Genomic DNA, 288,358 nt, shown 5'->3' on the forward strand with positions numbered 1-288,358 from the left:
CTCTTCTTTATGGAGATTGTATTGGTGGTTATAGTGTTATAATCAATAGCTCCCTTTCCCTTTACTTTGTTATATATTGTACTTGAAAGTGCTGAGAAAAGCCAGGGATGAAGAAACAGTTTCAGAGAACACTCCATAAAGATGCTCATCTAATCAAATAATATAGACTGAACAGAAGAAGAAAAATGGAAAAGTGATATTCAAATATCAAACAATGCCAAAGAAAGCATCCTGCAAAAGTGTTTTATAAGGATAATTAGGAAAGAAAACCACTTGTAATTGTACATAATCAAATGCAAAAGGGAGCATTTATATCAGCAGAGAAGGTGAAAATATTAACTTTTCTTTCAGGTTTACTCCTAATGAAGTTGTGGATTCCTGCCTGACACCTGAGCCCAAAAGTCCTACTGCCAATATCTTTCTCATTTTAACAGCAAGTACTTAGTGTTTAACTGCTTCAGTTCTCCCTCCATAAGTTTTGAAATCCCTTCTTAGTGATTTATGCACTGTGGCATACCCAAGCATCCTCACTTTCTCTTGGTGCCACTTGCAGGGAGGATCTACTGGCAAGGCACAGGTCTCTAGGTACATAAAAAATTATTTTTCTCCATAGAAACATCTTAAAGATGTTTCTCATTCCTTTTGAAAGTCAAAATTATGCTGTTTGACTTCCTCAGCTGAATGTCCTATTAAAATCACTAAGTATTGGGTATTTGGTAACTGTTACTAGGTCAGAAAGAAAAGTTGAAACATTTGAGGCTCTAGGCTTATCAGTAGGACTTTGACAGGGGACACAAGAGGCTACACTACTTGGAATGTGGTGTTTTTATAGAATTTAATTCTTCTTGGGATTAAAGTGGAGTTAATTTCATTGTGTGTGGGTCAGTGAGAAGATGCTTCTTGCAGCTCTCTGAGTGATGGTTTTGTCTGAATAGTTCAAAATTTGGAGTTTTGTTGGCTCACTTTATGGGTGAAGCAAGTTATGTGTTTTTCACTGTAAAAACAGTGGGCAGCAAGCCAGTCTTCCTAAACTGTTGCTTAAGCATGCCTGCTTTATATTACTGCACTGTATAGTAGCTTTATAGTCATTCTGTATTTATTCCTACTAATTTTAGATATTCTGAGTGGAGTGTTTCTGAAGTACCCAAACCTGAGTAGTAGGTGTTTGTGACAAGGCTTGAATTCTGAGTGCAACCCCTTCAATATTGGATGGAAATCTTAAAGCTCATGCAATTACTTCCTCTTTCCTTGAAACCAGGTTTTCCAGCCCTTCTGCTGTGTCCAGAGTGTCAGCATATGCCTCTCTGTACAGTAGTTACTGATCTACTGTTAAGAATTATCTCCCTTAAAACAGCCAAAGGAGGGACTAAAATCAGGCTTTGATTCTGCTGTCACATTCAAATTTCTGGGAGAATTGACTTGATCCAGAAAAATTTCTGATTAGGGTTTGAGGAGGATATTTTTGTGTCTCAGTTCCATCTGTTTTGCCTTGTGTATAAGGCCTGCATCTTTGGCATGGCCAGCTGCCTGTGCCCATGGTAAAATCAACCTGACAAGTTTGGAGTCCTTGATGCCCCTTCTTTGTAATTACATGTTGCTCTCTGAAACACAGCACGGCTGATCTTGGTCAAATGTGGTGATTTGTCCCATGGCATATTTTACAAGCAAGTGATTACAATGTAAGTACTGTGCTGCAACTTGAAATGGGCAATAATACTAAAAACCATTAACGCATAGTAAAAACTCAGATATATGGAAACCTGCCTGAATAGCTTCTATAACTTTGTTCATATATGTGTTTGCCCTTTATACATTTTTTTCCATATAAGCTACAGAAGTTTAATAGGATGTGGGAATCCCCCAAGGCCTCATTCATCACAGGCATACTTATTGAAGTGTGTCTTTATTTTCCAGGAGATGGTCTGCAAAGGTTCTCTTCTGTTAGTTTGATTAGTGGATGGGAGGAGAAGGGTGCATGTACTGGTTAGAAGCATGCACCTTTACTGCCTTGCTGAGATACACCCCGGGCTTGTGGCACAGGGTAAAACTACTGTGGAAGAGCTGAGTCTTCTGAAATATGGCATGGTTTAGTGTTAGATTGCAAGTTAGATTAAGTCATTAGGTTTGGTGATGATATTCTAATGCATTGGAAAATTGGACTATAACAAGACTGACTGAACTAAAGTGTTGTTCTTGATGTGAGCTGATACTTCTACGTGAAAGCACACAAAAAAAACATTATCAATGCAAGTGGTACACTGATTTTAGATGCAGTCAAAGTAGTAGGGAGTTTTAACAACTTTCAGGATAAGTGAAGCACTACAGAGGTAATTTTCTCCCTGTGTACACTCCAGACTCATATTGAGGCATGTTGAAGATCAGCTGGAGAAGAGCTGTAATACAGGAAAAGACATGCTCCTTTCTTCCTTGCCCAAGGAATTGACCCATCAGTTTTCTGCTATGGTGGCAGCAGATGGTCCCATCTGATACTGCAGGAACCAGGGAGCACATTCAGCCACCAAGAGTCAAACTGATCTCTCCCAGTATTGGTCACATCATCTAAGCCAACAGGGCTCTTTCTGTGGCTGACGGAGTTCTCTCTTAGTGCAAAACACATCCAAAGTGGATGAACTTAGCTGGCTTTTGGTGACATCTCCTTGGCTCCTAATGGGAAGTTTCTAAATGTCTCGGACAGGATAGTTCTATCTGACAGCAGTCAGGTGGTCCTCTGTGTGGAGGGAATGTGTATCAAAATTAACTGTTGGCTCCAGCAGTTGCTGGGAAGAGGTAAGGAAAAATAGAGGGTGAATTAAATAACAGATAACTGAATAATGCATTTGCGCAGCTTCATAAGAACTTGATCACTCTCTCCTTTTGCATTTACATGTTATCTGAGAATTGAGCACTGTTTACAGCTTTATTCCATGCTGACTTATTTCATCTGCTCATTATTCCAAATAAGAACTTTCTGTAAGTTTCTATCACAGGTGAAGAAAGTTAAATAAATTAAGCACATCTGCAAACAGAGCTGCTGCTGTATTTCTTATGAACAAATAGACAAATGTTAGGGAAAATATTCTCAGCTCTCTGCTGCGTCAGTGTGTCAAATCTCATCAGGATTAACTTCAACCCCTGGGTATCTGCGTATCTTTCTTCACAAACATTTATGATTTCCTGGCACTGGTTACCCTGTCCTTACAAACAGAGAAACATTTATGCTGATATCAGTTACACAGATTGAGCAGAAACATTAGCACAGCAATTTGAAATGATTGATATGTGCAGTGCCTTGTCTGCAAAGCTAGTTACTTTGTTACTTTTGACAAGGCAATTTAACAATAGAAAATTGTTGATAGTGATCAAAACAGATTGCTGTGTGGAGATGGTGGGTTTTTCAAACGGAATCTAAGCTTTGTAACCCTCCTAGTTCTGCCAAAAGCTATTTACCTTAAGTTATCCAAATTCTTAAATTACTTAAATGCTTTGGAAATAATGCCTCTAAAAAGGGGCTCCAGAGAATCACAAAACCTAGATTTCATTTAATTGTCACAAGGTAAAATTCTAAAAATCACCCAAGTAGGAATAGAATTTTTGCATTCGTATATCTTTGAAGTCTGGCTCTAGAACTTCAAAGGCAGACTGTGTAAATGAACTCCAAAGATACAGAGGTGTGCTTTGGTATTTCATCTCCAGATTTACTGTTTAAATTCATGGATTTGCTATACAACTAGAACGTTGTGGTGTCTTCTAGACTGACAATTTCCTTCTGAAGATCACTGTGCATTCCCTGTGTTAGTCCTGAGCTGCATGCAACCTCTGTTTGGCTTGTGCCATTCTAATGAGTAACAGTAGAGCTCTTTTCCTGAGGTGCATTTCCTTCTGCCAGCCCTCAGTTGCTCCTTGTAGCTTTCTGTGCTCGTGTTATTCCTTGTACCTCAGTGGTGCTCGCGCACTCCAGCTGTGCTTAGGCTGCTTGTTGAGCTTGATGCTGGATGAGAGGTGGAAAGGGATAAAAGGTAGGGACAGAGGGGCAGGAGCACTTGGAAGGACCTGTCCAGGAATGTGGTTTCATTGCCTTTGTTCACCCTTATTTTAGTTCAACCAGGAATGTGAAGGTCATGTCCACTGGCCTGGGTGGTGCTTCTTTGGATTAGCTCCAGCTTCTGTCATCTGCTGTAGGAAATGTGTAATGGCACTAAAACAGCATAAAAAGGGGATAGCAGCACTGGTACTTGGCACTTCTACATTTTTCTCAGCCATGGTCAGCTTCTGTCAACAGATGACTGCACTTTTATCATTGTTGTTCAGCTTCAGGTCACTTCCATGATCTCATCTATTATGAAAAAGAAAAATCAAATTAATTTATCAAAAAAAGTGAATTGATAAAATCCAGTTTATGAGAGTAGTCTGGCTTCCTTAGAGCAGCAGCTCTCTTATCAGGATCACAGCCTGAGGAGCTCCAGAGCCCATTTGTTTTTATGGTAATCAGATACTTTCATCCCAGAATTCAAAATGCTGTTGGAGCATATTTAATATTCTAGCCATTCCATGTGTCAAACAAACATTCGGGCTGTATCGAAGGTGGAAAACAAAATCACATGGTTTGCCTCTTCTTCTGTATGGCCACCTGTCTTTACACATATTGCTGAAAGGATTTCCCTGAGCCCAACTACTGTGGGGAAAGGTGAAGTTGTATCTTGGCAGCCACAGGAAAACCTAAATTTGTTAGCCATGGCAGAGACACTGCAGAACAAGTAGGGAGAGCAGCAGATTCTGAAAGTCTCTTTATGATTGATGAAGATATGGGTGGTGCTGGAGGAATCTTCCAAAACATCCAGAACAGACTGTGAGCCGCTTGCCATAAATTACTCTGGAAAACCCCATTTGCAAAGTGATTTTAAGGAACAGGCTGGATATAGAAGAAGAGCTGTGAATGTCAAGCATGATTGCTTGCCCAAAGCAAGATTGTCTCATGCAATACAGTGCAATCTATGTACCTGTCTTTTACAGACCTGATTATGAGGGTAACTGATATATTCTTTTCTCCCTTCTTTTTTTTTGTTTTTGGAAATTCACCTAGAAACTGTCTTTAAAATCATAACTCTCCTTACCCACATAGCAAGATAAGAGACAATGTGCAGACAATATGCCATAGATTATTTTGCTAGGTGAGAAGGAAAAGCAAGATGTTCAGAAGACATATTATTTAATTTTTAAAAAAGGTAGTTAAATATATAAATATTTCCTCATAAATTCTCCCTGAATGGTCCTATTTGGAAATTTATCATGTCAAAGTACTTTAGTTTCACAATTCTTTTTTTTTTACTTTATATCTTTAAGTTAAAGATTGATGCCTGATTAAAACATTTTTCCCGCACCAGAGAAATTTCCAATTAAAAAAAAATCCTCAGCAAAAAGGAGCATGTCAAAAGAGAAAAATCACAGCTACCTGCTCTGTGGGTTTTCTACCAGATACTGACACCTGAGCTCTTTGTAGACTAGAAGAATAATTACAGTGCATTTGCATAGGCTGGTGCTGAGTTCCTGCAAAAGAAATCCAGGAAAGGATTAGCATGCTTATTCACATACCTTGCTTATTATACAGTGGATTCATGAACTAATTGTCTCCTCTCCACCCCCACTACATCCCTCACTGCCCAATTTTATTATTGTGTAATTTTCTAGCTTGAAAATTTTAGATAGAAACTGACTATATTGGAATTTGTGGAGGGGAACCAAGCAAGAAAAACCCCAGTTTCCTAAGTAAATATTGGCTCTGCCTCTTTGTAAGCACTGTGTGAGAGTGGGACCTGCGTATATCACAAGCTAAACAGCATTTTCAGCCGGTTGAGGCCGGTCACAATTCTCCAGCTAGGATGAAACACCAACCTATAGTTTGGGGCTTTTTTGCTAAAATGATGTCTAGAAATACTAGATGAGTACTAGTACCTGAGTACTCAGTTCTGTACACAAAGAAAGCACATTCATCACAGGACCTAGAGGAGCAAAACCCTTGTCCTACCTACTGCATCTTCTGCTGTTTCATTACATAGTTGTTCTGTTTCACTGTGAAGAAGGAATATTCTGCCACTGGTGAAGGGAAAGGGCTTCCCTGTGAAGGGAAAATCAAGGAGAGCTGTAACTGTTTGCAGGTTTATGAAAGGCTGCTGCACTGATTGGACAAGCAGTGATAAGGCTGAACTTCAAAAAGGATGATTTAGATAAGATGTGTTAGGTGAAACACCATTACAATAAGACTGGTAAGAGTTTGTACTGCCTGGGTATGATGGAGAGTCTCAGGTAGCAGAGATACTGTAGGAAAAGCCTGGACGTGCTTTTGCAGAGGATAAAGATAACTCTAGACGTTCTTCTAAGGTGCTTTGCTGTCTTGTCTCTCTGCCTTTCTGAACCTTCAAGGAGATGATGCCCTCTCAGAATTATTGATTTATTAGTGGACAGAGCACTAATGGGTGCATACAAGGGCCTGTGTTTTCTTTCCAATTATATTGCTATCATGATGTGTGATTTCTTGATGCTGCTGATGAGGGAGACTGCAAGAATTTTCTTATGTGTCTTTGTTACAGGGACAGGACACTGCACAATCCCTCAGATGTCAGAAATGCCCCTGCCTTTTTATGGTAATCACTTCTTTGAGTAAACAACTGCTATGCTTGAAACAATTCTGCAAGCTTATGCACTGTATTTCAGAAAAAAAAAAAAGGCTTTAATTTTTTTTTTTAGTTATTTCTACTATTGTAGTCTCAGGTACTACTTTTGTTTATTGCAATTTATTTCTGGGTACTAAAACTGCCTTGTTATTTTGCTTAAGAGGCAACACAAAAATAAATAAATGAATAAATTATTTACCCAGCTTTGGTGTGAATTGCACTCCTTTCACTGTAATTCACATGTATTGCAGAAGTTATTTTTGATCCTGCAGACTGAAGGGGTTTTGAGATTGTGGGCTTGTCTTTTGGAAGTGCTCATAGCTGCTCTCGCTCAGAACAAGGGAGAAGAGCTCCCCCATGGAGAACAAAGGGAGCTGTGAGGTGCTGAGCAGTTTTGAAACTTCATCCATACAGCTTTAGACTGTGCATTTTGTTAAGGATTCTTTCTGCAGGTTACAGTAGAAAGACTTGGTTTCAGCAGGCAGTAACACCAAGGGATTTGAATTGATGCTTATTTTTCCTCAGTTGGACAAACTAGGGCATACTGGAAAGCATGCCTTCAAGAATCCAGGACCTGAAGAACAATTTTGTTTCCAGTCTGAAAAATTATCACTGCTGCTTAGTATAGGCCTGCTGCATTCACACCTATTTTTAAGCCCCAGCCTTCCAGATATTTATATTTCTCCCCCAGTATTTGCACTTTGACATGACAAGGTCTTTGCCTGCTTTTCCACCAGTGAACCCTACCTTCAGTTCTTGGTCTCTCCCATTTCAGGACTCTGTCTTTACAGAAACTCTTGGGGCTGACTTTTCAGAAATAGTGATCTCTTCTGCTTTCCCACCAATAAAGTCTTGTGCTAAGGCAGTAAATGCTTTTCAACACTTACTTTCCTGTGAGAAACTTGAATGGTCATGGTTTTAAAGCAGATATCTGCATTTCTTTGTTGCCTGTTAATGTCACAGTATCAAAGTGCTTCAGTAGAGACTTTCATATCTCTGAAAAGCAGAAAAGTGTTTCTATATCTACTTTGCAGAAAAGATGTAGTAGAGACATGGTATTGCATGACATTTAACTTAAGAAGCAGAAATAAGTAATATCAATATGGTCGATATTAAACAACTTATAATGAAAGTGTAAATCTAAGATTGTTGGGTAGGGGCTTGGATGAGTTAGTCCTTGGCTCTGCCTGTATGACATTTTCATCAAACAAAGCTAAAATCCTTACTGATAAAATCTAGAGATGACATTAAGGCTAAAGGAATAGCAAATAAAAAAGACGTGGAAATCATAGCAGTCTGCGTGCAGCTTATTCCAGATCTGCAAACATTGTACATTCAAGCACAATTTTGTGAAAAGGCACAGAATGTTCCCTGTACATGCATGAGTGGGGGCTCTGTTCTAGGACATCAGATCTCCAGAAAGTAGCTAGGCACTCTGATGGTTTATGAATGGGATACTGAATGATGGATGCCCTACAGTACTTATGAGTCAAGATACTTATATGAATTCCAAGTGTATAAAGATCAATTTTACCACAGGGGTGCAAGGTTTATAGTGTGCTTTGTTGCTGTTAAGGACTACTGGTGGAATGCATCTTTGATTTTCATGTTGATATCTAAAGAATCAGTGAGAAAATTGAGGAGAACTGTGAGGAAAATAACTGAAGACCTGAAAATCAAGCTATTATTTAAAAATATGCTTGGTTATGAATTATATTTCCTCAAAGAAAACCTGGATTAGTCTGATCACAGTCTAGTAATGTGTTTTTTAATGTTTGAGAAATACAGTAACAGGTGTCCAGCCTTCAAGCAAAGGAACAACAACATGCAGTAATGAAAAGTTGAAAGCAATGTTTCATTTTGAATGATCAAGATAATTAATGACTGAAATATTCAAGAGTAATTACAGATTCACTCCACACTGAAGATTAAATAAGGAGGCTTTGGTGGTGTGTGTGTCGTACCAGAGTTGAAATTAGAAGGTAGAATTGGTTCTAGACAGCTGTAACACCTGAGTCTTGGGGGCAGTACTTAACAGGTAGCTGCTGGGGCTGCTCAATTTTATTAACCTTCTTTTTTTTTTTTTTTTTTTTTTTTTTTTAAGCCTCCTGGATGTAAAATGCATCATGCTGTTTCCAGCCCTACAAAACTGGACCTATCTCAGTGCCCTCAAGACTAGCAGCTGCGGTGGTCTGCCATATCTGCTTCTTAAGAAACCAGGACAACAGCTGGAAATAGGAGGAACTCCAGTAGGAAACTAGGAGGCATCCCCTTTCTGCAGTGAAACCAAATTTACCTGTATGCTAGTTTTAGGTGATCGCTGTGTGAGTAGTTCTATACCATCCTCTTCCCTATTCATTCACACCTGCTTTTCTAAAAATTAATTCAAACCTGAAGAGTGAAATATCATTTCTAATGCCTATTTCATTACATCTAGGACTGAACCCACCAATTTCAATAAAATATATCCAGAAGGGCACTGTGTAATTTTCCTGAGCATTGCATGAGACATATTAAAATGTGTATGCTAATTGAAAATAGGGAAGCAGGATTTGAAGGTTATGAGCTCTCTCTTGCTTTTCCTATATATTCAGTATTTCCCTTATTTTTATGTCGGTTCCCTGCCAACTTCTTTTCTGTATGAAGTAATCATATTCAGCATTAGATTGTAGGATAGCAATAATAATAATAAAAGACTTTCTGAATATTTTAAACAGCATGGCATATATCCATGCTCAAAAAATTCTTTGAATATGACCATGATCTCATTTCCTTCCTGTTCTTTCACCATCACACATGGAGTGAAGTGAGGGGCAGTCATTGCCAAGTTCTGAATCACATGAGATCCAAGGGGTATTTTCACTTCTTTCATCAGCTAGACTGAAGTATTCATTGCAACCACAGTAAGGTCCAATAATGTGCACATTGATGAGAAAACTGCAGAGCAAACAGAAGTACGGCAACCCTTTGTGTTTGAGATTCAGCAGGCACATAAAGCTGAAAGCATCTCTTCTGCTTTGACATTATCTACAGGTTCAATCTACAATATGCTGATTCCATCATAATACAGAAAATTGGTTAATTCCCTCTGGAAATTTACAATAAAAATAATTCTCCCCTTGAACTGCTCTTGCTTCTTCCTTTGATTGGATGATGCTATCGCCTTCATTCTTAAGTGGGGGACAAAGACGGCATTTATATAGCCAAGTATGTGCATTTATATAAAATATGTACACTTTATGCACATGCTTTACACTTTCTGCAAAAATATTGGCAAGTGAAGATAATTAATCAAACTTATTTCCAAGTCACTAGGACCTGTGCAAAAATTATTTCACTTGCAGTTTTTATCAAATCACTTTGTTAAATTATTTTCCCTCCCCACAACTTGGCTGCTTCTTTTCTTTTGAATGTTTTCCTCATCCAGGGTGTCCAATTCAGCACTGGAATTACAGGTCACCATGTCAGCTGATATAGAGATTTTATTATCCCAATAGGAACCATTTTGCAAGTTAAATGAATGCATTTTATTCATTCACGTATGGAAGACAAAAAAACTTGACAACAACAACAAAAAAAACTAATTTGAAGTTTACATGTTTCTGCAGAACACAAACTAGCCAGAAGCTAGGAATAAGGCAGACATTGTTTTGGCAGGGAATGTAATTAAGCACCAGCTCAACTTAACTGTGGATGTTAATGTGGATGAAGTCTCTAAACTTTATAAAGTAGCTGCTAAGGATCTGACAAATGTCATGAGCTTGTCTGGCACTTAGGAGGTGGGGCCCATGATTGGTGGAATGAAAAAAGATCAGATGAAGGAGATGTGGTGATCACCTTCTTTTGGCTTCCTAATCTTAGACACTGTGCATTTCCTGAATTTTTATGTGTTTATAGGTAACGTGCACTTGAAGGTCATGTGGCTCTCATGTCAATGCATAGTGACACAAGCCATACTTAATGGGATGCAACTTCTCTTTTCCAAGTGTGCTATTGTGAAGCTTTAGGGCATCTTTGTGTTCTCCTGAATTTTATTACAGGTGAAATTCAGATCTGATGAAAGGAATTCTCAAAGCAATGTCAACTGTTTGCATCTGGACACAAGTTAGCACACACAGAGTCTGACTAGGAGTGAGCATAGATAGGTAGAAAAAGATCACCTCTGTGAGGTGATCCATTAGGACTGCCTTGCCAGTGTGTGTTTTCCCAAAAAGCATTCTGAGAAATGACAGACTGGCTGTGTAGTGTGTAGGAAATACACACCTTGATAACAACCAGTTATAAGAATTGTAGAATAATAGTAGACTGGTGGTGATCTCATATTTTTTGTCTACTAATAGTTCTCTTCTATTAGTACTGCTGCAGTAGAAAACACAGGTATAGAGAAGCACAATTTTATAATATACCTCTACAGACTTTGAGGCATGTTAGCAAATACTGGAATACCATAAACATGCTGGTTCCTAAGCTTGGAAGGCTTTGTGACAAACTCCCTGCAGCAGAGAGTTTCTTACTCTCTGTGATTTCTAATGGAGATTTCTGCTTCCTACTGAGATTTACTGACTTGCTTAGTTTCCCATAAAACATAGAAAGAAGGAATCCACTAGATTATTTTTTTTTCTTTTTTTCTCTCTTTAAAATTTATTTATTTATTTGCAAGAAGCCATTTTATGAGCAATTAGGGTTTTTTATTTGCCCCAGAGTAATATTTTTGTTTTGGATTTGGCATATCTTCATTAGGTTAAATAAAAAAGCTCTGCTAAATTTCCAGAAGACTGAAGAAAAATAACTTGTCTGCCAAAGACATATCACGTTCATAGCCAGGCACTTAAGCTTGATATTTGTTCAAGTTCAGCAAAAGTGCAGGGAGGAAGGACTGGCTCTGGCCAGAGAATTGCCACAACCTTTGCACTGCCTTCCTTGCTTATTCTAAATTTTGGGAAAATCATGCTACTGGCCCATGACAAAGCCAGGATGGAGTAGGAGCAAACTGGATCCGATTTTGAGTGGGAGAAGAGATCAGTTATAGCCTCTACAAACAATGTTTCTGATACCAGAAGCAGGAATAGTTGGCTTGGGCTTCCATTTTGTCTTACTCCCGTAAGAGCTGACCAGTCTCCTCCTGTGGCTGGCACAGGCATGGCTTTAGCCATTTCATGGTCTCCTGAGAAACTGTGCCATGCATCTGCAGGAAAACCAGAAAAAATACACAAGAGCTCAGTCTGCAGGGAAAGGGAAATGAGACTGAGAATCTGGCTTTTAGGGTTTTTCTCCTAGATCTCCTGCTTCTGATTGCAATAATCTAGTATTTCTACTTCCCCAAAAGGGAAGGGATATGTTCTGAGCTGGCTAGAGAGCTAAGCTGATAGAAATAAAATGAAGGAAAGAGTTTAGAAATATCTTAGTTGCTTGCATTAATCAGGATTTTTTTTTTTCATTTTAAAATGATCTTAATAGAACAGAGCTTTTAGAAGCATTTAAAGAATAATAATAAAAACAAGATTTAATTTAGCATTGAACTCCTTATATATGTAAATGAAAAAATACTATTTTTTTGATTTTTCATAAATGTTAAAAACTAATTTTTTGAGAATTACTTTCCCTTTATATTTTTTGGATTTTTTTTTTTAATAAAGCAACTAAGCAACATCTTATTCATAGGGAAAACAATCTGCAAATGCTGTATAATACTTATGCCTGTAAAGTGGCTTACCATTATTTGTTATAACATATTTTAGACAGCTTGCTACCAGTCCAATGAGTTTATGATGAACAGGTGAGTAAAAGAATCATTCTTGTTTTTTAACTGTTTCTATAACTTAATAGAGGAATAGTGACCTGGAGCATTTCCTGCTGTAAGAACATGCTCCCTAAATACCCTCACCCTTAATTCTACATTACATAAGAATGATGCACATTTCTAGCTTTGCATTAGAATATTGCTACACATTCTGATTTCAGGATTGATTGGGTTTTCTTTTTAGAGCAAGACCTTACAAAAACAAGACTGCTTTATTGGACTTAACAACTTTGTGTATCTATTAGGTAGAAAGCTCCACCAACTTAAAATTAGACAAGATAGAATAGGATATGTGAAGTTCTGTTCATGTATGCCTTTTGAAATGGATATATATTACATCACTCTCATAAGACAAAAAAAGGCAATATCATAATGGTCTTGTTATAAACACTTAAGAAGTTCCAAGGCGTGGAAGAAATTATTATCTTATTTCTAATTGCTGCTTGCTAATTGCTTAGAAATTTTTATCTAATTTCTAAGATGCTACTTCCTGTTATGACAGAGGAAAGGTAATAAAAGGGTGAAATGTGGATTCCTGACAGATGATCCTCACTGCAAAGTGTCAGAGTAACCTCTTACTTGCTCAACAATCCAAAATTTTGATCTTGCTGAGACATTGCACATGTTGCTTTCAGCAGCTGTAATAACTTTCTGTTGTGCTTCCTGATACAAAGAGTCTCTTGATCCTTTAATTAACCCAGATATGTCTAATAAGCAAGAAATCACAACTTTTACCAGTCAGTCCAAAATAACATATACTGGAGAGAAGATTGTATTGCTTTGACTATTTCATGTGTTGAGTTTTTTAGAGGAGAAAGCATTGAACAGAAAAATAGGAATAATAAAGAATTTTTTTAATGATAGGGAATGAATTGGGAAACCAGTTCAGATACAATTTAAACAGTTAAGGGAGAGAGGGATGGTTTTGCTGATGGCTGGCAGTGGCATCTCGGCAGCAAGGAGCCAAAATTTCTGTTGGCTCACAAAACAAGGGAAAGTGAAAAATGTAAAAATAAAGAGATGAAAAAATCCCATATGTCTGCGTGATCCTGATGAACCTTGAAGACACAGTTTTGGTAATCTGGTGCCAATGCTGCCAGCAATAATTCAATAGGAGCCTCTTAGTGATTAAATATCCCTTTTAACATCAGTAATAATTACTGTGTACACTTAAGCAATAAATTAATTCTTGATTCCAATCCCTTATAATTAAGGTAAATGAATTGAGTTGTCTTTATATCAGATAGCCCTAAACATTTATAAAACTACAAGGAGAAGAGATAAAACAAGAAGCTTTTGCAGGGATAGTGTAAAAGATAACATGACATGCTCATTCTTTAAAACAGAAATATCTGAAATTGAACAAAATGTGTATTTATAAAATAAAAAATGTCAAGAGAATGGTCTAGATGCATTTTTAGCCTGTTATCTCCCTCCATCCCCTGGTTACAGAGGCTTGTTGAAAATTTTCAGAATTCTAACAAATATTTTGATTATTCATTCCTACTCTCTTTTTATCTTACTTTCCCATGTTATTTCTGAAACTATTGTAATGGGAAAGTATTTGGATTCAAGTAGTAACTAGTGAGCTGGATTTTCAAAGCTCTCAGTAATGGCTAAATTCAGTTTACCATTCAGCATGAGAAGAAGGAGTCTTAGGGCCAGCTGAAAACTCCAAGGTAAGGACTAGAAGACTATTCCTTCTCATTCAGTTTTGTGGACTTGTTAAAAATGGTAGTAATTAACAAATTTTTAAAAATATTCTAGACAGAATCTCATAGTAAAAAATAGTTAAATTACTTCTCTTAACATTCCAAGAACTCAGCAGTATAAAGAGGTATTTAATTTCATCCTGACAGGTTCCTACATGTGTGTAGTACAAGCAGTAGCTGAAAGTGGTTGAGGGATAAAGAAGGATGCTTGATCCAGTCGATCATCTTGTGTTATTAGTACCTGCCGTAAGGGGGAAGAAATAGAGTGAGGCTGTGGTTCTGCCTCGATGCCTTTGCTAGCTGATCTCAGTGCTGATTTGGAATCTCATCTTTGTCTGGAATACATGGTCTTTGGTTCTGTTGCTCATGCAAATGTGAAAATGCACTGGGGCCTGTATCAAAATCTCAGCTGGGATAAACTGATGCCAGTGGACTTTGGAACAAATTGGTGTAACCCCAGAAGACTGACAAGTCTGAAAATATCTGGATCCTCTGTAGGTTTCATGTGTCTGCATGCACAGTTTAATGTCTATTTAGTGTCTTTAAAATGTCTGATATTTGTTAGTATTGCCTTTTCTGAAAATTCCTTTAGATGGCAATTGGGCTGCCTTTAAAAAATATCTGACTCAAGTCCCTTAAGCAATCCCCATTAAATGAAAATGTTCAGCCATTTCAATCTCAATGGGAGATTTTTGTCTGATACAGAATTTAATGTGGTGCTCATTCACATCTGTAGGAATATGTTTAAAAAATCAGATCGACCCAATGTACTAAAATGAAGCCCATAAATCATATTATGGCATTAATCAGATTGCCATATGCAGTTGCCAGACTCTGCTTAATTTGACTGGGATATATAAAAACATAATGCATCAAGTAAAAGGTATTTTTAAATGGGCTGAAAGTAGCATATACTCCATTACCATTTCTATTTTTTATTACCGTTTCTATTTTTTTATTAATGATCAAATGGAAAAAGCTCATTTGTAGTTTTGATAACTTGAAAACTTGGCAGTCATGTTTTTGTGTTCTTCATGAAATAAAAAATGTGGCAGAGTATGTGTGCCTCAGAAATGGCACAGGTTTGTGTCCATACATAAGAGTGTGTTCATATTAACATAATTTACATAATCCCATATAAGGGCTTTTTTACAAATGGGGCACTGGAAAATATCTTGAGTGACATTTCTCTGGATATCCTCTGTACTTTCAGTGAATTATGTAAAGGTTCAGTGAATCAAGTGCTTTATATGGAAAAGTGCCTCTGATTTTTCCACTCTCGATGCATATGGGATTGAGCGTTTACTTTTCATGACTTAGACAGAAAGCAACTGAATTGCAACCAACTGTATGATTTTAAAGGTTTTTAATAAGGCTTTCCCTTTTTCCATTCTGCATAGCACTTTCTCCCATCAAGATTTGGCTGGTTTTTTCACCATTCTCATGAGAATTTCTCTGTCTTTTATTTTTAAAGAGTGTTTTCAAATTGAGTCAATTCATTGTGGTTTTTAGTTCTTTCTGAGTCTGACATTCATAATGAAAATCTAAAAGTGTCAGTGTCACTGCTAGGCTGGAAATTGATATAATGCATGCTAATGAAGACTTCAAAGGAAGAACTGTTTTTATTATTTTAATTTAAAAGTGATGGAAATGTTTTCTTGAGTCAAGCCTAAAAAGCACATTTGAGGTAGATCAGTTCTGGGAAGAAGCAGAAAGAGAGAATAATTTGTGAAGTGAGCAAAGCTGTTTCTTGCCATCTTTCTTCCCTAACTCTGGCAAATTTAGGTACCTTTCTGATGAAAGTTTCTGTATTGGTTGTACACTATCTCTTTCTGTGGATTTGAAAGTTCCAGCATTGTAAAAAAATCACAAGCATTGAGTAAAATGCAAAAATTAACTACTAAGTTTAGGTGACAATTGTAGTAAAATCTGTAACTGTGGGAAGAAAGATAAAGTTAGTTACACATACACTTTGGTCTCTGCCTCAGAATTGGTGATGTGATTTTTGAAGGGATGAAGTAAAACTGAGGATTTTTTCTTTTCCTGAAATCCATGTTGTCATTGCCCTTGTTTAAGGTAACATTTTCTTTTACTGCAGCTCATTGCTGCCAATGCTTTTGATTGAACTACTTCAGAGGCCCATATTCCTGATCCTTCTGCATCCCTACTTCAAGCCTTTTGCTTGTGTGATTTGCAAATTTTTAGTGGCCTGATAATTGGGTGTTAGTATGGAATGGGAAAGAAAAGCCACATAGAGGCTGCTTTTGAACTTTTCACTTCACCTCAGGCTTCAGCACCATCTCTTCAAATGGCTGTTTCTGAAACAAGATGGGTGACTCTGTGCAAGCCAGTACATAGTTTTCCTGTTTTGTAGGGAAGTCACCTCTCATCCTGGTTCAGCTGAAGCTGTACTTGAAGAGCAGTAGGGCCAGATTTGGCTGATTTTTCTGACCCTGATGTCCTTGCCCATCTGACTTTTGCTGCTTTCTTCCTGTGCTGCATCTGCTAAGCACTATCTTGCTCTATCTTGTCTCTGATATATTTCTCAGCTGTGTCAGAGGGCTCATGACTAAAACCTGAGTCTTTTTTATCTTTGAATTACAAGTTTTTCAGCAGAGTTAATTGCTGCATGCATTTTTCAGTGACAAAAGGAGTTTATATTCTGTGTATGTTTTTCCCTCTTGTGTTCTGTAGCTTGCTCCATATGGCATTTGCCAGGCTGTTGGGTTTCCACCGTTTTGCTGTAATTTTCTCGTCCAAGGTGCTCCTTTAGGATGAGTTTTCTTCTCAATATTCTTGCATGCCTTTTGCAAGATCTGTGCAGGGGAGGTGATAGACTCCAGTTGCAGCCACAGCCCGAGCTTCTCCAACTTGAATTTCAGAACTGAAAACCAGCCTTGCATTGCTGATAACTTTATAGTTCTATTTCAGCAGCTGCAACTTAAAAAAGTACTTTGTTTCAGATTTTTGGTGTCACGTATTTAAGAACCCTGTCATCCAGCCTCTAGAAACTAGAGGGGAAAATGTAGGAAACAAAAGTATAGACCTTTGTGGTGATTTTCAGGGCTAAACAGCAGTTTAGTCTTGGAAATTGCTTTTCTTTTCCTCTGTGGAGCTGTGTAGAGAGCAGGCTACATTTCCCTCCTGCACTGTACAGCATTCTCTGCATGTCGAGGGTACAGGTAACTTTCAGCTTGTCATTTGCTTGATGTTTCTAGTGCTGCAATAAGCTTTCATATGCGTGCATTCTTGCCAAGTATATGTCCCCTTGTCTGGCTCTATTCCGTCTAGTTTTTAAGAGTATGTGCCGCATTAAAAACATTGGTGGAATTATCTGCTGGGAGATGACACTCCAAGCTGGAAAAATGAATGATAAGTAATGAGGGAAGTGGGAAGTAATGTATAAATGCAGAAGTTTTATGTTCTAAAAATTACTGTAGCATCGAAGTCCCTAGATGAGTAAAACAATGCGCCAACATTTCATCACAGACTCTCATCAAAACTTCAAATAGAATTTTTACATCCATACACTATCATGAAGTATTTATAATTATTGTGCCAGGAAATCTAGCTGGTTATTCTCAGAAATCAAAGGATGAAAAATAAAAGATGCATAAATGAATAAATAATTACTGACTCTCTCTGTGCATTCTCTAAACCTAGAGTGTTAAAGTTTTTCTGTAGCAGGGGATGATTGACACTTTCAATTCAGCTCCCTAGGATAGAAATACAAAGTGTGCCAATGGAGGAGGGAAGGTTTCACTATACAGAGCTCCTAGTGAAATCAGTAGGAATGCTAGCTGTACAGCTTAGTATCTATGCCCTGGCAGTTAGGGGTAGGTATATTTTTCCAGATATTTAGTCACTTGATAAATAGACAACAATTTGGTATCTAAATATCTCTCAGGATGTGGCCCTTGTACAAGTGAATTGTGATGTTTTTCTACAGCACATAAACATTGTGATATGCACAGAACACTGCTGCATCAGGATTTCCTTAATTCTGATTAAGGGCTTGCACTTTCTTCATTAGGATCATAGAATGTTGGAAAGGTTTGGGTTGGAAGGGACCTTAAAAATCATCTAGGTCATGGGCAGAGACAACTCTCACTAGACCAGGTTGTTTAGAGTTCTATCCAGCCTTGAAGACTTTCAGTGATGGGGCAAACACAACTTCCTGGGAAACCTGTTCCAGTGCCTCACTACCCTCACAGTAAAGAACTTCCTCCTAATAACTAATCTAAACCTACTCACTTTCAGTTTGAAGCCATTACGCCTCTTCCTGTCACTATGTGCTTTTGTGAAGTAGGGGAAAACAAAACTTTTTTTTTGGAAATTATTGAGGCATTGAGATCCTAATACAATCAGGATGGAAAGATGGAAGAAGTTGAAGGCTTCTAGGTGAGTGTCTGGGTTGATGCTCCTGTCATATCAAGCCAAGGTGTAGAGAGACACAGGTGGTGGAAGGCAGCAAAATCATCTTGACCAGCAAGGCAGTGAGGGAGATTGAAACCACCCATTTTGCCTGCTGATGTGGCATGACAAAGGCATAATTGATTTCTGCTCAAGTTTTACCTGGAGCTGAGTAGAACCTGTGTGATGGCAATTACAGTGTGCTGAGCCCAAGGCAAAGCATCATGCTGGGATACATGTGTCCCTACTTGGATGCCAGGCTGGGGCAGGGTGCAGTGTGGGACTGTATCCAAGTGATGCCCTTTCTGCACAGAGAGGGTTTCCTTTTTGTGAAGTGCCACGTAGGCATTGTCCTTGTGGAGGAGTATAGACCTGGTGCCATCTTTGTTGCCTCCAACTACACACCTGAGATAGAGGTAGCTGAAGGCACTGGCATGATTTATAGGAAGTGTCAAATAACACAGAAATTACTTTTTTTAAAAAATAATATTTTAATAGTTACCTGTGCCTTACTTGGCATGTTTTCAAAAGCTTCGTTTGTGGAAAATAAAAGGTATCCCAAAATGGACAGACTGGGATGGGAGAGAAAGAAAGAAAGAAAATAGAAGCACATCAAAATCCTGTCCATGACTCATTACCTAGATCCAGCAAGTGGCTTTACCCTGTTAGATCTCAGTTTTATAGGAAAAGATTCCATATTCCTTTAAGGTCTAGCATGGCAGCCTTATATCTTAACTTACACATTTTTCAGCTATTGGTTGGATTCAGTTGTTCTACTCCCACTGCATAGCTGAATCAATCTTTGTGCCACAGTTAAATACTGGATGATTTAGTGTGCCATCAAAAACTGCATAAACAGCCTATTAGAAATGTATTAAGCATTCAGTAGGAAATTGACTGTTCACATATCTCCTTGCAGCAACAATACCCAAATAATACAGCAGTCATTACCCTAATTATCTAAACTTGGTTAATTGTACAATAATGTGATTGTGGTTTTGTGACTGATGATTTTGATTAATAGACTGCAAGAATAAAGTATGACAGCTACATTTGAAAAGATGAGGCTGTGTTTCAATGAGTAAATGACAGGGAAATACTTGCAGTGGTGTTCCTTAATCCCCACCAGGATCTAGACTTCAGACCTGTGACCTTTTCTACAGGAGGTAGATCTCTGTTCTAGTAATCACAATTCCAGCAGTAACAGTAATAAAACAAATTCAGTGCACTTCATGTTAATATTATGAATTTACTTTGCCAGATTTATGCCAAGGAGAGAAACAATTTTTCAGATATGTTAAATATTTTAATGGACCTGAAAGATCTTTTGAATCCCAAGATGATAATACGTCCTGACAGTGGTATAACTTTACTGATAGAGTAAATTCATTGGTTTATTATTATTCGCCCACAGTAGCAGAAAAATTCCACAGATTAATCTGTATGTTACTCTCATTTTATTATGAAATTCTGGAAAGGAAGTCAAGTGTAATGGTTTCAGAATGTGATACAGTTTATCAGGGTGCTTAAAAATGTCTGACACCATTTTGAAATAGATACTGCCTTTCATATGGTTAAAATACTGAGAGAATATGTACTTATCATCTAGAATGAGGGGATCAGTCCAAAGAGATGATGGGGCAAAAAAAAACCTGTTGATTGAAAGATACCATGAGGATACTCTTCACCATCACTCACACATTGGATGAGGCTGCGGATATGACAGCCAGAATTAACTGTTCTCATCATATCTGGCATTTGTAGGAAATTATGTGGAGCACTGCCATGACTCATAGCTTCCATCTAAGCCTCATTACTTCCATCATTACTCCTCTAAAAGTCTGTCTGTGTTTTCAGAGTATTTTTGTGCTTTCATTTTGAAAGCACAGAACAGCTGGTAAAGAAAAGGAGTTGTTTGGAACAGGAAGCATGCCTTGAGTTAAAAGAAATGCAGAGGATATTTGGAAGAATTTCTAGCATCATAAGGGAATTAAATATTTGCCCTGAATTGCCAGTGTGCCTGTGGAGAAAGGGAATCATTAAAAGGAATGATGGTACTCTCACTTTCACCCAGACTGATTTATGGTTTCACAGTCTCCAAGCAAGGAGCTGACTGATTTGCCTCCAATATGTTTCAATTCCCATCTTCCCCAGGGCTTAATATGATGCCTTACCCTCTTACTGTCTTGCAGATTTTCCTGAGGTGGGAGAGTAAGTCCTTCTCATATGAGAGCTGCAGGTTCTCAAGGAAATAAATTTTGTCCATGGTTGGGCCCCAGACTCAGAAGATATCAGAGCCTAGAGACAGGTTCTCTGTCTCTATTTGGGGTTTATAAAATTTCTTCTCTTTGCCTAGACCCAAACTTTTATTTTCAAGTTATGAGAATGAAAGGGAAAACAGTGTGGGCCCATAAGGAAATGCATTGGAAATGGGTGCAAATCAGGTCTCCTGCTGATGCTAGCCATCTTGTTGGGATGCAAGGATGTTTTTTTACAAGATTTCTGTCATAGTCCTACACTGTAGGCAAAAGACTTGAAATGTCTCCTTCTTTTCCTGTGTCTGTACTACTCAGGCTTTTGCACCATCAGAGGAATGAAAGTGTTTAACTTTTAAACATGTTGTTGAAATATTAAACGAAGTTTTTCCTGCTGATTGTTAATGCTGTATCAAAGCAGGTTTGAAACAGCTTCATAATCTCTTATATAATGCTGTCATGCTGTTCGTGTCACTGATGCTATTTCATCCTGATAGCTGCCACTGGTAGGAAGCTCAGAAATATGATTGTAACCATTCTCAAATGCATCTTAAATAAATTTCACGGATTGCTCTTGGGGAGAGGTGCTTTCTTATGCTACAGTTTTTTTGGTGGAAACCAAATAGAATGTTCCATTACCTCAGTCTCCTTGTCTGTGCATTGCAACATGGATAATCCTCCTCTTCCTCCCAAAGGTGGATTACACTTGAAATAATTGCCTTTTGCTGGAGTAGGGTTAAGGAACTAGAACAGAAACTCTTCCCATGCATTGTTTTAGTTCATACAGATGGTTTGAGAGTTGAATCCCATGTGATGTCTTCCATTGCACCTAAGTCTGGTGCAAGATCTCCTCCCTTGTACCCAGAGAGGAGTCTGTGAATGAAATCAAGGAGTGTCTCCCATCCTCCTCCTGCAATTGCTGGTAACTGATGAAGGGATTGATTCATGTGGGGTGAGGAGATCCTGCTTCATCTGAGTTAGATCAATAACTCGAGTATCAGTATGCCGGGATGAAGGAAATCTATGCTTTTTTGGGGAAAAGAAAGAATTCTTCAGAAAGAATCCAGCTTAACCTGGTATGGAATACAATACATACTGAAATAGCAAATATCTTTTGCCAGTTAGGAAAATGACTTAGATGTGGGCATGAGAATTTTTTAAAGATTATATCCTTCAAACCTCAGTGTAAGAAAGTTACTGAAGCATGTAATGATGCCTTTTGGGACAGTCACATTCTTGACTGCTTCCCTGGGAGAGAATGCTTCCTTGGACTTAGCCTTCAGGTAAATATATCTTTTGGCATGTTAATTTCTACCTGGAGCCTTCAGGGGAAAACAGGTATTCATGGTCCTTACTTGAAGAATGGTACAGAATAGTGTATCGTAGGTATTTGTCTTGGTTTAGGGTAAATTGTCCTCACCCCAGGATAGTGAGGGAAGGAAAAGAAAGAGGGAAGAGCAACAGAATAGGGACTTCCTCCTCCCGCCCCAGCCCCATCTTCCTATTTCCAATTTGGTAGAGTATTTTAAATCCAAAAGAGAATATAAACCTTGAGATATTTGTGCTGTGGTTTAATAAAAAGATTACAATCGATGTGCTCCAAAACAGGGTCAACCTCTTTGAGAAAACACTGTCATGTTTTTTGAAAAGCAGACATGTTGTTTCCATAATCAAAATTTGTAGTCTGTTTTGAAGCAGCAGTGGTCATCTGGGAAGAGAAAAGTTCCACACTGGGATGTCATAGGAAATTTTGATCTAAGAAAAAAAATCAAAATTTCTGTGTTCTTAAGTAGAACTGCCAGAAGGGAAATTCAGAGGAAGTCTGTGAATGCAGTAACAGCCAGGGGAAAGGAGGACTGAGAGTCTCAGAACATATGTGTACACTGGGACTAATCAGGAAAGTCTTCCTGGAATCACAATAAAGATATTTCTATCAGAGTCCCAAAGTTTTGGCAATTGGTCTACTTTTTTGCATCTCTATTGACACTTACTAGATTTGGCAAATTGTGGTTCAATGTAGCAGGTGTCTCATGGAGTATGGAATAAGTAGTCTACTAAGTGCTAAATCTAATCTGCTGTCCACTTAATTCAATAGGAGAACTTCCTTCTGGATTTGCAAGATGATGGAACAAGTTCCAAGCAGTCCAGCCTTTTGAGGGCTGTAGGTGTGCACACAGCTTGCTGAGCAAAGATAGGAGCTGGTGTCAGACTCTTGTTGCTTGGCTGTTTATCCTTTCTAGAAAGCATTTTTTCTCTTTTCCTCTTTGATACAGTGTTTTCCCTGCTTTGTTGTTACTGCATTGATGAAAACACACTCAGTTTTTGCACTTCAAAACCCCTACAGAGCAGAATTTCAGTCATCTGAGAAGAAGAGTATTTTGGCCCTATAGAAATGTATTGAAAACTGGATTACTGAGGTTTCTGCTGCACAGAGAAGCACTGTTTGTAAGCTTACCATCATTCATGTGAATACAGCTTCATAGGATCAGGGCCTTAAGAACTGAAAAGTGTTTTGGAAGATTTTTTTAATGTACTCATCACACCTAATTGTTAATGATAGCAAAACAAAACCTTATCTAAACTAATGACAGGAAGCTGTCAATCCATGTATTTCTTAAGGAGAACAAAAAAACACAGGGTCTTTAAAAAGAGCAGTGAATTTTAAAATATTTTAAATACTGCACATATTACCTGTCACTGTACTTCAGAGTGTGATATTTACTATGATTTTTCCATCTTGATTTTTCTTTTTGCAGAGGAAATTCACAGCAGAATATTGTTTATTCAGTGTTGGGGTGGGGTTTTCAGCTCCAGCAGAATAATGCCTCACTGTTAGCCCACTGCTGATCACCAAGGATCAATGCCAGCCTCACAATTTGCTGCTTTCTGCACACATACTGGGAAAGCACAAGAAGTTCTCAGGCTTATTCCAGCTATGCTTTGAAATCTGTCTGGAAATGATTCTTCCCCTTCAGCAGTCCTGGTGATTAATTAGCTAGCACGAACCTCTGCAACAGCTCAATCACACTGAACAAGTGGTGTCACATTCCCTTCCTAAATGTGATTATTGCAAATGTCCATGACATAGCAGCAGGTTCCTTCAGTGAGATCTTTCACTGCTGCAGAGATTACAGAACATTTGCTGCTTTCATTTACTACCAGGCACCAGAACACCTCAAACAATTTCAGCTGTAAAGTCAGGGAATACATATATAGTTTTTGGATGTATAGGAAACTTAGCTGCACTATTAAAAATTGAACGCATACAGGATCAAACTGGACTTACAAGATAGCTTATTTGGAGATTATGTTTTGTGATTGATACTTCATTTTGAAAATGTGATTCTATTGCTTGTTCTTGTCTGCTACTGCTTGCTTGCAGACACCAACCTCTTCTCATACTAGTAAATTGTTTGTTGGCAATTGCACATCCCTGAAGATATTCCCTGTGGCTCCCCCACTTTTTGGCACAGCTGACCCCTGCCTCCCTTCTAATTCTCCAGATGCTCATATCTAGGGAAGACAGTCACCCTGTCCAAGAATATCTGAAACCTGAAAGCTGGGGTTAACTACTGAACAATACAATTATATGATTAGCTCATAGTACTGTCATTGCTATTTGTGCCTGAATTCTGAACTGGCTGCCATGTCCTCCTCATTGTAATTTCAGCATGTCTCAGCAGGATCATCCTAACATTGGCATTTTCAAAATAACCTGTCTTAAACCCTTAAAGCTTTTATCGTGGTATTTGTTAAAAGATAAAGAGGAAGGCCTTACTAGAGAAACAAGAGACCAAGGAAGTGTTTAACATCGAGGCAAGCATTACACTGGGCCCCAAGCAGGGAGAGAACTGGGGTCCTGTGCATCCTAACCCAAAATTCTCCCAAGTAAACTGCATTGCAAAAAAATGCAGTTCTGAGCTCAGGATTAAAGGACAAAGCAAAAAAGTGTTTGCTTTCCTGTGTTATAGTTAAACTAGATGTAACTGTTTCTTACTAATACATTTCCCCATGGAAGATAATGAAGGTTTTTTACAGTGTGGTGTGTAGTAAAGATGCCCAGTTTTAGAATATTTTCAGGCTTTTCTGACTTTTGTTGTTCATTTTGTTGGCTTTATAGAAAGTTTCAGATAGATTTTCTGGTAATGCTATTTCTGTTCTGGAATCTACCTGCTCTGGTGCTACTGTCATTAAATCTATTTACATCCTGATCCGCAAATGTCAAATGCTGATAGTTATTAAAACTGGAGATAGGGTCTGAGCTGCCTAGCAAAGGAACCAGTAGGAGATTAGCCTCTGTGGGTGCACCTCCAGACTGGAATGCATAATTTAAGTGGAGATAAGGGACAAAAAATGAAAGGCAGATAAATCCAGTTTCAGTTCACAGACAGTGCTCCTACTTCAGATGCCTCTAGGAGGGAGTTTGTTGGTTAATCAAGAAAAGTGCCTAGCAAGACCTCTCTCAGCAGCTGCTGTGAGTTAACTAATATGACATCTTGGCTAGACACAGGGAGGACAGGAATCTCTGGCATGTTCCTCTGGCAACCACAGACCTCCAGGATTTGGTTGCTGCTCAGAGAGTGTTGTGCTCACAAGGTATTTAGGGAAAAAGAAGTGCTTGTATGTCATGTAGATATTACCATTAGAATAGCAAGGTCCCTGAGCACTACAGGGCAAGACACTGCCAGAGGAGGGGAATATGCAGTCATTCCTGCTCTGCAGGTGTTTGGGAAGTGTGGTGTGCTGGTGTAGAGATCATCACCTGAGAGTTACAGTCCCTGTTATATTGTGTTGTTCTTTAACCTCCAGGATCATATCTTCCTTGCCGCCTTCTCTCTCAAGCCTTGCATATGACACAGCTGGTGTCTACTCCAGGTGTGGAGTAGATGTTTTTCTTTTAGCTGTTTGGTTTGCATACCTAAGATGTGTTCAGAGTCAAGACTGAGGGACAAAAACTTGTGTGGAAGAAAGGAACTGAGCTTTCAGGCTGTACATATCTCTTTGTGTTGACACTAGAGAGCCTCACCAACAGGAACCTCCAGATATCTAAATGTTGTGTGTGCAGGGCTGCCTGGCAAGGTGTCTTGCAAATGAGACAGAGAAAGAGTAATGTTTTTAAAAGCATGGGCAAACCTGGTCGTAAGGGTCAGGTGTGTTGTTAAAGGTAACAGATGTGTTACCTTTACTACCACTGTACCTGTCTAGTACTACCAGCGTACCTGGTAGTACTAGACAGCTAAAGAAGTTGCTACCTTTCAGGTGACTCCCTGAATCTTGAGTGATTTCAATCATCCTTACAGAAATTTGGTTATTAGGCTTGGTTTTCTAAAATCCTTTGTTTCAGAAGACATTTAATCTTGTAAGAGTAAACTGAAAGTGAGGGGCATCGTGGTGTTTAAGTGCCTCTTTCTTTTGTAAATGCTGCCAGTAAACCCTTGGCCTCAGTTTCCACAGCTGAAAAAAGACTGTGATATACTAATGCCTACCTTCTTCCTGTGAGTAATTGTCTCTGACGTGGCTAAATCATTCCTATGTTCAAAGCACAGTGGGTTGCAAAATTATGATTATTAAAGCCAGCTATTAGAGAGTGTTGTCTCCTTTCAGAATATTGATTTAATCACATATCTCTCTGTATTTTAAGTCTGAAGTGATATGATGTGGAAAGATCAATTTATTCCACGTCTGTATCTAGTGAATAATTGTGAAGTCCTCTCTGTTCTTTCTGTAATGAATAAAAATAAATTGGCTTAGTCAGAAAACACAAGTGAGTATGCTTGACAAAGAAAGTCCACCAGGCCATGCTGCATCTGTTTCTAACTTCATTTACTTTTTCTAGATGTACTTTTTCCTTCTTTCCTTCCCCTCCCCCCATCTCTGTTCTAATCAGAGATGCAAGGAGAGTAGATGTATTTCACTCTGTTGTGTTGGCCTTGTACCATGTCTCCAGAGGAGCAGGGCAACTGGGGGACCAAATCCTGCCTTCTTTCTAAATGCAGGTTTGCTCATGACCATGTTATTGTCTTCTTCTCTGCCCTTGTGCTGTTTCTTGCTATGGAAAGAAACAATATACCACTGTTTCCATAGCTACATATGGATTAAATTTTTCATATCACTGTTTTTGAGACTGTGTCCAAAAAGGAAAGAGATTTGTAATAGAAGGGCATTTATCAATTTGAGTACTCCCTTGTCTCTGGTAGTAAAAGCTCCAGCTGCAGTGAAACCTGGTCCCCATGAGTCTGGCTTGTCCTTCTGGGACAAACAGTACCAAATTGATATGTATGGCTTCGTTAGTAGGGATGTAAGAGCAGTATCACTAGGGGCTGACCTTTTTCTACAAAGCCACTTCAAAACTCTCTGAGATTGCAGACAAATGTTCTTGTTTGTTGTTACTGGCCATGCTGCCTTCTCTGTATTTTATGGTTTAGGAAGAAAGCAGATGTAGAAGAGAAATTACCCAGCTTCTCTGGAGCTGTTTAGTTGTTGTTGTTTTTTTTTTTTTTTTTTTTTTTTTTTCCAGGACTTTTGGGGTCCCTGGGTGAAGGGCAAGCAGCTTTGAGAGATGGCAGCAGACCTTTTTAGAATTGATACAGAGGGAGCACAAATCCTCAGCCCTGTCTGTGTGTGCATGAAACTGGAGCTCATGTGGACATCTTATTTTTCTGTAAGGGAGAAGGTTGTTTTCAACTCAGGCTTAAACCCAGCTTAAAAAGAAATAGAAAGCCAACAAGTATCTCTACTTTCCAACTCCAGCCCCTAACGTTTCCTCAGCTGTCAACACTGTTTTGGCCAACTTTCCTAACAGCAATTTTGATCTAGCCTTAAAGAGAAGATTTGAAGGATTAAAGATCTCCTTTGGAGAATGAAAAATATTTTCAGGTCCAGTGAGAGCTGATTTGCTTTTATTAGATTCACTTCTCTATTGCAATAAACTAGGGCATGATGTTGTGAAATGCATGTTAAGGTATTATCACAAATAATGTCAACACTATTAATGTAATGTCTGTAATTCACTGCATCGTGCCTCATTATTTCATCTCCATAGGTTCTTATTGTTGTGAGTATAATAATTTTTATGTTGTATTAAATTAACTCTCTAAGAGGTCCAGCACTCTGTTAATATTCCCCCAAAATAGAAAGTACTAAGATATGCATTGCCTCAAAGGTGTTGCATTTTTATTGCAAAGTGATAGACTTATATGAGAAAAATCTCCCCTTCAAAGTATTTCCTTGGGATCACAATGACTCCTGCATCTGCTGCTTTGTGCAGACCCTTTTAGGCAGGATATTGTAATTATGTTATTGTCAAAGTAGAAGTTTCTTTGTATCTTACTGATTATCTGAAATAGTTTTCATTTCTGCAGTCTGCTTGGTTTGTGTTAGCAAACTTGCTTGCTTTATGTACATGCAAGGATATGACATGAAAGATAATTTTGTCTCCATTTTTTGACGCTTTCACCCACTTTATATGGTATGAGTATGTCCAACACTTATTTAATATTAATTTCTGACATTAAGCAGCTGAGGTGCATAGAGTATTGTGGCAATATGTTAAAGTTGCTGTAGGGATGTTGTACTTTAGCCAAGGACACTGGAGACTGCATTAGGGATATAAAGCAGGTACTTGGGAAGGTTTGGAACTTGCTGGTCTGGATATAGCTAATGCTAATACTGTGGCACCTTTCTGAAAAAAATTAATGTAGTCCATGTCTCACAGTTTCTGGCCTATAGAATTCTTTAATTTGAAGGTGGAGTTAAGGATGAATTCAGAACAAAATGTACTATTTTTTGCCATTTATTTTATTTGAACGATATTTGTATATGTGTGGTGGTGTTTGTCATTACCACTACCAAGGTGATGCAACTAGTGAGATGTTTTGGTTTTATTACAGGTCAAGCCTATGGTTTTGAAAGTCCTCCTGCATTCTGGTTAAAATTCTTCAAAGGAACATGCATTTTCAACCTTTCTCCCACACTCATTTGGACTACTCCCAGCAGTTTTTCAGGAAATTTTCATGGACAAAATTATACAGAGTGATATGTACTGGAAGTAACAATATTGTGGAAATAGAAACATATTGTATGCCCAATTGAAAAATGGGCATCTTGTAATATTGCATCTCAAACTGAACATGGAGTTTCAACAAGGCATGGTTTCCTAAGAGCTAGAGATTCATTTGGTCCTTGCCTTGTTTCTAGACTTGAAAGGAAGACTTAAAAGGAAGACTTCCTTAAAAGGAAGTCTATTCCCTTTAATACATCTGAGTGCAAAACCCATGAGCTTGTAAGATTTGAAGATTATTATGAAGTGAAATGAAAAATGCACAATCCCTTAAAATATGTGGAAGATTACGCAAAAACCTATGCTTAATAGTAGGTTTTTGTGCATTATATGTACTCCTCCTCAAGTGCACTTTTTCTTTTAAAGACATAAAAGTCACTGTGGAAACCTACTGCAGCAGTTTTTGAACCATCAGCAATGTATAAAAGTCTGTTCTGAGAAGGGCTAGTGACAAATGAGGCGAATTAATTTCTGATAATGGCACAGCAGAGCTGGAAAGTAGGAAAGAGCAACAATTAGTGTCTGTAATAAGAGCCTTTGGGTTTGAAGGGGTCAGTGGCTCTCTTCTACAGAAACTAGTAGCTGAAGTTTCATTTACCAACTTCATTTCATAATGAAATTTCCTGCAGTGTCCTTAACAAAAGCAAAACTTGTGAGGTGGAGGAAAGAGATTTAGTATTCAACTGGCTAAAATTACTTTTGCTATGTAGCCAGGAAGATATTTTTATTTACTGCTAATTATTGTTTATGCATGCTATACCTCTATATGTAAAACAAGCAATCAATGTTTTTTGGCCTTTTCATCACCTTTTGAATGTTTGCAGGAGAAAGAGAGTTTCATTTAATTCACTTAAACAAATAGAGTTACTGGGGAATCCATCCTGAATACCTGAAATTTATTTTTAATGGCACCTGGCAAGCAGGACCAATCTTAAAAAGTAAATAGCCAGGTAACGAAAACAGTTGTCAGTTAACTTCATCACTGCTTCCCATGGCTGAGTTTTTTCCTGCTTCAGTTTGACTGCAACAGAGGCAAGAACCAGAAATGCTAATGACTGCCTGTGTATTGGGAATACGGCAAGTAGTCCTCATTTGCAAGCACCAATTACTCATAAAGGAAATGCCATAACACAAGGGATTTTTTCGTTCTTTAATTTGTAATTTGATTCTGTCATCATTATTTGATAGTCATGGGCATAGCAGGATGCTGCTCAGGCTTTAAAAACAAAGGGAAGTCAGCCTGAAGCAGATTGCCTTGCACACTGAGGAAGTTCAGAACTGACTCCTCACCAGGCTTGCTTTCCCTTTTGGATGTGATAGGAGAACAAAGTTTCCCTCTCAGGAAAAACTAAATGTTTTGAGACTTTCTTTCAGCATATGTGGAGATGAAAGCAAATCCCTCAACTCTCCTTGTTCCCTCTCCTCACCAGCCATGCTGTTTCCTACATCCCTTCAGTGCTTCTCTGCATCAGACATTGTCTTTTCCCTTTGCTTTCAAACATGTTAATGTCTCTCATGCTATCCTATGAAACATCCCCTATATCCCATCTGCTTCCATCACTGTTGCTTCTTCCCTTGTTCCTGCCTCCCTCTGTGTTTCAATTCCTTTGGCAAACTGTACCATGGCATACTTTCCTAGCTGTTCACTTCCATGACTGGATTGCCTCTGTCCTCTACTTGCCATGTGGACTCCCTGCTTGACACTAAGCAACTCCATCCTGGCTGTTCTTTGCATCCTGATCCTAAAACTGCCTGAAGCTCTAGGATAAAAGGCTGTGTTTCACAGCTTCCTTCCTCAGGAACTTCTTCCTCAAAGGATGGAGTCTCTGTTCATCAGAGATGAAGTTTACATGCTGGAGTGCAGATTCCATACCTCCACCTTTCTCCCTGCTACACAGATCCAGGGACAATGAAGTGTGTCTAAAAGTCTTCACTTTTTTCCCCCACTGTAAGTCTTGTCTGTCTTCTGAGATTGTCTCAGAAACAAACAAAGAATCTTAAATACATCTAATAAGACTTTTATGGATTAATTTTCCTGTTGCAAAGGAAAAGTGACACAGGCTATAGATGCCACGCTGCACCTCTCCTGTTCTGTTGTCAATGGTGTGGCTTTTGGTGTTTTGGACTAAAGGTCTGTAAAAAGACTGCTGGGAAAGCTTTGGTTTGCTTTGGTGCTGTCAAGTGTTCTGGGATGTGTTTGGTGGGGTTCTCAAGCACTTGCTGGATATGTGTTCTGTGGTGAACAGTGTTTGCAGCAGAATGACATGGATGAGTCAATTAAATTGTTCACTCCTCAGTCCCCACACTGGCAAATAATGGTTTCTACTTGTACTGCTGGTGCTGTTTGGACATGAGTCTTCAATATTCTGTGGGAAAATAATGCCATTAGGAAGAGCCAGTTGAGGAGCTGTGTTGAGTCTTTTCTCCTGTGTGCTGTAGATGCTCCTTCAAAATTTTGATTCACTCCACTTCCAGGTTCAGGTCAGCATCCAAAATGTGCTGGTCTTTTTCTGTTCTCATTTTCCCCAGTGTCTGTCTTGCCTTCATCAGGAGGGACTTCAGTTTTCTCTTTGAGTTGTCTGTGAAGATTCTGCTATCTCGTGGTGGTCTTCTCTGGTGACTCTTCCTTTACTGGGAGTTGCCCTTTGGGTGGGATAGATCCAAACTATGTTGTATGTGAATTCCCCATGCAGATGGTAAGACCTAACAAGCTGGAATTCAGAGAAATTTTGTGTTCTCTCCACATTTTAGTTCAGAAACTGAACTGTGGAAAGTGAAATAATGTCCCTGTTTCTGCATGGTGAGAGGTGATTAGGAAAGTGGCCACAACTGCCTCCTTTCAGCTCTAAGCTTTAGCTTCTAATGCTGTTTTCTCTCCCTCTCCCTCCTTTTAACAGCTCTACTTCTTTTTTTTTTTTTTTTTCCCATAAAGAAGGAAGTACTTTCTGCAGTGTTGCAATAATATATATCTGAAATTTAAAGAAAACCCAAACCCAGCTTTTCTTGCCCAATATTCTTGGCACTATGACATCATAACCCCTGTGTGTCCTGTCACTAAAACAAATGTATGAAACAGTTCCACTTCTCCTCTTTAATTGGAACTAGCTTGTTTCAAGGAGCTGAAGAGGCAGACTACTAACAAAGGTTAGTGTGGAGAAATATATCATTGTCTTGCAGGATGTTCTAAGTGGGTCTCTTGAGTATCAAGGTCAGAGTTTATTTAGCAGCAAGTTCTACTGGTATGAATCATCAATAGTGTTTCTTACACAATTTATCAATGCCTAGCAATTATACTTTATTCTCTACTGAAATTCTACACTTTTTCTCAGTAAATGGTGCATATTTTTAACTCTTCATTGTCTTTATTGTCCTTTTCAAGTACAACTTTCAGTTTCTTTGACACAGAAGAATGGAGATGATATAGCACTATGTTCTTTTGAGCAGGTTTTAGCTCAAAAGTCAGTTCTGCATCAAAACCAGAACTTCTTAAAAAGGAAAATTGAGTCACAATTAATTTGCAGTAAAATTCTGGTTTTCCTGATTTTCTGTGCTTTATAAAACATCACCCTAGGGCAGTAAAATAATTTATATATATATATATATATATATATACACTTAATTTCTATTTATATATATATATTTAGTTTATTTTAATTTTAAAGGTGGGGGAAACCACCTTTTTCAGACTGGGAAATGAATTTTTTTGGCAGCTTAATCCATACTTCAGTGAAATTCATAATCTAGGTATTTCTGAAAATTCAGGATGGCTTTTATCAGTTTGTTGAATGAACTCAGAAGAATGAAGTTCTTTTAACTGCTAGACTAAATATGGCTCAAATGGCTCTGAAATTCCAGCTGCCGGCACCTGTTGGCTCTAGAAATGAGCTGAAACACTTGAACTGGGGATGGATCCCATAATTGCCAAACATGGGTTATAAATCATGAACTCCAGCTCACTGAGTTGCCAAGATATTTTTCCATAGTTAAAGGAATACTGAAGCAGAGAAGGTAGCAATAATGTAGGCAGAATTTTGCAAAAGTGTAATTGGATCTTAAAATGCAGTTCACCATCTTTCTAAAAAAAACCCAAAAAACCCCCGAAAAACAAACCCAAACAAAAAACCCCAAAACTCCAAATCCAAGCAAATACCTAAGCACCCCCTGCCAAAAAATCCCCAAACAAAATGAAAAAAACAAACCAAATAACTCAGATAAACACACTCTACACTCATGCCTTGATTGCTGAGTAGGGGAGAGGCACATTTTTCAAAGAAGGCCGTTTCTTTTTTTTTTTGTACTAATAATACCCAGTCTTACTCTCTTTGCCTTCTGGGAGCCCTGGTACATAGCACTCATCTGTTACACGGTGCCTAAGTGACAATGCTCCCAGACCAGCTCCTGAGCTTTGCTGGAGTGTACAGGATGTGGCAGGGCTGCACGTGGCATTATGTTGCATTTCTGGAGGCACTCCTTGTTTCTAATATACCTGTTTAGTTAGAGTTTCCCAATATTTGATCAAACACATTATTTCTTTATTCTCTGCTCTTACAGAATCCAAAGTAGATGACTGATACAACATACTAACCTGCTAAAAAATTATCCTCCTCCAAACCATTTATTTATTTATCATTTCTCTGACATTTCAAGCTTCAGAATATGTCTTCAAGAATTCCCTGCAAAAAGGGAGACTAGCAGTTTCCTTTTTGGGAAAAGCTCAGATTCCCATGGAACTGAATTCCAGGAGCTTGGTCTTCGGTGCAAATATTAAAGATCACAAGACTACCCATGTTTCTGTGGAGTGCCTTTCCCAAGCTGTTCCTGGAACTGCAGTTTCCCCAAGTTATTTGTGGAGATGAGGACTGCTGCAGGTTAGATTGTGTCTGTGTATGGCAGAGAGGCTCTCAGCCCCAGGGAGCAGGTGTAGTTGAGATTACCAGCAAGGCAAATGCAGGTATGAACTGTCAGGTAAGTGGCAGCTACAGATCACCATTCCTTTCTATCCTTTGTGTGAGACTCAAAAGCAGTGCTGGCTGAAGAAGCTGTTGTGATGTGGGTACACAGTCAGGGCAGAGTTAGCATTCAGCCCTTTCTTTCATCATGTAACTGAATGTAGAATTGAAATTAGAGCAACATATTCTGCCCTGCAATCAAGGAGATTCTTTGTGTTCAGTAGTACGAGGGCAACCTTCTGATTTTTGTTCTATTATTTAGGATTCAGAGACGTGTTGATAAACTTTGGTGTTAAGTGCATCAGGTCAGCCAGAGCTGCACTGTGAATTGGGTTACAGGGTGAGAAACTCACTTCCATATTTGTATTCTGCCAGAAGAAGTTTGGATTAGATTTTATGGGGAAAAAAAAACACTGGAAGAGTGTTTAGGCACTAGAATAAATTACTCAGGGAACTGGTGGAGTCACTGTCTCTGGAAGTGTTCAGGAGGGGCCTGGATGTGGCACTCAGGGATATGTTTCAGGGGTGATTATGATAGCTTTAGGTTGATGGCTTGACTGGATGATCTTGAGAGTGTCTTCCAACCTTGTTGATTCTGTGATTCTGCATGAGCTGTACAGATTACGAAGGGCTCTGCTGAAAAGTGCATAGGGTGGGAAAAGAAGATTAATGGAGTCTGTGACTGTACTTTTCTAGTTACCCAGTGGGGAGATTTATTTCTGCTATAAGCCATCAGGAAATAATAACCTCACTGGAGCAAAAAGAAAGGGGAAGAAAGCTGAGATGCAGGAGTCCTGGGATCTACATATCTCTTTAATATAGTCATGTCTCAGAGGAGAGTGTCTGCCCCTGAATTTTGGTCAAAATTGGCTCATTCCAGCTTGGAAGACATGTACTTGAGCTGATTTGTGAACTGCACTTAGACACACACTTTCTTTTTTGCACCCACTTGATTGAACAATGAAATATTTCACCAGAAGTAAAATCAAACTGGTGTGACTGTGTGTTGGCAGATGCTGGACATACCTTCTCTGTGCACAAGTTGTGAAGCAGAAATAAGGAGTTAGATTTGACAGACCTATCGCCAAGTCTGGAGGCAGTACAACCATGTCAGCATAGCACTAAACCTGGAGACAGAATTTATGTTCTTTGGCTCCATGCCATGCTTTTAAGGCAGTATCGAGCCAGCTATTGAATTAGCATCTCCTCAGGGACTGTGTTGTGCAACTGAATGTGTGCAAGACAAGAGTTCAGTGGTGTGGGGGGTGGTTTTGTGGCTTTTTGGGTGGTTTTGCTGCTGCTGTTGGTTTGTGTTTGTTTGTTTTTCAAATGTATTATAGTATGCAAAGCAAGAGGAAGAGGCTTTTTGGTGCTCTTGGCTTCAGAGCTTGCTACGGACCTTGTTCTCTTCATCAGTACAGGCCATTTTGTCTAGGCTATGAGATGACTCAGCTGCACTGAATTTTGTGGGAATGTTTTAGGAGAAACTTGAAGTAATGCTTTAAACTTTCATACAGGTCATACTCATAAGAAAAAGCTTTTAAGAGGAAGAGGGAAGAGCTGCAGTCTGTGAGGTGGTCACAGGGAGTATAATGTAGAATAATAAACTTGATTCTTCTAGAATGCTGCAGATACCTATGTAACACCCCAATCTCCAAGGCAGAGATGTTGATATTTCATATAGTGAATGTTCCATCCCAGATTATCCTGCAAATCTTGGGTACACAAAGCACAGCAGGGTTTACTAGGATAGCACACAGTTTGACAAGCATTCATGAATTAAAAGAAGACACATTGTTCTCAGGCTCCCTGTCCATGCCCTTTTTCTTTTCAAAGGAAAAAATATTATTAGAAGGGAAAAAATGTGAAAACTTGGTGGAAAGTGTCCTTTTAATATACTTATGAGTTATTGAGCCTGCTGGTTGCCTTTCACGGAGTTTATTAAAGCTGATTCTGATTTCATCAGAACCCATGATAGCAAAAGATTGTAGTTTTGCTTTTGGTTTACTTTTACCAAAAGTAAAAGTAGGCAAACCCTAGAAAAAGCATGAAATGGTCAGATGTGTTGAAGTACTGCATGTTGCTTAAATACTGTATTGAACAAACAGCAATAGCACTGCTAGTATCAACGTAAGTAGCAAGTAGCAACGTAAAATGGTGGTGGATCAAGTGAACAAGGAGCAGTGGAACAGAACAGAGGGAATCCTCTTAATATCTTATCTTCTTATTGATCAAGTTTTCTCCCAGACAGCTAATAACTGCTTGAATGTGTTCCCACTACTTGTAAGTCTTCCTCTCATGACTCAGCTGTGGCATCATAAAAATTCAGTGAACTCTGAGTTATCATAGTTCCTACAGTGCAAAGAAATTACCGGGGAATTGCAGTGAAAGGTAACCTTAAATGCAATTCATGGGCATTTGGAACACCTGGTCTACTTCTTTTGCACAAAATGTTACTTCTCCAAGATTCTCTGAGGATAAGCTGTTTCTGGTACAGTTTTGATAGAGATGATGGCTCTGGTACATAGTTATGATATGCACCATGCTCTTCATGGTAAATCTCTGAGGCAGAAGTTCTGCCCTCTTCCACTGCTAAATCTCTGAGCTTGCTCACTTATCTTGTTCTTTTTTACTCTCATTTCTCTCTTTAACCAGGAAATTTATAGACCTAGACATTACTTGTCTCCTTCAGTACTGTTTTGTGAAGTGCTGATAGCACAGAATCCTTAATCTGTCTGGGGACACTGTGGGACAGAATTTTATGTTCATAGTGCCCTTGGTTTGGGGTAGAACTCAGCTTTAAAGGATGTCATCTGTCTTCTAGGTATCTTAAGTGGAAGCTGGAGATTGAATATTTGAGATGTTTATGCAGATTGCTCAAATAATTCAAGCCCACAAAACCCAATAATCATAGAACCATACTACTGATTAGGTTGAAAATTACCTCTAAGATCATCAAGTCCAATCATTAACCTAGCACAATCAGTCCACCGCTAAGTGGTGTCCCTAGGTCTACACAGCTTTTTAAATACCTCAAGGGATGGTGAATCAACTACTTCCCTGGGCAGCCTGTTCCAGTGCTTGATGACCCTTTCAGTGAAGAAATTTTTCCCAATATCCAATTTAAACCTTCCCATGAGCAACTTGAGGCCCTTTCCTCTTGTCCTGTCACTTGTTACTTGGGAGAAGTGACCCACTCCGCTTCCCTACACTCCCCTCTCAGGCAGTTGTAGAGAGCGATAAGGTCACCCCTGAGCCTCCTTTTCTCCAGGCTAACCCCAGCTCCCTCAGCCACTTCTCTTAAGCCTTGTGCTCCAGATATTTCCCCAGCTCTTTTGCCCTTCTCTGGACTCTCTCCAGCACCTTAATGTCCTACTTGTAGTGAGAAGCCCAGAGCTGAACACAGGATTTTAGGTGTGGCCTCACCAGTGCTGAGTACAGGGACACAATCACTGGTCCTGCTGGACACGCTATTGCTGATACAGTCCAGGATTATGTTTGCCTTCTTGGCCACCTGAGCACACACTGGCCCATGTTCAGTGACTGTCAAAAAGCACCTCCAGGTCCTTTATTTCTTGGCAGCTTTCCAGCCACACGTCCCAGCCTTTAGCATTGAATGAAACCCAAGTGGAGGATCCAGCACCTGACCTTGTTGAACCTTGTACAGTTGGCCTTGTCCCGTTGATCCAGTCTATGCAGATCCCTCTTCAGGGCCTTCCTACCCTCCGGCAGATCTTTGTCTCTCTGAAACCTCCCTCAGGTGTTGTTTAATATGGACTGAGAACTTATTTAGTGTAGTAGGGACAGTGTGATTGTATACTTTTCTATTCCTTAGGGCATGGAGCAAGAAAATAACACATTATAATGAGAGCATCAACTTCTTTGGCTCACTGTGTATAAACAGAAGGCAGTGTCTTTGTACTGGTACCTTTACAAAAAAGTATGCATTTTCGAAGTATTTGTTTTATAAAACTGGAGAGGCAAAAAAGGCGAATTTTGTGATTTCCCTGCTTCTTTTATGTGACATGCTGGTATTAGTGACTTTAATTTCCAAGATGCAGACATTTTACAACTTTTTTTGATTATGCTGAAGCTCCAGGGGACATATGTGGGAGACTGTGATTCTAGCATTAAAGAAACAAGAATTAGATTGAGTCAGAACATCTTGCCCAGATGAAGCCTACGTGACTTCTCAAATAGATGGTCTAAAGATCATCTGACTTTGCCATGAGTTTTCCTGATGAATTCAGACATCTTACTGTTTTCAGGTACTGAATTCCACACTATAACTCTACAATCTCTGTTTGAACAGATCAGTAATTTCATCTTTGCCATCTTTTGCAGAATACAATGTGTTGGTTTAGTGGTGAAATACCCTATTTGAAAAATCATTTTTCTGGGAAATTAAATTTGTGAGGTATTGGAATTTTTTGTTAGATTTTGGGAACAAAATAGTTTGACAAAAAGGTAAATGTTGTCAGATTAATGATGTGGATTCAGTCATCTGTTGTCTTTGCTCTCACTTTTCTTGCTGTTGTTATTTTATTTTCTTATTGCAAATCATCAGAAAAGTCTGGAAGAAATAGTCTTGCTTGTATTATACTCCTGCACCAGAAACTTCCCTCTCTATCTCTCTATCTTATTTATGACAAATTTTCAAAGAAGTACTTTAGACATTTTTAAGTGATTAGTTATGAAATCCTCCCTATCCCCTGTGTTTTTGTTATCTGAAAAGCAGGGCACAGCAGGCTGTGTCTGTGCTGTACACCTGTCCTCTGAGTGCAGGCATACAGGAGAGAAGCCCATTACCATGCACTTGCCAGGAAATATTTCATCTGCAGCTGTTGTATTTCCTTCTTGGCTGGTTTCTAGCAGGCCTAGGATGACTCTGTGAATCCAAAGAATTAACCCTGTGTCATTACATTACAAACATTTCAAGTGACTTCCTCCCACAGAGCATATGGACTGGTCCCACATCTTTAGTTCTGTGTGCTGTTCTAGAACAGCAATTCCACATAATTATAAATAATTAAAGGACCTGACTACTGTTGAGAAGGGACCCTATCTTAGCAGCAAGCACAATTTAAATCAGTCCCTCCTCCCCAGTTCCTCTTATTACCTCATCTGTTCAGTACCTGGAGTAAATATGGGGATTTTGAAGGGGATGCAGAGTTTCACTCTTCTGTGGGATACCAGAAATGTCTGAACTTTAAATAGATGCTTTTCTGGTCAGTTAGTGAAGAGTGCTTTTCTTCTATGCAGTTTGCCTTGTCTGAAGTGAAAGGTCCTCTGGAAAACCATTTTTTCTGTTGTCTTTTAAGACCCTGGAAAGCCTTGGCTTTCTGTAATGATGCTTGGGAGAAGATTTCTTCTCCGCTAGTGCTTTTCATGTCCTTGGTGCCTGTATGCTGCAACCATGGCAAATCCTACTTCTCATGGAATTATTCTATGAATAGCTACTGTAACTTGGATATTTTCAGTCTCAATTCCAGACAGCTGGCAATCATGAAACATTAAACATCATGGTTTCTGTAAAGATACAGCTTAAGTACTTACACTGTGCAAGTAAATTGCTCTGAAGGTACCAAAGATGTAAGTTAAGGCAGAGAATGCTATTGTCATGTGACAAGCTAGTGATATTTTGCAATTTGCCCTGTTGATACCTCCAAGATTCTGCAGTAGTTTTGCTCATCTGTATCAATGGTTGGTATCAGAGTATCCTGTTATGCAAAATAAATCACTAATATCTCTCCCTTCCAGGGAAAATGTGCAACAGTTTATTGCCTTGTAGAAGGAAAAATAAATTAACAATGCTGACTGTAACTGGAGTGAAACACGAGGGAAATCAGTTTGCCATGAAAACATCTGTAAAAGAATTATCTTGCTGAGAATCGGGTATCAGAGCTGCTGCTTTAGTGCAGCCAGTTTAGATGAAAAGCTGAAGTGCTGCGCAGCATTTCTCATACTGTGAAGTAATAGAACATATTTCTAATTCAAACACATGAGCTCATGGCCTACTTTATGATACCTAGAGTCCAGATTCTTGGATGCTTGCCTAAGCAGAGCTGAGCTAACCACCTTCAGCAAAACTCCAGGCCCTGTGGTTATTAGAAAGAAGACTTACACTCTTTATAACATGACTAGAGTTAGAGGGAGGAGGGTTGTGCTTGAGGATTGGAGGAATTGCCTGCCTTTTAGGAGAAACACAAAAGAGAATAGGTTACCAGCAACATGCAAAAAGTGCATATGTTGGGCCTGAGGAACAAGTTCACCTTCTTTTAGGCTGATGGAAATAAATTTGGAGCCACCAGGTAGGACTTGCATTCTCAGCAGCTCTGGTGGAGCAGTGGCCCATGCTGAAAATCTCGGGTGAGTGACCTCTGCTCCTGCTGAAAACCAGCTGCAGCTCATCTGGCTGTGAATGAGAAGCAAGGCATTGGGGATAGGACACCAAGGGTGAGCTGTAGTGCTGGTCAGATTTCTCCATTGCTATGGAAACAGGTATTGCACTTACTAATCCACTGCACCAAGTAGGTATGGGTATACCTCTGACCTCTCATCATTTCACTTTTTTAAGCTACTGGAGGAACAGGAGAGACGAAAATGTGTACAGGAGGAGGTAGTCAATATTTTGCTCAGGGCTCAGACCTGAATGAAAGGGTCTGAGTTTACTTGCAGAAATTGACTGATTATTTTGAGTATGCTGCAGCCAAATATATGAAGTACTGTTAAAGTGCAGGGGTTCCCTCACCCCACCTCATTCCTGGAAAGATTTGCATATTGGCATTACCTGGAAAAGAGGTCGGAGTAGACACCTTATTTGTCTTATGCATGCTCAAAAAGCCCCAGGGTGCTATAAGTTCAAATTGAAATTGTTTGCAAGATTTCTCTGTAATGTGAATCCTGGTTCATTTCTAGAATTATTTTAGTGTTACCATCTGACAAAGTCTGTGCTATTACAAGGATTTTAGTGATTCTTGTTCCTTTTTAATTCTATGTCACATTCTACTTAAAATTTTTATGTACTTAAAAGTTTTATATACCATGTTGGGAAAAATTTTCTGGCTTTTGAGATCTGGATAGGAAGGAGGGGCAGTCTGGATTAATTTCTATGCTGGGCCCATGCTTAACCTGGTAAGTCTCGTGGTGATGCTTGAGAAGAACTGGGCTTAATATCTGGTCTGATAATTTTATGCCTCTATGAAAGCAATTCTGTTTGTATATCGTGTGTGCATAAACATATAAAATGCAGAATGCTATCTTTCTCTAGACTGCTTGCTCTTCTTTTTTCTGTGATGTGGCTTTGCAGAGTAACTCAACCCAAACTCTTGGATTTAATAGGTAGAGGTGGGACTTTACATATGGCTTTTGATGGGAAATTATCTTTTGAATTCTCTCTGAACTCATCAATTGTTAAAATAATTTTAACTAGTCATTAAGTGCTTCATTAGAGTGCTTTCTTCTTAAGCTGCGTTAGTTAGATTAAAACTGAATTGTGCCTATTTCTTATTACTCATTTTTGCCTTCTTTTTTCCTAAATGGACTTTGGCTCATGTATTTTTGAGGTTTAATATCAGTTCAGCTGAATGCTCTTGAGTTTCTGAATTAATTCAGTCATTTTGTCTTAATGACCACAAAGAGTTTTGTAAGCTGGAGTGCCATTAAACTCAAGTGCTGTAGTGTTTAGAGCTAGTGAACACTTGGGGAAAGCTTGCAGGTAGAAAGTAAGATTGGAAGTTGGACAGAACGCATGAGGGGTTCATTTGCTGTGAATTCAGCAATAAACACTTGGAGAATACGCGCTCCAAAGGGATGGGAAATCAAAAGTTTGCTGAAGGAGAGTGTGCTAATTCTTTCAGGATAGATTTTGATCTGGAGCTCAGCTCTGCATTTCTTCCTGAAGTCTGATTAATACTTTATCATCTGTTGCAAATAAAAATATTATATGTTGGAAATATGTTTTACATAGCTACACTTTAACTAAAGAAAGCTCAGATGGCCTTGGCATACTTGACATATTCTCTTCCTATTGATGCTGGGGGAAGAAAACCAGACAGTTTCTTTTGTTGTCATATCTGCACCCATTTAAAAAGAAACTGAATTGAATAGAAGGGGCTATTGTTTTCAGGAGAAACTGCATTTTGTCTTAGGACAACCTAAAATTAAATTACTTTTTTATCTTTAAAAATGAAATGAAAGGAGGTTTGAAACAAAATGTTTTTGAGAATGTAAGTTATTTCTCTCAAATTCTTCTGATTTTTTTTCATCTTCTGCTCAAACACATTTCTAAACATTTTGACATGACCCAATTGATGTTTTCACTTTCAATTGATTTTTTTCATTGCAAAACCCCACCAGATTAAACATGTTAACTTAATTCTGGTTTGATTATTTGAGCTCAAATTGTGCCCTGTGGATTATATGAACTGATGAGAAAAAGTTCCCAGGTTGTGCTACATTTGTGACTGGTAGGGGCCACTCCTAGGAGATATGGGAAATGTGAAAGTTGCTGGTTTATCCTAATTACAATGAGCAGTTTTGCATGTACTTGGACGAGGCAAGGTTTTCACAAGCAGTGGGCTTTGTGCTCACTTTGTGCTCGCTGAAGTTGTTGGGATTAGCAGTCCTGGCAGGCTGCTGATGAGCACTGTGAGAAGCCCATTTACACCAGCTCTCAAAGTAGAATGGCTTCTTCCCGTTGCTGACACGTGTGTGGGGGTAGGTGGATGTTGCTGTGGAGAAGACAGGATGTTCTTAATTTAAGCTAGTGAATGCCACTAAAAATCTCAGCAATGCCAGAGTGGTTTTTAATCTTCTCAGGAATTAGCAGGGTGAGTTTAAATGAAGCGTTTACCTTTGTTGAAATGTGAAAATTGTGGCTTGCTTTACTGTCCTTCTAAAAATAAGCTGGTGTAGTAGAAAATTAACTGTCCCAGTCTGAGAACGTTTAGAGGACCTGTTGGTTTGTTGTATTATTGGTTTTGTTTGCTTTTATAGTGGAAGTATGGCTTTTGCCCTCTATGTTAAAAACACATCAGTGATTTTAAGGTGCTGTGTACTCTCCTAGGAGTCTCAGTTTTTAGGTTTTCTGTCTGATACCCCACTCCCTGTCATAGAGCTTTCATGGCTAATGCATCTCAGCATAAGTTGTTTCTCCTTTGAATATCTGCTGTGAATGGTCACCAAACACTGATGAATGTGTTTGCCTTCATAGAACTTTTAGATCAGGCCAAGTTAAAATCTAAAGGAAATGTGTCTATATTAATGAAATGCAAAGGGGACAAAGTCAATGCAGATGGTGTTCGTACTGACAAAAGTGAAGAAAAAGAACAGAAATAATATGACCACTTACTTCAAGTAAACCTCTGGCCCTCCCTCTGTCCACTTGACAAACTTGGAGCTCACGCCAGGCTATGCAGGGCAAGAAGCTTGCTCCTACTGCATGCTCTGTCTTCTCTCTTCAGTAAAGATGCTTGGCTAGGGCAGGAAAAATATGCTCAGAGAGGTTTGTTCAATTTCTCATCCTTTGCTCCAGATTATTGATTCTTTCTCAGCATATACTTTTGACTTCTCCCTCCCTTCTTTTTTACTACACTTTCCTCTTCCTGGAAGGGTGACCTGGTTGCCCTGATGCACATGCATCCAGGACATGACTGAACTGTTGAAAGGTGTTTGCTTGCTCTCTTCCTCCTGTAAATCCATGTGTATGAAGTGTTTCCCTACCCTAAGCTTAGAGATTCTCATCAAAGTAATTAAATTACTTCATTTGGTATAATGTTTATGGTAGGTGAGGATCATTCATGGCTTCTGTTTCTGACCAGACCCTTTGACAGCTCTTAGGCTGGAATGGGGAGGGTTTGAGGGAAGAAGGAAAAATTTGAGGCTACTGCTGTAGTCCACTAATCAATCTGCATGAGGGGCCTGTTCATACCACCACTGTCAAAGTTTTTCACTAAAAAATTAGTGAAATAGGCTAGGCTGGTAGAGAGGTGGAACTTTCTGAGCTGCTGTTTTTTAGCACCTTTTCCTTGTGAGCCTTAAAAATAGGTGTAGCGTCCCCCTTCTTCCTTCTTGACTGACATGGATATCTTCATAAAATGCAAGCAGAGAGCTACTTCAGCAAAGATTGCCCATGCTTAACAAGCTACTGTGCACTTAACAGGTATACTTCAGCTTTCTCTGAGAGCTTTGAAGTAGAACAAAGGTTGATTTCAGTTGGACAGCTCTACATCACTGCAGCATGTTAATACAGTGTGAACACTCTATATCTTGCATTAGAATAGATTCTAAACTTATCACATAAAACTGACAGTAACTAGGTATCTTCATGAACTCTGAAAGTAAAACTAGGGCTCTGGAAAATGTTCCACTACCTGTAAAAGGTACCCAGCCCTATGTTTTTGGGCTGTCAAGTGACAGTGCCATCCACTGGACAGCACAATATAGAAGAAGCTCCTCCTTGCTATAAAGGCCCCAGAAGCTGTGCACTTTATATTCTGCCTAAAACCATGTGGGAATGGGGGAATATCTAGCAAGAAACAATATGTAAAAGCTGGAGTGTCTTGAACTAGCAGTAGTGTTTTTCAATTTCAGCAGATTCTGTGACATAACTGACTGGAAATGCTGGCAGAAAACTGGTTGGTTTTGGTCTCACCTAGGTGGAATTGAGTTCAGCTTTTTCCAAACACTAAGATTTCCTGACAGGCTCTTCAGGTTACCAACACTTGTTGACAGGTCTTTTCCTTACACTCCACGCAAGTCTCCTCTTCCCTTGTTTTCTGTCAATATCCATGGGCACAGCAATGCCAGAAAAGTTTGACATTTACCACAGACTGATTAAGAGTGTTTGGAATGCTTTGTCCCTTTCCTGTCACTGTCTCTCTGAAGTGTTTTAAGTGGATCTGAAGATATCTGTGTTCTCTTGGCTCTCAAACCACAGGCCAGAGGGATTATTTCCCCTGGATTGTATATGAAAATATGCCAAGCTGGGGAGAGATGCTATTAGATGTAGGTAAGGATGTTTTATAGTGAGTTTTGGGGGCAGGTGCTTTTTTCTGTTCTTTTTCAATGCCTGTTAAAAATAGTTGCTACCTCTAGTTTATAAGTGCAATAGGAAAAGCCAAAAAAAGATCATTGCAGTGCTTGAAATGTAAAGGGTCAAATAAGGCATAATCAGTCAGTATTGCTTTTTTGCTTTATTTTTTCCTAGGGGTGTTTGAGAAGAAGAATACTTTTGAAGCCTTTGTTCAAATTAAAAATTGAAAAAGAACACAAAATGGGTGGAATGGGCTAACACTGCAGGGATTCTTGTTCTTGAAGTATGATCATGTTTCTTGAAAGGAATTAGAAATAAATGCCTCTTAAGGGGCTAAGATAACAGCAGCAAAAAATCCAAATTTGGTTTCTGCTCCTGGTGTTGGCAGTAACTGATAACTTCAGCACCAGAGAAAAGGGCAGAAGTTGTTGTCCATCATGCAAGCAAAGATCAGACTAGCTTCTGCTGGGATGTTTAAAGTTTCACTCTTCACTCTACTTTTAGCTATTGGTTTATAGAAGTGTTGCAAAAGATTCCGCCTGGTTTGGGGAGATGCCCTTACTGTGGAACAGTAGGTGAGCAGAAAGAAACTTCTTCCCCTTTGTTTCTTCTCTTTCTTTGTCTTGTAATGGGATCAGACTCTTGGTGAGACATCTGTAACAGAAAGAGAGGAAAAACATGAGAGTTAATGTCTAAGCGAATGAATGGTGGTGCTTTTTCTCCTTTCCTCAACTTTATTTCCTCTTGCCATCCTGCTTGATTTTTCCTTCTGACCTTCACTGAATGAAGAACGCTGGAAAGAGGTGGTGGTAGCAGGACCTGTTTTTATGGTTGTAGGCATGCCAGCTAAGTGTAAGTCTGGCAATGCTTCTGTAACCTTTGACTCAAGAGATCATGTTGTTCTCATTCAGAGGCTGTGCTCTGACATCATCTGAAAGTGGATGTAGACAGCATTTTGTTTCAGCTAATTGAGCATTTTTATTTTTGGGTATTATTTTATGAAAATGGGGCGTCTCATGAAATGGAGTCTTACCCCTTGGATACTTTAGAATATAGGCATTTCCTTGATAACATCTGTGCATTTCCTCTGCATGCTCTTATTACATAAATAGCAAATACTGCTATTTAATAATGAGCAACATATTCAGCTGTTGGCACAATGAGCATGCAAGCTAGTGAGTGTTTCAAAAATAAATAAAATCCTGCAGTCAGTTTTGGATAACGATTTTGCCATGGGGGAAGCTAGTAAGAGAGACAAAATTCCACAAGATGTTGCAGCAGCTGGCAAGGTCTCCATGGTTACATTGGCAAGAGATCTGGGAAACCACCAAGAGTAGATCATTGCTTGACAATAAAATACCAGAGAGGAGTACTCCTTGGTGCATCTGAAGATTATATTAAAGAGAAGTTTTAATTAAAGAAGAGGAGAGAGAAGAAGAGACAAGGTTTGTTTAGGGGAAAAATGTTTAAAATTGAATGCAACCAGTGACAAATATGTGTCTGGGACACCTTTAATCAGGTTGTGGCTGCAATATTTATGTGAGCTGTTGTCTGTTTCTGCTTATTTAATGTATTCATGTGTCCTGACACAGATCAGGGAAATAATGTTGTCTGAATGCAAGCAAATTGTCACAGAAAGAGTAGCAATTCAGATTAGACTGTTCTTCCATGCATCATGGGACATGAAATGTCCCCTGTTTCATGCTTACAAATGGGAAGGTTCTGTGAGATTTCAAGACGTTGCACTTCTCAAAAAAATTATATTCTGTCTTAAGAATGCCGAGTTTCACTACAGTATTTTCTTAATAAGAAGGAACAGCAAGCTACGGCTGATTTTAGGTGATATATAGATCAAAACCTGCATATAATATTTTCTTTGTAAGAATGCTGAGAACAGAAGGAAAATGACCCCTTTTAAATGGCATTGTGATTTTTATCAGCATTGTGGCCAATATATAGTATAGTGCAGTGAATTACCTCTTTTATTCTCTAATACTTAAACTTATAAAAAGTAATTTTGAGCATCACCTGGTTGAGTCTGAATTTCAGGTAGAGCTTTAAGCATATGCGTATACATTCATATTAAATACCTGTGTTTTTCAGCCCTGCTGCAGGGTTTCAAGGTCCAAGTCACAATCTGGTGCTTTATGAGAAGAATATTAAAAGATATTTCTCCCAAGGAGATATAAGCAGCATTTGAAGACAGTCTCACAGTTTGAGCAGTCTGGGATATATTTAGTGAAATAGAAAATGTTGATTTGCTGAAAATATTACTTTGTTTCATTAGTTTATCTACTTTATCTAAGTTTTTGAGGGACAAATGTTTCTGAAATTTAGGGCTGTCAAAATTTAGCCAGATGTTGAATGTCACACACTAGGATGGACTGGCTTGGGGTTAGAGAGACCCAAATTCTGAACCAGCCCTAACAAGAGACTGAGTGTGGGATGTACCCATCCTGCAAGTGTTCCTGCAGATTTGGGCAGCTGGTTATTTTAAATATGCATCTTTTGGCATCTCTTGTCAGAATTGATTAATCTTAGACAAATGCAAATTGCTGGCTTATGGGTCCTGCTGAAGCGATACGTGGAATAAATAAATAGACTCCACAACCTGGGGTAGTTATGAAGTGGGTATGTATGTCAGCGCCTGGCACAAGTGAGATAGTTCTCCAAAACTTGTGCCCCGAGCCTCAGTCTGACCGGCACCTTTATTCTCAAAGATGTTCCATATGCAATACATTGCACAACTTTGCCATGCATATTCAACCGCTGGCCCCGCCTGTCCTTGCCTCTCATGCTAAATAAGTCCACGCCCTTCTGGGCACACGTGGTTTGCTGTGGTGGTCGTATGGGGGGTCTCTCGGTGGTCCTGAGGCTGAAGATTGTGGTCTTCCTCATGGCTGAACTTTTGAACTTTTCCTCCCTGTGCGTGCGCTTTTGGTCCTTTGGTGCTTATCTGAGTACGTCTGTCAGTCTTGATAGGCTTGGAGAGAGAGGAGCTTCTTTATCTGGGTTCTTTGCTTCTTTTGGTATTGTTCTTTATGCAAGAAGCTTCAGAAATTTGCATTTTCCTATGCCCTTTGTACCAGGCAGAGGTTTCTTAAGTAAAAGGTTAAAATTCAATACATAAATTGTATTGAATGAACAAGCTAAATTATAAATGCTTAATTCATTTTGTTAACTTAATGTAGGAGGAGGGGTTGGGGAAGGCAGTCTAGGGTTGCCATGGGAAACAGCAGTTATATGAGTTCTCCACCCCCTTTTGTAAGAGAATTGTACCCTCCCCCTGTCCTGTCAGTTATTGTTCAAGTCTGCCCCTTAGCCTAGAATCTTCTCTGGTCCACGTTTTCCCTTTGGTTCTTCCACTAAGAACACTCCTTTCCCTTTTCCCCACTGGTTAATGTTATATTTCCCCTCCCTTTAGCCTTTTCCCGATTGTACCCTCGTATGCTAAACCCTCCTACCCTTACGCAGTTAAAAGAATCCTCACCCCGCCCCTCTAGGCTCTTGGAATCTGCCTCCCTTCTGCTCATTGTCTCCCTGTCTGCCCCTTCTGCGACCCTTCAATAAACGAGCAGGATTTCAGCAGCCCGAGTGTCCCTCCTGTTCTTCTGGTGGACCCTCAGATGTACCAGCTATCCGAGCTTCGTGCCGAGTGGCTACAAGCCCCCACGGCTCGGCAATTGGCGCCCGAACAGGGACCACACCAGCGAGTCCAGTCCTTGACCGTCTCCTGGAGATTTCCTGCTCTGTGACCAGCCTTCTCCAGGATTGCAAGCGGCGTTCGGGACCAGTTCCAGAGGCGGTCGCCCTTTCGGTCCGAAAGGCTTCTGTCTCCTGGGTTCTGCTGATAACCGACAGACCTTCGAGCTGCACGGCAGCGGCAACGCCCTTGGACCAGCAGAAGTTCCACCAGACCCCTCTTCGATGTCCCCGTTTTATGCCTGAGTCCTTCAGAGGTATGCTTATCTTGCTTTTTCTTATGCCTGACCAGGCTTCACCTCCCTTTTTTGTTTTTTTGGTTTTTTTTCCTTTTCGAAGAGGGTGATTTAGCTGTGAGACCTGATATAATGGGCAACCGCCTGTCTCCAGCTCAATGGGAGTTTTATATCCAAGTTAAGTCCCACCTTGTTTTAGGGAACATTTCTTTTAATAAGAGAGATTTAAAGCCTTTTGTTAAATTTATTTTCGAACATTTTCCTGCTACTACAGGGGAAGATGTTTTGGTGCCTGATTTCTGGGGAAGAGTTGGGAGAAAGATTTACAATTTACAAGTTCAGGGGAGGATTTCAGTCGGTCGTTTTTTTCCGCTTTTTCATTCCATTCTTAATTTGTTAAAAAAGAAGGGGGAGAGTTGGGTCCCCAGTTCACTTACCTCGTGTTCCTCCCCCACCAATCCTATTCCCTCTTCCCCTAAGGGCGGATCAGGAGACAGATCCTGCCATACATCGGCACAGGGCTGCTGCCGTCTCTCTGCTGCTTCCCGATTCTCCCTGTCCCATTTGTGTGTTGGGACTGGCCACCCCAACACACATCATTCCTGTTCCCTCCATACCAGAGACCCTAATCCTAGTTTGAAACCCTGTTGCTCTTTAGCGGACTTAACTGAACAAATGGGACAAAATGGCGCCTGCCTCATGGCGAAAAAAGACCAGCCCCAAGGTGGTGCCCCTCCTTCTCCTTCACCCCAGAAAATTCCCGCCGTCTCGCCCCTGCCTCCTCCCCCGCATCCGTCGAGTGCCGCCCCTGCGTCGGGACCCATCCCCTCCTTCCCTCTGACCACACCCCTGGGTGGGCCCCCTGTGGCTGGGACCAGCCCCCAGGTGGGCCCAGCCCCCGTGGGTGGGAACCCCCCACCAGAAAGTCACGCCCCGGTGGGTGGGTCGGGACACGCCTCCTCCTCTCCTGCCACTGCCGGTTCCCACGCTGCCGGAACCGGGAGGACGCCTGGCCAGAAGCAGGCCATCCTGGCCTGCCGAACCCACTGTCTCCGGGACCCACCGGCCAGGGAGAGGCACCGTGCCCTAACCCGGCCTGCTTCATCCTCGGAAGAGGATGAGGAGAGTGGCAGCCCCCGGCCTACCAACAAGTCGGGGGGGGGGGGGTTGGGCAAAGATCAGAGAGGAGGCAGTTAAGGATGGGGATTTGGAATTGGCGTGGGACTTGGGCAGCTTTGCGGCACCGGTCATCCTCCGGCGGGGGAGGGAGCCAAAGTGGGAGCAAATTCCATATGCTGAGGTGAAGGAGTTAAGGAAGGCCGCCAAAGATTACGGCAGAAACTCACCTTTCTTTAAAAATGTGCTGGACTTAACATTTGCTGGACGTTTGCTAGTCCCCCATGATTTAAGGTATATTGCTAAGGCACTGTTTTCTCCCACCGAATGCGACCTCTGGGAGATTCATTGGAAAAAACTGTTGAAACCACTCCTGCGCAAGTATGATCTCGCAGAGGTGGTGGGAGAGGGGGACGAGGCAATGGAGGCCCTTGCTGGAGAAGGGGAGTTCAGCAGTCCGGAGGACCAAATTCTACTAGCACAGGAGCTGCTTCAGGACATAGCAACAGCGGGAAAGGAGGCACTCCTGAAGATACCGGACGGTAAGACCCCCCTCCAAAACTTTTCTTCCATCATGTAAGGGCCTGAGGAGACTTTTATTACTTTTGTTGATAGACTGAAAGAGGCCATTGAGAGACAAATAGACAACGTAGAAGCTCATGCAGAGTTTCTACGAAAGATGGCCATTTCTAATTCTAATTCGGAAACTAAAAAGATTCTCCGTGCACTACCTCAGGACCCTGAGCCCACCATCTCTCAGATGGTGGAGGCTTGCACAAAGGCAATGTCAATGGAGCACACAGTGGCCCTGGCTGTCAGCAAAGGGGTGGGAGAGGCCATGATAAACGTACAAAATACGCGCTGTTTTAACTGTGGTCAGCTGGGTCACATCCAGGTGAACTGTCCCCACTGGCCACAGATTCAACAACCTATCTTGCCCCCCCCCCAAGACCATATCCTAGGAACCCATTTTATCAAGATCACCAGTTTCATCTATAGCGACAAGGGTACCAGCCAGCGGGAAACTGGAGGCGAAGCGCGAGGAGGGGCTGCGCGACGACACCAAGTGGCCCTTCTCAGCATCCCAGCCTCCCGACCATCAGGGAGGACGAGTGGCCGCGCGGCCAAGTCCAGCAGTTCAGCGCAGCCACGAGGACGGACTCCGCCTCTTCCGCCAGACAGGTACCCTAAATCAGGGCAATCGTCGGGTCCTCCGCAGCAGCGTCACCATCTCTCTCCAGGATGAGGACTTGACGAGTGTTCCTGCTGGGCTCCTGGGCCCCCTCCACGACTGCCGGGACACCACCGTGCTCATCTTAGAAGATTCCTTCAACACGCCGAATGAAATCACCATCTTACCTGAGGTAGTGTGTTTTCCACCAGGAGAGGAGATCACCGTCTCCGTCATTTGTAACCACCCGCCATTTACTTTAAGGAAAGGAGATCCTTTTGCTTTGCTTTACGTACTGGACACCCACGATGACCCAGGCACAGAGAGACATGTTTTCTTCACCCAAAATGTATGTAAAGAAAGACCATTAATTGATGCCAAACTTTCTTTCCAGGGAAAGTCGGTGCAGATGCGGCTCATGGCAGACACAGGAGCTGACGTGACCGTCATCCCCCAGGCGAGGTGGCCCAGCGACTGGGAGTTTGTGCCCCCTTGCGGCAGGATCTCCGGTGTGGGCAGAGTGGTCCACTCTCTGAGGAGTAGGCATCTTGTGTGCGTGGAAGGTCTGGAAGGACAATTGGCAACGGTGAGACCTTTTGTTGTCTCTTCAAACATACTATTATTAGGAAAGGATGTTTTATCCCAATGGGGAGCCCACCTCGACATCCCTAGCCCTTCGTGGGATTTTTAGTGTGGGCCACTGCAGAGCACACTTCCCCAACCCCTGACCTGGAAAACCAACGCACCAGTCTGGGTGGATCAGTGGCCCCTTCCATCAGAAAAATTGAGTGCGCTTCATAAATTAGTAGAGGAGCAGGTGAAACTTGGGCATTTAACACCTTCTACCAGCCCTTGGAATACCCCTGTCTTTGTAATTAGAAAACCTGGCACTGACAGGTGGCGCCTGCTCCAAGACCTGCAAAGGGTTAATGATGTGATAGAAGATATGGGCCCCATTCAACCAGGCCTTCCATCACCTTCTATGCTCCCCAGAGACTGGCAGCTAGCAGTGATAGACATCAAAGAGTGCTTTTTTAACATTCCGCTCTACCCCGGGGATGCTCCCAGGTTCGCCTTTTCTGTACCATCATTGAATAGGGCTGAACCTTTTAAAAGATATCATTGGACATCCCTGCCTCAGGGGATGAAAAATTCCTCTGTGCTCTGTCAGACTTTTGTAGCGCAGATTTTATCACCTGTGCGCCGGCTTTTCCCTGAGGCCATCATCCTGCATGACATGGATGATGTGCTAGTTTGTGCTTCCGACTCGACATACCTAAAGGCAACACTGGACAAGACTATTAAGGCTATCAAAGCTGCAGGACTCCAGATAGCGGAAGAGAAGATCCAACTCTCAGCACCATGGAGGTACCTCGGATTCCTCATCACGGGAAGGACAGTGACACCACAGACATTGACCATCAACGAGGATCCGAGGACTCTGCGAGACCTTCAGCAGCTGTGCGGAACGATCACCTGGATCCACCCTCTCCTGGGACTGACGACGGAGGAGCTGTCACCCCTCTTCTGTCTGCTTTGAGGCGACGGAGACCGTGCCTCACTGTGCGAGCTGACACCTGCTGCGCGGGAAGTCCTGGGACGGGTTGCTGCTGCTCTGAAGTCTCGCCAGGCACACCGCGTGGTCCGGACCCTTCCCATGAACTTCGCGGTGTTGGGTAAGTGCCCCCACCTCCATGGACTTCTCTTCCAGTGGGATAACAGAGCATTTGATCCCCTGGTCATCTTAGAGTGGCTCTTCCTACCACACCAGCCCTCTAGGACGATCACAACCCCTGCAGAATTGCTAGCCACTTTAATAATGAAGGCACGCCACTGCCTCCGAACCCTCGCGGGGTGTGACTCTGCGTGCATTTACTTACCTGTTACATTAGATCAATTGGACTTGTTGTTGCAAACTAATGAAAATTTGCTCATTGCTTTGGACAGCTTCCCCAGACAAATTTCGGTTCACTATCCTAAGCATAAATTGTTTAAGGATACCTTGCATTTGGCCCCAAGAATGTTTAAAAGTAAAACACCAATTACAGGTGCTCTCACGGTGTTCACTGATGGGTCGGGCAGATCCCACAAATCGGTGATCACTTGGAAGAACCCGGACAGTCAGAAGTGGGAGTCTGACGTCCAACTGGTTAAGGGTTCCCCCCAGATCGCGGAACTTGCCACAGTCGTGAGAGCATTCAAAAAATTTCAACAGCCTCTGAATGTGGCCACTGATTCGGCCTATGTCGCTGGGGTAGCAGAAAGGGCTGAAGGTGCCCTCCTCAAAGAAGTTTCAAACAAAAATTTATACAGTTTACTCTCTGATCTCATTTAGCTACTTTCCCATAGAGAGCAACCTTATCATATCATGCACGTAAGGGCACACACCGATTTACCGGGAGAGATCGCTGCGGGTAATCGGAGAACGGACCTCCTAGCCATGTCAACACAAATATCTGCAACCACTTCAATCACATTACCAGACATACTCTGGCAAGCGCAGCTCAGCCATGCATTTTACCATCAGAATGCCCCGGCTCTTGTGCAACAATTTAAGATCTCGATAGCACAGGCAAGAGCCATTGTTTCTACCTGCCCGAGCTGCCAATCTTTCGCTCTCCCTTCCCTCATTACGGGGACAAATCCCCGAGGATTGGGAGCGCTAGAGATATGGCAGACAGATGTAAAACACTTTGAGCCGTTTGGCCGGATGAAATACATACATGCCTCGATTGACACGTTTTCCGGCGCAGTGTTTGCCTCCGTCCATGCAGGCGAAAAAACCAGGGATGCCATTAAACATCTTTTCATGGCATTCTCTATGTTGGGAGTCCCATCTCACATAAAAACTGATAATGGCCCATGCTATGTGTCAAAGCGCTTCGGTGAGTTTGCGCAACAGTGGGGAATTTCCCATACCACCGGAATTCCCCACAATCCTACAGGACAGGCGATAATAGAGAGGGCCGATAGAAATCTAAAAAGGCTCCTTGAACAACAACATAACCCGGACAATACAGTGATCCCAGCCGAAAGGTTATGTAAGGCCCTGCATGTCCTGAATTTTTTAAACTGCTCAGAAAGGGAGCCTGACCCTCCTATTATCCGCCATTTTCACAATAACACCAGAGCGCAACTCGCCAAGAGGCCACCAGTCTTGATAAAGGACCTGGAATGCAAAGCTATCCAGGGCCCTTTCCCTCTAATAACCTGGGGGAGAGGGTATGCCTGTGTTTCTACAGATAAAGGACCAATATGGATTCCGGGGAAATATGTCAAGCCCTTCGTAGAGGTGCCAGCTCAGCAAGACAACATGTCCTTGGTGCAAACCACCGAGAACACCTCATCGCTGGACGGAGTTTCCACTGCCTGGAAGAGGAGGAGAAGAAAGACCGTTCCTCCCAATATCGTCACACGTGTCATGATTACCCGAAGATACTTTCCCCCGCTGAACTCTACGTACCCAATTACCCCATCGCCCCCTGTGCCCTTTCCTTTCCCCTAAACTCCCCTTTCCCTCAATCCTTATCCCTTTTCTCTAATTTTATTTAGTGCTTATTTAATAAATAAAAACGGGGGAGGTTGGGGAGGGACCACTGAGGAAAATTTATCATTCCAGTTATGCTTTCTTTCACAAGACGCTGAGGATGACTGCCGCCTTGAGGACACCTCTGAAACATCTGATGCTCCTGATCACCATCATCTGGCTGTCACCGGTCAGGAGCTGGATAGTCCCACAGACGAGAGAAAACATATGGGTCACGCTGGCGAAGTCCTTGCAGCAGGACAACTTCTGCATGGCCATGGGAAGTGTGGACAATCCGTTATCCACGTGCCTGGTAGGAGTCCCCCTGTCGCCAAATGACTATCCATATGCAGGAAAAAAACCTAATCCTGTGGACACCTGGGATGAGTGGACGAGGATTCTGCCACATGCACCACAGGAGCCCCAAGAATTGGACCTAATGGGCTCCTCTCAGGCAACATATTGTGTCAGGTTTAGGTACCAGCCCTCCCAGAAAGACTGGGATCAAATGGCTAAACTCCACCCTGCTGGTACCCAAGAAGTAAAAAGACATGATGTATCTCCCCATGATCCGAGATACCATGCAGCAAATTGGTACAATTACACCTCGACCATCGTATCTAGGTCCTCCTCAGTTCCCAGGGTGCTCCCCAGGGGGGTTTTTCTCATCTGCGGCGACAGGGTGTGGGCAGGGATTCCCTCCCAAATCCAGGGAGGCCCCTGCAGCCTTGGCCAGCTTACCACACTGAGACTGAACAAAACCCAAATTTTAAACCGGAAAAACAAAAATAAATTGGCTCGCAAAAAGAGATCCTATAACCAATTCGACGAAAATTGTGATTCAAAAATTTACAATTGGGGAAAGACGAAGAGAGTCGCGGTATCCATATTTTTACCGTGGTATGTTGCAGCAAAGGCCCTCAGTGAGCTTTCTCACCTCGAGTGTTGGCTCAGTAAGCAGGCCAACGCCACGTCCACTGCCCTTTCTGACTTGCTAGCAGACGAAGAAGACACCAGGCACGCCACACTGCAAAATAGGGCTGCTATTGACTTCTTACTGCTCGCCCATGGCCACAGCTCTGAGGACTTCGAAGGAATGTGCTGCTTCAATCTGGCATCAAAGAGCACATCCATCCAAGCTAATATCCAGCGGATCTGAGAGCAAGTTGATGACATCAAGACTGAGACCTCGACTGTAGACCCTGTGAATAAACTGCTATCTCAGTGGGGTGTCCCAGGGTGGGTTGCTATCATCCTCAGGGGACTCTTTTGGATCTTTCTGATAATGTTCATTATCTCGCTTGCTTTATTTTTGTTTAGACATATGTTGCTTAAAACGTTGGGAAGTGCTTATTTAATAAATAAAAACGGGGGAGATGTAGGAGGAGGGGTTGGGGAAGGCAGTCTAGGGTTGCCATGGGAAACAGCAGTTGTATGAGTTCTCCACCCCCTTTTGTAAGAGAATTGTACCCTCCCCCTGTCCTGTCAGTTATTGTTCAAGTCTGCCCCTTAGCCTAGAATCTTCTCTGTTCCACGTTTTCCCTTTGGTTCTTCCACTAAGAACACTCCTTTCCCTTTTCCCCACTGGTTAATGTTATATTTCCCCTCCCTTTAGCCTTTTCCCGATTGTACCCTCGTATGCTAAACCCTCCTACCCTTACGCAGTTAAAAGAATCCTCACCCCGCCCCTCGAGGCTCTTGGAATCTGCCTCCCTTCTGCTCATTGTCTCCCTGTCTGCCCCTTCTGCGACCCTTCAATAAACGAGCAGGATTTCAGCAGCCTGAGTGTCCCTCCTGTTCTTCTTGTGGACCCTCAGATGTACCAGCTATCCGAGCTTCGTGCCGAGTGGCTACAAGCCCCCACGGCTTGGCAACTTAACTCTAAAAATCTCTGTTTCACTGCTTCTGTGTTTAGTGCTAGAGCATCTACACAGCTGGGATGTGAGAGCCTGGCAGCCCTCTCCCCAGTATGGGATGCGGCTTCTTAGCCGCTTGGCCCCATCTCTCATACAGCTGCCACAGAGATGGCCTTGGAGCAAAGCTGGAAAAGCTCTTAGTTAAGCACATGGAAGGATTTTGTTGCCACTCTTGTGCCTAGCTCACCCTGGGGAATTGAGATGGTTGGGAAGGTGACAATGGGCTCCTCCATCAGCCGTGACTCTGCAGTGTTGCTCAGCCTGTTGCCTGCAGAACACTTTCCAGATCACTAGATTTCTACTTGAAGGCAGTGATACCTTTTTGCTAGAGACAAGCAGGTACAGGAATAGTACTGTGCTTGTGCTGTGCTTAGAGAAGAATCAAATACCATTCTGGTATTAATTAAAAATAAATGATGTTTTGCTTTTGTCAGTGTTTCACCTTTAGAAAAACACTTAGCCTTTAACCAGGTCACTGTTTTGGACTTTTATAGCAAATGAGGCATTCCTATGTTGTCTGAGAGATTGAATACATGACCTGCTCATTTGTTTCTCTCAACTCAGTCAAAAAAAGCCCCCAAACCCTCCATTGATGTGTTGCATCCTTCAGATCAAATTCTATGTTGCTGGCTTGTGGAAAAGGCAGCCATTAGTGCAATGAGCTTTCCTTGAGTGCTACTAGTGCCACACTCATTGTTTTCATGCCCCTGCCAGAGGGAACGGCAGGGGAGGGGAAAGTACTGAAATGGGAAGAGAGGGGTGCTCTTGTTTTCACCTTCTTCTGAGTCTGTCATATCCTCCAATCTCTGTGATCTTTCAGAGCCTGAAAATTGTCCCAGAGATTCCTGGACTATGGGGAATGACTCAGACTTTGGACTCGGTGGCATTAGAGGAAAAGTAATCTGAGTATTTCTGTGTGAAATGAATTAATTTTTAAAATCTACTTGTTCATCTTCAAAGGCCCTGGGTTTAAGCTGGCCTAAATGTAAAAGACATTGAGTGGTGCTCTCTGTCACCAGCTGAGGTTTTCTCACAGCTGTTAAGGGACTTCACTTTGTTTCTATGAAGTCTTCACTCATCACTGGTACACATTCAACGGGGAGGACTGAAGCTAATTATTTGCCTGATTGTGTACTGTCTAGGGATGCACTGATAAGCATTCATCCATCACAAAGCATTTTCTGATCTCATCAATAGTCACGATAGGCGTATTTAAAGCCATGAACTTAATGTTATCTTTGCAGTCTTGACTTAAGCTGGTCTTAGTAGTTTTGCAGTACCTGGGCAGTGTAAAGAAAAATCTGGTTTAACTATATCCTGATTTTATTGCTCTGAAGGCACCTAAATACTATTGTCTTTCCCATTCTACTTATCCAGGGCTCTTAATGAAACTTGTCTTTGGTGTTTTGTTGTACATCAGGTATGGGAGTTCTGTCAGGAGAAGCAGCAGCCTAAGGTGATGTAAGTATCCCGCATGGTGTGCTCAATCCACCAAAAGTTGCTGACAAGTTTGTTCCCTTGGGTTTTGTTGCCTGTCCATTGCCTACCTAACAGATTACACATGGGGCAGGCCCTTTCCATCTCCAGGCTGATGACACAGCTCAGAGAACTCCTCACCCAGGACTGGTGATTAGAAGTGAAACAGAGATTTTTAGAGTTAAGTTAACAAAATGAATTAAGCATTTATAATTTAGCTTGTAGAGTTATGTATTGAATTTTAACCTTTTACTTAAGAAACCTCTGCCTGGTACAAAGGGCATAGGAAAATGCAAATTTCTGAAGCTTCTTGCATAAAGAACAATACCAGAAGAAGCAAAGAACCCAGATAAAGAAGCTCCTCTGTCTCCAAGCCTATCAAGACTGACAGACGTACTCAGATAAGCACCAAAGGACCAAAAGCGCACGCACAGGGAGGAAAAGTTCAAAAGTTCAGCCATGAGGAAGACCACAATCTTCAGCCTCAGGACCACCGAGAGACCCCCCATACGACCACCACAGCAAACCACGTGTGCCCAGAAGGGCGTGGACTTATTTAGCATGAGAGGCAAGGACAGGCGGGGCCAGCGGTTGAATATGCATGGCAAAGTTGTGCAATGTATTGCATATGGAACATCTTTGAGAATAAAGGTGCCGGTCAGACTGAGGCTCGGGGCACAAGTTTTGGGTGCCAGGCGCTGACATACATACCCACTTCATAACTACCCCAGGTTGTGGAGTCTATTTATTCTGCGTATCGCTTCAGAAGCAGTATCACAGAGCAGACTACAAGAGATAACTAAACACTAATTTTTGCTTTCTGACTTTCTCTTCAGAGCCTCGTTCTGGAAATCATTAAAGTGAAATGAAACCTCATATTTATTCTTTCCATGACTCTGAGGGAATAATAAAAATTCATACAGAAAATTATTAGTCCCATGCAATATTGGGAATGTCTCAGCTGAATGCCAGTCCAAACTTGCTTTCTTTCCTCTGTATAGTGGTATCTGTGTCTGCTTGCCAAGATTGCCCAAGCATTTTCATTTAACAACTCCCCTGCTACTTCAGAGTTCTTAACATTGGTAGGTAGTTTTGACCTCTTTTGCTCTCTTTCTGCTGTGTGCTGTAGTTTTTGCGGCCTAACTTGTATGTGTGGAAAGGTCAATTTAGTTGTATGATGCTGGGGAGGATGGCCCTTACTGCTGGTGTGGGCCTCCTGGTCTCAGTAATGCATCTCATATTGATGACAGGTTTATTAACACTCCTTTTTCCATTTCTGCTGTCCTGGGTTAATTCCAGATCCAGAAACAGAAGTTCTGGAACCCTCTGAGTGATGTAGTTGTGACTGTTACCAGTTCTCATAACAGCTCTTCCCTCAGGAGACCTTCAGGGCAGAACCATTAGCTCTTTGCAGGAGAAGTGGAACTTTCCATACTGCCTGCATGTGTCTGACCATGCTGATAATGAGATTTTATCTGGAGCTGAAACAGACCTTGGATTTGTTTTGGAGAGGGCTGATTCTCTTTTTCATTTGGCACCAGTGCCAAGGGCAATGGCCAATCTGAAGAGGACTGTTCTGAAAGGACTGGCCACTTATTGATCTTGCTCCTCTTTCAGCCAAAGACCACCTTGGAGCTGTGTTCTGGCATGGATTCAGTGACACTTAAAATACTTGCATCTTGTGGAAGCCAAAGACTTCTTTTTCTTTCTCACTCTACAAGTTTGCAGACAAGTGAGAACTGCAGTTGTTCTCTTAGCAGAATTTCTGTTGAGAAAAAGACAGTCCATTTCTGAAATAAAATGGGCAAGGTTGTCCCATCCCTAGAGGGTCTTTTTCTGGACTGGTGGAAGTTATTGTAAGTGTTCTTTATGGGGTGGGAGCAGATACATTCTACCATCAGTATTGAGTATATATGTGCTGGGTAAAGGAAACATTAAACACACCGAGCTCAGTCTCACTGTCCTTATGGACAAGAGCCTGAAAGGTTTACAAAAGGGAGAAAGGGGATAAGCCTCTTTATGTGGAATCTGGAAATGTGACAGACTACACTATAGATTGTCCTTCAGTCATATCTTCTGGGCTTTAATAATTAAAGTGGCTTACCTATGTTTTGAATAAACCACTAAATTCTCCGTTTGGGTTTTTTTGTAAGTCTAAAGTTATCAATTACCATCTGTCTCCTTTTGTTTTCTGCTGAAAGTCACTAATGTGACAATTTCACTTAAGCAGGACAAATGAAACTAAGTTGGAATGGCTTAACTGTCTAGATCCTAACTTGCAGTAGGGGCTTATGGAACACTGGCTCATTGAATGACATTTTGCAAATGTTTGTTTTGATATTTCCAATTAGAATTAGCACATTATTGGCACTCAACCCCATGTAACATTTGGAGCATGGCTGCATAACTTGTCTTTGGTGTTTTGTTGTGCATCAGGTATGGGAGTTCTGTCAGGAGAAGCAGCAGCCTAAATTAGGAGCCAGCATCTAATGTCTGCTTTTTCTTAGCTCAACTTGTTAACTTCTCTGGGTGATATTTCTTTTTCTGATGTCATGTAGACAAGTCCATCTGCCACAGGTCTAAAGCCGACCTGTAGTACTACTAGTAGTAGTACTGAGTTGCTGAGTTGATGGGCAAGGAGTTTGTTTCAGCAAGTAATACAGTTCAGTGCTGTCGTAATGGTTCTCATGGCTCTGATTTCAAAATGCTGTCCTGCTTTATCAGAGCAGATCTGAGATAAGATTTGAGGAACTGACATATATCATATATGCCATTGAACATGTAATGTTATCTCAATTCTCTTTTCATATCAGTCTTCAGCCAGGCATTACATATCATGGACAATACAGCCAAGTTACCCTTGCCATAGCACTCCAAGCTAATATTTACTTTCTGTTTCATTTCTCAGTAAAAACACAGGTTGGGCAAGTCTTTTGCTATGTGTCTACTTGTTGACTGATATAATTTCTTTTAACAGCAAATTAATTTCATAATCTGATATTCAGGAAGTGAGTATTTTTGGAAATATTCAAATCTTGGTTTTTGATGTTTGAAAAATAGACTAATGGGGAGGAAGAGTAGCAGGGACAAAATATTCTGAGAGACATGAAGGAGCTCTAAGCAGAGTAATATTAGTGTGTCCACTGAAGGGTCTATAAACATGTGTAGCTGGAACATGGAACTTCTCCCAAAAGACTTCTCCACAGCCAGTCTTATCCTACAGAACAGGAGCACTGTTGTGCTGGAAGAAGCCGAAGAGACAGAGTAGATGAGGTGCCTAGCTTCCAGTTTTAGAGCGGGTCCTCCAAATCCTCTTTTCATCAACAGTCCAGTCTTTTTAGCAATGGATTTTCTGGTCTCTTTGCATGAACTGTGAAAAGAAATTATGTTACAAGAAATGTAGCTGAAGAACATTTGTCATTAATATCTCAGTCATGTGGATGGCTGCACAGTGAACCTCATTGCTGACTCTTGAGTGCTCCAAGGTGGTGTACAAGGCTGTCCTATTAGCCTTTGCTGCTGATTTATATATTTTATTGACACTGGTATTAAAATATGTTTATGTAGAACAAGAGAACCGTGCAGTGTACCATCCAGAATAGACTTTGTTGTCTTGCCTGGTTGTTGAATTAATTATTTGGAGTGTCAGTGCAATAAGCCACAGTGGAAATAGGCAGAGCAAGAAGAGTTAAGAAAAGCAATGCTGTCCGGACCTGGCCTAAGTGAACTGCTCCAATTATAGCTTGGTAATGAGTTTATTAAAAAAGACAGATGAAAGTAGTAAGTGGTGAGATGGCAATTGTTTTTCATAACTGACCTTAGCTAAGTGTAATTTGAATAGACATACATAATGTTAACTTGGAGGTTTTAATTTTGGTTAGGATAATCACCGTTTGAGCACTCTGCGCTCCTAATTCAAGATACTAATATATTCCATATTTTTTTAAAGGCCTTGGACATAAAGTTTAGCTAACAGATGTGCAACAGATTGACTTGGGAACAATCTAAGGGTAGTCAAAAGAGCTGCTTTGATTGTAATTTATAATAGGCATATAGTTTCAAATTTAAAAAATGTATAAGTCTGTGTGACTTCTAATGCTTGTGATTCACAGGCAGTTACCACCAGTTCCCATTAATGGAAAATGATGATGATTTACATAATGCTAATATCTATTCATTCTTTAAATCCTTAATTATGTGTGCAGCCATGTCGTCCAGTAAAATAATAAAGGGATAAAAAATGCAGGAAGTAATGGTTCTTTCAAGCAACTGGGAAGTCAGGTGGCCATTACATTAAAAAGGAAGAAGATAAAAATCATATTTATACCACCTTTTGATGTTTTTTTGAAAAACAAAGGCTTCTTTTAATACTGTCTTAATATTTGGGTCCTAGGTCTACCTTTGACTTGTGCAATATAGCTTCAGAACTCAATTTTGTTTCTCTTATTTGAAATAAAAACTTTTTCAATATGAAAATTGGTTGTTTCCCAGAAAATCAAATCCTAACTTGTTCTTCCCCTGATAACACTGCCTACTTGGAGACTTCAAAAGTTCACTTGTAGATTTTCCTTGCCTATGGTTCTTCTTTGCTGCTTTGGATTTCTGAATGAACATCACAAGCTACAGGGTATTCATTGCTGGTCTGTTGTGACCTTTTCCACAAGATTTATATAAGGCTGATCCCATAAAGACACACTAACAATTGATTGCTTTGATATTTTCCTGTTAACTGATTCTTCATTAATACAAATCAACGTAGCACTGAATTTTAATCTCATTTCATATCAGTACTGAATTTTCATACCTGCTGGAGCTTGAAAATGGAATTGTGTTTATCCTAGCAGATAGTGTTGATAGCAGAGTTCAACTGGCCATTGCTGGTTTGTTGTGGGTGATTTGGGCTTTTCTTTTTTGGGTCAGTTTGTTTGGGGTTTTTCTGGGGTGTAGTGTCAGGTGATAAGCAAGAACATTTCTGAGAATGAATGCTGGAATATTGATCTTGCACTAGATTAACACAGGGGTGCTGTTCCAGGATAAGAGCTGGAGATAGGACATTAAGATTGGAGGGTAAAAAACAACTCCCTTAGGCCATGCTAGAGATTGCTTAAGAGCTGCCCATCCATTTTCAACACTTCAATTTGACTCCAAAACATAATAATGAACAAGTCTGTGCTTGTCAAATATTAATGATCAAATCCTGTCCTCAGATACCAAGCTACACTTGCATTTAAGTAGATGAATAATTTCCAGGTTGTTAATGATACACTGAAGGGGTCTGCAATTGGTGCTGCCTTTTAAATTCAAGGGTCTGATATGTCACTGATGTCAAGTGCATAACTGCTGTTGTATTCCTGAAATGGGATCATTACCTTCTTACCCTGCTGCACAGCTGGAAAAGATTGGTTGGTGCCATTTTGTATGTTGTTCAGGCAGCTACTTCTGCTGGGCTTGTCCAGACCAGTAGATACTGCTGGGTCTGTTTCCTTTCAGTTTTGGGGGAAGGAGAGGGAGGCCTATGGCATCCTTTTTGTAGCAGAGCCTTTTGTGCAGGCACTGCTCTCTCCAGGACTCTGTTGGGCCCTGAAATAGCACATGAGAATGATGTAGCAAAGAGTTTCTCTGACAGTTCTCCCTGAGGATGTGCCTGGACATGGTTTAGCTGGCACTGTTAAGCACATCAGATGTACTCATGCTTTCCAGTAACCTGTGTGTCTGGAGTAGGTTTCAGGAGAGAGGGATGGGTCACTTGAGTTTGATTTATATGCACCATTACAGGAGACTACAACGAGCATCCTGAGGATAGTCATTCTTTGGCTCAGGGTGAGAAAGCAAGATGCAATATTTGGGCCTATCTTTTGACTGCTCCTGGCCTCCTCCATTGCAAACAGACCCCTGCTCACAAGTGCTAATTCCTAGCAGCTACTGAGTCACAGCAGTTGGAGCAGGATTTTCCACAGACCCTGGAGAGACATCTTTAGAAATCTGTCCCACTCTGAAAGCTTGATAGGTCTGTGCTTTTGGTGGAGTTGCATGAATAACCCATGAACAGACCCTAAAGCTGGATAAAGTAGAGTATAAAGGACATATGCAGTGGGTGTGCAATGTTTCTGCATGACAGATAATGCGGCTGCACTGTAGTTGAGAGGTTGTTGAATACTGCAAGTTGTTGAGAGCTGCAAATATTTCAGTCACTGATTTTTTTGTGCCATGATTGCTATGTATTACATATTTTTTGCAGCCCTCTCAGAGCCAATTGGAGAAAAAGATGCTATAGGCAACCTCTGTTGATTTGATCATATCTCCATAGGAAATTGAAAATGCCAGACAACTCTCAGTAGAAAATGGTCTCAGAGACTCTAAGCTTGCTTGTTACAAATGGAGCTTTCTAGTGACAAAGGGAACAAAGTCTATGCCACTGCAATAATGCTCTGGAACCGTCCTCTGTAAGGGGAAAAAGAAACCTGAGGCATTATGAGAGAACACTGCTTACAAATGGCTTGGCTGCAGCAAATTTCCAGTGTGCTTTGACTTAACCCTCAGCTTTATTGTGGTTGCACTGGCTGCAAGAAACCTTGACAACAGATTTGATGACTGATATTTCTGTTTTATTCAGACATTTTATTTTATGCTTGCTCCAATCATCCGTTGAGGAATGGATTAAAATTCAAGCACCGTAAGATTGCTTGGACAGAAATAGGAGTTCAATAAATGTCATCTTTCATGGCACAAAATTGACTGGTTATAGGGCTAGGCCTTTGATTCAACCCTTTATTCAATCTTGGTTTATGCTGATTGAAGCCTTTGCTGAGGACTTAGTATAGAGAACATATGTAATGGCCAAAGCTTTCTGATTGCCCAGGGCTATTTATAGAAGCCTCTGTCCTATTTTAAAAAGAGATCTCTGCACCAAGCACTCTGAAGTCCTGATGTCCTTCATGGAGCCTTGAGCTGCCTTGTGTCACAGAAACAGCCTCTTAATATGTTTAGGTGCTGAAGGCAAAACTTCACAGTAATTCAGGGATAAGAGCCCAAAAACATCATTACAAAAGGCTGCCGGCTGAATGCAAGCACCAAAGATGCTGCCTCTTTAAGTATTGGCTTTTTTTCCCCCTAAGGACTTCAGGGAAGTATAGCTGTGAATCTCACATCCAGGACTGACCCACTTCAAAAAACTGTCCTTGTTTCACACCTAGTCCTCTTAGATCCTTCCTAGCTTCCCTCAGGGTTTCATGTGCACAGTACTTGCTAGGCTGCTGGGAGATATAGTCAGTCCTTTTCCAATTTCAGGGGGATTTAAATTCCTGGATTTGGCTGCCTGAAAAATGCTTTGGTGAACAAACAGTTCTGTCTGAAGTTTCTTCACCTTCTGTGAAAAAAGTTATATTCTCAACCCAAGCACACTCAAAACATCCCCCATTGTATTTTATATTGTAGTGGGGAGCCCATCTCAAACATCCTGACAGATCAGTAGATTTTTCCCAGCTTGCCTGCAAATTTCTGCACTCCTTCTTGCCCTCTATTCCCTCTGCCACAGTGAACTTTTAGAGGTTGAGCCAGAGTATTCTCAGCTTTGCTTAGGGGCATCTTGCCTCTTTCCACTGCAGCATAAGATGATTTTAAAGGTCATTTCACCAAGATGCTGTGGCCTGCATTCTCCTCCAGCCATAAAGATAAAGCATAAACAGTGAAGTCCATTTGCAATGCATTTAGAGGTTGTAGGGCTCTTTATCTTATGAATGAGGGAAGAAAGATGCTAACACTTCTGGCTGTGGATGTCAGAGAGGCTTCCTTTTCCTAAGAAGATATGGCCTTCCACAGAGTTAAGCCCGGAAGAGGAACTTATCATTTGAGTTTAATTTTCTCACAGCCATTTACTGCAGCACTGGAGAAAATGAGAAGGCATTGTCTAATGGAATCCTTCCCAGAGTCTCAGTTCCTGAGCTGTGAAAACGAAAAATACATTGAACCTCTATCATATACTGAGGTTATTCTAAGAATAGAAATCTTTCCATGAATATCTTGATCCTTTATTTTTCCCCTGAGCTCTGAGGCTGATGCTTTTGAGCTATATAGACCCTGCTGCTTAAGTCCTCTGTGCCCATGTGGTAAATATGATGTCGATGCTTTTAGGTAGCCAGGCTGCAGCAGGGCATTGTCTCTCACCAAGTTGTCCCTGGAAGATAGGGCAGTGAGCTGAGGCTTATCCGTTGCTGCATTCTTAACCGGGAGTGCTTTAGCTAGCAGTGGGAGCACTTCTACATTGCTCTGCTCATCCTTCCATTAACAGAGAGAAAGCTGAACTGCTTTTGGTGTCCTGTTTCTTTTTGGCCATTTCAGAGGGTCATTTAGCACACCATTTTTGCTCTTTATCTGCACTGATTCTCATTTAAGTGGTTTTAACTAAGCACCTGATATTCTATAGAAAGAGTCCAGGTCCCAGTGTCCTTAAATTTCAAGTGACATCTACACAGGTTTCTGGCACGGTGATGGCCCTCTGCACACCATCCTGCAGAGGCTCGTCCCCCTCCCAAGTCCTAGACATTCTATTGTTACTCAGGCTTATATTCCTAGCTGAATACATGTTCTACTGAGCAGTGCTCCTTTTACATGTTGGCACAGGGAGCATCCAAAATTGCCTAAAAAACATTTGGCATCCTAATGATCAAAATTTTTAATATCATTGCTGTTTCCAAAGACAAACTGCTGTTAGATCAGTTCTGGAGATCTCACACAGTATTCACAGAATAGCGTAGACAGGGCAGCCAACAAGAATAACAAAACTGCATGTGTGAATATTCTATTCCATTGGCAAATTTGAAACTCCCACCAGGATTAGAGCCTTTTATCAAATCATCAAGAAGGGAAACATATTGCTTGTAGTAGAGAAGCAGAAATAGGAACCTGAAGCTCTGAAAAATTTCAATCAGTATTTTTGCAAATATTTTTAGCAAGTGAAATGAGGTTACCTCTACAAGCTCATCTTACTGTTCTGCCTGAAATCTGGGGAGCAGAGGCAGTGGGATTCACTGGTGGGTACTTTCAGATGCTGCTAACTCCATTTCCTGCAGAATTTCATCATCAAACTCATCTTCCACTCATTCCTGCTTGTTCATTGTTTACTACTTTCTCAAACAAAAAAGAGCTCAGTTCTTGAGACCAGGCTACAGAATTGCACAGGTGACACATCCTATGTAATACAGCTCATTATTCAATTATGTCTTGCCCCTTGATATCAGAAAATGTTTTATGAAGGAGACAGTAACATCACTTCTTGTTAAATTGCTCGCTTCTAAGAGAGGCTGAGATATTGTAAAGCAATGTTGGATTTTTATGCTATTACTTGTAACAACTAGAGAATCCAGGGAGCTTTCCTGTTATGCTAAGTGTAGAAAAAGCATCCTTGTTCCTTCTCCTGATCTGCTGCCACCCCCAGACAGCAGGGGAACGTGTGCATGAAAAACTGTGTTTGCCTGTAGTAGTTCAGTGGGGGAAATGGCACTATTCATCAGCACTTTTATGGTTCCTTAAATATTTCATTATAATCCTGTTCATCCAGCTACTTGCAAACAGAATCCTATGATTAGGAAAAGTGTGTGTTCTGGAAAGTCTGGTCCTGATGTGAAAACTAGGGCTATGGAATAGGCAAACACTGGTTTAAGAAACAGAGCATAGTTTTTTTCTATGTCACAGTTTCTGATAAATACTTGAAACGGGATTCCCAGCACTTAGTCTGAACACAAATATGAAGATATGCTACATTTGAAAAAAATAGAACAGGAATTAAAACCCAAACACATTAAAATCTGGAGGAAGTAGATCCTCGAATGTAAACTATTCACATTATTCAAAGCTGTGTCTAAAAAGGTGTCAAGAGCTTCTGTGCTAGCTAATAAAACACAGTGAGTAAACATTGGAAAACATGGAGGGATGTACTTGTATGATGAGAAATGCACTGCAGTGCAGAACATTGGAAGGCTTAAGTCAAGCTACACATAATGCAAGGTTCTTCACTAATTACAATTACCTAAACATAAACCTTGTTCAATTTCCCTAATAACAGATTCTTTTAAAGTTCTCATTTAAATATGAATATGTACAAAATATATATAAATACGTACCATGAAAATCGGCAAAAAAAATTGGAGAAGATGCAGGAAAGAACCACAAAAAAAATGGGCCAAATGCTAGACAAAAGTTCTGGTAGTGAGAATTTTAAAGAACTCCATCTCTCCAGCTTACAAAAGTGAGTTGGAAGTAACCTGATTTCCGACAAAGGACCTTTATGGGAAGGAGAAACTAGGCAATAAGTGGACTCTTTAATCTTGCATAATTGATTTCAGTAATGTCTACATCATGTCTTCCCGGCACTATAAGGTAGCAGAATTAAATCTGACTGGAATATTTCTGATGAGATGGTTTTGAATTGACACCTGGAAGGTACTGTCTTTGAAAATTCTTTTGATGAGAAGTTTCTCAAGCTCCAAAGAATGTTTCAAGCCCAAACTAATGAGTCTTCTGGAGTGCTAAAAGAAGTAAAGTAATTGTATGGCGTATGGAAAGGAAAGTTACATGCTGTCATAGCACATAATTCGTAGGAGTTTTCCTACTGCCTTATGAAAGGGAATGTGTCATCAGCTAAGCTACCTGCTGGTCTAGGAAATAGCTCTTGACCCTTTTCTTTTACTCTTTTACTTTTTCCTCCTTCTTTTCTATATTGATCTTCCCCCTACCCCAACTCCCCATCATGAACACCTTGTCACAAAAACAACTTTTATTGGAACAAAAATGACCCTTTCAAAACCATCCATGCTGTTCGTATACAGGACAGATACCTAAATTCAAGAGGGTCTAAGGGCAGGTAGACTATTTCCTTCAGAGCTGTAGGGAAAATGCCAAGGTAGCTCTTCATGCTGGTTGCTGCATGCTTTTAGTTGGAGCAGATGGATTTTCACTGCTTATGATACAGGCTTGGAGGTCCCTAAGGCAGATGCAGTTATGTGAAGTCATGCTCATCCAGTGAATTTGGTTACAACACCAGTTGCACTCCTCATGGAACAGCATTCCATAGTGAAAAATTTCCTATTCAGGTGGCTTCTTCAGCAGTTTATTTATGCACCAATGTTTCAGCAAACATATTGCTTCTCCCACACTCTAAATAAGGCATTTTTCTTGTAAATAAAATATTGATTGATCCAACAAGAAAGGCTGAGTATATAATGCATAGCAGCTGTAATAGAGAAAAGAATGTCTGTGAAAACAAACATAAATAAAAATTACATGGTATTTATATGAAAAAAAGGTGTGACATTCTGTGAACAGCAAAGACCATCCTTGGGAGAAGACTGGCAGCCAAACTAGTTATTTAATGTATAAAACAGTGCATGCAAAACAGGACAGATTTGGATCTAAATATCAACTTAATGTCTTATTTCAGGAGGGTTTTGAGCAATAAGGCTTATCATCTGTAAGCTAACAGCTATCATGGGATGATAATTTTTATAAGAATTTATGAATTATGAATTTTCCCTTTTGACATCATGAGTTAGAACACATTAATCCTGTTTCTTCCTACAGTAAACAAGGAATGTTTCTTTCTCAGTTTAACTGATGTATTGTAACTTTCTTCTTCCACTGCAAAGGCTTTATAAAAGGAAATTGTGTTTGCTTGTTAGTGCACCCCAAAATAAAGAAGCTCTGTGCTGTGTTTTATTCTCAAAACCTTATGCATTAAAATATAGTGACTATCTAGGTTTTATTCACTCTACCCTGGTGAAGCTAAAGTAGCTGTGAAGGGACTAGATGTGTTTAATCAGCCAAGTAGGGATGAGAGCTCAGGATCAGTCTGGGCTAAGCACACACAAACTCACCCTTAGTTCCCAACAGGTTTTGCAGTTTGTTGAAGAACTTTCAGTTCACACAGTTTTGCTGCTAGCAGGGAGGAGCTGTCACTTCCTGCAGGTCTGTGTTTTGCCCAGCTGCAATCAGTCATGGAACTTATCACATTTTGAGGGAATAAAAGAATAGGATTTTTTGGCTTTTGTAATCTTTCAAGGAACCTGAGAGAATTAAATGCTTGAGGGCTATTGGAGAGTAGTTATAATAGGGTACCTGTGATCAAGAATTTTCCAAAATTTGTTGTTTGCGATTTGCCTTTTCATTAAACATGGCACACCTGTCTGACTTTCTCCTTGTTGATCATCCTGAGACTTTATTGTCCAGAGTGCTAAGTTTGGACTGCTCAGTCCAAGACAGATGTGTTGACACTGCAGATAAAAATAAACACTGGTTTCATCTCCAAAACGGACTCTGTCATTTCTGAGAGGAGCATCACAGGAGGCTTTGTTTGACAGCTGAGTGACCAGAGCTGCTTACAGTCAGTTTGCTTACCAAAATATTCTGGGAAAAAAAATTGCCTATTGGCTCAACAACAAAAAGTCAGGCTCCTCATTGGACTATGACACGTGCTTAGACCACAGCAAAGTGAAGCCTTTACCATCAAGGAGAATGAAGCTGTATTTTATCTTGCACTTCCCACAGCCTATTGTCCTGGTACAGTTTCCCAAGTTCAGCTTGTACATGGAAATTTAGTGGATCAAAATGCTCAGTTTTCTGTGTTTGCAAAAGGAATTATATGGGAAAAAATGTTTCTGTTTGATAGCATCTGTAAACTTTGGTGCTTCAAAACACTCCTTCAAAATTCTGTGAGTTCCTTGATGTCCTGAAATGTTTATGTTTCAGGAAAAGAGTTGGCCTAATTAGTGAATGCTACCTTCTATCCTGGATATGGTCTGGGAATCCTCAACACCTCTTTCAAAGGAGTGTTAATCAGGAATTCTATTGCCTTGTTCAGAAATGTGCTTCCTTTTTAATGCCACTTTGAAATGCTCACTTGCAATTGCACTGGCTAAGATGTGTATGAGGAGCTGAGGTTAAGACAGTTTAAATGGGTTCAGCTCCACTGCGTTGCTAAGTTTGTGCCTGCTTAAGAACTTGGATTGTAGCAAAACCATAGAATATTTTTTTTCTTGTTTCTTATTTGTTTTCACTGCTAAGCAGTATTGGGAAATAGTCTGAAATTAATACTTTTGCATCATCACAAGTTCTGCATTTTGAACGTACATTAATATAAACCTACTGTGAGATCACAGGCCAGTTTAAAGAGAGCTTTGCAAATTAACAAAACCTCTGGAGAGCTTTTTTTCCCCCCCTTTCAATTGAACTCCATTTTTACTTAACCATCACAACAAAAAAGGGATATACTGCAAAGAGGAGGAGTACCTGGGATTTAGTCATGGTGGAATCCTCTCTGGCATTTTTCCTTCCTTGATTAAGATTTTTTTGGGTTTTTTTGGGTTTTTTTTTTTTTTTTTTTGTATACATGTCAAAAGAATTTAAAGCAGATTTCTCTTGGGATTGTTTCATTGCCTTTTTTTTTACTAAGGTGCATATCTTAAAAGCATGGCAATAAATTTTCTTTACATCTTAGTGATGCCCAGTTGCCTGCAGCCCTTTCTTTTATTTATGTTTTTCTTTTATTCCTGCTGTGGAAAGTGGCTGCTTTGGTTTTGGTTGCTTGCAAGTATCCTTACTTCTGAATGTCCAAACAAATCTCTTATCAAAGCTGACATCTTGTCTTTAAACAAGTAGTCTTTGGAATTTCAGTGTTATTATGGGAGTAAAAAAACAAGAAAAAATCTTCTAATGAAACTATTTTAAAGAATTTTGAAAAACAGTGCAGTGGGAATCTTTGTGCTTCTCTAGCAGTTTTCTTTCATCTTCTGTATCAGCCTCATTTCCAGAGCTGACAATAATTGATTACAGACTCCATTTCTTAAATAGCCTTAAGAAAACATACTGCCATCCCTATGCCTCATTACAGGATTCACATCAAGGCCTGGGTGACCTTGTCACTTTTATCTGTGTTACAGAGACACTCTCAACTGTCAGGGAGATGAAAGCTGCACATTAGAGAAGGATGATACCTGGAGGGAATGCTTCCATGAGATGCTTTAGCATCTCTGAATAGGAGTGGCATCTTGGAAGGTCTGGAGATATGCTTGTGGCTAGCGCATCTGTCTATGTGATTTTGGACACGAGACTTAGAGCAATGTGTTCCACTGACTGCCTTGGTGTAGATTCAGTGACTGTCTGGGTTTATTTCTTTCTGTGGGAGGTCAGGATGTCTCTTAAGTGTGTATTCTGTGCTGCATGGCCTCATAAAACAGGAGATATTAAACCATTTCATCAGCCCTTTGCACTAAATAGATTTAAAAGTGATTCTGAAGTGCTGCTGCAGTGGCCAAGGTGTAGGACAGAGTGTTGCATGCCATTTGCATTTTCATTTTCCACCCTTATTGGAAATGAAGGTGGAAGGAGCTAGTACAGACCTAGAGCCATCAGGCCCTGATATGTGAGGTAAAATCTGCATCTCTGGAAACAAGACCTAGAGATTTACACAGGCCTAGGAATAGCAGCACTGAGGTATTTTGCAAAGCATAGGTACTATTCATACTCTGAAGGTAATCTTGAGGGGGGTGGTGCCACAATGAAATGCACAATGTGGCAGTTACTCTAGAAGGATATTTAGAGGTCTCTGCTTCAAAATAATATTGGGACTATATTTGCTTTAGTGTTGTAGAGTGCTTGGATTCTCTGCTGATGAGGAGCATGTGGCGAGAAAAGCTAAATAGTGAAAATAGCTAGAAAAGCTAAGAGCTTAAAGCTCAGATCACAAAGGTCTTGCAGCATTAGAAATTGCTATGCATCCTGAGTGATAATATCTTAAAGGAAGACCAGATGTTTAACTTCCTTCTCAGTTATCTATATTTATATTCCTGATTGGAACAGGATAAATGTTAAGAACAAAGACAGTGACAAGGCCCATACTGCAGTGAGGAATTACTGAAATATTTAATATAGTCTATGTGGACTTTACAAGAGAGGATTTTTGTTTTGTTCTTAAATGTCATGTTTTCCTGCTTTCTCTTGTAGGGCATTGACGCTGTTGAGTGCGGCGTGGGTTTTCGCTCTCCCCGGCTGCACGCGGCTCTTGGGAGCCCGGCTGTGGCGTAGCTTCCACGTGCTGCTGGGGTTTGCTGCTGCGGGTTCCCGGACACGGCTCCATGTCTCGGGCGTGTGGGCTGGCCAGCCTCTGTTACCGTGCGCTAGGGACCCGGCAAAGAGGTAAGGAATTTGTCCATTTACTCCGTGCTTGGCAGGAACGGTTTATTGGTCACACATGGCGCGGTTCGATGGAAAGACGCGACCGCTCCCGGCACTCGCATGGGAGAAAATGGCGCCTGACTGCCGGCGGGATAGGGTTTTATGGAGGGGCGGGGCGAGAGGATCCACGGCCTGCCAGCCAATAGGGGCGGCTGCCGTGGCGGTGACGCCAGCAACCGCGACCAACCAGAGAACCCCACAGGGGCGGGCACCGAGCCTTGGGCTGAGCGGGATCGTGTGGCTCGGGGTGGCCAGCACGGGGTTTCCCAGGGCCGGACGGCAGGGTGGTTACAGGAGCGGCACAGGGGTAAGAGCCAGCAGCAGGGGGCCAGAAACCGCGGGGGGGGGAACAACGTGGGGGAAACGCGGGATTACAGAACTTGACTTATTTTAAAATAAATTAAAAACCCTAATCTAAACCCAAACTCCGGGATGCAACATCTCCCCACTTAATAAAATATAAAAAGAAAGCAGTGGTGTTGATTCAGTCTCTCAAGCGGTGGCCTCTTCTCCCAGCTTCTTCTGCTGCTGCAACTGTGGTGACTGCTACGCAGGTGGAGAGGGCCTGGAGATGGTGCTGGGGCTGGTTCTTCTCAGGGTGTTTAGGGATAGGGAAACTGGGACAACTTTATTACAAACACAGGAACTGTGGGTATAACTGGGCTGAGGTAGCTGTAAGGGAAGCATTGGTTAGAGAGAGGTAGAATCTTTTCCTTCCTTGCGGCGTCTGCGATTGGATGCAACTCCTAGGTTGGTGGGATCACAGGTTGCATCCACTGGCACCGTATCACTCTGACTCACTGACTGCTCTGCTGTGTAGGGTTTAACATGCCTCCTGGGGATCCACCTGACTCCTGAAGGCGTAGACACGCAGGCGTATCCCCGTCCCCAAGTCAAAAGTGGAAATGGACCCTGGATTTCTTTAGAGTCCGGATCCCTCACTAACACTGGAGGCTGCTCCTCTGGCTGGAGCTCCTGATGTTGTTTGAAATGTCTCAGGGCTGGCGGTTCTGGTCTGTCAAAGGAACAGTTTAGGAAATTGATGGTAAACAATGCTTTACAGAGCCTCTCGTGCGGTGACAGCACTCGTACATCTTTTCGCTGCTTTTTGAGGACTTGCTTTAGAGTCTGGTGGGTTCTCTCTATTATGGCCTGGCCGGTGGGGGAGTGGGGAATCCCGGTCTTATGCTGAACCCCCCAATCTTGCAGGAAGCTGCAGAACACCTTGGAAGTATAGGCTGGACCATTGTCTGTTTTAATCGTGGTTGGGACCCCTAAGGTGGCAAAGGCCTGGACAAGATGTTTCCTGATGTCTGTGGCCCTTTCCCCTATGTGTACTGAAGCAAAAACTGCCCCTGAGAAGGTGTCTACAGTTACATGGACATTCTTGAGCTTACCGAACTCAGGGACCTTGGTGACATCCATTTGCCACACCTCACAACTGCGGAGACCTCTGGGATTCACACCTGCTCCCAGTGTTGGTAAAGCTGCCTCCTGACAGTTGGGGCATGAGGCCACAATTTCCCTGGCTTGGTCACGCCGCAGATTAAACTGGCGTACCAGCCCCGGGGCATTCTGATGGAACTGCTGGTGGCTCAGCTTGGCCTGCTTGACTATGCTCGGCTGGCCTCCTAGGTGTACAGGGGCTGCCAAGGCGTCTGCTCTGCGGTTTCCCTCGGCAATAAAGCCTGGGAGATCCATGTGTGATCTCACATGTACCACATAAAAGGGATGCTCACGGTTAGAAACCAGGTGTACTAATTTTGAGAGCAACCCAAAGATGACCTGATTTGGCACCTCTTTTATAACTGCATGTTCAGCTCTAGACACTGCTCCAGCTACGTATGCCGAATCTGTTACCAAATTAAACGGTTGTTCAAACCTCTCAAAAGCTCTCACCACAGCATCCAACTCAGCCACCTGTGGGGAGCCTTCTACTACCTTAATATCTGATTCCCACACCTGAGTCTCTGGGTCCCTCCAAGTCACCACTGACTTGTGGGACTTCCCTGACCCGTCCATGAATACTGTTAGTGCTCGGAGGGGTTTTTTGCTCTGTAATTCTTTGGGTAACAATTTGAATTCAGTATTGAACAAATAATGGCCAGGATGTCCGATCTTAATTTGGCCTGAGAAGCTGTCTAGAGCGAACTGTAAGTTCTCATCCTGCCTTAGCAGGTGTTCAAAAGCCTCTTTGGTCATCTTCCCCATGGATGTTTTGATGGGGAGATGGATACATGTAAAGTCACAGCCAGCTAGTACTTACAGACGAGCCCTGGCCCGTATTATGAGCTGCACCATCAGCTCCTGTGGCCTGGTGATACTCTTGGACTGCCTATGGCCAAGGAACACCCACTCTATTATTAAGAGGGGGTCCCGTTGACCCTTGTCCCACTGAAATATCACACCATACAAATGGGGCAACTCACCCAAGACGATGAATCGGAAAGGCAGCCCAGGTTGGCAACGGTGGGCCTGCCTGCTCGTGATGGCTTTCTGGACCTTCTCGAGCGCTGCTCTGGCCTCTCGGGTCTGGACTCTCGGGGAACCTAAACCCTCATCCCCCTCCCTTTCTGCTAACAAATCAAAGAGGGGGGATAATTCCCCCGTAGTGAGTCCTAGCCATGGCCTGATCCAATTTAATGACCCGCACAGGCGCTGGAGATCATTCAGCGTCTTGGGGTTATCATTTATCTGTATCTGTTGGGGTCTGATCGTCCGGTTGTTAATTTCCAAGCCCAGATACTTCCAGGGTGGCAGCAACTGTACCTTTTCTTTCTGTAACTCAAATCCGGCCATCGACAAGGCCCTAACAGTGTCCTCCAGTGCTACTTGCAAGATCTCGCTGTTAGGGGCACAAATCAGCACATCATCCATGTAATGATAGAAAATACAGGATGTCCACTTGGCACGCATTGGGGATAGAACCCTAGCGACATACCACTGGCATATAGTAGGGGAACATTTAAAACCCTGTGGTAGTACCGTCCAGTGGTAGCGCTTCACTGGGGCTTCTCTGTTGATGGAAGGCACAGAGAATGCGAAATGGGGAGCATCATCCGGATTGTTTGGAAGAAACAATCTTTAATGTCAATTACAGCCAAATTGTAATTCTGGGGTACATAGATGGAGATGGCATACCCGGTTGGAGGGAACCCATATCTTGCACTGCCTCATTAATTTTCCTCAAATCGTGGAGGAGTCGCCACTTGTCTCTCCCCGTTTTTTTTATTACAAACACAGGAGAGTTCCAGGGGCTGTTTGTTTCTACAAGGTGTCCTTTTTCTAACTCTTCGTTAACTAATTTGGTGAGCGCCTGCAGCTTTTGCTTACTCAGCGGCCACTGCTCCACCCAGATAGGCTTATCTGTGAGCCATGTTACTTTCTGTGTGGGGCGCTCTTCAGTGGCCGCACCAAAAAATGCTGGGGGACCAGAAATTCCAATTTGGCTCCCCACTGCGACATGGCATCCCTCCCCCATAATGTAAATTTGCAGTCGATCACGAACAGACGCACTGAGGCCAGTAGCCCATTCGGACCCTGAATTTGGACAATGTTTTTGGATTGTCTTGCCGGCTGTGGCCCGCCTAGTCCTAAGACTGGTGTGGCCACGCTTTGCAGCTCCCAGTGTGACGGCCACTTGTGTGGTGGGATGACTGTCACGTCTGCCCCTGTGTCCAACATCCCCTGTAGCTGTACAGATCGCCCCTCGCATTTGAGTTTGCACCATATGAGGGGTTTTTCCTCTCCCAACTTCCCAGCATAAAACACAGAGAGTTCCAGGTCATTGCACAGAGCACGAGGAATGGGAATTGCTTGTGCAATTACCTGGCCCTTAGGCAGGAAGGGGGGGGGGTGGACACAGCGTGCTGCGAGATAGAAGAGCCTCGGATTGAGGGTGGAGATTACTGGAGGGACTTCTATCTCCAGTGGAGTACTCTTTGTGTCCCCAACAACGAGGTGCCTGCAATTTAAGAGATCTTCCTTTTTCCTGGTCTCACAGCGGCAGATGTGCAATAGAAGCTCTGCATCTGCTATGAAAAACTGCCAGTCCTGGGAACGGAAATGAACAGAGTTAGTGAGTCGGAGTCGATAAGGCTCCTGGTTGTCACTAGTTGAGAGGCAGCCGCTTACTGATGGTACTAGATGGTGCATTGCGGCTCCTCTTGCAGCACCGCGACTTGCCTCATTTTTGTCTGAATGCGCGGCAAGTGCGCGTTCATGGGTCAGTTTTTTTGGACCGCGGGGTTCCCATTCCCCCTCCCCCCTCCCGCAACTCTGGGTAGTGCAGTCCCTAAAAGTGGGCATTGAGCCTGGAAGTGTCCCTCCTGATGGCAATGGTAACACCGGCATGTGGATGGAAGTCGCTTCAGTGCTGGGTTCCTCGAAGGAGCAGCAGCCGAGGCAACTTGCTTGTCCTTTTTCTTTGGGGCCTCCTCTTCTTCCATCAGGTGCGCCTTCAGCGTGCATTCCTCGATGATCTGGCTGAGGGTTGGCGGTGGTGAGGCCGGCATTGACATGATGACTCTTTTGCACATGGCGTTGGCATTCATGTGCACCACTTCTAGGATCATCCTTCCCAGCGTTCAGGTACTTCTATGCGTCTCTCCACGGCTGCCCGGACCAGATCTACAAAATCTAACATAGGCTCCCCCACGGCTTGCTTGACTGCCGTGTAGGGTATCCCCGGATCCCTGGCGGGCATGCCCAGGAACGCACGCTCTGCTGCATTCCTGGACATGTCCAACACTGCTGTGGGAATTCCCCGAGCTTGCAGTTGCCCCTCACTTCATTCTCCCTCGCCCACAAGATGGTCTAGGGTGATTTGCTCTTCTGCGAAATCCAGGCCATAAGGCCCCTCGTGGATTTTGGGAAGCAGGTCTGCCGCTAGCCTTTTCCACCTCCTCTCCCACAGGTCGTATTCAGAAGGGAGAAGCAGGCAGTTGAATAGACGTTTAAGGTCAGCCAGCACTACAGTTTTAGATGTTAAAGTGGCTTTTAGAATCCCTTTAAAAAAAGGACTCTTTCTGCCAAATTTTTGCAATGTCTTGCAGACCTCTTTGACTGAATCGTAGGAGAGGGGTGTCCACGCAGGGTTTTCCCCTCCCCTTGTGTAGGGGATTGGAGTGTGGATCGACTGCTCGACGTCATGGACCGGGCTCCGTTGCACCCCCCCTCCTCCCCCCACCCCAGGTCTCCGAGGAGCGGGAGGACGTGGGGGCGGAGCGCGAGGGAGAGGACGGACAGAGCGGGGAGAATCCACCTCCTCGGAAGGTGGGAAGGAGGCTACTGAGCCCTCCCGGGTGGGAGAGGGTGGGGCTGCTGACGGGGCAGGTAGAACATGCAAGGAGGGAATGCCTACGCCTACCCGAGGAGGGACAGGGGGAGGGGTGGTAACCCGATGCCTTGAGTGGGCAGTTCCCGCGCCCACCGGGAAGCAGGAGGGGGTGGGGTCATAGGGAACAAAGGGAAGAAAGGGATTGTGGGAAGGGGAAGCCTTGCCATGTGGCCGCCCTCCATCTTGGGAAGACAAAGAGATCGACCACGTGGCCTCGGCCTCCTCAGGGGGACAAAGAAAGGGGTTTAAAGAAACAGAACTGCGCGGGGTAGTGCCGAAACTGGGATTTTCATCTGGGAAAAAGGGATTGGAAGGAGGGTTTACGGTCGTGACCTCAGCGAATCGACTGATCTCGCTAAGGCGGGGACGCCGGGGTGGCTTGGGGGAGCCAGGAGCACAGTCCACGTTTGTGGAGCTGCCCTGCGTCTCAGATCGACGGGGTGCCCCCCCTCGCCCACCCAGGTTAGGGGAAGAAGGGGTAGGAGAAGGGGATGGGGAAACAGATTCAGAGGGAGTAACAGATTTTCTGGACGGTTCTTTCCTTTCCCCAACCGAGTTTCACGCGGGGTCTGATTTTACCACATCTGTGATCAACAAATGGAATTTAGGGAAGCAGTCATCTATGGAGGGATCCCTACAGATCCCCTCTGCTAGCCTTTTTCCCACTTGCTCCCAAAATTCTGTTTTGTGCGCGTCCTCGGTAGACAAACGGGGGAAAGCAAAGAACAACCACCGGACAAATTTCTTAACTAAATTTTTTGGGTATCGGCCCTTCACCAAAAGGATTTCCTTAACTTGGGAATAAAATTCCTTTTGTTGAGCAGATAGTCCCCATGCTTCTTCCACCCAAACCACCTCACCCCTGGGGCAGTAAAAAAGAAAAAAAAAGTAAAAAAACGCAGGCGACTCCAGCGGCTGCCGTTCGTGCTGCGCGCCGCACGTCCCAACCTCGGGAGCACAGCCAGCCCTCCCCGTATTAGCTGGACACGTTTCCACGACTAATACTTACCAGACTGAAGTCTCTGCAAAGAAAAGCTGCCACCAGGGTCCAGGAGTCCCGGGAAGTGTCCTTTCTTCAGCCCTCCTGGCTGCGAAAGTTTGCACTTCCTGGGCAGGGACACACTGTCTGGTCCCTCATGGGTGACGGAGACTTCACTGACGTACTTTGGAGAGCCCCTGCTCTCGGTTTCCGTCCGGCACGGAGCTGTGGTCCGTCGCGGACCGCTGCCCGCTCTGGCTTGGCGGCGGCGTCCCCCCCTTGGCGGCGGCGTGGCCCCTGGCTGGCGGCGGCGGCTCCCGGCGCTGTTCCTGGAGCTCCGCGGTGAACCTCCGTCCACACAATCAGCTCAGCGCTGGCCTCGGCCCCGCGTTCGGGCGCCAATTGCGGCGTGGGTTTTCGCTCTCCCTGGCTGCACGTGGCTCTTGGGAGCCCGGCTGTGGCGTAGCTTCCACATGCTGCTGGGGTTTGCTGCCGCGGGTTCCCGGACACGGCTCCGTGTCTCGGGTGCGTGGGCTGGCCAGCCTCTGTTACCGTGCGCTAGGGACCCGGCAAAGAGGTAAGGAATTTGTCCATTTACTCCGTGCTTGGCAGGAACGGTTTATTGGTCACACATGGCGCGGTTCGATGGAAAGACGCGACCGCTCCCGGCACTCACATGGGAGAAAATGGCGCCTGACTGCCGGCGGGATAGGGTTTTATGGAGGGGCAGGGCGAGAGGATCCACGGCCTGCCGCCCAATAGGGGCGGCTGCCGTGGCGGTGATGCCAGCAACAGCAACCAACCAGAGAACCCCACAGGGGCGGGCACCGAGCCTTGGGCTGAGCGGGATCGTGTGGCTTGGGGTGGCCAGCACGGGGTTTCCCGGGGCCGGACGGCAGGGTGGTTACAGGAGCGGCACAGGGGTAAGAGCCAGCAGCAGGGGGCCAGAAACCGCGGGGGGGGGGGGGGGGGAACAACGCGGGGGAAATGCGGGATTACAGAACTTGACTTATTTTAACATAAATTAAAAACCCTAATCTAAACCCAGACTCCGGGATGCAACAGTTGAGCAGGACAGGAACAGAGAACTCCAGATCAGAAGGCTAAGAAAATGAGCTCTCTCCTTTATTTCAAATGTACCACTCTATATATAGAGAACATCAAGAAGACTAATTTCATTGGTCTTAGAGTAAAAACATGTCACACCATTGGTGGGCAGTGAATGACGCACAGTAGCAGAATATATCTATAAACAATGTGAATGACAAGATAGATTAGAGAATTATTTACATTCTTTCCCAACTGTTTCCCAGGCTGTCGCCTGGTTAGAAAACCTTTCTCTTTCTCTCTGACTGAGCTGAGAATACCCACAGGGCATCTTTTCTTGGACTCACCTTTTGTAACCTCTAATAGCATCACAGCCCTAAGATACACAGAGTCTTCTGTCCCCACTGTCCCCAGCTGACCTACATATGTCCAGGGCTCTACATTCCTGAGTGGCATAGTTCCTTAGGCTGGGGCCTTGTTGTGGAATACACATCGTGCAGGTAGCTCAGTGTGCAGCTGGAGTGCAAGCTGCAAGTTGTCCTGAGGATATCAGGAAGTGACTGGAGCCTGTGGCAAGGGGCCATGACCTGTCACTGACCCATTAACAAAGAGTAAGTAAACCTGTCTGACTGTGCGTGTGTGTGAGGAGTGCAGGGAGTCAAGCAGGGCACCTATCACTGGAGCCTCTCATGGTGAAGGGGCCTCGGTCCCAGTAGTGACAGTCTCTGGTGATGGGAAGGTGACTGACAGAGTGGATCCTGAATGCTCAGACAGGAAAGTTCTCTTAACAGGCAGGTTGTAGTTTAACAGCTGTGGAAACAGAATGTTTGCTTCAGGTTGTGAGAAAATGGCTCTGAAATGACCACAGCGTAGATATGCCTTCTTGAGCTGGCACTGCTTTACTTCCAGTAATTTGTGTTCAGAATTCACAGCTTTTTAAAAACAAAAATACCTCGAGTTTTCAAAGGTTAATACCCACTTAATATGTACATGACTTTCCATACAGTCCCACTTTCTCTTCTTCTCTGTCACCATTTTCGAACACAAAAGTGAATTGATGAATTACATTCTGATTTTGCACGGTGAGAGAAAGGGAAATCAACAGTTAGATATTTAGGGCTAGTGGATGCTGCCTGTATGTATCTTATTTCTTTGCTGGTAGACAATTATCTTTATTCCACAAGACTGCTCTCCAGCTGTGAGGCACAATCCAAGCAGGGACAATGGAGTATGAGTCTTTATGGTGTGTTAGCTATTTGTTTCCTTTCCAGTAACATGCTGTTTTCTATGAAGAAATCTGTATTCATACAGGCCTGGTTTTAACACTAAAGCAAAGCTGCATGGTCTCAAGGCTCCTTTCTTCATAAACCAATTTAATAACTATTTTGATGGTTGACAATTACACATTGTATATTTGAAACACCTCTAACCCTTCAGAGTGGCAGCATGGCTGAAGGACAGCTTGAAGAACTCTGAACAGTCTTTTTGTGTGATCTGAAGGTTTTGGAATGTACTATAAAGCTTTATGAATAAGACATTTGAATATAATAAGAGTTTTAGTGTAGATTTACTTATGTTACAGCTTTCCTGATTTCCAGGTGCTGGTGATAGTTCAAGGAATAAAGCCAGGTTAATAAAAGTACTTACTTGGCATTTCAGAGATTCAGCAAGACCTGGATGGAAGGGTCTAAGGATCAGTCAGCTTAGTGACAGTAGGAGGGCTTGGACATGGATAACATCCATGACTGTGATCCACAAGAAATGGTGAATATTTTGAATGTGGTCTTTAATGTATCTATCAAAGTTTCCATAACAGTGTTCTGTTACAAACTTTGAATGTCTGAATGTTTGATCCACCCTGTGACTGTGCCATATCAGTAGCTGAATATCAGCATTTCTGTGTTTTTAATGAACATCCTGTCATACCTCACATAGGTAAGAGAGAGTAAAAAAGAAAAAAAAAATGGCCAGTTGAGGTGGACAGATTTAGCTTGGTTAACATTCAAAGTGGCCAGCCTCTTGTTATTTGTATGGGACATTGGGTTGCTACAGATGTTATTTTGGTTTCTTCATTCATGGAAGTACTTTTTCTATCTCTCTGTAAAGTGTTATTTTGTGTCATTATCTTATAAAACATGAAGGTAGCAGATACCTAATGAAACAGGATGAATGTGTCAAGGGAAGAAGGTGAGGTGAATTGGATAAAAACTTGTTAATGAGGAGAAAATGGTATTCTGGGAAAGGCTGGGAAAAATATGGGAAGTCAAAGCTTCTTTCCCATTATGTAGTAACTTGCATGTATTATGGAAGTTCTTTTTCAAAGGGTTATTATAGACTTTCCAACCCAAGGCTTATAAATATGGCACAGTGATTAACTTAGAGCAGTTTAGACTTATCACAACATGAACAGACAAGGAATGGGATTACTCTGAGCAAGGAAAATATGCCTTCAATACTGGCATTCTAAAAAGCTTTGTTTATGTACTTAAAACATTACTGAATATTTGAAGCATGGGAAGTACAGCACATTTTTTCTCTCTTAGAAATGTATGTTCTTTAGGAAGTGGGATGATTTATTTTCCAAAGCAAGTTAATTTTTTTAGCTGAAACATTGGATTTAAGCATCACTGTGCAGAATCAGTTTGGATGCAGCAGAGCCTTTGCACTTCCACATGCCTCCCTCATCAGGAGCTGTCCATGACAGAACATTTTTACATAGGTTTTACCAAAAATGAAATGTGACCAAGGCTCTACCTTCCCAGATTGTGAGTTAAAGCTTGTTTGAAGCACCAGTGATTTCCAAAGGATTTATTTTTAAACTTATGCTTTTTGTTGGTGTTTTTTTCTAAACTTCAGGCATTTGAGGCAATGCAATAACTCTTTAACTTTCAAAAATGGTTCCAACAAAGAAAAATTTCTGATTTTAGCTGCTAGGGAAAAAAAAAAGTAGAAGCAGAAAATTAAAAACCACTAGGCTGGGATCATTTTAATACCAAAATTGATCAGTTTTTTCCTTGCTGTACTTTCATTAAATACATAGGGCCCCTTTTCTAACTTAATAATTGTCTAGTGAAGCAGGGACTGTTCTGCAAAGTATGCAAAATCTTTACTGTATAACATGCCTATCATGTAGCTATTGTTAGGTAAACAGTAGATAATTGTTAGGTTTATTTAAGATCTGCATTCAAAGTGTCACTGTAATAACTAGGGAAGACGAGACTAGGCTGAGTTAGCATAACTTTGTGGCAGAGGTGCTCTACTATTGCAGAAAAATTAAGTAATATTAGTCCCACTCATGTATTGCTAGTAGATGAAGAATGTTATTAGGTCCTGTCATTCATTCAGAAGTGTTTCTGTAATGAGTTCTTTAACAAAGGTTGCAGAAGTGGTTAAAGGAAAATAAAAGATTCTTTGTTCCACTTAGGAAATTACAGACAAGTTATTTTTGGGATGCTTGTGAAACAACAATACTGTATTAGGAAAAAAAAATGGATTTCAGTCCAAAGGTTTAATTAAAAAAACAAACAAGCAAACCCAAATAAAAAGGAGATGAACTGCAAGGGTAGTAATTTTCTAAGTCTTCAGCTTGTAAAGGGAATCTCCTTGATGCAAGCTAAAGGTTGTGTGGATACCACTACCTTGTAGTGGTAGTCAGTATGCTCTCTGCCCATTCTGTTTTGGATTTTTTTCCCTCCCACAACAAGCTTGAAGCCACTGCAGCAGCAAGTTAACTATGAAAAGATTATGGGGTGGGTTAATCTCTCACTGAGCAGCATGACATTCTCTGACAGGTTATCAGCACCTCTCCTAAACACCCTTTGCTGGCAAGGGCAAACAATGACAAGGGAGATGGCAGTAACTGAAAACATGTCTTGGAAGCATCTGTTTCAGCTGCAAGACCCTCTGTATGCAGAATGACAGTGACACTTCAATGTCTTCAGCACATTTATTGTAACTGAGCAGGCATTGAACATTGGTGATTTGGACTGTTTTGGGAACTACTCAGCTGTCAGGTTGCTTGACTGAAAGTTGTTATGCAGAGTGACAGAGCACATCTGCACTTGTAATGTACAGGTATTACACTTGTCTTGCTGTCCCTGGCTATTATTCCTCCCACCCTGAGGCTGCTGTGCCACTGCAGAGAAGCTGCAGCTCTTGTGAAATTACCTGAAAACTTAAGATTTTACCATTTAGTGCATGAAGGCAGAATGGCACTGATTTGTTTTACTATAACTGTTGACACAACAGAGGGAAGGGATGCTGTTCAGAGGGACCTGACCTCAAGAAGTGGTCCCACAAGAACCTCAAGAAGTTCCATAGTGCTTCATCTGGGTTGGAGCAATCCCAGGTGTAAGTACAGACTGGGAGAAGGAGTAATTTATACAGATGTGTGATCATACTGCCTCTGGATTAATTTCAGTGGAAACAAAGTTATTTCATTACTGCATGTTTTGAAAGTGCTGTCTAAATATGACGGTTCAGTGGCTGGACACCAAAGCTAAATACATTTAGAAATTTTACATGCAAAGATTCCTAACTATTGGAAAAACTTACCTTAGGAACATGGTTAGTTTGTTATCACACATATAATTTGATGTAAGGATAATGGGTGTTCTGAAAAGCATGTTTTTGTCTAGCAACAAAAATGAAGGATAATTGAGTTAGCCCCAGTGTTTAAGAGGCAAAATGAAGTGACCATAAACGTATTTTCTGTGCTTGCCTTGCTTAGCACACTTAAAAATGTGATTCTTTGACAGGAGATTGAAACAGAGGACATTAAGGGAAGCCTTTCCAAAGGACAAAAAACAGGAGGTTTACTTTACTCATAAGGTCTGTGTACTCCCAAATGTGTGACATACCCAGCAGATGTGACACCCTTCCAGAAGCTGGCAGGCAAAATGGGCTGGGCAATCCTGCCACGACTAGGCTGTTCTGGTCATGCTTGAACAGGCTTCCCTTCATCCAAGTGCTCTTCTCCTGCAGGCTTTGTGATGTGCTGCTGCTCTCCCTGCAGGGAAGAGCTTCCAGTGACAGTGCTGTCACCTCTCCCAGCCCAAGGCTTTCGCTCAGGTTGGTCACGGCAAATAGAGCCAGGGAAGGCCTTCAGAAAGGAATCACTTGACAGAGTACTGGAGAGAGGCTCCCAGTTGCGTCTGTGCTGAGTGGGGAGCTGCAGGACAAATGCACATCTGTAACCCCTCCTGTTGGCTGGCTCAGAGACTGCTGACAGCCTGCTGTTCTCTTCCAGAGGGAGCTTTCCTGCACGCTGCCCTGTTGTGACCCTCCCTGAGCTCAGTTGTCAGGTGCTGAGAACTGGTTGCTGATGCAGTGGGTTGAGGAACCTTGCTGTCAGTAGCTCAAAATGCAGCAGACAACCTCAGGTATGTCTTCTTACCTCAGCTATGGTTTTCCAAGGTTTTATGCTTTGAAGGAAACATTGAAAAAAATGACCAGCACTCAGTAAAATTACTGCTCTCCTTTTTTGATAAGCCAAATGGGCATAAATTAGAGACAATGTCTGCCCCATGTTTCAGAGAGCTTCCTGAGCCTTTGTGAGAGAGGACCGTGCTTTTCATCTGGCATTTGGGAGGGCAGGAGGAGTGTAACGCAGGCTTTTCTAATATAGTGATTTGGCCCTATCAAGTAGACCTGTATTTAGCAATTTGTTCTATGAAGTACAACAGCACTGTCTGTAGCACTTCAGTGTTTCTAGATGATGTTTGGACTATGCAATCAGAATGTGATTAGGTGGTTTAAGCTCAGAAGCGCTCTGATAGCTGCAATTTTGTGGCTGTAGTGGCATCAGCAGAGGTAGTTCTCAGCAACACCTTTTCTGATGGTGTCACCTTGCAGTTAGTACTTGAACTTTGGCTAAAGGAGTCACCCTCACAAGAAGAATGTGTGTGGCTGTGTGCCTCGGTAGCCTGTCAATGACTGCAGATGTTTGTCAGACCTGCATCTCTAGAGTGGCTCCTTACCTGTTGTATCACTGGGCACCTGAGCCCCCTTTCCTTGCATACCCTCTTTATGAACCAAAATATGGTTTCCTTGGCCTGAGAGGAGGATAACTAAAGCCCCTGTCACACCCCTCATGCTGAAAACACCAGCAGATTCCTATTAAAACCTACAGTAATTTTTGCTTGGAAGAGTACAACTTGGTAATGTAGTTCACTTTTGTTCTGCAATTGGCAGTATCAAGGGCAATGTAATACCAGCCGGTCTGCTTTCTTCATCTTATGCTGTAAAAGAATATCCTCAAAATTTTAACCTTGTAACATTAAAAAGCAAGTATGTGATTTCCATTCAGGGACTCAGGAGACATCTGATTAACTGCTATTATTATCATTTTCTCTTGATAATCGTTTTTACTGTAGCTGGACAGTGGTGCTGACTCTCAAGGCTTCAAAAATGATTTTGTTTTTTATTGGAATTTAAGTAGAGCTTTTGAAAAGGCTTTTTGGGAGACAGACTTCTGGTCAAAGTTTCCTTTTTGGAATGAAGGTCCAGATTTACCCTGTGTATTTTGTATTCTTGCTTTGGGATTTTTTTTTGTCAGGTGCTGGTCAGATAGGCTGAGGGAAGCACCCTGGACCCCCTAAGGTTTTTCAGGGTGCTATTTGCCAAACACTTGGCTTTTCTGGAAACTGGATTTAGCTTCATTTAATTAAAGATGCTCTTTTTGTTCTGATGATTGCCCCAAAATTAAATAAAAATGCATGGTTTAAGGCCAGTTCTTACCGTAACATGACAAAAAAGAGTTCATAGAAGATCATTCGACAATTTTGTGCAATGTACGCAGTCACAGTTGTCTTCATGGAAGAAACCTCTTAAACCAGTTAGACTCTTTATACATGATGGCTCTAATTCACATCAATAAATGAGTTGTTTTACTGCACAGACTGTGGAAAAATGGAATCAGTGTTCAGTTGTATTATTCCACTAATGCAGAACTACTGAAGATGCAAAGCAAGCAAAGCATGATTTAAAGCAATGCTATTTATTAACACTCCACAAGTTTCTGTTAAGAAAAAGATAAGAACATTCCCTTACATTTGCCACAGTTTAAAAGTATCACAGTTGCATTTGATAATAAGAACCCATTTATAAATATTTTATTATGGTTCAATAATTGATAAAGTGATTTACAGCCACCTTGGTATTACATTAATGCTTGAAAAGTACATTATACTAACCATATTAACTGAAAATATGTTTTGTAATTGTAGTGGTTTGTCAGTGCATCATCTGTTAAGCTTTTATTGCCAAAGCCTTTTAATTGTTTCTTTGGTTTGTTATTTGAAATTACTAGCTATTTATCTGAAGAGTGCCTGGCCTTTCTGCCTTTTTTCATTAGTGTGTGTGTGATAAAAGTGCTCTTAATAAATGCAAAGTAGCAGGTTGTTACAACCTTCCTGTGGTCCAGCATCACAGGGTTGGTTCTCCATGAACATACCTTACTTTCCCATCTTTGGAAATATCTACCTCAAAAAAGCCCAGGAAATTCAGAAACTGCTCACTCTAAGCCTTTTGCTTTCAAATATTAAAAAGCCCCCAAAATGAGTATCACAGACTGATTTCTTCTTGTCATAGGCTTGTCATTGTGCCAGGAAGATGATATGTGGCAGCCTAAGAGCTGATTGCTGAAAAGCCTCCAGCATCGGGAGATTTATCCAGAGGGTAAATCCAGAGAGGATTTACCTACTCCAGGAAAGACTTGTCTTTCTCTGTTATAAAGTTGTAGATAGGCCAGCAGAATTTTTGACACAGGAAGCCATCGTAACAAACATGGCAGAGCCCTGTATAAAGACAGTAATTTCTTTTTATTTCACTTATGAAACTAATTTTGTCAAAAAGCTGATAGGTGAAATTTTTAACAGAATTAAAGACAAACTCGGATTTTACAGGGATACTATGTTGTGTGCTGGTAAAAGATAATAGTAAACAAGGCTTTTGGAAGAGGGAAAGAACTTCTACAACAGGTATCATTCAAAGCTGGGAAGATGCCATCATATGTCCATCCAAAAAATTTCCTTGAATTTTGTTCTGAGAAGCCTGGCATTAGCTGCTGCTAGAGGCTAGGCATAGGACTCAGTGCCCATGGTTTAACCCTTTCCTGATATTTTTATCAAACCTTTGAGACAGTTTGCTACAATAATATTCTATCTCATGTTCCTTTGCCTCTGTGTGCAGACCCACAAAGGCAATGACTGATGCATCTGAACAACTCATTGAGAAGGTGCATCTTTGTGTTCACCACTGGTTTAAACCTTAAAATAACAGGTATACATACTGACAGGACTGGCTGCTCTAGAGAAGATATTTTCAGTAATAATAATGCTTTCAGTGTAATGTAATTATCTAATTCATCATTATCATCTTCAAACTGAACAGGTTATTGCAAAGTCAATCTAAAACTATACCAGGTTTTTTTTTTTTCCATCATACACAATTTGATTCTTCTTAATCAAGCTTAGTCAACATCTTGATGGGAAAAAGAAACAGCGCCTTCACAAAATTCACTGAGGGTTTTGTTTTTCATTTTAGGGGTAAAACACTGGCAGGAGAAGTGAATTTTGTGTGGGCTGGATAGTTATCTTTGGGGTCAGCCTGCACAATGCAGTCCCTGCTGAGAGTAATTAAACAGTGCCAACATTTTCACACTTGGCTTTTGTGGCTTTCCAGAATATCAGCTGGGAGCTCTTGGGTGCTGAGCTTGTTTGAGGAGACAATCCCTTTGTAAAGTTTAATGTGGTCTAATTTTAGGTGTGCCAGTCAGGAAACTTGTTTCTTGTTTCCTTTATGAAATTATTTCATAGCATTAGTTTTCAACTGACATTTTCACTACTGTAGCATGACCCATTATTCTTAGTGAAAGCCTCTACATTACTCTTTAGCTATGTGGTTTCATACCTTTGAAAGAGAGCTGTGTATCATCATCCCTCTTCTCCTTTTGTATGTTTTGTGTATCCTTTCTCAAGTAGAAGTGCCCAGTTCTGCAAATATCTAATTTGGTGACTGACTTTCCAGGTAGGTAATTCTTGGGGCTCTTTAGAGAGCTCCTTCAGCTTGCTTATTTTTTTGAGAATGCCTTGTTTGCTATCCATGTCTGAGTGAACTCACTTTTGATTCCTTCAGAGGTAGTTTGAATCAAATCAAGGGAGGTGAACATTCTGTGTAGTGAGATGTTCTCAGGCTCATCTTAATGTCCATCCCAGTCACACCTCTCAATACAAAGCATGAGGGAGTCTTGTAATGACTGTGTGCAAACTGTTTTAAAAACTCCTCTTCTGTATATGAGGTGCTTGGAATATGATGCGAAGCTTGAAGTTGCTGGTTTTGTGAGATCAGTAAGGTTGCTTTTTATGTCCTAAAGCTTTCATCAAATGCCTGTAATTTCATATGCTGATTTGAGAAATACATGTTGTGAACTGTTCCTCATGGCCCCCACTAAGGGACCTTGGGTTTTGTCAATAATTTTAGACTTGACAGGGACCAAAAAGGGTCCGTGTCTACTCTGTACTGCCCAGCATTAACCTCTGTAGAGTTAACCCATGAGACAGCTCTGAGTTACTTTCTGTGTCACAGGATGTCTGAAGAGGTAGGGGAAATGAGCTTTTGGAAGAGACTTTTAAAAAATTAAGGGTAAAAACTAAACTTAAAAATCCCCAACAAAGCAACTGAGAAGTGTCTTAATTGATTCCTTAAATTATATGAAAACACCTTCTGAGGCAGTGTGAGACAACATCCTCAGTTTCCACTAAAAGGTGTCTGAAACACTCAGCCTAGAAACCTACAGAAAGAAATAGTTTATCCTAAAACGCTCAGAAGTGCTGGAGCACACCAGGACTCAGCCTGTAGGAAATCTGGAAATTGTAACACTCGTGTCTTCTGCCAAAAAAATATCTGCCCCTGGCATTGTACTGAGGTTTCAGCTTCTTGTAACTTGAAAAATTAATATGATTCAGCCTTATGATTATGCAAGATTGCAGAGAAGTGTTTGACATATGTAACAGACAGAGTTTATATTATCTGAATAGGTTTTCCTACCCAGAAAGAGGCAGGTCTCCCAGATCTGTCTTATATTTTTCAGCTGTGAGTAGATGTTTTTGGTACCTAGGATGTGTTGTGATGATGATCACCTGCCTTAAGGAACCTGGGTCACACCAACAATTAACATTGAAGATTGAAGTTAATTCTAGAGCTTTGAGTTTAATATTTTTGGATTACAATTATCAGCAGATTTTAAAATAGGGAGGTGAAGAAAACCAGAAGCTTGCTAAGGGTGTTAAAATGACATTATCATAGCACAGAAGTATTCAGTTTACAAACCTGGATCTCTGAAGGTGTAAATGAACATCTGGTGCTAATTGCACTGATCTAAAGTAGGTGATTGTGATTTTGGAAAGGAGCCTGAAAGGGGTAATTGTAGAAGTGTTCCTCCTTGCATACAAAGACTTTTGGTGTATACTAACTTTTAAATATACCAGCTTACTTGCACACTATGCCTGCGGTCCTACTATTGACATGGCTTTGGTGTTTAAGGTCAGTGTTGATAGAAGGACTACTGATTTTTGAGTCCCTTTTTTTTTTTTTTTTTCTTTGTTTTGTTCTCTTGTTTTTTTGTTTGGTTGTGGGGTTTTTTTGTTTGTTTTGTTTTTGGTTTTTTTTTTTTTTTCATTGGCCAACCTGAGAAACCAAAATGGCGAGAATTCCAAATTTCTGAAAGCTGATTTTCCCTTTCAGGTAAATTATATAAATTGCATCTATCCATCCAAAATACGCTCAAATATGACAAAAAATAGTTCCTTTTTAAGACCCCTATGTTTTGATTCCATCTCTCACTTTAGCTAACATCTCAGGTATAATAATCATGTATAGTTTTTTATGCTCAGTCTTCTGCAGAACAGTTAATTTTATGTTTTTAGCAGATAAGGTAAAAAATTCATCAAACACCTGTCTGGTGAAAACTGATATTTGTCTGTCATAAGAATGCCAGCCCACATTTCCCTTAAAAGTTTCTCTTTTAATTTAACCTTACTCATTCTGTGATTTCTGATATAATTTCAAATGCTACTGTTTTTGTGTGTTCGAAAATATTAGCAGAAATGAGCCAGACCTCAAAACTCTCTCTTCTTTGGAGAATTCTGACTGATTTACAAGGGGCTTGTATCACTTGTGCATGTTATGATTTATAGAAGAACTCCATTCATACCTGAGAGTCTGAATAGAGCAGTTAACCCAAACAGGCAAAGGAGGAAGGTTGAGTTTTTGGTATTATTGGTAAGACTAATTATCTTGAAGAAAGGAGGCCAAGGGAGCATTGATTTCAAACCAAACAAACTTGTGATGGGTGCTTCTACAGACTCATATTATTCAAGCAATATTTGTGTCCTTTTGAAATAACATAGGGGGCACTGATTTCATTACTCTGTTGCTGTGGAGACCACAAATGTATCTCAGAAATTTTCAATTCATTCCTGTTTTTAAGGCCATGTGACATCCCCTCAGAGTGACTGTCTCAGAAAGGGCAGCTACACCCTTAAAAGAATAATATCCTGTGAGCAGGGAACAGGACTGATGGCATATGGAGGAGCAACATCATCTTCATTAGGAGCTTAGAAGTAACACCTGACAAGTGATGTCCTGAGAAAGCCAACCTAAAACAGAGGCTAGACAGAGTTAAAGAATAAAGTAGATATTTATTAAAAAGCCTCAATGGATACACCTTGGGCAGCAAAAGAGCCCAGCCAGGGCTACACCCAAAATGGTCACAAAATGGATGACCTGTCACAAGGTCTCTCACTTTTATAGGTTCTGGTCCATTTGCATATTGGAGTTAATTGTCCAATTACAGCTTTAGCCCATGAAGTCCCATCCTTCTTGTTTTTCTCTCTTCATTCTACTGTTGTTTATGCTCTTGGGCTTGAAATTTGGATTGGTTGTCCTTGGTCCCAAGCTAGAAAAGGAATTGTTTTTTCTACCTACTCTGTGAAGAGAGCTTACAATCCCTTAATATGAAGCTCAGAACTTCACTCTAAAGCAGCACAGAATCTGAAAAATATAAAAGCTAAAACCTAAGGCATCACAAGGATATCTAATGAAAGATGAAGTGGATGAATTGAGCTTTTCCATGTCTAGTTGCAGTAAAGCTACTTTATGAAGAAATACTGATGAGTTTGGTTCATTCAGGGCATTGGGTGACTGCTACAATCCTGAATGGAACCTGCCTTGTTGGTAGATGGGATTAACATTAAGTAGTGCTCAGCAGCTCATGGCCTTCAGAGTATTTCTGATTTAGCTGAGATGAACAAAAGAAATTCAGAGAATCTGAGAAACATGTGAAGGAGACCTGAAGGCATCATGGAGCATTTCTGTGCTGGTGGCAATGAATAAATTCAGAAAAGAAGGGAGCCAGGTGAGCAGGAAGAAAGATTGCCCGAGTAGCCACAGCTCAGGATGATGGTCTGACATTACCATGGGCTATGGACACACACCCAGGGACATATCTCAGCTGTTGGAAGGAGATAAGTCATTGAACTGGGAATCTATGAGGGATGCATGCAGCAGGGTGTTTAATGCCACTGTGAGCTGTGTAAGGACTCACTGGATATGTGTGAGAACATGGCAGGTACAGATTTTAGGTCAGATTGTAGTGGAGCCAGAGTTGAGCTTCCTGTGTGTCCCCATTGTATGGAAGGAAATGATGAATTATTGCATGTCATAGTATGATTTTAGGTAGTAGATTTGAAACAGGAGTCTATGAGACAGCATTCCCTCACATGCTGCCTGTGTCATGTGCAGAGACAGATGGAGCTGGGGAATATCAGGTCATGGCTCAAAGGAAAATAGTATAGGGATAGGATATCATATCCATTAGAAAACTAGGAAAAATTGGAATGGATAGAGGCCATATGGAGGGAGAGAGCCAATGCAGAGCCAGCCAGGCAGTGCTTGAAATGGAAATTAAAAAAAAAAAAAAAATCTAAGACAATTTTAAAACCAAAGGCAAGGAAAAGCTAAGTGTAGACTTGTTGAGGGGAGAAGCGTCTTTCAAGGAGAAGTTCAAGTTTCTGGACAAAACTAGGACACAAGTTGGTAAGAATAAGAGAAAGAATAACAAAAAGTTTAAAAAGGTGAAGTCTCAATTTATCAGGACACGGAGACATAACCAACAGGACCTCAAATATATGTGGCCTACCTGAGAAGACTAGGAAGTATCTGTTATAATTAAAGGAACTGATATAACAGTTCTTTTGGAAAGTTGGTGGAATATTTTAAAAAATGGGACACTGCTATCTTTAGGTATAAGGTCTATAGAAATTATAGAGCAGGTAATTCTTTGGAACTGAAGTTGCATGTTAAGGAAAGCGAACTATCAAGAAGTATCCTTATGGATTAAATTTCTCCTGAGAATGGAAAGAAACTCCTGCAAAACCATTGTACCAGCTAGTCAAAGTATCTGTGAGATACATAGATTGAAGAGCCTGTAGGGGAAGAAATGCCACGGTAATGGAAACCTTCATGGAATACACAGGGAATGATAGCAAGACAGCATTTTTTGTCTTGGTTAATAAGTATGGGGAGCAACTACTCTGCTGAGTGTTAAGGGAGGAAAAAAATTATATAGCCCCAAGTAAAGCATGAATTCAACTTCAAATTATAAACTTTCAGTATTTGGAGGCAGAATTATTCAGTGGCCATTTTTCCACATAAACTCCCCCACCACACACACACATGCAAACTAACACAGGGAAAAATAAATCACCAAGCTAGTATTTAGCTTTTAAATAGAAATGAGAAAGCTCATTAAAAAAAGAGTTTTCAGATAATGCCTCAAAACAGGTGCTTTATCTAGGTAGAGGACTGAAGAATAGCACCAAATATAAAGCTATGAGGCTTTTCACTGCTTGTTTTTTTGTACTGTAAAGGAGATGTGTGACAAGGATGCCTTTTTGCAAGCACTATATCTAAATATACAACAAAAATACAGTCTTCATCCTGAAATATTGATGGTTTGAGGGGAGAGTACTAGGGAAAGAAGAATATTTTAAAATAAAAATGTTTAATGAAAGGAACGCATGGACTTGGTATAACTGGAGCTTGCACAGGGTTTAGTTAAGGTAGAATAGATCTATCACAGAAAATATATTCTTTAAAAGTAGCCGAGTTGCTATCCATGGTGATGCTTTTCACCTTTGCTTTCTGAAGTATGAGTTCCAGAAAACTTTCTTAAATTGTATATACATTATAAATTGTACCTATATGAGAAAGGTCATGCTCAGAAGTGGTTGTTATGCTGCACTTGCTGTCTCATGGTATAGCTCATAATGCTCTATTTGGCATGAAATAAACCTAATAGATTGTCCCTTGCAAGGAAAGGACAAAAGACTCAAGGAAAAGGAACCCATAAAAAGTAAGGGACCAATTCTCATTTTGCAGATGTTAATTCTTTCTGTGCTGGTTGGGATGACACAGCTATTCTGATCAGGTCTGTCCATTTGTGACTCCACACAGCTGCCTTTTAGCTAAATAATCCAGATGCATAGTTCTGAGCTATAAGCTATGATGCTCATTTTAGCAGTTTGGAGTTATTCCATCTGACTGCTTTCTCAAACAAAATGTATTTGGTATGGTTAAGTATCTTGTTTTTCAAAGGATTTGTGTGTGCATCCTTATTGCAGTCCTGAACAAGTCATTCATACATCCATTAAATGGATGTTGCTGTGCAGGTCACTCACCCTTCTGTTTTCTTCTGCAAATCCACCCTCCATATACCACCCCCCCCACACCCCTCCAGGATGCTGCCAGGTGAGAAAGGGTCATGGTTCCTCAAAGAACCTGTGCTGTTGGTGAGGATAGAGGCTTGATGGTCTGAACCTACAGTCAGGCACAGATTCTGCTTTCAACTGAAATGATTTGTGTTTGGCTTTTAGGTTTGATTCTGTGTGTGCATATGTTTGCCAGAGGTCAATTTGCCTCTGAAAAAGTGTTTCTGAAATGAAATTAAAGAGTTTAATGTGGAGGAAAGGTCAAGAATTGCTTTTTGGGCTGTGCTGAGGCAAAGTAACTCATACAAATAGGCTGAAAGAGAATTAAAGAAAATGTCAAGTAAGATTTCCTAACAATGAGGTTCATTAGTCTCTCCAGAGAATGATAGGAACCTGTGTTAAATCCTTTCAGCGAAAAATGAGGAAGATATTCAGTCAGTCCTGATTTTATATAATTTGGCCCCTTTTGTTGAAGTTAATTCAGTGTATGAAAAAAAGTCTCCTGCCTACTCATCATACCAAGGACTTTTTGGGGGTTGAAATTGCACAGCTGCAGATAACAGGAAATAATGCTACCCTATCTGCATGGGGTGGCATCTATATTCTGTCCCTGGTCATCATTTGAAAGTGGAATTTACCTTCCCCATGTGGAGGAACAGAACCCCTTGGAGGCAGTAAAACAGCTAATAAGAGTAAGATTACATGTGGGCAACTTATCATAGATTGCAAAAATGTTTACAGATGGTGCAAACACAGTTAACAGGTGTAAAAAGTAATACTACGTATTTTTGGCATTTCTAGGCTATGTGGATGTGACACTGTACCTTTCACAGGTCTCTGAAGCAGCAGTGTTGCCAAACCTTAGGTCACCCTGTTGGCCAAATCTTAAGCCTTGTGGTCAATTGGGAAACAGATTGTTGAGGGTGTGCAGCAAAAAAAAAACAAAGCAAAAATGCAAACAGTAGGGCCAGTAGTCTTTTTTATTATTATTATTGTTCAGTAATGTATGACTTGCATGTAAATTCTTCACTTGAAATCCAAACAGCAACATTATGCACTGTGTTCATTTTTAAGATTTTTTCCCCTCCTTATATTTCTAATGTCCGTATGTTGAAAGGTCAGTTTTATATTAAACACATGAAGAAGACAGCATACTATAATACTATAAGGATTATAGTAAATCCAGTAAGAAAGCAGCCATGGCTTCATCCAGAGTTCATTTGTCAGGATTTATATATGGAATGATCACACAGAACACCACTCCCTTGAGACCCTCCAGTGAATAATGGGTAAACTCTGCTTGATCACTAATGGATCTGCCAAGAGAAGTGAAAAAGAAGTAAAGGAGTGGCTTCTTGGGAATAAGGTAGTTTGCTATTGTGTTTGCATAGAGGATGCTTAAATAGGTGAAGGGAGAACACTGTAGAATGGATAAATACAGGTAGCATTCAATACTCTTATTTGGCTCAGACATGGAGTGGATATAAATTCCCACTACTCTCTTAAGTCAGTAAAAACAAGCTACTTATGTTTATGGAGAGTGTAATCCAAAATGTGCATCCACATTCCGTATGGGTTTTGTGAGAGGCAGGAAAGGAGTACTGGAGACCACTCTGTTTCTGTATGATTTTTCTACTTCTACATGCCTTCCAAAAGGATTCTGCCTTTGTTTTATGCTACTCCCTAGTGTATGGCATAGCCTGACTCCCTGATGATTGAAAGAAATACTACAAATTCTATTCTAAATTGCCAAATGGGGGGTTACAAATCCATAATAATTAAGCTTTCACCCCTCAACACAATAAAGTAATTAACATCTTGTTATAAAAGAGCTCTAGCAGCTGAGGATTTTACCCAGCTGTGATTTTCTGGAACATGATGAAGTTGGAGTAGGCGATTAATGCACTTTGCATGTAAAGGAATGACCCTTAAACAATAAATGTTACCAGACTTCTGAGAAATCTTTTAATAAAAGTAACACCCCTATACAATGATGCAGTGATTGAATTGTTTCTCCAGGCATGATTTTGTGTAAGGAAAAAATAACAACTGAAAGTAAAGTCCTGTGTTTTTTCTATCAATGGAAAAAAAATATGTTAATGAAGAAAATACATCTGGCTTGTAGCTGTAGTTCTTAATTCAGTGAAAGGCTTCTTTTAAGAGCAAGAAAGGAAAATAAATATTACCTTTAAATATCATACTCAATGTTACATGAAGTTCCTGAGTTTTCACTATGTCACTTTTTCTTATCACTAAGGCTTCAAATCTGGGCACTGTACTTGGTTGATGTGACCACTTTGACATTGCAAGTGAATCACAAAATCATAGAATGGTTTGGGTTGGAAGGGTCCTTAAAGATTATCTAGTTCCAACTCCTCTGCTGTGGACAGGGACACCTTACACTAAACCAGGTTGCTCATAGCCCCATCCAACCTAGCTTTGAATGCATCCAGGGATGGGGAATCCATAACTTTCCCAGGCAACCTGTTCATTTACCTCATCATCCTTGTAGTAAAGAATTTAATATCTGATCTAAACCCTCACTTTCAGTTTGAAGCCATTCCCCCTTGTCCTGTCACTGTATGCCCTTTTAAGTGTTCACTCTCCATCTTTCTTGTAGGTTCCCTTCAGGTACTGGAAGACTGCAAATAGGTCAGTCTGAAGCCTTCTCTTTTCTAAGTTGAACAATCCAAATTGTCTCAGCCTTTCCTTCTTGGAGTGGTGCTCCATCCATCTAATAATTTTAGTGGCCTCACCTGGACTCTCTTCAACAGGTCCATGTCCTTCCTATGCTGAGGAGCCCAAAGCTTGGATGCACTTTTTTGTGTCTCTCAATAGGCTAAGTTTGGGAACTTTTAATTTTTTTTTTTCTTAATTTTTTGAGTTTTTTTACGGAGGAGGTTATATGCAATGAAAGTGATCTGTGTGTCTGTCCTGAGCATGATTCAGAGCATTGCTTTAATTAATCATTATTCTTTCTGGATGTCTCAGTTTATGGGGAATATTGCATCCATTATATCAATGTGAATAGCACTACCATTGCTGAAAACTAGATTCTGAAATGCCCATGTGTCATCTAACTAAATTACAGCATGTGTTTATTAGTGTACGAGTATTTATGCCCTATGATCTTCAAAATGTTTTCTGTATGCCTGTACTACTCATTTGTATATCAATGTATTAAAATTCTGCACTCCTTCAAAAGGTCTGGGTGATTATTACATCATCTGATGATTCTTCCTTAACTTTATGATACCAAATGGTTTGAGAGGACATGCCTAAGCATTTCAGCCACTGGGACATGCAAGATTTATGTTTGTTACCATGGTGGGAAAGCTGCCCCCAGTGGGAATAAAGGAATGAAAAAGGAAGAGAACTATGGTCACTGAGCATGAGCTGCTGTTTTTTAACTCAGGTTTTATGTACTTAGTGGCTTGACTATCTCAGGGCTTTGGCTGGCAGAACTAACATCTAGATGTTTGAACTATATTCTCCAAAATAAATTCTGGTTTCTCTATGTGCATATTTCAGATGCACTATTTCCATTCAAGGCTGTATCTTGATAAAGTGTCTGTAACTACAAGGTAGTTTTTCACCTGGAGAAGTCCAAATATCTGCTCCTGCATCCATGGAGTGTTTTGTCCCCATTGCACTGGTTTCATATATGTTTGACAGTGGATTGCTTTCACCATCTCTTACAGGCAGGTCCTTTGGTTTGAATTTATCAAGTCACAGTTAAGAGCTGACTGTCACAAATCAGCCTTCCTCAACTGAAGGACTACAGATTGAAACACATACCTTCATTTTCTAACTAGCCTGATGGTGTTAGCAAAAAGTGGGAAAATTGCCAAATAAAAGACGGGAAACAGCAATATCATATTTAATGGACAGTTTGCTACTTTATTTACGGTACAGAAATTGTGGAAAATAACTGGTTAATAGCAAGATTTTTCTAGGAAGACCTTAACATAATGGATTTAAAAACTAGCAGCACTGTTGAACAGTAGAACTGCAATAAAGTAGGCAAGCAGGAAGGTTACAGGGCCGTGCCCAATGACGGAGTGACCAGTACTGAAATGTTGCATATGACTGTATGCACAGTACTTATAACTAGGAAATGCCAAATCTGATGTTATTAAATGAGGTGGCTATTCAAAGAAGGGATGGTAAATAGGACTGTGCATTCTCTGTGACACCTTTTCCTGAGCTGATTATTTGTGTTCCACCAGAACAATTCAGTTTCACTCTGAACTTGAAAAATTCAAAAAGCTCCTGCAGTTTAAATGCTGTCAAAGGTTAAATATTTAACAGAACAAACAAGCTGTGGTCACAACTAGAAAACCCTTTTTAATAATGAGGGATGCTCAGTAGGACTGTAAATCTCAATTGTATTAGTGTGGGGACGGTGCTATATAAAAAAGGGGGTTTCATTGGTTTTTATAGTTTGATTTTTTGAGTGGATTTGCTTACACAATCCAGTTTATTGTCTAAGCTGTGCTTTTTGCATGCAGAAAATGTTATAGAACAGGAGTCTGGCCCTGATTTGCTGGATCCTTGCAATGCTGGCTCTTTGGGTCTCTCTTCTCACATGCATGCTCTCTCTCCTGTTCCTAGTCTCCTCAACACTCCTTCTGCCATTGTACACATATATGAATGTCTGAACCAGCCTTCTAAACTCCCCCAGCTCAAAGTCTGGCTATTGAAGAGTTTTAATTTACTTATTGATGCTGTATTTTCCCTAGGGCTTGATGCATCTCTGCAGTGGCTTCTTGACCTTTCTCTCATGGTTGTGGTGAATAGGTAATTTCCTTTGCAGCAACCTTTTGTGTATTTAGCAACATCTCAGCAGTGGCCTAGACATGTATATCCTTGCAGACTTTCCTCATCTGTTTCATACCTAATTTTTATTGTCCTCCTCAGGCCTTCTCCTGCTGCATTCATATCCTTTCTAAACTGTGCTGAGTGTTTTTGCTGTGGCCTTGCTGCTGCTGAGGTCAGGAGCTTTCCACCTATTTGGGTACTCTCTTTTTTCACCCCCTGGAGTAGCATTTGCCTTATCTGTTCCTGTATTTTGACTTCTTTAGAGCCAGTTAGGTGTCACCTTAGAATACTTTGTATTCTGTTGCCTCGGTTGTCAGTCATAGCACAGGATAATGCAGGGATAGGAAAGACCTTCCTGGGAGTCTTCTTGATAATCTGACAGTTTGGGTGGAAAATGAAACTGAAAGACTTAGAGCAGTTTTCTCTAGAGAAATCTGGATTCTGAACAGTTGATTTTTAGCATTTCAGAGGTGTCTAAACATTCATCTGAGGCTTGAAAATTTTCCTATATTTTAACTCCTTGCATCCTTGGAAAAAAACCCATTCTTATTAGATGTTTACTCACATTGTGCTTAAATTTACCTTGAAAGGTAATTTAAGTCATACCTGAAAATGGAATCCACTTTCCTGAATAATTTGTGTGTCTTGTCAGGTTTTATAAAGGTAGCTTTGCTATTAGTGCCAGGGCTGATCCAATATGCAATACTTCAAAACAAAAAAGGAGATGAATATTGGATGCAAACTTATTTACTGAATTTTGTTGAAATTCCTGTAATACACCTTATTGCAACCAATAGAGTCAACCATCAATCTGCTTAAATCTTCAGTGGAAAATGTGATTGTAAATAACCAAGTGTAAGAATTAGTCATTATGTGTCAGCAAGTGTTCTTTCTTGTGCCTGGTTTGGTCAGTTTATAAGGCAGTACACAGAAAACTAGCAGTTTTTGGTGATATTAGATGCCAAAGAGTTAAAGTCCCTCCAGGGACAGCAGACCTCACAGAGAGCAGGGTTCAGAATACAGCCTTTATAGCCTCTCTCAATATGCTTATATGAGTTTAAAGAATGTTTATATTCTCTAAACCTAAAACTTACTTAAAGAAAATGAGTAACTGAAGGTCAAATGCTTTACTTGAAGCATTTTTTTCCCAGTGTGCTAAGATACTGCTCACAGCTTCATCTATAAAGCAGAAAAATGGAAATCATTATGCAAAGACTTATCCTGGCTGGGAAAAAGCTGAAATTTGAAATACCCTGTCTCTCTGTACAAGAGTGTTCTGCTTCAGAAACACTATGGAGTGTTTCTGAATACCTGGTGCTTTAAGCCCATGAAGCTCTTGCAGAAAATTGCAGCTCTGTCCTAATTTGGAGAATTCAGTATCCCTACCTGAGGCACATGGAACCTGTATCTGCTGGGGATTGGACTATTGATTTGTTTCTCTGGAGCTCTGCAGTATCCTCCTTGTCACTCAGACAATCCACAACGATGAAACCTGCAGTAACAAAAGGAATGTTTTATGGAAAATACTTATTTTTTACTGTGGTGGGAAACCCCTGATTTTTTTTTTGTTTAATTGTCTTTGTTCAAGTAACATTTAAGTGATCCTCTGTTGTGTGCTTTGCTGAGGCTTTTTTTCCAATGTCTTTATTTCTGTAAGTTTGTTTGGGGGAACTGAATATTTAGAGAAAAAAGTAGCATCGAACTGAACCATTACTACATAGTTCTTCCAGAATAATCTGTGAGGGTCAATAGAGTCTTTTATCAAAGTACAAAGGAAAGAACATTTGACTGTGAATTTAGTATTGATATCCTGGGAGAGATAAGAAAAACCAGTGCTTTTAATGGAGTGCCTAATTTCACAAATTACCTTTCATGTTAGTAACTGACTTGAAATGAAGAAACATTAATTATATGAAACTTAAAATCATGGATAGTTTAAAAGTAGAGGAGTCTCTGTGGAATGTTAAGTCTTGAAACTATTTCTTACATGAAGCCCTAAAAATGTTGAATATTGTTCATAAAATGATTTAACAATGAATTCTCCATATAAGTTCTCCAGACATCAGCGAGAATGGTAATTTGTTTCCATAACAGAAAATAAGGGCATTTATATCGTTTAAATAGGTCAGGAAAGTTCTGATTTTTGGTTCTATTTTCACATGCACCAGTGTTAAGGAGGGAAGCCTTAACACTGTTTCCATGCTCTGGCAGAAATAGTCTTTTTCAGCTTTCCCCCCTTAATGTGAAGTTTTCTGGATATGACAAGCTTAGAGATTTTTTTTTTTAATGCACATTTTTATTAAAAATTACCTTTCTTCAACCATAGTAGAAAAATGGAGTAATGTTTTAGAGTATGATTTTGTGATAATATCTGCTTTGGAAAAAAAAAAGGAAAAGGTTTTAAAAGGTTTTGAAATGTTGAACTAATAGTGTAAAATTCTCTACTATTGTCATCACAGATGAGAAGGAAGTAAGTTTCATCCATTTAATAAGGTTTCTGAAAGAGGGCAAGGGTCTGAATGTAGTTTCTGTCTCCATAATCTCCTTAAAGGGTTTAATTTAGGAGCCTGGCACATTTGAGACAGGATAATTTGGAAGTGAAGGAATAAGGAATAGTACAGGAAAGCCCCTCAAATATCATCATGGGCGATCATAGTGTTTCTCTGTGTAAAACAAGGCAGACCCAGCTGATTCTTCCCTTGCCATTGTCAGCCAATAATAAACAAAGTACAGTCAAAAAAAACATCACCTTGGAAGGGACTTGAGAAGCACCACAAGTCCCTGCCAGAGCTCCTGGCCTTTCCAGGATATGTAGACATGAATGTTCTTCCAGTTCCCAATAAACTTCTGGGATTTGAGATCTAACTTTGTCACCTACTACGAAATGGAAAGTGCTTGTTTTACGCCTTTGTAAGGGTGCAGCAGTAGCTGTTGAGTACCTGTAACTCAGGCTTCACTTCTTCCACCAAATATGTGCATTTCTTTTTACCTGGAATGGTGCTATTTAGCTATTCACATCTGTATTGTCTAATTGTGGTTATTTTATGGACCTAACACAGTGGTAGAAAGCATAGGGCTTCGAAGACTGATGTTTAACCAGTCAGGGAAGAGCTGCAGATTTTCTTTTCATTAATCATGCTGGGCTTGACCTGTGCCTGGCTTATCATGTGGGAACTTGAGGCTTTTCAGGTACACTGAACATACTTTAGGCTGACTGTACAAGAGGCAGGTATCTGCCTTTGTAGCTAAGGAGTCACAACACTCTGACTACTGACAGATGTGTATTAACCTCTTCCAGCACCCTCATTTCCCTAAAGTATAGCATGTGTTTAATTTCAATAAGGACATGTGCAGTTTCATTGCTGTATTTATTTGAAGGGCCAGACTTTTAAGCATTCTGAGATGTTAAGGATGCATCAGTTCATCCTATTATAAGACCCTTTGTGAGAGGTTCTGGTCTCTGTTGCTTGGCTCCCAAATCTACCTTGGCTTATGGTACCTAGGTCAGGAAGGAAAGTTCTGAATTTGAGTGTCATTACTTTTTGATTTTCTTCCTCTTTCTGTAGCAGATTTCTTCCAAAACTAAACAGTCAACATGTGCATTGATGTGTATGGGAATTCACTGTCAAACAGGACACAGCTCTCACTGAATTCCTTCCATCCATGTTTACTCATGCTGCTTTGGTTGAGCTGTTTTGGCTCTTATTTAAACATGGTATACTTGTGACCATGATTGTGCCCAGGCTTTGCCCCTTGTTAGTTTCTCTGTCACTTGGACAGGGAATTTATCTTCAATGCATCCAGGAACATCATGGATTGCTTATGCCCTGCTGCATTGTCCTTCCAGCAGATATCCAGGTGGCTGAAGTACCCCAGGAGGACCTGGGCTGGTGAACATGAGGCTGCTCTTCTCTGTCTGTAAAGGATTCATCTGCTAAGTCTTCCTGAGTGGGTGGCCTGAAGCAGCTCCTCACCACAATGTCACCTGTCCCTGCCCTCCCTTTAGTCCTGACCCACAAGATCTTGGTCAGCCCATATTCCATCCCCAGGTAGAATTCCATGCACTTCAGTTGGTCATTGACACAGAGGACAACACTCCCTCCTTGTCTCCTCTGCCTGTCCTTCCTAAAGAGCCCATAATCTTTTATTCCAACAATCCAGTCATAGGAGGCTCCCACCATGTCTCCATGATGCCACAGTCCTGCAAGTGTGCACACATCTCTAACCCTTTATGTTTATTCCCTATGCTAAATGCATCTGCATAGAGACATGTAAGTTGGGACTTGGATGAGGCCAACTCACTGGCTGGAGCTGCTGAAATCCCAAAGTGCTTTGCCTCAGGTGCTCTCCTGCTGACCTGTGATCCATCTCCATGCTCTGGGCATCTTTCACTGTCACAGGAGTGGGATGGGATGAAGTTCAGTTTCCTCATCAACTGCAGTTTAAAAGCCTCCTCACCATCTGGGCAGTCCTATGAAAAAAGATGCTCTTTCCCTTCTCTGACACATGGGGACCTCATCAGCCCCTAACAGGCCAGGTTTCTCCAAGCAAGTCCCATGGCTGAGCCCCCAGCTGTGGCATCTGTCCTATATCCATTTATTACTTGCTAGATTTGACTGGCCCTTTCAAGCCCCTTCCCTCTGATTGGGAGGATTGATAAAAAAGCCCCCACTGTGATGCAGAGTCCCTCAACCATCACTCTGTAATCCTCCAGTTTCTTGGAGATATCCCTGATATGAGCCCCAGTAAGCACCACAACTCCCAGGAGTGCATTGGCTGTGCAAATGGGTGCTGATGGACCTCTCAGACAGTACTTGTTGTATATGGATACATTTCAATCATACATAATATACAAGACCTTTTCTAGTAGATTATACAAGCAGGCAGTGTACAAACTATTGCTCTAGTCCTCTTCTCTGGATATGATTTGATAGAAGCATCACTGATTTGGGAGCTAAAAGCCCCAGGGTCACTCTTCTGCCACTGGCTGGAGCACTTACCTTGAGCAAAGCACTTCTTCCCTCTATCACCAGGTTTGTTTGGCTGGTCAGCTTTCTGGAATAGGGCTGTTCTCTCACATAAATAAGTAACTTCTGTAAGGCTTGTCTCTCTTTTTTTCTACACCTGTGTTTTTTTTTCTAGTATTGACTTAACAACCCTCTCAATTTGCAGATTGTTGGAATTTTTCCGGTGCAGGTGTGGACTCCAGTTGAGTAAATTTCAGCCTTCTGACAATGGGCTTTCTTTTCTTCATTACCTCTGCTGCCATAATTAAGTGGTTTTGCTTGGTAGAAATGAAAATCCCCAAAATGTTTGCTTAGTTCACAGCACCAGCAATGCTGGATTCAGCCTGCTTCTTTATGTGCAGTGCTGAGAGCTGTCTTAGGAGTGCCTGAAAACAGAAAATGTGTTCCAGTGACAAAATGCTTTTCCCCTTTCAGACTGGAAAAATGCTTTCTCAGAGAGACTGATGAAGAAGATTTTGGTTGTATGTTTATTTCTTCCTGTAAAGACAGCTGCAGGAGATGCATGCCATTTTGCAAACACTTCTAATCATTTCCAAAAAATTTTGCTAGTGGTGTTAACAGAGCAGAACACAGGAAGGGAACTCATTTGTGGCTGTGTCTGATTGCTGCTACTTATTTTCACATCCAGGTGTGCTCAGTCTTGGGAAAGTACCTCTTGCTGCTGTGGCTCTCCCAGCTGGATGGGAGCTGGAGAAAACATGGCAGTGCTTTGAACTTCTCCACATGTTGGAGCTGATTCAGCCCTTTAAGTGTTCCTTGAAGCTTCTGTCAGCCTGAGCTGAATAGAGGATCAACTGGGCATTTCCATGTCAGAAGTCTAATGATGTTGCCTAGGCCTAGGAAATGGTTGTCATGCTCAATTTCACCAGCTTTGCATAAAAAATAATTTATCAGTTTTGTGCATTGTGATCTGTTTTTCTGGGCATCTGAAATTAATCTAGGGTGGTGGGTGGGTGATATAATTTAGATTTAGATTAAAAAAATGTTTTGAGGAGTCTTCTGAGTGAAGTGGCAGCACCAATGTTTGCAGTAACTGAGACACTCCTTTTTGTCCTCTGCCTGCTTTGACACAGCCAAATTACCTGAGCATTCCATCTGTGGTCACCAGCCAGATCCAAGCTACACAGTGCAGGAACATTTCTCTGCTCCTGGGTGGGTATGCTTTGACTTGTACACTCAGCTCTTCAGTGTCTGGACAATCATAATTCTGTGTTTATTTGTGCCAAGAATCAAAGTCTTTTCTTGACTTTTAGGTTAATATTTTATTAAGGGAAAAATCAAAAGGAAAGAATTTTTTTTGGGGTGGTTTGAAAAGACTCTATTTCTGGGCCTGAGCTATTGTGTTGGCATTGAGCTGTAGTCCTTAAAGCTCCTGCTGTTTCCTAAAGCCTGACGTATGAGTTAACTGCAGTCCTCAGTGTTTGCCACAGTAGCAAACATTGCCCGTGGTGCTCTCAGAAGTCCTAGAGAACAGAAATTAGCTGTATTATTACCTTGTACAGCAAAGGTGGTGTCACAAAAGGGCCTTAACAAGGTTGCATTAAGAAGCTTAAAGTTGCACTGTTTAGATTTTGAGTGCTTAACTCAAAAGTGTGTTCATGTGTAATTTCCTTAGCTTTGTTTATTATGATTATTTATAGCACTATAAAATACAAAAATTCCATAGGGCAATGATGAATGCTGGGTGAAAAGTAAAAGATGTTGCTGAATTTCTGTAAGACTCAACCAAGTATGCTACTTCATAGGATCTTTTTTTCCTGTGACATCAATTAAAACTTCTTATCTTCAGAACTACGACCACAAAATTGTGATGTCCAGTTCTACAGCCTTGCTGCTCAGTCAGAAAGTTGTTCAAATCTGATTTGCTTATTTATTTTCAAAAGAAACAAATGTGGAGTTTGTAATAAAATGTTTCCAACTTTTAGAAACAGTGGAATAGGTTTTCTTTTCTCTGAAGCCTCATTCCCAAGAAAAACAAAACAAAAAATTCCCAGTCTGGGGTAGACACCTAGTAAAGGAAATTGCTGGCCAACCAGTTAATTTGGCAATGCTGTAAGTAACTGAAAACAAAGTCTTACCATGAGATATGTCAGACCACTGCAAACATTGGTGTAACTGCCAGTTCCTTCTATATTATCCAGGATTCTGTTCATGCTGCTCTGACCTTTTTTTAATTAATGGATCCAGATTTTTCCCTTTCCTACTGGCAATGGCTTTGATTTTGGTGTTAGAGAGTGGAAGGTACTTTGAAAAGCATTCACTTGCCCCTGACAAACATCCTCACCAAAAAACCCAAATGTAAGGCTAAATCATGATGTAAATGGAGGCAGTTGGTACCGTGATGTTTTGCTCTTGTTCAGATGTGATAAGCATATGGAAATGATTATATAACCAGAGACCATTGCCAAAATGTGTGGATAAAAGCCTCACCCTGCTTTCACAAACAGAACAAATGCTTTCCTCTGTCTTTGCAGGCAGAGACTTAGGGCTAGTTTTGGAGCAAATATTTTCAAAACCAGTTGTTCAGCTGTGTTTCCAGTTCCTTTCAGAATGAGCAATAAGAAGAAACACTTTTTTTCCCATGAATGCTGTTTTCTCCTAATGAAACTGTTTTCCAGATTAGTGCCCCATTAATATTTTAGTAGTGTTGTATCATTTCATGCTCTTTCAAAGGAAATTGCATTTTTATGAGTAATACGAATATTTTAACTTATGTTCTGAAGATTTTTTTTCATATTCTTAAGGAGAGTTTGGGGATTTTTCCTCTCCCTGCCTGCATTGGAAGAAGATGTGGCATTTAGAGACTTGATCTTCCTAGGTGGAGAAAACAACTGATTTGGGGTGGTTCAGGTGATCTAATTCCTTTTCCTGCTCACAAACCTTTTCCCTTTTCTTATAATTGTTTTCCCTCATTCGTAACATGGACTGGACTGAGTTTTGTTACCGGCTTTGAGTACTGCTAAGAAGAGACAATATGCAAGAGAGTTTGCTGCATCTTCCTTTCAAGTATTTTTCCTTTTTTATATTATCAGATGTAACTAGATTTGATTTAGTACAGAGCTTCATTTATGCCTTGAATAATGCTCTTCATTGTTGAAATTCATATTTGGAGATTACTTCAACACTTCCAGATCAAGATAAATAGTTTTCCTGAGCCTATATTGGCAGCTTGGGTTATTTAACAGTCACTTAATCAGATAATACAGATATAAGCCCAGAGACTGAGATAGGAAGCACATGAAGTAAAAGCACTCTTTTCAATTTATCTAATCTCTTGCACAAAGTACTGGTGGTGTTGTTCTGAGAGTGGGTGTACTTGGCAGACTGTTCTGCTGAGTCTTTGTTGAATGACATATTTGTTGGCACAGTAAGCAGTAGTACCATCCCTCTGATAATACCACACAGGCACCGCCTCAGTGGTCACATACTGTTACTTGCATCCAACATTTTTGGTGCATCCAATATTCTCATGGGAAGCTAATATGGCAGAGATCCAGTGAGATGTTTGCTGTCAGAAGCCCAGGCAGCGGTTTAGAGAAGCTGATTCCTTAGTCAGAGCAGAAAGATAGGTGGCACACAGGTACAGACTTCAGCAAACTGCATTGTTGTGCTGTTAGGAGTAGAGAGGGCTAGTCCTGATAAGCTGCTATGGCCCAGGGCAGAGAGGTTAGGAACTTGTAGGTCACCCAGCAGAGAAGCAGAGAGGAGAAAATGAAGATAGAAAGTGGCTGTGGGATGTTTGTGGTGGGCTCAGAGATCGTTTAAGGGTAGCAGATTCCTAATACAAAATTAGGGAAGGAAGGCTGTCATTTTGCTACAGAGAAGACTGAGGTAAAAGAATTAAGCTCTGATAGCTGATTGAAGGTACAGAGAAGATAAATGTTGCTATCATGTTTTAGCTAATATTTTGCATTTAAAAGAGTCCTGCACACAGACTGAGGTTTTTATAGTGCTGGTAGGAAAGCCTGGCCTTTGTGTCTGCTCTAGCTTCTGACTGGGTTCAAACAGATTGTCTTTGTATTCCCAAGATATTCTGTACTCTGAGCTACAGCTTCATGCAGAACCTATATACAGCCTATGCTCTTCTTCCAGGAATAATGTTTTGAGGTGCTGCTATTCCTCTGCTTCTCATGCTTAACCTTCTTTTGTGAGACATGTTTCTTAACATGAATATTCCCATGAGTAGAGAGAACCTACTTGCTTGTAAAGGCTTCAATATATCTGTAGGAATGGGGAGGAATAAGCAGAAACAGTTACACTTGTGGTTGCCTACTGAGATCAGTATTAAGGGGATGAACATATTTTTCCCCAAGGGATTTGAAATAATACCCCTTTTCAAAGGCAGCTGGTTTACTTGGCTCCACCAGTTGCTTTGGATCAGATCCCTGAGATATGGAAAGAAATAAGCTTGATAGCTGTTTTGGGCCAGGGGCTTTTTGTTTTTTTCAAAGGATCATTCTCACAGGGTCTCCCATCCACCAAGGGGATCACTCAGCATGACTGTGTTTCTGCCACTGCCCTTGATTTCTGGTCTCCTGTGTGTTGTCTGCATGAGTAAACCCTGTGGACAGGTGTGCTCTGAGGAGCCTGGACATAGCATTTAGCTGGGCTGAGGTTTCTGTGCCATGCAGGACTCTCTTGCATGAGCCTGTCACCAGCTTTTCTCTGTCAAGCCAGACTTCCTTCACTGGCATAGGTAGAGATTTTTAAACTCAAGACATGTTACAAGGAAACAACAGTGCTGGGTAAGAACAGTGTTAGGCCACAGCATATTAGGGAGCATGGATTTGACAAACAAATCTAACTCTATTCCAGACAGGGAATCCTTTTGAGCAACTATCAAGCCTTTTCACCTTTGGTATACATTTTGAATTCCAACACCGAAAACTCTTTTGCTAAAGTGTAGAGAAAATTTTGTTCTGTTTGCATTGTGTTGGCTGCAGATTCTTTCATGCTACCAAAGTAGAAACTATATGGATGAACAGGGTTTAGGAAGCTATTTATTGCCTTCAGCAAGCTTATAAGCTCCTCTGAGCAATGTGGTGACAAGCAGTGGCAGCTAGAAATCCCCAGCCATGAATCATCTGAAGATTTGCTCTCCACTGCAGGCAGCATCTGCTCCAAAGTTGATGAAATTTGAGGTGGAATACCTGGAAGAAGGGTGTCTTGGGGTTCTTCAGCAATCTTCTTAATTTTTTCCTTGCCTGTCACTCTGTGGGATATGCATGCCTTTGCCAGTAACCAGATTAATTAAAAAAAAAAAAAAAAAAAAAAAAAAAAAGGGAAGAGAAGGAAGTGGATCTCATCCCTAGGCTGCAGGCACTGTTTGGCAGGAAGAGTGTAACATTAAATGCCTGAAGTGAAAACAGATTTTGGTGATGACAGCAGCATGTCCTCAGGTGTGAGGGTGATTGAGAATGGCTGCGTGTGACGTGCACAGTGGTCTCACACAGTTCTTCCCTTTGCAAGCTCTGTGTCACAGGAGCAGTCTGAGCTCATGTGAATAATCTCTTTTCTGCAGCAGAACTTGTCCTGCCAGCAAGAGTGGCTGCCTGCCTGGCTCAGGCCCTTCACTTGGTGTGTGTGCCCTTAGCTCTGTTCAGGAGTGCAAGTAGGGAGTGCTCAGCAGGGTGGTGGGTTAGGGAACTCCACACTCACCCCTGTTGCCCCAGACTGCTGCGGCCCGGACTTTGCAGGATAGCAGGGCTCTGCTGCCCATGCTGGGTTGGAGAAATACACATAAAAGACTTCTTTCCCTTCCTGGAGAGCAAACCAGCAGAAATAGAGAAAAACAGGAGATAATGTCCTCTTCCTGCTGCCCTAAAAAACAAGAGGGGGCCACCAAGGAAAAGCACCTGCAGGAACATAGTGAGTGAGTAGGCTGTTACTCACCATGTGGCTTTCTAAACTGCAATGGTCACTTCCTTCACCCATTAAGAAATACAGATTAGAGAAAAGGGGCTAAGGAAGGGAAAGCTGTTGCACAAAGACTAGTGTCAATCCTTCATGCTACTTATAAGAGGGGCTCAAAAATATTTATATGTAGTGATGCTAGAGTACACTGATATTTAATTGAGAAGAGGGGACGGACTTTTTTTTTTTCAGTTTCATGAGCTTTGAGCTATTCTTTCCTTGTCTGTTGAAGAGAGAAATTGTCTTTGTGTTGGACAAAGGACAGAACTGTAAGTAAACTTGCAGAAGAGATCCTTTGTCAATGCATTTTGTTTTTTTTTGTGCAAAGATATTTCAAGTGTTTTGCCTGAAAGACTGAAATCAGTTCTGCAGCTAACAGTTATTTTTGCAGAGCCCCTTGTTTAGCATTCACAGAATTGAGCTTTTTGTATGCTAGACATCTCTAATAGTGTTTTAGCCTCCAGTGGCATTTTTCTTGGAAATTCTTTCTTTGAATAATAAAACAAAACAGAATTGTCATTGTTGCCTTCACACTGTGTGCAGCAATGCCTTAATTTCAGGCTTTTGATGTCATTTCAAACAGAATTGTTATGCATAAGACTGATTTCTAAGTCATAAATCGACATAACTAATTGGAAATACAAATGACCACCTCATTAGCTGGCACGGGATAATGAAGACTTGCCTTATTAGTACATTTTATTTCAGCTGACGTATTTATCGAACTATATACAAATTCACATAAGTCTGTAAAATCAGCTCATATTTCTCCAAAAACCTACTATAAGCACCTGCTAATATGTTTAAAATTAAGAGCCATGAAGTACATACTGCATCATACAGTGCTTGAAAAATTAAATCATGCTTTCATGAAAAGGTCCCATACCTAAGAAGAAGAAAACATCAGTTATGGGGGTAGAAATGAGTGGTTAAATGAGACCTAACGCTGAAAGCCACTTAAGAAGGGCCTCATTTTGAGTTGTCCTCACAGGGCTATCATGCATTCCTTGTTGTGAGGGGGAAGGTAAAGGAATAATACATTCTCTCTGTCTGAACAGGACTTGTTGGACTGTGAACAGTTTTTCACTAAGACCCTGCTGGTAAGAGTGCTCCAGAGTAAGGCTGGCAGTAGGAAGGTTTCCTTTTAAGTTTTTATACCCTTCATCTTTGCTCGGTGGCAGTGAGTAGTTTGAATTCTGATGGTTGACATAGGTTTGTGGCATCTCCCTGACACACAAACACAGCTGACCTAGGTTTATGAAGCAAGAACATGGCATTCCACACATCCTGGCCTACGTGTGCATGTGTAGATAAGTTTTTCATAGCACATTGGATTAGTGTTCTTTAGGCAGCATGTGTGGATTTCTGCAAAATGAGGCAGTGAGCCCACCTGTGTAATGCGTGCATTGAGTCATGTGGTATTAATAGGTTTATTTTACAATGTGGTCTTTTTCTGATGCCATTGTCTTGAAAGATTGTTTCAGTCTCTATCTCATCTTAAAGAACAAAGGTGATAGACCAAAATCTGCATGAGTTAAGCTGAAACCTAATACGATGTGCTTTTCAAAAAAAAAAAAAAAAAAAGTTTTTTTTTGTGAGTTATGGTGGTGAGAATTAAAGAAATAGCTGCAGGTTAGGCTTCAGGAGCCCTAGGAGGTAAGGGTCTCCACTCCTACATAAAAAGAATGTAAATGATCCAGATTCTCTATTACTTATGTCTGCAAACCAGCCACTGAAACCAGGAGAGTTGTAGATGCTGTCTCCAAAATTAAGATTGCTCACTGGGACCATTAAGTCTAAGCAGCCAAATTTGAAGCACTCTATAGCTGTGCTCAAAAATATGACAGTAACTCTGAGCTGTAGGCTTTATTAATTGTATGACAGCTTTAGGATTATTGTAGCACAAGTAGAAGAAAACTAGGCCCAAGAGACCTAATTAATGAAGTGCTTTGTTGCTTGGCAAAAAAAAAAAAAAAATTACACCTATGTAAAGATAGATGTAACAGTTTGTCATGTGATGATCCAGAAAAGTAGCCCTGTTGTTAATTAAGAAATATAAAATTTAAATACTTGTTAGGCTAAAATCCACGCAGTCTAAGTTTAAGGATTGTTGTAGTACTAAATGCTTTTATTAGAAATTTGCAAAGTTAGGTTATTGCAGTGTGACTGTATGACAGTACAGCACTTCCACAGAAGTAACCATGGTGTGGTTAGCTCCTAGGAGGGATGACGTGGTTCCAAAACATGTGCAGTATGTGAGTTAGACTAGGTCATAAAAATGGCAAAGTGATAGGAAAACCTGCTGGCACTTGTCTCCCAAGTACAGGCATTGACTTGGGGCACAGAAGAGAAGTTGAAACCCGTGGTTGTGATGAGTAGGATGTCAATGGGGTGAAGGCAGGAGCAGAGCCCTTCAGGGGCTCATCTCATTTCTATAGAGTCCTGCAGCACTTTAAAGCACCTCTGTGCTTTGGGGGCTCTTTCTCTGGGCACATTTTGCCCAGCTTTCTCGCATTTTCTTTTTTCCCTTTCAGATTATTTGCTTGTCTCTTGTTCCTTCTCCAGTTTCTCACAAGTGCTCTTGGCCAATGTAGTGTGTTTTCATATCTTGTTTTGAATCACAGCGGGGCAAGAGGTGTTTGACATTTTGTTTATACCGGTGCTATTTTGTTACCCCTTTTCTTGCTTAAACCTCTTTTACAACCAACCAAATTTACTACCTCCTCCTTGTTGCTATTTTCCTCTTTATTGAATTCCCTTCTCCACCCCATTTCTTCCCCTGTGGCTCTCCATTTTCCATTGTCTTAGTTCTTTATTTCCCCCCTAAGATCCCGAAAAAGCTCTTGGAAGATAAAGCATTCAATCTTATTTTCCATCTCCAGCTAGCACTTTATTAATAATCCATATTTATTTAGCATCCAGAGTCTGCCAAACACACACATACAGGCACACAAAGCCAGTCACCAGTGTTTGCTGTCAGGATAATGTCTTCCCAGAGGCTTACCTCCCTCTGCCAAGCCTAGCTAAATGCCTCTTTATGGAAAGGAAAAAAAAGTCTGCTCATGTTGAATGATGTTTATGCTCCAGCATCTTTCTGAAGAAAAATGAACATTGGTCAGGAATGCTCATGGGCCCTGCTATTGCTGTGGCAGAGTGTGCTGGCTGGGACGATCTGTAAGATGAAGAGATGAGCTAGAGCTGACTGCAGAGCTGTGGTCTCAGCATTCAGAGCTCTGGGCAGAGGCAGCAAAATGTCTCAGCGTGTTTCATAGACCTCCCACTTGCCTTAGGAAATGCCTGAGACCTTGACTTCACCAGGATTGGGAGGCTTCTGGGTTGCAGCTGGCTGTTCCCTACCATATGACAGTGAGGGCAGAACACAGTTTCTCCCCAGGCTGCTGTCCAGATCTGTGCAAAGATCCAGTGCATGAGAAAGCTGGGTGACTGCAGTCAGCTCAGACTGCAGCAGACCATGGAGAAATGCCATGGAGAAACCCCACTTATATGGCAACATTTGTGGAAGACTAGGTCCATCCCAGCAAGGGATTCTGCACTCTATTGGTGCAGAATTATGAACAGCAGCTGTAGCAGTGATGACTTCAGACCCCTTTATTGGGCTTCTGCTCACACCTAGGGTATTGGGTGAAAATTTTCAACAGCCAACTGTGCCAATTTTCTGTCTCTGTTATCAAGTAAACTGGGCTGGTGTGTACTCCCCAGGCATAAAAGTAAAGCTGAGGGGCATGGCTCAGTTCATGGTTTGCTAAATCTTCCTCTTTCACTGTATTGGACAGCCTCATCAAACCCACCAACAGGTGCTGATAATGCCTTACTTGCATTCTGACACTATCTGGCACAATTCCAACTGGCCTGGCCAAATCCATGCCCAAACCATTCCAATAGCTGCACTCTTTAGATGGTTCTGTGTCTGTGCTAGGGCTCGCTGTTTCCTTTGGTGGCATAGATACTGCTGCAAGTCCTGGCTTCCAGAGCTGTGACAGTGCCAAATCCTGAAGAGAAGCACTCCCCAGTAGGTCTTAGGAGGCTGGAGTTGAGCTTCACAGAGCAAAATCAACCTGACGTGGCATGCTGGCCATGCCTGTGAGTAGCATGATGAGCCGTGTCGTTCTCAGGGTGCTCCCCATCAGTGAAAAGAGCCCCTTCAGAAAGGAAGGGCAAGCTCTGAAAGAGCTCTTTGAAAAATAGTGTAAAAGGGGTGTCAGGCAGTTGGCTCAGTCTGTTACCATGGAATCATTCAGGTTGGAAAAGATCCTTTAGGTCCCTGAGTCCAACTATAAACCTAACAGTGCCAAGTCCATCACTAAACCATGCCTCCAAGTGTCACATCTACATGTCTTAAATCCCTCCAGGGATGGTGACTGAAGATATTTTTCCCAATAGCTAAACTAAACTTTCCCTGGTGCAGCTTGAGGCCATTTCCTCTCATCCTGCTACTTATTAATTGGGAAAAGAGACCAACACCCCTTTATAAGGCATGTCTGTTGCATGGATCAGAGAAGTTGCTTCCTGAGTGTTTATGGAACTGCAAAATAAAGAAAAACGAATCTCGTGTGAGACTTCAATGTCTTCCACTAATCCAACTAGATCCCACTGGCTTCAACAGGCTTTAAATGGTAGGCTGTAAAACTGGTTGGTTTGTGAAGTTGAATCAGGTTATTTTCCAAATGTCACTGAATGCTTGTTCTTAGCTGTCAGTTACTGTTGAGAAATTGGGAAATTGTTGAGAAATTTCAGTCTCACCAAAGACTTGGGTTTCTCATTGCCTTTCTTCCCTCTGATTTTTTTGAGTGAGACCAGAGTAATGGAGTTTTACTTGTTTATTGTTTTGATTGTAAGTAACTTTCAGAGGGAGACAAAAAAATTAAAGAAGGGCAAGGGAGGCTTCCTCTAAACAACCCTGATGATCCAAAGATCAGGCTGGTCCTATTTTTAAATTAGACCTGTATTTCAGCAGGAAGGAATGAACATGAACAGTTTCATTCCATTTGTTATAAAATTCACTAGACATCTGATTCAGGTGCGTTTAAATTCTCTGTCAGGGACCTAGAAACCCAGAGCTGCTGCTGCCTTTCTTGTGGAAACTTATTTTCTCTTGCAAGTACATTTGGTGCTCCCAGAGAGCAATAAGGGTCAAAACAGGAGAGAGTAACAAATGAATAAATAAGATACATGAACTGAATATATGTGTTGTAAGAAAGGCACACTTGTGCTGGAGCAGTAGGACTTCCAGACAGAGCAGTCTTTGCTCTGAATTCAAAGATAAGTATGGCTCTTTTTGAATTGTGCTCAAGTCAGTGATGAAACTGAATGGAAAAACAAGAAGTTAGGTTGGATGAAACTAGCTCTTTTTTAAACCACGGCACACAACAAAGTCTTCTTCACAGCAATGATACATGTATTTTTCATATGTTCCTGTCTGATATATAGTATGTGAATTTGAAGAAATGATTCACCTTTTTCCTGGTTCTTTTGGCAGTGGAAGGTTCATAATAACAGCCTGTTAGGACACATTCTGTTTCAGAGAATTTATTTTCCTAATAATAATCATCATATAACCCCAGTGGAAGGAGAGACACAGTATAGAACTATGGGGTAGCATTTGTATTATCAAATGCCTAATGTGCTTTTATCAATCTACAATGGGCTTTCAAGTTCTGTTCTTATTACCAGAGTCCTAGAGCTGTTTACAAAGAGTTGAGCCCCACAGCCTTAGCCACTGTGTCACTGAGTTAAGAGCAAAGACTTGCACTTACTTTAGGGGGTGCTTAAGGGGAGAGCAATATGCATCTAGCGTGTGTAGAACAACCCTATTGTGAGATTCAGGATTATCCAGAGCCCAAACTGTGGGTCTCTTCACTGAAACAAAAATGCTGGCTTACTGTATGCATGTTTGGCAGCTCCACACCTGCCACTCAATAGCTGTGCTTAGGGCATGTAACATTTGCACTCAGTGTCCTTCAAGCCTTCAGCTTTTAAGGAATTGCTTTTTAATGAACAGTACTGTTTTGTATTTGTTTCATGAGAAAAAGTAAGTTATCTTTCAGTGTGGGTATAAATGTTCATTTTCTCTAGTACATTTAAATCCCTTTTTGCACTGGGAAGCATTGTATTGCCACTACTACAAGGAAATGCAGTTACAGTGAAGTAAAAAAAGTTCACTTAAATTCTGCATTAGATTTTTTTTTCTGCCTTTGTCTCTTCATGGCATGCTCTTACAGAAGGAAATCATTAGAAAGTCAATGTAGAGCTTTGAAATGAGTCAAACTGCAAAATTTCCAGGTTAGAAAGTTCTGTACAAACCTTACTGGAGTTACTGACTGAGGTTTTGGAGGATAGTTTCATTACTATGACACTTGAATCCAAATTAGCTGTTTCCCTAATGAAGCTGGTATCACCTGCCAATTTCTATTGTGTTGAGTTTCTCCCCTCAGACCGTGTTGTTTTTCTGTCTTCTGAGTTCCTCAAGTCTGTTGCTATGTTAAGTACCTCCAGTAGATTGAGACACTTAATTGAGATTACTCAGGGTGAGTTGTTTTTTTTTTTTTTTCTTAAGTTATTGTAGTTAGCTCTCTCTGTTTTTCTTGTCAGTCACTTGTATAATTTTACTGAGGTGACCTTGGTAAGATTTCCAGCTGTGCAACAGCAATTAAAAAAAAGTAACAATCATTCCAGGGCTATTTAAATTCACAGTGTTGCTTTTTGACTTGCAGAGTCTGCATAAGATTGGTGTTAGGAATGTAAAATGTTTTGTGAAACACAAAAAAATCGTGGGTTTTAGCCAGTGGGACATTTCTGATTTTCTGGGGATGAACCTAGAACTCATCAAAGATTTGTAAGTGTTTCATTTTTTGACATATCCTCACAAATTAAGCACAAATCCTCACAAATTAAGCACTGAAAAATGGCAAAAACTCTTAGGAAATGTATTTGTGACATCAATAATTTATCACCTATAGAAAGATGATATCACCATTTGTTTTTGTTTGGGAAGGAAGTTCTTTTTATCTCTTCTGCACAAAAACATCTAAAGATAGAAAGAAGTGATCCTAGATTTTACTGCAAACAATTACACAAGTGGATCCCTTTAAGGAATGACAATGGAGATCTTACAACCCCTTCAACTTTTCAGTAACTGGGGTAGCTGCATGATCTTCATGATTCTTATATCCTGTTGTGTAAGTGATCTGATGGGGACCTAGGTCCCAGAACATGTGTCTTATAATTCTTTAACTTCAGATCCTATTATGGGATTCATGCAGCTATGATTCTCAGGCTGTTTTAACCTGAAACTCTTCGGGTTGTTTGTTTTATTTTTCTGGTAGTATTTGTGTTTGGATGGCTTTAGACATTTTATTAGATGCGTTTCATTTTGAAGACAATTCAAATAGTGTAACAGACAACAATGAAGTGAAATATAAGATAATAACAATTGACCATCCAAGGTTGATTGAACACATAGCAATTGAACTTTTCCTCAACAAACTGTAATAAATCAATTTATGCACAAATTTACAGTCTGGTAAAAAGAACATTTAAGCTGTTCTGATCTAATTAATGTTTGCTATTTCTTTATGCTGGGATTTGGTCTATTTTGCACCAATCCTTTTTCTGGTCCATTACCAGCTTTTCCAGACAGAGAGGAAAACAGTGTCATGCTCAGCTGGCAGAGCTGTGATTATGGCTAGTTGAAAGCTTTGCCAGCTGGAATTGTACTGTGGAGATGAAATAGAAAAATTCTATCAAGGCACAAGTCTGCCACTATCCAAGGAGAGACTAGAAGTTGATGTTGTAGAAATCCCTGTTGGTAAAAGGAGCAAGCTTGAGGCGTGAGGATTTTCAGCAATAGGATTTATGGAAGGATAAGAAAAGATTCTTCAAGGGAAAAACCTCTCAGATCAACGTGTAGGGTTTTTTTTTTTTTGTTTTCTTCTTTTGCAATAGCATTTCTTGGTTCAGTGAGTGAAATTCTTTTACTCAGGGTGGCAGATCTTATGAGTTCCTGATTTCTATAGACTTAAAACACAAAGATATGCTTGGTCTCTCAGCTTTCTAAGCAGACTGCTGCTACATTAATTTCCATAGAAGAGGTGTTAGCATTGCCTAATGCCTTTAGGGTGAGGGATGCCCAATCACTCTTTTAACATCGGCTCCCTTGCCCAAAGAATGGAAAGTAGAGCTGTAGCTCCAGTGCTTTACTCATTGTGGGAATTGGTAATAGAGACCATTCAATGCTTTTAAATTGCTTTAAAAAGCAATCAAGAAGTACTAGAACAACTTTCTTCTTTGTCTTCCCACATTTAAAACCTCTTAGAAGGAGACTTGGAGCTACAGCTTGATGATTTATCTCAGAGCTTTCCCTAAATTAAGAGAAATTAGAATTAGAGAGAAGGTTGGTATGACCTGGTAGAGACTGGTCATTTTGAAAATGAGAGTGATTGAGGTAATGTACCCTTTGTGTATTATAAATTCAGCAAGAACAGCATTTTGCCCCTTTAATAGCATTTTTGCTGCTTTGTTTCTCATCTCTGGCCAGAACTCAAAACAGAAAAATGACTGTTAAGGTGAATAAAGCTGATTGAAACCAATTTTTCCTGGTTTTGTGAAAATCATAATAAGCTCAGGTTGCACTTAGTTGGCAGTTTGGACCAAGTTTCTTTAGAACATATTTAATTCTTCCTAATTAGTGTATAGTCTTTGGTTGAGTAGATTATCATTGAGGAAGAGCGGTGCTTGATGATTTCCTTTGTAGTGGTGTGATACTGATACTGTGTCCCTTCACCAAATACCTTTTTGGAAGGAAGAGGGCAAGTTTGATCTTCTAGCAAAGGTGGTGTGCTTGTTTCCTGTGTGTTTAGATAAATAAAACATAGTATATCACTTAGGCAGGGAAAGGAAAGACTCTTCTTCCATGAAACAATTTAGGAAGCAAGAGTAAAAAGTAGGAAAAGTCTTACAAAACAGCTGCACTAAGATTAGATCTGCAAATATAAATACCTCTCCCAATTGCAGAATTTATCCTTCCAAATATTTTGTGATGAATGCCTCTATGTGGAGTAGGACTGTTCACACTTAGGACTCTAGAAGGTGTGATTTACAAAACAGGCTACTTTAATTTTGGCAAGACTTTGTCAAGACTTTTGGCAAGATCCTTTTATGTATCACGAAACGAAAAAAAAAAAACAAACAAACCAGCAACTACCTGTTTATAGAAACCTTTCTGTTTGTCAGACTGTCCTGGGCATCTCTGCATCCCCATTCTGTTTGCCTACCTGCACAAGAAGTAGATTGCTAGAATATGATTATTAGCCAGAAATTGTAAAAGCAGGTTTTTGTGTTTGATTAGTGGTGTGCACCTGAGCATGAGGCAGCAGAAAATGATAAATTTTAAAGGGTGTGCTTGGAATTTGTTATAGTTCTACCTGGAAACTCCCTGTTAATACATTCTGTAAGTAAATTTTTGTTTGGGGGGCTCTTGCTCACTGATGAAAATGTAGAACCTCTTCAAAAGAAAATCTAACCTTTCTTTCAAGTTGAGAAAAGGTGCCTTTCGACAACTTAGCTTTTAAACACTGAGCACTGGATTAAATTATCATGGTTTTCATTGTAGGGAGAAATATTTGAGACACATGGAGATTGAAATCTATTGCAGAGATGGAATTTTGCATCTTCTGCTGCAGTGACAGTTTTTGCTTCCAGAGACTTAAGTCTGTTGATTATAAATACCTGGGTGTAGTTCTGCTAAAACCTCCTTAACAGTATAGTGTCTTTACTTCTGCTCCATGAACTAAGTATACAAATTGCCAAGATTTGGGATTCTCCTGAAATGATGATTAAAATATGGTATCTACTGAAAAAAGGAAATCATAGACCTTTCCTTCATAGTCACAGATGATTGGGGGTTTTGGGATTGGTTTTTTTTTTTTTTTTTGGGGGGGGTTGTTTGTTTGGGTTTGGGTTTTTTTTTGGGTTTTTTTTTTGTTTTTTTTTTTTTTTTTTTTAATATTTGAGGTTTTTGACAGTTTGCTTTGCCTTTGACTAGTAATTCTTACTACTTTCTTTCAGCTGTATGGCCAGCAAATAGAAAAGCTTTCCTGAGTAGCTTTTCTTTTCTGGTATGCTAATATTAGTTGATGAAAACTCAACTGTGTTTTGTTTTATTATACTTTTAGACCACTGTAGCTCTGTACAGTGAGAATTTTGTTTTTCTGATCTAGGAACTGTGCTTTCTTTCCTCTTGCTCATGCCTGAACTCTGATGACACTGTCTTAAAACATTTTCTGCCTATTTACTTACATCCTCTGTTTTCTCAACATAAGCAAAGAGAATTGTTTGCTTCCATATTATGAATCTGGCAGATATTCAGAGGTAGTTTTTTGGTTTTGTTTTGTTGCTTTTTTAGTTTATGCAGTGTCTAGTTTATAAACACCTGAAAAACCCAAGCCCAGGAGAGCATGGCATACCTGACTTTTTAATGCTTCCTTGTTTCCTTGTTAGTTTACTGTTGTTTTGCTTCTGTTGACAGAAGTCAAGATGTTTTCATCCTCATGGTCCCTTTCATGACAGTGTGATCACATTCCACTGTTCTTGTTTATGGTTCTGTACCTCACTTTGCCATTATGACTGAAAAGGAAACATGATTTGTCAGTCAATGCAGCATAATAGTACCTAAGAAAAAATGTTTAATTCCTTAATCTATCCTGTATCTCTAGCATGACCCTTGGCAAACCAATTATGCCTTTTCTACTTTTAGGAAGCATCTTGCGTAGAGATTTTTTGTAAATTTGTGATTTCCATCTCAGCATATTTATTCGGACTCAGTGATCTTACAGGTCTTTTCAAACCTAAATGATTCTATGACTTAAAAATGTACCCTTGGCAGCATGCAATGGTTGCATAAGTGTTAGAGAACCACAGAAGCAGAAGCAATTCAAATGTAGATAAGGCCTTTACTACTTACATTTCAGTTTCTTTGGAGTAAATGAAAACATTTTAAATTATTAACAAATTCATGCATTTTCCCTTTTATATATCTTCTTCTCACCACTTCTGGATACAGAAAATTGGGGTAGCTAAACTTTTGGTGTGTTTCTACAAATGTTGCTTCTGCTTACAATGACAGATTTTGAGGGCGAAATTTTTTGGTAGTTGTTTTTATCATCATTGGCATTTCTTTCTTTCAGTCTTCTGTGTAGCCTCTGGTGTTACTGCATTAGTACTGCTTAGAGTGTGCTGAAACAGGAATTCCCACTGCATGGAAAATCTGTTAGTTTGATTTCAAGGACAAAGTTTCTTAGCAGGAGAAAAAATCTCCTTTGAGAACAGAAGACCTGAAATGGTACCTAGAGAAAATTAAAGATGTTAGTTTCCTTTTTTTCCCAAGGATTTGTAGAGCTGTTCAGAGCAGCCTGCCAGGGAGCAGAGCAGCCTCAAGAGACTGATCCTTGCAGTTTCCCAAGAGCACACTGAGATGCACTGAGCATCCTCCTATTAAATCTTCTTCCAACAACAGGGGAAACCTGATTTAGTTCTTTAAATGTGGAAGATCTTGCAATATCTGGCTCAGTCTTTTTGGAGGAGTCTCTCAAGCTGCAGTGCTAGCAGACTGTCAGTTTTGGAGAAATTGCCATACTGAATATTTTCTGTAGTTCAGGACCATATGAAAGCATGCACTATAAGTTGTGAAGGTTCTTAGATTTGGAACCATAATGTGCAGTCAGAGAAAAGGAGGGATGGTTCTTTCTTAACCACAGAGAGTACCATTGCCTTTACATTTTACTCACCAGTCCCTTGCAACTTCTGGTGCCAACCTGGCAACCTGGGGGATTTCAGAGGGTGGTTTTTGGACTCTAACACTATTTTCATCCAAACTGTAATTGCAAAAATACTGTAGGAGTATGAGGAATGTCTTCTGTTCATCAAGTGCACTGTTTACAGTGTCATAGAAGAGTGTTAGTGAGAAAGAGTCATAGAAGAGTGTAAGTGAGACAGAGTCTTTTCAGGCATTTTTGTCCATCTCCCCATTTTTTTAAAGGGTTGAGCCTCTGGTTAAATAAATTTGATTCCTTCTGTAGAAAGAAAGATTGAAGATATGAGAAGCCCCAACCAAAATGGGTAGTGTGTGACAGTTTCATCCTTCTAGCCTATTGCTTTATGATGTGACTATCTTTAATAACAGTCCTTCAGAGACTCATAACCCTTTGTGTGATTTACTGTGATTATCCTGCAAGGCACCTGTGCACAGTATTAATTAAGACCTGAAAAGACAGTGCCCTAAAGCTGAGAAATTCCCTTTGACAAAAGGTAGTACAATGAAAACCAGCAAACCCCCACATGCAGTGATTAGAAAGTTCTTCCAGAGTTGGTTTATGACACTTTCTCCCAAGAGCTGGAAGGAATATGGCATCTTAAAGATAAACTTACAGGTTCAATTGCCTGCTTAGATGTAAAATCATGCATTTTTGCCCACTTGAATTAAATGTGCTTAAGGGACTGGGTTTATTTTCTTCATTCGTTCAAGCATATGATAGAAATAAACAGCATGGTCCCAAACATAGCTTGCTAGCTATTAATCTATTAAGTACCCTATTAGTACCTGTCACTTTGGATTAGCAGAGAATTTTTTATGTTCATCATGTGCTTAAGTATACTGACTTTTGGATGGATTAAATCTCTCTTATTCAACTAATTCCCCAAAAGCATCCATCTGGAGAACTTTATGCCTTAGTAGTCTATTTCTCAGCTCTAAGTCCAATAAGATGGCTTTATCATCCCAGAGAGTCACTCAGGATGAGGTAATGGGAATAATAATTAGTTTATTCAGTTTTAAGTTTTTCCTGCTAGAGATCGGCTCATACTAAATCAAAGGCAGATATTTAGTTTCTGTCAAACTTTTAAATTGTTCTATGATTGATTAAATGTCAGGCAACCTAATAATTAGTGTATCTGAGAATAATTTAGAATGTAAACTCCCTGGGCGGGGATTTTTCTTCTTCCTTCTTTCTGTATAATCACCATTTCAAGCCTCACAGTGCATTATTTGAACTCCTTAACTGCTGTCATAAAAGAAATAATAATGTCTGCACAACTCCCCAAACTAATACCATATTCTCTAGTGATAATCTAATCACTACATCTCTGAGGCACATCAATGTGCTATTTTGGAATGGAGCTTAAAAGGAACAACTTTGAAGTTTATGCCATTATTTTTTCTACCCCTTTAGTCTGTTATACATATGAATTACCTCTTGCCAGGGCTCTGTTTGAGGTCATTGATTGAGACATGTTACTTTCACCAACATATTTTAGTTATCAAGGTCAGTCATTGTTTTAACTGACAGGAGTGGAGCCTAGATAGCAGACATAAAATTAACACTGCAGACTCTATGGCACTGTCAAAAAATTTCCTCCTCACAGAGAAAACTGGAACAACAGACCTGCAGGTTCACTCCCTGCTTTCACACAAACAACAGAGGCAAACTGGACTGTGCAAGCGAGGACAAGAGAACTGCTGTGCCATGCAGCAATCTGCAAAAGGAAAATGGGGAATCTCGTGGTCTATTTATTTAGCTCTTGGTCTCTCTGCTGTGTCTGAAGCTGTTGGAATGGATTTTGATAGTGTTTCTGTTAGTGGTCTCAGTAAGAAATATCCACCAATCAATTTTCTTTGATCAGCATCAAAGAGCCATTTCATAACGTTTTCTCACAAAAACATCTGTAATTCTGGGGAATCAGAATCTCCACAGAAAAATGAAATTTTACTGGAAAGTGTTGATTTCTTAAGTTTGAAGTATCTGGCAGACACTGAAACGTTGGTGAATCAAAAACAATTCATTGAGGATTTGGGGCCTTTGACAAAGAATACTTTTCTGAACAATAATCAATACCAGGAAGAATTTGTGGACACCTTCCTCCCTGTCCAATATTATTTTAATTGCTCAATAGAAATCCTCATGTTTGTTTTGTGATTGGAATTAGAGGGAACTGGAAAATCCATTTTGCTAATCAATTTCAAGTTCCTAGGGAGCTTCTACTTCACTCAAATTTCCTTGAGTTTTAGGCTTTGAGTCAACAAAATAGAAACAGTATTTTGTGGAAAATAGTTTCCAGAGAATCAGCAGCCATGATTTTTGAGCACTTGAAGATATACTACAAGATCCTGTGGTGGGATGAGAACTTGCCCTGGACAGGGTGCTGGGTCTGTGTTCTACTCTGATGTGTTGAAGTCTGAAATACAGTCTGTGTTGGCACTTTGCAGACCCTGTGTAATTCCGGCAAAGCAAGGTTCCTTCACTGTGAGTCCTCTGGCCAACAATAAACCCCATGCTTCTGACAGACTAATATGATTGTATTTTCCAAATTAGTTGTAACACCTAATCTAATTTAATTAAGGGATTAAATTTTGTCAGTCACTTGAAGGCTTAGGAGACTGAATAGTAACAATAATAAAAAAAAACTTGGCATTTTCAGATTTCCTTCACAATATCCCCATGGATTTTTTTTTGTTGCTACTTACATGCTTGCTATGTCTGCATCAATGGCATGCTTTGGGTTGCAATCTTGAGGGTGTTCCGAATTTCTGTATATCAAACAGGCTTTTTCTCTCCTACCTGATGTATACAAATTTCTATCATTTACCCATTCTAGCCAAGATACTGTATAAACATGTAAATGCTGCATTTTGAGGATCACTTGATACATGATTTTCCTCAACCTCCAACAAAATATGTTTTCAGCCAATCTGAAAGCTAATTGCATGCTCTAAAATATGACAAGTACAAAGTATTCCTCCCTAGGCAGCCTAAATTACTGCCATGTTGATGGCCTTTTTGTTAGGGTAGTGCATGGTTTCTTAGTTGTTTAGCACAAATGCTCAATTTACTATATAGTTTTTACAAGGTAGAATAATGTATTAGAACATTAGACCATTCTTTCTCAGACGTGTGCCCCACATGCTTTTCATGTCCTGTCACTGCTTATATCCCATTGTTCTTTCTGTATGCTGTTTTTACAGGTTACTTGGAATTTGTGAGCTTGTGGTAGAGACCAAGGCTGGGGTTTTCAAAGTTACTTAAGGACAAAAACAGCTCTGTGAATGGTGGACTGGATCAGAGATACAGGATGTGTCTTTCTCTAATACTTTCTTTCCTCTATAGTTTACAAGGTGCGTGCATATGACTCTATTCTCTATTTATGGAATGTCTAGTATCAAAGATAGAATATGTAGAAGACAAGACTTTTAAATGGGACCGTTTGTTCAGCTCATATTGTGGTTTCAGAACTTCCAGTCTGAATGTGCAAATATCTAGGCTCACATCTGGTATAAGCTTTAGCTTGTTTTTCAAGATCAGTTCTGAATATGCATCAGGAGTGATGTCCAATGAGGGGTATAAGTGCCTTAAAAGTCTGCCTGGCATTTGGAATGGATTTCAGAACCATGAGCAAAGCTCCTGAGTTGCTTGAAGAGAAGTAACTTGGTGGCATGTTTTTTTTTTGTTATTTACATCATATTCTGGTGCATGAGCAATTATCTTGGGCACAATAACCTAATCCTGTGCCTCTCTGTGCTGTCTGGGACCACTCTGAAAGTCTGCAACAGCACAAGTTCACCTGCCAGGGAAAGGGTTTGGGCAGAAGGGGTAGGCAGCAACCAACCTGAGGCATCTCCTGGACTAGGCCCCAGTCAAATAGTTGATTTTATTTTAAACTAAATTACAGAATAGGGTAATTGTGCTGAGTCCTTTTTCATGGTCACAGAGTTCTTTCTTTGATGTAGTTCCAGGTGAGGTTTCAAATCTTCTGCTCCTCAAATGTTGTGATCAGCTCTAATCTATCAAGGACTGCACCTCACTGTTTCTGCTTTTATGGTTTGCTCCAGAACAGAGTTTCATGAAGTTGGATTATTAAATTTTTTTTACAGCGCCCTCCTCGTACTCAGACCTGCAGATCCAACTCTGTAGAAACCTCTGCAGAAATATTTTTAAGAGTTGTCTGTGTTGTTGCTCAAGGAAGGGCAGGAGGAATGTTCCTAGCACACGTGTCAGCACAATTCATTTCTCCCTAGCATCAGCTGTATAATCTGGATATAACCCAATTAATCTTCCCTGATCAGGTGCTTCCTAGTCTGTTTTTTGATTAACTCTCTAAAAGGTTATTATCTATCTGATCCTTTGTTCAGTCCCAAAACAGCTTGAAAAAGACATTTCATGTGTGTCTTGTCTGAGTTGCCATGGCTTTTGGTTGTTTCAGAGCTTACAGAAATTTCCACAGAGGAGAAATGGACTTAACTGGACTACTGGCATCAGTGAGATATTTGTTTGTTTGAAGGATTCATTTACAAATGCTTCGGGGACTGCCCTGGAAGCTGTTCTAATCAAAACAAGATTGACAGGCATGAGCAAATTGTGGCAAATTTGAACATGAGAACATGAGATAGTCTCTTTGCACATCAGTTGTGGTTATGATTCTTTCTGTCACACAGCTTGAGGTATTTTTTGTCTCAATTCTGCAAGCATTGTGTGTTTAAATTTCAGCAGGGCAAATGGATTATGATTTCTGCAAGAATATAGAGAGGAATATCTGGAGTTGAGAGTAAAGTGATTTGATTGTTGAGAGACGTCTCTACTCAAATAAAGGTGCAAACAAGAACATATGCCAAAGTCAGTAGTACAGAGATTTTATTTAACAATAAAATGTGAGAGAGAAAAATAGAAAGAAATAGAAAACAGGCAGGGGAGAGAGAAGCAGAGACACAGAGAGACAGAGATAAAGCAGAAGGTATTCACCACCCACAGATCCAGTGACATCCTGTTGGTCCTTCTTCACCCTGGGCTTCTCAGTGGTGAGAGTCCTGAGGTCGCCAAGAACATTTCACTATTTATACCTCTTAGCAAACAAGGGAGTTAGCAATGTACGGTTCTCTTATTTTATTGGTAAAATTATTCTCTTGTTTCTAATGCTAAATAGTCCCATGCTTAGTCTTCCAGTTCTTTTGGGTCACTGGATTTCTTTGAGTTGGTGAGTTGTGAGCAATCTTCCGCTGCTGGAATTGCCTTCCACCCTGTTGGAGCTGACTTCAGCATGGTAACTGAGGTGTCTTTCCTTGTGGGTTCTTTGCAGTGATTCATTCCTCTTCCCCTAGGCCCAGGATGGCACTCTTATTCAGAGGAGGTAGGTGGGGGGTTTTGGTGGCAGACAATGCCATCTGTCTCATAACTTGGGGTGCCTTGTTTGACTGCTGATATGTCCATGGGCAGTGGCCCCTGCACGCAGTTTGCCACAAGGAGAACCCTTGTCGGATGCATTGCCCGGGATGTGCCAGCCAGCCCAAGCTAGGCCTAAAGCCAGGCCAACCTGCCCTCCATTCTGTGCTTATTTCACAGCAAAACCCTTCCATAGTCCTAAAAGGATTTGAGACAGGCAATTGTGAAGTCCTTATAGATGGCAGGGAGCTAGGGAAGGTGTGCATCCTGTTGGATATGGTCAGAGATCTCTGCAATTGCTAGAGGAAGGCAGAGAGTGCGGCAAGAGTCGACAGAGAACACAGAGGCCCTTAGATTTTGTTTTGTAGATGTGTTGGTTATTCATGTGGGGTTTATTTGGTTCTTTTTTTCCTCGGTTGCAAAGTGGTTATCCTAGGTTAAAACTGCAGTGGAAAGTATGAAAAGTTTAACAGGAAGGAGGGATGTTTGTGCTTCCATTTCAAGTTCACCTGCTGCATGCATATTAACACAATGTAGGTAAGCAACACTGAGTCAGGCCAATTCTATTACAATAAAATATATTTCAGCTTGTGTTCCTTTCAGTCTGGTCATTGGAATGCTCCAAGCCCATTTTTCTTCCTTGTTAATAAAAATCACACTGTACCAATATGTAGCAGCAGGAACAACAACAATCTCACTCCAGCAAGGCCTGATCTTTCCTTGCAGCAAAAACAGTGAATTTGCTATCAGAACTGCAAATATTTGATGGCTGTAATAGCTACACTGAGGGAATTGACTACAGTAATAATGTTTTGTTCTTTGTGCTCAGTTTTTCTAAAGCAAAAGAAAATGAGAATACCAGGCACTACAGACACACACCTCACTCTCCCCTCACTCCAAAATTTAAAAGAAAAATAAAAGAAAAGAAAGAAAAAAAAGTCTAGGGCAAACAGAGACAGAATATATTATTTATTAGGAAACTCTGACAAACACCAAAGGAGAATGGTGAAAGCCAATTGAAAGTTTCCCTGTATAATATGCTAAAAAATATAGCATAGAAAAGCAGGAAGGCAGCAAAACCTTTCATCTCTTGAGACTAACTTTTCTTAGGTCAGCCAGAGAGAGATTACACCAGGCACTTTGTACCAGAGTGATGGAGCTTACTCTTGTACCACAGCCTGCCCAGGCAGCAATGCCCTCTGTCTGGAGTAGCTGGAGGAGTTTTGTACAAGGCACCTCTCAATCTTGCTGTAGATACATATCTGTGAAAATCCAGCCCAAATTAAATCAATGCCTTTGTTATAAGGTAAAAAAATCTTTCAAAATCTGGAACATACAGGTGCTTGTTGGCTGCATCCAGCAGACATGGAAGGGAAAGTGCTTTTCCTTTCATTCAAGCACATTCACTAATTAATTGTAAAACCAGACCATAAAACAGAGTCAGACCATGATAAGGAAAAACTAAATCATTAGCTGTTTTCTCTGGTGCTCCAGATCCTGGAGTGTCATTTTAATAACAACTGAAGTGTTCCTTATTTGTGAGATTTCATATGATTTTAAAGACTTTTTGTTGTGGTTTAACCCTAGCTGGCAACCAAACTCCACACATCTGCTTGCACACTGCCTCCTACTCCAGTGGGATGAGGGAGAGAATCAGAAGAGTAAAAGTGAGAAAATCTGTGGGTTGAGATAAAGGCAATTTAGTAGGTAAAGCAAAAGCTGCACACATAAAGCATGGAATTCATTCACCTCGTCTCATGTGCAGGGAGGTGTTCAGCCGTCTCCAGGAGAGTATGGTTCCATCACGTGTAATAGCTGTGGGAAGGAAAACGCCATCAGTCCAAATGTCCTTTCCTCCTTCTACCAATTTATGTGTTGAGCAAGATGCCATATGAGATGAAATATCCCTTGGGTCAGCTGGGATCAGCTGTCCTGGCTGTGTTCCGCTCCCAGCCCCTTATGCACCCTCAGCCTCCTCCCTGGTGGAGTGGGGTGAGAGGCAGAAGAGGCCTTGATTCTGTGCAAGAGTTGCTCAGCAGTGACCAAAATACCCCTGAATTATTGACATTGTTTCCAGCACAAATCCCAAACACAGGCCCACAACAAGTACTGTGAAGAAATTAACTCTAGCCCAGCCAAAACTAGAACCCATTTCCATTAGATTATTTAGAAAAAACTAGCAAGTCCCTTTTAATGTTGTTTTAAGAAAAAAAAAAAAATACAGTACAATATAGTAGCTCAGGTACACAGGGAACAACTGCTGAGTCGAGAGATTTTTACTCCAGTTAGGTATTTACTTAATTTAGATTTTCCCTTGGTCACACAAACCTAACAAACATAAGAAACCTGTGGACATTGTAGCACAGGAAAAAAAATAGCAGTAAATCACCATAAAATTTGTACTTGAATTATGTACAGTTTTGTGTTTTAACACAATTGTCTACAGTATGGTCTGGTCCTGACTGGGAGTTTTGGGATACTAACTCAGTCATAATGTGTGATAATAGCAATACATGCCTTCCTGAGGCAGCAGTGACATTTTAATTTTCCAAGTGGAGATCAAATAACAGTCTAAATGAACAGGTGCATTTAATTTCTTAAATATATTTTCCAGCAGAAGATGGAGTTTTACTGTCATTGAATGTACTTAAAAACCCTAATGTTTGTTTTAAAGATTTTTTTTTGAGATTTTTAAGGAAGGCAGCAAATTATTGTTCTAAATGTTAATAAGTTATTCCTATGAACTACAAGACATTTCAATGTCAGTAAACAAAATCATAACAATGAATTTAAGCATTTGTTTACTCTAAAACAATCTTTGCAGTTTAGACTGTTTTGAGTGAACAGGAGTACCACTAAATGTTTTACAGAAAACATTATTTTTCAAAAACTTCTTTTTCTCCTATCCTTGTTTAAATATATTAAAAATAAATGTTTTCAATACTTTATTTTAACTGGAAGTCGTTTGATAACAATTTCCGTTGCAACAAACAGGAAAGTTCCCTGGCAGAATGCACCTCTCAATCAATGTTGGACAGAAGCATGCCCACCTTCAAAGCTGTAAACATCCAGGAAGTCCATCCCAGAAGAACACATTTTTTCAGGTAGGCACATAGCAAGATCTTCATTGTTATTGTAAAACCAAATGCCCATAATATTTGTTTCTGAATTTAGCTCATTTGTGTTTTGAATGGTAGCAAGTATCATCTCAGTCTGCAGAGAATTAAAACCATACTGTCATTAATGATGTTTTAAGCTCCCAAATAAAAAAGTTTAGTTCTAGGAAGAGCAAGTACTGACTGAAATAGTAAAACACACACATTTAGCACAAAAGACCATGTAGGAAATGAGCCTTTCCATTTAGACTTGTCACCATCAATGCTCCTATGAGCAACAGAGATACTCCTATCTAATCTCCCAAGATCTATATTTGTCACATGCATATTTGTGGTAGTACTTTGATAATTTTGTGCTCTGTACGCTTATTCACATTACTAATCTCTCTAGTGCTCACGTGCTTCCCATTTTAATATAGATTTCTGGGAATCTAAGTCATGGTTCAATTACCAAGACTGCATCTGGTAGCCTCAAAATGCCAGGAATGAAGACTTCACAAAACTCATTAAATGTTTGCATGGCTGAAAGAGTATGAAGCAAACATGTTTTGCAAAGAGTATTGTTTGGGTTTTTCCCATTAAGGTCTTAGGAACAATTTATTCTCTCCCAAGAATCCTCCCTGATGAGGACAGGAGGAAAAATGTAATAGCTCAGAAGTGACTGTATTCTACTTCTTTGCAGTCTGACAGTCCTGTGTCTGAAATTTCTTCTCAGAGTACCATTTCCCATTTTGAATTCACTCATCTCCCTTCAAAGCTGATTCTGAAATTCAGAGTGACTTCAAGAGGACTCAGTGCACCAATCCTGGCCATTTTTAAAACTTCCCCCTCACACCATTTATCTACATGACATTTATCTACCTCAATGTGCCTCCCATTGCTGTGAGTCAAGAATGTACATGCAGAGGGTGACCTGGCTCAAAAAGGGCCATGGAAAAGACTAACAGCATCACAGACAGTAAGAAATCACCATAGAGCTTCAAAACCAAGTACTCCAGTGTGATTCTTTTGTAGCCAAATTGGGCTACTTGGCTCTCATGACCAAACATGCTCTCATTTCTTGTGGCATCCTTCTTTCATTCTGTGGTGTGAGCAACAAGGGAATTCTTCACTGTCTTACCACTCAGGAACTCTTGCCACTGGGACTGTCCTTTTCTTCGCTTCTCTGGACCAGAGTAAAAAAGGACAGGATCTGAAAATGCTACTGTGTCCAGCAAATCTTTGGTACATAGATAGGTGGGAGAAAAAAATAATGAGGGGTTGGTGTGTGTTTGTTTATTTGGCCTTTTTGTGTGTTTGCATACCTGATTTTTTTCTGAGGTACCATTCTCAAAGGCTTAAAGTGACATTTGGGCTTATATTCACATTGAAAGCCACTGGGAGCTGACTGAGCATATATTTTCTGCATCTGTCTAAGAAAAAGGCAGCTTTTATTATTTTGTCTTAATTAAATGTGCTAAGTGTGATGCACTAGGTATAGCCTGTACCTCATTCACATTTCCCATCAGTGCTCTGAAGCAGTGCCAGTTTTCTCCATGCATAGGGATGGGCAAGTTGAGGAAGCGTAGTGCAGGGGCTTCCTATCTCCTGAAGCCCGGGGCAAGAGGTGTGGCAGCCCAGGCTGCACATCTGCATGGCACCAACTCAGGGCCCAGCTTGCCGAGGTGTGTGTGCAGCACAACTTGGACAAGAAATTGGAGCAGATGTCCTGGGATGCAGATGAGTGAGATACGAGATTCTGGGTGAGTCAAGGCACAATATTTCATCCCAGTGACTCTGAGGACTTGAATGCAGCCTTCAGGCACCTGACACTGGTATCCTCTACATCCTCAGGTTATACAGGGGGCAAAGAAGTTCCCATATGTTTAAAATTACAGAGAACTTATACAGGCCGCAAAGTCTTCTGCTCTGAATGGTACCTGAGGCTCAATACTCAGGGCTTTTGGCCTCCTCTGACTTTGGTTCATGCTTGTTTGTCTTAAGATTTTTAGGCCATTGACGTGACCAGAATTAGCTGCAGGGTAGAAAAACCCTAACAATTCATATTTTATAAATTGCAGTTTTCTTATGATGTGGAGTATCTTACAGTGCAATGAAATACCTCCCTTATTGGTCTACTAGTCATTAAATAATTCCTCCAACGCAGTTTATGCCTTTCTGTTGCCAACTTTGAGACTTACACTGCTTTCTCGGTTAAATCATCGGCTCCTAATGATCCAACTGAATTTTTATGTCCAACCTATCCCCCAGGAGACTTTTGTAATGATACTGGAGACACTGTAATGATACTGGTTTGCCTGGGCCCTGGCAGTTAAATGTTCTAGCACCTTCTTTTACAGCCTTTGATACATTTCTGAGAAAGCGAGCGCTTAGACTATTTATGAGAAATCAGAATGGCAGTTGTACTAAGACTGCAAACACAAAGCACATGCTGAGCTCTATTTAGATGCTCCAGGCTTTGCCTGAAATGAAAATTCTCCCCTGTACTGATCATTTGTTTTGCCACTGCTATTGCTGCCCTAGTGCTGCCTTAGTTACTGCAATCAGCATGAGTGAAGGCACAGGGAGTTTTGCACTGGAGAGGTGTCTCAGCATGAGGGAGCCTGGAGGGTTTCTGACCATGTACCTTCATCACTCAGGCTCTTTGGGGTGTCTCACACCATCTACCTGTTATACTTGATGCTGCATTAAGTAAACTAAAGCTACAAAACAAGTGTTTTAAGCAGTTTAATTTTTGAAAATCCCGGCATTTCTGGACTATCAGAAACAGAAATGCAAACATAAATAGAAAAAAAAATCCCCACATGATTTGAATATTTTCAAAACAAAAGATTATGCTGTTGTGTTTCACAATATTTTCATTTCAGCTTAAGGTTTCATTTGTTTAGTTTTTAATTTAAAAAGTAAACAAGGCAAGTTTGGGATGAAGCACAATAGTTTCTTGCTTTTTACATTAACTCTTGAGGAGAAATATTTTTAGTGCAAAACAATTTTTTTTTTTTTTTTTAGGATCAGCTTCTTTCTGCACATGCTTTCACGTACCAACATTTTCAGAGGTTTCCAGTCCAGTTATTCAGCCAAAAAAAAAAATCAATTACTAGCTAAGCCCTTGCTAGGAGGCAAACTATTTGAGATTAGAGCAGCTTTCACAGCTTTGCTTGTTTCTTTCTCTTGCTCAGATTCTGGCTTCCACCTCAGGGCCAGGTACCTGTTGTGGGAGGCATTGCTGGGTATCTCCTCTTTCTGGCAGGGAGACCATCCTTCTGCATCTGCTGAATTGCTTATCAGGGTTTTTTTTGCTTCTCCCTATTGTTCCTCTGACATAAAACTCAGGTTGTGCGTTCATCTCCCCTGCCACAAAGCATCCAAGGATAAGACACCTACATGCCCTACTTGCAAGGTGCCATTGCAACTGTTTTGGGGCAGGTGACCCAAGTAGATCTTGCCTCTGGAGGGCTGGGTAGCAAGTAGCTGAGAACAGAGGTCCAGTCAGGCAGCTGAGCTCTGGTGGGTTGGATGCCCCTATGCTGCTTAGAATGGAGCTGGGACAATGACATTTCTCCCTGCTGTGACAGTCCCTGCCAGCCTGGCACATAGACTGGCTTTTTTTTTCTTTTTGTTTTTCAGTTTTACACCAAGACTCCAACTCCTGAATTCAGCTGGAAATATTTTTCCTGCAATACAGGTTTATAAACTTGTACACTGTAGTCCAAAACAGGAAGCTAATGTTGTGCCTCTTTTTGATTTCAGATTTCTCTGTTTCATTGGGCGGGGGATGCATTATGCTAAAAGAAGTTTGTGGGTTTTTAAATTTTTTTCTTAAAATCATTGACACTGCTTGCTTCTTCTGAATGTTTCTTCCTTCAGAGCATTGAGATCACTGTATGAGGCAAATCTCTCTTTTGGAGCCTGAATTCCTGTGCAGTAATGCAAGTCAGTGTGCCCATAATTTTGAACGTTCTGGGGTGTTACAGAATAAGGCATTAGCTGAGGAAGATGGCAGAGGGAGGCATGTTTTGTTTTAGGACAAGAATGTGTGTGCTGTGTGCATGCAAACCAGTAGTAATTGGTGTTCTCTGCAGGCAGCAGGATTGAGATTTCTCTGAATAATTTCAATTTATTTTTAAAACTTGTTATTTTTCCCTTTCCTTGTATTATAGTTTGCTGTCTTCATTTAGTTGGTAGAGTTCTTTGGTGTTTTGAGAAATGCTGTGTAGATAATAAGCTAACGATTCCTATTCATCAATTCTTGTTCATGCTGTTTGGGACCATTAGGCAGACACTGAGCCTCCTCCTACCCATGTCAAATTGCTGTGTGATTTCTAAATAATGATTTTGTGTCATATAACTTAGGTTAACAGAAACTCCTGGACTGAAAACATGATACTAATACTTCGGTATTGTAAACATATGTAATAAAAAGCTACCTAATGTAGTGCAGTTTCTCTCATACTGGATCTGCAGATTTTATATGATTTGCAATCACCATATTACAAGATCTAGGAAGAGATTTGTACAGCATCAGTGTCATGCTAGCTCCCATTAAAATCAAAGGGAGCTTTTCTGCTAGCTGCAATAAAGCAGCTAGGCAGCACTGAACCACAGAGTTAGAGGCACATCCTTTCAATTACAGGTAGCTCAATCAAACCCCTTTGTACTCCTGTCTGTTAACTTATTAAATGGATACCACATGGCGCTATGTGGAATCCCCCCACTGGGGGAAAGAACAAAGCAAGTCAAGTTGATAATCTTCTGTCACTCTATGCTGTGGCATAGCAGTCTTCTGTTTTTTGGCACTTTTTGGGATTTGAAGTTATGCCATTGCAAAAATACCCTTTTAAATATATCACAACAGTTCATTAGTTTGAGACCCTAAGTCATAATTTAATAAATCTAATCCAGAAACTGCCAGAGGAATCTACTCTGAGGCTTGCAGCTGTATTTCCCTATCTGGTCTGGAGTAAGATTTCAACCTAGTATGTGCAGTAGATTTCATTCCTCTGCAGGTAAATTTTCAGGCTTAGTGAGAAGAGGAGAATTTGCCACAGAGGGAAAAACTTGAAAAATAGTGTTTAAGCTCTCTTTTGGAAATTGTGCCCACCTTAAATTGTGGGCCCAGAAGGAGCATTTCTATGAAAAAGGGGCTGCTAAACTATGAATTATTTAGTTTGAAAATGCCTTAAGATGACTTCTGCACATACAGTTTCATGCAGGAAGCTATAGGTGACATGCAAAAATTCTTCTGAAAATTATGAGCCACACCATTTCCCAAAAGCACTGGTAGCATTTTCTTGCCATTGTCAGATCCAACCCTTAGGAGCTAGCCAGCTGTAATGTCATCCAGGAGGTGGAGGAGTCATGGTGACACTGACTGGTTTCTCCAACTCAGACTAGAGGTGGTAAAACAGACTAGATTGGTTGCAAAAAGAAAGGAATATTTCTTGGAGCAGGCCATGATACCTTCCCAGCTGCTGACCACATGGCAGTGTGTGTCTGTCTGCTCCTGTAAAGCCTGTACCATACAAGACCATCCTTGCTAAAATGATTCATTCAGAGCCTGGTACCATGAGCAGACGTGGGCCTGCCTGCTCCCTGCTTTTCAGCAAACCTGGAGAAATACTAGAAATACAGCAGGGACACAGGCTGCTGTGAAATCAGAGAGTGCGACAGGTCTGACAAAGGGTGCAGGCAGGATGAGGGAAGACAAGTCTCCCTTCTGAATGGCAGCAGGTCCCTGAGCCACACTTAGGAGCAGTTTCCCAAAGATACAGAGCTCATGTGGCTGCACAGGCTGTTTGACTCCCTGCTCCCTCAGGAGCGCTTGAATTTGCTTGCCACTTAGATCCAAAGTTAGCTGAAGGGCACGGATTGGAAAATGAATGTTCCGGAAACATAAGTGAGAGCTCGTGATGTGGTGGAAGAGAATGACTTCCAAATTGATGTCTCCACAGTGGAAAAGAGGGCAGCAGGAGCTCAGCTACTTTAATTAGGCACTGGAGGATCTGGATGGGAGCACGCTGCAGGAAAGCAGGCTGGGAAGTTCACAGACTACTTGTTATTAGGAGGGCAGCCTGCAGGGGCTCAAGGCTTGCTGCTGAAGTTTGTTTATAATGCAACACATTCTACCAGTCTGCTGTAAAGGAAGCCTGGATGGGACTTAGAAATCAAATTTAACTCTTTGCTGAGTCCAGTTCAAGCTTAAAACACACGGCAAAACTGAGTTTGTGCTTTTCTCCTAACCTTGCCTGATTGCTCTTGCAGCTTTTCCCTGTCTCTGACCTGAGAACTGTTTCCTGTGAGTGTTGTGGGTCACACACATTCGTGTAAATATGATTGGATTTGTCAAGCCATCTTGTTAGAACAAAAGAGCTACATATGGTCAGGAATTTTATGATCACCAGCCTGATGGGGAGAGATAGAGCAGCAAAATCTCCCTATAGGTGAAAGATCCTGCTTCAATGAGATTTTAGAGCTACTTTATTTTTATTTGAATATAAAAAGGATTTGAATGTGAAGAGGCTAATCAATCATTCAGGCGTCTGTGATCCTTTGGGGTGAAACAAAATTAATTTTAATCTCTCAATGTTTGTACAAGAGGAAGCAGTAGTATTTATTTGGCAGGCGTGTGGGCATGCTCTCTCTGAAGCACGCAGTAAAACAAAGCATAACAAATCTGTATTTACGAATCTGAGGAAGCCTGCACTGCAGTCAACATATTAAAGTTCTTTCAGCAGCTTGAGAGATGATTTGCATTGAGTGCCTTAGCCCAGGTTTACTGAGACAGAGGAAGGTGTTGACACAATATGTGTTTGAAACATTGCTTACATTTTCTCACATGAAACTTCAGCTGTTTCTTCAAAGTTTGCCACATGCTGAGATGAAGCAAGAAATACTTAAAAAAATTCCTTGTCAGATGCTTTGCTAGATGAGAGAAAAGATAGGAAAACAAGTACAAAAATGCAGAGGAATTATTTCCATCTGTTAAAATCTTGAATTTGCAGTCTCTTATTTACAAATTTAGCTAGAGGGAGAAGATCAATATTAGAATTCGGGCAGCAACATTAGCTGCTGTATGCTTTGGAGGAATCAGGAGCTGGACTTCAAAATGCTCTTTATTCGATGAAGGTTATACCATTTAAGGCTTGGAGAATGCTGCTTAACAGAAAGAGGTAATTGGAAAGGAGAAGTAAATGCCACTGCTCCAGCAGCATGGAAAAGTGTAAAACACCATTGCCATGTGCATGAGGCTGCAAATTGAGGAAACCCATCTGGGAAATAATGGTTCAGAAAATCACTGTGTTGAGGCATAATGGAAGGGCTGCTGCGCCCTCTTGTTGGTCCTAAGGAGGTCAATGGAAAGATAGGTGAAAGGAGAAAAGCAGCTTAAAGATCCCCTGTGTTCCCTTTGCAGGCAGGAAATGGGAAGAAAGCATACATTCCCTTTTGGGTAGGGGGCAGCTTTTCCTCCTCTCTTTCTTAGCTGCCTTTTTTCCCCTGGAATCTTTTCATGTATTCTCTGAATAGAGGTTGGCTCTTTTCCATAAGGTGTGCATCAGCTCCTGTAGAGCTGAGGGCTTGGTAGAGGAAGGTCTCTATTACTCACTCAGCCAGATGCAATATGCACATTCTTTCAAACTATCACAGTTTCAGGTGAAGAAGCCTAGGAAAAACCTCCACAGATAAAGAAATAATGCAGATTGTGCCCCCTGCTCATTTTAACTAGCACTCTTGGCTTCTTGAGACTTATAAATTCTGACTACTTGGAATTTTCTTCCAGCAGAGGAATGCCCGCCTAAATCATGATTCAGTTGCTTGCAGGAAAGATGGAGCTGACATACACCAGGACTAAAGGAAGCCAGCAGTAGTTTCTGTCCCTTCCACACCTCAAGATAGATCCTAAATAGACAGTTTGAAGGGTTAAAATCAAGTTGGCTGGAGAGATGGTGGTGAGGGGATTCTCTAGTCTGAGAAAGCAGGTAGAAGGGATGTCAGCAAGAGATCTGCGTGGTTCTATTGGCTCCCTGTGTGCTAATCTCCAAAAGATCTAGGAGGCTGCAAAGCAGGCTGGGTAAGGCTCCCCGCAGCTCCTGTTGTCCAACAAATCTGTTCTAATGGAGCACAAGGACAGAAAGTTGTCTTAAGTGGAGAGGCCTGCTCCTGGAGAGAAGAAGAAGATTTACAGACAGGTACACAGCTTGAAAAGTTGTTGGCTTATTGCCATCCTTCTACACACTTGCTAATGAAGCCAGAACAAAGTGAATGAAATTAACTCTCATTAGGGTCCTGCTGCTTTTAACTACCCCAGTAGTTATGGCAGCTCTGGGTTTTTTTAGGTTGGGGCAGGGAGGGGGGAGGTTGGGTTTTTTCTCAGAAGTGTACTAGCCCCACCAAAGGAGGTTCAGAAAGCCACATGGCCCCCGAGGCTATATTCAGATGCTGGTCCCTAAACGAGCCCCTTCTAGCAAGAACAATGCCAGCTGTTCAGCTGCTGTAATGGGAGTGACTCTTTTCTCCTCACTCAGAACCAGCACATGTGGTAAGAGACACCAGAGCTAACGGAAGCATGCTGTCCCTCCTGCTAATCACGAGAGCTTTGCTCTTGATTTGTATCTCTCCTGTATTAATCAGAGATAATATGATATGGAAAAATATTTGAGTGGCTGTTTTACATCCGTATGCTCATTTCCCACCATTCATAAGGCCTCTGAATTATACAAAAAAAGTAAGTAGTAATTATATTTTCTCCTGGTGAAAAACAGGATTATCCTGTTGTCATTGAGGTTTCCCAAGTCTAGCTAGAATTCTACAAGGAAGGAAAGACAGGCAAGTTTAGTGACTTTTGAGAGCTCCTCCATGTGGGCAGCCTTTTGAATAAGGTCTTTGTATGTGTCAGAGTTCACAAGACCTATCTTGCTCTTTTGATCCTTCAGCTTTTCAAGTGCCGTACAAGAGAAGCTATGTGAAAGCTATTGAGTGGTGGCCCTTGTGTGGCTTAATTTGGTTTATTTCAGTTTAAATTTAAATCATTGCAGATGTTGTCGTCAGTTTAACTCTGGTCCTATCTCTTGCTGTGAATCCAATGCAAACATTTCCTTGGTGGAAATATTTTCTTTTTAGTGTTTTGGCTACACAGGGGACAAAACAGATACAAAATGTGATATTTTTCATAAGTCTGGCCCAGCTCTACCTCATTTGAGTTTGAGTGACTTAAAAATGCTAAAAAAGGGATTATTCACAGGTTCTCCTTGTTCCAAGCACATTTACAGCTGTTGTGGTTCCTTTTGAGCACTGCATTTTACCAAGGTCCATTTTATTTCCTTTTGCATTGCACAGTATTCCACAGCTTTAAATTGCACTGTCATGGGTGGCAGCTGGACCTGATTCAGGTCTTGGGGGATATAAATAAACCCTGATAGTTCTACAGTGTAAAAATTATGGAAATGTTTTTCACAAATAGTCAATAGGAAAATAATGCTCATTTGTCACAGGGCAAAGATACCTCTACAAGTTCACGGATGTTCTTCTGCAGCAAGGGTGCTTCTGTCCACCTGCTCTAATTCAGTCTTCACATCCTTCTGTATTGAAGCAGAGTGTGCAAGTCACCTAAGAGCCATGCCAGCAAGCGTGGCATCTATTCTAGCTAGGCATCTTGGCTTCCATATTCAGCAGAAATTACTGCACCTTACAGGCCCATCTCTAGAGAGATTCTGGGCAAAAGGCTTGCAAGATGGGTCAGTTTACTTTCTGACATTAGTAGGTAGGATGGGATCCATCTCCCCAAATATTTGGTTTACTAGCTGTCTAGGTGTAGGCAAATGATTTTAGGTTCAGGAATAGACCCTTAAAAAAAAAAAAAAAACTACTTTGTGAAAGAGGTTGAGGCTGTTTCATGACCTGCTGTTGTAGACTTGAATACAAATATTCAGTTTGCCTGGGGACCTTGCAGGATCTGACTTTCAAATAAAACTTTCTGTAGAATATGCAGCCTTTCATGTTTGCTTTTTTGAGGGTTTTTCTCCTCATTTAGTCAGTCAGAAGTAAGTGGGTTGTCCTGATGCACCATGAAACAACCTCTGAGAGGAACACAACTCTTAAAATAGAGATGTTCTCCCTGTACAGAAGGAGAAATATAATCCAGAACTAATCACTAGAACAAGAGCCAACTGGGCTTGTGAATCTGATTGCAGCCCAGGCTGAGTGGGGCAGTGCAAAGCAGTGGATTGTATTTGCAAGGATCTGCTAGAGTGGAAGCAGTGGGAATGTGAGAGTCAGGAACACAAAACTGTGGGACCTGAAACTTTGATCAGCCCAAAGGCTGTGTACAGAATTGCCTGTTTATTGTAAATCCCAGTAGAGCTTCCCAGTTCAGGAACTGAGTAAAGGGGTATTCCATGAGTTCAAGTGGCAGAAGCTGCCTGCTTTCTCCTGTATGCTGTTACTGTGGGGAGATTATTGCTGCTAAATTTTAGCCCTCAGTGTGATGTCCACAATGTCTGCTCTCTAGCTGGACACACAGAGCTCCTGTGCTTGCAGGTCCCACACCTCAAGGAGCTGCTCCATAAATTGTCCCTGGGCTGGCTCCTAGCACTGTAAGACTTTCCCTGGTGTGGGGTCTAAGAGCAGATGCCAGCTCTTTGGAGAGCAGACAGTTAGATGGTAAATTCAGCCAACAGCCCCAACAAAACTGTAGAACAGCATGATTATAATAAAGTTTTATAATATTCCTGTATCACTTGGATGAATTTTTTCTTTTTCCACTCTGAGAATAACCTCTGATCTCCCATGGAAATGCATCTAGCATTTAAATGGAATCTACATGTTTCCCTTGGACATTCAATTTTGGTTAGAGCTTTCAAAAGAAAAATAAAAATCAGACAAAAGACACTTATTCTGTGATAATGGTTCTGTTGCAGTGGTGTCTTTTAATTATGCTAGCTGGCTGTGTAAACTTAATTGCATTAGAGGGTACTAATTATCTGATTAGGAAATGCTTGGCTGTTATAGCTTATTTTAATGAATTGATGACGGATGCATGTGATTTTTAGTTGTTTAGCTGTTAGCTCAGATTGTTAAACTCCGTAAGCTGCATTCAGTCCTTTTTTTTTTAAACTTTCAATTTTAAATCTAATATGTGAAACAAGAACACATTTTTTGCAATCTGGAATGGTTGCATATGTTTTGCTGCTTGTACCTTCCTGGAAGCGACCACATCTCTGCTGTCATTTTTTCACTGTGGTGGGTTTTGTGTGGCTTTTTTTTTTGTTCCTCCTTTCTCTTCACCATATTTGTTTCTATTGAGTGACATGGGAGATTTTATTTAGAAGCTGAATTGCATTCAAGTTGTCTCAAAAATGAGATATTGAGGTATTCTGCTTCTCTGAAGTATCTGCGATAGCACAAGGGTTGTCAGAAATTGCATGGGGAAAAAAGACGGTGTCGAGATAGTGTCTTCTGGCTAATGAGTTTCAGAGGATCTGGTCCTTCAGATCATCTGCAGGCCTGGATTGTTTGGCTGAATGTAGGCTGTCACATCTATCCTAGGGGTCATGGCCAAGTGATACCATTGGAATGAGAAGCAGAGATGTGAGCCTGACTAATCTCATGTCAGCAGCTGCTTATGCTCATTCTTGGGAATGCACTGAATTATAAATCTGTAAGCAGAGTTGTGGCCAGGAACATTTCTGAACAACTGTCCAGGCTAAAACAAGGCATTTGTTCACTTGGTTTCAATTGATTTTCAAGGAGTGATGTCTTAAAACATTTCTTGCCCTTTTGAGCACTTTCTGAATGTCAGGGGGATTTTGGAATCATTGCAAAAATGATTATAAAGGAGATGAGATGAAATGGAAGAAATTTGAGGTGTTTCAAAGTCCCCTATTCATTTAACCTTTCTCAAGTGGCATATGAGCTACCCATATGTTTTTGAAACTATGGAAAATATAAAAATACTTTGGCATAGACTTTATTTAAGATAACTTTCAATCTTAATTTTCCAGTTCTGGTAATGCTGAAAAAAAATATACACTCTCAAAGTGAAATATAATTGCTTCACATGGCAGGTTTTTTTCCCTCTGATTAGGAGCCAGAGTTGGTTTAAAACCTGACTTTCCTGCTCAGATGCAGCAGCAAAGTAATGACAGCAACTGGAAATTCATCTTGCTGCTGAGAGAAATCTCGGGAGGGTGGCTGTTATTTATGTACTTGACCCTAATTTGATGTTTGGTACCTGAGGAGGGCTGACATCTGGATCTGTTTGCAGGAAAATTTCCATTGGAGCTTCCCCCTTGTGGTTTAGTCTTGCTCCCATGCCCAGCTCTTGCCCTGAGCCCTGCCTTCCTTTACTGTGTGCTTCCTCTTGGATGTACCCAAAGGGGTTTCAGAATATTGCCAAGGAATAGCAGGCAGTCCTGCTTACTAGACAGGTGGAAAAGAAACAGATGTTGTTGAGTGACACCCATGTTGTCCCCTCTCTCTCCTCTGCCCTCCCACACCCCTGTCTTCCCTTCTCACCAGAAATGCCCAGCACAGATAGACTCAATTCCTCATTTTGGGTTTATTCAAAAATTAACCATTTCATTTTCTTGTCCCCTGCAGTATATAACACTCAGGAGTTTGCTGATGACTAAATGAAACCTCAGACCCCTTTAGCCAGCTTCAAGAGTGAAGTGGGAACCTCTTGCTCCTCCTCACATACCACTACTACTGCAGAGAATTTAGCCCATGCAGGCTCACAGCAGCAGCCAGCAGGAAGATTCTTCTGTAGTGCTGGGAACCTCTGGTGTTGGGAGGTTGGAGAGGCGTTGTCTGGGACTGAGTGAAATGCTGTGACATCAGTTCACAGGATCTCTGTTGAACCCTGCCTGGCTTCCTTTGGCTCTGACTTAGGGGTTTTTTTCTTGGTTTTTGCTCTTGAAGTCAAGCAGTGTTACTAAGGGATTTAACAGTTTCTGGGCATTTTTTTAAGTGTCAGAGCTGCATATCCTGATGCTTGGGAAAAGGTGTGCAAGATGTATCCTCTCTTACCTCCTTTGCCTAGGTCAGAAACACAGGCCTACAGATGGGCTCTAGTGGCAAAGGATTAGGGCAGCTATGAAAAGCATCGCTGTGACAGATGTGTCAGGCTGGCTTTTGCCTTCTACAGAAGGATCTCCAGCCTCCTGCTGAGGTTCCCCAAGCACATAAGATGATCCCAGGCCTGGAGTGGAGCTGGTACAGCCTGGCAGTTCATGGAAGGACATCAGTGCCTGCTCTAGCTTTATGGGAGGAGATTTCCTGCATGAGCAGGGAAAGCCATGGACAGCAAGAACCAGAGGAGGGGAGAGGGAGGAGAAAGCCAAGAAGAGGGCATATAGAGCTAGAAAGAAGGGGTTAAGGTACCAGCTACTGTTCAGTCTTCTGTCTCTCTCCAAAAGGCTTGTAGAGAGCAATCAGGAGATGGAAAGCAAACCTCTGTCCTGCTGCCGTCTCAGTTTTTGCTGCCAGGTGCTGCAAGCAATGGCTGGCACTGCCACTTCATATTTAATTGCTGTTTGGTGAATAAGCCTTTGGCATTTTTTCTTTTTCTTTATTGCCACCTCCAGAGTCTGCAGGTGGAAGAGCCAGAAGAAATAGCTTCAGGAACTCCTAAAATGACAGCCCTGCAGGGTTGGTGATAAGAATTAATCTCAGGCATATTTATTTTTCTTCTGCTGCCTTTGGAGAGAGAGGGGAAATAAGAGGAAAGGTGTGTGAAGATACTCTGAGACAGCCTTCTGCCTTTTTTTTTTTTTTTTTTTTTTCCCTAAAGGACAGATGTGGCTGTTAGCTGTCTGGTGGGAGAAAGACTATAAATGGAGAGGGGAGGAATTACAGTGTAGTTATTTCTTTTAGGGGAAAGAGAAAAAAATTATGGAATTTTGTGGTTTGTGCTTGAATATTTTTCAAGTGACTGGTGCAAACTATAGTGGTAGATTATGCAGACTTTAAAAGAGTGTTCTAATCAAAACAAAGCTTTCTTCAATGCTTTACCAAGATTGCACAACATAAGCACATAATGGCAACTAAATATAGGCACTTGCCATGCTGAAGGTAGCCAGTAATCTTTAATTTGATGAATGTATTCCCCTGGCTGTGTTGAATATTATTTCCATTTTCAGAGATACAGTTATTATAACTATTCCCCTCCCCAGTATCTGATAGGATTAATGCTAAGATTAACTTTCTCTTTTATTTCCTAACAAAAAAGAGATTGATGTAATAAAAAGTAAATTAGTATAGGCTACTAAATGGGAATAGTCAGCTATAAATAACCAAAGCATTTCCTCTTAATTACAGTTTTGATGCTTGCCTTGAAATTTTCTGGTTTTCCTTCTTATAAATTAAAATCTGACAGTGACGGGTTGGGAAAGAACCTTAGGAGAACTGCTGTTACTTTTCATTCATTTAATACATGATTTTTTCAGTGTAAGATTTTCAGAGTTTAAAGATTCAGGAAATTCGGTTCCATGGAGCCTGTGATATCTCGCCTCCCACGTTGATGCACTGTAGGTGTGAATATTTGTCTAAATGGTGTTTGTGAAAGGGTAGCAATGGCCAGTGCAAGGATGGTTAGTTTGGGAAGAAAAAAATTATCCGCAAATGTTAAAAATGTGATTAATCATGTAGAAGTAGATTGGAAATTTGCACGCTATGAAAATCACAGATCTAATTTGTTCCCAGAGGATATATTTAAGTATAGCTCCATTGACTTTAACAGAGTTACTTGACACTTCAGAGTAGTGTCAGCAAGAGGACAATTGAACCCAATTTCTTCAGAGTAAACAAGTGCAGGGGAATTTCAATCAACATTTTTTTCAGATTTTGGTTACAAAATTGAAGCCACACATATCCATCTCAAACATAACTTTTTAAACTTATTTGTATTTCTTTTTTACTTTGTGATGAAGGGCAATAAGAAGGAAAGATGTTTTGTGTTGAAATTGGTAAAATACAAGGTTTGCATGCTTCTCTACTGACTGTAACTTGATACACAGGCCTTTGGGTTGGGGTGTGGTTGGCACAGCCAGAAACACAACGTAGTAATGCGGTCCTCATACTTACAGTCTTGTGCTGATAGCTGGTATGCACCTCAGGATGGATGTTACAGGGGAATTTGTGATCTTGCTCATGACTGCAGGACAGTTCCTGGCATCCACCTTCCATAAAATCACCCTGATCATTCTCTGGCTTCTCTTTCGGTGGTGCTGCTGGCTACAACCACACTGCACTGCACTGAACTGCTCTCACTGTCACCCAGGCACATTGTTTTAATTACAGTTGTCTGTGTTGCTGCTGTTGCTGCTTACAGCATGGAGATTCTTCAAATCTCCAATGAAATGAACCCTTCTTCAAATGAAGGGTTTCCTTCAAATTTGGTATTAAATAGGTGCTTGTTATCATCTCATAGAATCACAGAATGGTTAGGAATGGAAGAGACCTTGAAGACGATGTAGTTCCAACCCTCCTGCTATGGGCAGGGACTGCTTCCACTAGACCAGGTTGCATAAAACCCACTCCAACGCCAACCAATTTGAGTGCTGTTGTTGCTGAGGCTGAGACACTTTTTTGAGATGGCTCCAGGCACATGGGAGAGGAGGGGGATGGATGTCAGCTTCCCACTCTGTTTAGCTGTTTGGTGTCATGTAGAGATGACTGTTGTCGTGTGAGTATGGAAAATAACATGTTTTCTGTGTGAAATGACCATAACAATTAGGTAGCAGGAGAAGGTTGATCATAATGACTGTAAATCATGGATTGTCAGGAAAATCTCCCGAACCCTAGACATTTACACAGCTGGAACTCTATCTACTCTAGCTCTGTTGACATTCATCCTGATATGGAAGAGGGAGAGGAGGGTCAGACTGATTATTGGGCTTTTGTGCCTTGGTCAATGTAAACTTTTGCCTTGCTGAAATGTTTTGATAAATGGAAATCTTCCTTTAACTCCTCTTAAGATAAAGGCTTCTGTTGAGCCTGGCTTTTTTTTTTTTTTTTTTTTTACTGTGTAACTTTTAAAAGTTATAAGAAGGAAATAGGACTCTGTGGTCTTTTTTTACAGTAGTAAAAAAATTCCAGTGGAGGTCCAAAGGGTTTGTGCTGGGATCGGTGCTGATACTCATTCATATTCATCTATTCATTCTCAATATATTCATAAATGAAATGGAAAAGGGGAGAATTGTTATTAAGGATATATTTAGTGCTATCAATAAACATTATTCAAAATAGTAAAGATGGCTTACTGAAATTCATGGAAGGACCTTATAAGACTCAGTGGCTGGGCAGTAGATGGGCAGATCAAATTAAGCATAGATAAAAGTTAAGTGATGCGTGGAGGGAAAACAATCCTAGTTTCACATATTATATGATGAGTTCTGGACTGGCCATTACATTTCTGGAAGGCAGATCTGAGCTTATGGCAGAGTTCCCTGAACACATCAGCTCAGAAGAAGTCAAAAAGCCCAGCAGTATTGGCATTATTAAAAGTAGAATAGAAAGGAAAATAAAATCATGATACTGTACAAAACTGTGGCTTGCATTTTGAAATCTCTTTGTGATTCTGGTCCTTTCATCTGAAAAAGAACATGATGCAACTTGGAAAGGTTTCAGAGAATGGTCAGGGCCTGATGAGGTGTTGTTGGGAGTATTATGGTAGGGAACAACATTGAGTGGTATAGGAAAGATGACAGGACCTCTGGTCCAGGTTCTAAAGGCACAAATATAGTTTTCATGTGAGATTTAATTATGCCCTAGAAGCCTTTGTAAAAGGATGCTATGAGTACTAAAAATGTCATGGTTTCTCTGGAAGACTGAATGAATTCATGCAGGAGACAAGTGGTTCCCCAGAGTCCAAGCGAGTTTTCTCAGTTGGGGGAAGTACCAAATATGACTGATCCGTTCTTGCCCTTTCACCTTGACATCTGCTTTTGGTAGTGGTCAGTGTGAGGATATTGGCTGAGACAGACCTTTGGCCTCACTCAGTGTGTTATATTTATCCTCTGAACAGATGGGCTGCATAGTGTCTCTGATACTTCTAAAAAGAATTCCTATAAATTCTTGCTGCTCCAGAACCTGAGGGCAAGAAATAGAGTATTATCAACCTTCTCTCTAAACTGGAGAGATTTGATGTATATACTATTCAGTGGATGTCATATCCTGGGTTGCATCAAAAGCAGAGTGGCCAGCAGGGTGAGGAAGGGGATTCTGCCCCTCTACCCCACCTGGAGTACTACACCTGACTCTGTGGTACTTAGTACAAGAAAGATGTGACCTCTTGGAGCAGGGCCACAAAATTGGTCAGAGGGCTAGAGCACGTCTCCTCTGAAGACAGGCTGGGAGTTGAAATTGTTTGGCCTGGAGAAGAGAGGGCTCTGGGAACACCTCATAGCAGCTCTCCAGTACCTAAAGAGGGCTTGTAAGAAAAATGGAGAGAAACTTTTTAGTAGGGCCTGTTGCAATAAGACATGGGGTAATATTATAGACTAGAAGAATGTAGATGTAGATTAGATGTAAGGAAATTATTTTTTATGACGTGTGTGATAAAACACAGGAACAGATTGCTCAGAGAGATTGTAGATGCCTCATCCCTGGAAGCATTTGAGGTTGAGCTGGATAAGTCTCTGAAGAAACTGATCTGGTTGAAGACATCCCTGCTCTACTATGGGTGGGTTGGTCTAGATGACCTTTAGAGGTCCCTTTCCAAACCATTTCATGATTTTATAAAAAAAATCCATCTTGGTCCCTCTCTTGTCTTCCCCACAACAATTGAATCGTTTAAAAGATTCTAGAAAAATCTGAACTCTGCTATGCTGATATAACAGATAGATAAACTGGCCAAGAGCTCTCATAGCCAACAGCACACAGAGTGGGACATGAGCCCACTGTGCTCTTCTTGCTCATTTGGGGTACTCTGAGTGTTTCTCCAGGGCTATCTTCTCTCTGCTATAGCAGGCATGTCTTTGATCTCCTCCTTGTGCAGGGGACCTTGGTAACATTTATGGCACCTGGGAAGGTGAAATCAAATTGAAGCGTAGGTAAAAATCCTGTGGGAAATCATTCTGCCAGTGCACAGCTCTTACACATCTTTAGATGCGTGTAGGTGTTTTATCTGTGGACCTTCAGTCCCAAACACTCCTCATGTGGTGAGGCAAGATTATCAGGGGATGCAACATCCCTAGCAACTGGCATTCTTTGAAATCCGTCTATGTTTTGCCCTTGTGTTTTGGGAAAAAAAAAAAATCCCGTCTACCTCTGACCTTTTGCTTATGAAAATAATCAGTAAATCACCATGGTGTTTTAGCCTCTCTTTGAAGGTCATGTTTAATTGTGTAAATCATTTGTATGTGGCTCTGATCTTGCTATCCCTGAATCTGCAGAAGTCCCTGAAAAGACCTGAAGAGATATTTTACATGTCGATGCAGGGGAAAAAAATTTCCAGGGATACTTCTTATCTCCTCTGGCAGTGGCTACAGGAAGAGGTAGTAGGGAGGACAAAGGGCAACCTCATATTTTTAATGAGATTTAGCGCAAATGTTAGATTTTAATTTATAGTACTTTAATTAAAATCTTTAACATCAGAATCATGATATTCATTCAGAGAATCTTATGGGAAAATCTAAAACAAAAATCTGTCTTTGATTTCCTTTTGTTTATGACAAAGCATCTAAAACGCCAGACTCTGGGTAGAATATTTCCTCCTCCTGTCGAGGTTGGCTTTATCTGGGTAATAGGTCAAAGCAGAGGCCTTCAGGGGTAGCTTGAAATGTATTTTAGATCTGGAGTGCACAGCAGAGATCCTCCTTTAGCTGTGTTGTCTCTGCATGTCTTTGATGCCATTATGACAACCTTCCTATCTGATTTTGTCTATGATTACATCAAAATTGCCCTCCTGGTAAAGTGCACTAGAAACTTTAATTGAATTCTGCTACCTTCACCACATTCTTACAGGCAGGAGGAGGCTGTAATGGATTTTTGTGTGCAATGTCGTTATTTCAATTTTCTGAATGCATTTGAAAAGTTGGCAGATATTAAGAGAAAGGACAGAATTACAGAAGCTGCCCACATTGTGGACTCCTAATAGGACACTTGCATATAAAGCATATTCTCAAATATGGTGCCTTCAGACACAACATTTGAAAAAGTTCAAGTACCTTCTGGCCCTGCCAAAACCCATGTATCACTATAAAGCAATAAGAAAATGTGTGAGCACTGCCAGAAAGCTCTATCCCTGTGGACCTTCCCTGGTTCAAAAACACGTTTGTAATCCAGACAACAGAAAATGCCATAAGCTACAAAAGAGGAAAAGTCCAATAAAAGCTTTTGCTGTTCTGAGCAATCACACACTTTGCAAGGTGTTTAACCTTGAGTGTGCAAGCAAGAGTGAGCAATGAAGGGAAACCAGCGGGCATGTTTCTGTCTGGCAGTAAAGCCAGTGCTTGAGAATTTGTATTAGGTATTGTATAGAAATTGTATTAGGTATCCCAGATCTCCCTCCCTAGGAGCTTGCAATGGCTTCAGTGGCTTCCAGTCAAAGCACCATGAAGGAAAGAAGAGATCACACCCCAAAATGCCAGTACATGAACCAAAGGCCATGGGCTGCTGGTCACCCATATGATGCTCAGAGAATCTTGCGGGTGCCTTTGTAAGAATTGCTAAGAACTGAAGGCTTTGTGTTTGGATGAATATCTTTCGAGGAGTAACGAATGTCAGAAGATTGTTGGAAGAAGCACCCTGCAGGCATCAAGAAAGCAGCGAAGAAAGATTCATCTGAGGAAAGAAGTCTCTGTAACTGGAGTACTGAATCATAGACAGAGTGGGAACAGAGTAGGAACTGCTGAACTTCCCCTGGCTTCCTTAAAAATTGAGGTGCAGTTTGGCTGCTACACTTACCTCTGGAGAAGTGCAATGTTTGAGGTTTAAGTGGTTACCAAAAACAAGGCAAATGTTGCTTCCTGCTTAAACTGGCAAACTGGAATGAGTATCTGCCTATTGCAAGTAGACTGTTAACTCCAAAGTTAGGATAAGGAGATGAGATTGTCTTGCATGTAAAGCAACAACTCTTCATGGTCAAATTCTTTGCAGAAAATAGTCTTACTATTATTTATGATGCAGAATTAGAATTTTTCAGGTAATGCTGATCTTTAGCAACCCTCTGCTCTGGTTGGAGATCTCATTTCTTGAAATGCCCCTATTCAACTCATCAACAACACACTGGCAGTTTTTTGTTCCTGGTTTTTTTTTTTGTTTTGTTTTGTTTTGTTTTTTTTGTTTGTTTTTTTTTTTCATTTCATGTGTCAGTCATTATCAATTTGTGCCATTTGTTCATATTACTTTTTTTTTTTTAAGCAGACGAAAAAAGGTAAACCAACTGCAGGAAGGATTTTCCTCTCCTTTGATTCTGAAATTCTCTTTTGATTCCTAAAGCACAGCTTCTTAAGCTGCTAGGACTTTGTTCTGCTTATATTCAGTTGAGTAACAGTCCAGCTGATTCTAGAAAGCTCTACAGTCTACAGTTTCTCATTTAATAATGCAAAATAAACTCACAGATTTACATAATTTATGTTTCCCTTGTTTCCAGTGCAGTTTCCTGATTACATTAACAAAATCATGCTTTTACTTTCTCACCTTTGAAGTTCTTACTTTGAAACCTGAGAATATCTGCTTTATTAATTCAGCGTAGGTGACATTAGGAATGGGCCATGGCCCATAGTGCAGCAATTACAGGCAGATAAAACAGATTCTCATTAATATGAATATATAATCAGTTTATTAAGGTAGGGTCGGTAGTCTGCAAGGAAATAGGGCACCCTAGTGCATATTGCTTTGTTTATTTAGAAAAAACACAAAACCAGTCTTGGAGAAAAAAAATTAGCTAATAACTAATCATCTGAAGAAGACAAAAACCAGAAAAGGAAATGGATGGGGGGGGAGATCACATATCTGCCATTAGTGAAGTTCTGATAATAGCTGAGACCTCCTCAGTGCAATGCACCCTTTTCCAGACCAATCTTTACTTCCATTTTCTTCTTTGTTAAATCCAAAGTCTACCTAATGTTTCTAGGTAATTTCAGTCCCTTTATTGCAAAACTGGCTTCAAATTGGAACTAAGAGAAGGTTTAAGGTGGCATTTTGATTTTTTTTTACCTCCTGAGTTTTATTTCCTCTCATTTTGCTTGTTGACTTGGGGGACTTTGTTCTATTCTCTGTTTGGGTCCTACAAAACCATTGATTGATGTGGCCAGGAACTTGATCTTCTTATCTGCTCTTCATCATATAGTGCTCCTTGGACTGACTGCTCTGATGTGACTTGCTAGATGTTACTACCTGTCTTTTTCCAGGAGTCCTATGGGGGCTAAAGGTTTAAATTTAACTTTTCTCCTTTAAAACTGATGAATTTTTAATTTATTTATGCACCTCTGAGAACAATGCCCCAACAAATTATGGACTGCCTTTTGAGTCTGGAAACCACTTCTGTTTTCGTTTGGTGATTAATTTCCCTTAAAATGAGGAGCTATGTGTCCCATTTGAGTACCACTGTGTCCATGATGAGGATTAAAGTCTCTGCCCAAAGACATTTGCAAGTGTGAGTTGATGAAATGTAACTGATACAGCCAAGTGGAGCAACTGAGTATGTGTTGAAGATAGTTAAATCTTGATTCTGACAGGACATGAATGTAGTTGAGCACAGTGATAACATGATTTTCCTTTCCAAATCTGCAGCATTAAGGAAGGTTAAATATGCTAAAAAACACTAGACAGATGTCCTGCAGGTTGCTTAATAAAAGCTGAGCTCAGCTATCCATATTTAATATTCAGAATGGACAAGCTTGCAACATAGAAGACAAATGTTTTCTCTGCAGTCATCTCTACTTTTGTCTTCACACCATGTGTTAGAGGCAATCCTCATAAATCTTAAAGGATATGCAGATTATTTCGCCCTGTTTAGCTTTCTTGGATGTACTATGGACTTTCTCCTGGAAGTACAGCCCTAGCAGACAAAAGTTGGAAGTCCTGGTACCACTATATTTTGACATGTCCACCTTGGACCATGTTCTGTCCTGCTGTTTGGAAATATTTGAGCTCATTTCTTGTCTTCCCAGATGTGTATGCTCAAACAGTTGCTTGTGTGTTGAACTGCGGAGTGTTTAACTGCATTAAACCTCTTGGTTTAATGCAACTAGTTTAGTTTTCTTGTGCACAAATTAGGTTAATTTTTCTCCATTGACTGTAAAGGGAACTTGGCAAACAGTCTGTTTTGTTTTTTTGCAGAAATCTCTCTTTATTGACTGTGTAGGAAGCCCAGGGAGTCTAAATTTATAAATATGCTGGCTTAGGTGTGGAATGTTTGGCAGAGTTCATAGTGTGTCCCCCTTCCTTCTGGCATAGAATAATCTATTAGTGGGAGGCTCAGGTGAAAAGAGCCTCTATAATCTATACAGTGCTGAAGTACCCTTAAGAATATCATCAGGTGTTCTGAACAGTCATATGCTTCTCTTTGTATCCTGTACATATTCCTTCCCAAATCCTATATACATTAACATTCTCCAATGCTGTATTAAGCAATATGTCCAATATCTCTCACTCACAGTTTATCCTTTCCTTGAGCAGAATTTTACATACAGGGTGTTTATTTAGGATATTTTTGCTCTTTCTAAAAGAATAGAATGGTTAAGGGTTTCTAGAAGGACCACAGTCTCCAGCCAGCCAGAGTTCCCTTGCTTGAGGCTTGCCCAAATAAGTCAGCCATCTCAATGACATTTTGACAGTTTAGGTTCCATGCAAAGGATGGTGTTTATGGGTAGTGAATTACCAGGAATCAAGAAATTAAAACTTTCAGCCTAGCAAAAGCTTCACCACACTTCATCTGTCTCATTAACCAGCAAAATGCTCCAAACATAGCATTGCATTTCTTCTTGTAGCTGAGAAAATACCTTTCCCTGGATCATTTGTTGGTTCCCTTGTCAGGCTGGATTTGCTTTACCAACTTGGACTTTCCATTGTGAACTTGTCATGGTGCTAATTTCTATCAGCTGTTCTAATGGGCTTGTTTTCCTTAAAATAACAAACAAACAAGCAAAAAACCAACCAACCAAACAAACAAAAAACAATCAGAGAAAAGCTCACACACCCATAATTTAGGCTGCTGCTGTTGCAAGGCCCTGAGACTAAAATTGTGCTGATGGAGCATTTTTTCTCTTTAAAATAAATTCCAAACCCAAGCAAGCAACCAGACAGCTATTCAGCTGCTTACCTGGACCTCACACCTTGCTGCATGCGTGTGCCCTGTCAGCTTAAAGTACATCAGGAGATCACAGTCTGTCTTTTCTAACATATGAATGGTCAGTCTTGAGTTTTCTCCAGCAGGGAAATTAAAAAATGTGTCTGAGCCTGAAGGGTAAGTTCAAACTGTCTTTTGTTGAAAGGTCTGTGTCATAACATTGATTTGCTTGGCTCCTAGATTTCCTAGCCTCTAAGAAATTCAGTTGTGAAAAGGATATAAAAGAGGCATAAAAATATATGTGTTTTTCTTCTATTTTTCTGTTTGCTGACATATAGTATGTAAGCAGAGGGAACCGTTTTAATGCCAAATTCATGAAGAGAAAATACCTAAATTTGTGTCCTTTAAGTGCCGGAGCAGGTGTTTTTGTCACTTTTAAGGTCAGCTTTTGAGGCTAAAAAAAAAGGAATGCTGTAAAAATTATGTAGATGAAAAAGAACTTAGTGACTAATAGGAAAAAAGTTACTGTGAAATACAGATCTGTCTTACAGAGTTGCAGACTGTGCTTCATACTTAGGTTTCAGTAAGATTTCCAAATAAAGTTAAGATTGAAGAAAATTCTAACAGTAGAAATGCTAGTTTTTGGACTCTGTTGATTTCTGTCTATCCTGTGGCTGTATATGGCTTTTGATGTATTTTCAGCTTTGAATTGGTTTCTCCATTCTTACTACCACATACCACAGGGTACAAACTGGGACGAGCAGAGTTAAGAAGCAGTATTAGGAACAAAGGCTCTCTGTCTGCCTAGTATCATGCTAGAAACTGGAAAATTGGAGTAATTTTGGTCTAAAACTAAAAAAAAAAAAACCTAAAAATCAGCTAAGAATAATATTTTACCATAGAGAATACATGAATTCTTTTAAAGCTCATTAATTAGCCTTTGTAGTAACATCTTTAAGGCTTTGTTTGCAATATGGAGGCTACAAATTAGGTTACATAAAAATAAAACTCCCTCCTCTTGCCATGATTCTCATATCTAATATGGAATATCTTACTCAGGTTCCCATGGGACTCTTGTCTCAATGTAAATGCTGAAAGTTTATGTGATTTTTAAAGAAACAACTGGAGAAATTTATGGGGCTAATATATGTACCTCTGACTCAGGAAGTTTGAATCCTGTGAGACTGTGATTACATCCTGGGGAAGGTGGCTTGGGAAGAGGGTGAGCCATATGCAAGCTGACCTTGAGGGAAAGCAATGCATCCAGAAGTGACTGTAACAGTGTGGTGTTAGTGCTCTCCAACTGGCCTCAAATGGCTCATGCTGTCTGGGAGCCTGTTGCCTCTCTCCCTTAGCTCTGAGATGCCAAACAAATTTAAATTCACTTGTCTTTCTTGTTTTACTTTCAATGCTCAGTCCTTGAGTCTTGCATTCTACAGGAAGTGTTTCCTTCTTCTCTGGGTAGTTTAGAGTAGTTCATGTGCTCACGGAAGCATTTCCATTCTGATTATTTGGGAGCTTTTATCTCTGCTGCAGAACAGATATTAAACCATTTCTTATCCAGGAGAATGGATTGATGGCCAGACAGGAAACTGTGATAGCCCAAGGTATATGTAAACACTGCAGCAATTCCCATCACCACACCAACTCAGTGACAAAGCTTTACACAAACATGTTACCAAGGAAGGAAGCTAGCCAGAATTAGCAGGCGTGTCTGCAATTTGGAAATGCAGGTTTAGCTTCACGCTCAGGCAGTGCTGTCATGTGAATGTGAGCAAGTCAGCCTGCCTGTGTTGTATGGGGATATGAGCTACAGTCCTGCAAGGAAAAAGCAGAAGAGCACAGGGCACCCTAGTACAGTGCTAATGAATATGTAAGTACCACAGGCAATGCTACAAGGCTCTTCTGTTTCTACAATGAAAAGTACACTCTCTGCTTCTATCTGAGTCTGTCTCTGTGTGCTCAGTACCTGCAGGGATGGAATTCTTTATTGAAATGACAGTAATTTCACTCGGTAGGTTTGGGTCAAAGATTCCCAGTTGAATATAGTGATGGTAAATTAATATTTAGTTAGGTGAACTGTTACACTAGTTAGGAGGTTGTACTGACAAGCCCCAAATTATTGGGTTTAGGGCAGATTTTAGCAATCAAAAAAATGGATTTTTTTAGTATCTTGAATAAATATAAACTCAGGCTCTGATTTCATAAGATGCCTCACTCACTTTACTCCTTTTTATTTTGGGCACTTATTATTCTTCAAAGATAGCTTTATATTTGGTATCTTTCCTGAAAATACTATGCTGCCACACTACAAATGTGTCCACATGGTCTATTTTTAAATAGAGCTTTTAAGGCAGCTGCTTCTGTCACTGGTGTTTGCAGTGGAACACAGATGCCCAAGCTCTGCTGTGGCTGATGAAATAATACAGGCACAGCCTGTGCCTGCCCTGCCCTTCAGTTATCATCTCAGCAACCACAGTAACTTTCCTGCATCAGCCCACAGGGACTTTGTGTAGTAGGAGGGTGTAATTTGATCTGGGCTGCTTTTTCCTTAGAACCTCTGAATCCTACTCCTGATTAAATGCTCCTCCTCTTGGAATGTTAAGGCTGTATTCTGTGTTGTGGTTTCAAAGTTAGAGATTCACAGAAATTAGGACTGGAAGGAATGGCAAGAGTTCCTCTAATCTTTTCACTGATGCAGTGCAGGGCCAGCTAAATCTATTTTCCTTCACAGCAGAAAAAGAATAGGGGAGCTTTATTGGAAAGTATAGACATAGATCTTGAGATCTGTAATTGCAAACTTGATCATGCTCCTGTGTTCTTAGAGCACTGCAGCCGCAGCAGCACTATTGTGATGTTATTTGTGGCAGATGACTCTGAAGACCCCTTAGCTCTGGAGGTGCCCAAAGCAATCTGTTCTGTGGCTTATCCGGAACACTCAGTGGAACTCAGCTCCTGGGGATATCATACCTGCTGCTGCAAGATTGATCTTTGCCAGCAGATACATGGAGCTTATTTTGTGCTATTAAGGAAGGAAGATGATACATTTTGGGTATCACTCACATTTACAGACACTGATTAATACTTATAGCAGTAGGTGTAAAAAGACATTTAATGCAAGGAGAGAAAACATCACTGTAAATTATTGAGGCTTTTCTGGTTTGAGTTAATCCTGTTCTCTTTGGTCAAGTGGGAATTTGGGCTTGTGTGTGTGACTGTTGTATGAAGCAGAATCACAGACTTCACAAATAAGGTATTTTTTCCCAAAGCGTGAGTGCAGGGTCTTAATTTTACTACAGGTCACCTTTTGTTTCAAACAACTTAATTTCCAGAAGAACTGTTCCAGAAGTGGGCTTATCTTTGATGAAATGTTTTTGTCAATGTTTTGCTTGTAGAGATGGCTCTGATGATGTAGGTCATAGCCATCCCCTCTGTTTTGCTATTCCACAGATTAATACAGTGTGCTGCTCACAGAATGTGCAGGGGCTGTGTATATCACCCTAATAGACAGTGTTTGCAGAAGTCATAATTCACAAAGGCAGTCACAGCAATGAATTAAGTGCTCTTGGCATTTGGGAAAGAAAGCCCATTTGAAATCCAGCTGCTTGCCAGCTGTGGATATTCATAGCAATTATTACATTGGTTGCTTTTTTCACTCCATCTTTTCATTTTAGAAGTGTAATGAATGATTTTATTGCCATCTTAAAAGTCTATTTATAATCCATTCATCTTGTGATGAACATGTGTATCCGATTCTTGAACTCTCTTTAATAGTCTACAAAGTAGTGTTGCTTAGTTTAAAGTTTTCTTGGCACAAATGTGAGATAATCACATTTCTTAACAGCTTGAGTGACCTTAACTTTCACTTCTGTACTACTAGAGTGTGAGTTTTAATCAATATTTAATATATAACTAGGATTTTTTTCCCTTTTTACTTCAGTCATCCCTACCTTTCATTTTTCTTGGCTAGCAATATCTGGGGAACGACTGGGGATGCTTGGAGGTGTGGCAATATGGGCAGAATTTTATTAATTAATTCTTTAAGGTACCCACTTTAAGGAAGCGTTTGATGCCTATGTGCACAAAATAAGGCATCTGATGGCCACGTAATTGTGACACTTCTGTTTTAAACCTGTTTCCTCTGGCAGCTGCAATTGCAGTGACCACTTGACTGCAGCACCATATTTTTAAGCTTGTATTCTCATCTGTCCTGCTGTGGCATTTTGCTAACAGTGACTTAGCCCAGAGCTGATGATGGAAGCAGTCTCAGTCATAGCCATGCTGCTGGCAGGCCTGGAGCCTAGCTGAAGGAGGAGCAAAGGTTAAATATCTTAGGTGAGCAAGGAGTGACATTTAGATTCTTGGCACATGGTTGTGGCACTGGGCATTAAAATTTCAGATATTTTTGGTCTTATTCGCAGAATTCACAGAATGATTAGGTTGGAAGAGACCTTCATGATCACCGAGTCCAAACCATGCCTTAACACCTCAATTAAACCGTGGCACCAAGCGCCACATCCAGTCTTTTCTTAAACACATCCAGGGATGGTGACTCCACCACCTCCCTGGGCACACCATTCCAGAACTTTATCACCCATGCTCATGTATTGCCTGTGACCACCCTTCTTAGCTGTCAGGTCCCAGCTTCATGCTCAGAAACTGGTACATTTGGGCATTTGACCTTGTTGTAAGATGATTAGATTCTTGATGGACTGTATCCATATTTGTCATCCCATCCTCTTCTAAACTGGCTCTCTGTCCCCTCTAATTTCCATAAAAATTATTGTTCTGTCATCCTCTAGATAAAAAAAGTGAAGATTCATTCCAAAAAACCAAGCCAGAGATACCTCTGTCCTGTGACCTGGCAACCTCAACACAAAGCCCATGGTCTGTTACTGGGTACTGTATTTCCTGACCTACTGGGCAACACTGTGTGGGCAGGGTGAGGAAGGTGGTGGAGAGGAGCTGGATTTTTTTCATGAATCCCTCTTTGGAGGGGCATGCCTGATGTTGCTGCCTGTATCAGCCTGCCAGCCTGGGTGTCTGTAAGGAGGGCTAGAGCAATCCCCCTCCATGCACAGCTAAACATCAATACTTTGGAGGTGGCCCTTGCTCCAATAAAAACAAACTGAAGGCTGTGGGACCTGGCCAGTGGAAGATCATGCCTAAGAACACTGGCTCTGATTTTTAAAAGCTCCTTTTTCATTATTCCCTACTTAAGTAATAAAAAAATTGCATGCATATACAAGCATTAATTGAAGAGGACAAGAGAAAAATGAAGCTAAATTATTTATGACAGGGAGGGTTTGAAGTACAGGAAAGGGATCTTAATCAGGAAGACAGAAACATATATGTTCCTTGTGTGAGGACACACTTTTCTGAGGACAGTGGGTAAGACTGAAAACTGACCTAACAACTTGAGCCTTTCTGTGTACTAGAAGGTCTAGAAAAATATAGCATGTATCCATTTTTGCTCTCTTGGCTCCCCAGTTTCTTTATATCTAGATGTGGTCCTGTAGAGTCTTTTCTAATTTGATCTGGTATGTTGGGGGATTTTTTTCCCCTTCTTTGGCCTGCCTCATTTCTTTTTGATAACAGAATGTGAAGCACCAAGGTCATCTTTCGTGCCACCAAAACTCAAAGATAGTTGCTTGCAACGTCGCACTCTTTCTCCCGGGTCCGGGGCAACTCCAACGCCCTCCAGCGCCACCTTCCCCCAGACTTCCAGGTCCACCGCTTCTCTCCCGCGTGCTGCTGGCACGGGCACATCGGTTGGGGTCTGCCGGGTTCAGTCGCCCGCGTGAGGGTCCGAGATGAAGAGGGAAGGAATGTCCAGATCACCCACGAGGAAGGCAGGAAGGCTTTATTGTCGCTGACAGCTGCGGTGGGGGGGGTAGCGACTCGGGCTTCCCACTCCACATGGGAGAAATGGCGCCAGGACCCGGGAGGGAGCAGGATGATATAGGGGATGTGATAGGGAGGGCAGATGCCGCCCCCCCGATCCGTATGGGTGCCGCGATGATGACGTAGGACAGCAACCAACCAGTGAACCACGGGGGCAGACACCGAGCCTTGGGCTGAGTAGGATCGTGGGGATGGGGCGGCGGACACGGGGGTTCCCGGGCCGGACGGGGGAGTGGTTACAGGAGTGGCGGGGGGGGGAAATCCAATGGCAGGCAGCATGGGGCCAGAAGCCACGGGGCGGGGGGAATACACTGGGGTACACAGGACTCAGCTAGCTAACACAAATAAGAACCCCTAAAACCCAATCCCAGGATGCAAAAGTTGTTCTTACTTGCTGCTTAACAAATTCAGTGTCTGGAAATTACTGTACCACCAAAGAAAAGTACTGACCCAGAAATATCAAGTCTTGATCAATGAGGAATGTATATGCCTGTGCCTCTCTAGTTTTGATGACTTCATTTCCCTGAGGAATATAAGGGCAAGCAGTGTGTCAGCAGTGACCCTCAAATAACCTCCCTTTCCTTTAATCCTTCTGGAGGGACTTGGGCTGTCTAAGCAGAGTCAAATGGACAAGGCATGCAGGTGGGAAGATCCCAACTCTTTGCATAACTAGCTCCCACTGCATCAATTCTTTCTTTAGCTTCTCTCTTCCCCTGCTTGCTGGTTGTCACATTTACTGTTGTGATATATTTGGTAGAGAAAGTTTCATGCTTTCCAAAAAGTTATCATTAACTGTACTCAATAGATTTACTTTATCTATTGCTAGTTAGGAAGAGGAGAAATGGCCTGCTAAAGGTAGTTCTAGGGATAAGAAGCTGAGAAAGTGAAAGAGAATTAATTGCATAAGACTTAGCAAAGAACTAATGGATTGAGCATAGAGTTGCAAATGCTGGTGTGAGTGAATACTGCTAATACAAATTAACAGCTGCTTGAGTTCCTACATGGTTGGAGTCATTAGCTTCATGGAGAGTTACTTGCAGAGTCCCTTACCACTCTTTCTGCAGTTCTTTTTTCAGTCCTTCTGTGTCCTTGATGAGATTGGACCCCATCTTGCGCAGGCTTATGCCACTTGATTGTGGTGATAAGCATGGGAGTTGTCTGCTTTCCACTGGTTAAAATGCAGAAGCAAACATTGACTTAATATATCATTTAATGATTTTTTTACTGTCCTCATACTGTCTTTCAAAACCACACAGGTTACCTCTTTTCCAAAACTGGTTCCCAGTATGTGGTATTTCTTGTCTTGAACTGAGTTTGTTTAACCTCATTTTAAATCCTGTTACAAAAACTTGAAGTGATTTTTTTACTTATTCTGTATTTTCTAAAGGGCTTCAAATGCCTAAGTTTTTCAAAGCTGTTACCTGATTTTATGGATTTCCAATATAGGGACACATACAGACTTGATTCTTTGCAGGAAATTCTGTCTTGGGGGCTAGTTAATGTGGATAAAAATTCCATCTTCTCCAGACAGACAGCTAAATACTTTCATGCAGCTTTAATTGATAATTAATGATATTTTTGCCTAAAGCTTCTGTCCAGTACTTAGAAATCTGATCATAGGATCTAGAAATAATACTGTTTGGAAGGACTTTTACACCTTGGAAAGTTGTGCTAGTAATTGTTATAAAATGACCATACCATTTAGGAATATGGCTTTTCTTTCTGATATGTAAAACAGACACAGTAATAACCAGACACAGTAGAGCAGTTTTTTTCATTACTTAAATGGGCTTAATTGGAGTTACAGCAAATTTAGATTGCATACCAGCAGCACTATATAAATTGGGTATGTATTCCCATGAATAATACAGCCATTATCCAACTCTCCTTCTTCCTAATTTCATTCTCCTCCTTAAAAAAAGTTAACATTTTTGTCACCTATTTAATACAAATGATATTTTACTCTTAGGAAAGAAATAATAGACAAATAACTGGTGCCAAACTCTAAGACAACAATTAGAAAGTCACTAGGAGCAGCAGTGAAAATCTTTTTTACTTTTGTGGTAAAATATTCCTTGAATTTGACCATGGTTTTGGCATGACAAGAAAATGTAATGTGCTATGACCTGCTACATTTAGCAGACAATGGCAAGATTAAGTGTCAGCAATAAAACCTTTTTGTTTTAAAATCTTTCTGCTCACTTCTATTCTGTGATTGAACTAGAGACACCTGAACATAACCCCTCCTTACGCATCTGTTGGATAAATCCCTTACGAAGCAGTGATACAGCTCCCATCCCTGCATTTACCAAATTACTCCTCTCTGTCCATCGATGGTGAATAGGTGATGGGCTGATCTCTGTTAGTAACTTTGAGAGAAAGGAGATATGCCCTTAAGGTCAGCTAAAATCTTCACAGCTGGATGCAAGTGAGGTGGTTTTGTAAGTGTTGCTCAATCAGCAACAGCAGATGGGAAGCCCAGGCTGCCAGTTTAGCTGATGGGGTGACTTTCACATGGAATGACCACTGAACAAAACACACTTCTAGCAGCTGTTTGCTTAGACAGTGTTTTTAACAGATCATCCAGTATCCCTGAGCAGAGTGGTACTCATTTTCCATGAAAGAAAAAATCTCCTCTTTTTCAGACTTTAGAAAGCCCATGAAGATGCTCCATTTCCTCTAATCCTTCATCGAAATAATTGAAACAATTCTTATGAAATAAGAAATTTTCCCTTAATAGCTTCAATTACTTTACAAATGCTGTTTGAAAAAGAGGTGTCTGGAACAACTGGTCAACTTAACTTTTAATTTGTGCTTAATCTTTTATCCAGCTTCTCAAGAAGCAGGGGAACATTTTTAGGACCCAAAAGAGAATTAGGTTTGCAAAGCTGCTCATCTTTCACTGAAACTTGAATGTTTCTGTCTCCGAACCTTTTAAATATCCTCTCATAATAAAAATGCTGTGTAAGCGTGTTCTTTCAGCTTGATTGAGGGCCAGGTTTAAGGGTCAGAGTTATTTTTTAATGGCTGTTTTAGCATTTTTGGTACTTTCCACTCTCATAGTTATTCAGAAGTGTGCATGAAATGGAAATGGCTTTGAATATTTATCTTGCTTCCCTTTCTATTACTTGCCATGCTTTTTATAGGCTTAATTTTTCCTTCAGTATTTATGATACATTCTGCCTAACTTCAATTCTGAGTAGCAGTTCTAACTGAGGCTTAATGAAGTTTTTTGATGGTGAATATAGATATATTCAAATAAAATATTTTATTGTAACATATTCCAAAACTAGCCAGTGGTATTAATTGTAGTGTTAGAGATTCAAACAGCAAGGTGAATTTTTAGTTTGTATAGCCTTACAGTAAGAGCTAAGTAAATCACCGATGGAATAGAAACTAATAAAGTATCTGAATTCTCACCTCATGGCTGATTTGGCAACAATTCTAAATTTTCTTTCCTATATTCAGTTGAACTTATTTATAGATATTCTTTCTGGTATAAACTTGAAAATCTTCACAAATATTTTTAATGAATATTTCTAAGCATTTCCCTGTGAGTTTTTCTAAGCAGCTGATTGCAAGTAATTGGCAATCAAAATACAAGCTGTGCTGATTCATTTTTATTAGGCACATCACTTACAGCAAGGTATTGTTTCTCTCCCCAGATGGAGGTTCCAGTTCAGGAAAATACTAAAACAGAGAACTCAAAGGGATTTCATAAAATGCTTACAGGTATGTTCCTCAGCACTTTACTGAGTCCAGAGTATAATGAGAGTAGTTCTTTAAAGCAAGTTTCTGCTATGCATAGTTAGTGTTTATGAGTTTAAAATACACTTTCTGTCTGTGTTTCTCTGATGTTAAATTAAAACTTGCTGCTTCCATAATATCCTTGCCAGGAAATTCACTTGCCAGAAGTATCCATAAAGAGGGAGTAGAAAATGAATGTGAATGCAACCACAGCAAATGCTGGTGAGTGAATAGTAAGGGGAGCAGAGCTGCAATTCCAGTCTAATTATGGTCCAAACCATGAATGTCATCCATGAAATGAAAGGATTTAAAACAGAGGCCTTTTAATGTACATTATCCCACTACCCAAATAAGAATTGGTTCTGATATCTCTTGGGTTTTTCCCCCATATGTGTAGTCATGCAATGAAGCGATATGCGGAATAAATAGATAGACTCCATAACCTGGGGTAGTTATGAAGTGGGTATGTATGTCAGCGCCCGGCACAAGTGAGATAGCTCTCCAAAACTTGTGCCCCGAGCCTCAGTCTGACCCACACTTTTATTCTTAAAGACGTTCTATATGCAATACATTGCACAACTTTTTCATGCATATTCAACCCCTTGCCCCGCCTGTCCTCGCCTCTCATGCTAAATAAGTCCACGCCCTTCTGGGCACACGTGGTTTGCTGTGGTGGTCATACGGGGGTCTCTTGGTGGTCCTGAGGCTGAAGATTGTGGTTTTCCTCATGACTGAACTTTTGAACTTTTCCTCTCTGCGTGTGCGCTTTTGGTCTTTTGGTGCTTATCTGAGTACGTCTATCAGTCTTGATAGGCTTGGAGACAGAGGAGCTTCTTTATCTGGGTTCTTTGCCTCTTCTGGTATTGTTCTTTATGCAAGAAGCTTCAGAAATTTGCATTTTCCTATGCCCTTTGTACCAGGCAGAGGTTTCTTAAGTAAAAGGTTAAAATTCAACACATAACTTTACAAGCTAAATTATAAATGCTTAATTCATTTTGTTAACTTAACTCAAAAAATCTCTGTTTCAGCAAGACAAACAGATGTTTATAGTTTCAGGTTCCTGTCTTTCCCATCAGAACAAGAAATTTTAAAAAGCAGTAGGATTGAATCAATTGTACACGCATATATTGACAGTTATGACCATCTTCCTTCCATGCTGCTCGGTTTTGTCATGTAATTTAAGGAATGTGATCCAGAGCACTGAGAATGATATTTATCATGTAACAGTTTGAAAGACAGTTTGTCATACAGAGGGGCTCAGATCTCATTAAAATATCATTCCCAGCCAGCATCTGGTGATGGAGGACTTGATACAGGTAAGGAAAGTTCATTGTAGGGTCAGAGCCTGAGCATGGGGATGAAATTTCTTTTGACATCTGCCAGAGGATAGATCTTCTGTGTAGGGTGTTGTGACAAGACAAGGGCATGAGGTAGACCTTTTCTTCTGGACAGCAGAGGATAGGATCCGCCCTGTAGGATCTGCTACTTTTAGCTTTCTTGCCAGCAGAACGGCAGTTCAGGCTACTATTTCCAACTGATAGTGACAGTGACCTGCCTTGCTCCCTTAAAGAAACTTAATTTAGAATACTTCCGAAATTAATCTAATTTCAAGAATTGCTCGTGCACAGGTGGGTTCAGTAAGTTTTAATATAATTGATAGGTCTATTTAACTATATCAGTAATTTAGTCTTATTTTGGACTGTGTTCTCAGTTATGAACCGTCTGATTATTTTTTCTACAGAATGTCTAGTTATTTTATGTATGGCATGTGAAACATACATATTTATGTAACAACTGGAGATGTATTTGCAGGAGTGTGAAGTTTCACTTGCAGAGTTTGAAACTGTAATCAACAAATTGTTCTTTAATTTAGACAAAGCAAGCATATCAAACAAAAATATTAACCATTCTATCTTGCAGTGAATACTTTAATAACAAAAGATTTGGAAGTAAATCACCAAAGCTATAAAACTCGTATATGCATTTCCCATGCTGATCATAACATAACTTATTTACTAAGGAAGAGGGAAGTCTTGCTTACCTGGCAGAAAACAGGGGGAAAATAGTTTTTCTTTGTAATTTACCATGTATGTCTGTGTGGACTTTATAAAAACAAACACATCAAGCATATCATAATACCAGGTTTACTTTCCAGTCAGTGTTACCTGGTAGAGGTATGAGGGTGGATTTTGATTCATCATATAAAAAGCTCCAGAGATACCTTCTTCAGTGCAAAGCATTGTGGTTGGGAACACAAATAGTTGTCACTGGCAAAAACCACCTAAATACAGATGGATGTGAATCAGTGCAAGGACTTTATAACTCTGCAAAAACACAAAGGGGGAAAAACCATTGAGAATGCCAGTGGTTTTTTGCTAGGATTTGGAGGCAGCGGTCTGAGCTCTTGGTTCTGCTATTGATCTGCTGCACACAGACACATCATTCTCATTTTCTTAAATCAGCCACAGCATCTCAGGGTCACAATGAGGCAGTAAGCTCAGCTGGTCCTGTGGATGCCTTCTGAAATGGAAATTGAGGAAAGTAACCTTTGCTGCAATGTGGAATAGGTGAAAGTTAGTCTGTGCTGTCACACTCTGTTTTCTGCTTCTTTCTCCTGTGAAACAGAACCCAAATTTTGAATAGGAGTAAAAAGAACATTTATAGGTGTTCTGGGTTTATTAATAAAGTGATTCTGAATGACAGTTTTCTCTTCACTCCTGAGAATAGGTACCTTTTCCTGTATTCCTGTGTCCTGACAATGGTCACAGCTAGCTATGTATCATGGTAGAGTAACCAGATCTTTATTCCCAAGTCAATAAATTCTGTATGGCTCAGGGGTGGTGCATAGGGGTTGCCAGCCTACTGCAGGCCTACCTCCCCAACTTGCTTCCCTGCTCTTTCCATCTATATCTATGTAGACCTTGCAGTGAGGCTCTGTGCTTAAAACTGTGATGTGTTTAAAGAGTAGTTATTTGTACTAAGAAAATAAACTTTTAGAGAACATTTTTTGGGTGAGAAGGAGAGCAGGGTGTGGAGGAGAGTTGGAGAGAGGAAGTGTATGAAGTTACCTGGGAAGATTAAGTTAAAATCTTAGTGGTATTTCATATGTACTGGGGCAAGACTTGCCCTGAAAATTGCAGGGGTTTAAGGAGCACAGTTTGTCTTGTATCCCTTTAAGCACGGTTTTAAGGGTTATTGTACACAAGTCAAGCAGTCTATAGTTTTTATCTGCTAATGATTGGTGTTTTAGGGATTGTTAATCCTTCCTGTGGACTTCATGCATAGAAGGTTGTGGCAGAAGGACACAGATCCTCCAAAATGGTGTCTTTTGGGATCTCAGTAGGTGTCATGTCACAGTAGTCCAGAGCTCAGTATGGGATAATTTCTCCTGGGAGCATTATAGACTCAATTTTTTGGCCTGTGTTGGTTGTTTCTGAGCTGTTCCTTTTCTTATCACAGTACAAAGCCTGACCCAGGAGTTCAAGGCATGATGACATGTACTAAACCTTCCAACAACACAACACTCAGCAACTCTAGAAAATGGTTGTTGAGCAGTAGTAAATGAAAATGGCCCGCAGGTGACTCAGCTCCATGTACACAAATTGTCATTGCATTTATCACCATTATCTCTGAAAACCTGTCAACTTTCCCACCAAATGGCTCTTGCAGAGGCCTTGGAGGGCCATCAAATTCAGCCTGTTTTAGACTCACCTCTCTTAATTCAACAGCAGAAGGCATTTCAGGGCATTTGCAAGCCATGAAAAGACAAAGGTTGTTATTCTGAAGCAGAAACAGGATAATGAGTGACTCAGCCAACCAGTAAAGGAGGAGGAGGAGGAGGAAGAGAGAGATCACATTTTCCATAGCGTGGGCCACAAATACAAAAGCTGTAAAGCAGGGGGAAATCAGTGTGAGACTTTTTGTCCCTTCACACTAAGCCCTGCTGTCTCAAGCTTCTTCCTTAGTCACAAAGGAGCTGTCCCATAGCTAAAGGTCTGCAGAGGTCACCCGTCCACATCACTCAGTCCTTTCACTCTTTGACAGTCAAACTGCTATTTAGGTGAAGTTGACTTTAGCCTGTGAAACATGCACAAATAACCTCAATTAGTGTATTAACCTGGCTGACCAGGTGGTAAAACGCTCCATGAAATTCTGAATGCCTTCAGAAAAGACTGACTTGACTACAACTCACTAGCTGGTAAGAGAAAGGCTTTCTCTATACCAGGTTATAATTATGCTATATGAACCTTGATGCCTCAGGATGCTATGGAGCTGAAATTAGAGAAATTTATGTAAATATGTTACCACTAAACAGCATAGTTTACTATGCTGTAACCTCCTAATGAGAAGATTTTTAAACTGTACATGGCCATTATTAGGAGAAAACTCTCTTAAACAAAGTGACCACATCTGCATTCTTAATCATCCCACAGGCTGTTGTCAGAGGTGGAAGTCTGAGTAGGGTGTTTGGTCTAAATCTATGTAGTTGCTTCCATGTTTTTAAGCAGTTTTTGATCCATCTGTGAATTAAGACGGGGTTCTACAGCTTGGTAGCTTAAGCCCATCAGAACAGAACTCTCTAATGTACCTAACTTCTCAGCCAGTAGACTGGCTGTAGGTTGATTGGTGAGGGGTGAGTCAACCAATTTCAAGTAAATCACCCTAGAACTGTCTTCTCTGATCTCCAAAGTGCATATCTCTTGCCATTGTAGCAGGATCTTCATGTGAAAATGTAAACAGAATTTCATCTGAAGTTTTAGAGTACTTTAAAGCAGACACAATTTTATATTCACAACACAAAAACTTGATCCATTCTGTATTTCACTTGAGCATGCCATTTATTTTCAATCTCCCTCTGAGTACAGAAAGGTACTATGATAATAAATGAAAACATAAATTACTTTGAATTGCTGTTCTTTTGCTTTTTATATAGTTGCTGAGATTTTTGCTGGCCTTGGTTTCTCTTCCTCACTGCTTCTGAGTCTATTAAGTGACATTTCTTAACAGTTCCAGTTGGAGTTTAGAAGAGGAGAAAATCCTCTCTCAAATCCAAGGGGTTGATGAGACTCTGAATCAGAATTTTTTTGAGACCAGATCCACTATGATGTATCTGGCCAGAGCCAGTAAGAGAAAAGAGGCTTCTCTGCACAGCTAGTTACTTGGCATTCTTACCCACAGCTGTCAAGCGTAAAGATCTGCTTACTATAATTTGGAACAGGGACTTGAAATTTTTTAAAACTTTATTGCAGTCTGTCTTGCTGGGTTTCTTCTTCATGGACACAATGGATACTTAAAACACTGATGGGGACAAAGTGACTGATTCAATGGCTTGTGGACAGTCAGCAGGGCTGCTTTCAGCTGCATTTGTAGGGCTGTGTGTTTTTCTTCTTTGTCTTTCGTATCCCAGGAAGTTGCTTTGACTATTCTGGAAAAACATGTTTAGTTTGTATGTTGCTTCAGATTTTTTTCATGAATGTTCTTCATATCCTCTTGTTTGTGCAACAGAACAAAATGCCAGAGCCTGAGTGTTTGTGATGAAATAGAATTTTTGTTTTCCAGACAGACCTGCCTGTGATATATAAAAGCTGGCAGCATGAAGCAACTGTTGTGACACAGCTTGTCAGGAAAGTAAATCTGGGCCTTGGGCTTTCACCACTTTGGGCTCCTGGTGACAGGTGTCCAAGTGACTGCTGCCTGACTGGTCTGCTTGTATCCATAAAACCTCACACCACTAACTCACAGCAAAGAGGCTTGACACCCAGTGAGTGCTGTAACAAGACTATCACAGAGTGAAGGCTTTTCAAACATGATCAGCTGCTGCTACATCTCTTCTTGATTTTCCCTGCTGTTCCAGTGAGCAGGGCTTTAGTCTGGACAAGGTAAATAGTGTGTTGCTGTCACAGCTTTTAGGGGTACTATGAGCATCAAGAGCCAGCCTTAAGTATTCAGTTCTTTCAGTGGGCAGTGTGCAGTAGAGAATTTCATTTTAAATATCCTTTAATGCAGTAACACAGCCCTGTTTACTTGTAGGTACTGAATATAGTAAATCAGTAGCTTGACTGACAAAGTGCCTCTAGTACCTGCCAGCAGTTCTATGTTACTGTAACCCACAGTATGGCAAGCATGTGAGGTACACAGGCTTGTGCCAGTGCGTAATAGAGAAATAATGATTTAGCAAGTGGGTGGGTAGTTTTTATTTTTTTGTTGTTGTTTTGTTTTGTTTTGTTTGGAGTTTTGGTGGTTTTTTTGTTTGTTTGTTTTACTTTCTTTTGGGTTTTTTTTTTTTTTTTTTTTTTTTTTTTTTTTGGTTTGTTCTTTTGGAAGCTGTGCTGAGGTTCCTCAAGTAAATTTGTACTGTCCTCTTGCTATTTGAGCTGCATGGAGGGAATCGAATGCCCATGGGTCATCCTTACCCTGCAAAGCTGAGCCAATGATGTTGCAGGGAGTGTGAGTCTTTGCCAGTCTCAGGAGATATGTTAGAAGTCTTTAGACCAAAAAGTCATATTCTGAATTAAGGGATAGATGCATGCTCTTCATTTCTTAGCTGAAATTTCTGAAATATTTCTACTGGTGAAAGATACTTTTCATATAAGTAGGTAGCCCCTCGAGGGATAGCTCACTCTTGTAAATTCTGCTTATAAATTTTAATTAATCTTCATTTCAATAGATACTGATTTCTACTAGGTCAACATATACTTATTGAACAGTGAAAGGCCTCTATACAGTCTGCTGCTTTATGCAGTACTTTTGATTAAGCACAATTTCAATTACTGTCAATCTGACTTTATCAAAAGGCTCTTTTAAGTGTTTATCAGGGTTTTTTTCAGCTTACAAATGCCAGATAAAGTAGCATTGGCATTTTTATATCATTTGTAGCTACAGAAATGCACAACTATTAAAAATACAGGAAAAGAGCAATATGTACACCAAGGGCCAGATTTAAGACAGCAAAGTACCTACATGTCCTATAGCCATGTAAATCCTTCTCAGTGTCTGAATCAAACTCTCTAAGTCTTTTAAAAAGTCCTGGGCTACTTAAAGGCCAGATTTTCAGCAGTATTTGTAAGAGAGTATTGAGGGACTGTGAACTTTGGTCATTTCAGTATTAGAAGCTTCAAGATAGAGATATCTAGCTAGTGTGATTTTCAGAGGATTTTTCATAATATGTGGTACTTAGGCATTTTTCAAAATTCTGCTGCTGTCTGTATCTTCATCTTTAAGCCCTTAAATACTTCCACAAATCCAGACCTAACATCTTTGGGCTGCATCTGAATGTTAGACTTCGACATTAAATTTTTCCTGGTGAAACTAAGTAAATGTCCTACTTCTCAGAAGTCAGCAAGAGTTAGTCAGGACTTCTGAAGATTGGACTATGATTAGGAATGCTTAGCTCTCTGAGGTTTGTTACTTGAGGTTTGTTACCTAGTTTGACTGCAATTAAACTTGCTTGCTTTTAGATGCTGCTGTTTACTTGCTTGTTTTGAGCAAGTTAACCAATGACTGCTACAACCCTACAGCTTCTGGGTTTTTTTTTTTTCCTCTTCTTGTCTTTTCTCATCTTTGGTGTTCCAAAACAATTCTGTCAGAACAAAGAACTGTACAAGGACATGCAGCAATGGGGAGAGAGGACAAAGATGTGGAGGGGATTTTGGTTGTCAGTAATTTAGAGTTTGTGCTGCACTTGGCTTCAGTTTGCATAGTTACAGGATGAGATTTAGCCCTGCACTGGAACCCCAGGTGGCTGAGGGCAAGGAGATGCAACAGGGCCTGAATCCCACATTTATTAGGGAGAGGGCAAGGAGCGTGCCCATGTGTTCAGCACTCTTTAGTCTCTGCCCATTTCCCACTTTGAAAGTGTCAGCTGGGGTGACTACAAGACTGGGAGGCATCTATGTGTTATGGTGATAAAGGGTCATGAGATTTTGGGGGGTGTTATAATTCTGGAGAAAAAATATGTGACTTTCCTTCTTCCTGATAATGCAAGTGGTGATAAGCCCCAGGGGATCATAGCATTCTCTGATAGCAGCATTCAAGTTCCTTCCTCTGCTCTGAGGACATTTCATTTCAGGGATATAAGGATAGTAATAAAAGCTTTCTCCACACCTTCTTCCCAGAGCAATTCCCCAGTTCATAGCTGCCTGCCCAAAACTACATCAGTAATATTCCAGTATTCAGCCCAATAAAAATTTTGTCAAGAAAGCATAAAGTTTCTGTCAGATCTTTTCCATTAAAAATCACTTTTATAGCGGCAGGCTGTAACAAGCACACAGCTATGGAGTGAAAGTGTGAAATGATGAGAAATTTGGACAGTGTTATCATCCAATGGGGAGACAGTGGCAGGCCACTTAGAATGTCTCCAGTGTATGGAGCGTGACAACCAGAATATTTTTCATAACAGATTATAATGTAAGAAATTTATTGCAGATCTCAGAGGGGAATAACCCACACCACTGATTCTAGTCCTTTCCTCCAGATATATTACTCAGATAATATAAAGTCATAACTCCTTGTGAATTATTTATGATCCTGTCCCACCTTAAATTAAAAATATTTCTGCTGGACACTTGCAGGGTTAATATCTGTAGCCCCTGAGTTTGATTTGATGAAAGGAACAGTTATTTCTGTAGTCAATGGGAGGTGTATAGCACTTGTTTTGTCTGGCAGCTACACAGCTAGTTGTGATGTGATCTGAAACAGGACATGTAACCGTGACCAGAGCAAGTAGATGCAAGCACAGAAAGCCACTGTAGCCCAGGAAGAAGACAGTTATTCAGTGAAAAGATTTGCATCATGATCACTGACTGAAATGAATCTGGTTCATAGCATACTCTGTTTAATCTTTCATATGATGGATCATAACACCATGAGCATCATGACACGAACCAAACTTGGTATTCATCAGATTAATTCCTCATTTTTTATTGAGAAGTCAGGAATGTTGATAATTTGTAGCATATTTGTAGCAGACAGCAATGTCTGCATGACAAACAATGTAAGTCAACTACCAGTTCTCTGTGTGCTAATGCATTCAGGAAAGAGCACACTACTCAGAAAGTGACTTAAGAATATAAGTATTCTGAGATAGTGGCTTCCACTGTGAATGCAGGGGTTTACCTGCATTATGGGTGAGTTAGTTTAAGAATAAGAAGTACATTCTGATCTGCACCAGACTTTAAGCTGTTGTAGACTTAAAAAAAGTGCTGGGAAAGGGAAGATTTTTTGGATCCTAAAAATGAAAAGTTTATAAGCAGTGCAGAATTAATCATGGAAGACTCAAGGTTAAACAAATAACTTGGGATAAAAAGGGGGGTTTTTACAGAATATAAATTTAGCCAAACTTGTCTACAGCAGTATTTCTTCACTTTCCTCTGAGTATCTTGTGACTAGTCTTTATCAGACACAAGATGGTAGACTTGTGGGCATACTGGTCTTAGCTAATCTATTATTTCTTCTGTGAACTACTTCCAAACAGCTTTGTACCTTATTTGTTAATCATGGGTTATAAGAAGGGGACCAAAATGACCAGGGCAGACAAACGCCTCCTTCATCAACATGCTCTTCTGTGGTCCCTCTTTCTTCCTTATCACAAGAAAATAGCTGCAGAAGTCTATCCCTTTCATTTTCAGAGTGTCTTCTTGGGTGTCCTGACTTGGCAGCTCGAGTTGGTGCAAGGCAGTGAGTACCTTTATGGCAGCAGTGGTGCAAGGTATCAGTACTGCAGGGCCGAGTGGTGGTTGCAAGGCTTGTTGCTTCTTCTGAGAAAAGAAGGAACGTCATGAAAATCATTTCAGTGATGCACAGGCAAGCGAGGAGTAAAATTAATAAATCAAAGCTTTCATTGCTAGCAAGGTTTTACTTTTACTTCTGTGGTTACTCATAAGCTATCATACCCTTTGTTTGGAAACTTCACTGTGTGTGGTTTAAAGTCCTTTGTTGTGGTACCCAAGAAGAAAATAATTATCCTTCACTTTTATTGGAAAAAATGGACAGTCTATCACATGCATCAGAAGAAGGTTAAATGAATGTAGCCTGTATCCTTAAAATTATCTTCATCCCTTAGGGAAGAAGAGAGGAGAGATTGGGTAGGGGGTTACAGAACTCCCAGCATAAAGGGCTGTACTTAAGAGAGCTCCTCCTAGATATTATCCAAAGCATAATTTAGTCATGGACATATGTCTAGCAGGCCAGGTGTAAGGACAGGACGAGAAATCAGTTGTTAAGGTAGAGAGAAATTGTTCTGAGATAAACATAGTAGAAGTCAGACTATGGTCATTCTTTTATCACTGATGTTCTTTGCAATTGTCTAGATGAGTTTAATGAAACAAGGCATTTCTCTTGGCTTTGCTAGAATTAAAGGAGAGTCCATGCACAAGGATGCAGCACTCCAAAACACTTCCTGGAATCAGGTCAGGGAATGAGAGGAGGCAGAAAAGTGTCTAAAACTTGGTGCTTGCTTAAAGCTGCTTGCAAGAACATTAGACCAGAACTAACGTTGAAGTCATGTTGCAGGACATAAGTATCCATCCATCTGTGCTTTTCCTCAGTCAGGTCAGTGAACATCATGCTGAAAGTGGAGTTGAGGTTTCAAACTAGGAAGAAAAATTTTTATGCCCTTTTCCAAAGGAAAGTTTGAACAAAAAATTTAGCATTTACTGCCAGTATGTGTTGTTAAATTTTACATCCTGATCTGTTGATAATTTTATCACTTGAACTTCTTGATGTATTGATTTGATTTTATTCATGACCTTAATGTGATTGTCAGATTGTTCTGTCTTTAATTACCTTGGTAAAAATGTAGTGTATTAGCTCAGTGAAGTGCTAATTTAAGTGCCTCTTTGCTTGCTCAACCTCTTCTAGAAAACTAATTTTAAAAAGTCAACATAACAGTTTTCATCTGTCAAATTTTGCAGCATGGACATTGCATTCAATAACCTTCAGCAAAGAAGATTGCAAGTCAGTGGTTTCTGAGACAAACTTACTATCCAAGCCTTTTGGCCTGTCCTACTAAGAGAAAAAGCGTGTCTGTACCAGAAACTCTGTAGTGGGACAAGGGAAATAAGCCATTTAGCAAACAGAACATTTTCAGAACTGCCCATGTGGGGTAACTTGTATGGATTTAGGGCCAGTGTTGTACAACAAGTAAAGGCAGGGAATAGAAACATTTCATTAAATTTAAACCAAATTTAACCAAAACCCTAGTTCATTGTGCTCCTACAAGCTACTTAAAGGGGGTATCCCTCCTATATGTTGCTTCCATTGTGGGCAGAGTGTCAGGGGAGAATTTATGGGAGACATTCCCTGGAGTCCTGGTGAAAGTTTTTCTTCTCACCCCATAAGATTTACCTTTTCTTTCCGATTCTCCTCTCCACCAGCGTGCATGAAGGGAGAGTAAGCAATCAGCTGTGTGGTACTTTGTTGCCAGCTGGTGTTAAACCACCAGAAGCCCCAGATTCCTTCTTCTGAAGCTGCTTGGCTAGAGCTGCCCTGTTGCTGCCTTAGCAGGGTCGATGGGCAAGCTGTGGGTGGCAGAACAGCCCCTCTCAGCTTGGTGCTGCTTGGAAAACGGAGGGAAGGCAGGGAAAGAGGGTACTGTTTGGCAGTGGAAGACCAAAGACAATGCTACTGAGAGGACAGAGGTATCTTTACCCAGTTATACCTTAGGGGTGGTTAAGGGGTTCCTAAAACCAGGATGCAGTCAGCTTCACCAACAAGGTCCATTTTCTCAGTAACAGCTGTGTGCTGTACCCAGGCACTGTCAAATCACTCTGAGAGGGCATAGAGGTCTATACAAATTGCCCTGCTTTTTAGCATGTGTGTCGTTACAGCCAAGCAGTCCCAAATAATTTTTGAGAGGGGCATTATGAAGCCATAAAAAGCCACTTGGTTGACTGTACAAATCCACAAATAAAAGCTCCCAGCAATGTACCTCCTTTACAGCTGTATAAAGCCTGCTGATATCAGCCATTTCAAATGGGTGTGGGATGAGAGGCATTATTGCTCTTTCACAAATGTGACTGAGGTCACTCAAAATCAATAGCAAGTAAGAGGTGAAAAGCAACTCTTAGAGAAAATAAGGTTGAAACTGCTCTAGAATTTGAGGTTTGACCAACCACTTCTGTGCAGCTTGCACAGCTGCAGAAGCAATTGTAAAAACACCTGGGGTTTGTGTTCTCTTGTGTTTACAAAGCCTCTGCCCTCATGTACCTCAAAGATGAAGCCACACAGTTACACAGGAGAAAGAAGCAACTTATCCAGAAATGGACACTGGAATCCAAAGTTCTTATTTGGACACCAGTACCTCAAAGATGAAGCCACACAGTTACACAGGAGAAAGAAGCAACTTATCCAGAAATGGACACTGGAATCCAAAGTTCTTATTTGGACACCAGAAGCAGTTATCTTTGTATTTGCCAGCTCTTTGTTTTTTTAACAGCAGCATGGTCCACTGCAATATTTCATAGTGATGTTCCATTAATATTTGTCTTTTTCTGTATGCTCAAGTACTTGTGTTCTTATGGGAAGCTGCAGAGGTTTTAAATATATTTTTTTTAAATGAGCTCACATTTGTGTATAAAATGTCTGAATTTTTGGCTTATCATTTTTATGCTCATGCTTATGGAAAATGCATGTGAAAAAATAGCTTTTTACTAAAATATCTGCAGAGATGTATATTTCTATGCAAGTTTTCTAACTCTTTAAATAACTTATTTTGTGTTGCTTGATATTGGTGATGAGCTTTTTTGCATTATGGCTCCTAAAAGTAGACAGTGCTAAAACTAGTGCAGAGCAGAGAAGAAGGACAAGGTTTTGCACCACAGAGACTTGCCTCCTTTTTCTGTCTTAGACATTTGCCTTTTCACAACAATTTTGCTGTTGACATGCTCAGCTTGTGATCTAATCTGTGCTCATTAGAAGGCATTTTACACATGCACAGAAGGAAGACTGAGGGAGGGGGAGAGCCTTTGCCAGTACTTAGAATTTGAAGTTACTTCCCCTAAGTGGAATTCCTGTACAGCAGTCACTCTCCAGACCAGATTTTGAATCTGTCACTCCCATAATAAATCATATATTCAGAGGAGTAGAAAATTCGAATAGGCACCTGCTGTCTAATGGAAAAAGTTCTTCATTCCTGCTCTAAACAACGTTGTTTGTAGCTTTTCACTGACTTGGATTGAATAAATTCAAGCTCTAGTAAAGCTTTAGCAGAATTTCAGTTACTCCGAGTGGGTTAGATTTTTATTAAACTTCATTTGAATGCCTATATATTTTTTATGCTATATTAAGTATACCATTTAATGGATTTTGATTGGTAATGCAGCCTGAAGCCTCATTACTTGAAAGCTTTATAGCTACCAGAAGTGTGTATTATCAGTGTCTGATGAGAAAAATCAGCTTTCTGGTTGGGGGCTGGCTTTTTCCAAACTGAGAAATCAATAAATTGTCTCATCCTTTCTTGACAGGCCTGGAATTTCAGCTCTGTGTGCCCTGAGTTGTGTTCTGTGAATATTCCTTAAAGGAGAATTTAGCTGTCATAATTGATGGGATGCAGCTTGCAGTCTGCTATTGGGAACCTCAGCTTGGGAAGGACATCAAAGTGAGGCTATTTATTGGGATAACCAAAAAAAAAAAAAAAAAAAAAAAAAAAAAGCATGAGCATGTGGAAAGTGTCACCCCCTCTTGCTTCTGGGTGTCTAGTTTATATTCACTCCAGTGGAGACACTCATGGTGTCCTATTTTTCAAAAGCCTTCTTTGATTCTTCCTTTTTTTTTTTTTTCCTGTCCTACATACTTAACACAAAAGTGAAGCATGATATTATGGCAAAACAGGATCAAAGTGAAGGAGGATCCTTTGCTACTTTCTAATCCAAAGGAGAAAGGTGGTGTAACAAGTGAGATATCTGCTGTTTTGTGACACAGGAATGCTGCTTTCAGAGGAAATGCCTTCTGTTTGAAGGTATCCAGTGGTGCCCATAGACAAGGCTGCCTCTTAGGAGGGAAAAAGTGGTCTTAATTAGGATGATGTCAGCAAGAATATAATAACGTTGCAGGTACAATGTCCCTGTGAATTAAAATTGCCATGAAGTTGTACTTCAACAGTGTGCTGTCTGAGAAAAGCCTTGGTAGAACTGACAATTTTATTGAACAGAATGTCTGTTGCAAAGCTTTTTTTTTTTTTTTTTTTAAGTGAAGAACTCTGGCTTTGTGTCATGTTTTCAAAAGGATCAGCTGTTTTGTTCTGAATCTGTGTGACAGAACTGAAATCTTATTGTAGCTCATGCTTGGTCCAGTAAGAAAGTGCCTTGCCAAGATGTTGCACTGCTGGTGTGTGGGGCTGGGGTTCTTGCAAAAGAGAGATGGAGGTTTCCAGGTCTGGTGTTGAATGGTGGCCATGTGTAACTCAAAACTTACAGCACCTTGCTTTGCTCTTAGAAGCAAGATCTTCTTCAGACTTTTTTTTTGTTTGTTTGTTTTTGTTTGTTTGTTTGTTTGTTTTGTCTAGAAGAGAGTTATTCTGCAAGTTGTCACCTTCTTCTGTGAACAGTAATTGTACAAATTCTTCCTCAAGTCCAACCTACACACCCTTCTGTTTGTCTTCAGGACAAAATGGTCCTGCATCAGTTATGTGCTGCAGATGAATATGTGGGGAGGGGGGTGGCTGGTTAGCAGGGAATTCTCCTCCTGCCTGTGCCTAGGAGTGGGTTGCAGATGGGTGGGATGAGCATCAACCAGCACAGGTTAGGACAGTACAGAGAGGAGCTGAACTTCACTCGCATGTGAAGCAAAGGGTCTAGGGATGGAGCTGAGTGTCTTCTGTCAACAAAATGCTGCTTCTTCCACAGAGCAGACAGAAAGAACTGCAGGCTCTGTATTAACTGCAGAAATTGTACAGAATACTGCAGAATTGGCTCATAAGTCTGGGAAGGTCATTAATTAACTGAGTGCCATCTACTGGCACAAGGGGTCTTTATTGTCTGCTTGCTTAACCCAAGAAGTGAGTGCTGCGGCTTATGCTGAATCACTGCCAGGTGAGCCCTGAATGCAAGGTGCCAGCCTAGTTTTAGCTCTGGCTACAGCTTTTATTCCTTTTCCAGCTTTTTCAATGTCTGTGGAAATCCCCTCATCTCATGCACTCTTTGGCAGAGCTTATGGACTAGAATAATCTCTTGCTGCTTGACTGGGCTGCATGGACAGAGCAGGTCAATGCAAATTGTTGAGTGACCCTGTTTAAGTGGCATGGTATCTCACATTCAGCTAGCTTCTGACAGAAGCATTGCATGTCCTGCCACCCTTCCACATGTCCTCAGATGTCAGCAGGCTCCCTTGGATCTTTATAAACTCAGGTAGAGAAGCTACCTAGGAAATAATTTCAGGAAATCAGGAAAGCTACCTAAGAAATCAGCTCTAAAGGAATGCACACCAGGGCAGGGGGCTATTATTGTCATTTAATTAATTTAATAAATATATCTAATGTAATAGGAGCCGTATCAATGTAATCATCACCAGGAGGCCTCTCATTCATCTATTTTTCATGCAGAGCAGAATTTTGTACAGCACAGGTGCAGTTTCAAAAGATGGCAGGACCAAAGCCTGAGTAGGAGGCAAGTAAATCTTCTAGCACTTGGGAAAATCCAGGCGTGATTGGGCAATTTGTCACCCAGCGTTACCATACAAAGACACTGTATCTATTTTGTTCAGGAGAGCAAAGGAGGCAACTTGCATTTTTTTGTGGAGGGAGGAACTGTGACCTTTTTAGCTGCTTGCATCAACAGATGAAAACTGAAGTCCTCTGACAGAGCTCTCTAAGGAAAATTTGTCTTGCTGCTTCCCTTGATTAGGAGAAAGCAGTTTTTCTGCCTTGCAAAAATGTTTGACATTTAAGAGATTATGTGAAAAAATCCATTCTTCAGTAAGATAAAACGACAGGTTTCCAAAGTTCTTCACTGAGAATGAGGCACTAGGATAGACTGGGGTACCCATTCCCATGATGGAAGCCCCAGGCTCAAGCCATTGCTAGAACAAGGAACTCAAACTCAAGCAAGGAAAGATGCTCACATCACACAGTTATTCTCCAGTGGAGTCTTCCTCCCTCATGAGTTCAGTGTCCATCCTCTCCACAGGAAGCCTTTGAGAACCATATTGACAGTAGCTCTCCTCACAGAAGAGTTTGTCATCTTTGTGCAGGGGAAATATATTTCCTAGAAGATTTCCATCTGTCTTGAGCACACACTCTATTTAAACATCCAAAATATTGAAATAAGAAGCTGTTCACAGAACAATCACCTTATCATAAAACACACCCTGCTAAGAACATGATTTCTGCTTCCATTTAATATGAGGCAGTGTTCCTCATTATTCTCTGCACACTGAGCTTCATCTAAATCAAATTGAACTGAAAAGGACAATAGTGCTATTGATTTCCAGTACTAAAAATAATGCACAATAACCTCACTGTACTGTCAAATCTGTTCAGTGAATGAAACTGCTATCATGGAAGATGTATCATTATTCATCAATTTTATTATCCTTGCCAAGCAGGCTGGCGTCTTCATTCAAGTAATTTCTATGGAACCTGACTTGAGCAAGAAGTGACAACATGATCTGCACTTTTTGGTCACCCATGCACACCCAGGAGCTGTTCAAACATCTTTATTCCTGTGAGGAGAGCATGGAGGTGCCTTCCTGCTGACTGTATTTCTGAGGCTAATAGGTATGGGAAAGCTGCAGTTTAGCTGAAAACAAGATGAGGAGAGATGGCATGTGCATGTGTTTGAACGTTTTAAATCTGTATGCAACAGTGCCAGGAGCAAAGATTCCTGAATTAAAAAAGATATAAAAGAAGATGAAAAACACAACTAATTTGTTATATACTATCATCTAGGCTATAAGCTTTTCTCTTCTGTTTTTAAATACTGTTTATAATGAGTACTGCAAAGGAAACCCTGCAGTACAGGGTGTCATGTTTTGAGACAGGGAATTGCAGTTGTATATTGGAGGTTCAGCTGGCATAAACTGGCTTGGGTTCACAGATGGTATCTCCCTTCTCTGCCATGTGTGTAACATGGCTTGATTCATGGATGCATGCTGGGGATGATTATTTTTAGATGATAACTACCTAGTTCTGGAGGGGCCATTATCAGTCTTGGAGCCAATAAGGGAACTATGGCATCAGCAATGTGAAAATTGCTGCAGCTTGGCATCCAGGAAAAACACTGGTTGGCTTGAGTCAGGTTCTGGTCAGAGAGAACCACCAGCAAATACTGACACCAACAGCAAGGGTTTTGGGATTTGGGGCTTTTGCTGTTGATTAAAAAACCCAAAGAAACAAACCACTAAAACCAACCACCCCTCTTGCAAGTATTTTTCTTTTCTTACACACACTTGGTTTTTCTGAACTGCTAAGTGATTTGGGTTGCAATACACTTCCTGTCTTTGTTTTTGTGACATGTCAAGAATTCCTTATGAGGAATTCTTGATCCTACATGCCTCTGTAGCCTGTGCTTTGTAACACTTCCACCACTTGCAGCTGAAGTCCAAAACTACTCTCCTCTTTCTGGTTTTGATTTGTTGGTGTTTGTATCTGCCCTTCCAGGGGCTGGCTGGAACCTACTACAAAAGGGCAAAAGTGCTGAGTGGAGCATATTTCACTGTTTTCTTAGTCTGACTGCTAATGGGAAATACTGACACTCTTTCAAGAAAGCTCATTCATGTGGCCATCTCAGTTTACCTTGAAAGTTCAGGCTGAATGCAAGCTCCATGGAAAGGGGGTTTAACTGACTCCAGCCTTCAAATTTATTTCAGTCTGACTGGTGAAGAAGTTTATATGAGGTTGAAGGTCAATTACTTTGTGTATAGGTGTTGGAAAATTCAGGGGGAAAAAATAGTTCTTTTTGTGTGAGGTGCCCAAGGACTTTCCCGTAAATGTCGTATTTCTGCCCCCCATCTCTTAGATCATGCAGATGATTGTTGGAACACAGCTGACTTTTCTGACATAAACCCCCCTCATTTCTGTTCCAGTCTTCTTCCCAGGCCCTCCTATCTCATCCTACTTGGGGGAAAGGAGCACGTGAGTAAGGAAGAATGAGAGGAACTGGCAAAACCCCAAAATTTTCACATGATGTAGCTTAGCTGGTGATGATGATGGGTCTGAGGACCAAAAGCTTCTGCCATTAGAAAGGTCTTTTGAAGAAGGGAACCTCTGTAGGGCGGCATTGTGAAAGGATAGGTGCTCTTGGGCAGGTTGCACAACTTGAACTCAATGGATGGTCTAGGCAACACACAGACCTTTTAGAGGGCTGCTCTCGAGCAGGAAATTTCCTCAGCTGACCTTGTGGCATGGGCTATCTCTGCATTGACCTGACAGTTTGCTTTCCAGGACCTACATGACACCTGAGGTGGAAACGCGCTTCCCACAGCAAGGCTATTAATAAATCTGCTTTTGTGAGCTCTTGGCCACAGTCTGAGGCCATTTTCTTCTAATAACCTTAAAATATGTTTTGTTTTCATGTACTTGTGGATATTAGGTTGAGCCTTTCCTACTGTCAGGGATTTCTGAAACCTTAATTGCTTTTCCAGCTTAATTGCCCCTAGAATGAGCTCAGGAATTAGCCTTTTGCTAATGGGGAAATATTTTAGCTGTTAAAGCTCTAAACTATTATTTTTAGCCCTAAATTAAGGTGGGGAAATGAGATGCAGATAACAATCAAGGTTTCAGTGTTATTACACTCAAATGCACTAGGACTTACAGTATTAAATAGAGCCTAAAATGAGTCCAAGAACCTGTTCAAAATTAGTAGATTCATCTTGAGATTAAACATTTTCTCAACTACATACCATCTTGATGTTATTTGTCCTTGTTTTAATATAAAGGTTTTGTTGACAGGCATCATTCCAATAATTTTACTGGGTTTATATGCTAAAAGAGTTGGCTTTATTAGAATAATATGGGAAACTTTTAGGGGTTATATTTTTTTTCTCTCATCTTAAAGAAAAAATTGAGAAATTGAGTAGTGACCTAATTGGTTTTAGCAGATGCTCTGCCAGCATGTGGAGAATTCATGTGGTATTTCTTGTCACTGGGGGACCTTAACCATTTTTGAGCACTTACAGCCCTCAGAACCAGTACAGTAATACCTTGCAGTGCTTCTGAGGCATGTGGAAAATAGAGGTTTCAGCAGATACGGCTTAAAGCAGAGCAGTTTGTGAGAGTAAAATCTCGAGTGTAGCAAATTTGCAGTTTTATTTTATACCCAAGTCATTTCTCAAAGATGGAAAATTATGCTAAAACACACAACATGTAATAAAAACTAACATTATTTTTATTCCTAGGAAGAAACTTTCGTAGAATGGTTACCAGTGTGGCAATTCTCCTCACTTTCTGGTTTGTTTAAAGGACTCTTCTCCTATGTGACAACCCCTCTGACAAGGCAAATGTCAAAACAAATTCAAACAGATTCATCAGTCAAAAAGTCTTGCATTTAATCATTCTGCCTATGCATGTCACTCAATCAGATTTTTATCAAGATTTTTTTAATTTGTGGGGCCTACATAAGGTAATATTTGAGACTCTGTAGAAATGTAACATCTGGTTCTTTCATTAAAGGCTGTCAAAATGTAAATGTGCAACAGGACCTAAGATCTCATTGGAGAAAAAAGAAATAATATGAACCTGAATTGAAGCATTTGTACATTTTCGTGAAACAAATGGAAAATTCTGCATGAATCTACTGTAGATCTTGTCTTGCTATTTTTCCCCTCTTGACTCTGACTTTATAACACAAACAAGGCTGTTCACTGCTGGAGACCTTTTCTGTGAGAATGTATGAACATTTGGCTCAGAGACAGGAGAGTTAACTGGACCTTCTTGGATCCCTGCTCTATTTTTGTGAAGAGAATGGGGAAGGAAGTGAAGGGCCAGGTACTGAGTGGTTCCTGTATCCAAGAGCTGCCAATAGAGAGCAAAACATTGTAAAGAAGGGGGAGGCACTCCTAGTGTGATGTATGTATGTGCTTGAGCATGCCTTGACTTCACCGGGAAGACAAATATTCCATCAATCTGATCCTGCTGCAGAGCAGAAATTGTGCCAGCCAACATGTGGAAGTCTTCTCTAGGCCCAGCAGCTGGAAAGGCCATGATTTGTATCATGGTCACCATGGGAATCTGCTTTGGTCCAGCTGATCCCTCTCCAGGAATTTGCCCCTTTTAAGCAGATGGAGCTGTTCTGGGTTTACCATGACAGTTGTCTGGCTAAATTGGGCCTTTCAGCAATCTCTCCCCGCTGCTTTCCATGGTTCCTGACCACACACAGGTCCACTCCCCTGAGTTCTGGGTATCTGTTTCTGCCTTTTGCGCTGTAATTGTGCTCCCAAGCGAATGTTGCGCTGTGCAAAGCTGGCATGAGCTGTATCAGGCTCCATAATGAGATGCTGGTTGTACTGCCAGTGCACCACTTCCATCTCTAAAGGATAAGTAACATCATTTATGGGAAGCCTTGAGAGCTAAAGCAGATCTGGCTGTGACAGGGGCAATCAGATTTATATAATTTTATGACAGACAGTTAAGCTTAAAGCTGCGCAAACCGGAAATATACTGTCAAAGAAAGTTAATGCTTTAGAAGCCCAAGGTTTTATGAGGCAAGGCACAGACCTCTCCTTTTACAAAGATGCTGCTGCTTTCTCCTGTCTTTTCAGAAGCCCCACACTGCCATGAGACAAGACCCCACCCTTCTATAAATCTGATCCCTATTAAAGATAATAGAAATAAGAGCATTTTTAATAGGGCTGTGTTTGGACTAGACTCCACCATGACTTAGACTTTAGTGTTTGTGTGACAAGAAGTAGCAGCAATTCTCCTTGGTTATAGCTGGAATAATAAGTACATTTTAAACTCACTAATGCAGGGGAGATGATATGAAATGAGTTAAAAGCTAAGACTGGGTCATGATTTTCTAGCCAGCACAGTGCCCCAAAGGTATCCTGAACCATTAAGGCTGTCTTATGCTGTTTCAGTAGAATAATTTATCAGTTCCATAAGTTTTGGCACAGTGTCTCAAATCTAACATTTAGCTAGGGCATGTGGGCACCAAAGGCAGGACGGACATGGAGGCTGAACATTTATTGCACACAGTTCTTGCACTCATGACTGTTTATGTTTTGGTGGGAGGGAATGTTACAAGTCACAAAATGTGATAGTGGAATGCATGAGTCAAAGAGAAGTCTGCCAAAAACGATGGCAGCAAGCTCAGGTCTGTGCTGTGGAAACCTGTGGAAAACTTGTTCTGCTTTACATGTCATGTAACCCTGCACTGTGTCTGGGGGGGTCTGACTGTACCCTAAAAACACACAGGGTACTCCTGATGTGGACAGGAGACTGCAGAGCTTTGGGGGCCTAAACTGTAATGTTTTAACAGTGTCTGACTTCAGGTAAGTGATGATTTGACAAAGCCACCTTGTGCAGTGTGTTTTGATGAGATCCTACAAACCCAAAGGACCTGGAGATACCAAATATCCTTAATACACTTGATGGATCTTCTAATTTGTTTTTTGTTTCGTTTGTTTGTTTGAGGTTTTGGGGTGGTTTTCTTTGTTTTGTTTGTTTTTTGGTTTTTTTTTTTTGTTGTTGTTGTTTTTTTTTTTTTTTTTTTTTTTCTCCCGGGACTTTATGGCTAAAAGAGAGTTTCTGAGGGTGAAGCGAGTTTGTCATTCAAGTATTACGGCATACTCAAACCTAGCAGGCTTTTGCAAGATATTATGTGATATTGATACCCTCTTGTCCCAAGTTCAAGAGGCATTTTTACTTTTCCTCCAGTTTGAGTGTGGTCTAGAGTGAGGACAAAAGATTGAAGACTACAGACTCTGTCCAGGTGAAGAACACAAATTATTACGTTTTTATTTAAAAACTAAGAAAGCAAATAGGTTCTTTTGAGTAGCAGAGTTTGTGCCGCAACTGTTGTAATTCTGTAGAAGATTGTGCTACTTTAGGATCTTTTTGCTAGAGGCAGGCATTAAATATAATTCTCCTTCTTCTTATTGTTACAAAATAACTGTACCTGCTTATTGTACATTCAAATAACTCTTCAGTTTAAGGTTTTAACCAGAGATGAAGATTGCAAATTCTTGTTTAAAGATTACAGATATTTTTGCCCTGCAAAAACAATCTTCCACTTTTTAAATGAAGTACTTTTGAAAGCTGAATGTAGCCTTACTGGTTTAACATCTCTTTCATTTACATACTGCATTAAAGAAAAAAAAAAAAACAACAAGTAGATACAAAATCAGAGAAGGAGGTGGAAAAAGAAGACAGAACTAGATAATCAAACACACTTTAAATTTTTTTTTCTGTCTTCAGATATTCCACATGCTTCACTTCTATTTATCCATGCAAAAGGAACTGACAGGAACTCATCTTCTTGGAGTTTTTTCCATTTGAGTTAGGTGCCTTCATGCACTGTCAGCTGCCCTTAGCACTTTGTGCTGAGGAAGTGGTGCTAAATAAATTCCTGTATCAAAGAAGATAGTTCCCAGAGCTGGGAGGCCCTTCCATCAGACTATTTAGGGGAAGCAGCTGAAAACACCAAATCCAAACCCCAAAGAGACCACAGGAGGATGATGAGGGAATGAAAAAAAAATTGAAAGAATTTTCAGGAATTTTACACTATAGCATAATTATGGGTCTCATTAAAATGCTCTTTTGTTATCTTTGCATTTAGTGCAGTAGGGCTTTTGCTTGAGGTTATGGTGATTTATGAGTCCTTGTGAAATGACAGAGAAGGCAGAATTCTGGTGAAAGGAGAGGTGAATGATTGCCCTTAACAGACCAAGAGATTCATAGCTATAGCTTTGTTTGGCAATACTTTCCTAGTTTGTAGAGCGCTCGTTTGTACAGTGTTTCAGTGGGATACAAGTGTTTGATAATTTCTGTTCTAAATGTATATTTATCCGGGTAAATGTTTTGCTTAGGTTTCAGATATATATTTTGGTTGGGCTGGGTTTTTTACTTCATGGTGGTTTTGGTCATCACAGAAATTAGTGGCTTCCAGGTGATTTCAGCATGTGCCAGGGTGAAGATGAGATGACATTGGGTCTGTATGGAATCCACAGGACTTGAGGACAGAAAGCTGTAATGTAGTGAGGCTGTATCGTTTGTATCAGGGGAAACTTACCTACTTGACCCAAGGGGAATACAAGGAATTTTTGGTCAAACCTTTTTATTTGTAAATTTTCTGTTTACTGTTGATTTTGTTATATACCCATCCATTTATAATGTGCTTGCTTAGGGTTTTTTATGGGTACTTTAATAACTCCTTTAGATTTTGGGTCTTAAGCTGCTTTACAAACATTTCACAATTTCCTTTCCATCTCACAGATATTAGGCATTTTTGCCTCTAATGCACATATAGTCTTCATGGTAGGAAATCATAAAGTTGAAATATAGAACCTTCATAGTTGTAAGAGATGGACCTGAGTGTTGGGAAGCTGGTGGACTCTCTCTTTGGATTTTTTTTCTTCATAATAATGGTAAGCCTGCTCTCTTGGTCTTACTATCAAGAAATTCCAAGTCTCCCAAGTCTGAATCTAGATGCTGATCATGTAGGTGTGTACTTTCCCAAAACTGAGTGAGCATCACCCTGTAGTAGCGGAAGCTGTTCAGTTATTATTTGATGAGATACCCCATGTGAACCTGGCATGAGTATATTAGCACTTCCTATTTGTAATTACCAATGTTCTGCAACATGTTAAAAATAGTCCAGAGGCTTTGATCCTGCATGCCCTACAGTATGTTAAACCTTGTTTAGGCTTACTGCAACACTGTAATCACAAATCTTGTTGCCTAAGGGAATTTTCTCATGTTTCTTAATTTAATTAAACATTTCCCATTAATTTTAATTAAATGTTAAGATGGAGAATTCCTCCTTAACCCTACAATAATAAGGTTTTACAAACCAAAGTACAGTTTTCACAGATTTTATTCTGACACTCCATCTCATTTGATACAGTGAATAATTTAACAGTGATTTTGATATTCTGGGGTTTTTTGAAGTCTGTTTCTATTTATCTCCCTCCAGCTTATTGGAAGCAAATGAGACAGGTCACCAAAATGCCCTAATAATTAGAAATGAGGTGAGCACCACGTCTATGCCATCTCTGCTTGTTTGGTAGTTGTAAACTCCGATCAGTGCAGTGCCCACCTAAGAATCCTGGCAAGTAATCACTTTTCTGGAATTTTCCAAATTTTCCAGCATTGTGGCCACATTTATCAGAGTGTAGCAAGTTCATGTCCCGTATTTTTGTAGTGACAGCACTGGACAATCAGACTGTCTGTTGGAATGTCTAGGTACATGTAATGCAAATAATTGTGCAGGTTAGCTATGCTTGTCTTTATTAAAATTCTGAAGTGTCATGTGAAAGCTCTTTTGCTGCCTGGAAAGAGTACTGTTGCAGTTATTTCACCAGTAAATGAGATATTTCCATATTTCTACTCTGTAGGATTACACTTTTTTTTCCCCATTTTTATGTGAGGGTGCCTGAAATTGCTCATTGTTCCTTTGGACAGAAATTATTTCATATTGCTCATCAAAGCTTTGCATCTTTGGGCTTTTCTCTGTGTGTGTGTGTGTGTGTGTTTACATATTATGAACACTTCGCTATTTAAAGAAAAAGAAAAAAGAGAGAAATGTGACACAAGAACTGTACATCCCACATGCCATACACTAGCATGCTGAAGGAATTTCAGCTTTAAGGCTGTTTCTTTAGACTCCCAGCTGACTTATGATAGCACAATGTGAAATTGTAGAATGAGCAGATTCCCATCAACACCACATCTGTTCAGATTGCTTGCTTATTAGCTTCCACACTGACATTCACAATTATGACAGGGAAGAAACTTACAGTTCTTTTGATATGTAGAACATTTTGTAGTGTAAAAATTTACTGTAACTATTTTAGTCAAAACCATTATTCTGTCATGACCTGGATATAAACATTGCAATTTTATATAAAGCGTTTTCACATCAAAAAAGTTTATTTTACAGTATTTCCATGCACAGAAAAATCTGCTCTAAAAGGTAAGCTCCTGGCTGTGTTTATTTCAGTAGATTTTACTACAAATTGCTTTTATAGGGCAATGAGGCTTGGAGCCATCCCACCTTGCTTTCTTTCCAGGTCTGCTGTTCACAGCAGGAAGGAAAGTATTCAGATGCCACTTGAAAGCCAGTAGACCCTGTGGAGATGCTGTTTCTTCTCCATGGTCTGCTGGGTGTATAATGTCTGGACTATTATTTTAGGCACTGTGTTTTGGTGGAATGCTGTGTTCAGACCTGATTGTTCCTGCAGCATCATTTAAGGCCGGAAATTTCGTAGCTGGGAAATACCAGAGCAAGTCCTTTACCTTGAAGAGTTATCTTAGCTCATGAGTTTTCGTAGGTCACGTCACAGGAGCAGGTTTCCTTTACAAAAGGTGCCTGTGCTTTGAAAGTTACTTGTTTAATGCCATACTCACATATAGCTTCAGGATCAGCAAATCAGGCCTCTTTGGGGACCCACTGCTCTGAGAATGGTGTTCCCATCTCTTATGGATATATCATGGTTTTTCCATCATAAAATCTGTAAGAATTATTATCCATTTTCTTGTCTTTCTGAATCACTTCAACAAAATCTGTAGCTCCCAAAAGAGATGCTTGGAAATCCCTTATATTGACCATAAAGATTTAAAAAAAAGGAAAAAAAATGTAAGAAAGAAGGACTTTACTTCTTTGCTTCTTTCTTTTCTCAGCACCTTTAAAATTTGGATTGATCTTTATTTGCTTTTTGTTGAGGTTGTTGTTGTGTGGATTTTTTGTTTCACTGTTTTTTGGGTTTTTTTTGTGAAGCAAGTTTCCTAATTTTACAGTCTAACTTGTAATTTTAGAATGCTTATAGTTGGCAGCATGGGGATGGATAGAAAAATACAAAGGATTTGTGTGATTCCAGGAAAGACTACGTAGTTCATTTCCAGGGAGTTGTTCCAATAGTTGTCAAAGAATAGTGATAAAAAGTCAGTTTTTCATAAGGAAATGAGCAGGTGTGTCTGAATGCATGAGGTGAGCCTATCTGTTGAATAAGAAGATCCTGATTATATGTGACTATTTTTTAGGGCAAACCCTCATTTAAGGTTCTTGAATGGGTCACTCCTGCCTTAAGGTCCTGCACTTTGGAAGGATAAACACAGGGTCATGCTGATGCCTCAGGTTTTAGCTTTTATATTTTCCAGATTCTGTGCTGCTTTAGTGTGCAGTTCATATGAGGGGATGGTAAGCTCTCTTCACAGGGTAGGGAGACAAAACAATTCCTTCTCTAGCTGGGGACCAAGGACAAATTATCCAAATTTCAGACCCAAGAGCATAAACAACAGTGGGCTGAAGAGAGAAAAACAAGAAGGATGGGACTTCATAGGCTAAAGCTGTAACTGGACAATTAACTCCAATATGCTAATGGACCAGAACTTATAAAAGTGAGAGACCTTGTGACCAGTCATCCATTTTGTGACCATTTTGGGTTCATCTTGGGTGTAGCCCTGGCTGGGCTCTTGTGCTGCTCAAGGTGTATCTATTGAGGCTTCTTAATAAATACCTTCTTTATTCTTTAACTGTCTAGTCTCTGTTCTAGGTCAGCCTTCACAAGGCATCAATGCCTGTTGGTGTTTGAACTTTTGCCTTACGAAGAACTGTTAATGAGAAATATAACTTGCTGCATTGAGTTACACATTATAAGTCTTTTGCTTGAAAATTAAGACAACTTTTTTAATAAGTTAAATAGCGTAAAGCTCCTAGTAAGTATTATTAGTTTTTGAGAACTCATATTTTGCTTTAAAAATGAGAAAATCATTAGTCAGAGTTCTGTTTCCTTCTACAGATCTCCAGACCGTAAGCAGGGGTTTTGCAGCAGGGGTTAAGGGGCTTGGCAGAGATGTGCAATGTGCTGACTGGAGCAGAAACATCCTTCACGGGCTTGGTTCAGCAGCAAGGCTGAAAACACCAAAAAGACATTTAGAGGTGAAGTCTCCAATCACTCACATTGCCTGTGTTGCTTCCCCCACAAAGACAAGTTTTTTTTTTTTTTTTATTGCTAATTTTCCAGAAGGTGCTAGCAGCCATTATTTCCCCATCTGTATAAGCATAGAGTCAGACCCGTGTCTGAAAGAGCAGTCAGTACCTTCCCAGAAAGGGTTGTTGGCTCACAGACTGGTTGAAAATTGAGAAAGTGCTTTCTTAAATATTTCAGAGCAGCTGAGCTTTAGTCTGCTGTGACCTCAGTTTTCCTCTCTGCTGTTTTCTGAAGTTATTTTTCAGTTGGGTTTTGTTGAGGGGGTTGGGGTTTTATTTGTTTGGGGTTTTTTTTGTTTGGTTTTGTTGTGGTTTTTTTGAGTTGCAATTTAAAACTCATGACTCAGAATTTGTCTGAGAAGGGAGTCTTGGAAGCTGCTTGAAAATTGGTATCACAAACTTACAGGGCCAATAATTGAAGTGTTTTCTTGAAAGTTGTGAAATCAAATTAGCAACTCAATTTGCTTATGATTTTCAAGTGGGGAAAAAGAAAGGGCACTCCTATTTTTGTCTGTGATCACTGTCTTGACGATAAATGACTTTGCTCCTTGCTGTAGGCCAGTGTACCTAGCCTTAGCCACTACACAACATTTTTTTTTGTTGTTGTTGTAATTGATTTTTTTATGAGGAATTTTCAGAACAATTTCAAACTCAAATATTGTCCTGCTACCCTTCTATTTCTTACTTGCTCCTTGGCTGATTTGGCTGTCAGTGTAGTGCACTGACAAATAAATCATTGTCAGGGCTCCGTTCCCCAGTGCACAAGAGTCAGGAGTCCCAAACTAACCCTGCAGTCATGCAAAGGTCCCTACTTCACAGCTTTATCAAGGCTTGCTGACTTTGCAGCATCCCACAGAGAAGGGAAGCTCATGACATGAAAGACAGTATCTTCTGTACTCATAAAAAATAGACTGAAAACAAAGGTGCCACACAAATACAATATTTAACATGGGCAATGCGACTCCTTGTGCAGGGCACATGACGTGATGGGTTAAACACTGCAGAATGAGCTGGGTGACCAAAATGTGAGGGTGTTCTTGAGCACGCAGATTCCTGTAATCATAGCTCAGTTTCCATTCTTGTTTCATGACAGAGTTGCTGCATACTTGGAGTAAAGACCAGGCCCTTGGTATTAGGCTTTCCTACCTCTCTGATTTCATGTGATTTCATGCAGATTGTGCTAGTAAACCATACAGAAAAAACATCTTTTTTTCTGACAGTTTTGGGGCCAGTTTCTGTCTCTCAATGTTTACTACTGTATAGCATCTCATAACTCCCGTGACATTTTTAAGGGTTTTGCTAGAACCTCAGAGGATGCTAGTTTATTGCTAAATATCTTGCCTTTGCCCCTTTTCACATTGAAATTTCAGACCTGCCACCATGCAGAGGAAAGCTTTGAAATACAGACACATTTGGTGAAACTAGATGAAAACTAGAAAAGCTTAAATTTCATCTTTAACTGATAATGTTAAATTTTTACATACTCATAGAAAATGGAATGTGGGAATTTTCTTTGATGCTCTTTCAGCTTAAGCATGCTAGTGTGGATTTTATGGGGTCTGGGGGGTTCCTGTGTGCTGCAATATTTTAATGTTTTTAACTTCTTGCTGTACTGCAGACATTTGCAGTGAGCAGAAGGCATCAGATGTATGATGGTGATCTTTTGAACTGCTGCTAAAGTAAAATGTGTGAAACTGTAGAGTGAGAGGTGATGCCACAATCAGCCTTAGAAATTTCACTTCATTTCTTTTTTCAAGGATTAGAAAAGGATGAAAGAAAACTTTTTTAAATTTTTTTTCCTATTTACTTCCCTCACTGAGAAAAATAGTAAATTCTCCTTTCAAAATTAATTAGAAATCACTCCTAGCCACTTGCTCAAGGAGGGCCAAAGAACAAACATTTGAAGTGTAGAAAAGTATGCTAATATGGTCAAGTTTGAAGAAAGGTAATCCAAATTAAGCAAGAGGGAATAGAGAGACAGCAAAGATGTGAAAAAGACAAAGAGCCTTCAGAGCGTTCCTCTAACAGATACCATGTTTACTTTGTTAAAAATGGGGAAAGCAATATTTGTCTGCATGTTATCAGTAAATGAGGGTTTTAATAATAAATTATCTATGTGATTGCTATTTTCTTTGCAAATAGGCTCTAAAAAAAGAAGTATTTCTGTAACTAAAATGTTTCAGAAGTGGACAGCAAATAGAAACAAGTCTGGATTATTATTTTCTTTAATTTATGGGGTGTTGAACTTTTGTGTAGGATTTTGGGGTTTTTTGAACGGATAGGGAGAATTGTTGTCTCCTGATGGAGTAGTGTGAATTTAGCACCATTGTCACAGTTACTGTGGCGTCAGCAGATCTGGAGCAGTGTGAGTTGGAATAAAACTATAATCTTCTAATCCAAGTAAATGGTTGGGTTGAAATCAGTGTGGGGATACAACTGACCAAAAGCTTGAGTGTGATCAGCAAAAAGGGAGCCACTGGTGTATAACATGATGATTGTTGTGTGTGTTCTGTGACTAAACCCAGTGCTCCAGGAGGCAGATGGCCAGTGAATGGTTGCACTTTGCCTTTCAGTGCTCTTCTCCTGATCATCTGTGCTTGGGAATATAAAACTACCTTGGCTCCCTTTCTGCCTGTTACCCAGCTCTCTCTCTGAGGATAGTAAGCAAATATTCCTCAGTAGGAGAACACATCTGCAGCCTGTGAAGCTGTGGAAAGAATTGGAGTGGTAGCACAACTGGGAGGTAGTAGCACTTGTGTCAAATTAGTGAAAGAAAAATGCTGCAACTTCAAAACAGAATTAGGAGCACAAATCCCATTTCACCTGTAGTGCTGCTTCTGTCCTAAATTTTGGAAGTTTTGCCTGGAGGAGTGTAATTACATGCCTCAAAAGAGGTCTTAGGTGTCTGACCTTAGGTCCTGTAATTTACATTTTGTGCTTATGGTCACCTGAGAAAGGGAGAATATGCCTTGGGATGAATTTCTTTTTAGGATGACCATTTGTGCCTTTTTGCTATCTTCTGATTCTCATTCTGTTCCAGTGTTGAGCATGAGTCCCTTGCTTGACTGTAGGGAGAGACAGATGAGCAGACATGTAAATGAGCCTTCTGTAACTCTTGCACAGGATTTCATAGTCTGTCACAGAGGAGCAATCGTCTGTCACATTAATATGGTTCTTATTACAGTATTTATGTCAAACCCCCTGTCTTTCATCATTTTCATTAGCATGAAAAGTAAGGTTTTAACAACTATGGTAATAGGTAATAATGTAGCATTAGAACATAAATCTAGTGATGATACAGATACCCATGAAGTGACAGGGAGATGTTATAATGTACTTCCACCACTTATTTTGGGGACAGATTTGTGTAGGTGGCTTAATTTTTAGGAAGTATTCACTATAATTATCAGAACTAACAGGCACACTTGACAAAGGAGAAAAAGAAATCTTTGGTTTGCAAATAAATTGAAGACAACAGGTAGCAGCTGCAGTTAGAAATTACCAGCTTCTTGACGGTGCTTGGCACATGTTCCCGTCCTGCTTCTGACCGACATGTGACAAAACCTCAGAGTTACAGGAGGGCTCATTGCCAGTATCTCTGACTTTGGTATAGGAAGGACATTTTATATGCAGTGTGTAATCACAGGCACAAGTGGGATAAACTGAATTGAACCAGATCATTGAGTTAAATAATTTAAATGTTAAAATATGCTTTGTTCACAGTCAGAACTGTGAAGTACTTAGCAAAGATAGCAGAGCCCCTCCTGAGCAGAGGAGAAATTGCTCAGTCATGAAAATTTACCTAAAGAGCTGAGGTAAAGGCAAGCATTATTTGGAAGAATACGGCCATTCAGTGGACCTGCATCAGACTGAGAAAACACAGAAAGGAACATTCTCCCTACACAGTAAGGAAAGGAAAAGTACTTTAGTTATCCAAATCAGCACTTGAACACACTGTTACAGTTAATTTGAGATGTAATGGAGTGTTTAATGGCTTCCAGTGGTCAGGAAGGTAGTATTAGAAAGATTGTGGGTGAGAAAACTCTTACCCATCCAAAGCATCCAAGTGATTTACAGCATTTTTAGGCTGCACAGTGCATTGTGGTGCTCAGAAGCCCCAAGCTGGCGTAGTCTGCTCTGCTGCCAGAGCTGAATGCAAAGCTGAGGTCTCTTGACAGTGCTGCTGTAGATCTAGAGAGCCCTGAGACCCTTGACATGTGAAGATGTATTAGCAGGTTTAGATCTTGAGGACTGTACACAGCTTTGCACTGCTTCCCACAGGAATAATCCATTTGCTTTGGATGTGGTGCTGGTTTTCACCCTGTAGCTCTGTCTTCTCTGACTGAGCTCTGGGATCAGACATGTCATACTGCTTTATATCAAGTCAGATCACATGCCATCACATGCAGCCAACTTATCGCTGATCAGGTAATTCTTATCCATGGGACCCAAGTCCTAGTTTTTGGATCCATCTAGTATAGGTGGTGATGGGAATTTGCTTTCACTGCTGACCTAATGCTTTCAGGGGGCTGAAATGTGACTTCCCACATTGTGGTTTGGGAGCAGGGGCCATCACTCTTGTCAGCATCACTTAGATTTTCCTGGTCCTGATTTCCACATATTACAATATGCTGTGCTGCCTTGGAAAGAGGCAAAGGAGAGGGGACTGATCTCTTCTCTGTGGTGACCAGTGACAGCACCTGAGGGAATGGCCTGAAGTTGTGCCAGGGGATGTTTAGGTTGGATATTAGGAGAAGCTTCTTCACACAGAGGGTGGTTGGGCACTGGAACAGGCACCCCAGGGAACTGGTTGCAGCAGCATCCTGACAGAGTCCAAGAAGTACTTGGATAATGCCTCAAGACACTTGGTATGATTTTTGGGGCTGATCTGTGCAGGGCCAAGAATTTGACTTAGATGATCCTGGTGGATGCCTTTTAACTTAAAATATTCTGATTCCTTGGGTAAGAAGCTTGCAGCATGAGATCTGTGCATGAAGATGGTGAGGCTACATCAACTGGGATATGAATTTACCACATGTGAACTTATGCACTCTCTTTCTATGTGCAAATCCCTGCATCCAGCACAAGTATTTGGCCAGTGGGTTCAACAGCTGTCCTGGGAATTTAGGCTCCTTCTCAGTGCACTGAACTGCTCAAGCAGACCTCTGGTTAGTGACAAGGTGCATTTGTCAACTGCAGCCTTTGTTTCCTGCTCATGAGTTAATCAGTCTTCGTCACTCCTGTAACTGAGCTGGCTGTTACTGCTGCTGATTTGTGATACAGGACTTTTTTGTCTGGTAGAGATCAGAGCAATTTGAAGATGAAGGTGAGTGCTCTCATCCCCATTTAACTGATGGGAAAACAGCAACGAAAACCAATTTCTGAGAAGCAGCAGAGCTGAGAGTTAGCTATTGGGAATAAAATCTTGTCTCTTACCATCCCTGTGGATGCTTCATAAATTTCAAGTGAGCCTAATGTGCAGTTTGAGATATGTTTTGATATACATCCTTTTGACAGACAAATCATAGCCTATCTTTGTTTTTCCAGATAGGATGAGTCTGATTCTTTCTAAAATGAGATTTCCAGAGAATATTCATCTTCACAAAACCAAATCCTAACTTAGTATTCTGCAATATCTGTGTGTTTAAGCACATACTCTTGCCTGGTAGTTTGCTGACTACAACATTCACAGAAATAGCTGACAACCTGGAATTGGATACAGTCAAAGTAAATTCATGTGGAGTAGACAAATAATTGCCTGTGCAGTGGTTACCATCAATTTACCTAATTTTTAAAATCCAAGTTCAGGTCCATGTGAATAATGAACTGCCTTGGTTCTCTGTCATCTCTTTGTTTCAGTGTAGCAGATGAGCAGGGAAGCATGTGCAATCCCAGCTATCAGCTGGTGCCAGCTGTTTGTGCCCAGGGAGAGCCTGGCTCACAGCATGTCTCTCCACTTCGAAGGATGCGTGGAGCAAAAGGAATGTCTGCATTATATGACTAGAAAGGTTAAGAAGATGGCAGGTTACATTGCCAAGCTTCCAAAATATTGTTGCCCAGACAACAGGTTGTGCAAAGCCCATTCCAAAATGACCAAGCAGTTTGGCAGTACTAATAGACTGAAGTTAAGCACCTTTGACTTTTCAGTGGGTTGATTCAGCCCCTATTCTCTGATTGTGCTGGACCTTCCAGCAACTGTGACCGAAGTTAGAAAATCTCTCCTTGCATCCATTAACTCCTGCCTGCCTCCACATTCATGCTTGGCAGAGTGACGGTCACTTTGGGCAGTGTGTGCCTGCACACTCAGGTGTGCTGGTCTGCTGGGATTTATACTTCCATACCCCCGACACATCTGCAGGCATCTGCATGTTGTGAAAGGAATAAATGCTGCAGGCTTTTTTATAAAAATTTTAGTGCCTCTATACTTAGGCAGTAGAGTGGCCTGATTATGCAGGAGCTCTGAGGCTTATCCCAAGATGATGATTTTTACATCAAAAGTAGATTAATGGAAGTCAACAGCCTTGTGTCCATCCAAATACAGTATGAAATGATAATAAGTATAGAATTGCTAGTCAGTAGGATCTCATGTCACATAGTCAGACTAGATAAATTATGAATATGTAATGAAATTACATAGAATTGAGACAGACGGTTCTAGCTTTTGATAAATGCATATATCTTCACAATCAGATAATAATACCAATGTGTGGAAGATCACTTGGGATATAACAACTTTGAAAAAGAAAGTAATTTCTCTGCTTTTGCTTTAAGATGCGCATTTCAATAAGAATCAAGCTTAATTTAATTATAATTTTTTTCATCATGAAATTAAACAAGAAGAAGAAAAGAAACAAATGGAAAAAAATACAGGGATATTTTCATCTTATTTTGCTTTGAATTGTAGTTATTTATCCTAGTGCTGATAATGAAATACCATTCCCAAAAAGAAAAGACAATTATTTTCTCCCCAACAAACATTAAGATAGATTGATGGTCACTGCTATAAAAAGGATTAAATGAAATTCTTGACACCATTTCAGGAAAATGTCAATTTGTTCCTAAGAACTCTAGTTATGAGGAAGCTTATAATACAGTCCACTTGTTATTGATAGGGATGTTTAATATTTTACTGACTATTTAAGGTGCAAAGTCCTTGAGATAAATCAACTTCTCATCCTCTCTCTGGGTTTTACTATTTCACTAGAGGTACATCTTTCAGGGAATTGACATGATTGACTAGGGACATAGTGTAAAAAATATCATTTGAAATAATGTCATTACCAAAAAGGAAGGAATTTTGAGAACAAAATAATTATGAAGCTCATTAAATTCACAGTTTCTGCATATTACAGATTAGTGAAAGAGTAATGGCAGTAACACAACACATAATTTTGGATGGTGGTTGTGTATTATCTGAGTTACTGTCACTTTCTTTGAATTTAAAGTCCTTGCTTGTGTAGATAAACAAATATATCTGTCCCTCTTTTGCATGGGACTTAGGATATTTTCAGGTGAAGAGAAAGTAGCTTTCAGTTTTCTGCAGTCCATCAGCCAAACTTTGAGTAGTAGTTACAGTGAAAGAATACCAGCTGAGGTCTGAGGTGTTAGGTGCTGTACCAACACACAACAAGAGTATTACATGTATGGAGAGTTTGTAATCTCTTGTCTCCAGGTGTGATTTCTTGAGTTGGGAGGGAGGAAATGGGTAAAAGCAGTGTTGGGTGGGAAAACTAGGATTAGTCCTCTGTGCTCCATGGCTGTGTGTGACTCCTATAGGAGAAGATTCAGATGAGTTACTACCTTCTGTGACTATGGAGATTTGGAATCAGCAGCTGGCACAAGAGAAGGAAAATTAAGTTTAGGCTGCAGTCAGCACATAAAATGTCTTGATGTCTTCAGAAGATGACTCATGAGTTCGTGCAGTGGCATTGCATGAGGAGTACTCCATTTACTCTGCACTGAGAAACAGAAAAATAAGGCTCAGAGCAGTGGACTTGGAGGCTTTTTGTGCAACCATTGGAAAAAGCAACAATGCAAGATCCCTTTTTCTTTTAGTACCATCTGTGCTAAAGAAACAGGTGTTTTCTCAACTCTGTGCATTTTTCCAGAGCCTCCCAAATGTTATTTCAGCAGTCTTTACAAGAAGTACTGCCAGGTGCTGGCTTGTAGTGGAAGTGGAGCAAAAGTCCTGCTCCTCTCAAGCTTGAGGGCACTGATGCTCCCAAGGGAAACCCTTTTTGGAGTAGTAAGAGTTTCTACCTCACAGGCTACTGGCTGCAGAGCCATCACAATAGGAGACATGTTTCTCCTTCCACAGTTAGCCACTTTCTCAGTGCTTCCAAAAAGTGCTTACAGCTGTCTCAAGCCAAATTAGCTAAAGTTGGAGGCTCTCTAATAAGACTTATGCACTTTAGCCCTCTCTAAGCAGAAACTCTTTGCATCTGTCTTTCAAGTGGAAGGATCACTGACTGTCTAAAGCATTTTTAGTGGCATCAGTATTTGCCTTCAGCCTGCATTTACATGAAGTCATGGAGAATCTGGGATAAGATCTTAAAAGAACCTATCGCTTTGTGATATTGCCTCAAGAGATTTTTTTTTCTGTGAATCATAACTGTGATAGTTTATTGATCAGATTAAGCCAACTTTCAAAAGAAAAGATAATGCCATACATTTTACTTAAGATGTTTGTGCAGCTGCTAAACAACTGAACCTGAGTGAGCAAACTCCTTGGTGGTAGCAGGTGGAGAGTGCTCTGTTCTCAAAAGTATCAAATCTTTCATTTTCTATTGATGCTTTTTAGAATTAAAACAGTGTTTTCCATTACAGCAAGACCTCAGCTGCCTTACAAATCAGCAGAGATGGAGAATTCCTGGTCTGTGCCCCAGGAGCAGCCTGCCATCCAGTTGTATATGGCCTATAACCATTTAGTTTTCTAAGCTGTAGCAGATCTATACAATCAGGGGCATTAAAATGTGGTTGGCCAAAGGTGTTAGAAGGAACTGTTGGCTCTCACTAAGGAGAAGATTTGCCATCTCTGTGGTATAGAAGGAAAATATAAAGGGAAAGTCATTATTTCTACACTTCTACTAGAGCATAGATAAGCATGAAGACAATCTTCTCTTTTGACTGTGGCGCTATCAAAGACAGGCTATCCTATAAGTGGAATTCCCAGTAAACAGATCTTACAATTTCTGTCTGTGTAGTGAGACACACCTGCAGGAAGGTGTTAAAGCATATTGGTGTTTAACATTTCTTGGTCAATCTCACACACACACACTGTTTCTGGCATTTCTCATGCTTCAGGATGACTAAGAAAGACCTTTTCTTCCTCTTCATCCCCAGTCGGTGATGCTACAATGATTTAGAGTAGGAAGCAGTTCATGGAGCTGGGCAGACTTCTGTAGAAGCTGCTGCTGTGGGAATCCCAGAGCTATGTGACATAGGAAGCCTGACTATTAAAATCCTCAAAACAACAAAGGCTTAGGTTTACTTGACACTTTTGAAAGTTAGGGAGAAGAGGAAAGGACAGAACTCATCCTGGTCTTGAAGAGTTAGACAAAATAAGTTCAGGAGAACCATCGATGTGATAGTAGGTATGTTTTCAGGGCTTTGCTTGGATACTACAAACGTGTGTTAGCAAAGGCTATAACTAGTAAATACTCATCAGCAAAAGGAAGACTATTGCCATTCTCTGGTTTTATCCCTACTTTCCATCAGATGCATGCATCTCTGCAAGTAAATATTGGAGTTAGTGAAACTTCATGGCATTAGACAGTTTCCTGCATCTCTCTCTGCAGCAGAAAATGCAGTTTGTTCTCCTTTACTCCATCCTCCTCCTTCCTCCCCTCTACATTATCTCTGTCTTTAAAGCTGTTTAACTAAAACTCAAATAAAGGAACATGCTAGAATTGGAAAGATAATTATAAGGCCAAAACCCCTCATACACCACTGGATTCTTTCCCTCCTGATGTGGATTCTGGATTTGTCTGTGAAAGCAAAGGAAAAAGCTTTATTTGGTGCATTGTCATTAAAAGAGTTAGAATCTGCAAATCCTGTACAGTCAAGACAACAGCAGGATTATGTTTGAATTATAAGAATGAGCAATGTGTTCTACTTAATTACAGAAGTTACAGAGGAAAAGGATTTATTGACTGCGCCATCCTTCACCTCTCTTAGTGTAGGATTGTTCTCTCCATATAGTGCTTCTTAAGTCTTTTTCTTTGCAGTGTCACATGCACCACGTGATGGATCATCCACAGCTTAACTGGAGATCTTGAAGCAGTTCTTAACAGATTAAAAGGTGTAGTTGAGCCTGCTAGTTGCTAGCAGGTCATGTTCTCAATGTGGACTTTGGAAATCACCAAGACATGCTCATCTGGGGCTATCAAGTTGGAGAAAACAAAAGTGTCTCAGCTCACTATCAATATGTTTTCTCTGGAACTTAGTTTTTACATTGGTTGTCTCAATTTCATCTGAGAGCTTTTGCTCATTATTTCCTTTCGAAAGTTCAAAACCAGTTCCCTCCATCACTCATGTGCATAGCCTCTGGTTTCACAATCTCTGCTGACTGTTTTGTTAATGTGGACTTTATCTGTAAAATGGAGCTTATCTTTGATCACACTTCAGTTGGTAGGAAATTTCCTGCTAAAATCCTGTATTTTGATAAAGCCCATTGCAGGAAGCTTTGGAATTATTACAACAAATCCCACCAAACCAAAAACTGATCTTGATTTTTCTTTCTCTGTTTCTTCCTTAATTCCCTTCCCACCCCTGACTGAAATCTTTCTTATTTAAACTTCTGGGGTTTTATGGGCAGTATTTGATGTTTACATTTTTCCTGAATAGAAGGCTGAAGTTTTTCTTATACATAAGAATTTCTTCGAGTCTGTATCTAATATCCACTGTGGCAGTGGAATGCCTTCTCCAAGGTGTCAGATACAAACCCTTATTAACACATTCTAATTCTGTCTCTTTCTAGATGTGTCACTGAAAAGCACATGAGAAATTAAGGCAAATACTTTGACCCACAAACCCACTTTTATTTCTCTATCTAGGCTCTTGCTATTGTCCTTCCAAGGTCTTTCACTATTGTTTCTTTCTTTTTTTTTTTTTTTTTTTTTTTTTTACTAAGGATAGAAGTGTTAATTTTCCTCAAATTCTACCCTCATGAAGTTGCTCCACATATTTCTCACAAAGGTTGTTTTAGTGACTTCCCCACCCCCAAGCAGTCAGAAAAACTGTCAATCTATGGGAGTGATTTTCTTGCCACCCTTTTGGTTTTCCAGTTTTCAAAAATTGCAAGCTCTTTCAGTTTTTGTCTACTCCAAAATGAAGGAAACTCCTAATTTGAGGAAAGCAAACCCAACTCCTCTCCCTAAAGCCACCAACCCCCACATGAGTAGAAAAAGTCTACATACTTAATATTTCCTGAGAAAAATAATTGACATTTTCTGAATATCTGCCATTCCAACTGACTCATATTTTGATCTTGTGTCTCTCCACTTCCTTCTCTCCCTGTAAAGATGAGTTTATTATATTTTTGCTCCCTGATATTTAGATTGTCCCTGACATTCACATTGAATACTGTCTGCAAATTGTTATTATGAAGATGCTTATTCTATTTTAAAGTTTCTCTGAATGTAGGAATAAAACATTTGCAATTTTGATTCTTAAACCAAGCTTCTTAGAGACTGAAGACTAAAACAGCAGAGGGTAGAAGTACTGAAGTCCAGTTCCAGCTAATGTACTGTTAGTACACCCCTCCAAAAAGAAGATTGCTGTTTTTGAAACACACAGAGCTTTTTATGAATACAAAGGTCCCTTGCTGCTCTTGTTCATGCTGCTTATCTCTGCTTTCATCTCTCATGAATGCAGTTTCTTGGCTAAGCCAATCATTGGCTCTACAATCTAGCTGGGTTGTAAAATGACAATCTCTCTAGTTTAAGATTAGTTCTGTGAGGTGTGTGCTTTGTCTAACCCCGTGTGCACTCTGTGTGACAAAAAAAAAAAAACAAAAAAGCCAAAAAAAACAAACAAACAAAAAAAAAACAACCAACAACAACAACAACAAAACACAAAAAAAACCCAAAAACCAAAACAAAAAAAAAACCCAAAAAAAAAAAAAAAAACCACCAAAAACAAAGAAAGACTCTTCCAGAAGGAAGTTCACCCTAAGCTAGGACTGGATGACAGTTCATCCTAAGCTTGGCCCATGTCTCCATCCCTACCTAAAGGGGTCTAGGCTAGCTAATTTATACAGGAGCTAAATCTCCCTCAGTCATTCTGCCCTGTGTTACAGCTTCTGAGTTGATCCCCAGGAATTCTGTGTGCTCAGTCCTGTACTTGTGGCACCCTGGAATAATTTCAGACAAGTATTGTAATGAAGACAAGAAATCCACAGAGACCTCCTAAGAGAAATATGTTACTTTTCTGGAACCATTGAGTAAAATAAATGCTGCTTTAGTTACGCTGAAAGGTTGAACAGATATCTTGCTTAGGGATCTCTTTATGGTATTACCTTAAGCTATCTAGGAAGAGAGAAGATTTAATCATCCCTCTAGGTTATAATTTCACTTCCCAGTAGAAAAAAATCCTGGGACAATTCTTTATGACAGCATTCACTATGACAAGGGGTGTCTTTAAAATGATTAGAGAGCCATTAGCTACAGTCAGTCAATGAGAAGAGGGAGAAGTTAACTTATCAGTAACCTAAAGAATAATTCTAGAGTTGCACTCTGCCAAAGTGGAAGAAAATAAAAAACTAGTGTAACAAATCCATGGGAGAAGTTAGGATCAGAAAGAGTCCATCTTTTCTCTAAACTGGATTAGCCAGAGGCAAAATGCTTTCCTCAGTCACAGATTGCCAAACCATTTTTTTTTTCCTTAGAAAGCTTTAGAAAGTGGATAAAGAGAAATTTTCTACTTCAAAGTATTCAAATATTTGCTCCTGCAGGCACTCTCAGGGGATTATGGTATTGTTTAGAAATTCACTGATTGGGGGATTTGGAAACCTGAACTGCAGGACTGCACTCATACTAGAAAATAGTCATTGTTATTGGCAAAGTAGCAGCAGTAGTAGCTCTTGGGCCAAGTTTCTTTGACTTTGTAAGCAGTTCAAGGCACCTTTAGAGAACTAATATCTTGGGCTATAGGCAGCATCAGAGCTAAGAAATTCATAGGACTTCATTCTCTTGCTGCAGCAACGTGGTTTTTCCACCAAACACCTCACTATCTTTGATGCTACTCACTTGCCATTGTGTTAGTGGAAAATTCTACCACAGTGACTGATCCAAGGCAGGACTTATTCCCGCATCTGTGATGTGTAGAATTCTGTTTCAAGGCTAAATCACTGAGACCGTCCTTGACTTTTGTTTGGGTAATTTTCTCCAGAGCTCTGATTGGAGTTCTGTAGGAAGGACATGTGTTAGAAGGTAAATGCCCATGCTCTGTTTTGGCATCCTCTTGAAGGGAATTCCTTTGCCAGTGCTTCCTTTGGCTCACCTAATCTGATAATTGTCACATGGGAAGCTATATGTAAAACAGAGTTTTGATGCAAGCATAAATCACCCAGCTAATGCTTTGGTAAACCACCAGCTGCACTGCGTCCTGCAGGTATCAAGAAGGGGTATGAAGACTGAGGACTAAGCTACTGACAGGGATGGGAAGTGTTTTTAAATAAGTTTGTTTAGGTTAATATTAAAACTACAGCATTAAAAGTAACCTGTTTATTGTGTCATAGCACTCAGCAAAGCCCACATTCTGTTCTGGTAATTTGTCACACATTATTATGATTCCTGTCACTTGCTGGCAAGATTGGAGACTGAAAAATAGGACATCAAATGTATTACATAAAGCTGTGTTTCCTGAGAAAAACCCCTGCCTTCTGCCTCCTTTCAAGTGTGGGCACTTCCCCTAGATTATGAATGGCAGCTGCTTATATCCACAGTGAGAGTGAGCGTTCTCCTGATGTAAATTAATCCACTGCCACTGCAGAGCTTTAGTCCCACTGCAAGTAAAATTGCAAGCACTATGGTAATTTTGAGTAGGAGAAATTCATCCAAATTGGTGACAATTCACAGCTTAAATTCCCTGATTATTCCAGTCTGACCCAAGAAGATACAACTTTTTTAAGCTCACTCTAACATTTTACATATATGGGTAACTTAAAATATTGCTTGTTTTGTTTTAGTGGTTTTCTTCTTCCTGTTTAAAAGCCCTGAAAATAATGAACCCCTGTCAGCCTAGCAGAAAAACATCTGCTTTATTCATTAAAACTCACAATAGGCAGGGCCTTGGGTCTTAAGTGAAAAACATATGTTTTTTAAATCTTGGGTTGGATTTAGCAAAGGAAGAACAGAACTCTGTTCCTTAAAACAAAATAAAAATAATGAATTAAAAAAAAAAAAAAAAAAAAAAAAACAAAAAAAAACAAAAAACAAAAAAAAAAAAACAAAAAAAAAAAAAAAAAACAAAAAAAAAAAAAACAACACCAAAACATAAACTGCCATGAAATTTCAAGTCTGGTATGTGACAGGTCTGCAGTTTCAGAAATGGGAGTTTTACACTTCTGGAAAGCTATGATCTCATCGTGACTGAAATAAATGGGCCTAGGAGACCTTGTGCTCCAACCAAATAGGCCTTTATTAAGAGATTTCAGCTTAAGGGGTAGGGGGCTCGGGGTTCGCAACGCCACCGCTGCTCCCTCGAGCCGGCGAACGGAGGAAGGGCCTCAATCCTGTCGGCTACCGGCAGGGTCGGAAGTCTCCACCTTCTTCGGAACACGTCCGAGACTCCCTGATCAGCTTGCAGTCTTAGGAGGTGGTTCTCTTCAGGTTCCTTCTAAGTTGCAGTGGCTAGTCCGGAATGTTTTTATGCCCTCTTTCTTCTACCAGGGACTGTCTCCGACCCATGGGCACCGGTAATTTGTAGTTCTGGGCTCGCTTTCTAGGGATAATCCAGATTTAGTTAACTTTGGAGATATGATAATTAATATGCACTCTCTGCTAGGCATCTTGGGAACCCGGAAATCTTCTCGGGGAGCAGCGGCAGGAGTACCCGACGCGAGGGAGAGGATTACAAGGATCTGGGTTTCAAAATACAGGAAGATAAAACAGGTAGGCCATAACTTTTACATCAACTTATCAATATTAAACCCGGGGACAGCTAGTCCAACTCCTGAGATGTACAGTATTAAGAACAGTATTAAGTAACCACTTTAACAAATTCTATCCATGACAACTCCCCCCTCTTTTTCTTTGACCGGGCTTCAGCCCGCGTCAACCAACTGTATCTAGTTCTCTCTCGTATAGCTTTCCCCATTTCTTATATTTGGCATACAGTTTCCTGGCCTCTTTTCTTTCCGCATCTTCTAATTTCATGATTTTAGCGCTCTCTATGGGAACCGGATGACTGGACTGGATTATTGATATAATTAACCGGGTTAAGCAGGGGATGATACAAGGAAGGAACAGTAGTCCCGCTAGTCCATTATCCCAATAACAACCACTTTCTTCCACCACGCACCTTTCCATCCCCAGAAGCTACCCCACCAGTCGGTTTCTAAGAGAGAGGACCATTCCTGCGTTCCTACATGTGCAATCTTCCTTATTTCTTGCGGTATGTTCCTGATTACCTCACTTCGGTCATTGATTTCTAAACAGCATTCCGTGGTGTTAAACTTGCCACAGATTCCTCCTTCATCTGCCAGGAGGTAGTCTACCGCCAATCTTATATGGTAGACTACTGTTCGAGTCTGAGCTAACTGCTCACTGACATAGTCAAAGGCTAAGGCTGTTCTGTTAGATACTGTTTCTAGGACTGCTTGCAACCTGATGATTCTATTTAACATGTATATCGGAGTCCGGTAGCCCCATGATCCATCTTGGGCCCAGGTGGCCGGCCCATAGGTCTTTATAATTTCATCTAGGGTCCACACTTGCCCTTTCCACTTTTGGGTGCCCCCTACTTCAATCAGACTCCTCTTTTTCTTTCGATTAATTTCCTCAGGTCATCATAAACAGGAACTCCCAGATCTTGGCCCGCTCCCTTGGGTAGTAGAAAGAAGCTAGGTTTTATGGCCCCTATTGTACAACTCCCCTTCCAATCTCCGGGAAGGTGGGTGTACGCCGCCCTCCCAAAAATCCAAAATAAGTCTTCTGGGGCTTCCCAAAACTCCTCCTTAACCTCATGAGGGAGATCCCAAAATTTAGCTATAGGTCCTACTCCTTTAAAAGGATTTGCTCTCTCTTCTGCACATTCATAAAGGTTGCTTCTCTCGTTGTAAATGCATCCCCTCTCCTTTTTATTTTTAGTCCAGTATCTATTTGGTTCTTGGGGTACCCACCGAGTGAAGAAGGGGATCCCCTTGGTAATCAGATATCTTTTACAAGCCAATTTTCCTACAGGGGTATGAAATTTTTCCCCAGTTCTCAAGATACATTCTTCCCCAATAACTTCTGCTTTCAACTCCCACTTCTCTTTCCTTCTCTTTTCTAACTTACTCCGACCTTCTTTCACTTGCTGTACCTCTAATACTTCTTTAGGTCCCAAACTCACCCCTTCCCATGGCCACACGTCTGTCATTCGTGTACCCCCACAAATCCAACAGTCTGTTACGTTCAATTCTTTGCTAATCCTCTCCATCAGGTCTATAAATAGGTTCTTCCCTCCCAGGCTTCCCCAGTCTTTATTTCCAGTCTCCATCTCGACTCTCTTTTCCTTTATCATATCTATTCCACTTGATACTCCTTCTTTCTTTTCAAAGCATAACCAAGTATCTTTCATAGGGCAGTTCCCTAGGAGTCTCTGCCTAAAAGAGGCAATATTTCTAGTCATCCAATAAGTTTTTCCTCCCTCCCGGCATACATCCAATTGGGAACTATTATAGCATACGGGGTTCAAGTTGGTATGCACCCGAACTAGAGACTCCACGTTCTCTCCATCGTATATGGGTGATAGCATTTTACACAGGGGTCTACTTCTTTGCCCCCTGCAAAGCTCAAGATCATAACGACTGCTACCACAACCTTCCTCGGAGATAGAACTCTCGCTCTCCGGAGTCCGGTAGGAGCCTTTCTCTCTCTTCTGGCCTCCCCCGGTCTTGCCTCCTTTGAGCCACCTCCTCTTTGTCTCAGGGTGCCCATTTTCCTGGCCTCGTTCTGCACCCTCCCTTCCTTCCCTTTATCCTAAATTTCACTCTCTAAAGGGATCTCTGCCCGACGGAAGATAACAATACTACGTAACCGTGTAAGTATAACTTATTAAAAGAACTCTTACAGAACTGGTGTAAGTTCCTGCTAGGTTAACAATCCAGAGAACAGTCTGATACCAGGGTTAGTTTCTGGGAACTTTCCTTAGTTTTATCTTCAAATCCTGTATCGGTGTGGCTGTCCAGGCTGTAGAGGTGTCTGTGGGAGCGCTGGGATCTCGGTCTCCTCCTGGTGGTGTCACAGGTCCTTTCACTCTGTTAATATGGGTCCACCCCTTTTCCTGTGTCCGGACCGCTGTATGGGTGGTTAACAGCACTTGATATGGCCCTTCAAATTGGGGTGTAAGGGGAGTATGTGTCCAGGTTCTTATTAGGACCCAATCTCTGGGGTTAATATTGTGCACATTCACCTCTAGGGGGAGAGTTTGGGGAAGATACCCCCGTTTCCGGAGTTTTTCAAGGGTCTCCACTATTGTTCTCAGGTATTGTTGGGTGACCTCTTCCCCTTCTCCGTACTGTCCTGTACTATACGGAGAAATGAGGAATGGTAAACCAAACAGCATTTCGTATGGGGACACTCTTACATCCGCCCTGGGCCTCATTCTTATTCTTAGCAGTGCAAGGGGTAGGCATTTTACCCAATCCATCTTCGTCTCTAACATTAGCTTAGTAATAGTGGTCTTTATACTCCTGTTCATTCTTTCGACTCGCCCTGAACTTTGGGGGTGCCATGGGGTGTGCAACCTCCAATGGACCCCTAAGGCCCTTATGATGTCTTGCAAAACCTTGGCTGTAAAATGGGGGCCTCTGTCCAAGTCTATGGTATTTATTATCCCGTACCTGGGAATAATCTCTTCTAATAATATTTTTACCACCGTTCCCGATGTCTCATTTCGGGTGGGGAATGCCTCCGGCCAGTGGGTCAGGTGGTCTACTATTACTAGTAAGTGTTTGAACCCCCTTGCCGGTGGCATATCTGTGAAATCAATTTGGATTCTCTGGAACGGTCTTTCTGCCAGCTTTCCCCCACCCGGCAAAGGTTTCCTCATGACTTTTTGATCTACTCGTTGGCATATCACGCACCTTTTCGTCACCGCTTTTGTGATGTCATACACCCCTGCACACACATATTCTCTTAAAAAGTGGTCGCAGAGCCCTTGCACCCCCCAATGGGTGAGACGGTGTAATTCAGTTATGATGTTTCTCGTTAGAGCTTTGCATAAAAACTTCCTCCCATCCGGGAGTTCTCATTCCCCTCTAGAATTTTGCTGAAGCTCTAGTTCTTGGATAGCCTTTTTATCCTGGTCATCCAGGAGCACCATCCCTCCCCCTTTAGGGCTTCCCTCCTCATTTGTAGGGGTTCCCTTTAATGTAAAGATCCCCCCTGATTCTTCTTGGGCTTGGGCGGCCTCTTTAGCTGCTGTGTCCGCTGCTCGATTTCCCCTCGTGACCAATGTGTCTCCCCTCTGGTGACCCCTCACATGCACGATGGCAACTTCTACTGGTAGTAATAAGGCTTCTAAGATCTCCTTTATCAGTTCCCGGTGCGCTAAATCCTTTCCTTTTGAATTTAGGTAACCTCTCTCTTCCCAGATTTTTCCAAATGTATGTGCCACCCCGAAAGCATACCTCGAATCCGTGTATATTGTCCCATTCTTACGCTCGAGCAGTTCTAACCCTCGTTTCAATGCGTACAGTTCACACACTTGGGCAGACCATGATGCTGGCAATTTTCCCTTCTCTACTACCTCCATATTCCCGTTCTCTGCCACTTTCACCACCGCATACCCCGACTTCCTTTTTCCCTCTACTACTCTAGACGACCCGTCGCAGAAGTAAGCATCACCGTAACTTAGGGGTGTTTCCTTTAGATCTATCCTCACCTTCGTCTGTAAACTTATGGCCTCTACGCACAGGTGTTCTACATCTGGGGCTGGCTCCCCGGATAAAAACTGGGCAGGATTCACCAATTTTGCTGTTACCAATTCTAAGTTATCTGCCTCCATGAGCATGATCTCGTATTTTAACATTCGTGAATCCGAGAGCCATTTATGTGCCCCTTGGGAGAGTATTGCTTTTATATCATGAGGGGTATGCATTTTTATCTTCCCATGGAATGTCACTTTCTTGGCTTCCTCCCCCAGGATAGCCGCCGCCGCTACCGCCTGTAAGCAGGTTGGCCAGCCTCTGGCTACTGGATCTAAAATTTTTGATAGATATGCCACAGGCTTCTTACATCCCGCCCACTCTTGTGCTAATACTCCATAGGCGACTCCCTCATCTGCATTGATAAACAGGTGAAATTCCTTTTCCAAATCGGGTAACCCCAAAAGAGGAGCGGTGACCAATGCATTTTTCAACTCGACTAGCCTCTCATCGTCTCTCTGTGTCCACTCTACCGGATCTGGAAGCACTAGTTTTTCATACAGAAATTTAACTCTCTGGGTATAATTCTCTATCCAAAATTTGCAGTATCCAAATAGGCCTATGATTTTACGGACATCTCTTTTAGTCTTTGGGGCCGAAATGTTAACTATACCCGAGATCCTTTCTGGTGTCAATCGTTTATATCCTGGTCCAATTATATGTCCGAGGTATGTCACCTGCTGCTCGACGAATTAAAGTTTATCCTTTGATGCTTTCAGCCCAATAGTTCCTAAATAATTTAACAATTTCAAACTAGTGCTTCAGACAGATTCTTCGTCCTCCCCCGAGACCAAGATGTCATCTACGTACTGTAAGATCTGTGCGTCTCCCTCTGGGGTGAAGGTCTCCAGTACCTTTTCTAATACCTGCCCAAATAGATTGGGTGATTCGCAGTACCCTTGGGGCAGCCTGGTCCACCTCAGTTGCATGCGTCGATTCCCGTCTGGGCTTTCCCAATGGAATGCAAACCAATCTCGGCTCTCTTCTGCCAAAGGGCAGGCCCAGAATGCGTCTTTCAGATCAATTGTGGTAAACCAGGCATGGTTCGGAGGAATTCAGCTTAATAAAGTATAAGGATCCGGGACTGTGGGGTGTTTGGCCACAGTTCTCTTATTCACTTCCCGGAGATCTTGTACTAAGCGGTACTTCCCTCCTGCCTTCTTTACCGCCAATACGGGAGTATTGTGGGGGGACATGCATACTTCTAGGACTCCCTCCTTCATTAATGACTGGATGATCGGTTCTAGTCCCTTCCGACTTTCTGCCGACAAAGGGTATTGCTTAACCTGTATGGGCGGTCCTTCAGTAATTTCTGCCTCCAAAGGGGGAATGTCTAGCCTCCCGTACTTCCCTGGTTCTGCCCACACCTTGGGATCAATATCCTTTGATTCTGTCTCCGTCAGCCGCAACATCTTCACTACCATCCTTCCCTCTTGAGGTATCACTCCCAATCCCAGCTGTACTTGTAGGTCTCGCCCCAATAAGTTGGTGTCTAGGTCAGGCAAGTAGACTAAATCCACTTGTCCGGTCCGAGAGTTTCTGCTCACTGACACCCCTTCTAATACTGTCGCAAAGAAAGGCTTCCCTTCTGCTCCCACAATCTCACACTTCTTTTCTCCTGCCTCTATACCTGATGGAATTATATTGATGCTTGATCTATCTGCACCAGTATCTACTAGAAATTCTAATTCTTGGTGTTGGGGACCTACCTCTAAAGTTATGAAGGGCTCTATTTGATGGAATACATGGTCCCCTAAAAGAAAGAACCCCCGACACCCCTAATCCTCCCCCCGCAAGATTCTCTCCAAGGTTTCTTGTTCCCGCATGATGGCCTCATCCCTAGAAGCCTTCGGGCAATTCCTCTTGAAATGGCCTACCTCACCACAATAGAAACACCTCGCCCCTTCAGTCCTTCTTACTTTCTGCTTCCCCTGGGGAGTTGGGATATCCCTGTTCAATACCTCCGCATAACCAGAAGCTCCACCACTTTTCGGTCTAACTGCTGCTCCCTTTTCCAATTCCAGGCTTTCTCTTGCAATGGCCACCATTACCCTCGCCTTACTCTTTGCCTTCTCTTCCTCTCTTCTTAAATACACCTTTAAAGCCTCCTTCAGTAATTCATTCATATCCCTCTCTTGCCAATCGTCCATCTTTTCTAATTTCCTACGGATATCCGGTCATGCTTTCGATACGAACTGTACTTTGAGCAACACCTGTCCTTCCTGGCTCTCAGGGTCTATGTTGGAATACTGTTGAAAATTCCTTTTCAACCTTCCCAGCCAGGCGGCAGGGGTTTCCTCTTTGTCCTGGCAGCAGTCGAAGGCCAATTTGGAGTTAGTCCCCTTCGGTACCGCTTCTTTCATTCCCCTTATAATCAAGGTTCTATACTCTTCCATATCCCTTCTCCCTTGGGGCCGGTTAGGGTTCCACCCTGGGTCCGCTAAAGGTAACTTACGCTCCCCAGGGATCCCCGCCTGATTCTCTCTCTCCCATATCCTTATGGCTGCTGCTCGAACCAATCGGACCTCCTCTGGGCTAAACAATATTTTCAAGATCGAGTTGAGTTCCCCCCAAGTATAGATGTTAGGTCCTAAAAATTGGTCCACCTGCTGTGAGACTCCCACGGGGTCCTCTATCAAATTGTTCATCTCCTTTTTAAATCCTCTCACCTCCGAGGAAGTGAGGGGAGCATTAACATACCCTACTCCGCCCGCCATTCCTCCCATGGGTACCTCCCTCAACGGAAACAACCGGCTAGCCTGTCCAACCCTAGAGCGTATATTCCGATATGGTCCATCCCCTCCACCCATTTCTATACTTTCTATCTGCAGGGTTTACACTTCAACCTGGTCTTCCGCCTGATGGGGGTTTCTCTCCCACTGAGGTGGGGGCCTAGGAACTACTCCCGGCGCAGGTGAACTAAATAGGGGAGTGGCAATATTCGCTAAAGGGTGTTCTAAGGGTTCTGTAATTCCCGGGGAGAGGTTAGCAACAGGGTTATATGGAGGACTACTGGGTTGGCGTGTGGCAGGCGTGTTAGGGGTACGTACCTGGGGAATAGGGGTCGCAGGATTGAGGGGTAATAGAGTTGGGTTAAGGGGTTCTGGAGGAAGAGGAGAGGGTACAGGAACAGAAGTCTGGGAGTCAAGGGGCCGATGAGGTGGGTTAAGCTCAGGGGCAAGGTTAGGCGGAGGGTGTAAGGGAATAGGGTTTCGGTTAGGCGGAGGGGGTAAAGGAATAGGGTTTCGGATCTCTGGGGGAGCTACCGGATACAGGGGAGGTGGCAGATGGTCAAGAGGATCCCAAAGTCTACTATTTCTTCCTATACTACTTCCTATACTACTTCCTCCTCCCCAGTCTCCCGCTTCTTTTCCTTTAGTCTGCAAACTCTAACTGGCTTATTTCTAAGCCTCCCTTTTCCCCAACATGCAGCTTAAGTAAGCTGTTCCTCGTTCCGCTCTGTCTGATCGTACAAACTCCGTATTAATTGGAAGCACATCCACTCATCCTCTGAACCAAACCATGGCCACTCTATTCCCAGTCGCGGCCATACCTCTACACACAGCTGAATCATTCTAATCTTGTCCAATCCTTGGGTCAACTCATCCTCATCCCACCTGTCTAACATTCTCCCAAGGGGGCTGTTTGGGGGAATGCTTTTCTCCTTCCTTCTCCTTCTCTCCCGAGGGCTCTTAATGCTGGTACACTGTCCCATTTTATACACACAAAAAAATGTACCTTGCCTCTACCCGAAATGAAAGCTAATGACAGGTAACACAAACCTTAACGTAACTTACAATCTTTTCAAACACAAACCCTCAAACAAAAGTTCAGAACAGAAAACCTAGGGTACCTCCCCGCGCGTCCCTGCCGGGTCCCAGCGGTCACACCTAGGGTGGGAAAGCCTTGAAACGGGGTCCTGGTGGGCTACTCCCTCCCCCGGTCCTCAACTCCCCCTTCTCCAGGAAACCCGACTCCCGGTCCCAGCGGGGCAGCGCTCACCCCTTCCGGCACTGCCAGGTCCCTACCTAGAGGCCGGGTCCTAACGGAAGCACTCGCGTCCTCGCTCCCTCCCTGCAACCCCCTCACGGGTCAGGTCCCTATCGGAGCCCTCACGCTCTCTCTTCCCTCCCCGCGCCTCCTGTGGGGCTCGGTCCTAGCGGGGCCTAGGACGTCCCTCCCTTCACCCCACAACCTTTTTCGGGGGAACCCTTCTTGTTCAACCCTGAAGGGAGACGCCTCTCGCGCTTCACCGGGCCCTGTTCGGGCCTCCACTCGCTTCCCCCCGTTCCCGGCCGGCCCCCTCGCGGGAGTCCGGAACCACGGTACTAGGGGTCCTCGCTTGCTTCGGGGGTCCGAGCTGCCGGCCCCCGTCTCACTCACACTCGCACTCGCACGCCTCCCGTGTCCTGCCGCCGGAGGGGCTTACCGCTCCGATGCTCCGTATTCTCGCCGGCTCCTCCCTTAAGGAGATCTCGTCATCCGGGCGTGGCCAGCAAGTCCCCCGAAGTCCGGAGTGGATGGCCAGTCCTCTTCGTCCTTCGTGGGCGTGGCGAATCCCGGACGAGCCCCCAGTTGAAATAAATGGGCCTAGGAGACCTTGTGCTCCAACCAAATAGGCCTTTATTAAGAGATTTCAGCTTAAGGGGTAGGGGGCTCGGGGTTCGCAACGCCACCGCTGCTCCCTTGAGCCGGCGAACGGAGGAAGGGCCTCGATCCTGTCGGCTACCGGCAGGGTCGGAAGTCTCCACCTTCTTCGGAACACGTCCGAGACTCCCCGATCGGCTTGCAGTCTTAGGAGGTGGTTCTCTTCAGGTTCCTTCTAAGTTGCAGTGGCTAGTCCGGAATGTTTTTATGCCCTCTTTCTTCTACCAGGGACTGTCTCCGACCCATGGGCACCGGTAATTTGTAGTTCTGGGCTCGCTTTCTAGGGATAATCCAGATTTAGTTAACTTTGGAGATATGATAATTAATATGCACTCTCTGCTAGGCATCTTGGGAACCCGGAAATCTTCTCGGGGAGCAGCGGCAGGAGTACCCGACGCGAGGGAGAGGATTACAAGGATCTGGGTTTCAAAATACAGGAAGATAAAACAGGTAGGCCATAACTTTTACATCAACTTATCAATATTAAACCCGGGGACAGCTAGTCCAACTCCTGAGATGTACAGTATTAAGAACAGTATTAAGTAACCACTTTAACAAATTCTATCCATGACAGTGACAGCCTCCCCATCATGAAGTATTCTTGTCTCGTCAAAGAAGCTTTGAAAGGAACAAATGCTATTTCATTCGTATCTCAAAAAGCTCTGTGTTAGTTGTGTTTTGTGTATGCTTTAAATAACATAGAGAAAGTGTGTTACATGATGGCCTAGCACTTAAGGGGCACAGTTGGCTGTAATCTTTGTAACACTGCCTTGCTGGTGTCTGTCGAGCAGCCAGAAGTTTTTTGTGTTGCTGAGCACAGAATTTCCCTGTGGGCAAAATCCCACTTGGACAGGACAAAGAGTTTGTTCCAAGTTGTGCTGTCCCTTTTTTTAGTCATCTTCTAAAAATTAGGCCAGAAGAGATATTCCAGCATCTTGCAGATGGTGCATGCATTTATTCTGAACGGCAGGCAACCAGTTTGCTGCCATTCAGCACTCTATGCTGTAGTGACATGGATTTTTGCCACATGTAGATTTTTCTGGTGTTTTGCTTATTTCATGGAAAAAAAACCCCAACTAGTTTAAGGGGGTAAAAAAAGCAAACTGCACACTGTTTCCGTTATGAGTTTTGAAGTGTAGGCAGTAAAGCCTTCATCTCTCTTACATGGTGATACTTTGGTCTTATAGCTGGTTGAGAAGCTGTGTAGCTGTGTCCCAAGTAACTGTTACCTGCTCTCTTAAAACCTTCATGCAGATTGATTCTGTAAGGGGTATTTCCATTCAATATACCTTGCTTTCCTAATCTAGATTCAAAGAGACATAGAATTGCAGTCTTATTTATTTTTGTTAAAAAAACCCTAAAACACAACCTCTGTTATTGCATAAATTGTGTATTAAGTTCTATTTATTATTTGATGGTTATGGTTACTGTATGCCACTGATTCTCTGAGCTGATATTTTCTGATATTTGTTTTTCTTGTATGTAGAGTTCACCAGAGAAGGTCTGCTTTCCCTGCCTTGGGTATATGTAACAAAGGATTTCAGTGACTATTGTTAGGCTGTCTCTCTTTTACTCTCTTCCCTATTAATATTCATCCCTTTTCGGGTAGTGGTGTATTCTCTATACAGCTACAATTCATTGTGCACAAGCAAGAACCTGAAAATATTGAAATGGAATCCTAGCCTTAGGGAAGCCCTTAAGTACCAATTTTTAAGGGCCTTAATTAGAACCTAATTATGAGGCTTATCTCCTTTCAGAGACCAGGTACAGGGTATGAGCTGAATCCAGATCCCCTGAAATATGACATTGCCAAGTAGATATGCCTGTTAAAGCAACAGGAGGAATAGGTGTTGGCTTTTCTAAACCAGCAAGGTGAAACTTCATTTAGTGTTAATCTGAGGTCACTAACCTGCTTCTTGTGTGTAAAAATAATTGAGAGTGTCACTGGCAGTCAGACTACAGTTGCGTGACCTGGGGAGGTATGAATGGAGCTTCACAGCTGCTCAGTATACTCACTACCTTACCTCAAGTGATGAAAGGTTTCCCATTCCTAATGCTATCCCCATCTTCATTTCAAAACCCCATGTCCTTCAGACTTCTCTGCACCTCCCAGTGTTGAATTTCAATCATTAAGGAACTTGTACCTTTATGTAGGTGATTCATTCCTTCTCTATCACTTCTTTTCTGACATTTGAAATTGGATTTTGCAGAGGTACCACTTTCCTGTAACTGATAAGAAATGTTTGTTTCTGGCAAGATGGATTTTCTGTCTTGCTCCTCTCCTCTTTCCCTTTATCTGCCTGCTTTTGCATTGTTCTTACAGTTCTTTGTCTTCATTTTTGACTTCTTTCTCCCACCCACTTTTCTTGCTCTTACCTTTTCTCTACTTTCTCCTCTATTCTTCATGTGTCTCTTCAGAGACACCTTTTGCAGACATTTCTGATGCTCTGCTCTATTGCCTGAATCCCTCAGCCTGGAGATGATGCAGTGTTTATAAAGGAAACAGAAAATAAAATCCAGCTCCCTCCTTCCAGCTCTAGCCTGTGTGTCACAGACAATTCTGGGTTTTATTTTTTTTTGGTTTTCTTTTTTTTTTTTTTTTTTTTTTTTGTTTGTTTGTGGTTTTTTTGGTTTTTTGTTTTTTTTTTTTTTTTTTTCTAGAAGCATGTTGATTTCATTGGCTTTTGAAGTAGGAAGGGATTTTTTTTTCTCAAAAAAAAAAAAAAAAAAAAAGTGTTTGGTTGGTACCAGTACATGTGGTTAAGAGATCTTGGTTCCAGCTGTGGTCACCTGATTTTCATTATTCTGGTCATTTTTTCTTGTTAGAGTTTAATTTTTTATAGATTATTAAAGTGTAATTGAAGGCAAAAAAAAAAAACTTTAGGCCAAAAAAAATCATATCTTGGGAATTCACCTGGAATGAGGGCATCACAGAGTGTTAATGATTTATTCACTGAGCTACTCTGAAGTTTTTAGGTCTTTTATTTTCCAAAAGAAATCTTTTTTCTATTGTGCCATCTCTTCTCTTCCCAAAGTGCAGAAGAATATACCAGATTTGGGAGTAGGGAGTTCCCTTCCCCTGTCCTCTGTGTGTAGGCAGGTGTTTCTTGGGAAGGACCAGATGTGGATTAGCCCAAGCTCTGGGGAACACTATAATCTTTCCTCTGTCCTATGTGAGTCTAGGGGATTTATGTTTTTCCAGTGGGAATAGGAGTGTGTAGGAAGGGGTTTTCTACTGAAAGAGAAATAAAGGAGAGCTGGAGTCCAAAACCTGTGCAGTGGTCACAGTTGAAGAAGGGGCTAGAACAGCAGCCTGGATCATGAGGCTGGATAGGGCAGAGAGAAGTGAAGAAATGGAGCTGAAATATGACTGGTAGGGGAAAAGAGAAGGGAGGGAAACTGTCTAAGTACAGGGATGTCTGAGGTGATCAGCTGAAGACACCCAGCAATGGATCAGTCAAGACTCATTATAAGGGAAGATGCAGCTACAGAAATGAGTAAGGGCTGGGTCAGAGCACTGGAAGTGGAAATACATTGCTGTGGCATACAGAGTAGAAAAGAATTGTGCCTGGGAAAGGCTGGAACTTCAAGCTGCATGCAGGGGCTGCTTGGCAATGCTTCAGCCTCAGTGTCAGTGTGACTTGGTGTGATTTTCTATCCTATGCACTTTAGGGCTTAGGGGATGGGCTAAGGGAAAAGGAGAAAGGCAGCCTGCTGAGATCTCAAAGCTCTTCTCACCATGGGCTGTGTTGCTGGCGAAGCATCCTTGGCAGCCTGCCACTGTCAGCTGAGCTTGTTAGGATCACACCAGCAGCTTTCAGAGCTCAAAGAGATTCAAGTAGTGTGGCTCTTTTGTTTAGTAGGAATCATACAGAAAAGACCATGAGCAGCGATACTAAAAAGCAACACCGTGTCACCTTCCTCTTTAATATAATCTTTTCTTATGTGTGTGTGCTTGACTGTGCCTCTCAAAGGATAATTCATTAAAAAAGTTTCTTAGGAAATGTAGCCACATGAAGTGACTTACAATCTCACTGCTGTCACTGTACCTTTCATTGAGGGTGGAAGACTTTTATCGAGTCTTTAATTTACCTCAAAGTTTTATTCCATCATTGTTCTATTTTCAATTCCATTTTTATCATAACAGGACTTTCTTTTATTTACATTGGTGAAGCCTTGAATTCATAAACTGTCAGAGTGATTTTAATGTAGAATAAGGCTTTATCACTGCATATAAATATATTTAGCCTGAGATTCATTCAGAGCAATCTTTTGTGGTTTCAGAATGAATATAGCCCTTTTTATGTGTACATACCACTAGATTTAAAATGAGATTTATGACATTCGTTACCATTGTATAGAGAATGAGGGGAAATACGGGGAATATTTTACCAGTGTTTAAGGCTGCACCACTTTGAAATAATAAACCATTCTCTCCTACTTCAAAGTAATTTTATAGTTCTGTTTAAAGAACATGGAGGGTTTGTCTACTGCATTTGTAATTTTTACACTCAACCAGAAAAAGATTCTTTGAAAAATGTTTTTTGCTCATTATTGTTTGTATTAAAATACAGTCAGTGGACCATGACCAGCATCAAAGCCTCAACATGTTTTCTGTGCTGCACATTGCAAGGGATAGTTCATGGTTGGATACTCCAGGCAGAAAATATTTTCTCATTCTTCTTCCCTGCTTTGCAAGCAAGACCATGTCACAATAGACATTCAGCCTCCTATTTCAGTGTCTCATTACCAACTGAGAAGACAGCTTGCTAAGGGAACTTAACCAACGTCACAAAGGAATTTTACAGCAGAGCCAGGAACTAGACCCAGATTCCCACTAGGTCCAGCAAGCACATGCACTTGGTTAAAGCTTCCTTAAGGTTCTTGTCTGATGCTGGATTTTTCTTTGGGTTGTCCAGGTTTATTGGCAAACTTGTTTAGTCCTCTCCTTGAGCAGATAGGGTAGCATCAGCACTTTCTCTTGGAAAAGTTTGGAGAACTTTTGTGTGGCACCATTAGCTCTGAAGGAAATATTTCTACGGATTTATCAATTGTGCTGTAAAATGAACCGTGCAACTGTTGTATTTTTATTAGAGAAGTGACACAGATGAATTTTGTCACAAGATGTGCTTGATATCTGTTTTATCAGGAGAGAGGGGTGCCTTTCAAGTGAAAGCAGCTCTCAATTATGGATATCCTGTCTTCTTTTCAGTTTTCTTGTCACAAAAAATATATGGTAACTACCAGCTTACGTGAAATTGTTAGTGGCTGAGACTTGCTGACCTGCATGGAAGTACAGAAAGAGCTAAGAGAACAGTGACTAGCTTAGCAAGCCTTTTCTTTCAAGCTGCTTTGGTGCATGTAAGGAAAAGGTGATTTCTGGTGGAATATAACACTGCTAGGATGACATTGTGGGTACAGAGGTGGAAGTAGCTGATCACATCCATTTTTCCCATATGAAACATTGGCAGTAGTCTTCCAGTTATCTCCATCTCTTTGCAGGTCTGTACCCTGTCTGAAGATCTGCAAAGGGCAACAGAAAGAAGAAGGCATTAGATGAGTAGGCTTAAAGTGAATGTATTGTCTGTGGAAAATGCCTGTCAGTGCAGGCATTGGAGAATATGGGAAGCACACATGTGCAGCTGTCAATTTTCACACAGAATCCAATGGTGTGAGCTGCATCCCCTGTATGTGTTACGTGCACACAAGTGGATGTTTTGTGTTGGTGCATCTTCCTGAGCCAGTGCTCCCTTTGCATGCTGCATATGCCTGATGGCATGGGTGGTTTCCATGTGTGCCCTGTGCTCTTGAACACATATTTTCTATAGGCAATACCTGATCTTTTTCATTTTTATGGAGTCAGGATTCCTGGGAATTACTGGGAATTCCTCAGCTATTACTGAGCTTTTCTGGGTCAGCCCTCATCATGATAAATATCGGTGATGTTCCTCCAAAGTCAATGTACTGGCACTGATTTAAGGTTTGACCTCTTCTTACCTATATTCTTTTGTGAATGTGTTTCTTTGACTAATGTACTCCACTAAGTGCCTGGTAGATATATTGGAATAGCTTACCAATGGACTTATTTCATGGTTGCTTTTAGAAAATGCATTTTTCAGACTATTTTGATTATCTTTGTTCTCTCCTTTCCAGCAGATTGGGCTTTTGATGTGTTTGTAATCATGTATTATTCCTTCAAGGTAATGTTTGGAATCTCCTTTCACTTCTAAGGCAAGCTGTCAGCTCTAGGACTGTAACCAACTTTGCACTCTTGCTTTGCAACTGTCTTTCTTTCTTTCCTTCTTTGGGGTTTTGGCAGTGACTTTTTTTTTCTTTTTATTTTTTTCTTTTTTTGGTGTGTTTTCTTCCTTTGCAGTAGCAGGAGCTTTTTTTCTGGCAGATAATTGAATTGAGCCACAGTCCCTTAAGTACAAGTATTTGCTCATTGCCCATTGCAACGGGCTGTATTTCATAGTATTATGAAGAGATTTTATTTTGCTTGGGTAAAGCAAGCCACTAATTGAATTTCCACTAAAATATTTATTTGCCTACTCATCCTATCCAACACTAGCAGATGGCTGATAGGCACACAGTGCTTAAAACTTTGAAAGAGATTTGTAACATTATAAAAAAAAATCTGGATGGCTTTTTGATTCAGTCTTGATACAAAGTGGAAGACTTCTGCCTATTGTCTACTTTGAATTTAGAGTGTAATTATGACAAATCTCAATGACAACAAAAACACTGAAAATGTCTTCTTTTGTATTCCTTACTTGTTTTTTTTTCCTTTTAATTTGTATGCTGAAGTTCATTGGGAATGTTATGGTAATTTCATCAGATCACATGAATTTCACCAAATTTGAACCAGAGTTTCTTTTCTTGCAGCATCTTTCAGGTTTGGTTTAGCACAGCTGTGACTTTAGCAATAGGCCACTGGACAGTTTCTTGACTCTTGGGCTCATATAGGCAGTGTATTTCCATGGATTTTTTACTTTAATAACTAAAAGCACAAGTGTGAGAATGGTTTGCCCAGAAGTAGGGCCAGTTGCTTCCTTAAAGCAGATTTAGAAATAGTGTTTGTCATGGAAAGCACTAAAGGTATGAGCAAGGAGGACAGATGCATATCTCAGTTTATGACTCCACCCCAGCAGACCACCTGGAGCACATTGAGAGCACAGAAAAACCTAAAAGCAAGGTCCCCTTGCAAATGCTCAGGGAGGGAATTTAACAAGCAGAGCATGTTGTGAATGACCCACCTCTTGGACATTTTCCCAGCTTTTGACAGTCTCTAGTGAAGGGTCTGCCTAGAGCAGGGATTACAACTGGGCCAATGTGTTTACTAGTACCTAAGCAACCTGGACTCCAGAAATTTGGCTAATCCATTTTTAAATTCACTTGTTTTTCAGCTTTTGTAATATCCTATTTTGCTGTATGCAAGGAGTACCTCTTGTTTCTTTTGGACCTGCTGCATTGTCATTTCCCGGGATGCCTCCATCTGGCTGATAAGAAAAGCAGCAAAAAGCAGCTTCATACTCATCTTCTTGATCTTACAGACCTCTGTTAAAATACCCCTCTGCCATCTTCCCTCCAAGCTCAGCTGTCTGTATCTGTAGTCTCTTCTTAAACCAGGCAGTATTGATTATTTTTGATATCACTCTTTTCTAGTCTAGTGTCCTTTAGATGGGCTGGTGACAAACCTTGAGTCTGGTGGACCAGGAACACAGATGGAGAGGTAATGAGAGTGCTACAAGTGAGCACATCCCTAAATATTTTTTCCACTGTTGTAGCACAGATATCAGCAATAATCATCCCTGTTTTAAAAATAAATAATTCCCCTGGCTGCTTGCAGATCTGATAGTTCATCTTGAGAGATTTACAGTGATGTGAATTTCCTGCACCCTAAGTAAAGAAATCTCATATGTATGAAATCAAAGATTCTGAAATGCCTTTAAATTCCCCATACTCAGAATAAGAAGTACCACTCCCCCCACCCCCCCCAAAAAAAATTAAATACTTGAGTCATTTATTAGGGGCAGCTTTTTTCTCTGCTATATCTTGATTTAAATTGAATGTGTCATTGGCATTAAGCAAAATGTGAGAAATGTGAGTTGTATCTTGAAAGACAGCATAACTCATGAATAGTGTAGCCACAAGCCAGCTGATGGCTCACTTATAACCAGGCAAATCTAATATCCTGCTTTGCTGTACGGTATGTGATTTTCTGTATATGCTCCACACTCCTGTAATTGTTTGTTGTAGAGGATGGTGAATTTGCCACTTGCCATGAGCTCATTTCTGCTCTTAATGTGATGCAGTTAATATAGATGAATATATTTTTAAGGATTCTTTGAAATGTCAGTCATATTTTAACAGTTTTCTGAATATAATCTTCCCATGGCAGAGAGAATCTGCAAAAAAAAATTACTACAGGCTAAATATTTATTGAATTAGACTATCACTGAGTTTATATTAAAAGATCCATATGAGGCTTCAGATTTTTTGGCCAGTCTCAGAAAGATATACAACTAGATATGAAATGTCTTGCAAAGTAAACTACCTCATAACAAATAGCTTTATTAGAATTTGCTCAGAAAGATTTAAAGGTGAATGCCAAGAAAATTTATCATGTAACCATATTCTGGCTTCGTTGTCGAGAGAGGAGACAAAAAGTGTATTCAGAAGCAGTTGCAAGGATTAATATAAAAATTATGTCACAGCCATGTGAATATATTTGAACTGAGTGCGAAATGCTTTCCCAATCAAGAAATGAAAAATTAACTTTCAGTTGTTTGACAGACATCTAAACATTAGATATTGTAGAAATAATTCTGTGAAATAAAAATAATAGTATAGTTTTTAATACTTCTGAATAGAAAATTGGAAAATATATTCCTGGGCCTTTCATAAGTATAAGCATTTGCTGACATCAGAAAATACCTGTTTTGTTGTTTATTACCAGGACAGGTTTTATAAATGCCTTTGGGAATAAATCACCAAAGCCATTTACTCATCTTCAAAGAAGCAGAAGGAAATAATTGACAACAAAATAGAAAGGTGTATTTAGAGAGTGATATAAAGTAAGTTGCAGAAGATGGCTTTGCCATTAAAATGCCTTGGTAGCTTCAAAGTTCTCATCTAAACTACCACTAATGGTTTTTTTTAAAACATATTTTAAAAAGAAAAGTGCTTGCAAGTAAATGTAGAGTAAATGCATCACATGTGATGCACACACATATATACAAAGCATTTAAAGACTTGAAGAGAAATCTGTCTTTCAGAGATTCCTCTTCTTACAGCTTTGCTTTTGAATGAACCACAGTCCTTTATGTCAATAGGACCATGTAAAAGGGCCTTCCAGGTAGGTGTGAATCACTGTACACCTCTACCCTTAATCAGATGTAAGAGCTACTGGTCAGTGACACCTGTCACTGGTGGGAAAAGTGCTCCTGTGTGCTCCATTTCTGTGCTAGAGAGAGAAAACTAGAAAAGTCTGGGGCTGGGATTTAGGACTCACCCACTCTGAGTTTCTCCTTTTGCTTGCCCTCTTTATGAAGAAGAAGCTACAAATAAAACAAGAGACTGCTCTACCTGTGCATGGCCATTCTTCATGTAGAACATCCTTGCTCCTTGATTAATAGCACATTTCCCTGTGATTTATAACCATGCCTGTGTTCAGGTGGCATCAGAATAGCAAGAAAAAAGAGTCAGGTTTATTAACAGGGAAACCATCTAGCTACTTATTTGGTTTTGCTCAGAGTCCCATAACCACTATCAGCATAAGAAGCAAAATTTGTCCAAAACACAAAGGGCCAGGTGAAAGTTAAACACTGGCTGGGTTGAGACACACTGCATTTCTGGCCCAAGTCTGAGCCCATGTCTGGCTTCCAGTCACCAGCACTCCAGCACTGCTGTTGTTGTGCCTTGCTGCTACGCTCTGGGCTTTGTGTCTTGTCTGGTGGGACTTGTGTCTTGTCCTTCTGCTTGGAACAGGATGTATTTCTAATTGAAAAGTAAAGGACCATAAAAGAGAGCATGGCAAAGGAGGATAAAACAACAGTGGAAAGTAAACCAAAGAGACTTTGCTTATAAGGAAGTATTTTGATCCTTTTTTTGCCAAGGTTCATGGCAGAAGGGCAGTAGCTGTGTTTGATCCTTCTCAAACTGCCTGATGATGGCGTGTCTGTGGAGGAGGCACACACATTTTTTGTGAAAGTCTGATCAATCTTCCATATATTTATTTACCTTGTTAGTGTGATTACTTATCCTAACCACATTTTAAAGCTGATAAAATGACATAAGCAGTCAGCTTTATGCAGTTGTACTAACTGCCTTCCTAAAGCTCTTGCAGCAATCAAGACAAGGCTGACGGTACCAGCTGCAGCTGGAAATGTTGCCTGTGGTCCTCTGCAGCCACTCTTCAGTGGAGATTGATATCAGCAATTGTGTATGGACATGACTGATAGGTGTAATGGCACTTTTAACCTTTTACTTTGGAGTTAGCTGTGTCCCCTCCAGCTCTCCATCATTTAGCATACCTGAAGAGGTGTTTCAGATGTGGCCATTGATACTCTTCTACTGGAAACTCAAACTGTAGGAATGTAGGAAAAAAAAAGAAAAAGAGAAATTTTACCAAGTGCTTGGGTTACCTGAGTCACCCTGCAGCCTCCATTGCTGCAGGGTCCCTGACTGCATGGTGCCACATGCTTGATTCCTTGTTTTGAAGAGGTCTGGCTTCCTGGGAGAAGAAAAATTGACATCCAGCTTTGACTAGGGAACTGAGATTATATTTAAATGCAGTGATGTGCCTAGTAACATTCATAAGTGAATAGACACTTTTGGAGTGTACTCTATTGTACCTATCCTGACTCTTCTAGACATCTGGCCTTACTTTCATTCTCCCATGGGATCATAGCCTCTGTGAGGCATCTCTTACTCTGTGCCCAAGCTTATTGTACAGGCAATGGATTGGGGTAGAAGAATGCTCTCAGGATACCACTCAAAGGACTTTCTGTGACATTTCCTTGCTACTGGAAGCAGGTTCTGAATTTGTCACCGGTATCCTCATTACCTGTAGAAAGGAAACAAAAAGCTTGGAAAAAGGTATGGAGAGTCCCTGTGCTTTATCATCCACTGGCAGGCTCATAGCATAAGAGTGGCGCTACTATGGTATTAGGTTTGGTGTGTCGCCTGGGAAGGCCATCTGCAAGGGGCTTATGGGACAGCTATTGTCACTGGCACTGGGGGGCCACAGCTTTCCAGACATTTTTCAGGTGTAGAACTGGGTGCTTATGTGGCAGTTTCAGACTTGAAAAATTTCAAACTAATATTTTTGGGAACAGCTTTGATTATGGTGTATTTTAATCAGAAGCAACTGAGCTGCTTATAATTTTCTGGACTAAATGAAGTGCAAGTAAGTTTGAAATAACAGGATTTTTTGTTTGCCATTGCTTGGCTCAATCATACTGGGAAATGATTTGATGCTCCAGAGCTAAAGACAATACAGTAACCACACTGATCTGTGTTTATTCCTGTTTGAACATTACTTAGAACCTCAAAATTATCTTAACAACAAATAAGTCTTTTTCATCTGTGAACACACTGTACAAAAGGAGTTTGTTTATACACAATTTTGTGCTTTTTTTTCTGATCTTTACATTTTAGTCTACTCTATTTACATTAATTTTCTTAAGAAGATACTTGAAATCTGCAAAGGAATAAAGGACACATGCCAAAAGTTTGCCTTCAACACTTTTTTTTAGTTGGTGTTAATTTTTGAGCCATTATTCCAGCAGCTGTCCAGGTCGAGTTCAAGCATGCTTCTTCTGCGCCACTTGCACTCCAAGACTGCAATGAAGGAAAGGAAGTCTGCAAATTATTAAGCATTTGGCAGTGCCTTCTAGTTGTATTATGTTATAACTGCATCAGTTGCATGATTAAGAGGAAGTGACAGGTAAGCAAAATGAGAACAAAAGTCTCATGCTGTTAGAAGCAAATGTCACCATGTCATACACATTGCACATGTATACCAGTGCTCTCTCTGAAAATACATACTCTAGAGGAGGAAAATAGGAGAGAGGGAACTTCTGTGTGTTTGTGGGTGTGCTCTCATGTGTGTTTGTACAGTTTGTGTGTTGTGCACGTTGATGTTTAGCTCAGGTGTATGTGTCTGTTTCCGTGTGTGGAAACCAATGCACCCATGGAATCGTGGCACAGGTTGTAACAGTGTGCTGGAGATGGAGCATGGTGGTGCCTTTGTACAGTCCACTGGTCTGCTGGCTTGAAGGTTTCCATACAGCATTTTTATTTTTCCCCTAATTAATTGATTTCTGGAAAAGTAATCCTCAAATTTTTAAGTGTTTTGCTTCTCAGGTTACTTACAAACCCCTAATGAATCCAATTAAAATATGAGTATTGTGACAAATTACTACATTTATAGGTTTTTTCTTTAATTGAGTACTTGTCGCTGCAGGCCCCCAGCCAGGTAATAATTAGCATTGACTCCATGATTGCAGAAGGCTGATCAATTGCTTTATTATTTTATCTTATACTATATTATACCATACTTAATAAGAAACCCAGTAACCCTTACAGTCAGTCCAATACAGCTTTAACCTAATTGGTCAATCAATCCAAACACCATCCAGTTTCCAGTTAAGAAATCACCCTTTGGTAAACAAATCTCCACAACACATGCCATGTGTGCACAACAGCAGGTGCAACAAGTGGAGATAAGAATTGTTTCTCGTTCTTTTCTCTGATCTTCTCACAGCCTTCCCCAGGAAAATGCCTGGGAAAGTCTGTGCCTGCTCTCTGTGGCCAGAGGGCTGCTGCCACAAGTACTCTTTATGTATGTTGTAATATTTTAGAATGACGTTTTTTGAATTACAAGTTCTACAACTAAGGGTGTTTTCATAAACACTCAGTGATGGTGGCCCTTAGTTTGGTAGATGATGGTGTGTAACACATATATGGGGATGGAAATACCTCTAGCTGGTATCTGAGAACCAAAGTGTTTTCTGGTTACGTTCACAACTGGGAGTGACTCTGAGAGGCAGAAGCATGGCAACTGGTTTTGGGGTGTGTGTAAGAAGGTGAGATTATGTAAGGCCCTGACCAAAGTAAGTGTCTCTGGCTTGGCTGAGAACAGAGGGCTGCTCATCTGTTGTTTCAGAATTAGTCCTGCCAAGCCTACAGCCTGCTTTCAAAATATCTTCCCTTGACTGACGACCAGGGGGCAAATCATATTTTTCAGAGACATTTTAGAGTTATACAGAGGCAGGAGATGGTGAGGTTTCTTGGAGACCTCACCATTACATTGTCAGTTGACATCTGAGCTGAGTGTGCAACAGGACAAACTGCTGCTCTTGGTTTCCTGCTTGTGTCCTTTATTCCATGTCTTGGTATTTTAATTAACTTGGAGAAGATGAGGAGGGCTGTCATACTGCCAGCCACTGAGCAGGGGTGCGACACCTTAAATTCTTGGGTATCACTTGTGGTTTTGGCTATTCAGTGTTATTCTCATGGCAGTCTGTATTCCGGTCATGCAGCTGTGCATATCAATGTCAGTGTGATCCCACATAGCAGGGTTTTGGGTTGGGAGGAGAGTTCAGTTTATACTTTTATAGTATCAGACTTATGCACATATATGCACCATACATGAATGGAGGTGAAAACATGAAAAAGCAGAGATTGCACGTTGAGTGTTGAAAAGTGAAACAGTGTTCAGGCAATAACATCACCTGAGTGACATTAATTCCCCTGTGTGTTCCTAACCACTACTGTCATATAATATTAATGGCTGCATTCACAGAGAAAGGAGGAGCAGGCTTTAATACTGGGGATTCACATGAGATGCTCTCTGAAATACAAAAGATAAGGGGAATTTTGCATTCTTGAAATGGCCAAGTTAAGTACATTTAGAAAATATGCAGACTAGCTTGAGCCTCTCTTGTCAAATTTCCCAGATATAAAATGAAAATGTCACTCAGCTTCTGCATTACCATATATGGAGGTTAAATCTATCATTCAATCATAAGTGAAGGAGGTTTCTTGCAGCAGTAACAGCACTCAGAAATTTCTTGCTGCTGCTAGATAGGGCGTTTTCATTTCTTTATATTTATAGTAATAAAACCAAAAAAGACAAAGACAACATCCCCAGTTTTGTGTGCTTAATATGTGTGAAAACACATGGGAAAGAGCTGTTTCTTTCATTTCACTTCCAAAAAAATTATCTTCTTAAAAATGTTCTTTTTGAATTTTCTAATGATGTGGCCAAAAAAAACAAGACTGATGAAAACTCAAGTGGCCAAGGAGAAAAATCTACACTAATTTCTTTTCCCTGAAAAGAGACTATGGATACTAGTACTGCTTACCTGCTTACAGATGATTTGAAATCTATGTGAGTGCCTGATGCTGAGGCACAAGAGCTGGCCAGCCAGGCTGTAAGGGATCTGTTTCTCATTGCAGTTGAACTTGGTAGCTGAGCTTCTCTTTATTTCTGCACAGGTGTCTGACTCTGCAATTTCATATCTTGGGATGTTGTATTGATTAACATTGTACAAGAGATGTGTACCTTTCTTTTCTAGCAAGCATACCTGCACAAGTCAAATATTAATGCCTAGGGTATTCTGTAAATAGCATTCATAATTCTGCTCTGATGTAACTTTCTGTGAAGCCATTTTCCACTCTGTTTCTTAGAGAAAAACAAATATATAACAGAACTCTAAGACTCCTTTCCAATATTTCATTTGCTGGCTTTCAAATGTCATCATGGGAGCAATGAGACAAGAAAAGAGTCTTTTCTTCCTTCAAGGCCTGCAGTGAACAGTGTAAAGCCATGCACAATGTATTTGGAAGAAACTTTATATATTATGACAAGTGAGTGTATCTCCAGGGTACTCTGCTGTTGTGGAATGTAGTTCTGAGCCACATAATCTATTAAGTCACTGAATGTGGTAAAATTTCTCAGGTTCTTGGAAATGAAAAGCAGATGAAAAGACCCCCATGACTCAATCCTTACGAATGCAATGAAGTAAGATTATCAGCCTAAATTGTCCCTACTAATCAACAGTGTAAGCTTGCAGTGATAGCCTCTGTAAATCTGCAGAGCATTGGAATTGTGCTGGGTGGAAGGAGTCAACTGACAGATTTAGGGTCATGTCCTTAATATGAGTCTCAAAATGTTCCAGCTGAAAAAAAGAAAAGAAGGCATATGTACTCGTTGCTCCTGGGGAGGTGTTCATGTGGTTAGAAAATGCATGATCATGAAGCTGCTTCTACAGAGAGGGAGAATTACTGGGTTTGGAGGTGGTTTTTTTTTTCCTTTTTTTATCCTTTACTGTTTCTCTTTTCTTATTAAGCCCTGAAATTCAGTCTTTCAAAATTTGTCATGCCAACCAAAGCAGGGGATGGCTCTGTGGCTATACTATTTCTTTCATGCTGAAAATGATTTAGTGTTGACATGCTTGCACTGATGTACATCCATACATTTATTCATACCTTGCTTCTCAGCACTGAATAAAGAATTGTCTGATAAATATGCTTAAAATGAGGAGAACAAGCTGCAGTCCCATTGATAACCAGAGGCCAGTTATGCTGTTGGTACTTTAACTATAATACCTGGCATCCAAGGGATAATAAATACTTTCTTTAATCTTTTTTTAATTTTCTGTCAGTGTGTGTGTACTTGTCTGGATACTCTTCATACCTGTGATCTTCTTCTTAGATTATGTCTTTAACTTCTCAAGTTGTATTTTGTTAATCAGCTTTCACAGGAAAGGAACACATTTCATAACAAGAAAAAAAAAAAGGATTGCCAAGTTAATTAAAGTTGAGAAAAAAAGAAAAAAAAAAAAAAAAGAACATGCAACAGCCTGACTAGACACAGAAAGTGTAGAGAAAGACCAGTATCAAATATGAGAATATCTTATAAAAAATGCACTGCATGAATCAAAGCACTTCATCATTAAAGTGTTCCTATGGAAAATTTTTAATAGACAATTTGCTTAATAAATAAATAGATTTTCTACTGTGGAAATCTTCATTATAAGGAATCTTCTCCATGTTCATTTAAGTACAGTGTCTTCCAAGAAGGAGTCAGTAATTCCTGTCCTGTCATTCCTGTCCTGTCAAAGTTTACTGCTGGTTTTGGGTAGTTTTAAAGAGAGGTGAAAGAGTGAAAAACAATCGAGTCTTTTGCAGTCAATACCACCAGAAAATGGCAGACTGCTAAACTCAGTGCCTGGACCTTAATCTTGGTAGAGAGGGAATACTTGGAGAACTGAACCTCCAAAAATGTCAAGGTCATATGGGCTGTGAATATACTAAAGGGTCTATACTAGGAGCTGCAGAAAGGGAGGGACTGAAAAGCTTGTGAGGTGCAGACTGGGGGTAATTCCCAGTGTGTCTCATGTCACATTGCTGCCAGACACAATCTCCAGCAGGACAATGCCCTGCAGATGCCATAACTTGCTTCAGCACATGACAACCAATTTTGCAAGGTCTGATGACAGGCATGGAATTAACTTCATCTGCTGCTGTAGGCATGCCTGGGAGCTGCTTACTAGTTCCAGAAACATGTCAAGATATTTGCCCCATCTTTTATGAAAGAAAAATAGCTGTCAGCATTGGCATTTGAAAGAGCACCAACAAATTCGGGTAAAAGCTGAACAGTCATTTCAGTAGTTTCCCTTGTGTCTGAAGTGAAATGTTATGCTAGTTTTTTTTTGCTAAAATCAAGCCTCTGAAGACAGGAAGGAAATACATAAGATTTTCATTACATTCATTAAGGTCCTAATTAATTTAATACAAAGCCAACAGAGTCAATTAGGGGAAATAAACGGGTATGTTTCTGTTTTGTGTAAAATTCTATAGGTAGAATTTAGTTCTCAAAGGATATGACTGAGAAGGTCTATGAAGTTTTTTTTTGTTTTCAGTTTTACAGGACTGTTCTGTAAAAGATTGCACTAAGGAGATGCTCTGTAGAAGATTCCATCCTCAGTAACTATTCCTGTAAGTGGAATTACTTTTTTTCCTCTATATCACTCCTATATAATTTGTTCTTATGAGCTGATTTATTTTGTTTTGAAAGTCAAGCCTCTTATCCTAAAGAATAGTGCAAAGTAATCTAAGAGAAGACCTCATAAACCTTTTTGTATCCACCTGAACAAATCCTGATTAGGAACCTGTGCAGTGATGTTATCCTGATTGGTGGGAAATTGGTGAAGGAAACAACCAATTTTCAATCAACATAATTGGTTGCTCAGGAGGTTTGAAATCTCAAGAAAAAGCATTGTATCTTCTGCAGCTGTGTTAAAAGATTTTTCTGGAATAGAAAATAAATTGTGGATAAGAATTGCACATTTGAAAAAATATTTACATTTATGAGTAGTTTGTAGAAAAGTCACATGACAGGTATTTTTTAAATCATTAATGCTGTAGGCTTTTATGTCATTATTGAAGCTCAGTAAGTCTAAATTATATAAAAGACATTTAAAAAAAAAGTTCAACCTGCTGTCCAACAAAGAAGCTTCTTGATTGATTTCTATAGGTTCTGAGTACATTTTAATTTGTTTGATTATTCAGTCCTGTAATACAAATCCACAGTAGAGAGGTCCCAAAACCTGGTTCAGTCCACCTTCATCTGAGTGTTAGGAAATGCTGTTTAAATGACACCTGCATTACGCAAATCCCACATGTGTTTGACAGTGGTGATGAGCTCAAGCAGAAGAGTAAATGCAAAAAGAAAAGCATTCCCATGGCTTCTAATCTCTGTGGCAATATGGTCTGGTCTTGAGCTGACTATAAATCCATCCAAATCCAAAAAGTCAAAGTGGCTGCACCAGTTTACTCAGCTGGGAACTTTGGCCTGACTTTGCAATTCATCAGGCATTTTGTATGCCTGGCCTGATGTTTTCACATTCTAATCTGACATAAATAAATTAAGAAATAGTGTGTTTTCCATACAAAGCCATTGTAACTCTTAAATGGTTTTTGATGTGTTTTAAAGGTCATTGAGGAACAGAAATGGATCTTTTACTAACCAAGTCAGGCTGAACTGATTTTGCTAAAGTATTTTTTGCTTAATATCTGCCTGTGAGTTAAAGGTATCCCAAAGCCACTGCCTTGAAGAAGGTGGCTGCTTCACTGCAGTAAATCTGGGCAGCACAGCTGAGCTTGTGGTGCCACGTCTGTCTGAGACAGAGACACAAAATAACAGCACAGACTTGCCACTTCCCTGCTCTGAATTGTGATGTTGCAATTAGCGTGCATCTCCCAGAGGAGAGCAAAGCTGGATATACATGGCTGTATGCACATATCCTCTGCATTCTTTCACCTCAAAATCTCCCTTAAATCAGGCAAGATGTGAAATGGCTGTGGTGTAACAGGACATAAAACATTTTTGCTTGCTGTGCTTCCCAAGCACTTCCTTTATCACCTTGAGCTGTCCATTCAAGTGTAAAGAGAAATTTCACTACCTACCTTCTAAAATTATAGTTTCTATCTATTAAAAGAAAGCAGCTCAAAATCCTTTTGAGAGGATAAATAGCACAGAATGCTTTGATTCATATCTGTGAGCTGGAAATTTCACACATCAAGTAAAACACCATGAATACATCATTATTTTGACAGCTTTGTGAAAAAGGAGGCAAGGAAATCTCATTGCATGGATTTAATTTCTGAAGTTTCACAACTTTGTGTTTTGCAAAAGAATTGAAGAGCAGAGCAGGTGGTAAACTGAAGGGCAAAGGGGAGATTCTGTCAAATCTCATAGTTGGCGTGCAAGCCCCCACCAAGGGCTTCCAAGGCAGCTCCTGTGTCTCTCACCTTCTCAGAATAATGTCTTTTGTCTTTTTTTTTTTTTCAGGCTTGGCACTTCTCCAGCTGCAAGGGGTGGGGGGTCATGGAAGAGAGTAAGTTAAATTGCCAGAACTGAGTTTCCCACCAAGACTGCCAGAGGTGAAAGGAGAGAGCTTCACTTTCCCCACGAGAGGATAACTGGATGCCCACCCCCACTATGCCACCCAACAAAAAGAATTTTGTGGACTGGTCTTCAGGTAAGATGAAAATCTTTCTGTAAATGCTGGGGACAAATGCAGTGTTTGTTTAGCATAAAGCTGAATTTAAGTGAAAAGTGTCATGAATAAGGGGTAATATCCCAGCTGCAATGAAGGACTATTTATGTTGAGGTAGGTGAAGGGAGACTCAAAAATAGGGTCCTTTTTTTCTCTGAGCAGTAGTACCCTCCCATGTTCTCATATCTCTGTGCTTGTTTGCCAAGCTTGCTCACCCAAATATTTATGCACCATGTTTGAGGAAAGCCATTTTAAAGCACTGAGGACATCGAACTGTTTCTATTTCCTTTGAGTCACGGATTTGGACCCCTCTTTCTAATCATGAAATGAGAGATATCTTTGTAGAAAACAAAGCCAGCTTCCCTCTCCTATTCCATGACTCCAGACCTAAGCCTTAACAAAATTAAAGGTAGATGCATGTATTTGGTTAGGATTCTTAACATAACCTTCTTCTTCCTCTTTTGTTCTCAGTTGCCTTAATTACCTGTTCTCCCTGATCTGATGCAGTTTAGAATTGTAGGTAGCATGTACTTTCTTCTGGAATAGAAACCTGACTTTTTTTTAGCTTTGGCATTGACATAAAAACACCTCGTATGTTAGTGGTGGTAATTCAATACTTTTGCTCCCATGGTCAGGAGAGCACAGAAATTGCAAGGATAATGCAAAACCATAATTAAAGCTAAAAGCAAACTGAGAGTCTGTCAAAGCTCAGAAAATTTTCCAATAAAGTTCACATTTTTATGGACTTGTTATTTTGTACAAATCCATTTTCTTCTTTCCTGTCACATCTCCAAACCTTTCTGTAAGGAATCACCATCTCATTCTCCCCTCCTAATTTAAATTCTGTTCTATCTGTTTGGAATATTAGGTATGCCTTAGCAGTAAAATTATTTTAATTATGTGGCTGAGTGCTCATATATATTCAGGCAAGCAAACATAAAATGGTCATTCTTTATATTAAGGGTCTATCTATAGTTTAGAAAAGGTAATAAATGATAGATTGAAAGCATAGGTGGCTCAAGTAGTGGATGGTGTGTATTACAGAGGTTATTAGCTCATCAGCTGAAGGTGCCATAGATGGCTGCAGGCCAAACTTGGAAGCAACCTGCAAAATGGCTGGACTCTGTAACAACTGATTTACTATATACTAATATGCACATTAACTCTTTATCAACTCTTTATGAAATATATATGTTTGGCACCCAAATGACAAGTAGGACTGTAAAAAGAGACGTAAAATTTCCTTGTGAATGGCAGTATACTGGCTCTTATTTTAGTTTAAATTTGCAATAGGATTTGTAAGGGTTCCTATGTCACCTGAGATACAGGTCTTGTTTTCAGAAGCAGCATTGTGCAGTGACTGCCTCATTTCTAGTCAGAATTAGGCCTCTAAATCTCCTAAATACTGTTGAATATGTTGCTGCCTGTTTCATTTTCTGTTAGCCAAATGTCCATTTTAAGCCCACAGCTTTTTCTACAATGTATATATGTGGTGTGTGCGTGTGTGTACTTTACCAGAAACAGCAATGGGTGTAGTGGGGGAGCTGCAGGGGTGGCAAGGATCCCACTTGTCTTAGATTCCAGTACCTATCCATAATGATCATCCTCTTCCTACACTCCAGGATAAGAGCGATGCTAGTAACTGCATTATCTCCCACGTCTTTCCCTGCAAAACAGAGGAGGTTTAGGTACTCATGACCATGGAAGGATTTGGGGGTTCTCATCCTGCAACCAACTGCTGCAATTTGCAATAGTGGAAGAATTGCCAGAACTGAGGCAGATAGGGATCTTTCAGTGCCCAAGCAGAGCCAGATGTTCCTCAGCCACTCCTCAGAGCTGTCTGGTAGCAGTTCTGAAGGCAGGGAAAGAGACCACTGCTTGATCTTGTTGCAAAGTCCAGTGCTCTACTGCTAACAAGTTGTCTTTTCTTTCTTGTGAAATGTAGGGGTTTTTTGTAACTTAAGCCTGCTTTTTTTATCTTGTCTACCTTGGAAGGGGAGACTAGATTTCCCCCTTCCTTTTTCCTTCAACCTTTTATGTAGATGATTACCACTGTTATATCTCCTCTTAGTTTTCTGTCTACTTGTAGTGGTTGTCCTTGTTTCATGGCTTCATTTGTTCCAATCAGCAGGAAAATTTCCTTACATAAAGTGGCTTTGGATCAGACCCTTTGCTAGATAAAGCTCTGTATTGAAAACATCACTTTAGTAGTTCAGATGTTACATATTGGGATGGAAAGCACATGCTATTTAAAATTGTGCTTAACGGGCAACAATCTCATTTGTAGTAAAGAAGGGTTATGTCCAGGCTGCCTACAATCATTATTTTTCCTTAGCTCTATAGCCCTATTTTTTCTATCTGTTCTACCACTGTTTATGATTCCTTACAGTAAACACTGTAATTTTTTAAAATTATCATAAACTAAGCTTCTATTGACCAGGGATGGTAAAGCCAGCATAAGAATGCAGAAGGCTACACAGTTAAGACTTGCAGGTTTTGTCTACTAATAGAGTTGTTTGTCATTCGGTGTTTCCAATAATGGCTCTAGAAAGCATTGACTATTTTTATGCCTTCAGTTCAATTTATAAATTCAGTTTACCAGAGAGTAAGAAAACAAAGCTATGGAATGGTCTAAATGTTCCTGGGTAGATTTACTGACCTTTTTTTTTTTTTTTTTTTTTTTTTTGCCTAAGGTTTTCTATTCTGCTTCATGTAGGCTTAGGTTTTTAGGGAAAAAAAATCTGAATAAATGCAGAACCAGTTCGCTTTCTTTCACTTTCTTATTTTCTTCTTCAATTTTTTTCATAATACAGAGAAATAGGGAATAATCTCAAAGCAAATGACAGGGCTGGAAATTTTGTGGCAGAAAGTTTAAGGATCCCTGATGAAAAATCACCTTTCTCTTGGCATGGCTGTGTGGAAGAGAGAGGTTGCAAAGGGCTCTTTTACCCATTCAGTCTGTGAGCAGTAGGGTCTCTGTGGTCTTTGGAGTATGAAAAGATGTGATGAGATACTGCTACAAGGAGGGATTCAAACCATCATAGCTAAAATCCAGGAGTCACAAGATCAGTTTTACTTTTTGTACAAATGTTCTTTGTTTTTGTAGAGATATCAGTAGCCTACATACTATTTTGAGTGAGCACATATATAGCTATTTTCTGAGCAGAACTTCTACCTTTATTTCCAATGTGTGAAAAGCAAATTTTTCTTAGTCTTGGAGAGTTCAGGAGAACATGAGGCTGAACAAGTTTATGAACCAAGCTGGGCATGGTTGCCTCTTGCAAAGGCACTAAATAAATATAATTCTGAATACTTGAGTAAAAGTTATAAAAAGTGGTTATTTAGGTTATGGTCCATAGTCTTTATGTGACAAGAGCTGCTGAGACTAGATTAATATTTCCAGAACTAGGCTCAAGTTACCTTGCGATAAGAAGATGGAGGAGAGTTTTGCTAATTTCCTTCTGTCAGAGCTAGTTTTTTGCCTCTGGGCTTTTAGAAATTCTCATAAGCATAGATCTCTGAGAAGAAGCTCTCTCTCTCCCAGAGATCTCCCATTATATGGGTTGCCAATCTGTGTCTATGAATCAGGACCTCTTCAGAGCACCTTATGAACACAGGGTTTGATAGATATTGTAGCACTCTCTGACTTTCTCCCTACTGAGTCATTCAGGAGGCGAATGGTTTGATTTCTGTCTGTAGCCAAGGTGGGTTGCACAAAATCTATGTTGCACAAATGATACTAGATAAGCAGAGAAGATTCTGCATATGAATTGTTAGCCAGGTAATAGGTATTTTGCTGAGACTTCTCCTTTCTCTGCCTTCATTGTAATGAACAGTTTCCAGGTGTTCGCCAGAGATGCGGGCAGGGCCTTCTTAGTTCCCATGGCAACACTAAAAAAACTACTAACTCTAGCTAAGTACCGATAGTGAAATGCTAATTAGCTAATTGCTCTGTTTGTTTCCTCTAAACTACCTGGAGATAACTGGCCTCCCACCCCTCCACACTGCCATTCTGGGACTAACATGCAAATAAAAACCCCTTAGGATCATGGGAGTATTTTTAGGAAATAAAAAGGACCATAAACCAAAAACTGACACAGTAAAGGAGTCTAGACAAATGCCCTAGCTGAGGAAGAGGGAAACACATCCCCTGATTGACTTTTAACCGTCGCCATGACCTGAGAAAGAATAGACTATATTAGGCTGTGAGAAGCAGGGAGACAGAGAGAGAGAGACCCCTGGTGCTGCCACCACGGAAGGAGCAGGGACAGCTGTTGTTCTGGACTTCAGCAACAGACTGCACGCCACGCCTCCTCATCCTCTGGCTGCCGGTGTGCCACAAGGAAAGAAGAAGGGACAGCTGCTGCTCTGGACTTCAGTGACAGACTCTGCACGCCTCCTTCCTTTCAGCTGCCTGGGAAAGCTATGACCGTGGGGGCGAGCTCTGTGTCGAGCCCCCTGCCCAGCTGATGTTTTTAATAAAGAGCTGAACATTAATAAAGGCATTAGCCCTGTTCATTTCATTCATCAACATTAAAAAGTATGTAGTACAGTAATTCAGCAAGAACTGATTTAAGTTCAGGATCATGCAGATGCCTGACTCAAGGCTAATTATGAGTGCCCACTGGGAACATTTATAAAGATACCTGATGCTGTTGAGCCTCTACAGTCCACTAGGACATCAGCACAATGCTGGATTTATTGAATCCAATTTACTTTAATGTAACTTAGACTGAGATTTTTCCCACTTCTCTAGATATGATTGCAGTTGATCAGAGGTTTAAAAAAGTAAACCAGGCTAAAAACATTAGGCTTGTCTTTTATACCTCTGCTAGTGATCTAGCAGAGAAATATATGCATATTAATGGCAGTGGGAATTAGTCCTGTTTTATGCTAAAAAACTGAGAGATGGGGGAACATTTAGAAGTTATTAGCTTAAGTTTGCCTTGTACATTCACTTTCATCCAGCCAGATTGAACTTGAAATGATTTGGCATGTGTTCTTGATCCTCTGTCATTGATGAATGCCACTTAGTGACATATTTGCATATTTTGAGCAGGATAAATGGTTGCTTGAGTCTTTTTTGGTGGCTTTGACTTTGGACTTTTTCCAGAAATGTAGTCTTGCTGTTGTTGTAAGCTCACATTGTGAATGTTATTTCCCACACAGTATGGCACAAAGTCCTGGTGTTATTTATTCAGGTTGCCCTTTGCTGTGGCCTGCAACTTCTCTCTGCCTGCTATGCAAGCACTGAGAGAAGAGGGGATGTGAAACCTCCCAACACTACCCCCTCTTTTCATGGATTTCTGGGTAGGGTGTGAGAAACGTGCAAAATGAGATCTTTAAAGATGCAGAGTTGCATGTGAGGAGAGCAAAATTGCCCTTTCTTAAACATGGAAGCTGTTAAATAGATGTAGCTGGAGGGAGTCCTGCTGTGTCTCCTGCATGCTCACCCAAGCACCAAGTGGCATCTGTCCCTAAAACTAACTGATCCCTATCTGACTGTTTATGACTCTTGTGCCACACTCATTATTTATTTAATGAAACATCCCAGTGAAACAGAAGAGCCATTCATAAGCCCCTGACAACAAACAATCATGAAAATTGCCTTTGAATTTCCCTAATTTGCTTGTAAGAGTCACAACAATGGAAGAGAGTAATTGCAGTTATTAAAAAAATTGCTGCAGGCAAAATATAACCCATTTTAAAACTCAAACCCGGAAAAACAGAAAGGGGTGCAAATAGGAAAGCCCACCCAGTAAGATGCCTCATGCTCCCTACCTCCTTTTGTAATGAGAGACTTCACCTTGCTGTTTAATTTAGCACTGTTATTTAGGAGGAGAATAAGAGCATTTAGTATCAACACAGTCAAGCTGTGTGTGGCAGCGCCTCGCCTGGCACAGCCACTGAAGAGCTGCTTTCTTCCAATCTGCATCATGCCAATGCAAAAACATCCCTCTCTGGAAATTGAGTGTGTTGGGAACCAGTGGGAGGAAAACTCACTCTAGCATCAACTACTCTACAGAGAGGACTTTAACTCCTCCCTGGGCATGAAGTAGAATGCTTGTGAAACTAAAAGGCTTTTCCAAACACATCTGGCTTTTGTCATCACATCACCCCTAACAAGATTTGTTTTCTTTAAACATTTAGAGGCAGATTTTAAATAATTTGGGTTCCTAAAGGTGTGTCTGTAGAGCTTTGGGGATTCCTGTGGGTGCAGACCCAGCTGACTTGGCGCATGGAAAGAGGTGGTGAACTGCTGTGTGCCCTTGGCCGCACAGAAAATCTCTAAGCAATGGCAGGAACAAGCAGGGCTTTGAATCTTGTATGCCTGACTTCCCTGTTCAAGTAAGAGTCGAGCTCCTCCACGGTTAAACACTGCAGCACTAAGCAAAGTGATGCTTAAGTACTTGCAAATGTTGTCCCTCAGAAACCAGGTGGCATTGTAAGGGGAATGTGTGCTTCATACAAACTGCTTTTGTCCTGGACAATTCAATAGAGCTTTGTCCAGTATAACTGAGCACGAGGGTAACTCTCATCTCTGAGTACAAATGAAATGTGTTTGGCTCTCCCACTTTTGTACAAGAAGATAACAGAACAAAGGATCACTGCAATTTAAGGGCATGAACCCTCATTTTCTCTCCAGTCCATCTAAATAAAAGAGAATTTCTTGCTGGCCTGTGATATTCTCTTCTGCAAGTCAAAGCCTTTTCAGTTCCTACTGCAAGTAGTGGTAGTTTACTCACAATTTTTCAGCTGCATGTGATATCCAAAACTGGCTGCCTTGTTGTAATGAAAAGCAGCCTGCCAACACGGAGGTCCTTCCAAAGAAGCCTGGCTATTGTCAGAGAAGAGAAAGCAACTGTGGTAATACTCCTGCATTGCTGTTTCACTTCATGCTTCACCACAGGAGCAAAGCAAGGCAGTGGAGACCACTGACAAGTGTTTGCAGAACGTGGCTCTTTGACAAAAATGATTGTCAGGCAGTGACTATAATAAAACGTTAGCAGGAGATAGTGGGCTTTCTTGGGTTTTTGTGCCCAGGCAGCTGGCAGCCTTAATTGCTCTGAAGAAATAGAAACAGAAATACATTTTCTTCTCTTGTTATTTGGGGATGTAAATCATTCAACATTTTTAACTCCATGACTCCCTGCCTAATTTTCCCTTATCAAAATAGAGGTGGATGGAACTTCCTTTTAGTTGTCTTGCTGTACCCATTGAGTAAATCCACTAAATATCTCTAGTTTGCATTGATTCAATGTGAGTAAAATTTAAACTATATCCAGCATCCAGTATTTGAAGTTGTTGCTCCAGGTAAGCCCAAAATGTTAGATATAGTCAGTTTGATCAGTGTTATTCAAGGGAAGCTGACAATCTGTATTCATTGCAATTGAATGCTCTCAGGCACATGGTGTGATTCTTGGGGCTGTTCTGTGCAAGGCCACGAGTTGGACTTGGATGATCCTTGTGAGTCCCTTCCAACTCATAATATTATTTGTTTCTATTATTTTAAACAGCTTTTGTAAATCCAAACAGACTCCTCCAGGAACACTGGGGAATATTAGTTCAAGTCTATGGTGATCTGAGGCTGATTTAGGAATACTGTAGTATTCCTAGTCCTTACTTCAGCTTGCTGAACTATTTTGTTGGCTTGGATATTTTCACTGTGTTTTAGTCTCATGAGTGGTTTTTATGGTATTTAATTTCCTTAAATATCTTGGCACAGATGATTTGACACAGCAAGTAGGCTCAACAAATCACCAACAAAATGTTTCCTCTTTTCTGGATAATTCCTGTAGTTGTGCAGATAGAAAGATAACAAAGAAAGCAGAGCAACTGTATTTTAGTCTGTAACTTCTACCCCCTCTCCTTTGTACTCTGGAATGGTATTTCTAGAGTTAATGGACAAAACCATGTTAAAAGAGAGCAGAACTAAATAATGGAACAATATCGTTGGAGGCAGATTCTTCTGTCATCCTTTTCATTTCTAGAAGAACTTTTGCTGATTTACTTGCCAGGTGAAGGCAGACTTCCTGTTCTTTCTTACCTTCTTTTTAATTTGATGAGACAGCTTCACTGTGGGAACACGAAGGCATGTGGGAAAGCCAGACTGTAGACTCACACCTTGTTTGCAGTGCCTTTGCTGAATGCACTAACTGGGTGATCCAGAGCTGTTATTTGGAGCTTCAAGCCACAGTTAGATTTGCTATAAAGCTGTTCAGTGAATGTCTGCAGAATGTGAATTTTCCTGTGGATGTAAAGTGAGAGGTGCTAAAGGGTGGTGGCTGCTAAAATTCACTTTGGGTTGTACCGTGGTAGAAGACAAAGCAGTGGCAGCTCAAACACAAGAGTAGGACATTTTTCGTTTCAGGAAGAGCAGTTTACAATGTGTGTGATTGTTGTTAAAACAAAGGGTGGCAGTTTGAAGTGTGCAAGGGGATAGTTCATATCAATCTAGAAGGTACAGGGTACAAATCAGGCAAAATATTTCCCCAAAATATTCCCCACACATTGTTGAATTTAGGCACTGCATGGAAACAAGAACAAACTTTGGACACCTTGGAAATTCTTATATCATCTTTCATAGGAGTGGTCGTTTTTATAAAAGCATCTAATGAATATTTTATGGCAAATAAAAGTAGTTAGAAAGCAAATGCAGCCTTCTATGTCTCCCCGTATTAATGGATTCACCAGATTATCTTTAAAATTGCAGCCTAATGCATGTTACTGCTTCCACTCACCTCAGCCACTAGAAGTTACAGCTCTTGACCTTTAAATGTTAGGAATAATAAAATTCATTATGAACAAGTAGTCAATTAAAAAATAAATGCCCCGCTGGTAAAACTGAAAATAATGTTTTGAAATACTGCCACCTTCTGATCAGTCTGGGATGGAGAACTGAGTTATTAGGAACTTGACAAAAAATTTTATCAACTCTAATAATTCTGTTCCTGATTTTATAATGTTAGGGCCATGTTGCACCATTTGATTTGCAAGGCCAACTTCCACTGAGACTACATATGTGAGTCTACATATACAGTGATGTAAAGAGACAAGGAAAATGCATTGTGATTTACAAGTGATAGGAGAGATAGCAGCACACTTGTTTGAAGTAAAGAAAAGCACTTAAGTGTATTATATGTGAATTTAAGGATTTACAGGCACAGAGCTTATGCTTTAAGTTACATAAGCATTAAATGCACTGCAGAATTGCAGCTAAAATGTTGGTATGACCTGCACCTGGTGCAAGTCTTAGAGAAGTTGACTTCTCTACTCTTCTGTAACACGTCTCTGAGATCAGTATCTCCATGAAGGGTTAAATTTTTTTGCCATTTTACTTTGTTACCATTCAGATGTTACTTGTCTACATACCACCTTTGTGTATATTTTAATTATCCAGATGGTGTTTTATGTGTCCAGTCCCATGTCATTACTATATTACTTAAACTTGGCAGTGATGCATAGAAATAACTTTCCCAAAACTGGCTTTTTCTTGAAGAGTTCTTCCAATTTCAGCTTTCAAAATGTCCCTTTATGTTGTGGTAATATATATTGTGTACCTAAATGACTTGCATATAATTTTATATTCCCTTGATAGGGAAAGTCAGTTTGACAAAGAAAATGTTTAAAATAAGCAAAAAATGACACAAAAACTAAGCTAATGTGCCCTTAAATTTATAATTTCAAACTCTCTGAATTTAAGCAGTTTAGGTTCTTGTATTTCCTTCAATTCTCTTGAATTCACCCACGTTTTTTTGAGGTGGGGATGTCTGTTTCACATTCCCACCTGTAAGATTATAATGGATGATGGTGATGCCAAGGTTCTGACTGACTACATTTTCCCAAAAAGGTGCAAAGAAGATGTGTTTATATAGCAGGCACAGTGTTTTTTTCCCCAGTAGAATGGTTATTTTGAGATGGTGGCTGAGAAAGAGAATCTCTCCTTGAAGTGTTACTTGGGTTGGCAATAGGACAGCAGCAAAGGGAGAGTGTGACTCATTTTGAAGTCACAGCACTGCTGTCTCATTAATCCATCCCCTATTATAGCTCCACCTTGGTAATATTTTAACTTATTAGCTGATTTCACCCTAATTTTAGAGAGGAGTCTTGGCCATGCTGAGTTTCTCCCTGCTTTCTGAAAATATTAGGTCGAGAAGAGGATTCAAACCTTATCAGTGCCCCACTAACGAGAAAACCTGAAGTTTGAGCTCAGCTGTATGACTGTACACCAGGCGATCCACATGCTAGAGCGATGTGCTCAATGAAAGAACTCAGAAGTGTCAGAAACTCTTTTGTTTGTGTAATTGTATGTTTGCTTTGATAACTCCAAAGCAGGTAAAATGGCTGGGTTTAGACACAGCAGCTGAATCCTGCAGCAGGATTTGTACTGCAGTCTGGTAATAGCAGGTGAATGTCAAACTGTTATGCACAGAGGGGAGTGCCCTGGAGATGAAGCCCCTTATGACCTTCCGTATACCTTTTTTGTAATTAAAAACTGAAAATAAGAAAGGTTTTATCATCAGAAAGGTGAATAGTCTTGACTCATGAGCACTTAAGGAAGCACATGAAGCTGTGCTGTCATCCCAAGATGTGTATTTTCCTTACTTGTTTCTAAATATGTTTTTCTTGTTTCAGTTTAATGCAGAACCATCTCTTCTGCTGAACAATAGAAACTTCATCTCTTCAGTTTCAAACAAGAGACTATCCCATAGCAGAGTGTTAGAGCTTCTTCACAGAATCTGCAAAACACAAATGACAAGCCACACAGCAAGATTTGATAGCAATCTGCAAGTGTTTTTAAAACAGATCTTAACCATATGTACAGTGTACCACTTCTGCTGTTGTATATTGAGCTCAGGAGAAAGCAAGTAACATAATTGCCTTCAGCAAAATTGTCAAACAAGCAAACCTTTTAAAACTACATAGAAGGGGGAACATAATGAAAGCCCTGGAAGGAAGAGGGCTAAGAGAAGAAAAACTGGCAGGGAACATTAACATATACTTTTAACTAGTCTTTTCACAGAGACGAGAATGACCCAGAGGCTTGACTGTTGTAGCTCTTTTTTTTTTCAGTAAAAAAATTTTGTGTGTACTGCTGTGTAGAAAAGAAATGCTTATTTCCCCTGTGTTATTTTATGTATCAGTTTGGACAAGCAAGAGGAAGTTTTATTTAGCCTGTTGAGTCCAACCCCACAGTAATAGAACACATAAAACTTTCAAGAAGTGAAAGGCATGCTGAACTTACATTTCAGATAGTTTTCATAACTCCTTGGCTGTTATAATCATATGTCACAATATACATAAATTATTAGAAATTATTTGCTACAGTGTGCAATCATATTAGCTCACAGGGACTTTTTAGGCTGGATTTATGAAGAGACATGTTTCCTGAATGTTTTTCCTAAAGAAACTACAGATTCCAGGACAAATGAAGTTTTTATGAAATAAGGACTTAGGATTTAAATTGCTGACTGATACCTAAGGGGTAGTGAGTGTGTCCTCCAGGGGCAATTAGGGATAACTTTCTGCAAGGATAGTTGCATCTTACAGCAATTCTTGCTGGAACTGGGAAGATATTTTTTGCTTTATGGCATATGCAGGTGTTGCTGAGTAGCAGCCACTTTGGTTCCCTTCCTGCAGAAGTGTTGTGGAGAAATGGCTCAGGAGTGAGAAGAGCTTTAAAATCTTACATCTGGGTGAGCTGAAAACTATAAACCAAAATTGTCTTTAAGTAAGGAAATGTGATGGTCTTTTGGGCCTTACTGGCTTAATGGAAACCTTCAGATTTTAAACAAATATCAGTTACTGTGGTAGTTGTATGCATCAGGGCTCTGTGGTACCCTGACATTGTTTCCAGCTTTTATTCACTCGTGGAAAGTGCACTTCATCCCATTTTTTGCTTCAGCCCTTGTCTGCTTGTGTTGTAAGCACAAGCACAGCACTAGCACAGCACATTAGGCAGCTCACAGGTCATATGGAATAAAAAACTTTTCTCCATGAAATGTAGGTAGCTTGCTCTGAACATTGAAGATTTACTGCCCTTTTCCTTTCTTTTCAAGCTGCCCTTGCTGTTTGAGGAAAAGTCTTGCATGAATCCTGTATTTTACAGGATTCATCTATCCTGTGTTTTACACAGATACTAAGTTCTCATCTGCCCCCAATGGGCTCAGGTGAACAGTTCTGAATCCACAGACCTCAAGATTGTGGGCAGCCTGAATCCCAGGTAACTCTGTAAAATGAGAGAGTGCAAGACAGCAATGGCCAGAAGTTTAGCCCTTTGTCTAGTCGGTGTTACTGCAGCCAGTGAAGATAAAATTGTAGCAGTCTGGCTTTTTGAAAACTAAGACTCTACAGTGCATTAGGAGTGTGATGATCACAGTAACCAGGTCCTGAGTGGTGGGACAAGGAGTGTGATAGGAAAAGCTTTTAACACAGGGATACCAAATAAAGGAATTCCATAATTAACGATAATGACCAGCACAGGTGACATTTCTTTGTAATTAATAGCTGCTGGTGTGAAAGGCCCTGAGGCAGAGCCTCAAGCTGCTAAGCTAGCAAGTGAATTGCTAGACTATTTGACCTGCAGTTCATTCCTAATATATATGGTGAAACCCAAGCAAAATATTTATAGTCACTGCTTCTTGGGCGGTGTGGGAATGCCAGCAATTTTGTATTTGGGATTGAAGGAGTTTTCTCATTTTGGCAGTAGGCTATGCAACTCTTTAGGAAGATGCAGAACTGTAAGCATCATCTGCATCTTCTAGAGGAGAAGCAAATAAAGTCTTTTGTGCCTGAGAAATGTAAAAAATTACAGCTAAATTCTGCAGTAGGAAGATTATGGAGTTTTCCACTATTAGGGCCATGAAAGTTGACCCATTATAAGTAGTTTGACTGAAAAAACAGTGGTGCTAAAAGAGGTAATGGCACCTGGGCCATCCCTTTTTGTACTGTCTCCATTTCTAGAGATTCCTTCTACAACTTTTGTAACAAAAATGGGTAGATGGTTCTGGATGATTCTGCAGGCAAGAGAAATGGGGCTAGTGACCAGGTGTCATGGTTTGACACTGGCTGAATGCCAGGGATACATAGAAGTCACTTATTTCCACAGTAAGGTTGATGGAAAAACTTTGGTGTTGTCTGCACTGCCATTCTGGGAAGGAAGAGGTGTTAAAATGAATTTTTGGAAGTTTTATAACTGTGCTGCTGTTAGGAGGAAGAAACCAAATATCACAAAACTAACGAAAAGAAAAGCAGAATACAGTTGTTTTTTTGCTGCAGTTGCAAGTGCTATTTGTGTTAGTAATGTTTGGCCTCATCACAAAACTGTGCTGTCATCATCACTTGCATTCTCTCACTTCACCTGTGTGGCTTTTACTATGCCTCTATTCAGGGTTCTGTGTTTTAGAGAAACCTCGGCTTTAAACCTCTCTAGCTGGAACCCCACGTGTTTAAACAGTTGACATACCAGTTTGTTTCTATAGAGTGAATATTAAAATTAATGTAAAAGACTAAACCCCAAAGACTAGATTAAAATAACAAAAGAAATATTACTTGCTGAAAGGAAATAAATGGACAAGATTAAACTATAGACCATGAATGAGATTTTCCATGGAGCTCAGCTTCTATTAAGCAGTTGAATAAACAGAGGCACTGAAGGGCTTAACCTCTCCCTGCTCCCATGCTTTTCTGTGGGAGCAATTGGCATAGATAGTTTCCAGATCTGACCATTTTGCAACTTTTTATTTGCACTTGATTAACTCAGATGATCATTAATTGATGAGATGCAGACAGTGGCAACAAGCACGGGTGGTCCTGTGTGTGACCTACAAAAGCTTTGCTGACATGAGATGGGGTGACTGGAGTAGGCCCCCTCTAAACAGCAGGGTTGACAGTGAAATGGGTCCATCAGCATTGGTGCAGTCTTTTCTTGAATAGTCCTATCCCTGGTGCTAACCCTGAAAGTTTTAGCAAGGACTGTAGCCTCCTCGAAAAGCATATATTTGATTGTTTTCCTTAGAATGAACATACAGTTTCTTTTTCAGCATCTTTCAGCTGAGCCCCTTGATGGTTTCCAGTATGATCAGTATTGTGTTAATGCATAGCAGATACAGTTATGCTTCATTGTTTTTGCAAGAGCAAAACAATGCCCTGGTTGTGCTGAGGACTGTGACTTAGTTCCCAGGTGTTACAACTCTGTTGCTTCCTGCTGGGGGGGATGATAAGGAACAGTTCTTTCTCCTGCTCCTCACAAAACAACAGCCAACAGCATGTGGGACTGTTTGTGTAGGTATGACCTGTTCCTGGTGCCATAAGAAGGGAAGTGTGCTGGCATGGATCAAGGGGGTGTCACCTGGCAGGTATTTCCATGAAGAGTTTAGATTCTTGGATGGTTTGAACTGGATAAAAGTAATGTATAGGAAAGTACAAATCCCTTATTCCCTGTTTACATGGCAGTACCTGTTAATTTCAGCTCATGGCTTGGGAAGCAAAGAAAGCCTTTTTTTTAGGTGGTTAATATTAGATAAGCACAAAAAAGGAGACGAACATCTGTAATCATGCAGAACTGAAAAATGCAAGTGCTGGGTAGCCTATTCATCCCTAGTCTCTCTGTTCTGCCTGCTTCCCAAGGTGTATTTGCAGTGGCTCTGCTGAAAATGGGTGTAAAGGTAAATGGGGAATAATATCCTATAATCCCCCTTATCGCACTCACAAAAAGCTAACATCAGCAATAAATCAACCCCAGGCCACCTCATGTAATGGGTAATTTTGTGCTCCCTAAAGAACTAAAGCACCATCTAAGTCTGAGGCTGAGCTCTAAGGAAATAGGTATTTAAACACATGTTTATACCCTATAGTATAGGCATCAGCAGTGACCAAGTCACTGAGCTCTGCTTGGCCTGGGGGCAATTTTTTTGTTTGCTTGCTTGATAAATTTTCCAGAGATGTCTCTGATACAAAAAGCTGATACTGGGTCTCTTATGCTAGAGAGAGTACTTCTGCTCTTACAGTGCTGAATCCCTGGTTCCAGTTACTTGAGCAGTTTGGCTGGTGTCTCCTTTGTTTGAACAGTAATAATCAGCATTGCTGAAAAAATTAAAAATACTATTACTGTGCAACTACTGTAGACCATAATATTTTCTGACAGTGACTTCACCCAGTCATACACTGAGTGTGTCCCCAGAAAGCCAAATCTCCAAAAGTGATATATTCTCCATTAGAGCCTGTTGCACAGCAATGAGTTTGATTCCAGGTAGGCAAATTACATCAGCTTACTTCATTTTAGATCGTGGTGGGAAAGGCACTCTGTGAAGATACAGCTTACTAAATTATCTCTGTGAATCTGTAGGTGGTAACTTTGAGCATGCTGCCTGTCTGACCCAGTTGTTAATATAGCCAGTTAAAGGCTGATGTCTTCAGAAGAAGAGCTAATCTGTCTCATTTAGCAGGCAATGTGTCAGAGCTTGTATGTGATATATCTGACATGGTGAGTGGCATGTCTGACTCGGCAGTTGAATAACATTACTCATTCTGGAATATATCTTCTTTAATAGAGAATATAAACACAAGCACACAGTTTTGTTTTTTTTTTTGTTAGCAGATCATCGAGCACATACCAGAACGAATCAATCCTATTCAGTATGCAGAAGGTTTTGGTTTTTTTTTTTACTCTATACATCATTCCCCTCATAGGACCATTATTTTACATATCAGTTCCCGGGATGTATTCAAAGCCTTAGGAAAACCACTGACTTCCAAGAGCTTGGGATCTTTAAGCCAGCCCAGCCATTCAGCCGGCAACATCAAACATGGGGAAAATCTGTCTTGTGTTTTCCTGCTCTGTGGTCCCATGAGATGTCCCAAAGAGAGCATTTCTCTCATTTCCTTGCCAGAAAGCCATGCTGTATTTACTTTTGAATAAGATGAGCTGGGAGATTCATGGCCTTGGAACTGGTACAGTCTACAATTGTGTTTCTTCCACTGTCTGTTGTGGTGTTGTTTTGTCTTTTTGGTGTTGTTTGGTTTTGGTTTTTTTTTTTAATGTCATAGTGCTGGATAAAACAAAAATGCATGTGACCAGCTAAAGCTGCCTGAAGACTTTTTGAGGTCTGAGCACAGGAAAGTTTCTTAGCCTGTCAAAGAAGTAATTGTACCTTTCTGACCACTGCATACTCTACTATCCCTGCTGTAACTTAGTCTTATACCCATTCAGGGATCAGCAAACACTTTTTTGACAGCCCATGCTCTGCAAGATCCTATATTTTTCTCAAAAGGGCAAGATATTTGGCAGCATTCGGAAGGCTGGCAGTGCATTGCTGCAGGCTGGCTAGTGCTCAGTACCATGGAGTGGGGAGTGGTGGTGGTGTCAGCATCTCCAGGACTGCACTTGAGACCGAGGAATAACAAAAACATTGAAATGTAGAAGGGAAGCAGGGCTGCCTCCCAAGTTGGCATTCCTAAAGGAGACATAGGAGAGTGAATGCTTATCTGTAGAGTTAGCAGAATGCCTAATGGGAAGGGGAACCCATCATCTGATTAGCATTGGCAGTTATCCTTCCGCAGCAGATTGCCTCAGGTGGTGAGCACAGAGCTGCTCATCCTGCAGAGGTCTCACATTGCTCTGCTCCGTTTAGCTTATGCTTTGATTTGCTTCACTTATTTCTCATTTGGTGGAAGATAGAATCAATAAATCTTGAATACACATTGCTCAACAGTGGGCTGCACTTTTTATTCTTTGTGCTGCACACCTGTCTGCCTGTGCTATTAGCATGTTTGCTCTTCATGTTGTTTTCAATATCAATAGGAACATCAACTTCTCGTTTGGTTTTTTGGTTTTATTTTTTAAGAGTTAAATCCCCACTGTACAAACCTCCAACTATGTGTGCTATTGATGGAGTCACATGAGCAGCAGCACAAGCCCAGGGCCTGCTGGTCAAAATGCTGTGGGTGGCAGAGCCATTAGTACAAAACCTAAAATCCCAAACATTGGTTTATATTACTGTGCCCCAAGAAGCTCTCTTCTTTTGTGATAAAATTAGCGGGCTTTTTTCTGATGACTGCACTAAAAAAAAAAAAAATCTTGGAAAAAAACCTGAAATGCTGCCTGAAAAAGTAGCTTGCCTCTTTTTTCTTCCTTGCAAAAATCTCTTTGCAGCAGCTAAGGAAATGCATGCAATAATTCCCAAATTAAAAAAAAAAGAAAACAAAAAACAAACAAACAAACAAAAATGTTATTAGTTTCGGATGATACTAGAAATGGGAAACTCACCTTCACCTTTATTCACCTTTATGGAGTGTCCTAATCTAAAATCCACACTGTGGTGAGCAAATAGCACAAGTGAGATAATGCTGGTTATGGGCCTTTTCTATAAGGTTCTGTTCCTGAGTATCTGAAGCAAATCAGAGCACTTCCTCACAGGGGAAAATATGTCTCAGGAAGAGTAATGCACAGGCTGTTTATCTACCTGTCTTGGACTGCTCACTGTGGGATGGGGATGATTTGTGATTCTCCAGCATTCATGGAAGTGGTAGCAGAGAGCCCTCTTGAGTTCAAAATCTTCCTGAAATTTGGGCATAAAGTAATTTGAAACTGGTCTCTGGAGGTCTCTGGTTTGACCCTTTGTTCAAGGTAGGTCATATAATGTGGGTTTCTTGAGTCCTGTCCAGATGAGTTTTGAGTTTTTCCAAGAAATAAAATCCCACAGCCACTCTGGATGCTTGTGCTAATGTTTGGTTATGCCTAACTCAGGAGAACTCTTTTGTGCTGCAGGATTAGTAGCAGGGCGGGCGGGGGGGGAAATACTTATCAGATATTGCAGTTCTCTGGCTCTTCTATTGTCTGTGCTGAAATGCTCCAATTTTCTTCAGGACCAAAGACAAATATCTGTATTTGTGTCTTCAATAACACCAGAAGTTAAATACAGCTTCCCATACTCAGCCTGGTACATATTCAAATGAAGTACACTCCAGTTTTTTAAATAGTTGAAGAATAATTTTATGGGAGCAGAGCACCCAGGGGAAGCTTGCTGTGTCCTTGTAACTCCCCTGTACTACTGTTGTTTGCATGTTTGTTCCAAGTTTTATTAGACAAGTGGAAAAAATTACATGAAAGTAGTAGTTGGGTACATTTGACAGCTCAGTGAAATAGGAACCTACAAACAAGTGTTATGTATGTGGCTAGCAATGACAGCTCAGTGAAATAGGAACCTACCAACAAGTGTTATGTATGTGGCTAGCAATAAAAAATAAATGTTATTTATTTTGTAGTATGGGCAAACAAACTGTGGGTTGTGTCTAAATGTAGTATTCAAAGAAATGATGCTATTTTCAAAGGATTTATTAATGAGGATAATGTGTGTCTTTTAAAGCTTCTGTATTACCCTTTCATTAAAATAATCAGAGTAAATCTATGTGCAGCATGAGCCCCTCCTCTCCCCCTGCCCCAAAAATAATCAACTTAAACCATAATTTTTAAGAGATCAGTGATGTGGATTGCCTGTCTTGAGAAATTGCAGATGTGTCCATATTAGTTGAAATGTTGACTTCTGTAACTTTGATTTTGCTTTATATCGGCAAATCTTTTAAATGGGAAAAGATTTATTTCTTTTAATCAACCAGATATTGCAGTTCAGTTACAACTGTTGCCTGCAGAGGTGAGCTGTAGTACTATAGACATTTGTCATATGGGAGTTTGCTACAGCACAGAATCACTGCTGAAAACGATCGTGCCCACTATGTCTCTTAACATTGATTTGAGACAAGCTTACCATAATTAATTTGCATGTGGAAAACCACCTCTCTGCCAAGATAAAACAAGTGATGATTTTGAGTTGCCACAATTATGTTATAAAAAGTATTTATCCAGAAGCCTGCCTCTTCCAAAGTCGATGTCTTCACAGTGCATATTCAGTGTATTTACTCCTTTTGTGCTTTCCACACTGTAGCTGCAATAACTGACAGCTGAAAACATCATTGCAATTCTGTCAAATGTGCTGTCTGCATAACTGGTGATAATCTAACTATTCTTCAGCTTCACATATCAAACTGCTGGGATCTGAAACTTCAATGCTTGTTATTGGCAGCAGTAGGTGGAATTGTGTAATGTGGTTTGAGTGTCAAAGGCCTGTAGTGCTGACAGGAATATTAACCATAAATCAAACCCAGCATAATGGTGATGCCAGGCTAGAGCGAAAGGCAGGATCTTGCAGCCAGGCTTGTGGGAATAATTCCCAGGCTTGTGGGAATAATTCCATTGGCTAGCAGATGCAAGGATTGCTAGGCTGGAACTCCAGCAATGATCCATTAAACTTAAAACCATGAAGGAGTGATAGAGATGGAACAAGTGACATGGAGGTGGCTGTGTGCTCTGCTGAGTGTTCCTGGTTGCCTTGCAGCCCTGTCACACTGCAGAGGCTGGTGAAGGGGATATCTCATCCCTGGTTAGGTAGTGACATTGCTACTCCTGTCTGGCTTCTGTTGTAAACATTTTTCGGTGATGGCTGGGCTTGCACTTGCTGCATTTAAGTGAAGCTTGAAGGGCTGATGTTGAAAATGCCCTTGGTTTGGAGACATCTTGTCATATTGTTTCTTGCAGCAAATAGCTTCCAGCTTGCAGAAAGGACTCTGCTGCCTGCATTTTGGCTGCTCCTAGCGCCCACAGAAAACTGAGCTGGGGAAGGGGTTTGGCTCCAGCCTCTGTGTTAGCAAATGAACCAAAACACAGGGAACTCTTGGTGGGAGATTGCATGGAAGTGTCTGGGTGCCTCATGCAGTCAGCTTGCTTGACTGTTGACTGTATCTAATGGCTTATGGTCCTTCTGAATGTCACTATCATACATCCTGTTGCCTTTAGGGCTATTCCAGCAAGCTGCTCTGATGCCAAACTTGGCCAACTCTCTTTTTATAATGAGGTCCTTGATTATTGCTAATTTTAGGTATTCTTTAGGTATTAAGGTCTGGGCATTTGGCTTGTTCTCTGTGTTAAAAAAGATGAGGCAAAAATAAGAAATGGCATTGAATTTTGAGGCAAACAAGTTGCTAGCTAAGTCTACCTGGAAACTCTTTGGGGAAGGGTACTGCAATTTTTTTTTTTTTTTTTTTTTTTTTTTTTTTTTTTTTTTTTTTTTTTTTTTTGCAATTATGTGGAGTTTCTCAGCAGGGAGCCAGCTAACAATATCCAGTGCAACCCAGCAAGCAAGAAATATAAAGCCAGGAGCTAAGCAAAATACAGAGATTTCATTATAAATTAGTGTTGGAAATTAGACCCAGGCTGTGAAATAACCACAATCAAAATTCAGAAAGCAAAGAAGAAAAAGCTTACCTAGTGACCTCTGCTTGCTGCACAGGGTTAGAAGAGAGGCTGTGCTACTTTTGTATTCTAGCATAATTTGCACTTTACTGAAATTGTTAGGAAATTAAAGGAAAATCCAGGGACTGAATTTTAACTGATGAAGGTAGCCTACAGAAAAGATAGGGAGGGACTTTTTACAAGAGCATGTAGTAACTGGACAAGGGGAAATGGATTCCAACTAAAAGAGAGTAGGTTCACATTGGATAGTGGAAAGAAAATATTTGCTGTGAGAATGGTGAGGCAGTGGAACAGGTTGTCCAGGGAAGTTATGGATGCCTCATCCCTAGAGATGACCAAGGCCAGGTTGGATAACTCTGAGCAATCTGGTCTAGTGGAAAGTGTCCCTGCTCATGGCAGGGAGTTGGAACGAGATGATCTTTAATGTCCCTTCCAACACGACCATTCCATGATTTTATGAAAAGCAGCATAGCCCAGCTGATATCAAGGCAGATAAATTGATCTAAAAGAGGTAAATATATGTAATAAATAAGCTCTCTAAATCAAGGGCTTCCCCTCTTACTAAGTCATTGTAGATGAAGAAAGCAAAGCAGCTTTTTTTCTGGCAAGTCTTTGCACTGATCCTAAATTATATGCCTCTATTCAATGGATATGAGCTGGTTAGGCATAAAGAAAATTATCTGAAAGTTAACTCCAGAGGGAGATAAATCAGTCCATAATAATTCAGATCAGGTGATACAAGGTGATTTTTGGGGATAATTCTTCCGTTTTTGAATCTCCTTCAAGTAATTGATTTTACTAATATGACACCACATCATTCCCAGTTCAAGTTTGTTATGAACATTAAAAACCTAAAATGCCAAACCACCACCACCAAAAAAATAACAGCAGGAATCTAACACAGGAGTTCCCTGGAAACAAATTCAAAGGCAGCCAAATAAAATGAGATTAAAATATACAAAATACTGCAATTTAAAAGAAAATCACTGAATTATTGAAACTCCATAGAGATGTCACAGCAGTACTTCTGATCAGCCTGATTAAAAAACAGGCTATGCATTCCCCCCCCCACCACCTCCTTTGATGTCAGGAAGTGTATTGTAAACTTTAAGTGATGTGTGTAGTTCACTCAGATTGATCAGGAAGGTTCAAAGATACTGTAATTTTTTGAGCATTTATGCTTTATCCTGTGTGCTGGAAAGTATGCTGTATGTCTACATAGTGTAACCCTTTTAATACTTTGTTGTAGGACTGGAAAGAGAAAACAATTTTCTGCAGAGTGACAAAATAAGCGGCCTCTATAGAGCAGCTCTGTGCTGACCTTTGCTGTTCTGGGTCCGTACTGCATGCAATCAATGCAGAAGTGTCTCACCCATTCGGGGAGTGCTTTGCTCTCCCCAGTTGCTTATTTTGCTATAAATTTCCATACAGTCTTTGCAAGCTGCCTGATAATTGCAACATCAGCTGGCAGGTTTGAGCTTGAGGCAGCTTCTGGATCCCTTGCTCTCTGAGCACAAATGACATTCTCACTGCCCAAGAGGTGCATGGGGCTTGTGGTGGCAATTTTGGTGAGGATGTGACATGCAAGAGCCCTCCCTGTACAAATGTGTTTGGGCAGAGCTGCTTCCACAGGACACTGATATCCATGTGGTGCTCCACACACAGCAGGGGGGATGCAGTTTGTGCTGCCACAGGGACTCTGTCAGTGTTGGCTCCTGAAAGGAGAAGCTTCTTTAACAACTCCTGCCACTAGTAGTGGGCAGTGGTTTCAGGCTGCGATGGGGCAAGTCTGAAATTACTTGCCTGTTACATTAGGCATGCTGGAGTTTGGAGCCTCTGCCTTAAGAATTCCACGTGTAGGTAAACCAGATGGAAAAAATACCATTGTTTCATTTTTACAGGAGGAAAACGGAATTGCAGACCAAAGGAGTACTTCAAAGGCCCAGTGAAGTAGATGGGATGGCAGCATTAAGGTGTGGCAGGTTTTAACAAGTAGCTTAGAATTCTGTGCCTTTGCAGAGCACTCAGCACTGCCAAGAAGAGGTTCAGAACTCTGCTTCCAGTATAGGCAAAGCTGAATTCAGGAACTGTTGGAAAGAATTTAACTCTTAAAGATTTTCCTCTTTATTATTTGTAATTTTTTAAGGTAGAATCTATTTAGAATTTTTTATTTCACCAAAAGTGCCATACACAAAGAACGAGGCATTGTAACTCTGTATCTTTTTATGTAAACTTAAACTTTATTTTATCATTTCTGTAGATCTACTCAAAAGACTGCAGAATGGACTTTGCTTGCTCAAGGCTCATAGCAGGGCATAAACCCAACTGGCATAATTGAAGCTACACCTATTTACACCAGCTGAAATATGTGACCCCCGATCTTTGATTACTCTGGCAGTAAAGAGTGCTACAAGGCAGGGATTTTTCAGTGGTCCTTTATCTACTTGAATTGTCTGGTCAGCTGCAAGGTACAGAGGCTGTAAACAAGGGAAAATTGAGATGGCAAACCGATCAGTTACAGAATATTGAAAAGATGAAGGAAACGGCAGCAATACTGCTAAACCCTATGTGGAAAAGCCCTTCTTGTCCAATAACCTTATTCTTGTGACAAAGATTATAACAAGATGGAAAATGGCACAACATGAATGCATTCTGGTGGCAATGATTGCTGTGAGAATTGGGACTGGTTTGTACTTCACCCACTCTGTCTTTCTTTCCTAGATGCTGTATCCCCGGCAACTCAGGCAGAAGGTGTTATATTTATTATGTCCCTGTCACTTTTTATCTCTTGTAGTGAAACCCCACATTAAATTCCCTCTCCAGCTTCCACTCCTTTAAAGAAGCAGGGAAACATGACTGCATTTCCTTCTCTTAATCTCCTAATTAACCCAGCAGAATATATAATTTTCTTCTCTAACTGATAAGGTATGTGCCATGGGTCTCTAAAGTGGTTGCTGCCAGCACATTTTCTGCCTCATCTTGTACAAGGGGCTGCCCTGTGCTTTTGGAGATGGGCTTGGTTTCATTTCCACTATCTAGCAGGTTCAAGGCCTTAAAAAGGCAAGATCTGGAGACTGCGCAGAGAGCTTGAGAGATGGCAAGGTGTCTGTCTGGAAAGGGTAACACTTACCTATCTGTACAGGGTCTGTTAGATGGCTAAAGGCCATAGTTAAAAAATACATATAAATGAAAGACATTTCAGCACATTGCAGGATTTCTGTGTTCAGCTTGAGAAATTCTTTTTCTTTTTTTCTGTATTGAAAAAGCTTCTTTGAGCCATTGAAAATGCTCTTTATATCCCAGAGGTTGTTAGCAATAGGAGGTGTGGAGGGAGAATCCAGCTTTGGCAGTCACGGGATCAAACTTGCCAGGTCACATCTATATTATTTTTGATACATTGGTGAATGTTAAGGTCATCTGGGCAAGATCAGAGCTGGTAACTAACAATAAAGAGGTGACAGCTTCTTACAGCTGCTTTTGAATGGAGCTTGTGGTGCAGCTCCCCTCTCGCCGTGTGAAGTTTAATGTTCCAGCATAAACCATTGCTGCTGTGGTGGCAGTTTCACCTGGAAGAGAGATTTAAAGATTGCCATCACCCAACTTTCTGCTGCCATCTCCCAGATGACTGGCTGTGCAAGTGGCACAAAACATGAACTCAGTTAAGGAATTAGGTAGCTGTCATCTTCTTCTAATGGGCTACTTTACTTGTGCTTATCTCCAGTGTAAATCATCCATTCTGGCAAGGCTGGCCAGGGGACACAAGTCCTGGTAGGGTCACAGTGAAGGCTTCTTTCTCTTGTTTGTTGTGCCAAGCTACATTACACCTAGTGAAGTCAAGACTGTTTTATTTCAGCCATCGCTGCCATCCACACGATGCTGCTCTCTGTAACTGGGCAAGTCCAAAAGGAATGGAATAGAAGTGTCAACTGTCAACAGTCAACAGTCTGGATCAACTCTATCTTCTCTGAGCTGGCAACACTGGTTCCTGATCCAGGGCAGGGCTGTGAGATCCAGGTAAAGTCACAACCTGTAAGTGCTTACCCTAGCTTGTGAGCTCCTTGCTGTCTTCAATCTCTGCTTGGTGCTCAGTTCCAATGTGCTGGGGTGGGAAGGAAATGTTCACAGCCGGGGACTGCAGCCTGTGCTCTTGGCCTGGGGCAACTTAACTTCCCTGCTGTTGATCCAGGATCGATCACCTGTGAGCAGATAAGCCAAAAGCCACACATTGACAAAGATAGAGAGACTCTGCTCTAATCTATTAGTGTCACAAGGTCTAAGGCATATGCAACAGTTTCAACACAAAATTTTAATTCCCTTTTGCTTTGCTCACTGTTCAACTTAGCTGAATTGCTTCATACTCCTTAGCAAAACAAGGGTCAGGATTTGGAGTGATAGGTGGTCCTTAGTCTTCATCTATGCCCAGAGAGCTGCCCAGGGCTCTTTCCATAAAGCTAGGAAAGTCCTCGTTTAGAAAATAGGGAAGACAAATTACTGTCCTGGTGATGAGGGAGAAATACTTCCTTCTGTGTGACATTATGTTTTCTATTCAGTATTACCCATATCAGGCTGATCTGTCCCACTTACTGTCTCCCTCATTTATTTGCAGAAGAGTAGTTCAAAAGTCACAGCTGCTGTTTGAGACTTCATCTATCCCTTTGCTATTCTGCAGATAGGCCAAGACAACAGCTTGTTAGTATTTAAATGAGCATATCCATATTTTTGCATGAAATTCACAGTCATTTAAGCCTCGTGTCTGGTCACTGAAATTATCTGCTCTCTAATTCGTGCTTTGCTTTTAAGCCTAACTAGAGTGTAACACTATTATGCTGTCATTGCCTCTCAAAGGAGGGATAATTCTGAGCCTTATCTGCCATTTCTTTTTTTTTTTTTTTTTCCGGTGTTGCTACTACTGTGTGAAGTGCAAGAGGATTCTGCATCATTTACATGAAAATGAGGGATATCAGGAAGAAATTAAGAGAGGGAGGAGTGGAGTAGAGTATGCCATATTCTGATGCTTCCCTAAGAGAAACTGCAGAATTTGTAGAACAGCCTGTCTGTCAAAGCCTGTCTTGCTGGAAATGCATACCAGCTTAGCCAGGGAAAGTTATGCACTCCCCAACTCCCTTGTAAATGTAGACTTTGTTACTCACTTGTAAATGCAGTCCCTTGTAAATGTAGACTATGATTGAAGTGCCCTTGGCTTCAGCTGACTCAACACAATCTGGTGCTGCTGACTCCCAATTTACCAGATAAAAATTATAATCATGGTCTTCTTTGGCTCTAATCTGTCTGAGTTCAGATGGCACAGGCCTTTTGCATCTACCTCTAGGACAGGCAGACAGGCTGCTGAAACCTGTGGTCACTGTGCTTTCAGGCAATGGGGACTACAGGTCCTCAGGGCTGTGCAGCTCTGGGAATCCAAAAGGCATGTGTGATTCTGGGATTTTGATTTTTTCCCTTTTATTTTTTTAGGGAGCAGAGGAGGTTGTTTGCCACTCTTGTTTGTATTTGAGCTTGCAGGTGCTTTATGCCAACTAACAATATATGTGTCATAAAAATGCCAGCTGATGTGCAAGCCAAAGTGCCGTAGCTACCATTGGGTTCTATTTTTGGAACTGACTTGAATCGAAGGTTTGCACATTTTGGACAAGCCCACACTGGCCTAGATCCACACAGACAAGTCCTTCCCCCATTCTGCTAAGTGACTGGCTCTTCCCCCAAAGCCACTCTCTCTTGATCTCCTCAGAGGTAACTCAACTATGGCTTCAGGGCAGAAAATGACAGTCCAAAATGAGCTGAAGAAAACTCTCCAGATTATATCTCCTCCTCTTCATTATCTTAAAAAAATTAAACTTCTGTTTAGTCTGAAGGGCTTCTGTTGCTCTCAAGCCATATCTCCTAATAAGTTTCTTAGAGAATTATTTTTCTCTATGCAAGTAATTTAAGCCTTCTGTGCCCTCTGGCTGTTTTTTAATTAAAAAAAAAAAAAATTCTTGGCCCAAGTAGGGGGCTTAGGCTGTTGATTGACTAAAGCAAGGAATTTTGTAAGAATTTTGAATTCTGCACTGCCAAATATGAAGTCAGCCCTATAAGTATAACCCTGACCTGAGGCTGGGATTTTAAAAATTAGATCCTTAATAAGAAAGGGAAGAAATAAATTTGACTTTGAATAAGCATAATGCAATTTCCCTTCACGCAAATTGCTTCTTTATTATAGTACAGATATTCACATTTTTCAGTCTAAATACTTAAGTCTTATGCAATGTCATTTTGCTGGACTAAACTCAGCCCCACCTAAGAGGAAATCCATTATTACAGTAGTTTAATTCATAGGTGCTTGTTGTTTATGCTCCCATAACCTACCAAACTCATGTGGCCACGAGCTCCCCTCCTCTCCCTGTGGCTGAGCCAGGACTGTCTCTGCAGAAGAGTCACAGAATGGTTTGGGTTGGAAAGGACCCTTTTAGGTCATCTAGTTCCAGCCTCCCAATGAGCAGGGACATCTTCAACAGGGTCTTGTTGCTCAGAGTCCTATCCTACCTGACCTTGAATGTGTCCAGCAATGGGATATACATCATCTCTCTGGGCAACCTGTTCCAGTGTTTCACCACCCTCATTGTAAAAAATCTCATATCTAATCTGAATTTATCCTTCCTCAGTTTGAATCCATTCCCCCCCTGTCCTGTCACTGCATGCTGTCACAAAAAGTCCCTCTCCATCTTTCTTGTAGGCTCCCATCAGGTACTGGAAGACCATAATTAGGTCACCCCAAAGCCTTCTCTTCTCCAGGCTGAACAGTACCAATTTTCTCAGTGTCTTCATAGGAGAGGTGCTTCATCACTCCAATCATTTTGGTGTCTCTCTTCTGGACTATTTCCATGGTCCATGTCCTTCCTGTGCTGGGACCCCAGAGCTGATGCAGCTCTGCAGTTGGGATCTCACCAGAGCAGAGCAGAGCAGAGGGGCAGAATCCCCTTCCTCCCCTGCTGCCCACGTTGCTTTGGATGCAGGACATCATCCAGGACATATCTGGTTTTCAGGGCTGTGAATGCCCATTGCCAGATCAGGTTCAGCCTCTCATCCCCCAACACCCTTGAGTCCTTCTTGGCAGGACTCCTCTGGATCTCTTCATCCCCCACCCCATTATATTTGGGATTTCCCCAACTCAGCTTCAAGACCTTGAATCTGGCTTTGCTAAACCCCATGACATTCTCATGGATCCACTTCTTGGTTTTGTCCAGGTCCCTTTGGATGGCATTCTGTTGCATTAATAAGCAGTCAGGACTTAGTTTTTTCACATAGAAAAAGCAAATTCTTTATTCACATTATTCATATTTATAGGAAATATCAGAAGGCATGGTGTTAAACCTCATTGGTCAGCAATACAGTGAAACTCAGTTTATTGGCTGGTAAGGGCTATTGAATATGTCTTTCAAATTTTCTCTCCCTAGATATGTTTACACATTGATTCTCATGGGACAGATTTCTTGGTTTTGCAGGTGTTTTGTGCTTGTCTTTGTAGGTCTTGTTTCTACAAGAATAGTTTTTATGTTAACTGTTTTTCATTCCACTAATTTCTCCTTATGGGAACTTACAAGCCTGTTGGTAATTCAGCAGAGCAAGGCCTGATTTTATAAGGCCTTTCTTTTATAATATCTTTTCCATCCTTCAGCTGTTCGTCCACTCAGCTCAATGTTGTCTGCAAACTTTGTGAGCATACACTTGACCTCACTGTGTCACTGATGATCCTGAATAGTGCCAGTCCCAGTACAGACCCCTCAAGGACACTACTTGTCATGGATGTACAGTGGGTGGTTGACTTCTGCCCTTTGGATGCCACCATCTGACCAATTCCTTATCCATCTAACAGTCCACCCATCAAATCCCTTTCTTTTCAATTTACAGAGACGAATGTGGTGGGGGAGTCATGTCAAAGGCATCACAGAAGTCCATAGAGATGACATCAGTAGCTCTTACCCTGTCCCGACGGAGTCACTCCATCACAGAAGGCCACTACTATGGTCAGGCAGGACTTGCCCTTGCTGAAGCCATGCTGGCTGTCTTGAACTACCTCACTGTCCTTCATGTGCCATAGCAGCAATCTGGACCTGTGACAGTGCCATATAGTTGGAGTTTTCAAGATTTTGGAATAATTCTCCTTTGATTTTTGAGAATACTAGGTTTTCTCAGACAGGAGAGAAACTGAGGATGAAGGAGATAGCCTGATTTGCAGTCAAAAGCAAATCTATTCCCTTTCTGAACCAAATCCAAGGGATTTGGTGCATGCAGCACCTCACCGCACTTTCCCTGCTGTGGCATGCCTTCATCACAGCAGTGGATATAAGGGCCTGGAGTTAGGGAATCTGTGTCCAGAGCATTCCCGTATGTGCAGCTTGTCTTGGTGGTTTCCATGGGCATGGGAGGCATCCTTTGTTTACCATTTCTGGCTTCTTCATTTCAGAGAAAGATGGTTGGGTTTCTGCCTTTTTCTAACAAAATACTCTCATTAGGCTTACTGGGGAAATTAGGGCAAATTAAAAGGGTTGCCAGCAAGCATAAAAATACAGTTGGATTGTGTGGCTTTACCTCCCTATCCTTGCTGGTGGCACATGGATGCAGAGGTGTCACACCCCAGACTAGTGTGGGATTGAGGGCAGTAGCGGGCTTGGTTAATGCAGCAGAGCACGTCCAGTGGGCAGAGTGACTTTAGTCAGGAAAGAGTTAATGGCAGAGCTGCCCCCAACATGGTATTTGACAGCTGTTTTCTCAAAATGGGCTGACCTTGCATCAGTGGCTGGGGTAGAAAAAGGTTCCAGATCAGTATATCTTCCCTTTTTTGTTGTTGTTTTTTGTTGTTGTTTTTTTTTTTGGTTTTTTTTTTTTGTTGTTGTTTTTTTTTTTTTGTTGTTGTTGTTGTTTTGTTTTTTTTTTTGGTTGTTGTTTTGGTGTTTTTGGTTTTTCTGTTTTAGGCTGACTTTCTTAGCTGAGAAAAGGCTAAGTATGTCCAAAGCAACTCAGCAGCTGGTGAAGATAAAGCCAGAACTGTCAGAAAATGCAGAACAGAGGTATCTTTGCTGATTGAAATTAAGGATGGAAGAGCCACATTTGGATTAAAAAAAAATTAACCTTGAACCTCTCTCCAAAGTCTGATTTAAACATGAATCTCATTTAAATATAAAAAAATGCAAAACGTATAATTCACTGAGCTTTTTTATGCAGTGTCTGCAGTTCCTGGGCTGAGAAAGCAATGAGATAAAGACAGCCAGAGTGTAAGAGAATGGTGCTGACTACAAACATCACCTGCACAGGGGGCAGAAGCAGAGAGGTCATTAACTTTTCCCCCCAGGTTTGTGCTTTGTCCCCTGCCTGGTGTGCTCGATTGGTCATCAGATGGATTAGCATCCCCTTGAAAGTGCTGACAGACATAATTCTTTGCATCAGCACCAGAGTCAGGCTCCTTACGTACAAGCTTAGATGAACCCATGTCTTTGTACAATATTTTGTGAGGTCTTGGTGAGGAATAATATTCCCTGTTAATCCCTGATTTAGGTGGAGCATGCCAGGATGACGCTGCTTTTCACAAGGGAGTGTTTCTTGGAGGATACTGACCCATACAAGAAGTAGGTGATGCAGGAATGCAGGACTGAGGAGGAGAATTGGCACTCAGTTCAGCCTGAATAGATGACCAAGCAAAGAAAAGTGCAGTAATCTGCTTGCAAGTCAGGTAGGAACACATAAATGAATCCAACTTCAAGGCAGGAACATATAAAAATCTACCGCAAGCCCTATATATCCTTATCAATTCATTTTTCTCATGCTTGAAATACTTTTTCCACTACATATTCTACTCACAACTTTCAAATAACTAGAGCAGGGATAAGAGATGAATTAGTTTTGCAATGATCTCTGAACACATCTAGAATGATGCTAGTAAACATTAAGCTGATGAACCCCTATGTTTGCTTTTTTGTTTATGTCTTCCTGAAGTTGTACATCCCTCTTCTTCCATGCTTCTATTCTTCAACCTTCTCTGAAGTACTTTTTCAGTGATTATCCCTTGGAGAGAGGTCCAAGGTATAATCCCTAATCTGTGAGGTGGACAGATCAACTAGGATGCTTGGCCAACAGGGTAGAGTGGGATTCCAGGGAGGAGAAGGAATTTATTTTATTTTGAAGCACTGCAGTAGCAAAGCTCCTGAGAAGTTTTCTGTTTGGTTTGGGTGATTTTTCTTCTAGTGGAAAATTGTGGTTTTTTCCTATTTAATCAAAATCCCAGTTTGCCTTATCTGTTTTGATGGAAAATTTTCACATAGGTCTTTGTTGTAAGATACCAACATGACAGAATTATCCCTTTATCTCAGCAGATGTGCTTTTCAGAAGGGGAACATCTCAGATGATGAAAAACACAGCAGCTTTGCTGCCTCGGCTCTATCAGACACGTTTTTTTTATGATAGAGAATTTGTCAAAACAGATTCTTGTCGTTAAAACTGAAACGCTTTGTGGACAGGTTTTGGATTTGCTCAAGTTTTTTACTGCTAATTTTTTGCTGCATAATTATGTGCAGTAAGTCACTGTGCCTTCTGTAGTGACAGTGTGTGTAGGGGTATGGGATCAAGTCTCTGCTTTGTCCTTTATTTGAACTAGTCTGTGCTGTCAGAGGTATTGCACTGAGATTCTCATATCTGGAATTAGAAAATAGTGTTTGACCTAGAAAGGGAAAGTTTTGACCTGATTCCAATTAAGCAGAAACCTTTGTGAGACTGGTTCTTCTTTTCTGAGGACTACAGAAGAGACTCCCAAATGCCTGTGAAATTCTGCCACCAACCACAGCAGGAAAAGCCTTGCTTCTTGCCAACACCAGAACCTGTTGAAAAAAAATCTTAAAAATATAAAAGCAAGATTAATAGTTTTCATTTCTCTTGAGTAACTGTGGCTATTTTACCCAATTTTCATTCATGAAGGGACACATCTTCAGGATGTGTCTGTAAATGCATCAGCTTGCAGGCTCTGGGAAGTGCCTGCCTGCCTGCTGTGTGTCCTTGCAATCCTCATTATTCAGCTGGTACTTGGAGCAGTGGCACCTCCCTGATCAGGAACAGAAGCATTTTGCAGCATGCTTGTTTCTCACCTGTTGTCTTCTAAAGAACCCCATGGGTGCCCCAGATGGAAAACGTATATACAGCAATGGCTCTTCAGTAAGGATGTTTAAGTATTTAGATTACAACCAGCGAGGACAAACTGCTTGTGAGCAATGGGGCAGCCTCTTGCAGTGGGACATAATATATTGATAACAAACCAGCTTCCTGAGAGCCAGTGGAAACACATTTTCTTTGCTTCTTCCTCAGCCGCGTTCCCCTAGCTCTGCTCTCTACTGATGAACAACTGCCTATGCAAAGGAGATTGAAAAGGGGATTTACTTCGATTAGACCAAAGCCTTCCCTAGTATTTTCAGTCATAAGTATGGCAGCTTGAATAAGCAGAAAAAGAAGATAAATACGAGACACAGACTGACAAGAAACTCAATTGGAAAAGAGTAGAAAGTTCTGTTGGAAGCAATGCTCTAAGTTCTGTCTCTTTCTAGCAGCCTCTGATAATCTGCTCAGTCCAAAGAAGGTAACTTTCTGCAAATCTCTGACAAATACCAAGTGAAGGATTTCAAAGGGATAAAATTAAAGCTTTAATTGCTGGTATAGAATTGAATTTGTATTCCACCCAGTTAAGGCTGGGAGAATTTCCCATCAGATTTTCTCTTTCTGTAACCTATTGGTTCACAGCCTTCAATGATCTCCTGTCAATCTTCAACCAAAAAGAAGAGAGGTTGTGAGCTGATCCTTTTCATACAGGGGAATAAAGCAAATTTTATAGGTCATAAATAGGTAAGGAAAGAGCTGGGCACATTCTACCCAATGGAAGTTGTTGATTCATCACTTATTTAGGAATACCACTTACTCCTATCACCTTATTACCCTGCTAGAATTCAAACTAAAAGAAGAAAATGTATGCAACAGTTGTGACAGGCCCTGACTTTATGTTATTCACTATGTCCTTCCTCAGCAGCATAATGAAATATTGATAACAAAAATAATTAATGTATGATTAATTATTAACAATGATAATCTGTAGATGAAAGACTGAATATTAACTGGCAATGTGCACTCAGGGCCTAAAAAGCCATCTGCATTTTGAGCTGCATTAAAAGCAGCGTGGCCAGCAGGTTGAGAGACCTGGTTCTGCCTTTCTACTTCTCTGGTGAGACCCCACCTGCAGTGCTGCATCCAGCTCTGGGGTTCCCAAGCCTAAGAATGACATGGACCTGTTAGAAAAGGTGCAGAGGAGGGCCACAAAAATGATCAGGGTGCTGGAGCACCAACCCTGTGAGGAAAGGCTAAGAGTTAGGATGATCTTTTAAACTGAGCAGAATGCATAATATTTATTGTCCTGTTCAAAGAGGATTTCAAAATTCTTACTGGCATAACATGTCCAGTAAACCCCTCTGAAAAGATTTCTCAACAGATAGTGCTGGAGAAGGCTCTGGGAAGACCCTATAGTACTATAGTACTTAAAGGAGGTCTACAGGAAAACTGCAGATGGTCACTTATTCAGAACGCAGTGGATGAGGGATAATGTTTTTAGACTCAAAGAAGGGAGATTTGGATTGGATATGAGGAATAAATTCTTTACTGTAAGGGTGGTGAGACACTGCACCAGGTTGCCCAAAGAAGCTGTAGATGCATGGAAGTGCTCAAAGCCAGGCTGGATGGGGCTCTGAGCACCCTGCTCTAGTGAAAGGTATCCCTGCCCATGGCAGGAGAGTTGGAACTGGGTGATCTTTAAGGTCCTTTCCAATCTAAACCATGCTATGATAATTATTTTCATTTGTTTGCACAGGTAACCAGCAGCTTCAGCAAAGCCCTGTTGGCTGTTCAAGGCATTGAAATTTCAGACAGAAGGAGAGAAGGGATGTTTGGAAAGAGCATTTGTTTGAGCAAAGAAGCAAAGGACTGGCTTTCACAAGGGTGAGTGGCAAGGCCGGTGTTTTTACCAGGGGCCAGCCAGTGGCAGATCCTAGAGTAATGATCAGTCCAGACTTTCTTTTATCTAATAGGAAGAAAACCACAGTTTATATTCAGGTGCGATTCAGATAAGAGGTTGCAAAGACATAATTTACCTAGAATTTTATGAAGGAATAGTTATTCCTCATCACAAAAAGTTACATAGGTGTGTTCTTAGCATAATCACAGTGTATGTGCTAATAAGTTATAGAAAAAAATAGCACGCATTACCCAGAGTTCATATTTTTATCTGTGATCCTTATTTATTATTATGGAATGTGTGGAGAAGTTTTTTTTAAGATATAAAAGAGATATAAAAAATACCTTTTGGTACCTTTCCCCAAAAACTACATTTTTCTTGCTATTCACCTTATCCCACCTGTGCTAGTCTGTATGGTTTTGTATCTCTGCTGTAGATCAAATGCTGGATGTAAAGGGATGCATCCTTTCTGGGAACTGTCATACTCCACATAATGTGGAGATAACGGCTGAGGACAAAGGGAAACTTGTGAAAATCTCCAGAAAATATACTGCAGCTTCATAAATGTATTCCCTGTTGGATGCACTTTTGAGGATAATAGGGCCCACTTGACCCATGCTGGAGGAGATTTTTTGTGATGGGACTACAGGAAAGTCTGGTTGACTTCTGACATGATATGTAATGGATTTACATTCCTAACCCTAGAAATCTATGTGCTGCTTTATCTTTCTGATGTGTCTCCCTCAGGTTTGGATTGTGTGTCCCACAGACAACTTTTCTCCTGAGCTAAACCCCCAAATTTTTAATCTTGAGACAAGATTGCTAATTCATTTTCAGTAAGGCTTAGTGCAGAACTGTGCTATTGAGTGATATTTCATTATCTGTAACAGCAATAACTGAGAGGGGAAACCATTGTATAGGGACTAGAATTTGGTGAAATTATCTCTGCATCTGAACAAAGTATGACAAAAGACCATGGTTTTAACAACATCATAAAAATTGCATGTGCCTTTTTTCCTCCAAGTGAAGGAAGAGACACTGTGGTGTGTCTGAGGATTTACACACCCTCCTCTTTGAAATCTGGTGAGAAGTAAGCATTATTAATTTGCTTCACCAGACACAGGTGTCTTGTCTGGCCATTTCACACCCTTGAATGCTCACAAGAGTGGTCCCATTTTGTGACCACAAGACTTGTGGTTGCAGCATGAAAACACAGCAGTTTTTGATTCTGTAAGAGAGCAAAATTATGGTGGTGATGAATCCAGCAGCCATGAAAGCAGCTTCCATACCATACTTTAGGAAAAACTAGTGAGCTTGAAATTTAGTCAGGTTTTTAAGAGAAATGGTAAGACCAGACACTACTTATTTTTTGTCATTGTTTAAAGACAGGGTTTTTTTGCAAATTGCTAGTCCACTCCCCCTTGATAGGTAGATAGATACGTGGAAAGAAAATCATTGTAGAAAGTATGTTCTGCCACATTAATATATAATTACATGACAAAGAATATATCAGCCTGTGCTGCAGGCAAGACATTGTGTCTCATTAGTGTTTGGTGGACTTGATCACAAATAACATGTTTCAAAACTACCAACTCCCTCTAATTCATTTTCTATACTTATACTCACAGTAACATTCAAAATTAACAGATTCCTGGAAATACACTTCATCTGGCCAGCCCCTTTCCTAATTATTTGCTTGTGTAATTAAAGGAAAATGTCCTTCTGCAGCTGCACTTTGAGGGGCTAAAAGCAGACAGGCTGTTCTCAGTAAGGGGCAATCATTTTTTACCCAGATAATGGTACCAAGGTGTCCTGTGTGCTGTGTGTTATGACAACTGGCTTAATGCAGCTTTCAAAGACCAGTGCTGGCCAAGCCAGGTACTCCTGAGATGCACAGGCCAGAAAGCCAAGAGATCCCATTTGAGATCTAGTATTTTCCTCCACTGGTTGAAACTGAATACAATAAAGCCATTAACAACTACAGACTCACTCAGAGCTGTGAATCTGTGTCTTGATGCTGATACATGGCAGGACGTACACGAAAAAAGTAAGCAACCTGCAGCTGAGGGTGCAATCTCACTTTTTTCAGCAGTACTGCTGAAACAGAGGCAAGCTTTCATTGTTTAGTCCCTCTCTGAGTTCCTATCAGTTAAGGCAGTAGAGAGAAAAGATTTTTTTTTCTTGATATCTTCAGATATTTTGAGACAAAATTGGTTTTAATCCCATAATTTTTATTATAGCCAATGCATGTTGGTTGATTTCTCATTGTTTCTATTTTCTTGAAAGACTGATGTATGAATTTTGCCATGCCATGTACTCAGAGACAGACAATAATAAAGCACACTACTTTGACCTTTTCAGTTGCCTGCACTTTAATTTACTGGCTATTCTCATTCCCTTCTGTTTATGGCCCCTCAATATAACTGGCAAGGAGAAAATAGACCGGACAGCTAGTCAAGATGCAGATTATTTAAAAGGGTAAAGACTGGCTATATCATTCTCTTTAAAATTTACAGTGTTTTATGTGTCCTATTGGTCATTAAAGTCATGATAACCTATTCTTAGCTATAGCAACACAAAGTGCACAAGTTCAACTTCATTTGTAGTGGTTTATAGGTTGGCATCCCATTACTGTAGTAGGATGTAATCTGGATTAAGTTTTGTAGGAGTCAACAGACTTTTCTCTGAGTTTAGTAAAAGTCCATGTGATTTCTTTGAAAGTGATTACATGGGCGCTCGCCGACCACTGCTCTGACTCTGACTCTGCTGGTTAGTGGAAAATCAGGGGGAAAATAATCCCATTGCAGCTTTTCCCCGTACCAGTTTGAGTCACAGCAGCTAACCCTGCTGCACGCTGTGTCAAATTTCCTCCACCACATGGTCATGAAGATAGTGATTTGTCTGACTAATGCAGAGAGGTGAAAAGGGGCAACAAGCTGGCTGTGCTGTCTTTCTCCATGCACTTGTGAAATACAAGCCACAGTCAAAACTGCATCGTGAAATACTCACTGTGTTTGGTTGTTATCAGTGCCCCACAAAAATTCTGATCATCCATCAGTTTGGTGAAAGCCTAGAGGGATTTTTCACAGTGAGAATGGCAAAAGGACAACAAAATGCTCTGTTGAAAGACTTAGTTATGCAGGGATGTCTGAGAGTGGGATATAGCAACAGCAGAGCCTAGATTTTTGTGGCACAGCTTTGTGCATAGTAGGATAGTTTCAGTTTTCTGATGGTTCTGAAAACTCTTGGAATCTATACAATAAAAAGAACAGGAGTAATGAAAAGGTAAAAAATGGGGGGAAAAGCAGCAGCTTTGGTCATTTGGTTTGTTTCATTTGCTTTTCATCTAATCATATTGATTTCAGGCTTGCTGTTATGATGGTTTTTGTTTTTTTTTTTTTTTTTTTAATATCTCTGTAGGATTGCAATAAAATATGCAACTAGGAGAATGAGAAAGGGTAGCCAAAGCTTGATTACATTCTGCTGCTCACTGCACAGATTTGTACATTGTTAAAGCAGAAGGGACTAGGATGATCTCTTAAACTGAGCAGAATGCATAATATTTTACCCACTGAGTCCTGCTCCAAGTCTAACAACCTGGGACAGAACTAACTCAAAGTTCTTAGAGTACGTATTCAGTGTTGATTTTGACCACTTAAGGATTTACAAAGATCTAGAAATCTTTAAAATGTAAGGAGACAGAGACCACCATCCTCTGGATATTCTCAGAGAAGATCCTCCAAGACCTCTGGATAATCTGCTGATTATAAATTCAGTTCAAAGAAAAAGCAAATTGAAACACATATCTCTTTTTCATTATTACTCTCATTATTCTGAGTTCAAATTACAGCCTGCAGAGGTAGGAATGTGTCAGAATAAATCACACTAGACTCCATTTTCTTCATGCAGGAAAAAACCCTTTATTCACATAACTCGTTTTTATACAGTTTTACAGACCTCATGTGTGACTCCAATCGGTTAGTAGCTTTCTTATCAATTACTCTATTGGTTAGTAAAAGGTATTTTAGTTGTCCATCAAATCTCTCTATTCTTAAATTGTTTACATATTTTCTTTACTGAGTCTCATGGGATGATTTAATGTTTATGCAGGTGCTAGTTGTTTGTCACCCAGGAATAGATTGTTAACAAACTGTTCACACCAGGATTGCTTTCACATGGCAACTTGCAAAGTGCTAGCTTGACAGACTAGCCACTGATCTAACAGAGCAGGCTTGATTTTATGAGGCCTTTCTTTCTTTCTTTTATAATTTTTCTACCTTGCTGCAACAGGAATGATGTGTCTGATAAGCTGAAGAATCTTAGAAGCACTAGAAATGCTCTTTCTGCTTGGATAAATTAAGGCAGTGGTGAGCTACTAACCGTACATCTTCAATTTTAGAAAGCAGGGAAGAAACCAAGAGGAACTCCTACCTCCTGAGTCTGTAGAGGCTGGCATCACTTGACTGTGCTCCTAGGGTGGTATGGCTCAGGCATCACTGTCTGGCAGTACTGACTGCACAGACATCGCTTCACTCAGAGAAAATCAATGGGATTCACTGTGGAGTGAAGCGTTACCAACCAGGTAAAAATGTCAGAAGGAAAGGATGCAGTTATTTGGCAGGGCTGGCTGAAAATTTTCCATCCTAGTGCTTTTCTACAGAAAACTGTGGGTTTTGTGAAAGCCTCTGTCCTTCTCAAGTTAAAGTCATTGTGCAGAGCTTGAATGTGTTGTTTTCATTTTGGCTTTGAAAAATTCTGATTTTGTTTGGGGCAAGACAAAATGAAGGTCTCAGCTAAAAGTCAAAACTCAGCAAAAAACTTGAACGAATGCAATCACAAGGCATATTTCTACACAAAGAGATAAATCTGGTTTCCAATTATGTTTGTTTAACGTTTTTATCGGTTAGTTCTAACCTTCTTAAAATATATCAGCATTTTGTGAGTATTATCTAAAGAACTGGGCTAAATAATAAAAAATGAAAAAGAGAATTCAGTTGATTTTGAAACATTTGATGCTAGAGAAAGAGGGAGCTCAGACTATGGTTTTACAGGTAAAGGAGTTTGCCCCAGTTTACTCCAGTGACATAAATTAGCTCAGGTCTTTTGCAGTCATGAGATCAAACTCCTAGCTGATATGGATCAAAGCACCCCTATTGCTGATAGCCAAATTTATGTCTGGAATAAAAAGACACAGGTCTCTTCATGAAGTCAGGTGGACCACATCTGCAGGGATGTAAACTTCAATTCATGAAGTTACCTGATACAGATCAGTGGCAGATTTGACCTATTTCAGGTTTTATTGAACAGTCTGAATCATTGCTGAGTTGTCAGCACAGAGTTCAGCAACTGAGAAGCTATGAGCAGGGTAGCTTGGTCAGACATTGTTAAAATTAATTAAATTAATTAATTTACTCTGTTAATGCTGTTCTACATAGAAGAGCTGAAAATAGATGAGATTGGAACAGTATTTGCTGATAATGCAAAATAGTATAGACTAAATAGTATAAGGATGTAGGAAATGACCTTATATCTATATATTCTCTGGTGGCAATTTTTAATTTTTTATTCTGTCTAATTTTTTTGTCTTGGATGACTTTTACTGTTGCACCAAGTGATCCATAGACACTGTCATGTGTGAGGGATTGAAGGACAGAAAATCTCAAGTCTAATTCTGTGCCCTGATGTACAGAGATAGTTCAGAAGAGGAAAGATGCTTTATTCCACTGTGATTTCTGCTTTGTGCCCAAGCAGCTGCCTTCTGGTGCCTCATAGGATATTTTTAGAGTGTGGACATACATCCCTTAAAACCTGGAGGCTTTGCATCCACAAGTTTCTTCATCGACATGAATCCTTAGTGAAGATCAAAGAAATATTGGGAGAGGAGAAATTGTTTTCTCACCCCAGCTTCTGAATCCCTCATTGTCCTATTCAAAAAGGATTTCACAATTCTCACTGGCATAACATGTCCAGAGAACCCCTCTGAAAAGATTTCTCAACAGATAGAGCTGTATCATCCAAGTGAGCACCCTTCTATTCCCTTAAGACCTCTAAAACAATACATTTCAGACAGAGTTTTAATTCTCTGCTGACTCCTTCCACCCTCCCCTGTATACACAGACCCTCCTGTATTTCAGCTACTACTAGCTCTGAGGAAACAGGATAAGGTTCTATCTTACTAGCTGTAGCAAATATCAACAGATGCCATCATAGCAGCAAGAGGCAGTCATGGCATGTCAGCAAAATTTTATTTGAGTCCTTGCACCCTCCCCTTTTGGGGAGGTATAGGTTTATAGCTGTCAGAAACTGAGCAGCAAAACCCAGGTTCAGAAAGCCCACTGAGAGCCTGAAGGACTGATATTGGGTGCTTTTTTTGCCTGAGCTCGTGTTACTGACCACACAGTGGAGTTGTGGTGTGTTTAGAAAGCTCACATTTCACTTTCCATCAAATTGGTGCGAATTAATTGACTAATTTAATATTCTCATTCTCAAAAACCTTTGAAGAAGGTTTTTCAGCCCTTCTAATCCAGTATCAAGCTAAACTTATAGCTTTGTGGTCTGTACTTTTAGGCATTAATTTTTGTGTTTGCCTTATATGTTGTCTTGACTTAGCAATGCAAGGAAATATAACATTAGAAGATCCCTTGTCAGAAACTGGCTTCTATTTCTGTTGGTAGAGCTTGGAGAAGGTAAACTATGTGGGAAGGATGGGCTTGTCTGTTGGAGGTATCCTTTTGTAATTCTCAGCCTGTGATTGTCATTGTAAAAAAATGGAAATAATTAAAATGCAAGATGGTGAAGTTTATAGAATCGGAGCTGCTGCTTAGAATATTTCTTGACTGTTATGACAGTCTTTCTACTATTCCCATTAAATTTCCTGCAAGCCTCTCCCAAATGACTCCTGTAAAATGTACTCATGAACAAAAAGGACTAAAAAAACCCTACTATGCGAACATCTATTCTTCCAATATTATTTCTGGTTTTCTGACTTCTGCTATAAGTGTGTTCATTTAGGTACATTTCTGGAAAGACTTGGGCTTACCCATGCTTGCAGAAGGATGGTGTATCCCATCCCCTGTGTAGTGGCTCTCAAACTGGGCTGTGCGTTTTCTGTGTTGGCAGACTCTTATCCTCTGATATTCTCCTTGGAGAAATTCCTTGGAGAATTTCTTTGGAGGTAGTTACTTGCTCAGATGCACCAGTGCTGCTCGGTTTCAATTTGGTGCACTCTTTTAATGTTCCAGATAACTTGGATTTAAGAATAAAAGCGTGTATTCATTTAAGGGCATAGTTTTTCAAATGGGAACAAAATTAAGGATGTACTTAATGAAGAGTCTGCTTGGCTGCTTCTACTTCGGTTAAATTGAAATCTCTATTAATACAAGATGCAACTTTAGTACCCACAAAAAATGTGATCATATTGCCACTTTTGTGGCGTAATCTTTTTTTTACTTTCCTAATTACATGGCTTCATACTGGGATTATAAGAAAGAATGCTAACTATCCAGACTTGTAATAAAATTAGAAGTGTTGGTCAACTACATAATCCGTGTTGCTTTTCTATAACCTCTTGCTGTAAAGTCACTAAGGCAGATAAGTAGGGTGATGAGATAAAGTGTATGTTCTGCTATATTAATATAGCTTCAGATGAATCTTTTCTGATTCATGAAAAAATTTTTAGTGTAACTCCAAAATAAATTTATTTTACCAGTAAAGTTCAAAAAACAATAATAAAAAAATACTTCTTCCCTCTCAGCTGACATCAGTAGATGTGTTTGCCTCACCTAGAATGCTATACGATATTCCAAATTTATTGTGACTGTAAACAACAATTCTGCTTGCTTTATGGCTTTCCTGAGCTCCAACAGTAAAACACAATATCTCTATCTGGTTGGAATTATGTGTTATAACAGTTTTATGGTGGGGGGAGTAAGCTCTGATAAAGATAAAATAGAGTTTTGCTTTTCTGTGTGACCTTGTCATTTGAAAAAAACATTGCACTCTAACGAGATATAATTTAAAAGACTTCTGGGAGCAAATTGAGTTTACTGAGATATTTCTGAGAATAATTACTTACTGTGAGTTGTCAGTGCACTCTGTTACAGTTCCTTTCCTAGCAAATGTAGATATCTGGGACTGTATAGAATGGATTAAAGCTCCTACCATTAATGTTTGATGGGAGACAGTAGTGGAAAAGATGGATGCTTATATAACTGACATTTCCAGCATTTATGGGCATAGGCTAAAATGCCAGGCGCATAATTTCAAGTAAAATGGCAGACCCAACTCAATAATATTTAATGATGTAGTAGACCTTGGCTGGGAGAATAGCTAACAGAAGTCATTGCACTGCATTTATCAAATTGTTAAAATGAGTTGAATAATAATTGTGTTTTGCAGGAGTTTTGTTTTAGAAATTTATTTCTGTGATCTGGTACTCCAAAAATAAATTCTTTCTCATTCCAGTCAACACAAAATGCAGAAAAATATTTCAGTCTAGCTAACTTGATGGCTAGATTTTTACACTGACTTTGTCCCGTGTTTACAGCACAGAAATATATTCAATAGCTCAGACATGGTTTGGAAGATTGGGTGAGATTGATTGGACAAGCTAGCGAAAGACAAAATTGCCTTCCAGAAGAATCTCCTTTTAGTGTTTGACTCTTTACAAAGTTGGGCCTTTTTGTCTATCATCAGACATCTAGGAATGTTCTGATTCTGTGGAGTGTTTTACAGTACAGAGATACTTGTGTGCCAGGACTATGATATTACTGGTGACATAAGCAAATGGAAAATTAACTTTTTCTGTACCATTCTGCTAATACTTTAGCCTTGAATAAGCAGAAGGGACTTGAACTGATGGAGAATCTCAAATTGGTAGAGGTCTGTAGGGGTCTTGTTACCAGGTCTGCGCCCACAGAATCTCCCATGTCTCTTTCCGAGGCAGTGCTTCTCCCTCTCTGGAGGGCACAGAACAAAGGTGGACTTGAGGAAGAAGTGTGCATGACCTACTATTTACAGCCAGAGCCAGAGGACTGTGCAGGCTTTCCAGAGGTTTACAAATTGAAAATGGACAGTATATGCATTCAGGTTCAACGACAACAAAAAAAACCCTCCTCAAATTCTTACTTTCTGAAAGAGAATTTTTAAAGGATTTTCTCTTTGAAAATCCAAATACCTCAATTTGAGTATTCTGCGTATTCTACTTAAAAAAAAAAAAAAAAAAAAAGGAAAACTTGGAATTGGGCTTCAGCATAGGCTTTACTTTTCTTTTTGTAGGCTGTCATCTTAAAGAACCATTTTAATTCTGCTCACCATTGACCAAGCTTTCTCCCCAGCTTTTTTTTCACATAAATTTGTCAAAGCTGCATTACTGTCAGTGGGCCAATGACACAGCTCTTAGCAGTACTTAGTAAGTCTTTCTGTTCTGTCAGAAGGAAAACTGAGCCAGGAAATAGCCACACTCCACATCCGAGAAGTGTAGACCAGGTTAACAGAAAACTTACGGAGACTTGAGCTTTACTGCAGAATGTCTTAAAATAGTTCAAGCGTGGGAGGAATGGAAAGGCTGTTGTTAATAGATTTCATAGGTAGGGTTGCTATAAACCCCCAAGAAAGGGAGTGGTGGAACGTTTCCAAACACTAGAGAAGTTTTAGGGGCATTTCAAGAGAAATGATTAAGTACTTCTTTTTAGCCTTGCTTGTTTGGTACTGAAAGAATCTGTTTGACAATCTGAGCAGTTTCCTGAGCTGGTAAAATTCCTGGGGTAGAGCAAATGGCAGTCATAAGTATAAATTCCTATAAATGGCAAAATTTCCTCTCACTTCAACAGGACTAGGACATTCGTGCAGTATAAATTTCTGAAAATGTAAACTAAACATCTCTTGTTTCAGAACTGCCTAAAAACAACCCCAAAGGAGTTGAAAATTCCCCCCTGGAGAGTGCCAGCAGGCACCCAGAATTCATCTCCAGGGTCACTTAATTCCCTGGATCCTACCCAACTGCTATTGAAGTTAATTGAAAAAACTGCCATTGCCTTGAAGAGGGTTTGGATCTGACTCAAACGGCTCAGTGGCAGCAGATTACAAGAAGGAACCCCACTGTGCAATTCCAGCCATCTGCCTATGGGTGAGCATTTATTGATACAAATGTATTTGCTTGGGCTATGTCATGAGGCACTTCAGTCCCAATTAGGCAGTATTTCAGAATGAAGGAGATCTCCCCCTCTTATCCAAGGTCATTGTTATCAGACATCCATTTGGAGCTGGTGAGCTATAAAATAGCAATACAAGTTTACCCACAGCAATGCCACAAGCTCCTCCTCTGTTCTGCGTGTGTAAAAAGATCAGCTAGTCCTGGGTTAAGCTGGTGTTCAGATCCCTGTGTGTCTGCTTGCATTAGGACAAAATCTCGTCGTTTCCATCTCAAACCCGTGCTCAGTGATATCGTTCTCATTATTAACCTTTTACTATATAATTTCTGGGTTTAGATAAGAGAATTGTTGGGAAACAAAGCTGAGTGTAATGTATAATATAGTATATATATATACTTTCTTAATTAGCCCTCACAGCTGTGTGTTGCCCTTTTCATCTAAAACTGGTAAAGAAGGAGCATGATGTATGTGGAAAGTGATTTGAAGGATGGTTGTCTCCAGTATTATTGCAGCATACAAGAGAATCAAATGAGCTTCAATGTAAAACACAGCCAGAGACTGTGTAAATTGCCCCAGCTGATTAGGAAACAGGGAAGCTGTTAACATCCTGGAATGATGCATGTAACAAAATTGGTGTGGCTTTAGAGGAGAGCAACTGATCGGCCTCACCACGTGCCAGGCCTCAGCGGTGTGCTGTACATTCTTTAATCATCAATTACTGCAATGCTGGGGCAACCCACTAACAACTTAATTATTGTCTGGAGCTCTAGGCCATAGGTGGCTTCTCTAGGCTGTGTTATGTAGAAAATCAAATCAGCTGCAAAAGACAGGCTGCAATATATTTTGTAGGCTTGGGGCAGCTGTGTGCTACCAGAGGAGGTAGATGTAGCAGAAGGCACTTCTGGTTATGAAAATCTTTTTTCCCAGGACGATGAGTATGAGAGCAACATAATTTTACACCATGACAAAAATCAGAGCAGGAAGCTCAAAATGGAGTCTAGCCCCAGCTTACAGAATCTCCCAAGACTCTTTTATTTTATTTCAGTCAGTTTAGTTAAGCCCTTGGGCTCTTCTCCAACCAAGTGTTTGTCTGCCTCTAGACATGAGAACCTGCTACTAATGTTATTTCTGTCCTGGGCTAGATTGTGTCCTTGATAGGAATTTCCAATACGGATAATACAGAGCTTTTTTTCGCTTGTGGGTTTTTGCTTATATTCTTTAGAAAATATTAAACATCCTTGGAACATTTTTAGAAATATGTCTATAAGCCAGAAAGAAATTTCTCCACTGGAGAGAGCCTTTAGTTCAGCTCTGAAAAATGCATGTGATCAAGAAGCCAGTGACATGTTCGTTTCAGTTTTACTCTGGACTGCAGTTGCCGTACAGTACCAGGGCTCATGGAATCATATAATGATTTGTGTTGGAAGGGACCTTAAAGATCATATAGTTGCAACCCCACTGCCATGGGCATGGATACCACCCTCCAGATCACATCCCTCAGGGCCCCATTCAATCTGGCCATGAACACTTCCAGGGATGGGGCATGCACAGCTTCTCTGGACAACCTGTTCCAGAGCCTCACCACACTCTAAGAATTTCCTCCTAACATCTAAATGGAATATCTCCTCCTTTAATTTAAAACCATTCCTGTTTTCTTATCACTCTCTGTCCATGTATAAAGTTGCTCTCCCTTTAGGTACTGGAAGGCTGCTTTAAGGTTCCTCCAGAGCCTTATATTCTCCAAGCTGAATGATACCGTTTCTGTCATCTTGTTTCTTAGGAGAGGTTCTCCAGCCTTCTGATTTTCTCCATGGCCTCCTCTGGGCTTGCTTCAGCATATTCTTGTATTTCTTGTGCTGGGGACCCCCAGATATGGATGCAGTACTTCAGGCTGGGTCTTAAAATGGTGTAGCAGAAGGACAGAATCACCTCCCTCAACCTGCTGGCATTGCCTCTTCTGATGTAACCCAGGATGCAGTTGCTTTCTGGGCCACACACATGCACTGCTGGCTCATGTCGGTTTTCATCCACCAAACCCCCCCGAGTCCTTCTCTTCAGAGCTGCTCTCAATGAGTTCTCCAGTCTGTACTGTCTGGGATTACCCTGACCGAGGTGCAGTACTTTGCACTCACATGTATTGAACTTCATTAGGTTCTCATGTGTCCACTTCTCAGGATTGTCCAAGTCCATCTGGCTGGCACCCCTTCCTTCTGTTGTGTAAACTGTACTGCTCAGCTTTGTGTTTGTGTCATCTGCAAATTTGCTAAGGTGACAATCTCACTGTCTGTGCCACTGATAAAGGTATTAGACAGCAGCTGTACGACAGAGCACTTTGGGACACCAGCTGTCACCAGCCTCCACCTGGACATCAAGCTGTTGACCACAGCTCTCTGGTTTTGTCCATCTGGCCAATTCCATATCCACTGAATTGCCCACCCTTCAAACCCGTGAGTCTTCAATTTGGAGATAAGGGTATCATGGGGGACCATGTAAAAGACCTTATAAAATCTGGATAGATGACGTCAGAGTCTTAACCCTGCTAATGAGCTCAATTTGCATTGATGAGCAGATCCAGTAATGCTTTTCCTCTGATTGGTTTGTCCAATACCTGGACAAGGAATGTGTCCTCAACACCCTCTAGAAGTCTCCTGGACTGCTCACAACCAGCTGTGTTGCTCTCCCAGCAGACGTCTGGGGAGTTGCTCCTTGGCGTTTGTATCAGACAGGCACCTGCACATCCGTTAGTGCACCTGCAAATCTCACGTTAGTCTCCATGTGTGGCATGTAGCAGGATGTTTTGTAGGGAAATGTAGTAAACGGCAGAAAACTAAGAGCTAGCATACAGGCCAGCAAATCTAAATTACTAACTAAATTTCCCTTCAAGATAATAGATTGGAGGAGCTTGCCCGTTGTAGTAAAATGCCCAGTTAATCTGAGAGCCAAACAGATGGGAAGTTTTGAGAAGGTAGGAGAGAAAAGGAGATAATAGAAGCTGCAGTTCCATAGACAAGATCTGGTCTGAAATAACAGCTATAAATGGAAATTATTTGCAGGATATTGCCCATATGCTTTCCAAACCTGTGTCCAGGCCGCAGTGTTTTCAATTACTTCCCCAAATGCTGTCACATCTTTTGTAGTGTTTTATCTGAAGGGGATTTTAAATGTGAAGCTGGGCCAGCAGCAAGATTAATTTCAATATTAAAAGCTGATAATTTTTCACAAAGGTGTGCAGCAGCACCAGACCAGCACAGCTGCTGATCTCTCCATGGCCAGGCTGCAGGAGCAGGTTTCCTGTCCTTTCATAGCTGGGGATCTCATACCAGCCCACAGCAGCCTTGCTAGGAATGCTAGCAGTGCACACACACCTGCTTTTCTGGTGAAAGAAGAAGCATCAAATTCTCACCTTCAGAGCCTTGTTCTGGTCTGCCCTTCCAATTATGTCTCCTTCCTGTGGCTCAAGTGATGCCATATTCCCTACTCCATTCTCATCAGCCAGCTGGTTACAAGATACCAAGGTTTTAGGTGGTTCTTTAGATTCAATTTAGATTTAGACTAACTGCTTTGACAGATGCTTTTGAACATCTTGGCATTAAGGACATAAACCCCCCTCCTTGTAACCAATTTCTGGCACTTTAAGGACTTGTTTGGCTGTCCTTCCTTCCTTAAAATCTCTTGGATCTCATCTTCCACCCCTGTGTTTACTTGTGGAATTTTTTGCCCTTTTGTATACATGCTTCCCACTGCTGGCAGCAAAGAAAAATGGCTGCTTTTGTGTGAACCCCCCCTCAAACAGTGAGGGTATACAGGAACATGAAAGCAGCTTGAGAAGAATAGGGCTTTCTAACAGTGGGGAAAATTGAGGATTTGGCATACCCATCTTTTGCCCTCTGTTCTGTTGAAATTCCTGTATCATTTTCATTCTTCTGTGTCTTATCTGTGAATGGGGGGCAATGTCATTAACATCACAGTTCTGGGTAGTTGGATAGTAAAAAAATCAAATTCAGTGTAAAAGAAAAAACAAAACAAAGTGGAGGATATTGGGGAAAAAAGCCTATCCTAACAGCTCACTCAGCAATGATTGACCAGCTTCCTTCTAGCCCTTCAAAAGGAAGATATTTGGGTTAAAACAGACAGTGATGCCTCAACATTGGTTTAATGATCAGTAGCAGTACTGATAACAAGTTGGAAGTCATTATTACTGAGCTATAAATTCATAATTCCCACCTCTTGAACACTGTATTTCTGGCATCTGAGTAACATTACTGGAAAAAATTCCAAAGGACATATTTTGATGACCCACCCCTTAGGAGAGCGATATCTACACATATCAAGGACAATCAAAATATGGAAGATCTCCAGCACAGGGAGAGATCAAGCAGTTTAGGATTTTTCAAGTTGGAAAAGCAATGGCTGAAGGACTGTGAAATGAGTGTCTGGCAGAGAACTGTTCTATGATTTTTCCAGGGCCTCAAGTAGTAGAGAAGAACGAGGAAAAACACAAAGGCTTAAAGAAATTCCAGGAGATATGTTTTTTTACAAATCATATAATTTAGCCATGGAAACTCTTGATGTAGAATGTTTTAACTACTGAAAATTTACAAACATTCAAAAAAAAAAAATCTAACCAAACCCCAAAACAATCTACTGGATAAATTGACGCTAGAGTTGTGAAAAGCTAACTGTTCAAACAATGTCAATACTTCTTCATCTGAGGTCTCCTGAGTTTCAGGTGCTTTGTGCAGGGAGGGAGTGTTATTCCAGTCTGTATCTCCTAGTTGAATTTCAGACAAACCCTCTATTTTATCTGTACTCAGATCTGTAAAACAACTTTATCTTCTCCTTTTCAATATCGTGGAGAGATGGTTAAACTGGTCTTTTTCCTCTGTGAAGGTTTGTGTGAGGACTGTCTCATAGAGAAAGACCATGACCTCCTTTTTGCAGGGTAGATGGCAACTTCTTTGCTTTGTGAAGAACCTTCTCTCTTGAAACCTTGTCCTACAGTTCATAACATGTGAAACTGATCTTCTCTGAAGGACTTGTTGTGGGTTTTTTTTCCTGTGGTTCTTATGTCTTTGAAAGAAAAGTTGAGAAGAAAAATACAAGAGATCACAAAACACTTATTTCTCACAGTGTGATTCACCAGGAAACAGGAAGGCAAGAAATGAAAGTAAAAGAGCAATCTCTGGAGAAGGGGCTGAGAAGAGGAGGCAAAAAAGAAGCCTCCTGTCTTGCAGGGAAACTGGAATTGCTTGCTTGTTTAATGATTTCATTATAAGCTTAAAGGGCTAACTGTGAAGTTAGAAATAACAACTGTTCAAGGACTCTGCAAGCTAAATAAACTCAGCCCATCCTATGGAACTTGGCACCAAATAGAGGCTCTTTGGGGCTGAGGGAATTACAGATCACTCATTGGGAGTATTGGCCAGTCTCCACCAAGTGGATTATTGCTTTATTCCCTCTTCTCTCTCAGATGAGTTTTGTTAGGTACTTCCAAGTTGAAATGTGGTAAAATCAGGATTCCCTCAGGCTAAACAACCCCAGCTCCCTCAGCTGTTTCTCATAACACTTTTGCTCCAGACCCTTCACCAGCTTTCTTGCCCTTTGGACAAACTTCAGCTCCCTGCAACACTATTTGCCCCTGATGTTTTAGAGTCTAGACAAGATACTCCGGTGGGTCCTCTGGGAGTTCTGAAGAAGTTGTACCACTATCTGCTCCTTACCTTTCCTTTCTCATCCTTTCAGGTGGGATGCCTGTCCTCACAGTCATGGTGTCTCCCAAACCTGTGCAAGATTTCTAATCTGCTTCAGTGCTGAGGATGATTTAAATGAATCTGTGTTACTTTGAACTAAAACAAATTGGGAGTGCTTGCATGAGCCACCAGGTACGTCAGCTGTGATGTGTTATAGCCAGTAATCAAGGTGAGATCTTACACTGCATGGTGAGGTCTGCCAGAGAACATTTGGTCAGCCATTTTTCCATATACCTGTGCCATCAGTTGTATGGCAGACATCTCAACTGATGCTGGAACAGGCTTCAGCTTTCACAGCTTTAACACCATACACTCAGCCATATATCTCCAGTGACAACCTTTGTGGGAGCCTCTAGCTAAGCCTTTTTGAACCTGCTTGTGCTCCATCTAGGGGAAAATTCATATTTGCCCTACATATTTGTCCTACCTCCTATTTGGAAGCAGGCTCTGGGGAGAAACAGTCAGGGAGCTGCCTAGCAGCGTGGCAAGCTTTGAGAAATGCCATCCTGTGTAGTAGCTCAAAGAAGGGGAGCTGACAAACCACAAACCTGAAATTCTTTAATGACTCTAAATGCATCCCAAAAGCCATGGAAGTTCAGAGCTGAGTTCTTTCAAAGTGAGAGTGCTGGGGTCGTGGTCCAGCCATGAGATGCCAGAGCTGTCTTGAAAGGTTTTTGCCTGGAGAACTAGCAGCAAAGCAGCATAGAGCTTGGTCCAGGCTGGTACTCCCTTCTTCAGGTCAGAGCAGTGGGAAAGGCTGAACTTCTTGGGTCTGTTCATCTCTCCTTCAAAACTGCAAATTTCAGGTAGCAGCAGAGGGTGACAGGAAAGGCAGTGCTAGCAGGTAGCTTCTTGGCTGTAGAAGCAAAACTGGATTTTGCTGCTCCCTAGAAGAGGGCGTGATAGCCGGACTGACCTATAATAGGCATTTTTCTCTGCAAGAGCTCAAAGCCCTGTCTTGTATAATTGTTTGAGGAGAGCTGACTAATTTTATACCTGTAGCCTGTGTTCAAGCTAAAGGCCCGTGAAATGCAGAAGGGATCCCTTCTGTAGCTTCCTTCAGTACTTTCTCACTCTAGAAAACCCAAACACACAGGGATTATTGTGTCATTTGAAGTCATCTACTGCAATCGGGTGTTAAAGAAAAGCTGAAGTTTAGTGATGAGAGCAGAAGATTGGAATTGAGGTTCCAGAGGTTTTCCTTAAGTTCCTGAGATCCAGTTACATTTCAGACCTAAGAGAAGGCTTACACAACTTGTCCATGTTTTCAGGCATGCATGTTATTTCTTCAAGTATGGTATGTTCAGTGTCTTTGATATTTATCTTCTTTTTCCAGTGCTGCAGCTTTCTTATTTTTTTCTATGCAATTATCTTTGTACCTCCCTAAGTTATAGTTCATATTGTTTAAAAAGTGACTGAGACAGGGAAGATAAGCAGCTGAATATTATTCTCTATGATATACAGCTTTCAGAAGCCATACGCCCACAAACACCCACCAAGCTGTCTCCATCCTCCTCTGTGAAAGAAAGAAATTGCTGCTGAGAAATGATGAGAAGAGATGCTTGCAAAGAGATGAGGCTGAGTAAAATTAAGCAGGACATGGGAGTGTGCTCATGACTTCTCATTAGTGGAGGAATCTGTGCAGCACATCACAGTATACACAGGCTCATGTGACAGCTCCTGCACCTCCAAGCTCTAATACAGTCAAGCTGGGAGGACACAAAAGCAAGAAATTTTGCTTTCTTCCCCTAATATTTTTTCAGCAGGTTTTAACTTACACAGTCTCTCACAATATACTGACAACTGCTCTCAAAGATGAAATTTTAAGTGAAATCAAATTGCTTTGTGAGAGAAGGTTTTGTGGCTACATTTTCATGTCAGAATTTTAAAAATACAAAGCCAAAAAGCATTTATTTCTAAGTTATCTATTTTAATGTAAAAAAAAAAAACCCACCCACTAACAAACCTGGCCCTGGTCTCTATTTTCTACAGAAAGCAGTAAGTATTTAGTTTGATCTAGTTTTGTGGTTTGTTCCTGTTTGATTTTTTTCTGGGTTTCAGCAGTGATTTATTCAGTTACAGGAAAGTATAAAGCTACTGTTATTTACAGAAAAGTGAAACAAATGTTTGTAGTAGAATAATAGATTTTTGGTTTTGGAAATGTGTCCAGTAAACACTATGAAGCACTGATAAATCAAAGCAAAAAAATGATACAGGCTCTTACAGACTGTATGGAACAGATGCTAAATAGGCTTGTAAAGGATTTTGCACAGAATATATCTGACCTTAGAAAATGCATAAATAAAAATGCAATAAAAAAACCTAGGAAGAATAAAGCATTTACATCTTGTCTGCTCTGTTACCGTGGTCCTTTATCAGAAAAACTCATATGTTTATCAGAGATTACAATTTCCAATGCCATCCTTGGAAAAAAAAGACCAGTATACTATTCTTTAAACGAGTTATTTTCCCAGTGAAGTCCATAGGGATTTTACCTTTGCAAGACATTTTACCTTTACATTGTAAAGCAATTTTTATCTATACTCGTGTCTGCATAAGCTGTGTATCATGGCTGCTGAAATGAGAGAAATGTAGGCTGAAGTGAACTGCACCATCTATCTCTTAAAATTGGTAAGATTGACCTCAAGTGGCAGATTTGTCACTGTATTGCATGTTCTGAAAAATGGAACTTCTTTACCTCAACTGTGTACAACATTTTTATTTTTAAACATTAATCTAAAAATAGGCTCTCTAATGCTGTTTTATCACAAAGTATCACTAAATGTAAAGGTGCAAAAGTCTTGGTCTAATAAGAAATCTTGTCAAAATTAGATTCTCACTTTTGGTTTGTTGTATTTGACTTATTTGTAGGTATCTGTTCTATGTAATAGAGTTTTGAAAGGTCTCAGCCCAGTGAATTCAATGAATTAGTTGCCACTGACTTTATTCTGACAGGTGGAGGATGACCCTGTGGTCCAAAGGGCTTCAGCCTGGAAATTACTACTCAATCAGACTCTTGCCTGGAGAAATGCACTAATCAAAAAGTACTTGGAGCTCTGTCTCACTAATGCCTCTCTGAGTACCAAGACAGAAAACACTACTGATTTTTGCCATTAAAACTTGCCTCAGATCAGGAAGTGACAGCTCTGCTGTCAGAGAACCAAGAAACACTGATGCCATACACATTCATCTTTCTACAGATGGAAGAAATTACAGTGGAGTCATGTTTTCCCATTTATAGTTGGGCATCAAGGTTTACAAAGCACACGAGAGAGTAAATGTGATGTATCAGACTTACAGAGTTGAAGGTTAGTCAAGGCTAGTAAGACATGACTTGGGTGGGAACAAAGGACCAAGGAACATTCCCAACCAGAAAAAGAACCTCAGCATTATGCCTTGTAAATAGATTGCCAGTGGCCTGTGAGTGTGTGAGTCTTAGAGCTGATTAAATGGGATTCCAGGCTCATATAATTAAAAAAAAGAAAAAAAAAAAGAAAAAAAAGCAATCCCTTATGATATTTTCATGCTGTAACTCAAATATTTTCCTCCTCACTGTTTTATATTTTTATTTGAAGCATGAAATTGTAATCTGATTTCTAACACCAATCTGCAAGGAAAATAAAAAAAAACCACAATAAAATAAGCAACCTATACAAAAAATCTCCAACCCCCTCCCCCCACAAAATCACTATGTCTCCCAAAAAAAGTATTTCACTTTGTTTTCTTTTGAGGCCACTGTTTAGACTGCACCAGATTCTGTGCCCTGGATTTTAACAGAGAGATGTCCTGCCATTCTTTTTGATAGTTTTGGATCAGGCTCCGAGATTAAGATTTTCACATTCTTTTCACTGCTGGAATTCAACCATTACACACTTGGAAACACACTGAGCTATTAGCTGTGAGACTGGGAACCCTGATCTATGGCTGCACAGTTGTGGGGATAATTTAGACAGCTGAGGTCTCTGTCTGAGAAAAGAAAGGGAATTGGAGATTTGGCAGGGGACCTGCATGATCTAGAAAAAGTGGGGGTGGGAAATGCTCAAAGAAATAAATATTCAGATGTTTTCTACCTCAATTCTCCCTGACATATATGTTTTGCCAAAGCCTGTGTTGAACTATGTTGTTTTGAATAAGACTTTTAAAATATTTGAAAAGAAGAAAATTTCAAGGATATTTTCAAATGTGTAAGCATTTCAAAAGGAAAAATTTAGATGTTTCGTCACAGATTGTTAGACAGATTCAGAGCAAGCAGTCTGGTTCAGGGTAAGGATTTGTGACATGCTTGCTGATACTGTGAAATCTGCAGTTGTGGTTGAAAAAAACCCTTTTCTTGGCCTGTCTGGAAAGAGAAGCACTATGATTTCTTATCACTAGACATAGGAACATTTTATTTTGTGCACAGTGTCATGTCTCTTAATGATATAGACACAGAGCTCTCAGTGGGCTCATTCTTCCCAGAATATTTCTGTTACTTCCACACAGAGTTAGATTTAGACATGAGCATCCTAAAATCTTACCAAATTTGTAGGTAATATATTATTAGGTAACAATTAATGCTGGGCACTTTCCTGCCAGAAGTGATAGGAACCATATGCTGGTGCAACTGTAGTCTTGCTATGTCCCAAATTGGTATGTGGCCAGTCTTAGTAGGACAATTTTCAGTTCCAATTAATGCACAAAACCTAGAAAAATGAAGCTTCTGTTAATGCATGTATTCCCATCAGGCATAAGATATGAACATGTTTGAGGAGTGTGGGTGTAGGGATATATCTTCTGCAAACAAGTAATTTTGTTAATTTTTTATTATTTGCTTTATTACATTTTT

General features: G+C 40.8%; 1 protein-coding gene across 1 annotated transcript; it reads left to right on the forward strand.

Moving 5' to 3' along the window:
* Positions 1 to 54,437: 54,437 nt before the first annotated feature.
* On the forward strand, positions 54,438 to 58,205 carry LOC128787084 (uncharacterized). The gene is made up of 3 exons (XM_053940966.1): positions 54,438 to 55,881; positions 57,979 to 58,019; positions 58,129 to 58,205. The coding sequence occupies exon 1, from the start codon at positions 54,764 to 54,766 to the stop codon at positions 55,799 to 55,801; it is 1,038 nt and encodes a 345-aa protein (XP_053796941.1). The 5' UTR covers positions 54,438 to 54,763; the 3' UTR covers positions 55,802 to 55,881; positions 57,979 to 58,019; positions 58,129 to 58,205.
* The last annotated feature ends 230,153 nt before the right edge of the window (positions 58,206 to 288,358 follow it).

The sequence above is a fragment of the Vidua chalybeata genome, chromosome 4 (genome assembly GCF_026979565.1).
Source record: "Vidua chalybeata isolate OUT-0048 chromosome 4, bVidCha1 merged haplotype, whole genome shotgun sequence".
NCBI lineage: Eukaryota > Metazoa > Chordata > Aves > Passeriformes > Viduidae > Vidua > Vidua chalybeata.

Coding starts and splice junctions, on each gene's coding strand:
- LOC128787084 (XM_053940966.1), top strand. CDS start 54,764: ATGACTGCCGCCTTGAGGACACCTCTGAAACATCTGATGCTCCTGATC.